The sequence below is a fragment of the Stegostoma tigrinum genome, chromosome 6, assembly GCF_030684315.1.
Source record: "Stegostoma tigrinum isolate sSteTig4 chromosome 6, sSteTig4.hap1, whole genome shotgun sequence".
In the NCBI taxonomy this organism is placed as follows: Eukaryota; Metazoa; Chordata; class Chondrichthyes; order Orectolobiformes; family Stegostomatidae; genus Stegostoma; species Stegostoma tigrinum.
The window spans coordinates 47695453-47933995 of NC_081359.1; the positions used below are offsets into that span (position 1 = coordinate 47695453).

General features: G+C 42.9%; 1 protein-coding gene across 1 annotated transcript; it reads right to left on the reverse strand.

Moving 5' to 3' along the window:
- Positions 1-90916: 90916 nt before the first annotated feature.
- Positions 90917-224023, reverse strand: panx1a (pannexin 1a). Its single transcript, XM_059646541.1, has 9 exons — positions 223779-224023; positions 208936-209180; positions 201459-201641; positions 197584-197762; positions 146886-147012; positions 129060-129196; positions 102059-102276; positions 99431-100107; positions 90917-92932 (listed from the first exon to the last, which is right to left on the reverse strand). The coding sequence occupies exons 1-9, from the start codon at positions 223928-223930 to the stop codon at positions 92814-92816; spliced, it is 2037 nt and encodes a 678-aa protein (XP_059502524.1). The 5' UTR covers positions 223931-224023; the 3' UTR covers positions 90917-92813.
- Positions 224024-238543: the final 14520 nt, after the last annotated feature.

Consider the following 238543-nt stretch of genomic DNA (forward strand, 5'->3'; position numbering starts at 1 on the left):
CTCCTCTCTTTTCACCATCCAAAAGCCCAAGCTTTCCTTCTAGGTGAAGCAGCAAAGCAATAAAACATGTATATTGCTTTCAATTTACAAACTATATTTGCTGTTCACAACACACTCGGGAGGTCAACTGCAGATAGAATAGAATACTCCCAGTTTGGTAACAGGCTGTTCAGCCCAACAAGTCCACAACAACTCTCCAAACAGCATCCCACCCAGAACCATCCCTCTTACCCTGCGTATCTATTTTTAATGCACCTTATCTACACATCCCTGAACACTATATAGGCAATTTAGCATGACCAATTCACCTAATTTGCACATCTTTGGACTGTAGAGGAAACTGGAGAACCCAGCAGAAAAAACACACAGACACTGGGAGCACGTGCAAACTCCGCACAGACAGTATCTTGAGTTGGAATCAAATACAGGTCCCTAGCGCTGTGAGGCAGCAATGCTAACCACTGAGCCATCATGCTACCCTGAGCTGGTAGTTATCTGATATTTTAATTCTCCACGTTACTGTCAGACTGCACTACCTGCCTTCCAGCTGCTACAGATTTCCAATGAACTCAGTATGTTTGAGAAACAGAAACCTTATCTGCTAATCAGGGTCTTGACAGCCTTCTTAGCTCAATATTAAGTTCAAAAACTTTGAGCCATGACCTCAGAAACAATTGTCCTGATTTTATCTTTGGAAATTTTAATTTAACTAATCTTCAGCTTGTTCCTGCCTTTGAATGACAGGTGTTAAATTTTCTGCCATTTATAACCTCTTCAGACACTTTTTTCTAACTTGTCTCATTAATTTAAAGTCCTCCTGTCTCCTATCTTTCACAAAGTTTCTCTTCCATTATTTTTCTCATCCTTTCTCCTTTGATCATGTTAAAATTAATGACATATACAATGATTCCTAGTTCTGATGAGATGTCTCTGATGTGAAACTTTGAGCTAACATATGAAACACCATGATTCCCATGCTTCTGCCACCACTCCCAAAGATTGAAAGGGATCCCTGTCCTCAGGAAGAATGTCTGTTCTGCAGGTAATTAATGTAGATTGGAGGCGGGATCTTCAAACCTCAAGGGCACAAATTTTGACCTCAGGCAGCTATCAGCCCATCAGAAGTAGGTAGCTGTCAAGTGCCTGCAACACCATCATGAGCAGTGGCCAGAACGGCACTTGGGGCTTGTGGAGGCATTCAGTGAAGTATCAGAACTTTGAAAGCATTTGGGGTTAGAAGTGTGGAAGAAGGTTAGGGAGTGGAGTTTAAGGTGGCATTGGAAGTGAGAACAGGGAAGAGAGAAGAATTATCATGTGGTGGGGAGACGTGTGATGGGTGCAGAAACCCAGTTAGTTGAGCTTGTCTCCTGGTACAAAAACAGAAAACTGCCTGCTGCGTGATGTGGTCCTCTCCCATTTAATTTCCTTGACAGAATGCCCTTAAATGAGTGTTAATTGTCTAATTAAGTGTCCCAGTTAGCCCACAGGCAGGCATCTGGTGCCAGTCCTACTCCTGGTTATTACGATGGGACAGAGGAGGGAGGATATGTGGCCAGCAGGACACTGCTACATTTACTGTTTAGCCTGTCTCTCACCACCCATCCGTTTCACCCACAAACATAGAATCAGAGTCAGAGTCATACGGAAACAGACCCTCCGACCAACCATCCCATGCCAACCATATTCCAAACTAAACCTGTCCCACTTACCTTCATATCCCTCCAAATCTTTCCTATTTATGTTTATCTAAAAGTCTTTTAAATGTTATAACTGTACGTGCATTCACCACTTCCTCAGGCAGTTCATTCTACACTTGAACCACTGTGTAAAAACGTTGTCCTCATGTCATCTTTAAAAGTTTCTCCTCTCACCTTAAAAATATGCCCCCTGCCCTGTAGTTTTGAACTCCCCCCATCTCGCTATTCACCTTATCTATGCCCCTTTTGATTTTATAAACCTCGATAAGGATGCCTCACAATTTCCAGCGCTCGAGTGAGAAAATGTCCCAGCCTGTCCAACCTTTCCTTATAATCAAACTTTCCATTCCTAGCAACATCCCGGTAAATCTTTTCTGAATCCTCTCAATTTAAATAATATTCTTCCTATAGTAGGGTGACCAGAAATGCACAAAGTACTTTAGAAGAGGCCTCAAATATCCTACATGACCTGAACATAACATCAGAATTCCTATACTCAAAGGTCTAAGCAAAAGAAGGTAAACATGCTAAAAACCTTCTTAGCCACCCTGTCTGTGACACAAATTTCAAAGGAATTTTGTACGTGGACCCCTCAGTCTTTCATTTCCACATCTCTACCCCGGGTCCTACCACTAATTGTATAAGTTTTATACAGTTTTAGCCCTTGTTTGTTTTACCAAAATACAATACCTTGCATTTATCCAAATTAAACTCCATCTGCCAGTCCTCAGCCATTTGACCCAATTGATCAAGATCTCTTTATAATCTTTCATATCATTCTTTACTGCCCACTATACCACCAATTTTGGTGCCATCTGCCTATACCTCCTATGTTTTCATCCAAACCGTTTACGTAAATAACGAACAAAATTGGACCCATTACCAAACCCTGTGAAACACCAGTGGCCTCAGGTCCGAAAAACAACCCTGCACCACTACCCTCTGTCTCCTACTGCCGAGTCAATTTTGTACCCAATTGACAGGCGCATCCTGAATCCCATGTGATCTAACTTTACTAATTAGTTTAATCTCTTGTTATAACGCAAACCTCCAGTCTCAGCAACATCCTTTTAAATCTCTTCTGCACTCTCTCTAATTTAATAATATCCTTTCTATAGCAGGGCAACAAGACTGTATACAATATTCCAAAAGTAAACTCAATGTCCTGTACAGTCACAACATGATGTTCCAATTCCTAAACTCAATAGTCTGATCAGTGAAGGCAAGCGTATCAAATGCCTTCTTTACCACTTTGTCTATCTGCAATGTCACTTTCAAGGAACTGTATACTTGCACCCATAGGTCACTGTTTGACAATACCTCAGGAAGGCACAACATAGAGCACATAAGAAAGGTTATAAATAAAAACATACAGTAAAACATTAGGCAGCGGATACCCGAAACAGGTGGCACAGCTAACTAGGATATGTAGGTTAATTTGGAGCTCCCTATGGGAAACTAAGCACAGATGTAAGCAAGGCCAATTCTACACCATTGATTATTTCTGATAATTGTTAGTTTTGTGAAATGATTTGAGCAGGAAGACTAAATTGTCATACTGTTTTTTAAAAAAAGCTATCAGTTTCACAGATTGTTGTTCAGAAGCAACACTAAAGTGACTGGCTTTTATAAAAGAAAAATCACATCGCCAAATTGTAAGGATGGCCCGTGTTTGAAATACACAAAATGGCTGACAAGGGATTAGTAGAATTAAACAGCTTGCTCCAGCATGAAGATATAAAATGGCCTACTATGGATAAGTAGAATTAAACAGCTTGCTCCAGCATTTAAGTGAAACATAATGGTACCTTTTGAATAAGCCTACTTCAAGATGCCCAGGAAGCCCTACAAGCAACCATCCAAGACAGTTTGATAAGAGGATGCCCAAGGATAGACAATTGATTGAATCCGGCCTGATTAATGAAAAGATGTTGTCCCATTAGGTGAACAGCACCACTTAGAACAACGGGTGTAATCTCAGTCTGTGAACCAGTCAGCCTTACTCATTAAGCAGCTATGAAAACAACAGCTTAAGTTATTTTGTAGTAATTAGTTGTTTCTTTGAAGGTATTCACAATATTAAGAAATAGGCTCTAGTTAAAGATTCTTCAGATAATCACGAGATAGATTTCAACGTTAAGTATAGATATACGTATAATAAATATGATAAAAGCATTAGGGGAAAAACATTAACTTTCACATTTAAGTTTAAATTAGTCTCACTCGCTCCTCTCAAAAAAGATTCTTGGAATGCCCTGAATGAAATAGATTGTTCGCAACTTGTTGGCCACAAAGTGCTAACAGTAGAAGTAGCTGTATAACTACACTTTATAACTAACTTTTTCACAGAAGTTAATATTATGAATCTTATAGTAGTTATTTAAAACCAACTGCCTTTTGTACTTTTTATATACAGAATTGGGACAGTGGAAAATATGAAAGGGATAACTGAATTTGATAGAGATAGCACATGAATTACAATGAATTTCAGAATTCAAGCAGTCCTTAGAAATAAGCAAGCATGGGACAGATCAGAAGCACCATAATCAGTAATTTTGGAATGTAAGTTAATAGGATGCATAGAAAGATCCCAAGGCCTGGCGATTACAGTATGTGTTAAAAAGCAGACCATGGAGAACATTTTATAAGGGCTACCCCAGGTTGCCATTTATCTGAGTGATGTGCTAATAACCAGGAAGACCAATAAACAGCACTTGGAGAACTTGGACATCGTGCTTAAACATTTCTTCTGGAAGGGGTTGGGAATCCAGTGTTGACAAAATTGGGTTACACCCATTGGAAGATAAAGTGAGGGCAATCAAAGGAGCTGCATGGGAGCTTGGGTCTTTCCTTGGTTTAGTGAATTGTAATGAAAATTCATGTGTAACCTGGCCTCCATCCTGGCACCCTTACACCTGCTATTGAAAACGGGCCACCCTTAGAAATGGTCACACAGCCAAGAAGTAGTCTTTAGGGAAGTGGAGAAGCTGCCATTGTCATCTAAGATTTTGGCCCAATAGGTTCCAAAGTGAGAGGTAGTGTGATTTGCAATGCCTCCCCGTATAATATTTGAGTAGTGTTGGCTCACTGGAGGCCTAACAGAGAGGAATACCCAATAGGACATACTTTGCAAATTTTGGCCAAGGCTAAATGCAAAAATGCCTAGATAAAGAAGAAAGCTTTGGCGGTCATCTTTTGAAGTGAGGAAATTCCACCAGTTCATTTACAGATGGGAATTTGTCATAGTAACTGATCACAAACTCTTGCTACGGCTGCTGAAGAAAGACAAGACGGTGCCACCCAAGGCTTTCGGTAGAATTCAGCATTAGGCTCTTATTCTCAGTGCGTACAAGTTACAACACCATTCAGGAAACCAAGTGGCTAAAGTGGATGCCTTGAGCTGCCTCCCACTGACAGATACTCCTCTGGTGGTGCCTCCCCTGGAAGAGTCCATTCTGTTTTTAAACTTGCTTGACACCCATCCGATCACTGCTGACAATGTCTGAACGTGGATACAAAAAGATCCTGTCCTGGCAAAACTAAAACAGCTGGTGATAATAAGGGAAACAGAAGGGCCACCACAACTAGGACTGAAACCCTTCTGGACCCAACAAAACCAGATCACCTCAGAGGGCATCATATTACTATGAGGAGCAAGTGCAATTGTCCCAAGTAAAGGTCATCACCAACTACTGGATGAACTCCATCAGGGTCATCCAGGGGTTTCGAAGATGAAGATACTAGCAAGAAGCTATGTTTGGTGGCCAGGGTTGGATGCTAACGTAGCTATATTTGTGAGGCAGTGTCCAGAGTGTGAACACGACAAAAATTGCTATCAGCGGCAACCCACATTCATGGGAATGGCTGGGTAAACCATGGACTCGACTGCATATCAACTATACCAGTCCTCTCATAGGCTCAATCTTTCTGGTGATTGTGGATGCCCATTCAGTGTTTGGACATGCATAACATTTGTTCAGTAAACTCAGGAATGATGATGGAGAAGCTGCGAGATCATTTGTGATACATGGACTCCCAGAAGCATTGGCCATGGAAAATGGGACATCATTTGCCAGCAGGGAATTTGAATATTTCCTAAAGTCAATGGCATTTGGCACATAAGAACAGCTCCATACCATCCATCATCCAATGGTCTAGCAGAACGAACGATCCAAACTGCCCCGGTTCCTGTTTGATTATAGGACCTCCCTCATGCAACAGCACGGACAGCTCTAGCAGAGTTGCTGATGAGGAGAGGACTCCACACTAGGTAAAACCTGATATTTCCAGGCCTGGGGGGAAACGTGAAATGACAACAGGAATGCCAATGGCAGCCACATGCCTCCTCTATGCAACAGGGACAAAGTTTGGTGCAAGAACCATGGAAATGGCCCTGTTTGAGTACGAGGTGAGGTTGATATTATGTCAGATCCATGACTTACAAAATTTGAGTATTTGAGGCAGTCTTGAACAAACATGTGAATCACCTGAAAGCTATTACCTTGCAAATGGGACAGGAGCAAAACACACCTGGCCCCTCAGAACAGCCAGAAGGCCTGTTAGAAACTAGGTTCATCCCCATTGTACAGAGTGGAGGAAACCTCAGAATTTAAGATGGATGCAACCGTGATACAATTGCCACTGGAAGAAGAGGAGGAAACTATCCTGAGATGCTCAGGACACAGGAAGGTGGGCTACAATTCAGTATATGCCACCCATGTCAGAGTTTGAATCAGAAGAACCAGACCCAGGGTGAAAAAAAATCACAGGCAAAGCTACAAGAAAAAGACTAGGCCTCCATCCCCACTCAGAGGGAGGGAGGGATGTAGTGATTGGAACCAGGTGGATCTTGTTGACTACAAGATCCTTAATTGTGATTGTTAACCTGGGCCAATCAGGAAGTATGGCTGACCAATATTAACAGGGGTTCTGGAATCTCCTCAGTCCCTGGCACTGAATCAGAGTTGGCTGGCTGTGGCCAGAGTACTGGGAACTGGGTCTCTGTGCAGTTATTTCAGAAGGGTAAATAGAGTTAATTTAAAACATTCTAATTGAATGGTGACAGTACAAGCTCTTGGAGCTGAATGGCTTATCCCTGTTCTTGTGTAACAGCAAAAGGATAATGTTTCCAAAATCTCTTGTTCTAACTTCTGGTTGACTTGGTATTTTTGAAACTTGGCTTTGGAGCTAAGCCTCAGGATTTTCCATATTAGGAAGTATTTTATGGGACAATACTTGTAATATTTAGTACAGCTGGAAAATTCAAATTATTGGAATAAGAAGAACATGATCAGCAAGAGGAGAGGAATATTATTTAAATGGACAAAATTACAGAAAGCTACAGCACAGATGGATTTGTGAGTCCTTATGCATAAATCACAAAGCTAGCACAAGTCCAGCAATGGAATATTGGCTTTTTATTTAAAGGCATGGAATATTAAAGTACAGTATAAAACCATATGTGGCATGGAATAGCTACAGTGTGGAAGCAGGCCATTTGGCCCATCAAGTTCACACAGACAATTCAAAGAGCATCCCAACCAAACCCACACACTAATCTATCCATATAAATGTGTATTTCCCATAGCTAGCATGCATCTCCCTGGACACTTTGGACAATTTAGCATAGCCAATCCATCTCACCTGTATATCAGGAAACCAGACTACCCAGAGGAAATTCATGCGGATGTGGGGAGAATGTGTAAACTCAACACAGAGGGTTGCATGTGGCTGCAAACAAACTAATGCTGTGAAGCAGCAATGCGATCCACTGAACCACTGCCACCCAGTCAGGCATAGTCAGGGCACAGCTGGAATATTATGAAGATTTGTGCCCCTTATCTAAGCAAAAATATACTAACATTGGAAACAGTCCAAAGAAGACTCACGCTGCTGATACCAGATATGGAGTGATTGACTTTTAAGGAGAGGTTGAGTAGCATGGACGTGTCCTCATTGGAAGTTAGAATCATGAAAGGCAACCTTATTGAAACATACAGCATTCTTAGTGAACATAACAGGGTATGTGCGGAAAGGTCGCTTCCCTAATATGGGAGAGAATAAGACCAAGGAATAAGAATAAGAGATTAGAATCATCTTGTTTCCTAGAATAAGTGATTGCCCGTTTAAGATTGGTGAGGACGAATCTCTTCTCTCAGCTAGTGAATTTGTGGAATTATTTAATGCTGAGGTCTGTCGAGGCTGGGTTATTTAGTAAAATCAAGGCTGAGATAGACGGATCTTTAATCTAAGGTTCTTGTGTAGATTTGTAGCTCAGGTTGTGGATGCTGTGGTTGGTTCGCTTGCCGAGCTGTTTTATTAGTTCACAAACATTTCATTACCCTGCTGGTGATGATGTTACCCAGCAGAGTAATGAAATGTCTGTGAACTAACTAACCAGCTAGGCAAGCGGACCAACTACAGCAGATTTTTCTTTAATAAGACAATCCAGGGTAATGGGAAAGCAGCAGGAAAGCGGAGTTAAAGTCTACCAGATCAGTCGTGATCTCAATGAATGGTGCAACAGACTTGATGCCTGTTTCTACTTCTATGCCTTGTGATTTTAAGAAGCTGATATTGAAGTTAAAGAAATCAGCCAGATGCAAAGATGAGACAAATCTTCACAGAAATACCCTAAAAGTTGTTTATAAATACTCCCTCCTCTTTTAATGATTGCTTTTGATCATCAGTTCTAAAGCCTGAAAGAAGCTTTGCACCAGAGTTCAAGAACAAGGCCAAACTGCACAGAGCAGGAGAAATTAGCTTATACATTACATAGTTTGTCCATATTCATTCTAAAGAACTACCAGCAACTACTGCACTATTATTCGTATATTGGTTGTGAGTCTGAAGCTTGGAGCAGAACCATTGATTTAAAAGAAAAGGGATAGAAAAGTTAATAGGCAATAATTCACCTGACAAAGTGCACGCAGCATAGCCTCAAAATAATGGAGTGACTAGTGCGAAACTACTTAGAGGCATGCTAGAACAAAACACTGGTTCCTTCTAGATTGTGGCATTGTTTGAGTCAAAGATCTAACTGATGTCTGTATCACTCGATCCATGCCCACTGAACAGGTCCATTAACACAGTTAATTGGTGAAGAATGCCCACCTGATTTAAAACATTCTTCAGTCTCTCAACCCTAGGGCAAAATTTTTCCAATGGTCAGGTTTCCTGCTGTGGAACTGGAAAGAAGTAGACACCAAACACATCTCCTCTGATCAAGGCTGCCCAGCCATTTTAACCCTCAATAAAAGTGATAATTCTGCCCCTTACACAAGCAGTAGTCCCATCTCAAAGTTCCCAGCCAAACTGAATGCAGGTAGGCAAGACAGGTGGAGTAGAGGAAACTCCGATCTTAGAGTAAGAGCAGGGGTTAGGATTAATCTTGAGTGTAAGTAGCATTCCCAACCATCCATGAATCTCTCCTGCTGGCCTCAAAGTTGAGGGTGGAGAGGCTGCACAATTAAATTAGCTATTTAAGAATGTCACCAAGGAATTTTGATACTGCACCTCCAAAATTGCCACAGAAGTTCTATAAATGCTGACATTAGACAATATTTAGTGTTTTTATTAGTTTGCAGTTCGATTCTGTTAGACCCTCCAGCTGGCTTGCTGCAGAAGTGTGAACTGAAAAACAAAAATGCAAATGTATTGCATTTTATAATTCATTTAACACAGGTCTGTACAGAAAAGAGGAAGAAATAACAGCAGAATGAATGTGTTTGATACAGAATAGGGTCAGTGTTAAGTTCAGCAAAAATAGAAAGGTCACCACAATATTACAAATGTACTGCTGTTGGATAGGCCAAAGTGAAGTAAAGAACAGAAGCCAGTTTTTTCAGCCTGGGTCCAATCAGTACATTCTCATGATAACAAAATCCAAGACACAGATCAGTGGTATAATTCCAAGGATGTACTGATAAATGTAATGACGTTAAAGGTCTTCCAGATTTACCTGTTGCTCTGGAAGTAATTACAGCATTGAATTTCACAACTACACAACCACCAGTCTTTTCAAGTTACCCTTTGTTCACTTGCTTTGACAAATGAATCAAACTTCAATCCACTAATGCAGGTTGATCAACCGGCCTGAGAAAGTATTTTGAAGATTACGTGTTAAAGAATGAAGTGAAAAAGTCAATGTGAATCTACTGCCAGCAAAATTGATAAACAAATCATTGAATGATGGGGCTTTCACTCAAAATTTTAATTAGAACTCCTATACTTTTCTCTGCTTTGAAGTAGCACCATTAAAAAAGTTCCTATTGAATCATCAATGATTTTACTACCCTCGCAAATTTGTATTCCACCATCTGCAACTTTCATATTTTCCTTCTGACTATAAACTTGCACAGCTGCACCAAGGACGGTCCCAACAATTTTTATTTCTCAACTTAAATTAATGGAGAAACATACAATTTTCATTTTCCCACTGCTTATGCTTCGTCAGAGTATATAATCTATCATCTGCTAGGCACCTTCCTCCTCCAGCACTCTGTATTGACTTGCAATTCAGCACAGACAAAGCCAGGAAGCTGGTTATGGTTGCTAGCCGGCCTCAGTTAGGTCAAGAAGGATAACGTTGGCATAAGGGGTAATGGTGCATTAGATAGAGTGCAGCCTCCAATACCAGTTCAGGCACTTGGGCATAGACAGTTAGTCATTCAGGGCAGTCAAAGTCCAGATGTTTCTCATAAGGGGTTAGAAGTCGAATGTTGGGCAGTCCACCACTTCGAGTCTTTCTGCCCTATGAGGGGATGTTTTCTTCCTGGAATGAGGGACAGATTGGTATTAAGATAAATGAAAGTGAATGGCACAACGTTTACTTTCAGTGCAGTTGGGAAAGGTGCCCAAAGTAACTGATCCTGTTCTCAGCACTGTTTTTAAAAGTTCCTACAGTGCTGTGCATTCATCCAGATGGCTGACAGTACTTTACCCCAAGTGGCAACCTTGTACCAAACTGGAATATTCTGGCATTGTAGCCTGCACTCCTTATCCTGGGGAAAAGGATGTCCTGCAGGAGTAGGCCATTCAGCCCATTGAGCCAGATTCACCATTCAATATGATCATGGCTGGTCATTCACTTCAATGGCTTTTTCCCCACCATATCCTGATATCCTTTTATAGCATTATTTAGACATCTGTCAATCTCTACAGAGAGGTTTGACAGGGAATTAACTTTCCATTCTGAACTCTGAGTCATAGAGTCACACAGCACGGAAACAGACCCTTTGGTCCAACTAGTACATGCCCAACCATAATCCCTAATTAAAGTGGTCCAAATTGTCTGTTCCTGGCCTATATCCCTCAAATCTTTCCTATTCATGTACTTATCCAAATATCTTTTTAAACATTGTAATTATGCCTGTATCCATCACTTCGTCAGGAATTTCATTCTGCATGTAAATCACCATCCGTGTAAAAAAAAAAGTGTGCCCCTTGGCTTCGAAATTCCCCATCTGAAGTAAAAGACAGCTACCATTAACTATCTATACCCTGCATTATTTTATAACCTTCTATAAGGTCACCTCTCAACCTCATATGCTCCAGTGAAAAAGTCCCATCCTATATTTATGACTCAAACTTTCCATATCTAGCAACATCCTGGTAAATATCTTCTGACAAACCAGGTCCTGCATAACTTACCCACCCAGGCCTCTGTTTTAAAGTCCCAGAATCTTCATTATATTCTATCTTCAATCTTTATCATTGAACATTGAACATGGGATTTTACCAAGGGTGGTGAGGTATCTTCTTCACAATGGGTCAGAAACTGTGTGATGTTCTGTAAGAGATGCCATACATATTGCACTGTTTAAAGATAACTTAATTTTAAAGCAACTAAGTTATACTATACTTTTTGTTTTCTCACAAGCTGGAGGAGCGACTGTTACTTCATGCTATTTTCCCTTGGTTTTTGAGCTGTTTATAACAATATGGATGATTAACTCCTTATCTGCCTCCTCTGAGAGTGTTGGCCATTTAAATCTGCAAAATATGGTGTCACACTTATTATTTAAGAAAATTTCAGTGCAGTAATTGATTTTGCTCTCAAAACATCTGGTTTTAATAATTTTCTCTGCTTCTGATTTTTTCCATGTTCATTATCAAATAACACTTGTTTGTTTGTTTGTTTGTTTTGTCAGTATAACCATGGGGCTGAGACGCTTCAGGCTGATTCACTACTACCAATCCTTGGTGGTAGTAGTAGCCTAGAGATAATGGGAACTGCAGATGCTGGAGAATTCCAAGATAATAAAATGTGAGGCTGGATGAACACAGCAGGCCAAGCAGCATCTCAGGAGCACAAAAGCTGACGTTTCGGGCCTGGACCCTTCATCAGAGAGGGGGATGGGGAGAGGGAACTGGAATAAATAGGGAGAGAGGGGGAGGCGGACCGGAGATGGAGAGTAAAGAAGATAGGTGGAGAGGGTGTAGGTGGGGAGGTAGGGAGGGGATAGGTCAGTCCAGGGAAGACGGACAGGTCAAGGAGGTGGGATGAGGTTAGTAGGTAGCTGGGGGTGCGGCTTGGGGTGGGAGGAAGGGATGGGTGAGAGGAAGAACCGGTTAGGGAGGCAGAGACAGGTTGGACTGGTTTTGGGATGCAGTGGGTGGGGGGGGAAGAACTGGGCAGTTTGTATGGTGCAGTGGGGCCTCCCCCTCTCTCCCTATTTATTCCAGTTCCCTTTCCCCATCCCCCTCTCTGATGAAGGGTCTAGGCCCGAAACGTCAGCTTTTGTGCTCCTGAGATGCTGCTTGGCCTGCTGTGTTCATCCTGCCTCACATTTTATTATCTTATAGTAGTAGCCTAAATTGTTGATACCATTTGGGGAATGATGAATGAGTTTTCAGTAGACAATAGGCTCAATTTTAATAACTTTAATGTGACTTGACATGAATCTTCTAATGCATCTCTTGAGGACTAAAATTTTTTAGAAACTCATTATAAAACTTGAATCCTTGCTATGCAAACAGCTGATATAAATTCATTCTGTTGACAATGTTTTATTCTGCCAACTATCAGCTCAGGAATGGTATCCCATCTAATTTAAATAATGAAGTTGAGAGGATTGGGTTGCTTATCTGAATTAGTAAAAGACCCGAGCTGCAATCCTGCAACAGGTTAGTCCTGCTACTGGAATGACAAATCATGTTATTATTCAGACATCACTTCTGAACTCTTGAATATCTTTGAACTAAAGTCTATGCTGATAATGAAAAGTGAGCCAAGCCAGACTACCCCAGCAATTGTCAACTTATTGCAGTCTGCAACTAGGTCGTCTTTTGCTTAAGCTCCCAGATATTATTAACCATTATATGGCTTGAGCCCTTGAATGAATCACAGCAGTCTCATAGGTTTCATAATGTATGAATCTATAGATCATGACCCATGCAATGAAATAAAGGTTTATCCCATTATGTCTACAATATTATTCATTCTACCATATCCACCAATCCATTCTTCAAATTCTGTTCAAAATTGCCAATTATTTTCTGACTCTTACTCAATAACACTAACTCTCAGATGAAAAATCTATTTCACCTATTTATTATCTGAAGATGGTCACAAAATTTGTCACATATAATCAGAAATTGTTTTACTACTTGCTCCTTAATACTAATTATATACAGAAAATACCGTTAAATGAGAAAATAAATTTCAGTCGTGTCAAATAAGGCACCTCATGTCAAGTGCAAATTTTTTCAAAATAATAACATTCCATAAAATTGCAGTATCTGAATTTTAATTTGCAGCAGGAATTGTGCAACTAAGGGCAAATTTGGTTGGCAAACCGTCCGGTTCTCCCAACTACTAGGTCTTGGTAGTATGAATACAGAATTCAGCTGTGTTGTAGCTGATTGGGTCTGCACAAAATTGAAAAGAATCTAGCGTAAGCATGCTCTGCATTTGACAGCAGACTACACAAATTGAGATGTAACATCCAATACCAATTTGGCATATAAACTGTCATTAAAGATTTTGTTGATCCCACTACTGGCCTCTCTTAAACAATCCCAGATAAACATACGTTCTGTTGTATAAGGTAATGGTTCTGAAAGGAATTTTGGAGAATACCTGAAACTTCATTCAAACCCATGATGAAGAAAAGGCAGAACGTATCAGGACTGCACAAGATGAAGACCTGTTGCCATGAGTCTCCTAATAAATGTAGTAACAATTTCCAACTTAGTAATGTAAACTGTATCTGACTGTTAGCATGCAATTAACTATGTCTTGTTTAACACTGGAGTCCTTATTCATTAAGATTCACCAGTAGTTTCCTCTACCACTGTAAAATAAGTAGGTACTTAAACTAAGTCAAAGAAAGAGGATATGGCAGCAAGCTATCTGAGCCTCAAGCTGATAGTAATGGCATTGTAGCACCTATAAAATATTCAAATATGTGAGAAATTATCCTATTGTGCAATTGAAAGTAATCTCCTTAGGACCTCCAGTTAAGGTTCTTTTGACATTTTGCTGTTGCAGATTCGGCCCAAGTGATATGTTGAGTGACTGTTCGAGTTTGAACTTTTTGAAGTATTTTTGGATTCACAAGAGAATTCTGCTGCTTGACAAGGAGACCAGAGTATTTGGAAGACCTGAATGTAGTGGGGTTAGAGATTCTGTTATGCTGAAACATGATAAGGCTGTAAAATGCAAGCAGTGAGCAAAAGAAAATGCTTACAGAATGTGGAGGAAAAGACTCTGACTTGAATGCTGTATCCACAAAGGATCTCTGTTGAGGGCCTCAACCCCAGCCAGGAGCAGAGTTTAATGTGGCCATGATTCATAGAACATAACAGTACAGTACAGGCCCTTCGGCCCTCGATGTTGTGCCGACCTGTCATACTGATCGAGCCCATCTAACCCACACACTATTCCATGTACGTCCATATGCTTATCCAATGACAACTTAAATGTACCTGAAGTTGGCGAAACTACTACCGTTGCAGGCAAAGCGTTCCATTCCCTTACTCTGACATCTGTCCTATATCTTTCACCCCTCAATTTAAAGCTATGCCCCCTCGTGCTCACCATCACCATCCTAGGAAAAAGGCTCTCCCTATCCACCCTATCTAACCCTCTGATTATTTTATGTGTTTCAATTAAGTCACCTCTCAACCTTCTTCTCTCTGATGAAAACAGCCTCAAGTCCCTCAGCCTTTCCTTGTAAGGCCTTCCCTCCATACCAGGCAACATCTTATTAAATCTCCTCTGCATCCTTTTCCAAAGCTTCCACATCCTTCTTATAATGCGGTGACCAGAACTGTACACAATACTCTAAGTGCGGCCACACCAGAGTTTTGTACAGCTGCAGCATAACCTCTTGGTTCCGGAACTCGATCCCTCTATTAATAAAAGCTAAAACACTGTATGCCTTCTTAACAACCCTGTCAACCTGGGTGGCAACTTTCAAGGATCTGTGTACATGGACACCGAGATCTGTCTGCTCATCTACACTACTAAGAATCTTACCATTAGCCCTGTACTTTGCCTTCTGGTTACTCCTACCAAAGTGCATCACCTCTCACTTAGAACATAGAACAGTACAGCACAGAACAGGCCCTTCAGCCCACGATGTTGTGCTGACTTGTCTGCATTAAACTCCATTTGCCACCTCTCAGCCCAGCTCTGCAGCTTATCTATGTCTCTCTGCAACCTACAGCATCCTTCGTCACTGTCCACAACTCCACCGATCTCAGTGTCACCTGCAAATTTACTAACCCATCCTTCTACGCCCTCATCCAGGTAATTTATAAAAATGACAAACAGCAGTGGACCCAACACCAACCCTTGCGGTACACCACTATTAACTGGTCTCCAGGATGAACATTTCCCATCAACTACCACCCTCTGTCTCCTTTCAGCAAGCCAAAAAAAAACAGAACTGTTTCACCTTCAGCCAGATCTACAGCCTGCCAGCAGGATAAGGATGGTGTTGTCAGTGACTGTGAGGAACACTGCTGCCTTCAATTCCTTTGCTAGTAGATTCCTTCACATAGGAGCAGGCATCACTGCCAACATATCACAGCTCACAGTGCACTGTTGAATCAGGAAAGTAATAGCGACTCTATATAATAGAAAAGGGGTCATTATTTTCTGTCTTAAAAGAGAAATAGGAGAACTAGGCTTACAGCTTTCTCTGACTAGCAAGATTTAGAATGATGCAAAATGCCATCAGCTGCACATCTGTCACCCTGCAGGTTCTATATATTAAAGAGAAATGGAAAAGCTACCAGTCCAAAATCCATCAACATCCTGAAACTGACTCTCTACTGGTATTTTGGGTCTGCCTGAAGTACATGGGGCTGCAGCGTATCAAGGAGGAGGCTCAGGCACCACCTCCTAAATGGAAACTAGGAATGCGAAATAAATGCTGGTTGCCCACATCCGATTACTGAATAAAAGCGAGAAAAAAATAAATCCCAAAAGCGTGCACTTGTGTGTCTGTGCACAGGAGACCCTCTCCACTCTCTTCGCACATTCATCCTGTGTCAGTCAACAGTAGCACCACCTCGCTACGCCCCTAACACGCACACATGACTGAGAAGATACGACTGATAGCTTGGTTACAAAACTTTTCATTTCATACCTAGTTTATAACTGAATAATGTATCTGCTGCACAATGAAAGGCACAGGGAATTTCATGGGGCAAGCCATCAATGTTTAGGAAGAATGGTTCCACTGCCTGAAGTTCTACAACATTCACTAGGGCATTTCACAACACTTGTGGTGATCTGCTGTATGCCCTCATCTTCATAAGAGTGCAAGAATACTCAGGTCCTCAGGGAGGTAAAGGGGATCTAACACCTCTTCTTGCATTCACTCTAGATAGGCTGTCTAAGCCTGACTACACATCTATGTTTTTCCTGAAATCCTCTCCCCATGCAGCCACTGCTCTGTCATTTCCCACCAGCTGATCTCTCTGCTACTGACCATTATAGAACTGTCTTGATCAACATTCTGAAGTAATAGACACATACAGGAACATTCAACACAGTTTTACTCAGTAAAATTTCCAAATGTACATTCACCACTCAAGTCCAAGATGACAATGGAGTATAATGCTCCAGCCAGAGTTTGTCTGCTCTGCTGTTCTTCCTTTCTTCTCTTTTTATCCTCTTATTGCTTTTCTTTTCTTCTTAGGCTCCCTGCCTCTCGGGACAATTCCTGATATCTAGCAATGATTCCCAGCCCTCCAGTGATGACTCCCAGCCCTCCGGCGATGGCATCCGGCCTCCAGTAACAAGTGGGAAAGACCCTCACTATGGTAACAGTAGTAGCCATCTATGAAAAGCAAATGGTTAGGAATCTAATTGAAGGCAAACCAGAAAATAGCTTTGAACAATACAGAATTCAGGCAAAGAGATAGCTTCTCACTATTCAGCAGCATTTGTTCCTGTAAATATAGACAGCTGTATAGGTATGTAGATAAGGAACTGACCACAAAAAAAGCCCATTCCTTAAGTTCTATCAAAATACAAGAAATCTGGAAGAGTGACTTAATGAACAATGAAACTATTTAAATTATAAGTGCCATCAGAGCTAAAACCTTTAACAAAAAAAAAATCAAACACAAGAGGCTACTGATTCAGCTTTTAAAAAAAAGTCAAATGGTTGTAAAAACACAGCCCCAAAGTGCGCTCAGAAGAAAATACTGCCTAAAAATACCAAATAGATGGCTTACCTACGTTCAGATGTCAATAGGTTCTTCAATTTTCTAAAAATCTTGTTTGCCATTGGAAAGGAGAGGTTTTCCATCATAGAGGTTCATAAAAGATCTGGAAAATTCTTGAATACCAGTTGAAGATAAGAATTAACTTCATGATTACAAGACCCCAAGTCAACCTCAAGAAACTGTTGGCCAATTTGTTGGGAAGTTGCGCAGTATAGGGGATGAATCTTTTCCAAAGCAGAGCTATCCAAATGGCTTATTGTGTAAGTCATCACTTCTACAGCACATGTTAAAAGTTTTACGAAGGAACTTTTGGAATGCAAACATCAATATTATTGAGGCCTTACAGGAGGATGAGATTCTACTGTCAACATGATGTTCTACTGTAATCTAATAGGCTAATGTTAGTCCAGATGCTAAGTGCTTACAGAATGTAATGTTTATATATAATAGTTATCTGCAATAAGCGTCAGTTGTATTCTTCAATGCCATGATACCTATACTCAGTTTGGTAGGTTTGAATGGATAACATAGGCATTGCTCCATCAGGCAAACATCCTGCTAGAGGGAAAGCCACACAAAACAATGCTCACAATGGGCATGGATAGTGCAATTACCTCCTCTATAAGTGGAAGTTGAAGGATTAATGAAAATGAGATTATTGTTCAACATGGTGGAATAAGTAATGCTGGATTGAGAAGTGCAATCCAGTTGTACATCATGAGGAATACATGCTGTTATGTCCCTGCTGAGCATGTAACTCATCAGTATATGCACGACATTTCTGAGCAAGCAGGATAAAATTGTGTGCCACGTGCACTAACTGGGCTGGATGTAGAATAGTCACACAACATGGTACCTGTCCTGTGCCCCAACAATTAAACTAATCTAACTTTTAACCTCTTTAACTTGCTGTCAGTCTCTCATCTGAAATCAATGGAAAATATTAACTCGTCAGGAAAAGAAATTTTGGACTGCAGAGGAGTATAGTCAAATGCCTAAAAGAATTGTTGGCATGAGGATCAGGATTGTAACAATCGAGAGGGAAGCATGCATATAAAGTGACGACTGTTTTTGATAGTGTTTGGAGAAGCACGCTTGTTTCCCTTGACATGAAATTAAACAAAGTAAATAAGCCTTGCCCCTTTGATCTTCCTCTAGCTCCAGATTTACTTGCAGCCAAGTTAGGCTGGTGGAGAATCTAAACACTGCACAGAATTGAGGGTTGAATTGTATGTGGCCTTTGACTACGTTATTGGAAACTGGCATGCATACTCAGCAACACTGCTCTCCCCAACACTCCAGGCTGTTTTTAAAAAGTGTCCCACTTACCTATTTAAAAACAAAAAAGTTAGAATTACATCTCACAAGAAGGTAGGTTGATTGGAAAGGTTATATCTCTGCTCTAATAGCCTTTGCTTATTTCAAAGTAAGCACCACACTGAGGGAACAAGATTTTTTTTTAATTCTTTGCCTACATTTAACGAAACTTTGTTTTTCATTGCTCTTGTTTAAAATACAGACATCCAAAAATTATAACTGCAAATAAAAGAAGGAAATTTGTTCAAGAAAAACTGTAGAAATCCTTCCTTTTGTTTAAAATTACAAAAGAAACCCTCTTCTTTTATGAACTGGGCAAAGAGAATAGAGACGATTTATCTTTGCGCATTTTCACTCCTCCACAGCTGTCTCTGTCTATGTGTCATACTTGCGCTCCAGAGGAATGTTTGAGAAAAACAAGTGCCCAAATGCTCTTTTAAATTTAACTGACAATCCTCTGGTGAATACCAATGTAAAATGTTGATAATTATACGTCAACAGAATTTTTTATGATTCAGCATACATTGCCATCTAGTACATTTTTGCTTCATTAACATTGATTTACAGTGCGTAATGACATAAATTATGCATCATTATTGATGTGATAGTAATTGATGAGAAAAATAATATTAGCATTAAGACATATTTTGCCTTTAATTGTGCATTCCAAATCACACATTAAACACACGTATAGCAAATTGCTTTTCTTTCAACCCAAAACAAAGCTTTACAAAAATCTTGTGTTTTTTTTTAAATACACTAGTCAAACAATTGTTGCAGTTATCTTGGCTAAATTTTGTGCACCTATTGATCAGTAATATTGTTGACGGGGTAAACTCAGGGTAGAAATTCAAGAACACGGTTTTACTGACACCAAATAGCTAGCCAAATGTTAACATGGTCTTGAAAATATTAGCTTATAGCCCATTGGATTACATTGGTCAAAGCCTTTTAGGACTGTGCCTACCTCTGATACCAAGCAGCAAGATCATTCTATAAATCAGCAAGCAACTCTAAAACTATCACGACTATTTTGAAACTTTATACTCATGACAACATTGGACAGCTGAATCCAGCAATTACAAGCATGAATAACCCTTCCGTGATGCAGTGGTAATGTTGCTATCCTTGGACCGAACTATTCCAGAGGTATGTAATGGCATCTCTGAATAGGTTGATTAGAAAAATAGTTAAATGAAAAAAAATCTTCCAGGCACTATATTAAAAAAATGCACCTGTTGTAGAGGGTGGTAGAATAATAACCCTGCCAGTAGAGTCTGGAGCTGTAGTGGATGGTGCTCCTATCTGTAAGCCAAAAGGCCTGGCTTCAAGTCCCACCTGCTCCAGACTTGCATCTGAACAGTCTGTCTGGGGGCAAGAAAATGAGTCCATCAATGCCATTTGAAAGAATTGAGCAAAAATCACTAAGTTATTGCTGCTAGTTGTATTTACGCATTTTTAGCAGCGGCGATACTATTGTTTTAAGAGGTGTATGTTTTACTGGTGTCTTTTAAGAAGCAAAGTTGGGACAGAAGCACCAAACAGACTGCTTCAAGCCAATAATGCAAAAGCTCGTGAGACCCTGTGTTTTTTTTTAAAAATTGGAAAAACAAAAGCAGCCTGAGTGGGTGGGGTCCAGCTCCCACAGAACCAGAAATTTTAGTTTAGCTTTTAGTAGCTGTGGTATTATGAAAGCTGCTACCTCTCACTCTCATTTTATTACAGCTGAAAGTTTGGGTTCACTTCCTGCATTGCATCTGAGACAATCTGTTACTAAATTTGCCTTTGGCTAGGATGTGCTTAGAGGATGTTACTGTATTGGAACGTTAATGAGCTTTTTATTATTTTAAGTATTTCAATAGAGTTACATTAAACCAATTCTTTCCTTTTTATTTTGTCAGTGTTTTAACAGAAGGGAGTTTCTCAAATTGGAGACCTGTGACTAGTGGTGTTCCATAGGGATCTGTGCTAGGACCACTGTTTGTGATATATGTAAATGATTTGGAGGAAGGTGTAGGTGGTCTGATCAGCAAGTTTGTAGATGACACTAAGATTGATGGAGTAGCAGATAGGGAAGGGGACTGTCAGAGATTACAGCAGAATATAGATAGACTGGAGAGTTGGGCAGATAAATGGCAGATGGAGTTCAATCCGGGCAAATGTGAGGTGATGCATTTTGGAAGATCTAATTCAAGGGCAAACTATACAGTAAATGAAAAAGTCCTGAGGAAAATTGATGAACAGAGAGATCTGGGTTTTCAGGTCCATTGTTCCCTGAAGGTGGACATGCAGGTCAATAGAGTGGTCAAGAAGGCAAACGGCATGCTTTCTTTCATCAGAAGTGGTATTGAGTGCAAGAGTTGGTAGGTCATGTTACAGTTGTATAAGACTTTGGTTCGGCCACATTTAGAGTACTGTGTACAGCTCTGGTCGCCACATTACGAAAAGGATGTGGACGCTTTGGAGAGGGTAGCAGAGGAGGTTCATCAACATGTTGCCTGGTATGGAAGGTGCTAGCTATGAAGAGAGGTTGAGTAGATTAGGATTATTTTCATTAGAAAGACGGAGATTGAGGGGGCATCTGATTGACGTCTACAAAATCATGAGGGATATAGACAGGGTGGATAGCAAGAAGCTTTTTCCCCCCCAGAGTGGGGGAAACTCAATTACTAGGGGTCATGCGTTCAAAGTGAGAGGAGGAAAGTTTAAGGGAGATATGGGTGGTAAGTTCTTTATGCAGAGGGTGGTGGTTGCTTGGAATGCGTTGCCAGTGGAGGTGGTAGATGCAGACATGTTAGTGCCTTTTAAGATATATCTGGGCAGGGAGCAAATGGATACAGACCCTTAGAAAATAGATGACAGGTTAGACAGAGGATCTCGATCGGCGCAGGCTAGGAGGGCCGAAGGGCCTGTTCCTGTTCCTGTGCTGTAATGTTCTTTGTTCTTTGTTCTTTGTTCTCTTTGTTATAGTGTATGAATAAAATATGTTCTGCTCAAAGTCTGACAGTTTGACCAATTGAATTGCAGTCGAATGGCAACGGCTGCCACTTGCCTTTAAAATAAGAAAGCTAGGGTTTCGGGTGTCTGCTTAACATGTTTTGAGCGCGTTTGATCTTGTTCATAAGAGTTAATCAGCTAAATTTAAAAAAAACTCTACAGGGAGTGCTGTTATTTACCTTGCACTACATTTTGTCATATTCTGAATAATTTGATCAAGACATGCTGGTCTGACTGGCCTTTCCTGGGAAATATAGTGTGATTGGCAAAACAAAGCAATGTTGTGCAGAGATTTAGGAAAGAGTAGTGAGGCAGAGGGGATAAGACTTCTCAGCAGGAGGCCATAGATGTTGAGGGAGTAGGTATTTTTTTCTAGTACATTAGAATTGTTTTTTCTTTAAATATATACACCTTACAGTGTGAAACAGACCTTCAGCCCAACAAGTCCACACTGACCCTCAGAGCATCTCACTCAAACACATCCCCCTATAATTCACTTAATCTGCACATCCCTGAACACTATGGGCGAGTTAGCATGGCCAATCCACTTAGCCTGCACATCTTTGGTTTCCTCCCACAGTCCAGAGCACCCAGAGGAAACCCACACAGACATGAGGAGAACGTGCAAACTTCACACAGTCACCCTTGGGTGGAATTGGACCAGGGTCCCTGGTGCTGTGAGGCAGCAGTGCTAACCACTGAGCCACCATGCTGCCCATAAAGGGGCACCCCTGCTGTTTCTGCCTGGTTTCAAACAAGGGACCTTTCGCTTGTGAGGCAAAATGTGATAACCGCTACACAGACTAATTCCTTCCTTTCAACAAGCAGGTAGTCACAGAAAGAAACTGCTGTGATGACAGCAAGAACACAATTGTTTCCTAAGATGCTGCTTGGCCTGCTGTGTTCATCCAGCTCCACACTGTTATCTTGGATTGTCCAGCATCTGCAGTTTCAATTATCTCTAACACAATTGTCTTGTTTGTTTTTGGATTATAATCATTTCATAAAGTCATAGAGTTTGAATAGAAACAAACCCTTCCATCCACTTGTTCACACTGACCAGATATCCTGAACTGGTCTGGGTCCATTGGCCCACATCCCTCCAAACCCTTCCTATTCATGTACCCTTCCAGATGTCATTTAAATGTTGTAGTTGTATCTGTCTCTACCACTATTTTTGTCTGGCATTCCATTCATGCACCATCGACTGCATGTAAAAGTTGCCCCATGGGTTCCTTTTAAATCTTTCCCCTATCACCTTAAACCTGTGCCCTCTAATTTTGGGAAAAAGACTATCCATGACCCTCATGATTTTTATAAACCCCTATAATGTCACCCCTCAGCTTCTGACACTCCGGGGGAAAAAGGCCACAACGTATTAAGCATCTCCTTATAGCTCAAACCCTCCAATCCCAGTAATATCCTTGTAATTATTTTCTGAACCATTTAAGTTTAATAACATCTTACCTACAGCAGTGAGATCAGAACTGAATGCAATATTTTAAAAACGGCCTCACCTGTACAGCTGCAACATTGGCATCCCAACTCCTATACTCAATACATTCATCAATGAAGGCAGGTGTGCCAAATACCTTCTTTGCCACCCTACCTACCTGTGACTCCAATTTCAATGAACTACACGCCTGTGCCTCTACGTTTCTTCTTTCTGCAACACTCTCCAGGGCCCTGCCACTACCTGTACAAGATCTGCCCTGGTCTGCTTCACTAAAATGCCACACTTCACATTTATCTATGGGATATAGGACATCGATATTGTAGTCATTAGAGAGACTTGGTTGTGAGAGGGACAGGACTGGCTGTTCAATGTTCCAGGGTTTTGTTGTTTTAGATGAGATAGAGAGGAAGGTAAAAGATGTGAGGAGTCTCGTTACTAATCAGGGAGAACATTATATCTGCACTTAGAGAGGGCTCATCCACTGAGGCAATATGGGTAGAGCTCAAAAAAAAAATAGATGCAATCACTCTAATAGGGTTGTACGATTGTCCCCGAACAACCAATGAGACAGTGGGGAATAAATGTGTAGGCAGATTGTGGAAAGATGCAATAAAAACAGTTGTCATAGTGGTAACACAGTTTGGAGCTGGAGGAACACAGCAGGCAAGGCAGAATCAGGGGAGCATAAAGTTGATGTTTCGGGTCCGGAGTCGTCTTCAGAAATGGGCAAAAAACATTAACCTTCTGCTACTCCCATCTCCACACTGTTATCCCTGACTCCAGCATCTGCAGTTCTTACTACCTCAGAGCTGTCTTAGCTGCTGACTTTAACTTCCCTAATATTGACTGGGACACCCTTGGAGCAAGAAGCTTAGGCAGGGCAGAATTTGTTAATGGCATCCACGAGGATTTGCTGAAATAGTATGTGGATAGTCCAACTAGAGTAGGGCCCATACTGGACTTTGTACTGGCTAATGAGCCTGACCAGGTGACTGACCTTTTGATTGGGAGAGCATTTTGGAAACATTGATCACAATTCCTTATGTTTTCAGATTGCTATGAATAAGGATAAGTCAGGACCTTGTGGCAGGGTACTAAAAGGGGAGGGCAAATTACATCAGCATTAGGCAAGGCAATAGGCAGTGTTAATAGGAGAAGCTGTTATCAGGCAAGTCCACATTTGATATGGGAGAATTGTATAAAAATCTGCTGATGAGAGCTCAGGACGGTATGTTCCAGTAAGGAGGAAGGGCAAGGATGACAAGATGAGGGACCCTTGGATAAGGAGGGAGGTTATGAATTTAATCAAAAGAAAGTTTAGGAAGATAAAATTGGGCAGGAGCCATGAGGAATTTAAAGAAAGCAGGAAAGAATTCAAGCAGGGAATTAGGGGAGAAAGGACGGGCCATGAAATGACTTTGATAAGTAGGGTTAAAGTGAATCTCAAGGCATTCTAATTGACATTTAAAAATAAAAAGGATAACCAGGGACAAGGTAGGAATGCTCAAGTGTAAAGGAAGGGATTGTACTTGGAGGCAGACGATGTGGGTGAGTTCCTAAATTTGTATGCCATGTCATTTTCACCCAGGAGAAGGTTAGGGGAGAAGGTGAGATTAGTGTGGAGCGTGGTAATATGGTATAGCATTTGAGATCAACAAATAAATGGTGCTGGATATCTTGAAGTTCATTAAGGTGGATAGGTCCCTAGATCCCAATGGCATCTACCCCAGGTTAATGAGAAATGCGAGAGAGGAGATTGCTGGAGCCTTAACCAAGATCTTTGTTTCCTCATCAGCCACTGGGGAGGTCCTGGACAACTGGTGAGTAGCTAGTGTTGTTCCTCTTTTGAAAAAGAGAATTGGAGATAACCCAGGAAACAATAGATTGGTGAATCTTAAAATCAGTAGTTTGGAAACTTTTGGATAGAATTTATGCGCATTTGGAAAAACATGGCCTAATTGGGGACAATCAGCATGACTTTGTGCAGGGCAGGTCATGTCTTACGAACTTGATTGAATTTTTCATGGAGATGACAAAGGTGATCGAGGGTGGAGCAGTGGATATTGTCCACATGGATTTTAGTAAAGCTTTCAACAAGGTTCCTCATGGTAGGCTCATCCTGAAGATTAAGAAGCATGGGATCCATGGTGAGTTGGCCACGTGGATTCAGAATTGGCTTGCCCATAGAAGGCAGAGGATAGTGGTGAAAAGTTGTTTTCAGGCTGGAGTTCTGTGCCTAGTGATGTTCCGCAGGGATCCGTACTGGGACCTCTGCTGCTTGTGAAATATGTAAATGATTTGGGTGGGTTAGTAAGCTTTCAGATGATGCAAAGATTGGTGAAGTTGTGGATAGTGTAGAAAGTTGTCAAAGGATATGGCAGGATATCAATCAGTTGCAGTTATGGGTGGAGAAATGGCAGATGAAGTTTAATCCATGTAAGTGTGAGGTGCTGCACTTTGGGAGATCAACTGTTAAGGAAAATTACAGAGCTAATGACAGCACACTCAACAGCACTGATGTAGAAAGGGATCTTGGGGTGGAAGTCCATACCTCCCTGAAAATGACCACTCAAGTAGATAAGGTGGTAAAGAAGGCATATGGTGTGCCTGTGTTTATTTGTCAGGGAATTGAATACAAGAGTCAGCATATCATGTTGCAGCTTTGAGATTTTGGTTAGGCCACACGTGGAGTACTGCATTCGGTTCTGGTTACCACATTACAGGAAGGAAGCTTTGGAGTAGATGCAAAAGAGGTGTATCAGAATGCTGCCTAAATTAGAGGGTATGAATATAGGAAGAGGCTAGAAAAACTCGGGTCATTTTCTCTTGAGCAGTGTAGGCTGAGGGGAGACTTGATAGAAGTCTATAAAATTATGAGCTACACAGATATGGCTTACAATCAGCATCTTTTTCCCAGAGTTGAAATGTTGAAAATTAGGTGGCATGTATTTAAGGTGAGGAGGGGAATGTTCAAAGGAGATGTGAGGGGCAACTGTTTTTACAGAGAGAGGTCAGAGTGTGGAAGGAGCTGCCACAGATGGTGGTGGAGGTAGATATGATAGGGGAGTCTGAGAGTTTTAGATAAGTAGATGAATATGCAAGGAATGGAGGGATATGGATCAAGGAATGGCAGAAGGGGTTAGTTTAATTTGATGTCATGTCCAGAACAACACTGTGGGCTGAAGCCCCATTTCTGTGCTGTACTATTCCAAGTTCTATATTCTATGTTCTATCTAAATTTAAAGCGCCATCTGCTAATCCTTGGCTCATTGGCCAATCTGATCGAGATCCCACTGTACTCGGAGCCTTCTTCACTGTCCACTACAACCACCTATATTCACATCCAAATTATTTATATAAATGACGACAAGCTGTGGACCCAGCATCAATCCTTGCACCACACTGCTGGTCACAGGACTCCAGTCTGAGTAACAACCCTCAACCACCATTGTCTGTCTCCGGTTGGCTAACTCCCCCTGGATTCCATGTGGGACCTTGTCAAATGCCTTGCTGAAGCCCATGTAGTCAATATCTTCTGCTCTGCCTTCATCAATCTTCTTTCTCACTTCAAAAACCTCAATCGAATTAGTGAAACATGATTTCCCACGCACAAAGCCGTGCTGACTATCCCTAATCAGTTCTTGCCTTTCTAAATGGAAGTAAATCCTGTCCGTCAGAATCCCCTCCAAGAACTTACCCACTACTGACATTAGGCTCACTGATCTATAGACCCTAGTCCTTTCCCTACCATCTTTCTTAAATAATGGCTAGCAAAGTCAGCATCATTGCTCTTCTATGATGACTTTTGAGTGGTTGCTGGTGATCTGCCTCTTGAATGTGCATTGTACTTCTGGTACAGGTACAATACAATACTGCTGCCGGGGGCGGGGGAAATCATAAACTCACAGCATCACAAAGTCCTAAGCACTGAGACAGGGCTGACCAAAATGTCCATCCAAGCTTAACCCCATTTCCCTGCATTTGGCCCATAGCCTTCTAAACTTTTCCTATCCACTTATTCGTACAAATGCCTTTTAAATGCTGTTAATGTACCTGACTCAACCACTTCCACCGACAGGTCATTCCATATGTGTACCATCTTCTGTGTAAAAAAAATTTGACCCTCAGGTTCTCACTTATTCTTTCCCCTCTTACCTTAAACTGATGCCCTCTAAATCTCAATTCCCCAACCTTGGGGATAAAAAGACTGAGTGCATTCATCCTATCCATGCCTCTATGATCTTATATGTTTCTCTAAGAACCCCCCATCAGTCACCTATCCTCTCCTAACTTGTCCCTATAACTCAGCCCATTGAGTCCTGGTAACATCCTTGCAAATCTCCTCTGCACTCTTTTCCAGTTTAAAAGCATCCTTTTCTATAGCAAGGTGACCAAAACTGATCACCATACTCCAAGTGTGGCCTCTTCCCAACTTCTATACTTTGGTTAGTGGTGTTTTCAGATGTCTGCTATCTTTATTATTCTATTTGGTAGAGGCTGCATGTTTAGAATTAGCCTTGGTGAGTTACTGCGTTACAAGATAATCATAAAGGTAGAGTCACCATTGGTGAAGGACAATCAGGCCGCTCTCTCATTAGAGGGAGCGGGAGAGCGGGAGGGAGTCAACTGGTAGTATTTTAACATGCAGGTCACCAACCTCAGCAAGGAGTGAGATTGTGAAGATGGCACCTTCATGGTAACTTCAACCGATACAAGAATTGAACACTTGCTTCCACTTTCTGTCAGTGGTCAAGAGTATGAAGGTTTAACGTAGTAAACGGAGTGTAATAAAAAAGCCTGCATTGTCCTTGATGTCAAATGTTGTTATTGTACTCATCCAGGAAAATGATGAGTATTCCATCACACTTCTGGCTTCTGCCTTGTGGATCCTTCGCAGGCTTTAAGGAGACAGAGGGTCAGTTACTTGCCACAGCATTCCTAGCTTATGACCTGTTCTTGTGGTCATGTTATCAGTGATAGTATTGCCATTTAATTTCAAGTGGACTTGCTTGGATTCCCTCTTGTTGGAGATGTTCATTGAACTATGAACTGATTTCAGAGGATCAAAGATGAATGTTTCAGGAGGGTAACTGTGAGGAATGGCAGCAGGAGGTAAATAGATTGAAGTTGAGTGTGAGTTTACTGTTGAAATGGAGTTTTAAAGGAGGTAGCTAGAGAGAAAAATGCTTGTGACAGCAAGGTGTATCAGTCATCGGAATGTGTGCAGGAGAACACTAGAGAAATGAGAGAAAATGAGATCACCACCAACAGATTTGGAGGACGTTCACCTCCTGGACCTCATGAGGTCTTTAAACATGTCCGGCACAGGACCCAGGCCCTTGATACAACAATTCAGCTACTGATGTGATCTATCACTTGCAGCCATGTAAATTCACCTTCATCTGTCATCCTCAGCAAAGAGGACCTCTCTCCATGTCATCACTGCTTGAATCATGATTGATGGGAAAGTCCAGCTTTTCCACAAATAGCATCCATGCTGCAGCTCGGTCATTCTTCACAGCTACTTTTTTCCTACAAACCCTGCTGTTGTTGACCGTTCACACGAGTTTCTTAAATAGAAATCCTTCACCACTGCATGAGGTGTGTCAACTTGCTGATCCTTCTTGATTGATCTGGGAACTGGAGTGGCCTGCTAATGTATTTGTTCTGGAAAAGAACAATCACTGGGTGTGTGAAATGAAGATTAGGGTTTCTGGTTTGAAATGCTTTCGCCAGTATGGTGATGACAAAATATTTTATGTAAGCTTTGTGCCAGAAGTAAATTGGATTAAGTAATGTTGACTGCTAATTAAAATTATACTCAGCTGTTCCCATAGAAATGTTTAATTGGTTTGTGTAAAAGTCCTCACTTCATTTTACCAGAATCATTAACCCAGAGAGGAATTGATTATGAGCTTGGTAGACATTCTTACAAAATAGTGCTAATTGGAATTTCTACTTTAATTCTCCAATGTTAATTCCTACAACTGTCACAGTTTTGCAGAAGTATACTCTTTCCCTCTGAATTCAATTCAAATGCTCTTTCTATCTTTCACTGGGAGACTAGCTCTGTCATCAACACCCATTCATTATGGTTCTGTCAGATCTGATATTTTAGTAGTGATTAGCTATGTTCCAGGAAATTGTTAATGGTTGGGTAGCAGCATGATTATTTTGGTTAAATACTAAGACAGAATATTGTTTATTGTAACCTGACTTATTAAAAGTACTGTGTCGTTACTGCCTGAGCTAAGGCTATTTACTATCAAGTAGGTGTTAATTGTTGATAAAAACTTTATTGGATGGGAAGCTCATTGTAAATTTCTGGCTTCTTGGGGATATTTCTTGGGCTAAAAGAAAGCAGGATAAACATTTTTAATACATATTTTTGAGTTCATGGTCTAATATTTGCAGTTATGCAAGGCATGTGAATCTTGTGTTTCAGATACTTCATACTGCAAAGGTTATAGTCTGAATTTAACCAGAAATTGGCAAAGAATCAATTTTGGCCAGATTTGTGGCTCTCTGAGCCCTAGCGTAAATTCTCAAGCTATTCTCTGAAACTTTCCTCATTAACTATGCACAACATCATTATGGTGTTCCACTCATTCTATTTTCCCTCTCACCAGAGGTGGGATATTAATTACTGCCAAGACCTTTGGGATTCCTGGCCTCAGTGTCACACAGAAAACATGGCGCGCACCAGGTGAAGCACTGTCAGTCCAGAGATGTCCTTCACAATTCCTTCATCTGAAGAATTTCCCTTGAGAAGTTGGACATAGGTAATATGGCACTCCAATTTGCCAATAAGAGTCTGGAGGTCCTGGTTGTTAGGGTAATGCTTAGAAGATTTTCCCCTTTTCTCAGGACCAGCAGTGGAGCACACTCGACCCTGCCAGCCTGTTCTGAAATTGACACGAGGGTCACTGTTGTTTTATTAGTTCTGAGAAATATTCAAAAATCATCTGCAAAAAAGCAGTTGACCTACTCATTCCTTCGGTCAGTTCTACTATCTTCTCTCTGCTACACCACACTCACTCTAACCCTGCCACTAACTCATCTCCCGCCAAGTCTCAGTTTTTCACTCATAATTACTTGCAAAATATTCCTTTACAGTTTCACCTACACCAACCTCAGACTACCAAGCCTGTACGCCTTCTGTGCTACCTAATCACTAAACACGTACTTCCCCCCCCCCCCCCCACCTATACAAGTTCTAACAGTTAAGCCAGCCACTTTCACTTCACTCAATTCCTCCCTATGTCTCATTCCAGAAGAACACAGCCCACAGCCCACAAATGAGGCAGAGAGCAGAAAGATGAGTGGTGTGGTACCCAATATTAATATCCTCTCCTGCAACGAGGAGAGGATCCTTGCCTGGTTGATAAGGACGATGGCTGCTCATATGGTGATACTTACTTAAACATAGATGTCCTAAGTTACCGAATAAGAATCATTGTCCATTGTTCTGCTGATCACCCATCACAGTCATCGTGAATATATTCTAACACTTCTGAACTACTACCGAATTTCATAGAAACATAGAATTCCTACAGTGTGGAAGCAGACCATTCTGTCCATCAAGTCCACGTTGACCCTCCAAAGAGAATCCTACCCAGATCCACTCCATACCCTATTTCTGTATTTCCCACCCTAGACACCATGGGCAATTTAGCATAGCCAATCTACCTAACCTGCACATTTTTAGACTGGAAAGAAACCTGAGCACCAGGAAGAAACCCACACAGATATAGGAAGAATGTGCAAACTTCACACTGACAGTCACCTGAGGCTGGAACTGAACCCAGGCCCCTAGTACTGAGAGGCAGTAGTGCTTACCACTGAGTCACTGTACAACAATGCCACATGATTCATTCTCTCCCACAGATACTAGAGACATCTGCACAATTTCCACCATCAACAAGACGGATCCACAAAACATTATTTCCTCCTTCATGTCTGAGAAGGGAGATTCAAATTTACGGATCAGCTGCAGGTAATGCACAGTCAAAGCTGCCTTCTGTCCCCTTCACCAGACACTGACATGGTGTGTGAATATTAGCTAGATAAGAGTCTGGAGTGTCTTGCAGTAAATACAACTCAGTCCCCACACTGCGGAATCATCCAATTGGCACTTCAAGTCTGCACCAAGCCTCCAAAGAGCATCCCACCTAGACCCATTCCCCTACCCAAAACTGTAACCCTGCACCTAACCTACACATCTCCAAGCACTATGGGTAATTTTAGCATGGCCAATCCAGCTAGCCTGCACATCACTGGACTGCAGGAGGAGCACCCAGCAGAAATCCACACAGACACGGAGAATGTGCAAGCTCCACACAGAAAATTGCCTAAGGTTGGGATCGAGCCCAGATCCCTGGCCCTGTGAGGCAACAAAGCTAACCACTGAGCCACCATGTCTGATAAGTTTCTGCAGATAGCTGACAGAGAAAGACTCCAGGTCACTGGCACTCTGAGGACAGGTGAAGACCAGGTAGCTGCTGGGCCCCAGGTAACGGAGGACCTCATGGTGTTGGCAATTAATAACTTCATTCAAATGCACAAGCAGACACAGGAGCAGTAGGTAGATTTGATGATGGCACAGGGCAAAATGACTCAAATGTTAAAGAACTCCAGTAGTGCTGCATGTGCCATGCTGCCGCATGAATACAAGCATCTAGCTGCCTTCATTGACAGGTTTGTGGCTACCGTGCAGACCTACATTCAGCAAACTCAGTGTCAGCTGAATATACAAAAAGACCTGCAGTGCATCACTCCAGCCACAGATGCTCAGCACCTGCAGCAAAGTTGCATGGAGAGAAGGGGGTCTAACGCCAATGCCTATTCCTCAAAAGGACATAGGACAATGCCTGTAGGCATCCAATCAAAATTGGAAGCACACTCAGACCATACAGAAGTCACCTGTCAGGACACTTCAAAGGTAGCTGGGCCTTCCATTTTCTCCCTGACTGCTACCCTCCCCTTTTGGGGTTGCTAGCAGATGACAGAGCAGGACTCTCTCCACAAATCAAAGCCACCTTGCCACAATGCCAACAGGCTGCAATCTAGAGCAGGCTCCCTCCACTACAGCTGCAGAGCTCAAGACTGCACCAAGATATAGTTGGAGTGAAAGAGGGACAAAGACCTTCTAATGATAAGTGTGTGGCACGGATAAAACTTTACTGGAAATACATTCTTGCATTTGTAAGTATGTGTTCACATTTCAGTTATGATTAAATGTCACTTTAGCTGCAACTAGAACATTGAAGGTACAATGGGCAGTCACCCTTGGTGTCACACAATGTTTTATCGTCCAAAGTATAAAGTGTATAGTTTCTGCATTACCTCCCACAATCTAAAGATGTGCACATTATGTAGATTGACCATGCTGAATTGCTCATAGTGCTAAGGGATGTGCAGGCTGGGTGGATTAGCCATGGGAAATGCAGAGTTACAGGGATGGGGTGGGTGCGATGGGATACTCTTGAGGGTGAGTGTGGACTTGATGGCCGAATGACCTGCTTCCAAACTATAGGGATTCTATGACAATGAGAACGTGTGTGTAAACACTTGGACTGATAGCAGACACAGACTTTAATTTACTCTGTCCAGATATCCTGATTGCAGGATATCTCTCGACTTTATTGAACACTACTGTCCTTGGACTTTGAAATATGCTTATTTTGTTGAAGCACATAACTTCTTTTGCATACACCACAGGCTCATTGAGAAGGTGTGAGATTGAGGTCGTAAGATACCAAACAGCAATGTGTCAACCTTCTTGTTTGATTACTGCTGACAACAATAGCTACTGTTAGTGTCATGTCTGTTCCAAACAACAAGGCAAGACAGGAGCACTGTGAGGCTTTAACCACAGCTGAGATGGCAAGGCAGAGATACTGAGAGTCCTTGTGGATGTAAGATAAATGAGTGCCAGGAAAGCAAATGTGGAGCCCTTACCTTGCCTTCAAAACTTGATTGCAGCATCAAATATTTTCCTCTTATTTCTGTTAATCCCACTTGAAGAAGACCACCATAACCCTAGTACCAAAGGCATACATGCAACATATCTTAACGACTATCACTCAGTGACTCTGGCTGCCATAAATCATGAAGTGCTTCAAAAGGTCATTTATGGCTCACATCAACTCCAGCCTCCCAACCTGCCTCAATCCCTTAGTTTGTCTGCTGATGAAACAGGTCCTTTGTGGATTCCATTTCCCTAGCTCAACACTCATCCCTGAAATATTGGGATAATAAAGACACCTATGTCAGGCTCCTACTTATTGACTACAACTCTGCCTTCAAAATTATAATCCCAACCAAACTGATCTCAAAATTCCAAGACTCAGGTCTTGGCTTAGCCCTCCATAACAGGAATCTCAGCTTCTTGAACAAGGGACCGCAATCAAAGAAGATATACAACACCACCTCCTCTGTGATAATCCTCAAAACTGGCACCCCAAAAGGATGTGTACTCAGTCCCCTACTGTACTCCCTGTACACCCATGGCTGTGTGGCTAAATTTCACATGAATGTCGACTACAAGTTTGCAGACAATGCCACTGTTGTAGGCTGGATATCAAATGACGACAGGTCAGAATGCAGGAAGGAGGCAAAGTGTTGTGGTGCAATGATAAACTCTCTCAATTTCAGCAAAACAAAAGCACTATTCATTGACTTCAGGAGGATGGAGGAGGACACGCCAATCGAGGTGAGGTGAAGAGGATCAAGAGCATCAAGTTCACCAACAATCCGCCCTGGACCTAAAACATAGATGCAGTGGTCAAGAAGGCAGAACAGTGCCTCTTCTTCCTCAGGAAGCTAAGGAAATTCAGCATTTCTGTAAGGACTCTCACCAATTTTTACAGCTGCATCATAGAATACATTCCATCTGGGTGCATAATGGTTTGGTGCAGCATCTGCTCTGCCCAGGACCATAAGAGTCCACATAAAGTTGTGTATGCAGTACAGAACATGACAAAAGCCAATGTCCCATCCATGGACACCATCTATACTTGCTGCTGTGGAAATGCTGCCAACATTATCAAAGACCCCTCCCACCCTGGTAATACTCTCTTCCAACCTCTTCTGTCAGGCAGAAGATAAAGAAGCTTGAATACATGTACCAACAGTTTCTAGACAGCTTCTTCACTGCTGCTGAGACTGCAAAATGGATCTCTCTAATATCAAATCTAATGATGATACTTCATCGCGCACTTCCTGTGCAGCTATAACTTTGTATACCGTGCTCTGCCTAAATACCATATGATCTGTACATCCTATAATCTGCTTGTAATGCAAAACTTTCCATTTTACTTTGGTACATCTGACAACAATAAATCAAATCAAAGTCTATTTTTCCAACAGACTCAGTCATGCACATGAGATAACAAGGTGTGGAGCTGGATGAACACAGCAGGCCAAGAAGCATCAGAGGAGCAGGAAGGCCGACGTTTCTGAAGCAGAGCCTAGGCCCGAAATGTTAGCCTTCATGCTTCTTGGCCTGCTGTGTTCATCCAGCTCCACATCTTGTTATGTCGGATTCTCCAACATCTGCAGTTCCTACTACCCCACACAAATGCACATGTTCAGGTCTGGGAAGATTCTGCCCTCAAAGTCCTTCTTAACGAATAAAGATTTTTTTTCAAAAAAAATTCAAAGTAGTAAGGATAAAAATTAGAGGAGATCTAATTTATTTAAAATTTTATTTATTTGGCAGTGAGGGTGTTGCTGGCTAGGCCAGCATTTATTGCCCTGCCCTAGTTGCCCAGAGGGTAGTTATGAGTCAACCACATTGCTGTGGGTCTGGAGTCACATGAAGGCAAGACCAGGTAGGTATGGCAGTTTCCCTCCCTAAAGAGATAAGTTTTTTTGACAATCAACAATGGATTCATGGTCATCATTACACTCTTAATTCCAGATGTTCATTGAATTCAAATTCCACCAACTGCTGTGGTAGGGTTCAAACCCAGGCCCCAGGACATTTCCTGGGTCTCTGGATTAACAGTCCAGTGATAATACCACTAGGCCATTGTCCACCTTTAAAATAAATAGGAAAGTATAGTTGAACATCACATCAGTAGGCTGCAGAATTGAAAATGAAATATTTATAATTGGGTTTATTACTGCTGACAAAGAATATGAAAAAATCAATTTGTACTATTAAAACAACTGTAACATGTGAAGGATAAATGTTTGAAAATAAAGCGCACATTGATTATAGCTGGCATTTGTTCTAGTAAGTAGAAACAAAAGTGACTTAATTTCAATCTTCTGCACTTTTTATTAAACTGGCCATTCATCTAAGCATAGCATAACAAGCCATGTACACAAGATTTGTTAACTTGATGCTCCTGTCCATTTCTTTTGAGGCCGCCTGCTTCCAGTTTTCAAAGAAAATCACCACTTATCATCAGGGGCCTTTCTCCTGCAGTCAGAAAGGAGCAAGGTAGGGGAGTGTGGAGACTTTGCCTGAATGAGACAAAGGTGAAAGGAGTATATCTGGGAATTTGTTTCAAAGTGGTAGATCCTTCCAATTTTAACTTGAGTTAAATCAAATTCAGATGTTAAGAAAGGTAGCTGCCTAGTGGTGACAAGTATATAGAACATAATTTAGAACGGGAATGGTTCTTTGCAGGAACAGGCACCCGAGTCTACAGTATTTGTGCCAACCATGATGCCTCCTAAGCTAAGCCAATCTGCCTGCATGTGATCTGTATCCCTCCATTTCCTGCCTATTCATGTACCTGTCAAAATGCCTCTTAAATGTTGCAATCGCGTCTGCTTCTACCATCTCCCCAGGAGCATGTTCTAGATACCTGTCATTCTCTGTAAAAAAACCTTCCTTGCATAGCTCCTTTAAACATTTCCTTTCTCACTTTAAACCTATGCCCTGTGGAATTTGGTATGCTAGCATTAGGAAAAGATTTCAACCATCCACACTCATAATTTTATATACTTCTGTCAGGTCACCCCGTCAGCCTCCAGCTTTTTTTAATTTGAAAAAATATACTTTTCATAGAATGAACAAAATAATAAAACATTTATATACCTACCCAGTCATGCAAGCCGCTCCGGTTTAACCAGGGGGTACGTACACCAACAAAAGGAAAAAACAAAACAAAGAAACAAAAAAAACCCCAGCAGTCGTCTCACCGCACAGTCCCCATTGGCCCCCTGACCAGTTGGGGAAAGCTCCAGCTCGGCCCAGTTACCTGTCAGCCTCCAAGACTCTACTGAAAATAATCCAAGTTTGTCCAATGTCTCCTTTATTGCTACTACACGCTAATCCAGGTAAACATAGACATAGACATAGACCATTACAGCACAGTACAGGCCCTTCGGCCCTCGATGTTGTGCCGACCTGTCATACCGATCTCAAGCCCACCCAACCTACACTATTCCATGTACGTCCATATGCTTATCCAATGACGACTTAAATGTACCTAAAGTTGGCAAATCTACTACTGTTGCAGGCAAAGCGTTCCATTCCCTTACTACTGAGTAAAGAAACTACCTCTGACATCTGTCCTATATCTTTCACCCCTCAATTTAAAGCTATGACCCCTCGTGCTTGCCGTCACCATCCTAGGAAAAAGGGCTCTCCCTATCCACCATATCTAACCCTCTGATTATTTTATATGTTTCAATTAAGTCACCTCTCAACCTTCTTCTCTCTAATGAAAACAGCCTCAAGTCCCTCAGCCTTTCCTCGTAAGACCTTCCCTCCATACCAGGCAACATCTTATTAAATCTCCTCTGCACCCTTTTCCAAAGCTTCCACATCCTCATAATGCGGTGACCAGAACTGTACACAATACTCCAAGTGCGGCCGCACCAGTGTTTTGTACAGCTGCAGCATAACCTCTTGGTTCCGGAACTCGATCCCTCTATTAATAAAAGCTAAAACACTGTATGCCTTCTTAACAACCCTGTCAACATGGGTGGCAACTTTCAAGGATCTGTGTACATGGACACCGAGATCTCTCTGCCCATCTACACTACCAAGAATCTTACCATTAGCCCAGTACTTTGCCTTCCGGTTCCTCCTACCAAAGTGCATCAGCTCACACTTGTCTGCATTAAACTCCATTTGCCACCTCAGCCCAGCTCTGCAGCTTATCTATGTCTCTCTGCAACCTACAGCATCCTGCGTCACTATCCACAACGACACCGACCTTAGTGTTGTCTGCAAATTTACTAACCCATCCTTCTATGCCCTCATCCAGGTCATTTATAAAAATGACAAACAGCAGTGGACCCAGCACCAACCCTTTTGGTACACCACTAGTAACTGGTCAGGATGACCATTTGAATGGATGAACATTTCCCATCAACCACCACCTTCTGTCTTCTTTCAGCAAGCCAATTTCCGAGCCAAACTGCTATATTTCCCACAATTCCATTCCTCCACATTTTGTACAATAGCTACTGTGGGGGAACCTTATCGAACGCCTTGCTGAAATCCACATACACCATATCAACCGGTTTACTCTCATCTACCTGTTTGGTCACCTTCTCAAAAAACTCTAAGGTTTGAGACGCACGACCTACCCTTCACAAAACCGTGCTGACTATCCCTAATCAATTTATTCTTTTCTAGATGATTATAAATCCTATCCCTTATAACCTTTTCCAACACTTTACCAACAACTGAGGTAAGGCTCACTGGTCTATAATTACCAGAGTGGTCTCTACTTGCCTTCTTGAACAGGGGAACCACATTTGCTATCCTCCAGTCATCTGGCACTATTCCTGTAGACAATGATGAGTTAAAGATCAATGCCAAAGGCTCAGCAATCTCCTCCCTGGCTTCCCAGAGGTTCCTAGGATAAATCCCATCCGGCCCAGGGGACTTATCTATCTTCACCGTCTGTAGGATTTCTAATACTTCCTCCTTGTGAACCTCAATCCCACCTAGTCTAGTAGCCTGTATCTCAGTAACGTCCTGGTAAACCTCTTTGTAGTGTGGTGACTAGAACTGCACACAATACTCCACATATCCTAAACATGCACAACTGCAACATGCCTTAATGAATTTTTTATACTCAGGTCCTGATCGATGTAAACAAGTCTTCTTTACCACTTCATCCACTTGTGTTGCCATTTTCAGGGAACAATGGACTTGGACTACAAGATCCCTCTATTTGTCAATGGGCCTGAGAGTCCTGCTATTTAATGTGTTCTTTCCTCTTGCATGTGACCACACAAAACACATCACCTAACAGTTATCCAGACTCACCACCTTCTGCCATTTCTCCAGTCAAATTTTCATCTGATCTATATCCTGTTGTATTCTTTGTTAACATCCCTTACTATCCATAACACGACCAATTTTCATGTCATCTCAAACTTAATTAGACTATTTACAGTTTGACCCAAATCTTTTGTATATATGTATTACAAACAACAGAGGCCCCCTGGAACGATCCCTGCAGAACACCATAGGTCACTGACCTCCAGTCAGAAAAAGCACTCCTTCACTACTACCCTCTGTCTTCAAATGACCAAACTAAGTTAGTATCCAACTTGCCAACTCACCATCAACTCATATGACTTAATCTTCTCGATTAGCCTACCATCAGGGGCTTTATTAAATGCTTTATTTATCAAGAACATGGAATTCCTTGCCCAAATTAGATCTTCAATACTGTAGCTAAAAAGTTATTTGTAGGAGCACTATATGAGCCTTTACAGGGTTTTAGTTTGGAGCAGCAGTGAGGAGGCGGGGACACAGTAGCTGGGAAGCCTTTAGTGCTGAGTTTGCATCGCACTAGATTTAGTCTCTACAGCACCCTTAGCTTGGAGCAGCAACAGCAGCCAGGAGGCAAGGAGGAACACAGTAACCAGAAAGCTACAGGAATGCAGCGAGAATTTTCAGTGCGGCTCCTGCTGATTATTATAACTTCAAAAGGTGAGAAAGGATCTAGATTGGTGAATACTGGATTCCTGACAATGACTGGTTAACTATTTCCTACTCTAACAAATTTAGAGGAGTGGGAACTTAGTTACAGTTTATCTTTTCATAACCTTACTGGTAGAGTAGGAACTAACAATAATTCTCATCGAAGGCATTAATTGTAAGTTTAAGAGATGTCAGGAGAGGCCAATTGAATGGAATGTGTAGCTTGTCACATGTGAGATGCCGCTAATGTTCTAGATGACCACATGGGCAGGAAGTGCTGTTAGCTGTTGACGCTAGAGCTTTGGGTCTCCGAGCTTGAGCATCCATTGGAGACACTGTAGCATATCCGTAAGGCTGAGAGTTACATGGATAGTGTATTTAGAGAAGTGGTCACATCGCAGCACAAGGGACTTGAGGAAAGAAGGGTATGCGTCATCACCAAACAGTCCAGAAAGAACAGACAAGCAGTGCAGGAATCCCCTGGGGTCCCATTCACTAACTGATATACCATTTTGGAAGCTGACGAAGGTACTGGTACCTCAGACGAATGCAGTCAGTCACAAACGGCTTGTCTGTGCAGGGTTGGGGAGGAAAAAAGGAAGAGAAATAGTCATTAGAATTCTTTGGTCAGGTGATCAGCAGGCATCTCTACAGCTGATGATGTGACTCAAGAATGGTGTGTTGTCAAGGTGTTGACGCTGGTGAGAGGGTCAAGGCCACCACTGAATGACTGCAGGACTTACTGAAAGGGGAACGTGATGAGTTAGAGGTTGTTGTACATTTTTGTACCAATGAAATGGACAAAGTGAGAAGTAAATGCTTGCTTCAAGAATTCAGGGAGTTAGGCAATAGATTAAAAAGCAGGACCTTGGTGAGGTTATCTTTAGATTACTGCCAGAGCCACATCCTAACGAGTTTAGAAACAGGAAAATAAGATGATGAATGCTTAGTTCAAGAGTTGGTGCAAAAGGGACGAATTCAGATCTCTAAATCACTGGGACCATCTTTGAGGATGGTGGGACGTGTATAAATGGAACAGTCTGCATCTGAACCACAATGGGACCAACAACCTTTGCAGGTCGGCAGCTGGTGCCATTGGGATAAGTTTAAATTTGTCTAGCAGTGGGAGGGGACAGAGAATATTGATGAAACTGAGACACGTCGTGCTACAGCAAAGGAAGCAATCATAGTGAGTTTATCTATGTTGAGTGTCAAGACAGTAAGGCAAAGCTGGATGGCCTTTTATTTAATGCTAAGAATGAAATAGGCAAGACTGATGAGTAAGGACATGGATTGACATATGGAAGAATGAGAGATTGTTGCCATCACAGAAACATGGCTGAGGGAAGGTCTGGACTGGTATTTTAACCTTCTGGGCTTTAGGAGCTTTAGGTGAAGGAGAACGGTGTAAAATGGATGGTTGGTATAGCACTATTAATTAAGGAGTCAGATACTGCAATAAGGAGGGATGATATTTTGGAAGGGTCCTCAAATGAGGCTTTGTAGGTAGGGGGCAGTTATTTTACTGGTATTATAGGCATGCCACAGCTGGAGTACTTTGTGCAGTCCTGGTCAACTCCCTTCAGGAAGGATGTGATATGAGAGAGGTGGTGCAGAAGAGGTTCACCGGGATGTTGTCTGGGATGGAGAAATTGGGTTATAGAGGACAGACTAAATAGGTTTGGATTGTGTTTTTTCCAGAACAGAGAAGATGGAGGGGATGTATAAGACAAGGGGCATGGACAGGGTGAATAGAGAGAAGCAGTTCCCCTTGGTGGAGGCTTTAAACATGAGAGGGCATAGTTTTAGGGTAAGGGGCAGGAGATTCAGGAAAAATATTTTCATTCTGCTTGTGGTAGGAATCTGAAGTGTATCAGCTGGGAAAGTAGCGGAGGCTAGAAACCTTACAACCTTTAAAAAACATTTGTATGAGCACTTAAAATATCATAACTTTCAAGGGTATAAGATAAGTGCAGGAAATTGAGATGAAAGCACGTTTAGCGGTAGTAAGACCATAAGAGACAGGAGTGGAAGGAAGGCCATTCTGCCCATTGAGACCACTCCCCCATTTAATCATGGCTGATGGGCATTTCAACTCCACTTCCTTGCACTCTCCCTGTAGCCTTTGATTCCTTGTGAACTGATGCTCTTAAATTGATTTCTGGAGTAACTCTTAGTCTGCATGTTTTAATGAATGATTTCCAATAGCAGAGTTATTTTGAATGGTCAATATACATATTCTAAGGTTTGAAAGCTCTGGTTGGTTGAGCCTGAAAAGGCTGCTGTGAATGATCAATGGGACATGTTATTTGTTATGGTCTGGCAGTCATTGGGATGTAGAGCCTACACATCAGGTATCACACAGCCACTGAATCTGAGGTAGATAGGCCACTGCACATTGCCAAAGATAATAGACATAAGCCCTTTCTCAAGTTTTCGTGACACGTAATAAGTGAAGATTTAATCAGGGTACCTGTTTTCATGCAGGGTAATTATGATAAGTTCTACCTCAGTCAAGCTTACGCTAGGAACAGCTGACTATGGCCCTGTTCACCCAGTTGCCAATATGATTAAATTTGTGTCTGGGTCTGTAGGAATGACATTTCTTCCAAGATTGCCTTTTAGGTAGCCTCCAGGTGCAGAACATGAGGCATGGACTCATGCTTAAAACAGGTGAAGTATATTTACATGCCAGGTGATGTGGTGCGGATCTGGAAAAGTTGAAGGAAAATTCAACAGTTATTCGAGTGAGTGGCGTTAGAGGGCTCTGGTTTGAATTTTTGAAATAACAAAAGCGACTGCAGAATCCATTTTAATTCCTCTTCCTATTTTATAGAGGCAAAGCGAAGACTCATTTCTCAGAAACATGACTAGTCTTTTCCATTTTTATTACAGATTATCAACGGAGGGTACAAATAATCAGTATGGGAGCTGGCCAGCAGAGATCCAGATTGATGGCTGTTTCCTCGCCAAAGACTGACTACCTGTAACAAGCACTTGCAGCTCTCGGTGTCTTTCACAACTCAACTTCCCTATTCTCAGGAAAGATTTCCAAAGCTGAGCCATTGGACTCGAAATGGTAACTGTTTCTCTCTCCACAGAAGCTGCTAGTCCTGCTCGGTTTCTCCAACACTTTTATTTCAGATCTCCAGCAATGCCATTTCACTTTTTTTTCCACTGACTTGTTACTAGGTTCAGATGGACGGGTGATCGTCATAGCAGTAGGCTGAAAACTCACTGGAAATAACATTAAATTAGCTGAAGGAGCAAAAAGAAAGTTTCACACTTCATCAGGTCAAGCAAAGCAAAATCAAACAAAAGGTGAGATAGCAAGAACAGCAGATGCTGCAGTCACCGATAACACAGTTTAGAGTTGGATGAACACAGCAGGTCAGACAGGATCGGGGAGAAGCAAAGCCAATGTTTCGGGTCAGGACTTTAAGGACGCAAAATGTCAACCTTCCCTGCTCCTCTGACGCCGCCTGGCCTGCTGTGTTCCTCCAGCTTCACACTGTTATATCAAACACAAAAGGTGTCATTTTAACCCAATTTCTCATGTTGAGGGGGCAGAGACTGGGATGAAACCCTGGTTTCTCACCCAGCTCAATTTCACTTTCCATTCAGACATTGTATAAACCAGACTATGTACTTGATCCTGTCAGTGTGCCAACAGGGGAATTTGTCTTCACGTTTCCAACAGAGTTACCCAGCTTCTTGAATCAAATGAACACCTGTATTACTGGCTCCAGCCACCACCTCTTTACCATGGATGTGAAATCCCTTTACACATCCATTCCCCACCAGGAGGGTCTTAGGGTTCTCCGCTTCTTCCTGGAGCAAAGACCTGACCTGTCTCCACCCATCACCATCCTCCTCCACTTGGCTGAGCTTGTCCTCACCCTCAACAACAACTCTTATTTTCTTCAGGTAAGGGGGTTGCAATGGGTACCCACATGGGCCCTAGTTACGCCTGTCTCTTTGTGGGGTACATGGAACATTTCTTGTTCCAGTCCTATTCTGGCCCCTACCCACAACTCTTTCTCCGATGCATCAATGATATCATCGGTGCGGCTTCCCAATCTCGTGTGGAATTAGAAACCTTCATCAATTTTGCCTCCAATTTCCATCCTGCCCTCACTTTCACCCGGTCTATCTCGGACTCTTCCCTTCCTCGACATTTCTGGGAACAGACTGGCAACTAATATCCATTACAAACCCATCGACTCCCACAGCTACTTGGACTATACATCCTCACACTCCACTTCCTGTAAAGATTCCATCCCATTCTCTCAGTTCCTCCGTCTCCATCGCATATGTTCAAGTGAGGCCAACTTTGACAAGGAAGCCTCGGAAATGTCCACCTTCTTCCTCAGCCAATGATTCCCCAGCTCCATTGTCGACAAAGCCCTCAGCCAGGTCCCACCCATCTCCCGCACTTCCGCCCTCACCCCTTCTCTTCCCTCCTGCAACAGTGATAGGGTTCCCCTTATCCTCACCTACCATCCCACCAGCATCCACATCCAAAAGATCAGACGCCATTTCTGCCACCTCCAGCAAGATGCCACCACCAGACACATACTCCTCCCGCTCCCTTGTCCACCTTCCGTAGGGGCCGTTCCCTCTGGGACATCCCGGTCCACACTTCTTTCACCCCCAACACGTCCCCACAGCCCTACAGCACCTTCCCCTGTAACCGGAGAAGGTGCAACACCTGCCCATTTCCCTCTTCCCTCCCTAGTATCCAAGGCCCAAACATTCCTTTCAGGTGAAGCAACACTTCAGGTGCAGGTGAACCTGCACTTCCAAGAATCTAGTCTACTGCATTCGCTGCTCACAATGTGGTATCCTCTACAAATGTTGATGCAGACTCAATAGGCCGAAGGGCCTTTTCTACACTGTATGTGTCTATGAATCTATTAATCTATGAATATAGATGGGGATTATTGTATTGCACAATCAGTAAAAAACAAACAAACAGTCAGCAGGAGTGAAAACTTGACTTGAGTGTGACAAAAGCAGAGAGCGTATTGTTGGAAATGTGGTTTAAAGTGGGAATTTGTGCTTTAAATGAAGTTTACAGCAAGAAATAAATTTTTTAGAGTGAGAGGAGAGTAGGAAAGGATAGAAGAAAAGACAAAGGCCCGCAGCAGAATGATCTCAAACCATAATATGAGTGAGTGAAGAGAAACAGTTGAGTGGGCTTTGTAAATATTTCTAGCCTTTAATACAAAAATGAAGTGTTGAGTTTCGGTTTAGTTTGGGCCTCTCTTACATTTTTTCTGTCTTTTATTCAAGATAACTTAAGTATAAATTGATACTGGCATTTAGGCAAATTATATTGAGATGTAAAGGACCATATTTTTGTGTAACCGATTAATTCATTACATAAAATATGATAGAGATAGTGGGATGGGTGACGTGTTGCTGTTGCAGAATGTGAAAGCTGCTTGTTACCAAGCTAATCCAGAGTAAAGATGTGCAGGTTAGGTGGATCGGCCATGCTAAATTGCCCAAAGTGTTCAGGGATGTGCATAGTTAGTAGGTTACAGGGGGATGGGTTAGTGTGGACTTGTTGAGCTGAAGGGCCTGTTTCCACACTAGGGATTGTACGATTCTAAATGCATTTGTAGTATGTGTTTGCAACTTGAAGAACTTCAGAATCAAAATGAGAAACTGGAGTCTGAACTGTATATTTTACCCACGCTGAGGTGAAAATTTACCTGGACATTTTACACCAGGAGGTGGTCAAATTTCTCGAGTCAATGAATTCAAATTTGGTCTGTGACTGTAAGTGATCAGGTATAGAGACCCTGGGCTACAATTTGAGAAGTCTCAACTCATGCAGTTGTCGAACAGTCACAACACCTGAAGAAGGATAGAGGCTCTGAAAGTCTGTTTTCAAATTAACCTGTTGAACAATAACCTGGTGTTGTGTGATTTATGACCTTGCCCAAACCAGTTCAATACCGGCAACTCCACATCATGGTTAGCAGTGTGGATGAGAGTCCAAACCGCAGGGATGATGTGTAAACTGACAACAGCACCATGGTGTGTGGAGCTGTGCAAGTAGGTAGAAGAAATAACGTCATAGTAGTGGTAGGGGACAGTCTGCTTAGGATAAATACTGCTCTCTGCAGCGATGAGCATGAGCCCCAACAGCTGCATTGCCTGCGTGGTGCCAGTGTTAAGATTATCTCCTTGGGGCTGGAGTGGAAGTTGGAGAGGGAAAGGATGTGTAATACACATTAGTAGCAGTGACATTGATAGAAAGGATTTGAACTTGTAGGAGTAAAGTTTAAAAAATAGGAACGCCAAAAGTAATAATCCAGATATTACTACCTGAGCCACCACAAACTGGCATTCTGCAAATAAAGTTAAGGAGTTAAATCCTCGGCTCAAAAATTGGCGTTTGAACAATGTATTTCAGTTCATGGGGTACTAGCACCAGTACTGGGTTGATGGGAGTTGTTCCAGTAGGTTCAGCTTTTAGGGGCTATTGACTGCATTCACATTGTTTTGCAGTTTCAAATCATTAGCTTGGCATTATCAAAAGGAAATTTACTTCCTAGACACCAAACAATTTTGATTACAAGCAATACGTAATGCACATTGGTGTCTGATGCCATGGCACTATCATTTTGCCTTAGTTTCATGTGCTGTATTTTTTCCAAGATTACAGGATGACTGCTGGGTGGCAATGAATATAACCTGTTTTATGGCTCCAGAACAAAGGTAAAAATGCATTTATATCATACTTTTCATGAGCTCATGACATCCCAAAGTGTGTTATAACCAATGACGTACTTTCAAAGTATAGGCACTGCTGTGTGTAGAAAGCAAAGCAACTAGTTTGGTTGATAAGCTCCCACTTATGTAATATCAGCTAGATCATTTGTTTTGTCATGTTAATTAAGGGATAAATGCTGATTAGGCTGCAGATATAACTCCCCTGACTGAAACAGCACCATGGGGCCATTGACGCTTATCTGAGTGAGAACAAAGGCACCTCACATTAATCTCTTCTCTAAAAGGCATCATCTTAGTACTGCAGCAAATTTGTGCGCTTGTGTGTTTGGGTTGGACTTAAACCCATAATCATTGAATTCTTACAATGTAGAAGCAGGCCATTCAGCCCATCAAGTCGACACTGATCCTCCTATAGCAGCCCACCCAAAAAGATGTTTGTGAAGAGACCAGAGATAGCAGAATATTTGAGAGGACAGTCTGTGTGAACTTGGATAGATTAAATTATAATTTACATTAGTGGGACTTGTCTTTATTTAAACGGCATTCCAGTAGAATTTAGACCAGTTAGGGAGTGGTTAGTAGTTTAAGAGGGAATTGTTAGTATGTCAGTAATTGTGTTAATTTGTTCATTGTTGGGTTAAATAAATAGTTATTGGTACTGGTAAAGTGGAGATCAGATTTTCTCTCTTTACCACTCTTAATAGATTACGAAGGGCAAGATGAGTTTCTCTGGGTGTTTAGCGGATAATTATTACAGGGGAACCCCTACACCTGTCAGAACGGATCGGGGCTTGTGCTTTAGTTTAATTATCAGAGGTTCAACCATTCGGCATGGTAATAATGTCACCTTAGTGGCCATTGGATACATAAAAACATTAAGATGATATTTGAATATAGGGCATCACAGACCAGATCAAATGATCCCTTCGTCAATGTTTGATATGAACACTCTGGCAGTGCACACTGACTTAAGAGGAGAACTAGAATAGTCCCCATTGTTTTAAGGATAATCTTACTGTTGAAATTGCCTTCATTGAGATCAGCACCTCAACATTGACTAATAGTTATTTGGTAGCACAGAACTCTAGTATTGTTGAGAAAAGATTCATTTTGGCTAAGTTTTTCCACCTTGCATCAAAGCAATGCCCAAAGAATAGCAGTGCAAAGGCAAAACATTTATACTATTTAAGAGGAGGGTGCTATTTGGTTATCAAGTGGGCCTTAATTGGTAGAGGCATTGCCTTGGAGAATGTACAGTATAATGATGACTGACAGTTAACTATCAAGGGTTGTTTCATTTTCAAACCAGGCAAATATCTCTATCTCTGTTTGGTCAATTAATTGCCTGGAGAAATGATCCAGAAATGACTAAGTTATTTTTTGTTGTGTCAAGGTAAGTGCAGTGTATGGACAAGTTCTTTGTCTGTAAAGAATGGGCCCTGTGTTAACACATGTCACAGCAATGAAGAAATTTACTAAAATGTTTAATTTTTTCAGAAATACTTATGTTCAATACAGACTTAAGGTAGATCTGGGACTATTTAAATTTATATGGCTCTGCTATGCACTGGAGAAATGCACAGTGCCGCCTAAGAATTCATCTAGTTTTGCAGAGAATCAAACCTGGCATTAGTAGATTCAATTAATCTATTGATATGGCATTGGAGTGTACTAGCCCAAGATAAGAAAATTGGCTGAACCCTGAGAATGAGTTTAAGGATTATGATGTGGTTATTCAACATGTACTATTTTCAATGTGTACAAATGTCATGCTGCCATCTTACAAATGTTTGTAGTGAGCTGCTGATGCAAAGTGTGCTTTTGAATTGATGCATACCTGTACGAGAACAACAAAATTGTGGAAGATTCTCATAAGGAGATACATTTGAGTTGACGTAGGTGCTGTAAAACATTGTATAAATTGTTCTAACTTGGCAAAAATCACTGAGTGACATGTTTGAGAGCAGTTTCAAAAGGATTATTAGCTCATTTTGGTGACAGACTTGGAGAACAGAAGAGATGCCATTTATCCATAGGGTTGCCTTCCAGATTGGCTATGTGAAGACAGTGGACTGAGACAGTCATGTTATGAAACTAGCCCCAGGAACTGTGTACAGTGTTACAAAAAAGTTCAATAACCTTATTCAAATGCTCAACGTATCTTAATTTTATTAGTAGCCTCACACACTGCTCTATTCCTTATAGTTTTATGGCCTTATATATTATAAGATATAGGAACAGGTATAGGCCATTTGGCATCTTGAGCCTATTCCACAATTTGATAGGTTTGTGACTGGTCTGACATTCTTCATATCTGCTTTCCTTTATTTTTCCAATAACTCTTGATTTGCCTACTCATCAAGAATTGATCTCAGCCTTAAATATACAATTACTCTGCCACCACAGCTCTCTGCGGTAAGGAGTTCCAAAGATTCTCTGCGAGAAAAATCCCCTGAGAGAAAAAAATTCTTCCTCATCTTAAATTAAGACCTTGTTTTTTTGAGACTATGCTCTCTGATCCTTGACTTTCCCATGATGGCACAGCAACCTCTGCAAAATATGTCAGATCATTGACATGAATACTACCATCACACGTGGGAATGCTACCCACTACATGCACATCAGTACTCGTGACTTGGCCAATGTTGTCTCTCACATAAGCTGGTGGTAAGTATTCCTTGAGGCATGGTATATTGGAAAGACCACCGAGATGCTACGACAATGGATGAATGGACAACTTGCAACAATTACTAAAGATACAAATGTTCCCTCCCAGTCAGGGAACACTTCAGCAGTCAAGGACACTCAGCCTCCAGAATACTGGCATCAGCAGTTTTCCAATCTTCTGGTGCTTTTCCAGAATACAAATATTTTTGGAAAATTACAATCAGTGCATCACTATCTCTGTCACTGCCTCTTTTGGGATCCTAGGATCTAAGTCATCAGGGCCAGTGGACTTATTTGCCTTTTGCCTCGTTAGTTTGTCTCATACTATAGTGATAGTGCTTACTTCCTCCCTACAGTCTTTAGTATTAGTGGGCTGCCTGAATTATCTTCTGCCATAAAATATGCAAAATATCTGCTTAACTCCTCTGCCATTTCCTTGTTCCCCATAATCATCTCCCCAGATTTATTTTCTAAGGGGCCTTTGCTTACCTGGACCTCTCTAGAACATAACAGCACAGTACAGGCCCTTCAGCCCTCGATGTTGTGCCGACCTGTCATACCGATCTGAAACCCATCTAACCTACACCATTCCATGTACCTCCATATGCTAATCCAATGACCTAAATGTACCTAGAGTTGGCAAATCTACTACCGTTGCAGGCAAAGCATTCCATTCCCTTACTACTACGAGTAAAGAAGCCACCTCTGACATCTGTCCTATATCTTTCACCCCTCAGTTTAAAGCTATGACCCCTCGTGCTCGTCGTCACCATCCTAGGAAATAGGCTCTCCCTATCCAACCCTCTGATTATTGAATATGTTTCAATTAAGTCACCTCGCAACCTTCTCTCTAACAAAAACAGCCTCAAGTCCCTCAGCCTTTCCTCGTAAGACCTTCCCTCCATACCAGGCAACATCATAGTAAATCTCCTCTGCACCTTTTCCAAAGTTTCCACATCCTTCTTACAATGCGGTGACCAGAACTGTACATGGCCGCACCAGAGTTTTGTACAGCTGCAGCATAACCTGTTGGTTCCGGAACTCGATCCCTCTATTAATAAAAGCTAAAACACTGTATGCCTTCTTAACAACCCTGTCAACCTGGGTGGCAACTCAACAATCTGTGTACATGGATACCGAGATCTCTCTGCCCATCTACACTACCAAGAATCTTACCATTAGCCCAGTACTTTGCCTTCTGGCTACTCCTACCAAAGTGCATCACCTCACACTTGTCTGCATTAAACTCCATTTACCACCTTTTCAGCCCAGCTCTGCAGCTTATTTATGTCTCTCTGCAACCTATACCTTCCTTCGTCACTATCCACAACTCCACCGACCTTAGTGTCGTCTGCAAATTTACTAACCTATCCTTCTACGCCCTCATCCAGGTCATTTATAAAAATGGCAAACAGCAGTGGACCCAACACCGACCCTTACGGTACACCACTAGTAACTGGTCTCCAGGATGAACATTTCCCATCAACTACCACCCTGTCTTCTTTCAGCAAGCCAATTTCCGATCCAAACTGCTATATCTCCCACAATACCATTCCTCCACATTTTGTACAATAGCCTACTGTGGGGAACCTTATCGAACGCCTTGCTGAAATCCATATACACCACATCAGCCGGTTTACTCTCATCTACCTGTTTGGTCACCTTCTCAAAGAACTCAATAAGGTTTGAGAGGCACGACCTACCCTTCGCAAAACTGTGCTGACTATCCCTAATCAGATTATTCTTTTCTAGATGATTATAAATCCTATCCCTTATAACCTTTTCCAACACTTTACCAACAACTGAGGTAAGGCTCACTGGTCTATAATTCCCAGAGTTGTCTCTACTTGCCTTCTTGAACAGGGGAACCACATTTGCTATCCCCCAGTCATCTGGCACTATTCCTGTAGACAATGACGATTTAAAGATCAATGCCAAAGGCTCGGCGATCTCCTCCCTGGCTTCTCAGAATTCTAGGATAAATCCCATCTGGCCCAGTCGACTTATCTGTCTTCACCCTCTCTCGGATTTCTAATACGTCTTCCTTGTGAGCCTCAATCCCTAGCCTAGTAGCCTGTATCTCAGTATTCTCCTCGACAACATTGTCGTTTTCTAGAATGCTGTCAAAAACATTCATTTAGTGCTTCCCCTATCTCCTCTGACTCCATGTACAACTTCCCACTACTGTCCTTGATTGGCTCTAATCTTACTTTCGTCATTCTTTTATTCCTTAAATACCTATAGAAAGCCTTAGGGTTTACCCTGATCCGATCCACCAACAACTTCTCATGTCTCCTGGCTCTTCTGAGCTCTCTTTAGGTCTTTCCTGGCTACCACATAGCCCTCAAGAGCCCTAACTGAGCCATCCTAACATAAGCTACCTTCTTCCTCTTGAAGAGAGATTCCACCTCCTTCGTAAGCCATGGCTCCCGCGCTCTACTGCTTTCTCCCTGCCTGACAGGTACATGCTTATCTAGGACACACAGGAGCTTTTCCTTGAATAGGCTCCACATTTCTAATGTGCCCCATCTCTTTTCTTTTTGTTTAAAGAAGCTCTTATTGTTAGTTTTTATATTCCTTCCTTGTTCAGTCATAGTTTATTTTCTCTGTCTTTGTTAAAGATTTAACACTGTTTTGCTAGATCCTGAATTTATCCCACACATCATGGCTGAAGATAGGTCTTGAAACAAAATAGTGCAGGATTGGTTCAGTTGCATGTAAAATTAGAAAAACGAAGATAAGGAAAAAAGATAGGATTGCAGGTTAGTGATGGGGCTGACTGTTACCAGAAAATGAAAGGAAGGGACAGAATGTGAGAAGTCATATTTTAACAACGAACCATAAATGTGAAGGGAAATTCAATTATAGAGTGTACATAAAGGTTTTGTACCTTAAATGCATGAAACATTCAGAATACAGTGGACAAACTGTTGGTGCAAATTATGATAAATTAATCACAACCATTATGGAAATATGGTCACAGAGATCAAAACTGGGAATTTAACATAAGGATAGTTGACCTTTGGGAGAAATAGCAGGGATTAAAAAGGTGGTGCAGTGGCACTATTAATAAGGGATGAAATGAAGACAATTGTAAGATGATCAAAGCCTAGATTACGAACAGTTTATTTGGGCTGAGGTAAAATATCAACAAGAGAAAGAGTAGGAGTAAAGTACAGAGCCCTAAATAGTAGTCACTCTAGGAGAAAGTCTATAATAATAGGCACTTAAAAAGAATAGAGCAACAATTATGGATGACTTTAATATTCACATTAATTGGGACAGGATAAATATGACAATAAATTCAGAGTATTTTAAGAATTATTTCCACCACTATTGCAACTTCACCAGTGCCTTTGTTGCTACCCGTCAGCCAGCCAACCCAAAACACCACTCATCACTAAAGTACAACCTGAAGCTGGCTAAAGCTGCTCAGTTGAATCTTAACATTCCACTGGGTTAGTAGAGCATGGGAGTACTGAGACACCACGGTGCATGGAAAATGGACTTTGAGGGAATATGCAAGCATGATATCACTGAATGGTCTATTCCATCACATTTTCTGTTGCAGTTTAACTTCTGATATATGCATACTGCCAATATTTGTATACATTGTATACCCCAATCATGAACCATAAGGACAAAAAATAGTCCTTGTCACCAAGCAGTCATGATCTTGTTCATCATGCTAGTTCGATTTCAGATGGCACAGCAGGCTAATATAAAATGAAAACACCACGACTGCTGCCAAGACACTGGTCATTCACCAGAATGATACAGGGTACATTGTTGCACATCGTCTGAATGTTGAGACAATGGAAACAATTCCAATTGCAGCACATCAGTGTTGATATGTGGCATGCCTAGAGAAACAGACATTGTTAATAGCACTCAGCAACATGGAAAAGCCATCAGTCCTCACAAACATACTTCTCCTTAGCTAAAGCGTGCAAAATATAGCCAGTTCCATCTGTATATGGATCTCCAGTGGCCTCCCTTACGAAGCAGCAGGTGGGCAAACTAGGGCATGTTGTGAATGCTACCTGCTGCAGCCTTGGAGACATACAGAGTCATGGATACAGTTACCTTCACAGCCACTGTAATATCAATTCCTCTTTCATGTCAGTTTCTCATCGCCCTTAAATTCTCAATATTTCGAAGATCTATTTATTTTTAAATTCTTTCAGTGATCGAACATCCACACCTGCCTGGGCTAGAGAATTCTAGACATTCATTATGCTCTGAGAAAAAAATTCCTTCAAATCTCATTCTTAAATGAGCCCTTATTTCCTAACTATGGTACCTAGTTTGACACCCCCAATAGTGGAAACATCCTCTCAACATCTACCCTGTCAAGAATCCTAGCTTCAATGTTTTATGCTTCAATTTAATTACCCTTCATGCTTCTAAACCTAGTGCCCAGAGGCCAAATGTGTTTAGTCATTCTTGATATGGTAACACCCTCATCCCAGGGATAGTAGGAACTACCGATGCTGGAGAATCTGAGATAACAAGGTGTAAGCTGGATGAATACAGCAGACAAGCAGCATCAAAGGAGCAGGAATACTGAAGTTTCAGGTCTGAACCCTTCTTCAGAAAAATCCCAGGAATCAGTTTTAAGAATCCCCTTTGAACTGCCTCCAAACGCCAGCATATATCTATCTTAAATATGGGGTAAAACCTGTACATAAAGCTACATGTAAAGCCTCACCAACTGTACTGAACAATTACAACAAGACTTCCCCTGATCTGCTAATAAAAATCTAATTCTTTCAGTTTCTTAAGTATTTGCACCCACATGCTAACCTTTCACATTTCATTCTGAAGAACACTTTGATCTCTCTCTCTCTCTCTCTCTCCCCCCCCCTTCATTTTTTTTGGAGTCTCTGCTTTCAAATAATAGCCTGTCTTCCGATTCTTCCTACTCAAGCGCTTGGCCTCACATTTCCCAGTACTAAACTTCATCAGCCATGTTTTGAACAATCACTCAACCCATCTATATCCCATTTCAGGTTCATTTCATCACAACATTCATTTCATAATTTCATCACATGCCCCCCACCTATTTTTGAATCACAAGAAAACTTGGATATGTAACATTCTGCAGCTCTCCTCCATCCCAAAAGTTATAGTGAATAAGTAAGACTTCTGTTGCTACATTCCGATGGCAGAGCTCTGCTATCTAGAAGATTAGACCAACTCTCAGGTCTTCCAATTGGAAGATAATCATTGCAGCATAATATCCTGAAAGATGAGCATTGGGGTCCCTGCAGGGACATCAGAGAAATAGAGTCCTACAACATGGAGACAGACCCTTCAACGCAAACTGGTCCATGCTGACTGAAATGTCCATCCGCGTTATCCCCATTTCCCTGCACTTGGCCCATAACCCATCTAAATCTTTTCTATCCATCTATTTGCCCAAATGCCTTTTAAATGTTGTTAATGTATCCACATCAACCGATAGGTATTCCATATATGTATGACCTTGTGTAAAAAATTTGCCCCTCAGGTTCCCATGTATTCTTTTCCCCTCTTGCATTAAGCTGATGTTCTATAGTCCTTGATTCCCCAACCCTGGGAAAAAGACGGACTGCATTCACCCTATCCATACCTGTCATGATCTTTTACACTTCTGTAAGAACACCCCCCTTCAGTCTCCCACACTCCAGAGAAAAAGTCCTGGGTTGTCCAGCCTCTCCCTATAACACTGGCCCTTGAGGACAGGCAACATTCTTCTGCACTCTTTCCCGTTTAATGACATCCATCCTATAGCAAGATGACCAAAACTAAACAAAATACTCCAAGTGTGGCCTCACCAACATGCTGTACAACTGCAACATAACTTTTCAACTTCTATACTCAGTGTCCTGACTGATGAAAATCAACGTGCCAAAAGTTCTTTGCTGACCTGTTTACCTGTGACTTTCGGAGAACCATGCGCATGAACTCCATGGTCCCTCTGCTCCACTAAAATCCTTAAGGCCCTACCATTCACCATGAAACTCCTACCTTGATTTGACTTTCTAAAATGCAACACATCTATATTAAACTCCAGTTGTTGTTTCTTGGCCTACTTCCCCAGCTGAGAAAGATCCTGCTGCAAGTTTTGATAATCTTCCTCACTGTCCACGATACCACCTATTTTAGTGTCATCCACAAACTTATTGATCATGCCATGTACATTCTCATCCAAATCATTTATATAGATAACAAACAGAAATGGGCCCAGCACTGGCCTGAGGCACACCACTAGTCACAGTCGTCCAGCCTGACAAACATCCTTCCATTATTACTCTCTGCTTTCTACCATCAAGCTAATTGTGTATCCAATTTGCCAGTTCTCCCTGAGTTCCATGGGATCTAGCCTTCCAGAGCAGCCTACCGTGTGGATCCTTATCAAAGACCTTACTGCAATCCATATAGGCTACATCTACTGTCCTGCCCTCATCACTTCAAAGAGCTCTAACTAATTTGAGAGACATGATCTCCCACGCATAGAGCCATGCTGACAACTCCTAATCAAACCCTGTCTTTCTAAAGGCAATTATATCTTATCCTTCAGAATCTTCTCAAGTAACAACCTACCATAAATGTTAGGCTTACTAGTCTATAGTTCCCAGGTTTTTCTTTGCAGCCCTTCTTGAATAAGGGCACAACATTCTACTCCTCCAGGACCTCAGCTGTGGTGAACAATGATACAAATATATCAGCCAGGGTCCCTGCAATTTCTTCTTTAGCCTCTTGCAGGGTTCTTGGATACATCTGGTCAGGACCACTTTCATACATTCTAATATGTCCAACTCCTTCTCTACTGTGATATGGATTGTCCTCCAGATATCACAGTTAAATTCCCCAAGATCCCAAGTCTTCAGTCTTTCTCCATGGTAAACACAGAGGAGAAATATTTATTGAGGATCTCATTCATCTCCTGCAGTTCCACATATATACACAGGTCCAATTTGGTCTTTGAATGTTCTCTATCTAGTTATTCTTTTTCCTTTAATATGCTTAAAGGGTCTCTTTGGATTCACCTAAGTCTTCCCAGTCCAACTTATCTCGTACCACCTTTTCACCCTCCTTCAGTAAATTCCTGGGTCTCCTATACACCTCTAGGGATTCCTTGATCCCAGTTGCTTGTGCCTGAGCCATGCTTTTCTTTTTTTCTGGTCAAAACCTCCATATCTCATCATCCAGTGTTCCCTAATCCGGCCAACCTTGCCCTTCACAGGAACATATAGGTCTTGAACTCTAGCTATCACACTTTTAAAGGCTTCCCACTTGCTAAAGATCCCTTTGCCTGCAAACAAACTATTCCATTCAATCCCTTCAAGCTCCTGTCTAATTCCATCAAAATTTGCCCTACTCCAATTTAGAACTTGAACCTGTGGACCAGTTTTGTCCCTCCCCATGAACATTTTAAAATTAATAGAACAATGGACACTGGTCCAAGAATGCTCCCCCACTGTCACCCATCCTCCCTATTTCCAAAGAGTAGGTTGAGTTTTGCCCCTTCCTGCAAAGGACCCTCTACATTCTGCTGGAGGAACTTTCCTGAAACAAGAAACAAATTCCACCCCATCTAACACCTTAAGACTATTGCTGTCCCAGCTTATGTTAGAAAAATTAAAATCCCCTACTTATGACAACCTGTTGCTCCTGCAAGTCTCCCCAGTCTCCCTGCATTTTTTTCCCCCCTCTATTTCCTGTTGACTATTTGGGAGTTAAGAACACAATCCCCATCCCCTTCTTATTTTTTTAGCTCCACCCACAAAGCCTCACTAGATGATCCTTTAGTTATTTCGTCTCTGACTGTGATAGTCCCCTTAATCAAAAATGCTACTCCCCACCACCTTTCTTCTACCTCAGTCCCTCATAACACACCCATACCATGGCACGTTAAGCTGCCAGTCCTGTTCCTCCCTTAGCCATGTTACTGTTATAGCTAGACCTGTCAGCCCTCTTGTATTGAAATAGAAGCAATTTAATTCAACAGGCATTCCTCACCCCCTGTCCTGTTCCAGCCTTACCTGTCTCTTCAACTTGCTATTTCTGATTACTGTATCTCCTACCAGCCTCACACTTGCCTCCTGCTGGTGAGGATCCAACCCCTCTGCTAGTCTTGTTTAAACCCTCCCTTGTAGCACTAACAAATCTGTCATCTAGGATATTGGTTCCCCTCCATTTCAGGCGCAACCCATCCCTCTTGAACAGGTCACCTCTTCCCCGAAAAAAATCCCAGTGATCCAAGAATCTGCATCCTTGCCCCATGTATAATTCTTTAGCCACCCATTCGTCAGTCGTATTCTCCTTTTTTTTCCTCACTTGCAAATGACGCTGGAAGTAATCTGGAGATTATCACCATTGAGGCCGTGGTTTTTAACTCTTCTCCTAGCTCTCTGTAATCATGCTGCAGGAGGTCATCCCTATTTTCTATCTATGTCATTTGTGCCAACATGAGCAATGACTTCTAGCTGCTCACCTATCCCCTTGAGAATGTTTTGCAGCTGCTCCCAGATGTCCTAGACCCTAGCACCTGGGAGGTAGCACACAATCCTGTATTCCCATTTACAACCACAGAATCGCCTGTCTGTCCCCCTAACTATCAAGTCTCCTATCATTAAAGCCCAGTTCACCTTTACCCTTTCCCGCTGTGCCCGAGAGCCAGTCATGGTGCCACCCACCTGCATCATTGTCGACAGGGCCCTCGACTGGGTCCAGCCCACTTCCCGTGCTTCTGCCCTCATTCCCTCTCTTCCCTCCGGCAACAGCAATTGGGCTCCCCTTGTCCTTGCCTACCATCCTACCAGTATCCATTTCCAGAAGATCATCAGATGCTGTTTCTGCTACCTCCAGTGAGATGCCACCACCAGGCACATATTTCCCTCCCCCACCCTTGTCCGCCGGGACTATTTCCTTCAGGACACCCTGGTCCACTCTTCATTCACTCCCAACATCCGTCTACAGCCTCATTCCATCTTCCCCTGCAACCACTGAAGGTGTAACACCTGCCCATTTACCTCTTCACTCCCCAGTATCCAAGGGCTCAAATTAGCTTTCAGGTGAAGCAACACTTCATCTGAACTTTACACAATCTAGTATACTGCATTTGCTGCTCACAATGTGAGCTCACCTACGCTGGGGAAACGATGCATAGACTGGGTGATCACTTCAAAAGAACATCTATGCTCTGCTCACAAAAACGACCCTGAGCTTTCAGTTGCCCGCCACTTTAACACGCCACCCTATTCCCTGGCCAACATCTGTATCTCTGGCTTGTTGCAGTGTTTCAGTGAAGCTCAGCGCAAGCTAGAATAACAAAGCCTCATTTTCTGCTTGGGGACCCTGCAGCCCTCTGGACTTAGTATTGAGCACAATAATTTTAGGGCCTAAATTAGCCCCCTACCCCATTCACCAGACCTTACTATCACATGGCCTGCCATTACACACTACTTATTGTTAGTCACTAACAGTGTCCATTAACAGCTATTCATTCCCAGCCAGAATATCATCAACTCCTTTGTCTATCCAACTGCTCTCTCTTGTCTTTGTGCTCTATCCTTTGTCCTGTTGTTTTCTCCCTGCCTCATCCTTCTGCATATAAACTAACATATTCCTAGCTATCATCAGCTCTGAGGAAGTGTTACCAGACCCAACATGTTAACTCTCTCTTCACAGCTGCTGCTTGATTCGTTGACGTTTTCCATCAGCTTCTGTTTCTGATTTACAGCATCCTCAGTTATGCAGTAGAAGTTGTTGGGTGTATGCAGGATGGTTTCTTGAAACAATATGTAGGTAGCCCAACTAGAGAAGAGGCCATAGTAGACCCTGTATTGGGGAATGAGCCTGGATTAGTGATCTAAGTGTCAGTATGGCGTGCATTTTTGGAGCAGTGATCAGAATTCCAGAGGTTTCGCACACGCTCATCCTAATTCTACACTGCCCTTTAAATTTTGAGTATTGGTAGAATTCAAGCTGTGTTTAAGGTCAATGTCAGATTAGTTTATAGTGTTTGTTCATCCACAAACTGTTCTACTGCTTCTCCTTTGTAATGAAATTGCACTGGTCTTGCAGTATCTGGAAACATAAATTCTATAGGAGAGAGTTGGGTGAAAGAAGGACTGAGGGATTTCAATCTGCAAGTAGAGCCGGATGTTAATGAAGAAGGACTTTAAAGGGCCATAAGACAGGAATACCACTATGTTGAACATTTTCAATTATGTTAGTGCAACAGTGTCATCACATCCAATCCCAAATTGTGGAGCACTGTCTCAAGGTGAAGACCCACTCAATGCATCCATGTCTGTTCATTCTCAGTTCCCTGCTGAGACCAATGGTTATATAGCTTGGGAAAGTGACGATTGTCAATGATCATAATGTGTTCGGATGAAATGCCTGACACTGGTGAAAATGGTCATTTTCATGGTGTAGTTGTTACTTGCCATTTTTCAGCTCACTCCTGGATCTTGCCCAAGTCTTTTTGCAGATGAGTATGGGCTGCTTCAGTATGGGAGGAGTCAAAAATGATGCTGAGCATTCAGCAATTATCAGTAACAATGTGTGACCCATTTTGGACCTTGCATTGGAGAGAGGATCGTTGATGAAGCACTGAAAATGTTGAGCCAAGGATATTAACCTGAGGAACTCCTGCAGATATGCAGTGGAACTGAGATATTTGATCTCCAACAAATCCTCCATCTTAATTTGTGCTGGATATGACTTCCACCAGCGGGGAGCTTTCCCACTGAATCTATCTAGCTTTGATGGAGTTCCTTGATGCCAAAAAAGTGAAAAGGACTGTCACTCTCACCCTCACCTCTGGTTCAGATCTTTTGACTATATTTGAATGAAGGCTGTAATGAGGTCAGCAATCTGAGTGGCCCTTGCAGAAACCAAAGTGAGTGTTGGTGAGCTGTTTATTGATAAGCATGTATAGCTTGATAACACTGATTACATGTTCCATCACTTTACTAATGATTGAGAGTAGATTAATGAGCTGTAAATTGGTCATCTTGAGTTTGTCCTGCCTTGTCTTACAGGACATACTTGAACAATCTTCCACATTGTCAGGTAGAGGCCAGTGTTATAGCTCTAGTATAATAGTCTGGCAACTAGTGTGTCAAACTCTGGAATACATGACTTTAGTGCTATTGCAGGAATTCTGTCAGACCCCTTTGCCTATCTAGTGCCTCCAGACAACACTTAAAATCATGGAGTAAATAGAATGGGCTGAAGTGTGCCATCTGTTATGCTGGTACCTCCAAAGGAAACCGGAATGGATCATAAACTCGTTGCTTTTGGCTGAAGATGGATGCAAAAGCTTCAGTCTTGTCTTTTGCACTGATGTTCTAGGCTCTGCCATCATTAACAATGGGGATGTTTGAGGGGCTTCTTTTTCCAGTTAGTTGTTTAATTGTCTAAACAACTGCAGTGTTTAGATCGGACTCTTGGTTGTGGAATTGCTACCTCTGTCAACACATTCAATGCCAAATTGTGGAGCTGTCTCCTTCAGGGTCTGAAGCGTCTGTTTCCGTGCTGTACAAATCTATGACTCTATGACTCCATAACTGTAGACACAGCTCAGAAGTATGATATTACCTAAGGCTGTGAAGATGATTGTGGCTATGACTATGTTTGGTTCCTCTAAAGCTACAGTAGATAATTTTTTCAGCAGCTCCTAGTTTGTCATTATACTGTTTTGTAAAGGAAGTGACTAGGTCTTTATATACTGGTAAAACTAACTATGTTTCACCAAAGAGAAGCAAATTAATTAGGATTGCATGTTGAGCACCATTGCCTACATGCATTTTGTCCTGCTACAAAAGTTAACTATGACAGGAAATGAGATAGAACAGACCATTCAGTTCAGAAACAGTGCATTTGCTGCCAGGACTACTCTAGACCTACAAGGTATTCAGCAGAGTAAGTCTTAGTCTTTCTTTAATGCACGCATTGGATGTGGTCTTTGTTGGGTTCGCTTTATTGCACATTTCCAGTTGCCCTTGAGAAGATGGTGATAAACTGCCTTCACGTACCACTGCAATGCATTTGGTGTCAGCTTTGTGGCAGTTGGTACAATTGAGTTCTGAGGAAGGGTCACTGGACCCAAAACATTAACTTTGATTTTTTTCTTCACAGATTCAGCACTCTCTGGCTGAAGAAGCTTCTTCTTACCTCCATTCTAAAATGTCTTGCCTTTACTCTAAGGTTGTGCCCTTGGGCCCTAGTCTTTCCTACCAATGGCAACATCCTCCCAAAATCCACTGTACAGGCCATTCAGTACTCTGAGTTTCAAATAGATCCCTCCCTCATCTTGCTAACTCCATTGAGTATAGATTCAGAGTCCTCAAAATTTCCTCATTTGTTAAGTTTTTCACTCCTGGGACCATTCTTGTGAACCTTCTCTGAACCTACTCTAGGGCCAATACATCTTTCCTGAGATATGGGGCCAAAAACTGTGCACAATGCCCCAAATGTGGCCTGATAAAAGCCTTATAGAGACTCAGAAGTACACCCATGCTTTTTTATTCAAGTTCTCTCAAAATAAATGCCAAAGTTGCATTTGCCTTCCTAACTACTGACTCAACCTGCAAGTTGTTAGTGAGGAGGATTTTGCTGAGTCAACAGAGCTGTTTCTGCCATTGTCTTTCCCATTGCCTAGGTCTATGCCAGGTGATCCATCTGGTTTCATTTCTTCGAGTCTTTGTAATAATTGGTACAACTAAGTGGCTTGCTAGGCCATTTCAGAAGGCAATTGAGAGTCAATCATATGCTATAGGACTGGAGTCACATGTAACCAGACCAAATGAGGGTGGCAGATTTCCTTCCCTGAAGGGCATTCGTGAACCAGATGGATTTTCCGAAAATTGGCAATGATTTCATGGTGATCAGTAGATAATTACAGACTTTTAATTGAATTCAAATTCTACCATTTGCTGTGGTGAGATTCGAACCAGGTCCCCAGAACATTAGTTGGGTTTATGGATAAGTAGTCAAATGATAATGCCACTACTGCTGCCTATCATCTTTGTATCTTCTGCAAATGTAGCCAAAATGCCCTCCGTTCCTTCATCTAGATCATTAATGTATAAAGTGAAAAGCTGTGGTCCCAACACTGACCTTTGTTAAGCACCACTGGTCACCAGCTGCTATCCTGAGAAAGACCTTTTTAACCCAACTCTGCTTTCTGCCAGAAAGCAAATCTTATGTCCCAGCGAATACCTTTCCTCTGACACCATAAGCCCTTTTCTTACTCAGCAGCCTCCTGTGTGGCACCTTGTCAAATGGACCAGAATGAACCTATAGACATGCTAAATTCCAGCCCTTTAGAAAAAGGACCTTAAAATGTCACTTCTGCGACCTGCAGCAGGATGCCACCACCAGACACAAATTGCTCTCCTCTTCCTTGTCACCATTTCACAGGGACCATTCCCTCTGGGGTACTCTGGTCCACTCCCGTTTTGTTCCCAACACCTCCCCAGACACACACAACATCCCCATAAAAACTTACTGTGCAATGGCAAACGGTGCAGCATCTGCCCATTTACCTCCTCCTTCCACACTATTCAAAACTCCAGTCACTGCTTCCGGGTGAAGCAGCAATTTACCTGCACCTCACACATTCTAATCTACTGTTTTTGCTGCTCAAAATATGGTTTCCTCTACAATGGGAGATGAATTGCAGACTGGGTGACCACTATGGAGAAAGACCAAAGGGCCAAACTCAGCATGTTTACAGGCCCATTTGGGTTCTTTCAGGGTCCAGTCAAGGAAAAGTGAAGTTTAATTCCAAAAGATCCAAACAGACTATAGTGGACCCATAAACAGAAAATAGCCTTTTATCCAAAAAAAACAGTTCAAAGGTTTTTGGATAAAGAAGTCCCAACCCGAACAGCTGGCTTGAGCTTGTTGAGCTTATGCCTTGACTGTCCAATGTCCCCTCCTATATGTCAGTGACATAGTATTTTGAGCAGGAAGACCATGTGCCAGGCATGTGCTGCTGTTCTGAAAAATACTGCCTCAGGTAGTTCTATTTGAGCTATTACTATTCCATGAGGTCAAAGATTGCTGTCTTTGCTGATCAGAGTTATGGTTCTGATGACTTATGATGCTGAAACCCATGAGACACAACTGGATGTATTGCACTCCCAGGGCATAAAGACCAGTAAACAGTGCTATTTAATCTCTTCTCAATACAGAGTGGAGTTGGAGGAACACAGCAGGCCAGCCAACATTAGAGGAGGAGAAAAGTTGGCATTTTGGGTTGGGACCCAGTGGGAATAGATTTTGTCAGAGATCCCAGATCAGTAAGTGAAAGGTCACCACCAATACTTGTCAAGGGACTTGGGAACAGTAAGTCAGCTACTCAAGGCAGACAGAGTTAGGATAGTCTCCACATAAGGGATGAGGAGCTAAATATCAGGTGGTTCCCCAACAAACTTGACTCTTTCTGCCCTAATCTGATCTGTTTTCCTCCTAGAATGAGAGACAGGGAGATGAAAGTGGGTGACAGGGATGGGGTGTGAGGGATGAGTTGCGGGAAATGCGAGAGACATAGTTGAGGGCGTTCTCGACCATTGCTGGGGGCAGGTTGCGGTCCTTGAAGAACGAGGACATCTGAGATGTACGGGGGGGTGGAATACCTCATCCTGGGAGCAGATGCCGTGGAGGCAAAGGAATTGGGAATATGGGATGGAATTTTTGCAGGAAGGTGGGTGGGAGGAGGTGTATGTAACAACGAAAGATTGATTAATCCAGCCAATATGTATGTTAAAATCACTCATAATTGTCATTGTGCCCTTCTCACAAGCCCTTGTTATTTCTTGGTTTATACTATTTCCTACTTCAGAATACTGTTTGGGGGCCTGTAAATTGCTCCAAGCAAAGGGTTTCTTCCATTCCTTTTTATTTGCACTCCGACGAATTTAACATGTTGGTCGCTAGTGCCAATTTTATGTCTTAATGTAGCCTCAGTGTCATCCTTAACTAAGAAAGCAACTTCACCTCCTACTCCCGGTAACACTGAGCCTCATCACTATCATTTGCTCCAACTTTCAGTTCACGCTTTGATCTTTTATGATTTCGTCCCTCATAACAGGTGGCACGGTAGCTCAGTGGTTAGCATTGCTGCCTCACTGCGTCAGGGATCCGGGTTCAATTCCGGTCTTGGGTGACTGTCTGTGTGGAGTTTGCGCATTCTCCCCATGTCTGCATGGATTTCCTCCAGGTACTCTGGTTTCCTCCCATGGTCAAAAGATGTGCAGGTTAGATGGACTGGCGAAGCTAAATTGCCCGTAGTGTTCAGGAGTCTGTAGATTAGGTGGGTTATAGGGGGATGGGTCTGGATGGGATGCTCCAAGGGTGGATTTGTTGGGCCAAAGGGCCTGTTTCCACACTGTAGGGATTCTATGATCATGGCCTTCAGACTTGCCCTGCCTGTTTTTCCTATTAACCTCTACCTTCTGCTCATGTTCTTACCTGCTGCTTTGGTTCCCACCCCACTGCCTTATTAGTTTAAATCTACCCACATTGTACTAACAAACATCCCTGTCAGGATGTTGGTGCTCCTCCAGTTGAGAATGCAGCTTGTCCTTTTTATACAAAGTTCTATCTGCCTTGAAAGAGATCTCAGTGATCAAAATATCTGAAACCTCCCAGTGCACCAGTTCTTTAGTCACGTGTAAAGCTGTACTATTTTCCTATTCCTTGCCACACTACTAGATGTCATGAGGAGTAATCCCAAGATTACAACACTAGAGGTTCTGCTTTCCAAATTTAAGGCCTAGCTCCTTGAGCTCTCCTTGCAGCACCTCATCAATCTTCCCGCTTATGACATCGTTACTGATACATACCACAACCTCAACAAATGAGTTCAACTTAAAACATGATTTGAGAATGACTGACCATGACATCAAGCAAGCATAAGGTATAGTATCACAAAGCCCTAGCAAAACTGGAATCAATTAGAAAAAAATCACCATTAATTGAATCTACCTAACACACAGGAAAAGAGGTGTTTTTGTTCGTCACCTCAGTTCCAAGACATCACTGCTCGAGTTCCTCAGGGTTGACAGGTTGTGAAAATCAACATGTTCAGGCACCTTTACAGCAGATGAGACTTGAACCCAAGCCTCTTGATCCAGTGGTAGGGACACTATCAGTCTGCCTCAGAATGCTCGTTCCTCAGGGAGTGTAACACACCCAATCTTCTTCAGCTGTTTCGTCAGTTAATGGCCTACCCTTCATCATGAGGTCAGAAATATGGATGTTTGTTGGTGATTGCACAATGTTCAGAGTCATTCACAACTTATAGATACTGAACAAAAACAAAATTGCCGGAAAAGCTCAACAGGTCTGGCAGCATCTGCGAAGGATGCTGCCAGGTGTGCTGAGCTTTTCCAGCAACTTTGTTTTTGTTCCTGATTTACAGCATCCGCAGTTGTTTCAGTTTTTATTTCCTCAGATACTGAAGCAGTTCATGTTCATATACAGCAACACCTGATAATATCCTGGCTTGAGCTGATCAGTGGCACGTAACAATCATGCCACAAAGATTCTAGGCAGTGACCAGATCAAATAAGACAGAATCTAACTATCTGGTGTTCAATTGTATTACTATCACTGAATATCCAAATATCAACATCTTGGGGGTTACGCTGTACCAGGAACTGAACTGGATGAGCCAAAAATAAAATAAAAACAGTTCACAGGCCAGGAATACTTCAGTGAGTAACTCATCTCCTGAATCCTCAAAGCTTGTTCATAACCCAAAGGCACAAGTCAAGAGTCGAATGGGACACTCTCCGCTTGGCTAGATTGGCGCAGCTGCAACAACACTCAACACCATCCAGGCCAAAGCAGCCTACTTACTTGACATCCTGCCTACTACCTTCAACATTCGCTCCCTTCAATGAGTGCATAGGAGTAGCAGTCTAGATCATCTACAAGTTCCTCTGCTGTGCCTCACCAAAGCTTTTATTTATTTTATTCATTCACAGGATGAGGGTGTTGCCATGATGGGTTTATTGTCCATCCCTAATTTCCCAGAGGGCAGTTAAGAGTCATCTACATTGCTATGGATCTGGAACTCAGGTATGGATGACAGTTTCCTTCCATAAAGGGGCATTAGTGTTTATTCCTGACAATCAACAATGGTCAAGAAGACTTTTTAGTTCCAGATTTTTATTGCATTCAAACTTTACCATCTGCCCTGGCACATTGTGAATCCAGGATCATTATTGTTTCAGAGATAGTAGGAACTGCAGATGCTGGAGAATCTGAGGTAACAAGGTGTAGAACTGGATGAACACAGCAGGCCAAGCAGCATCAGAGGAGCAGGAAGGCTGATGTTTCGGGCCTAGGGTCTAGGCTTGGCCTTCTGTGTTCATCCAGCTCTATACCCTGTTATCCCCAGATCATTACCTGCGTCTCTGGATTAATAGCCCAGTGATAATACTACTAGGCCATCACCTGCCATTCAATGATGGCACCATTCAAATTAGTAAACTCTACCACCAAGAAGGACAAGGACAACAGATTGATGGTAACACTACTGCCTTCAAGTTACTGTCCAAAGCATGCACCACCCTGATTTGGAAATATATCGCTGTTGATTCACTGGAGCAGTGTCAAAATCCAGAACTCCCTCTCTTATAACATACTTGATGGATCTACACCTCAATGACCGCTGCAATTTAAGAAGGCAACTCACCATCAATTTCTCAAGGATGATAACGGATGGACAACAAATGCTGGCCCAGCCAGCAATGTCCATATCATATGAATTAATTTTTAAAATAATTATTCTACCTTTAACTTCTCTACATGATCAGACATAGGGCATTTTGTCCATGAGGCTTTGGCTTGGTATTCTGTAGAACTGTTGATATCGGTGTCACAAAAACCCAAAGGATTGAAAATGCAAATGTCTCAGCTTCCGTCTAGCGAGCTGTGAAAGTTCTCTTATCATTTGCCATTTAGCCACTTCGCTGCCCAGAGCTGGCTGTTCCCTGGAATCAACGATCCTGGAAATATGTCCTGCCCATCAAGAGTTGGCAAGTCTATTGAATAGCAATGCTATCACAGTGGTGTTTGACAACTATCTTAGACTTAGGATTGTTGCTGGATTTGAAGCCAAAGGCAAATGATGGCAGTAGAGATTTGTGGGTGTAGGAGTCATGGATGAAGGGGCTGGGGTTTTGGCAGCAAGGGCAAAGGGTGTCTCTCAGCACCACCGACCCTTCCTCATGACGATACGAAGGCGGGTCGAGTTGTGGATAGTGCGGAGGGCTGTTCTAGGTTACAACGGGACATTGATAGGATGCTAGGCTGAGAGATGGCAGATGGAGTTTAACCCTGGAAAGTGTGAGGTGATTCATTTTGGAAGGACAAACCTGAAAGCAGAAGACAGTGTTAACGGAAAGATTCTTAGCACTGCGGAGGAGCAGAGAGATTTTGGGGTTCATGTCCACAGTTCCCTGAAAGCTACCCAGGTGGATGGAGTTGTTCGGAAGGCGTATGGTGTGTTAGCTTTCATTAACAGAGGCATTGAATTCAAGAGCCGTGAAGTTATGCTCCAGCAGTACCTGGTGCTATGATGTTGTGGCCATAACAGAGACATGGGTTTCTCATGGGCAGGAATGGTTGCTGGATGTTCCAGGGTTTAGAACATTTAAAAAGAATAGGGAGGGGGGAAAAAGAGGAGGGGGTGTAGCACTACTAATCAGAGAGGGTATCACAGCTACAGAAGCTTCCTTTGTCGAGGAAGATCTGCCTACTGAGTCAGTACGGGTGGAAATTAGGAACAGCAAGGGAGTAGTCACCTCATTAGGGGTTTACTACAGGCCCCCCAATAGCAGCAGGGAGATTGAAGAAAGCATAGGTCGACAGATTTTGGAAAAGTGTGCACGCAGTAGGGTTGTTGTAATGGGTGACTTTAACTTTCCTAATATTGATTGGAACCTCCTTCGAGCAGAAGATTTGAATGGAGCTGTTTTTGTAAGGTGTGTTCAGGAGGGTTTCCTAACGCAGTACGTTGACAGGCCGACGAGGGGAGAGGCCATTCTAGACTTGGTGCTCGGAAACGAGCCGGGGCAGGTATCAGATCTTGTGGTGGGAGAGCATTTTGGTGATAGTGACCATAACTGCCTCACATTCTACATAGCTATGGAGAAGAAGAGGATTAGGCAGAATGGGAGGATATTTAATTGGGGAAGAGGAAACTATGATGCGATTAGACATGAGTTAGGAAGCATGGACTGGGAGCAGTTGTTCCATGGTAAGGGAACTATAGACATGTGGAGACGGTTTAAGGAACAGTTGTTGGGAGTGATGAGTAAATATGTCCCTCTGAGACAGGCAAGAAGGGGTAAGATTAAGGAACCTTGGATGACGAGAGCGGTGGAGCTTCTAGTGAAAAGGAAGAAGGTAGCTTACATAAGGTGGAGGAAGCTAGGGTCAAGTTCAGCTAGAGAGGATTACATGCAGGCAAGGAAGGAGCTCAAAAATGGTCTGAGGAGAGCCAGGAGGGGCCACGAGAAAGGCTTGGCAGAAGGAATCCGGGAAAACACAAAGGCATTTTACACTTACGTGAGGAATAAGAGAATGGTCAAAGAAAGAGTAGGGCCGATCAGGGATAGCATAGGGAACTTGTGTGTGGAGCCTGAGGAGGTAGGGCAAGCCCTAAATGAGTTTTTTGCTTCTGTCTTTACGAAAGAAACGAACTTTGTAGTGAATGAAACCTTTGAAGAGCAGGTGTGCATGCTGGAATGGATAGAGATAGACGAAGCTGATGTGCTGAAAATTTTGTCAAACATTAAGATTGACAAGTCGCCAGGCCCGGATCAGATTTGTCCTCGGCTGCTTTGGGAAGCGAGAAATGCAATTGCTTCGCCACTTGCGAAGATCTTTGCATCCTCGCTCTCCACTGGAGTCGTACCTGAGGACTGGAGAGAGGCAAATGTAATTCCTCTCTTCAAGAAAGGAAATAGGGAAATCCCCAGCAATTATAGACCGGTAAGTCTCACGTCTGTCGTCTGCAAGGTGTTAGAAAGGATTCTGAGGGATAAGATTTATGACCATCTGGAAGAGCATGGCTTGATCAAATACAGTCAACACGGCTTTGTGAGGGGTAGGTCATGCCTTACAAACCTTATCGAGTTTTTTGAGGATGTGACTAGAAAGGTTGATGAGGGTCGAGCTGTGGATGTGGTGTATATGGACTTCAGTAAGGCATTTGATAAGGTTCCCCATGGTAGGCTCATTCAGAAGGTCAGGAGGAATGGGATACAGGGGAACTTAGCTGCTTGGATACAGAATTGGCTGGCCAACAGAAGACAGCGAGTGGTAGTAGAAGGAAAATCTTCTGCCTGGAAGTCAGTGGTGAGTGGAGTTCCACAGGGCTCTGTCCTTGGGCCTCTACTGTTTGTAATTTTTATTAATGACTTGGATGAGGGGATTGAAGGATGGGTCAGCAAGTTTGCAGACGACACAAAGGTCGGAGGTGTCGTTGACAGTGTAGAGGGCTGTTGTAGGCTGCAGCGGGACATTGACAGGATGCAGAGATGGGCTGAGAGGTGGCAGATGGAGTTCAACCTGGATAAATGCGAGGTGATGCATTTTGGAAGGTCGAATTTGAAAGCTGAGTACAGGATTAAGGATAGGATTCTTGGCAGCGTGGAGGAACAGAGGGATCTTGGTGTGCAGATACATAGATCCCTTAAAATGGCCACCCAAGTGGACAGGGTTGTTAAGAAAGCATATGGTGTTTTGGCTTTCATTAACAGGGGGATTGAGTTTAAGAGTCGTGAGATCTTGTTGCAGCTCTATAAAACTTTGGTTAGACCGCACTTGGAATACTGCGTCCAGTTCTGGGCGCCCTATTATAGGAAAGATGTGGATGCTTTGGAGAGGGTTCAGAGGAGGTTTACCAGGATGCTGCCTGGACTGGAGGGCTTATCTTGTGAAGAGAGGTTGACTGAGCTCGGTCTCTTTTCATTGGAGAAAAGGAGGAGGAGAGGGGACCTAATTGAGGTATACAAGATAATGAGAGGCATAGATAGAGTTGATAGCCAGAGACTATTTCCCAGGGCAGAAATGGCTAGCACGAGGGGTCATAGTTTTAAGCTGGTCGGTGGAAAGTATAGAGGGGATGTCAGAGGCAGGTTCTTTACGCAGGGAGTTGTGAGAGCATGGAATGCGTTGCCAGCAGCAGTTGTGGAAGCAAGGTCATTGGGGTCATTTAAGAGACTGCTGGACATGTATATGGTCACAGAAATTTGAGGGTGCATACATGAGGATCAATGGTCGGCACAACATTGTGGGCTGAAGGGCCTGTTCTGTGCTGTACTGTTCTATGTTCTATGTTCTATGTTCTAGCTATGCAAAAGCCTGGCTCGGCCACATCTGGAGTATTGTGTCCAGTTCTGGTCGCCTCATTTACAGGAAAGATATGGAAGCATTGGAAAAGGTGCAGAGCAGATTTATCAGGATGTTGCCTGGAATGGAGGGAAGGCCTTAAGAGGAAAGCCTGAGAGAGCTAGGGCTTTTCTCTCTAGAATGATGAAGGACGAGAGGTGACTTGATAGAGGTGTACAAAATGATCAGAGGTATAGATAGAGTGGACAGCCTTGTTCCGAGGGTGGAGGTAGCTATTACGAGGGGGCATAGTTTTAAAGTGAGTGGAGGTAGATATAGGGGAGACATCAGAGGTAGGTTCCTTACTCAGAGAGTGGTCAGGACGTGGAATGTATTGCCAGAGAGGGTAGTTGAGTCGGCCTCATTTGGGGCATTTAAGCGGCAATTAGATAAGCATAAGGTAGGGGTGGAGGTTACATAGACTTTAGGATTAGTGTAAAAGTTCGGCACAACATTTTGGACTGAAGGGCTTGTACTGTGCTATACTGTTCTATGTTCTATGCCATAACTCATGCAAACACTGAGTATCTTTGATGCCCATCACTTCCATATGCACATCGCAAGATGCTTACAAGTAATTCAACATGAGTTTGTTTGCCATGCACCCTTTACAGTGAGCTCCTTTGTTGCCGGTGGTGATGTAATCAGGCTCTTAACTGGCCTCTTACAAACTCTTTGTCAATGAGATCGTTAAGGCTGTCCACTGAACACCTCACCACAGACTTAATCATCGTGGAGTCAAGGAGGTGACCAGATTGGGGCCTTCCACATTCTCTCCTGATTGAATGTCCCCCACCACAAAACCCACCAAGGCTGTGAGAGACAGAAAATTCTAGTGCATTGTTTGTTCAGGATCTGACAGGTGACATTGAGTCAACCGTGTTACCAATTATTGGGCTACAGACTTATCCTGGGGCTGTTCTGGGCTTTTTGTATTACGTAATGAGTTGTAATTAAACTGAGTGGGTATGATTTTACAGGGTCGGTTCACCCAGTTGGCTGGATGGCTGGATTGTAATGCAGAGTAATACCAACAGCACATGCCCAATTTCTGACTGGCTGAGGTCACTGTAAAGGCCCCATCTTCTGAAGCTTGCCCTTGCCTGATGTAGGATGACTCTCAGATTAGACTCACCACAGATCATCTCTCTGTCATGAGGGAACACTTCTATTGTCCTTTGGGATTATGATGTCTTTTAATATGGTATTGATATAGCTTCGCACTTATAATTTTAGAGAAATTTATAGGACTAATAGAAAACTAAATCGGGCCATTTCAGTAATAGAAATAATACACTGTTCTAAAAAATGCTTGTTAATATTTTTGAGGTCAGATGCCAGTAGATGGCTCTCTCTGCTGACTTTCAGAATTTACCATTTTATAGAAACGCATCTATCATTTTACAGTGGCAGATTTCAGCTGGATTTTGTACCTTAGCTTGGAGGGACAGTATATTTAATTAGGTTTCATGGTAAAGCCAGAGCCTGATTTAAACTTAATGCAAAGCGTTTCACAGGGCATGGGAAAATCAGCAGTGAAACAGAGACAGGAACACCTAGCTAAAAAATGTAGGTACATTTTTTGAGCATTTTCTGGAAGCCAGGAAGAGCAGGAGACCTTCCCTGTCCCTCATCTCAAGGAAACCTTCAACCGATTGTGGCTTCTCACTCCCAAGGCAAGTAGTCAATTACACCAACCATCCCAGATTCCTAGCCAGACTCTGCTGTCTCCTACATTTCAATCTTGATTAATCATGACATGATCATGTCCAAAATATGAGAAAGGAGCTCAGACACGAGTGCAGGCTTAAAGAGTTATCAGTGTGTGGGGAGCAGGTGTGGAGAGATTGACAGATTTAGTAGAGCATGTAATATTCAGAAGGTAGATGCATCATGCCTGCTAGTGTTTTTTTGACTCAGCCACAGCATCATATTACTTTATGGTATCACAACCAATTAGCTTGAGCAGATATAAAGATAACCCATAGGAGCTAATTTATATTCAAGTTTAAGGGACATTACAAACATGAGATTTGATGGTTTCTGGAGTTGGTTGCAGAATAGAATAAATTGTCCCGATGGAGTGAAAATATTCAAAAATGCCTGATTTTAGTGACACCTCACTGGATATGATACTGGTGGCTGCAAGGGGCCCCAGAAAGATACTGTTCTTGAGGCCGACTAGTAAAACAAAGGTGTGGCTGGAGGTTTCATATACAGCCTACAGCAGGAGTGTGGATCATGATCATGGATTTGATGCCAAAAGCAGCTAATTATATAAACAAAGCAGAAGACAGTGGCATATTCAACTACCTTCTCAAGCCTTCTCCAGCACACCATTTCTCACAACAACCTATCTTGCTGATGTATACATCCTTTCTCCCATACTTATCTGTCCATCCACCACTGCTACTCCTCTTTATTAAATGCATGCAACTCCTTCATTATCACCTCAGTAAATGCCTTTCATGTAACATTCAACACATGCCATTACTGTCTCTTGTAGGTCTCCTTCCCATCTCCATGTAGGAAAGGAGAATGCAAAAGATAAAAGTGGTAGAGATCCAGACATGACCCTCCAGCTATTTTACAACTGACATAGTATTCCGGAGGCTTGGGGACCACTTTGCAGAACACCTCCGCTCGGTTCGCAATAAACAACTGCACCTCCCAGTCGCGAACCATTTAAACTCCCCTTCCCATTCCTCAGATGACATGTCCATCATGGGCCTCCTGCAGTGCCACAATGATGCCACCCAAAGGTTGCAAGAACAGCAACTCATATTCCGCTTGGGAACCCTGCAGCCCAATGGTATCAAAGTGGACTTCACAAGCTTCAAAATCTCCCCTTCCCCCACTGCACCCCAAAACCAGCCCAGCTCATCCCCTCCCCCCACTGCATCCCAAAACCAACCCAGCCTGTCTCCGCTTCCCTAACCTGTTCTTCCTCTCACCCATCCCTTCCTCCCACCTCAAGCCGCACCTCCATTTCCTACCTACCACCTCATCCTTCCTCCTTGACCTGTCCATCTTCCCTGGACTGACCTATCCCTTCCCTACCTCCTCACCTATACTCTCCTCTCTACCTATCTTCTTTTCTCTCCATCTTCGGTCCGCCTCCCCCCTCTCCCTATTTATTCCAGTTCCCTCTCCCCATCCCCCTCTCTGATGAAGGGCCCAGGCATGAAACGCCAGCTTTTGTGCTCCTGAGTTGCTGCTTGGCCTGCTGTGTTCATCCAGCTCCACACTTTGTTATCTTGGATTCTCCAGCATCTGCAGTTCCCATAATCACTAGTATTCCATGTGCCTGGAAGAGAGCAAGACCTCTGAAGAATCTTGACAGCATTCAGGGCAAAGCAACTAGCTTGATTGACTCAGAACGCATCATTTTAAACATTCACTCCCTCCAACATTGAAGTACTTCGTACCATCTTCAAGATTCACTGTTACAAATCACCACAGCTCCTTTGATAGCACCTTCCAAATCCACAACTTCTACCGCCATGAACAGGGTGGTGCTTGGGATGCCAAGCAGTCATGAACTGAGAGGAAATAATAGCTGTCACAACATCAATACAGAAATGCCTGAGTCTATTCAAAAATCTTTGAGTCTATGCCTGCATCAGCAGATGTGGAAAATTTGTCAGAGCCTTCTGTTGTCCAGAAACTGGCGATCTGCATGTCAGCAATCAGGTCAGGGATCTGAGTAGTCTGTCTCTACCACTTCTGATGCCACAGATATTGTACCATGGTGAAGAGAAAGAGTAAAGACTTGTAGTTATAAAATGGGAACATACATGGGTTTATTGTACATAGTTAGATATTAAAGTTTCTGTTTTATTGTGGCATATAAATATTATTTCTTTCCATCACTTTCTCTTTTTATTTAGCATCAAATGTTGTATAAGATTCAACATGAAAGGGGCTGTGATTGGGATACTTGGATGTTTATAGGATTGTGTAAGAGAGAATGAAGGATAGTGGGGTGAGTGGCTTTTGCTGCCTGGCCTACTGTGTTTCTCCAGCTCCACACTGTGTTATCTCTGACTCCAGCATCTGCAGTTCTTGCTATCTCTCAATTGTAAGGGAAGTTGGTTCTAAAGTGGTAATCCAGATTCTTATAATCACTACAGTGTAGAAGCAGGCCATTTGGCCCTTTGAGTCCACACTGCCCCTCAAAAGAACACCCTGGCCAGTCACCTTCTACCCTATCCCAGTAACTCTATATTTTGCATGACTAATTCACCCAGCCAACGCATCCCTGGATATTATGGACAAGTTAGGATGGCCAATTCACCTAACCTGCACATCTTTAGACTTCGGGAGGAAACAGTTGCACCCGGAGAAAACCCACACAGACACAATGAGAATGTGCAAACTCCACACATACAATCAGTCATCTGAGGCTGGAATCAGACCCAGATCCACTGGTACCATGAGGTAGCAGTGCTAACCACTGAGCCACCATGTTAATACTCTGACCACAGTGCTTTCCTACCATTGCAACTAATGGAATTTAAGTTCAATTAATCAAAAAAATCTGGGTGTGCAAGTGAGTCTCAGTAATGATGGCTATGACAACTATTGTTGATAGTTGTAAAAACCCATCTGTCCATTAGGTAAGGACAACTGCTATTCTTACTTGATCTAAATGGGATTCCAGACCCACAGCAATGTTAACTGCCCTCTGAAATGACCGAACAGGCCAATCAATCCAAGGGCAATTAAGGGCAGGCAACAAATGTTGCCTTGCCAATGATTCCCCTCATCCCATAAAAGAATAAAATAAAGGACCTTTCTAGAAAAAAGATGGTTATTGCTGCTGGTGTTCTTGCCACATTACATTTCAGTCTTTCTTCCTTGCTGCAATCATCTGAAGTATGTTTGTATCCACATCTTGTTCCTCCTGCTGGTCCAAAATTCACTGTTATGCAATGTCATGTAGAACACAGTGTACCGTGATAATCCTGGCTGGCACATATTGCTGACTCCTCAATCTGTACAGAAAACTGAACTGTAGTTTTACTACGCTGACTGTCCAGTAAATGATACATTTTGCTGTCATATGGCTCTTGGTATATCGCCTCTGAGCTTGGGTTTCTCATTGGCGACAGCAGTCTCATTTTGAGTACCCAGATCTCAGAACAGTGAATTGCTAAGTGTGGAGGTGTGAAGAAATTAGGAGATTGATTTGGCATAAGGGAAAGCAGAACCACAGCTGCCTTGGTATCTCGCACTCACTAGCATAACAATCTTATTGTGTTTTCAGAGAAGGAAATCCTTGAAGCTGATGAATAGCACATTGAGTCTAAGCTTGCCTCAAATGTCACATGCTGTTTTTGTCGTACATGGAATAGGGGCAATGCTGGCTGGACCTAATTCCTAATTACTGCGAAGAATCTTAGAATTATAGAATCCCTACAGAGTGGAAATAAGCTATTTGGTACATTGAGTCCACACTGCCCATCCGAAGAGTATCCTACACCCAGACCCACCCCTACCCTTTACCCTATCCTTATAACCGTGCATTTACCATGGCTAATCCTCCTAGCCTGCACATCCCTAGACATATGAGCAATTTAGCATGGCCAATCCACCTAACCTGTACATATTTGGACTGTGAGAGGAAACTGGAGCACCCAGAGGAAACCCTCGCAGACTCAGGTAGCATGTGCAAACCGACTGTCACCCAAGGATGGAACCCAGTCCAGGTCCCTGAAGCTGTGAGGCAGCAGTGGTAACCAAGGAGCCACTGTGCCACCCAAGGTACTGGTGAGCTATTTTTTTGACTGACAGCCATCCTTAGAGTGACAGCAAACCTATATTGTGGTTAGGGATGGAGTTCCAGGATTTTGATATGTTTACATTGAAGGAACAGTGATGTAGTTTCAAATCAGGATGGTTGAGTCTTGAAGGGGAACTTGCAGGTAGCGATGTTCCTATGCAGTTGCTGCTGTTGTCCTCCTAGGTAGTTGAAAGATGCATTTAAATATAGAAGCTGAAGGCTGGAGTCAGTTTCCTGGTGTGCTGTCAATATTTCCAATTTTCATTACATATGCAGTTACAAACCCACATGCTCTTGGATATTAAAATTTGGTCCATTAATTGTGATAAAGGAAGATACAAAATTGATAACTAATCCCAAATTGCAAACCTGACCTTTCATCCAAATGTGTGAAGGATTTGCTTAATTGGTTTACTTCCTTTTGTCTTTGGGTGCTGGCTGACGACCTTGAGTGTTTCTATTTAAAGTTTATGAAATATTTATCTTGTCACACATCCTCTCCATAGATGGATTAATTTTCCAACTATGTACCAGTGAACAAAATGCCTCACTGCTGGAACAGACTTAGAAGAGATACTCTACAAAATACTACATCAGCTTCATTAATGTCACAGTTCCAATAGGTGCCAGAAAATCATGTGGCAAACATACTGCATTTGTTTCAATAAAATGACAGTATGTGAATGTCAAAGGGTAGCATCCAAAGTGGAGTTAATGGGGACTATTTTCAGTCAGGAGCTCATCCCATTCCAGTCTAGGGGATTGACCATGGTCTGTCAGATAGTTGGTCTTGTCAGAACCCTGTAATTGGTGTCCTTGCATTCCATAGTTTGGGAGATTGGGAGCACTTGTTGTATATTGACAGCTACACTTCTCAAAAGGTTACCATCAAAATGGAGATGCAGTGCACCATAAGTTGTCCCAGTACATCCTTCCAAAACTTGTGCATATTGGTCTTTGACATCAGTGATATTCATGAGGAAAAAGCCTATAGCCTACAACAGTGTTGATGTCAGCATCCTTCTCTATAGCAGTGAGTTGTAGGACAGTTACCAAAAGTGTCTTTCAGGAAACCCAAAGTCAAGTAGAAAGACAGGTGAACAAACTCCAGCATCTTTATTGAAGCTAGTTCTTCTAGCATCACCACTATACAAATGCAAAGTTAACATTTCTGGTCTGAATTCTGTATCTCTATACCAAATCATTATCAGACAAAGACGCCCTTTTCACAACTTAAGAATGGCACCATATCTAAAAGAGACCAGAGGAAATGTTTTAAGCCTATACTTTATTTTGAAAATGGGACAATTGCACTTTGATGCACAGGATAAAATTACCACTAACCATGCTATCTGGCAGCTCCTTACCAATAAGCTGCAACATAGTCATAAACTGACTGTACAAAACTACTGTAGGGAAGCGATAAAAGCAGAAAGAGCAGAACCCTGACTTAAGAATCCATTTCCCTCATGGCAATCCTTGAGTTTTTACCCATGGAATTGTACCTCCACGACTGACCTGCTAAATCACATGAAGAGAAACAAATCATCATTCTGCAAGAATTACGATGATGGCAATGCTTAGACATCAGTAGGACATGTAGCCACTTCTTTCTCCGGTATACTTAGCCATTTTTTTTGAAGCAGCTGAAGAACAAAAATGTATCGGGAGAAAAGGCCGCCATGTTTATTCAGAATGTATGATGTACTGGACTTTTGAAAAGTGTAGGCAAAAATACAAGTGTGAAGACTCAAGTTTTTGTGGAGTAGACTTGAACAAGAGACAATAATTATGAAAGTGCAAGTATATCAGAGGGTTGAGGGGTTAAGATTACAGAGATAGAGAAATACTATAGTATCTGCTTTTGATGTACCAGCAGCAATTTGGATACCTGCCTTTCAAAAGTTGACAACTGTGATATGGTGAGCTTAAGGCAGTATTCATGTATAATATGAGGTTCTTTACTCAGAGTGGTGGGGGTGGAGGGGGTGGAATGCATTGCTGGAGAGGATAGTGGAATCAGCCTTATTAGCAGCATTTAAGCGGCTATTAGATAGGTATATGGATGACAGTATAAGGTAGCGGTGGAGTTTAGATAAACTTTAGGTTTAGGGTAAAAGTTCGGCCTAACATCATGGGCCAAAGGCCCTGTGCTGTACTTTTCTATGTTCTGTGTTCTTTGTATCATGTTCAGTTACCAACTTTCCATTCATTCATATCTTTCCCATTGAAAAGGGTAATGCCATTGTGGAAAGAATGTGGTGAAGCGGATGCTATTGACAACATCTTGCATCTGGAGATTTTCACCATTTAATTAAGCTTCACAACCATTTCATGCTGCTGCATAGGGTCCATAAAACATTCATGAACTGGACAACTTGAGCAAACAATACATTCATGATTTGATCCATCGATGGACTGCCAATTATTTGGTGTTACATCTATCCCCTCTGAAATCTGTTAGTGACATAGAATTTAAAGTCCAATGTGGCTATGATAAATAGGGGAATGTTACTTAAGAAGGATGATGGTGGATAGGTAGTAGACAACATTTAAAGAGCACATGGAGAAACTGCAACAATTGATCATTCCTGTTTAGCAGAAGTAAAATGGGAAAGCTGGCCCACTCATGATTGCAAATAGAAATTAGGAATAGTATTAGATCCAGGAAGAGCATACAAATCGGCCCAAATAAAGCAGCAGGCCCAAGGACTGAGAGCAGTTTAGGTTTCATCGAAGGAGAACTGATTAAGACAATTGCAACAAGATCTGGATGATATCCCGGCTTGGCCTGGCAAATGGCAAGTGACATTCACACCACACAAATGCCAGGCTATGATCATCACCAATATGAGACAACCTAACCACTGTCCCTTGACATTCAATGGTGTTAACACGACTGAATTCCCCACTATCAACATCCTTGCAGTTATCATTGACCAGAAACTCAACTGGACTCACCACATTAACAGAGTGGCTACAAGAGCAGGCCAGAAGCTGGGAATACTGTGGTGAGTAACTCACCTCCTGACTCCTCAAAGTCTGTCCATCATGTACAGTGTACATGTCTGGAGTATAAAGGAATATTCCCCACTTGCCTGGATGAGTGCAGCCCCAACAACACTCAAGAAGCTTCACACCATCCAGGACAAAGCAGACCTCTTGATTGACACTAATCTACAAGCATTCACTCCCGCCACCACCGATCCTCAGTAGCAGCAATGTGTACTATCTACAAGATGCACTGCAGAAATTCACCAAAGATCCTCAGACATCACCTTCCCAACCCATGACCATTTCCATCTTGAAGGGCAAGGGCAGCAGATATATAGGACCACCATCACCTTCAAGTTCCTCTCCAAGTCACTCACCATCCTGAAATATATCGCCGTTCCTTCATGGTTGCTGGGTCAAAATCCTGGAATTTCCTCCCTAATGGCATTGTGGATCAACCCACAGCAGGAGGACAGCAGCGGTTCAACAAGGCAGCTCACTACCACCTTCTGAATAGCAACTAGGGATGGGGTAGAAATGCTGGTCAGCCAGTGATGCCCACATTCCACAAATAAATTTAAGAAATTAAGAGTGGGAAAATAGAATATGTGAGTAAGCTTGAGGGAACATGCAAACTGATTGTAAAAGCTTCTATAGATATGTGACGAGGAAAGAATTAGTGAAGCCAAATGTAGGTCCCTTAGCCAGAAACAGGGGAAGTTTAATGGTGAACAAATTGATGGCAGACCAATTAAATACAAATTAATTAGAATTGAATTTGATTTTGTCATCATAAAGAGGGATGCAAATAGCATCAAACTGTTCGGGGTGCACTGGGTCCTGTAAGAGGGAGGAATTGAAGGAAATCAGTATTAGTAGGGAAATGGTGTTGTGAAATTTGCTAAGTTTGAAGGCTGATGAAACCCCAGGGTCCCATAATCTACATCGCAGAGTACTTCAGGAATTGACTATCAAAATACTGTGTCCATTGATGGTCATCTTTCAAGATTCTGTAAACTCTGAAACAGGTACAGGGGTATAAGTCTGGGTGTCGGTGTGGACATTTTGGGCCAAAGGGCCTGTTTCCCCACTGTAGGGATTCGATAAAAAGTCCCTGTAGATTGGAGGAAGCTAATGTAACTCCACTATTTAAAAAATGAGATAGAGACAAAGCAGAGAATTATAGACCTGTTAGCCTGACACCGCTGTGGAGAAATTGCTAGAGCCCATTCTGAAAGATTTAATTGCAGAGCACTTAGAAACAATGAAGCATAGATTTATGAAAGGTAAATCATGCTTGACAAATTGATTAGGCATATTCAGGGATGTAACAATAGAATTGATAAGGAGGAACCTTTGAATGTGGTTTATTTGGATTTTCAGAAGCTTGCAATAATGACCCACGTAAGAAATTAACATGTTAAATTAGAGTGTATGGGATTGGGGTAATTTACTGTCATTATAGAGAACTGGCTGGCAGACAGGAAACAAAGAGTAGGAATAAACTGTAATTTTCTGAGTAGCAGCCTAGTGGGGATCAGTGGGAACCTTTGGTTCCCTCATCTAAATCATTAACATTTATCATGACTAGCTGGTGTCTAAGCAAAGGCAATACATTTACTACCCATCCCAGAGGGCAATTAAAAGTCAACCACATTGCTTTGGGTCTGGAGTCGCGTGTAGTCCAGACGGCAGCTGAATGTAAGGATGTAAAGGACATTAGTGAACCATATAGGTTTTTCCCAGCAATCAACAATGGATTTATGGTCATCATTAGACTCTTAATTCAAGAATTTTATTGAATTCAAATTCCAACATCTGCTGTGGCAGAATTCAAATCCAGGTCCCCAGAACTTTGGATTAACAGTCCAGCAATAAAACTGTTAGGCCATCACCTTCCCTCACCGATGACACAAAGCTGGGTCAGAGGGTGAACTGTGAGGAAAATACGGGGATGCTTCAGTGCAATTTGACAAGTTGAGTGAATGGGCAAATGCATGGTAGATGAAACATAATTTGAATATATATGAAGTTATCCACTTTATTTGCTAAAAGAAGAAAGCAGATTGCCATCAGAATGGCGATAGATTTGGAAAGGGTGAGGTACAATGAAATCTGAGAGTCCTTTAACACTAGTCATTGAAAGTAAGCTTGCAGGTGAATAGTACGTTGGCCTTCATAGCAAGAGGATCTGAGTAAAGGAGCAGGGCTGTCTTTCTGTAATTTTAGAGGGCCTTAGTAAGATCACACCTGAATTATTGTGTGCCCTCATGGTCTCCTTATTGGAGACAGAATGGTCTGGCTTTAAAGGGTGTGCGATGAAGGTTTATCAGATTGATTCCTGAGAGGCAGGACTGATGTACAAAGAGACACTGGATTGATTAGAACTATACTGGAGTTATATTAGAAACTGCACTTTAGGTGACTGAAGGGGGGAATTGAAAAAAAATCTAAAAAAATTCACAACACGAAGGCCCTTCATCAACTTGACCTGGCATTGTGGCGTAAACCCAGATCATCAAGGCCCAGGGGAAAGCCTTAGAGAATATTGACCACTTCCAATACCTTGGAAGTATCCTTTCGGCCAAAGCAGCTTCATCAATATGAAGAGATCCAGCAACACCTCCAGAGTGCTACAGCAGCCTTTGGCCGCCTGGGGAAAAGGGTCTCCGAGAACAACAACATTAGATCCAATGCCGTGATCATGGTTTACAGAGCTGTGGTGGTTCCCGTCCTCCTTTTTGGCTCCGATTTGTGGACTGTCTACAGCAAACACCTCAAGGCACTGGAGCAGTACCACCAATAATACCTGCACAAAATCCTGCAAATAGGCTGGGGAGAAAGATGCACCAACACCAGTGTACCTGACCAGGCCAATATCCCCAGCATCAAGATACTGATCACCCTTGTTCAGCAATAATGGGCTGGGCACGTCGTCCGCATAACCAACATGAAACACCCCAAGCAGGTGCTCTACTCCTAGCTTTGAAATTGCAGGCAAGCCCCAGGCAGATAGAGGAAGCACTTCAGTGATGCCCTCAAGGCATCACTGGTGATGTGCATCATTCCCACAGACACCTGGAAATCAGATAGCAAGATTTGCAGATACTAGAGTCAGATTCAATATAGTGTGGAACTAGAGAAACACAAGAAGGTCAGGCAGCATCAGAAGAGCAGGAAAGTCGACATTTTGGGTTTATACCTTTCGTTAGGATCAGAGTCAACTTACCTGCTCCTCTGATGCTGCCTGACCTGCTGTGTTCCTCCAGCTCCACACTGAATTGACACCTGGGAATCACTGGCCCAAGAGTGTCCAAAGTGGAGGAGTAACATCTAGAAAGGTGTCAAACACCTTGAGACTTGTCGTCGGGAGAAGTGGAAGTCAGGTGAAAATAGCAAAAGGAGAATGCTGCCACACTAATACCACACCCAACACTTCCCATGACCACCACCTGCCTCAAGTGTAACAGACATTGTAGTAGCTGTATCTGAGAGTGGAGGGAGTCATCCTCATCTGTGGGGTCTACCAACAAATGAACGCATAGAAATCTGAAAAAATTCTGACAGGACTAGACAGGATAAGTATAGGAAGGATGTTCCCAATGACTCGGAATTCCTGAACCAGGGTCATAACCGAAAGATGTGGAGTAGGCTGTTTAGGACTGAGATAAGGAGAATATTTTATCAGCCAGAGAGTGCTGATCCAATGGAATTCTCTGCCATAGAAAGTGATTGAAACCAAAACATTGAATGTTTTCAAAAAGGAGTTAGATATAATTCTTAGGGCTAAAGTTGTCAAAGAGTATAGGTAGGAACAGGAACAGGTACTGAGTTGGATGATCAACCGTGTTTGAAGTTAAAAGAGCTGAATGGCCCATGCATGCTGCTATTTCCTATATGTCGGTTCACCCAGTTGGCTGGAGGCAGGAAGGAGCATGCAACAGGTGCTATTAAGCAGGAAGCCATAACACCAAGTTTGAGCCCTTCTATGGCTACTCCCTTTTGAACATGTCAGATGTAATGGCACAAGCACGTAAGGCAGTCCTGCAGTTAGACTGGACATATCCAGTGATGGTTTAGAGGAGTGTTCAGTGAAAACTATGGACTGAAGCAATCAGCTAAGTGTCAATTTTTGTCAAGTTTCATGAAGAGTTTCTCTCTGTGAGGCCGAGTAGTTTTTTCCTCATGTTTTGATCCCAAACTCATCTTATTAACCATGCAACATGCTCCTACAGTGTCCTACTTCCATTCTCTGCAGATGAAAGTATTCAAGTATGCAGGACCTTAAGGATTCCTAGAGCTGGCACTATGTTTAGAATCCTGTCATGCACCTAGTCAAGCACCAGCAGTCTGCCACTACCCTGGACATGGTGGGGCATAGGATAGCTGCTTCCTTCTTTCAGGTCTGGCAGAAAAGGTCATAACACCAGACCCTGCCAGCCAGCAGAGTAGGAAGAAGGTCAAATAACCTTTATTGCTCCATTAGAGTCAGTAGCACGATCTTGTCTCTGCTACCACACCCACTTTCCACCAAATCTCATGCTCTAACACTTTTACAAACATTTACCCACACGCACTGTCATCCACCCTAACTTCCCCATCCCACTAATCCTGCATGCCCTGAGTCCTGCATACTCATTTACACAGGGCACGTCATCAGCTTCTGCCACTTGCACCAGTACAACAGTTGTGACAGCCACCTTTCTCTCACTCAATCCCCACCTTTGCTCATTCCAGAAGAAAGCAGCCCTTCATAGCATCAAAAGAGCCAGGGTAGGCAACAGGCACCTGGTATTGATAGAAAATAAAAATATAGGGGCAGATGAAAGGTTAAATCTTACATCATCCTACTGATCACTGTACTGAATTATGGAATGTTGTAATAGTCAATGAAATGCTGTACCTTAATAGAATGAGGTGCTTGAGCAGGTCAAGGGAGTACAGAACAATGGTAGTATAACTAGGCTAGCTATTAACGACAGCTTAATTAGCTTGATTAAAGCATGTAACTTAGAAGCAAGGTCTAGCATGATGTAATGCGGTCAACCCGAGGCAAAGGACCATTGTGGCAGATGTAATAATAAATAATCACAATCTTATAGACTAAGTTTGGAGTAGAAGAGACCATTGTGGCAGATCTAGTAATAAATAATCATTATCTTAGTCTGAAGAAGAAACAGCGATCGTGGCAGAAATAGAAAGATAACATAAACTAACAGCACTGACTTACTGCCTAAGTGCAGAAAGATAACCCCTACTGACACCATTGGGCATGCTGGCAACATGAGAAAGAGCATGATAACTGAAAATGTATAAAGGATAACAAGCCCCGAGGATCGGGCGCAATCGGGAAACCATTTTTTGATTGTCACAACATTTGTTTGCAAATAAAAGTTGAACTTCCTGAAGAATTCTCCGCATCTCCTGGTAGTTTCTCCACTACAAATTTGGTGCAACGAGCAGGGTCATGAAAAGACCTAACTGAAGAGGGGCGGCAGCAACAGGGCGCTTCCCGGTCTGGTGGGGGCACCCCTGAAGCTCTCTGATGAAGGGTCTAGGCCCGAAACGTCAGCTTTTGTGCTCCTGAGATGCTGCTGGGCCTGCTGTGTTCATCCAGCCTCACATTTTATTATCTCGGATTCTCCAGCATCTGCAGTTCCCATTATCACTGATACAAAAAAAAAGCATTTTTGCTTCTGAATCGGATTATATTCTGTTAGCTTGGGGGGTCCTCGGGGACTCGGAAATGCGGGGAAGCTGCCGAACAGTCTCTCTGACCCAAAGATCCGAACAGTGGGAAGTAATTTAAAGTTGAAGGAGATGTGGAGGACTGTTTAAGAAAAACTGCGCAGTGGGGTAAGGGACAAGTAAGTGGGAAACAAAAAAGATTGGTTGAAGTAAAATTCCATGTGGTGTAAGTAAGTCCCTGTGGATACCGCCTCGTAGGAAGCGAGGGGCTGAATGGGCAGGGCAGAGAGTTCTGTGGATACCGCTCTGAAAAAAAAAGGGGTCTGTACAGACAGAACAAGTGAAGCAGAGAGTGCTGTATTGCAAGTATTATTGAATCTGATTTAAATTAAAAGGGGGATAGATCATTCGTAATTGGCTGGAACAAAACAGCAGGGAACAGTAGCAGTTTTAGAAGTAGTATCAGATTACAGAGCTCTGTAGAGACAACGACTTTTTGACAGTTGGACTTAGTAACTGTCAATGAAGCACTATTATATACTAATTGGTAATTTTTGAATATACTATACGATCACACCTTGTAGCCCACTTTAAGAAAAGCATAAAAATGTCTTTGTATTAAACTGTGGTGTGTAGCTCCTCTGAAGAATACAGAAGTGCTCAACTTCTGTGTTTCCGGATGCTCTGTACCCGGCTGTATTGAGAAATAAAGAGTTAAGCCTTAAACAGCCGGACCAACTGCGACTGCTCATTGCGGAATCGAGGGGCCCCACTGGGGGTCAAGGTTTGCATATGGTGCCTTGACTCAGATTCGGTACAGATGGATTGTGGACAGCGGTGTAAGAGCCATGAGTCCTCCACTATTGAGTGTAGAGGAATCGGCGGAGCCAGATGTGAGTTTTTTTTCCATCTGGTTTTCCTCTAATTCAAAGTAGCGTTTGACTCAACCTTTCGCTGCCGAGAGTCGAAGTCCAGCCCAAAATAAATATCGGTCTTGGAAAGATAACAGGGAAATTTTAAATGAATAAAGAGGGAGTCCGGGACTCCATTTAAAGGTCTGGGACCTACGGATCGGGGATCCAGAACAGAGTCGAGGACTCTAACATTGTGAAATGAGAGACAAAAATAGACAGGTCGGGGATCTGAGTATTGAAGACTGTAAATGAGTCGGGCACTCAAATCTGGTCACATTGGCATTGTTTAAAGTGATTTCTAAATTAGTCTGTGAAAGACGACACTAGGGAGTATTGCCATATATTATAGCGAGACTGTCAAGGTCTTTGGAGTAGTGAAGCTTTTTGTGGAAGTCGTTAATTTACTGTCTGTTGACAGATTGTTGATTAGTAAAAGTTTGGGGTAATAATATAGATAAGACGGAAGATTCATCTTCCTCACTGGTGAAACTATGTGTAAAGCATCCGGATAAATCTGAAGCTCTGCGTAAACTTTCTGGTGCCTTAATAACAAATTAGGGAACGAAATTTGGACAATAGGGGGAACTTGGGATGTAGATAAATGCATAAAAGTGAAAGAAGCAATTTGAAAATGCAATTCGGGGACAAAATGAAAATCTTTAATATCCACATGGAGAAAAACTGCTGAGGAAATAGCAAACAAATCTAAACTGGCGAGTTGGGATAATAATGCATGTCGAAGAGGGATTAGAGTATGTGATCGTGAGGGAAACTTTAAATCATGGGAGGTGTTGAAACAGCAGTGCGAAGATTGTGATTTGACTAAAGCAGAACAGGAAAGATTGGGAAAGGAAATGCAACATAAAGAATCAGGAGTGAAACGTCAGGCTGAATGACCATACTGAAATAAAAAAGGAGGTACCTCCTGACATATCTAGCTTGGCGATGTTGTTCCAAACTAATGGCATAAATGGGTAAGACAAGGAGGACCGGAGAAGGAAGTAGACAACTTAAAATAAAATGTTACATGCAATGCAGATTATGTGAAACAGTAGAACATACAGATCCCCCCAAAAAAATCTACTGTTAACCACAATCATGAGAGCATTGCATTCATATCTGAAAGAAATTCTGTTTGAAGTTCAATTTGTTAATTTGGTCTTCCCTGCCCAATTTATGTTTCTGCAGAAAGATCTAAAATATAAAGTAACATTTGGCCCAACTACAAATAAGGATGTGATTTAAAATCTTCTGGCAAACCTTACTCTAGAGACATTTACAAATTAACAAATATTGCAGAAATTCAGCCAATACTGAATTGTAGATCTGATGAATTGGTTTAAACTCCCCATTAGCAATGCAGAGATTTAGCGGGGTTAGAAGTGCCTCATAATACAGCGTCAAGGGGCTATTTCCAAGCACAAGTTATTTTAAAATTATACAGTAACTTGCCTTTGGTTGCCCACAGTTGGAATACTGGAGCAATACAGTTCCTTCATGTAGTCATTTTCAGATTAAACATCAGTAATGCATTTATACTGTTGCCTGACACACCACGTTTTAGGTACAAGCCACAAGATAAAGAATACAAACCCACGGCTTGTACAGACCCTATCTCCTGTTGTACTAGGTCTAAAACTAAACGGAGAAACAGGAAACAGAATACGGAACAGATGGCTAGTGGACAAAAGGAGGGAGGGCGGGATTCTTTTAAAACTCACAGGGGAGGCCTGAAAGAAAAAACGTCCTCAGGTACAACCATCCAGAATTCCCTGTATATTAAAAACCTTCTCTAGGCAATCCTCCTCCCTAAACAATTGGCTATTATCAAATGGGCTGCCCATGCCTCCGATGATTCTGTGGTTACTTAAGGCAATGCTCGGGTTGATCTGGATGCTGCAGATCAAACTTTTACTGTGCCCTCTATTAGCAAGCAGGTAATAAATTGCTTGCCTTCCTCGAATACTACGGGCATGCCAGATATTGTCACTGTTCAGCGTTTACAGGGGGGATGCCCCGGCTCTAAAAAAAGATTGTGGAAGACGCATGGGTGTTTGCACTCTGCATCTAAAGGCCTCCGGGTCGCTCCAGTTGGCCAAGTGTGTATACCTGATGCTTTGTTACCAATGCTTATTGACTGGTCAAGGAGTGCAGTGCGTAACAGGAAAACACCCTTGCCAGGTGGTCTATTTGAGTGCAGTCAGCTTGATTTTATTGAATTGCTGTGTTTACATTGCTATAGGTATTGTCTTGTTATTGTTGATGTATTTGGTAGATGAATCGAGGCCTTTCTAGCCACTAATAACAAAGCCTTGACAATGATAAAATTTTTAAAAAATGACATTGTAAAAATTTCTGAGAAATGGGGAAAAATAACTGAGAAGTCATTGACTAAATGGCCAAAAGAGGGTACCTTTGATAATAGCTTTTGTGAGGAAATGGAAGGGTTAATTAAGAACTACAGATCAACAGATAAATCAGGAAAAAGAAGTAAAAAAAAGGGAACAGGAGATGGAAACATTAAAACTATATAGCAAAGAAGGGGACGAGTTGAGAAAAGCATACCAGGCACCAGCTGTGACCAGGAAGGGTGCTAAAGAACAGTTAATCAGGCTACAGATGTAGAAGAACCAGAAAAGAAATCCTTCCTCTACCCAAGCTTGGAGGGGCTGGATAGACCCCCTCCCTATGCAGACAGTGAAAATGCGAGGCAATACCCTGTAATAAGGGGAACGGTGGAGATAGAGGGAGAACTTGAATGGGAAAGGGTGAAAAAGAGAATACCTTAAAGGAAAAAAAAGAGGCTGAAGGAAAGATAAGGCAGGAAGAAATAAAAGCTATACAGCATGAACAGCAGGAATTAAGACAAGAAATTAATGCATTGCAAAGATTAAGGGAACAAAAAGAATATGAGGAGTTTCTGGAAAGTAAGATGAGGGCACGGCAGGGAAGGAGTAGAAGTGATAATAAAGGCAAAAGAGGAAGAAGAGAAACAGGCAAAAGGAGGAACCCGAGTAGGAAAAGTGAGTAAAGGATGGGATGAATTGGAGATAGAGTCAGAATCAGAATCAGAATCTGATGAGGAAACAGAATGCAACAGTTCTAGTAAAGGGAAGAAGCCCCCACAAGGAAAGATGCTGCCATTATTTATTAAAGGGAAGAAACAGCCACAATATGTTCCTTGGGGAGCTCAGGATCTGGAAGGGTTGAGAAATGCGCTCCCCAGTTTACATGAGGGAGCAGGGAAGTGGATCAGAGCTTTTGAAGATGAGACCACAGGGCAATTGTTGGCTATGGGAGATTTGAAGGCATTGATGGCAAGGATAGTGAGACTCCCGAAGTTAAAAGAAATAATGGACCCAGCCGGTTTGAAAAATGGGGTGGACAACGTCGGGTTTGATCAAGTGAGACAAAGACTGTTATCCACCTAAAATGGACCCTCAAGCTCTAAAAGGGGACAAAATGGGAGACAATGAAAGCCCAGCAGACTATTTAGAGAAACAGCTGAGAAAATGGAAGCGGGAGACGGAACTAGACATCGCGGGTAATAAGTTGCTGACTGCAATGTTTCAAAACGCTGTCATTGATGCAATGCCCACTCGAGTCAGGTCAAAATTGGAGAAAGTGGTGGGACTGACAACAATGGGCCACCAAGAGTTCAGAGACCACCCGGCCCATGTAGTTGAAAAGTACCGAAAAGACAAAGAGAAATTGTCTGAGCAGCAGGAAGAGGTGCAGAGAAAACTGGCACAAATGCAGCTCGAAGAGTTCAAAAAGAAAGAAAAAGAAAAGAGCAAAAAGGTACTACCTGTGAGAACCGATTCAATGGTCGATGCAAACATGAACCGTATGCCAGCACATGCGGGGGGGGACACACATTGCCAGGCAAGGACTGGAAAATCCCATGCCAACAATAGAAGTCCCTAGGGAAGGCTTCCCACAGACACAATATCTAGGACAAGGGAAAAATTAGACTGCAACCCAGATAGAAGAGGTCCAAGGACAGGGGCGCCGGGGTGGGGGAGCGAAAGATGCGGCAGGACACCAAATTCAAGAGGGGGCAGAATTAGTGTGCTGTGAGTGCTACCAACCAGGCCACTTCAGAAGGAATTGCCCCTTTTGGAACTGGCCTGCCCCAACACATGACGGACCTAGGCGTCAGGAATACCTGACAACCTCACCCCAGATGCCTACAAGCTCAGCAGGACCCGTTAATCCTTATGGGATGTGCTAGGGGTGACCTGAGAACCTGGGTAGGAAGGGGCTGTATCCTGCGATTACATGGGTGGCTGATCAAGAACCAATTGTACATGTTAGTACAGAAGGAAGGCTGACGCTGGTGCTCCAGATACTGGAGCAACATATACTTGCGTGCAGCCGCAGTATGCCTCCCATCTTCCAATGTCAAGCAAATTTAATAAAACGGTAGGGATCTCGGTGAAAGCACAGCTAACTCGATTCACGGTTCCAGTAAATTTAGAAACGGAAGGCAAAAAAAAGATAGTCTTGCCAATACCAGTGTTCAAAGGGACACCAATTAACTTGTTAGGTAGGGATGCTTTACTGAAATTAGATTTGATATTAGAATGTACACAGCAGGGTTTCAGAAAAAGCAAATACATGGTTAGTAATGCAGAAAACTAGAGATGTCAATGTGTATTGGATAGGTGATATAGCCTGTTACATTCAGAGTGTTTGGGAACAATGGGAGACAGAAGTATTAACAATGTTACCAAGGGGAAAACCACCTAAGTCTGAGTTACACTGCACAGTAATATTTGATGAGATTCAGGATGAGGTTTTGGAATAATGGTGGCGGTGTAGGGTTGACATTCCGCAGCATTTAGTGGGTGAGGCTATAATAATAGGAAAACAGGGGGCAGTACCCTAATGAGGCCAACTCCACTACCCTCTCCAGCAATGCATTCCACGCCCCTACCTCTCTGAGTAAAGAACCTACCTCTGACGTCTCCCCATATCTACCTCCACTCACTTTAAAACTATGTCCCCTCGTAAAAACTACCTTCACCCTAGGAAAAAGTCTCTGGCTGCCTTCTCTATCTATACTTCTGATCATTTTGCACACCTCTTTCAAGTCACCTCTCATCCTTCAACGTTCTAAAAAGAAAAGCCCTAGCTCTCTCAACCTTTCCTCGTAAGACTTTCCCTCCATTCCAGGCAACATCCTGATAAATCTCCTCTGCACCTTTTCCAACACTTCCACATCTTTCCTATAATGAGGTGATCAGAACTGGACAGAATACTTCAGGAGATTGAAGATGGAGGGACCAATGTTCCTATGTTCTGATGTAAATTACATGCTTATGAGGCATTGACCCATCAAAGCTAAATACATTCTGTATGCCAGGAGATCTCTTGCAGTCTCACTATTGGATAGAAGCTACCAATAGCTCATTAATGTTTAAGTACGTTTGTGAAGATTGTTTCTTTCTTCACAGATCTGGGCTGTCTTCCAACTATTTTCCCTCAGGCAGACTCAATTTAACCATTTGGTAGATCACTGCACCTTACCCAGTACACCTGCTGACTGAAAGGAGTATTTTAGATGTATAATGCAATATCATTTATTTAGGAGTGAAATAAAATGAAGACATGTTTTACACAAAGAATAATGGAAATCTGGAATCCTCTCCCTCTAATTAGTGGATCAATTTAAGCTTTCATGATTAGAGCACGGATTTTTATTCAAAGTTATCAAAGAATATAGATCAAAGACAGGTAAATGGAATGAAAGTACAATACTGTAATAATGCAGCTGAACAGCAGAGCTGGCTAGAGAGGCTGAATAACACACATCTGCACCAACATAACATCTGGAACAAGAATTGTATTAAAATTGTTCATGAATAAATTTGATATCCCTGTAAGCTTGCATCCCACAATCAGAGTCTATTGCTGTAGATTGATTACCACTAAGGGGCCTGTCTTTATGGAGTTTGATGTAGCATTACAAGTGGAGATCACTTATCTCCCTTATGGTGTAAAGAATAAATTCAAAGCTAAAATGAAAATAATGCTAGCCGAGTTTCAAGTGACTTTAAATAATTTTCATTTGCTACATTTTCCAAAATTCCACAGTAAATATTTGTGGCATTCCACAGTAACAACTCCTACTTTCAATAAAACACAAAACAAGAAACTGCACATCTGAAATTTAAAAGAAATAGATACCCTCATATCACACAGGTTCATTTGTACAGGGCACTTTGAAAGCTGAAAACCAGATTCATCTTCTACAGGGGACGATTGACTTGCTTCACTAATTCAGTATCTTTTCTTTTTCGGCTTACGTGTGAGACACAGTCAATTGCCGAGTGTATCCTAGTTGACTAGTTTCTTTGAAAAACATTTACTTTAGCTTTTGACTCTTTATAACTAGTGGAATTACAAACCCTAAACACAGACACATCAGAGAGTTATTATTTTTTCTGGCTATATTCCATGGGGAAATTCCACCCAAGTTGAATAATAGCTGGGATTTTCCAGCTCTATGCTCACCAGTTGCAACTGCCCTCCTAATCACTGAAATGGATAAAACTAAGCTGGAAATTGCAACAGTGGAAAGCTCTGACCAATATGTGTTTCTAAAATTCCCAAAGATCCAACTGCTTTGAGTGATAAAAAGAATTGAATAACATGAGAAAGATATTTTATATTCCATAACTGGGCAATCATTTTAATAAGTTTAACTTTAGAGCACTTCCCCCTCAAATACACAGCATCTGTATTTAATTAATCTAAAATAATTAGGTTTCTATAGTTGCGTCAAAACAATCCATCTATTGTATTCTTTCCCAGGGCAGATCTCAACTCAAGTATCGCATGAGCGTCCTAAGCCACTTACTACAAATAGCTGGATTGGCTTCCCATCACTGTTGTCAAGAGTCTTATCATCACAGAATCTTCTTCGAGATTGCAACCAAGACAATGTTACACTATCTACCCTTTGTATTTTAATGTGGGGGGAATCCAGATGTGAGCACCTTGATGAATAAATACTGTGATGACCATATTATAGTCTCAGCTCATCTGGGCTATCTAAGATGAAGCTTCAGTGCTACTCTTCTGACTCAGGAGGTAAAAATTCTACCATTAACCCAAAAGCTCTATAATGAATACCTTATCCACAATCAGATCTCCAAATAAGAGATAATAAAAATGACATTATTCCAATCTTAGTATAAATACTTCTTTAAAAATTAGACTTCAACTCTATTGAGTTAAGCTCAGCATTATCTGATTAATTTTAACCAGATTTGTCAATCTGCACTCTATTTTGAGCTGACTCAACAGTCTTGCTTAAATGCTGATATTTACTTAGAAGAATGTGAGAAATGCACATTAAAAGGCAAAGTATACATTTAAGGAATGAAGACTTTCCCAGGTAACAAACAATTAAGGCTAAACAGACAACTTGAGCAATCTATAGTTCACTGTTCCAACAACAAATATATAGGTTGCTGATACTCTTATAAATCAATATTTATCTTTAGGAGCTGATGCACATTGTTAATTCCATGTTTTAACAGTTTGAATTGTAAATTTGAGATTCCAGAAGTCTTTGTCGCAGAGCCATGGACTCATTTCTTTCTTCATCAGTGGATCTGATCCCATCTTCTACAGAAGCTGATTTAGTAATTACTGTGAAAATAATCATGAAAAGATCACATTTGCTCACCTTAATAATGAACAAAAATCTGATTTTTTTGATAAGGTTTTTAGCTTCAAGTAACCTTTGGATCTAACTCTGTTTTCTGCACTCCAGAATATTTTAATTTGAACAGGTACCTAGGTTCATTATTAATATCAGCAGAGGACCCTCGGTTTAGCATCAGAGGAGCTGGAAAGTTGATGTTTCGGATTGGGACTCTTCTGAAGAAGGGTCCTGACCCGAACCGTCAACTCTCCTGCTCCTTTGATGCTGCCTGGTCTGCTGTGTTACTCCAGCTCCACAGTGTTACCTCCGACTCCAGCATCTGCAGTTCTTACTATCCCCTTTCTGTTTAGTTCATTTTTTGCTTTAACAATTGTGGGAACTCTTTCAGAAACCATCTCAGAAACATAGAATTGATACATCCCAAAATGACACCATTTATTTGTCCAGCTTTCTGAACCCCCAGTTCTCTCAGTGCCGTTCTCTAGCCTTCTCTGGGTAACCCTGCACATTCTTCCTCTTATTTTTATATATCCAGAAGTGTTCATACACACAACTGAATGGTTTTTTACCCCATCTCCAAATCACCCATGGTACTTCTTCTTTCCCCATCAATTAACCACCAGTAAATCACACATGATACGAATGAATAATATACATGTCAAGCCCATAATGGCAATACAAGCCATCTAAGGTGAGGGACGGGTAGGGCCAGCAGAAGAGGTTAAATCAAAATGGAATTGGAAGGGCTCATTCTTTCTCTTTAGATTACAGTGTAATTCCATTCAAATGTCTCAACCGAACCTGCCTCCACCATATCCAGAGGCAACGTATTCCAGAGCCTTAACAACTCACTCCAAAAAAACATTTTTCTCCTAATACTTTTGCTGCTTTTACTAATTATTTAAATCGGTGTCCTCTCATTCTCAACCATTACATATGTGGGAACTGTTTCACCCTATCTATTTGCAGGTTGCAGGGAGACTTGGATAAACTGCAGAATTGGGCTGAAAGGTGGCAAATGGAGTTTAATACAGATAAATGTGAGGTGATTCACTTTGGGAAGAATAATAGGAAGGCAGAATATCGGGTCAATGGGAAGATTCTTGGTAGTGTAGATGTGTAGAGGGATCTTGGTGTCCACGTACATAGATCCCTGAAAGTTGCCACCCAGGTTGATAGTGCTGTTAAAAAGGCTTACAGTGTTTTAGGTTTTATTGGTAGAGGGATTGAGTTCTAGAGCCGTGATGTCATGCAGCAACTGTACAAAATGCTAGTGCGGCCTCACTTGGAATATTGCGTGCAGTTCTGGTCGCCCCATTACAGAAAGGATGTGGAAGCATTGGAAAAGGTGCAGAGGAGATTTAGCAGGACGTTGCCTGGTCTGGAGCGCAGGCCCTATGAAGAAAGGCTGAGGGATTTGGGTCTGTCTCATTGGAGAGAAGGAGGCTAAGAGGGGATTTAATAGAGACATACAAGATGATCAGAGGATTAGATAGGGTGGACAGTGACAGTCTTTTTCCAAGGATGATGACTTCAGCTTGTACAACGGGGCATAGCTACAAATTGAGGGGTGATAGATTTAGGACAGATGTCAGAGGCGGGTTCTTTACTCAGAGAGTGGTAAGGGCGTGGAACGCCCTGCCTGCCCATGTAGTTAACTCAGCCACATTAGGGGCATTTAAACAGTCCTAGGATAAGCATGTGGATAATGATGGGATAGTGTAGGGGGAGGCGCTTAGATTAGTTCACAGGTCGGCGCAACATCAAGGGCCGAAGGGCCTTTTCTGCGCTGTATTGTTCTATGTTCTATTCTGTCTGGACAGCTTCACAATTTTAAAAGCCTCCATCAAATCTCCTCTTATTTTCTTTAAGAAAAATAGCCCTAATTTATTTTTATAACTGAAATTATTCACTCCTGAATCAATTTTCATGAAGCTTTTCTGCAACCTTAATAAGTATTTAGAAATATGAGAGATGATCCAGCACTGTTAAAGACTGGTTAAACTTAAAGTGGATCATTCACATTGACTGGATGGAGTGCATCAGAAGACAGCAGTGCTGAGTAAAGATGGAATCTTCAGAGGCTATGGACAGAATTTTCCAATTCCCCCTAGATTTTGGAGAATTGGCAAATTTCAAAAGATATACACTTGTTCAGGAGAGTTTAAGGCTAAATACAGAAATTATAGTTTAACCTTGATGGTGGATTTTAGAGATGCTCAACAGAGACAATATTTGCAGGTGCTTGAACAGGTGCAGATTAGTTAGGAATTGATTTATTAAAAGCATATTGTGTTCAGTCAACTTGATTGAGGTTTTTTGATGAGATAACCGGGAGGGCTGACGGGGATAACACAGTTTATTTGGTGCATATGGATTTCCAAAAGGTATTTGATAAAAGACCATAAATTAGACTTGCCAGTAAAGTTAAAATTCATGGAATAAAAAGGATAGTGGCAGCTTGGATTGGACATTGGTTGAGTAGGAGGAAACAGGATAGTAGTGATTGATAGCTGGGGCTTTCCTTAAGTGTTATCAACCTGGTGAAGCATAGCCATCTCCCTATGGACTTTTGTTCAGGAACTCTGTGGCCTATCAAGGAGCCACCTGGTGTCAACAACCATTTCTGCAGAAAAGCCCACCCCAGCAATCACCGCTTATCCTCCCAATCTCACCAACATCACCTATTCTGTAGGGACTTGCCTAATTAGCACCAATGCTTCCAGACCCCACTATGTGACTAGGAGAGTTTGCTCCAAATGGCATCCTTGATTTTGAGGCATATTCCCAACCGTGCTCACTGCTCCCTCGCACTGCTGAGCACAATAGCTCTCTGACTGGCCAGAAGCTCTTGGGAACATGATCCTGTCTTCCAGAGGAATGAGAGAACTGGAGGCAACTAATTAATTGCCAAATGACTGAAGTGCCTCAGGCCGAGCCTGTCAACAGTCCAGGGAGGTTTATGCTAGTTTTCAGTCCTCGGCCACATCAAAAAAGAAATTCAACTAGCAAGGCAGTCTGCCCAATTACATTAATAAAACATATCTATCTGCAGGATCTACAGGGGCTTCTATGAACAGATGCAAGTTCTACAGAGACAGCAAGACTCTCAGAACTTTATAAAAACCAAAAGAACTGCAGATGCTGTAAATCAGGGGCAAAAACAATGTTGCTGGAAAAGCTCAACAGGTCTGGCAGCATCTGTGAAGGAGAAGACAGAGTTAATGTTTCAGGTCCAGTGACCCTTCCTCTGTTCTGAGGAAGGGTCACTGGACCCAAAACGTTAACTCTGTTTTCTCCTTTGCTCTCAGAACTTTATATTTATTACTGTAATTAAGAATCAAGTACAAGTTCTCTATTTCATGGATTGATTTTAACCCTGATAGCAAATCAGTAGTAAATCCTGTAACAGTTTAAACGATGTGCTGGATGTACACTGATACTGAAAACAGGGATGGACGCAAAAAACATAAAAAAGGAGAAAATAACTACATTTGAGAGGTGAGATCGGAAGTTATGGTGGAAGTAAAGATTGTATTAATTTGAATACTCAACTGTAAGGTAATTTGATGCATAATTGAAGACCATGCAGAAGATTTTTAATTTGCTTCCTAGGCACAACACAGGAGTTATCAAATCAGTTTTACAAAGACCGTGCTTGATCTTTATTTGTACTAACAGCCATCAGCAAATCTACAATTAGGAACAAAGGTTTATGTTTTGGGTCAGTGGTTTGCACTTGTGAAGAGGGCAACTTCTTACATGTTTAGCTTTATTGAAATGTCCTCTCTAGGTCCAGGGGTCACAAGGTCTTCCATTCAGCTAACTGACACAACATACTGAGAGAAAGTGGCATGTTGTTTTAGAATTGTCAAAGTGTGAAACTTAAGGGTCATGCAGCAAACTTGGTTCTTAAGAATTTGTAGGTCTTAATTAATACTTTCCACGTAGTGTTACTGTAGCACGTTTAAACAGCAACTTCAGAGTCACCTATAGAAATACCATTGTAAGTACATATGGTTCATAGAACATAGAACAATACAGTGCAGAACAGGCCTTTTAGCCCTCGATGTTGCGCCGACCTGCGAACTAATCTACGCCCCTCCCCCTACACTATCCCATTATCATCCATATGCATATCCAAGGAGCCCCTAACGTGGCTGAGTTAACTACATTAGCAGGGAGAGCATTCCACGCCCTTACTACTCCCTAAGTAAAGAACCTGCCTCTAACATCTGTCTTAAATCTATCACCTCTCAATTTGTAGCTATGCCCCCTTGTACAAGCTGAAGTCATCATCCTCGGAAAAAGACTCTCACTGTCCACCCTATCTAATCCTCTGATCATCTTGTACGTCTCCATTAAATCCCCTCTTAGCCTCCTTCTCTCCAATGAGAACAGACCTAAGTCCCTTAGCTTTTCTTCATAGGGCCTGCGCTCCAGACCAGGCAACATCCTGCTAAATCTCCTCTGCACCTTTTCCAATGCTTCCACATCCTGAATTATTACAATGATTCTTTTTCTGTAGAACCTGTCAATTTTTTGATGTATTGTAAAATTAAATGCAACTTTACTTAGCAAATTTAATATGTAATAGATACCACCACATATTTTGTTTCAGTACTCATCAATATAGCTCGCCCAAATATTTTCCTTCAACCTGTCTGTTTTATTTGTAAATAAATTCCAGATTCCAGCCTTTGTTTTTTGTCAATTCATTCATTCATTTTAGAACAGAAATGACTGGTTTATAAAGAATAAACTCTAGAATAAATGTAGATCTTTTGAAATAATGATCCACTGTATTTACTTTGGTGTTAGCACAGAAACGAATGCACACCAAGGGCAGAATTCAATGCCCCTTTTGGAAACAGGATGGGAGGCAGGGGCTCCCTTTGAATGGGAGGATGATGCAGGATGGTTCCTTGTGGTCTATTCCTGATTGATGCAGGTGGAAAAGGGAAGCCTGTGTATACTCAGCCAGAGATGCAATAAGACGCTCACTTCACAGCAAACCACCTAACTTTGCCTGCAGCCTACTGGAGGGTCACTCATTGCAATAATTCACAGGGGCGGTATACTAGTAGTTATTTCCCTGACTTGGCTTCTCAGCACTACCACCTCAGTCACCCTACTCATCACAAGTGATTCCCCTCCTTATAGTTCTCACCACAGCCTACACACATTTTCTTTAGGACTCCCACTAGCAATTCCCAAAGTATAGCGAGTATCATTCTCACAATGGTCCCTGCTCCTCCTGGTGCAGTCAGTAGTGAAGAACTGGTTTCTTTAAATTGGCTAGAACCTTTTTGCGACAGGATTTCTGCCCTACTAGACTTGGGATTATCCCAGAAGAGGATAAATGTTTGATTATTGCATTTTGACTCAGAGAAATAACACAGGATTCCAGCCAGTTGTCTTAACTGTGGGCAGGACATCCATTACCCACATTAGATAAACAGCATATGCAGTATTTTTTTTTTAAATTTCATCAATGTGTGCTGTTGGCATTCGGTCTTAAGATCACTGGAATTCATGAGCCTGGGCCTTTTACAAGCCCAAATTCCAAGACAGGTTAGGAAACCACAGATTCCACAGGACTGCTTAAACAATGGCCCTATCTGAACAGCTCTGACCTGATCCAAAATTCCTGTCAACCTTTGAGATTAGGGTAGGGAAGACTGTCTTGTACTTTCTGCAGGATTACCTCAGATACTCAGTAAGTTGACAAACAGGAAAATGAGGGAAAAAAAACTACAAATATCCTCCTTTCTTCATTGTTTGTTATTGGTGGTATGGCCTACGTCTCCATGTTTCAACACAAACCAGTAACCACTTTCACTCAGGAAATCTTATGTCAAAGTTAAAGAGGATTAGACCAAATGATCTGGATGGTCACTTCTTTTGAGAGATAGTAGGAACTGCCAATGCAGGGGAATCTGATATAACAAGGTGTAGAGCTTGATGAACACAGCTGGCCAGGCAGCATCAGAGGAGCAGGAAACCTGACGTTTCGGGGCTGGACCCTTCTTCACTTCTTTTCATGGCTTTTGCACTTGAGAACAGATTATCATCTGGGAACAAAGCTCAGGAAAATTTTAAGGCAGTTAGAAGGAATTTAAGATACTTGATAATAATCCTGAGGAAACACAACTGAAAGGTCCCTGTAGCAAATGGTAATATAAATTCCCCTTTGTCCTTGCTACTTCAAAAGGAATTTTAAGACTATTCAGTTCTGATCCATTGAAATAGTTTTCTGTTCAGAAGAATGGCCATCAAAACAAGCCAGACCATTGAAATAATTAAGACATTTGTTGTTACCCTCAGTTTGAGAAGGATATTGCATATAAATTATGATCTGCATTTTTTTCTAGTGTAAAAACATGTGTTCTAGTATAGGAGAAACCAGGACTTCTGATCGCTACATTCATTGTAAAAAGAAAGATGTCTGTTTTGAATCTTATTTCAACTAAAAGTCTTACCTTTCAGTTGTGTGGCATTCTGGTCCACATTAGGGTCCGATTTTTGATCAGCTTTCTTGTGTTTGGCCAAACCATCCACTGTATCCGCCTTCACTTGTCCAAGGGCTACTAAAGGCATCATTGCATCCATCATGGATGGTTCTAATGACCCCTTACCTTTTATATGTTCTAGCACTTTAAGGCACTTGTGTGATTTTATTTCACTAATATTTTCTTCCAGAAATAGAAGGTACAGATTCAAGTCATTCCAATAGCCTTTTGTAATGTTTATCACCTCGAACTGTGGCAAAAGTTCATATACCTTTAGAAAGGTGAAGTTTTTTCTGAAAGGAAAAATCATGCCATACACTGCAACTGGTATAAGCAGGATATATACAACAATATTGACAATACTTAGAAGTTGAAAAATTCCAACAGAAATTAGTTTGCATTGAAAAAATTCTGGTATGCTTGTTTCATTCCCCAAGATACCCGTTTTGACTGAACATCTGAATTCATCCGTGAGAAAGGTCAGAGAGATGTAATATCCCAAGTAAATGCAGGCAAGTATAAGAAATGAGAGAGCAAGGCCTTTGCGAATAAGATATAACGTCAACATACTCCAGGAGTCTTCTTTCGATTTCAAGTAACGCTCCACGATTGGGAATTGGAAAAAGTTCTCCCTTTTCTCCTTGGCACTAAAGTTAAAGAAAGAACATTCAATTAAGAGAACCTAGAGCATGATATGCTATTTTTAGGTGTTTTATTTTAGCTATTTTGTTATGAATGCAAAGTTTTATAAAATTAATGTGCTTTGGGACTGTCTTTTTAATTCATGTCAAAATAGGATAATAAAGAAAGATCTGCTGAGCACTGCATAATGACAGGCCAGGTTGCTTGGATACATATTATGCCAAAAAGGCTCAGGGTGAGGCCTACAGGAAGAAAATATTAAAGGGTTCACATCTGGAGGAAAGCAAGATCAGTTGCACTGACTGTGGACAGACTTACAGCCTCTAACATTTTGGACAAAAATAAAGAGAAAAGAGAGGGGCAAAAGACCGCAACAACTATAGTCCCTTCTGTGAGATACCATGTGGAAACGTGGGAACAAAGACAGTTTCTGGTTTAAGAGATGCAGCTGCATCCCATTACAATCTACGGGATGTCAGATTTGTGTTGACATGGTCAAGAGCTAGAGGTAATGCTGGAACTGGCCTTACAGCTGGTAGTTGGTTTCATATTTCCATGGAAATGGAGAGGAGTGTTTTTTAATGGTTACTTGATCTTACTGCTAAGTGAAATGAGGAGAAGCAAGCCAATTGGAAGCTGGGAGACAAGATTGGCTTTCTTCCTGTAAACATTGCTATATTGCAGAAAAACAGCAGTGAAATAAAAATGCCGCATGGTGATTTCAGTTGTATTAGAAGTTAGAAAGGAATAATCTTTCTGTAATTTAGAGAGTTGGTTGGCTAACAAATAATATTTAGACAATGTCGCTTCCAATTTGTTTATTATAGGGTTTTTTTGGAAACAATGCTGCATTCTCAGGTCAACAGGGCATCAAAAATTACAACATAAAAATAAAGAAATATGAATTTCTTTACCACTGTCTTTCTTGAGGTAAAGACCTGTGTTAAACCTGTCACATCTGTCAATATAAATGAGACTAGAATTACTTTAAGTAAATTTTAGCTTTCACTATGCGAGTGGGAATTGAAGGAGCAGTGAAAACATCCAGTTAAATTTTGCAGTATGGCAATGGGAGTGAGACCTACCACCATATCACCAACATTACAGTTGTTGATGTATAACAAAAGTGATTCCTCCTCCCAGTCGCAAACCATTTCGACTCCCCCTCCCATTCTTTAGATGACATGTCCATCATGGGCCTCCTGCAGTGCCACAATGATGCCACCCGAAGGTTGCAGGAACAGCAACTCATATTCCGCCTGGGAACCTTGCAGCCTAATGGTATCAATGTGGACTTCACCAGTTTCAAAATCTCCCCTTCCCCAACTGCATCCCTAAACCAGCCCAGTTCGTCCCCTCCCCCCACTGCATCCCAAAACCAGTCCAACCTGTGTCCGCCTCCCTAACTTGTTCTTCCTCTCACCCATCCCTTCCTCCCACCTCAAGCCGCACCCCCATCTACCTATTACCTCATCCCACCTCCTTGACCTGTCCGTCTTCCCTGGACTGACCTATCCCCTCCCTACCTCCCCACCTATACTCTCTCCACCTATCTTCTTTTCTCTCCATCTTCGGCCCGCCTCCCCCTCTCTCCCTATTTATTCCAGAACCCTCATCCCATCCCCCTCTCTGATGAAGGGTCAAGGCCCGAAACGTCAGCTTTTGTGCTCCTGAGATGCTGCTTGGCCTGCTGTGTTCATCCAGCCTCACATTTTATTATCTTGGAATTCTCCAGCATCTGCAGTTCCCATTATCTCAGGAAATAAGCTAACCTTCCATTCATCTACAATTCAACATTAAATAAATGGTTGTTACAGTGGCCACAGAAAATATGACCTTGTCCACCTACCATTCTGTACAATTTGCTTAACATAGCAATCAATCTGATGCAGAAGCTTGGGACAGCTGCAGTTATTTTTCACCATACAGAATACAACAATCAGCTTGTCAACGTACCCACTCGGCTCCCCAAAGGATTGGGGCCAGCCATTGACATCAAATCCACTGGTGCTGGCAATGTGCTGTGCTAATCTGATTCCACGATTGTAAGCCTTATCAAGCTCTTCTATTATAAAATTCAATTCTCCGTAAAGCTGAGGTGCTGCAGTGAACTGCCAAAATAAGGCCGGAATATACATAAGGATTGCTCCGAGCAGAAGAACATATGGAAACACCTACATTAAAAAAAAGGGTTTCATATGAGAAGAGAATTCTTACACATATATAATTGAGAAAATTTATAAAGAAGTTACATTAAAAACAGTCCTAAATTTAACATTACATACAGTACAATGGAGATCATTTCCTTCTAATACATTGTATGAGGTAATATGCCTGCCAGACCACTTTTTTTTTTAAGCCATATATATTTACACGTCATGTCCAATATTCTCTGGCATTTCTGGCCTTAAAAGGGGTTTCTCTCAAGGCTCAGCTCCTCATGACACTATAATTGAAAGGCCTTAGACTGCTCCCCCTTTGGGGTTCTGCACTGGATTTTAAATCTGACAGAATGAAACTGGTCAATGACAGTTCTTTGGATTGGAAATCCATACTATTGGTGGGCTTCACAAATGTATTGCTCAGCATAAAAGAATTTTCCAATCTCAAGTTAGTCAGGCTTTGATGAAATTACAAAGCCACCTTCTGCCTTCAGGATGCTGATCACATATCTTATTGTGTATACCTTTATGAAAAAGAAGAATGCGTGCACATCTCAACTCATTCCATAGAGTACACTCTGGATCACAGATGACACAGGAGACCTTCACATTAAAGAAAGAGTTCTAATGATTAGGTGTGGAGCTGGATGAACAGATCAGGCCAGGCAGCATCAGAGAAGCAGGAAAGATGACGTTTCGGGTCAGGATCCTTCTTCAGAAATGGGGGAGGGAAAGGGGGGTTCTGAATTAAATAGATAGAGGGGGAGGCAATGATAGTGGAGAGAAGACAGTAGGTCAAGGAGGCAGGGATAAAGCTGGTAGACGTGATTATAGGTAGAAAGTGGAGATGGGGGTTGGTCAGTGAGGTGGGAGGAGTGGATAGATGGGAGAAAAGATGGACAGGTTAGGGAGGCAGGGATGGCGGGGGGGGGGGGGGGGGGGGGGGGGGGGTGCTGGTCTTGGGACGAGGTCAGGGGTGGGGAGATTTTGAAGCTTGTAAAGTCCACATTGAGATTGTTGGGTTGTAGGGTTCGCATGCAGCATATGATGTGCTATTCCTCCGGTTTTCAGGTGGCATCGTTGTGACACTGGAGGAGGCCCAGGCTGGATATGTCATCCAAGGAGTGGGAGGGAGAGTTGAAGTGGTTTGCAATTGGGTGTTGTCGTCGTTTGTCTTGAACTGAGTGTAGGTGCTTCACAAAGTGGTCTCCAAGCCTCCGCTTGGTTTTCCCGATGTACAGTAGGCCACATCAGGAACAGCTGCTGCTGACTTCATCCCAAGGCTAGCATCCCCCCTCTCATCCCCGCCTCCCTGACCTGTTTGTCTTTTCTCCCACCTATTCGCTCTCCCACCTCCCTACCTACACTCACCTTTACTGGCTTCATTCTCGCCTCCCTGACCTGTCCATCATCTCTCCACCAATCTGCTCCACTATCCACCTTTTATCACCGCCTCACCCGCTATCTATTTACTTCAGAAACCCCTTCCCCTTCCATATTTCTGAAGAAGGGTCCATACTAGAAACATCATCTTTCCTGCTCCTCTGATGCTGCCTGGCCTGCTGTGTTCATCCAGCTCCACACCTTGTAATCTTAGATTCCAGCATCGGCAGTTCCTATTATCTCTCAGTTCTAATAATTGTCCATCGCTTACAAATCCTCCTTGATATTAACCCTGCTGACTGCAGCGGAGGCAGCTTCTTCAGGCTATTCTCAGCCTGAACATTTCCATCAGTCTTGATCTTAGTTTCTGACCACCTTTGAGAATGCAGAACATCTTAGTGTTTGCTCCAGGGTCTATGGTTTTACAATGGCTTGGTATCACACCAGAATTATAATTGCAACGGTATGCGTACAGCTAAAGACAATCAACAACTATAATATTCATGTGACTTTTGACTCAAATGCAGAGATACAATCCACTGCACCAACAGACCTCCACCATAATTTAAACAGATACTACAATGGCTGCGTGGGAGTATACTGCTACAAATGCCAACATCTGGGTGTAACGAACAAGCAAATTCCCATTTGTTGATTACGCTAGTTGAAATGAAGAACTAAAGCCCAGAGGCACTATTGGGAGAAAGGTAGTGAATGCTCCTGCTCTTTGGCTAAGCTTTAGTCCTCAGTCTAAAACATGTTAATTATCTTCTAGCCCACTGCAGATTGTGGGACATTGGCAATAACCCTTTTAATTTGTATGAATTTTGGCTATGAGATCCCTGTGCCCATTGAAGCCAGCCAGATTGGAAATCTAGTTAAGGGTTCACTACCCAATTGATTATTATACATTGGCAAACCCTGATGCAAAATCTAGAATCAGGTCCTGCATGCTATTTTCAAATGCCCTAAGTTAAGACCGAACATTTATCATGCAAATTATAAATCCCACGGTTTACAACATTCTGTAGATCCATCTGATTTTCCTCTAACATCTGAGGCTGTTTTTTTGTTGCACATGAAGTGTTCACCAATGCCAACATGAGTGAGGGAGTTCAGCAAAGTAATTTCAGAAGTTTGAAGTTCAGGCACAAAGCCTTTACTGTAAATTACAATGCGTTAAATAAGCACTTCTAAATCAGTCCTAAAAATAGCATTCAGGGTTTGAAAAGTTCAATTAGTTACCACACTCCTTTCCTCCACAACTCACCACGGAAACTGATAAAATTTCACCTCTTCTCAATTATTCATGGGGATGCGACCATCTCTAACTAGGTGAGTTTTTTTTGTCTTGCACCCCTAACTACTGCCATACAACAGCAGAGCTTATTTTGCACAGCACGCACGTTGTGTGCGCGCGTAGGTGCAAGACACAGTGAAAACAGATGTGTAAATGCCACAAAGCGAGGTACCAAAAGCATGTGCTTTCAAATAAACCTGTTAGACTATAACCTTGTGTCATGTGATTTCTGACCTTGACCACCAGGAAAAGCACCCATGTGCCCAACTGGACAGTAAGAACTGCTGATGCTGGAGTCCAGTGTTCCTCCAGCTCCACACTGTTATCATGTGACCAAAGAGCCAGTTACAAGCGGAGCCCTATATGGGCAATGCCTATTTGAATGCAAAAAAGTGAAGGGAAGGTCGGGGATCAAATCAGAGTCGGAGGGGGTTAAAAAGCACTCCACTCTCCGCAGTGCCCACCTCTCCCTATAGGCACGTTGGTGGACACAGCACGCTCCTTCTCCAGGGACACCCAGGCACGAGCACAGCCACGGAGGAGGGACACACCATCAACCATAATTACCTCCTCCACGGCCCTCTGCCTGGGCCTGTTAATGGCCAGCTTAGCCAGGGCCAGGATCAGACTCACGGAGATCCTCTGACCTGCTTGCTCCCCCCTACACTGCATGCTTGAAAATCAGGAGCATTGGGCAAAACACAAAAATGTTCTTCAGATAACTAGAAACAGGATGCAAACACCCTCACTCAATACATACATGGTTCACAGATTCCACAGCCCCAAAAAATAGTTGGGCTGGGAGTCCTTGAATCACCACAATCTGCAGTTGCATGGGACTGCTGTGTGCAATGCCCTCCAGCCAAGATCTACAAGGGAAAGAGGGAAGATTCCAGTGGGGATCTCCACCACACAGTCGTAAATGGGCACACAAAAGCATGTTCAGGCAGTGGAGAGAGGCTAGCATTTATTGCCTATACTTTTAATGGCTTTTAATTGAGTGACTTAACAGGCCATTTTAAATGGTAGCTAAGAGTAAACCACATTGTGTGAATGTGGAGTCACACGCTGGCCAGAACAGGTACAGATATTGAATTTCTTTTCCCCAAAAAACTGACACTAGTGAATCAGATGGGTTTTTATGACAATCAACTGTGTTTATATTGTTAACATCGGGCAAGCTTTTCATTTCAGACTTTTACTGAACTCAAATTCTGACATTAGCCTGTTACAAAGGAGTGGTCAACACTTCTGATAATCAAAACTGAAATCCCCAAAGAAGCTTGCCTCACCTCAATCTATTAAAAAATAACACGAAAAGTGGTATACCTGCTTCTCACCTCCCAATCTGTTATAAAGGAGAAGTGGACTAAAATGAACACCTGACAATCACTCTACAATGAATAAGCAGCAATTTTATTTATCTAACTCTAACAGGAAACAAATTAATAGAACTACTAACAAATCGAACTATTTCCGCTTAACTACTAACTATTCTGAAATGAACAAAATTCTAATGGTATGTTTTTCCAATAGATACAAGTTCCACCATATCAACCAAATTAAAGAAAATAAAATAAAGCTTAATCTCTTGAAATTGGCACCAAAATAAGTCTTCTGGAACATTCTTTGCCTTCTCTGCTGTCCTTCAGTCAGGAACACCTTCCACTGTCGAATTAGTGTGTCAGGAATATTAGCTAAGAGTGCCATTGTACATTTATTTAGATGGTGTTTACTCTGAGATCTTAGAGATTTGTGACAGCTAGTGTTTTCTCTTTCTTTAGAGCTGATGGCTGTTGAGAGCTGTTCTCTTAGCAGATGACAGTTTGCTCTCACACCGATTTTCAAATGTGTGGTGGGGGGTTGTGGCGGGGTGGTGGGGGGTGGGGGGGGGGGGGGGGAGTGGGGAATCACATCTGCTCAGATGGCCCGATGTGGTAATGCCAGCCATTTCTCTCAAAAGGTCAGTAAGGTGCCACCTCCCAGCAGAAAAGCTGAAACAAGCGCCACCCAGAAGGCAGGGCAGGCCATGGAGGAGGGTAAGGCAGCCACTACGGACACACACCAACTGACCCATCCTTCACCTGACAGCCAGAGTCCATGGAGGAGGAGGAGGAGGAGGAAACAAAGGAGGCAGGCAAGTGAATACTGGTGAAAGACAACCAGAAAAGGCAAACACCTCAGGCCCACAGCAAAATGGGAACAGGCAGCTGCATGACGTCTACACTAGCAGCACCTCTGATGACAAAGATGAACAGGGATGGCCATCAACAAAAAAAAAGTCAGAATACCACATGGGAGAAGGAGGAGAGGAGCACATCCCAACCTGGCAACACCGGAATTCTTGACGGGTCTGTTGAAGCCCAAACTCCAGCCATCAGGAATCACTTAGTACTCCCAGCACCACAGCTCCAGGCAACAGGGAGCAGTGACCTTCTGACAGACTCTGAACTGGACCCTCCTGGTTTCATCCCACCCCAACGTCACTGGAGCAGGGAAATTCCCCCGAAAAGAACAGGATGGCTACATCAGTTGAAAGGCTGTCCAACAATTCGGCCACAACTCAGATGCAGGAGTCCCCCAACGACAAGACTGTAGGTGAATGGACATTGGGCAATTCTATAAACTCTTAAAACGGGTGTTAAGATTGCTGGTACTAATGTGTGTAGCGTTAAATATACTACGGAATGTTTCCATGATGGTTTACTTGGCCAATGTCAAAGCAGTCCTCCTATTTCTGCAAGTGTGCAGGATACCACACCTCAGCAGCCTCAGGAGATGGTTGAGCTTATGGGTCCATGGGCCTTTGATTTAGTCAGGGGAAACTACAATTGTTCCTCTGGGCCTGGGTATTCTGCTGCAAGGAGACAACTTCACCATCACTGAAGTTAAGGTGGTGGTGGGCGGATGCCGCCTCTTAGCAGATGTTACATTCAGAAACGCTCCCCTAAGACTAATTAATATGTATGCCCTCATAGTAAAGAAGGAGCAGCTGGCCGTCCTGTATCAGCTCCCATTGCTGGCGATGTCCGGGCTGGTCATTCAGAAGGGCTGACGATGAAGTAGACGCCATGTCCAGATTCCTGATGGTTGAATAGGCCAAGCTGTATGACGTCTTCAGCACCCCTGCACATTGAATGCAGCGTAGACACATGTAATTGTGGCAAGATGAAATCCATCCTTGAGTGGATAGACCCCTGTTTGTGTCCCACACATTCTCAATCAGATCCACCAACATCAAGTCAGTGTTCTTCTCCGTCTCCGGCTGGCAACTGTCACCTACAGGATGACCGATGGGCTGGCAAGGGAATGTGGAAGCTGAACGCAAAATTGATGATCCTAGAAAACACTAAGGAGCTCAAAGGTTGGAAAACCATGAAGCCCCTCTTTGCGTTTCCAGCGGACGAGTAGGAAACAGTCAAAGTGAACATCAAGAGGTTCTTTATCCTCAAAGGTGTTCAGAAGGTGACAGTTTTGCCTGCCTCTCTTTCCGAACTCCAGAAAGCCACGTAGAAGTTTACCCTGCTGCGGACCACGGAGGTCAGTGTTATAGAGGAGCTCCAGGAGTTGAAGCTCGCTCTTTGCATGAAGCCTCCAAGGCAATCTTCAGTCGAGGGACCATACTGTGAAGCAACATGACATTTGTTGTTTCTCTTCTTCCAGAACATGCACAAGGAGAGATCTGTGCTCAGCAGCCTCAAGAAATAAGATGGCTTGACAACATCATCTCAGTCTGACAAACTGAGGATCAGCAGACTGTTTTATTACAGACTGTATGACATGAAGCCGCAGACAGTGCAGCCTCCCAGTTGTGCCTGTCCTCTATCACATGTCACAGACAACAGCACATGGTAGAAGCTGAACCAATCATCTTCTCTGGACAAATTGATCAAGGCCCCCAAGTCCTTAGAAATGAACAGAAGTGCCAGAAGCGGTGGCTTACCAGCAAAGTTGCATTCGGCTCTGTGGAACGTGATTGACCAGGACCTGCCAGACATGTACATAAGCATGCTTCTAGTAGCATGAGGGAATCCATGTGGAAAGGTATCACCTTCATTTACAAGCAGAAGGACAGGGAGGAAATTAGAAATTGGTAGCCAATATCATTGCTGATTGCAGACTACAAAATCATGTCTAAGGTCATCAACAAGCAGGTCAGGTTTGCGTTGGGATTGGTGATTCACCCTGACCAAACTTGTGCTGTGCCAGGCACGATGATCTCCAAAAGCTGTGCGCTCTTCCAGGATATGATTGCTTATATGCAGGACAGGGGATGGATACCTCCTTCATTAGCGTGGATCAGGAGAAGGCCGTTGACAGGATATTGCACACATACATGTGGGACGTGCATTCCAAAATGGACTTTGGGGAGGGAATTTGAAAAATGGATCCAAATGCTCTACATCAACATTGTTAGTGCAGTCTCAATCAACAGGTGGCAATCAGAAAATGTCCTAATCATCCCAGGTCAGGCAGGGCTGCACACTTTCTCCTTCCTTGTTTGTTTGTTGTATAGAGCCTTTAGTCGAGTCCACAAGGAAGGATGCAAGCCTGAGAGATGTCACTGTTCGAGGCAGTACAGGCCAGCAATCAAAACCTCCCCGTACATAGACAACGTCGCCATTTTCTGCTCAGATCTGCTGTCAGTGCATAGACTCATGAGCACCTGCAACCAGATCAAACTGGCCTCCACAATCAATGTAGAAATCAGGGCAAGTGCGAGGCCAAATTCTTTGGGAACTGCGCTGGCTGGTCCTTCATTCCCTTCTCCAACAGGGCAGATTACCTGAAGGTGCAAGGAATATGGTTCCAAGGGCCTGGGGCATTAACAAAATCTTGGGAGGAGCGCATTGCCAAAATGAGCAGAAACTGGTCACTGGGGAGCACCGCTTCCTCTGCGTTGCAGGTAAAATCCTGGGCATCAAGTGAGAGCCACTTTCCCCATTGTTGCATGAGGTGCAGGTCTGGCACATCCACCAAAACTGTGCTACTTCAATCACCCCGCCATCTTCCATTTCATCTGGAAGCCTAAGATAGACCAGGTCTACAGGTCTCAATGTACAAATCTCTGGACAAAATGGTTTGATGGAGGGGTTGAGGGTGGAGGTGAAGAACATACACCATGTAGCCCTTATTCTGATGGTTACCTTTGGGTACAGCTGCATCAAGCTGCGTGTAGATCTATGCAAACACCACGTCTCACCATGTACTGAGGACACACCTGTCCCCAGTGCTGCAAAAGATGGTACTGGCCTTCTGCTGTGGGACACTCCTAGTAATTGGACCATTCCGTACCATCTGTCCTTCATAGAGAAATTTGCAAAGAAAAACACCACTGGCCACCAGTCCATCAGGAAGTGGTCAGCATGTGACGTCCTTGAGACCCTGAGGGAAAGAGAGAGGTTCCACTCCCACACAGCCAAGATGTTGTCGTTCTTCAAGGACCGCAACCTCTCCCCCGCAGTGGTCGAGAACGCCCTCTGCCAAGTCACCTACATTTCCCGCAGCTCATCCCTCACACCCCGCCCCAGCAATAACCGCCAAAGAGAATCGCCCCTAGTCCTCACGTACCACCCCACCAACCTCCGCATACAATGCATCATCCTCCAACACTTCCGCCATCTACAATCTGACCCCACCACTAAAAACACTTTTCTATCCCCACCCTTGTCTGCCTTCCAGAAAGACCACTCTCTCTGGGACTTCCTTGTCCGCTCCACACTCCCCTCCAACCCCACCACACCCGGCACTTACCCCAGCAACCGCAGGAAGTGCTACACTTGCCCCCACACCTCCTCCCTCGCCCCCATCCCAGGTCCCAAGATGACTTACCACATCAAGCAGATGTTCACCTGCACATCCACCAATGTGGTATATGCATCCGCTGTACCCGGTGTGGCTTCCTCTACATCAAGGAAACCAAGCAGAGGTTTGGAGGCCGCTTTGCAGAACACCTCCACTCAGTTTGCATTGAACAACTGCGCCTCCCAGTCGCGAACCATTTCAACTCCCCCTCCCATTGCTTAGATGGCATGTCCATCCTGGGCCTCCTGCAGTGCCACAACAATGCCACCCGAAGGTTGCAGGAACAGCAACTCATATTCTGCTTGGGAACCCTGCAGCCCAATGGTATCAATGTGGATTTCACCAGGTTCAAAGTCTCCCCTCCCGCCAGTGCAACCCAAAACCTGCCCAGCTCGTCCCCGCCTGCCTAACCTGTTCTTCCTCTCATCTATCCCCTCCTCCCACCTCAAGCCGCACCTCCATTTCCTACCTAGTAACCTCATCCCACCCCCTTGACCTGTCCATCCTCCCCGGACTGACCTATCCCCTCCCTACCTATACTCTCCTCTCCACCTATCATCTTCTCCATCCATCTTCAGTCCGCCTCCACCTCTCTCCTTATTTATTTATTTATTTCAGAATCCTCTCCCCCATCCCCCTTTTCTGATGAAGGGTCTAGGCCCGAAACATCAGCTTTTGTGCTCCTGAGATGCTGCTTGGCCTGCTGTGTTCATCCAGCTCCACATTTTGTTATCTCGGTGTATCCTGTTGCATGGCTTCCCAAGCAGACTGTCAAAATAATCTGGCAGAATGCTTCAACGCCAGGATTTTCCATCAAGCACCAACCTTGGCTGTTGGTGAGAAGGCACTACCAGTGAGATCCTTTATGCACACCCCGGTCAGTCTGCACCACTGTACACTGCACTTGAAGTAACTGCCCGGGGTGGGGGGAAAACTGTCACACATCTCCTTCCAGAATGGGCCTTTGCAAATGAAATCTGAGAAAAGAAATGCAGTAGTTTGTGTCTGTGTTTGGCCCTGTGTCGCAGGACTCTGTACTCTGTGGTTCGTTTCCCAGGATGTGTGCGGAGACAAATGTCAATTGCACCTAGACAACCATCAATTCAGTGAAAGACTCCCTTTGGTCTGCCCAAAACCTGTTGCACCTCTAGAGCGAGTGTTGCAGACTGGCATATTCCAAGGTCCAGGACTACGTGCCGAGAGAATCCCTGAAGCTTGAGGCAGCTGCTGTCAAGGTACACTGGGGAAAAACCGATGTCTGAAGTCTTTCTACTGAAAGTAAATGGGGGGCCAGTTATTGGACCTTTCTAGCACCTCAAATATATGTAAAAATTAGGACTGTATGTATAAGAGGAGTCTTTGGTTTTATTGGAGAGGGTCACAGTCCAATGGTCTGTTTGTTTACTTGATACGTAACTATACAGAACTGAATTACATTTGTGATGATGGATACATACACAAAGACTCTTTTTTTTTATAAAGTATATTTCTGAAATTTAAAAAAATGATTTAAACAGATGCTGTGTTTCAGGAGGCAGTCACACCCTATAGGTTAACTACTTTAAATTTGGCTAGTGGTTAGGGATGGGGTGGGCGGTGGGGGACTGTAGGTGGGTCCTGAATTTAACACTGAAGGAGCGCCCAGCTCTCGACCTCGTCGACTAGGTATGAGGTATTTGCTCACTGTGTGGATAAGCAAAAGGATTGTAGGGAGGATGAGCAAACTGACCACTGCACCATTTTAGAGGAGGCCATTCAAACTGGCGGAGCAAAAAGAAAAATGGTAATGGAAGGAGGTTCTATAATTTAGGTTAAAGATAACATCTTTTGTAAACAAGATTGAGTTTCCGCATGTCTAATGCCAAGGTAAGGGAGATCACTAACCAGCTTGAAAGGATAATCAGTGCTCCATGTCGGGACTAATAACATGGGCAATAGGAACAGTTTTGGGAATGTCAGGAATTACTAACAAAATTAAAGAACAGGAACTCAGGAGTCATAAACTCTGGATTAGATGAACCACATGCAAAGTGAAATTGGCTTCAAGAAAATTATGCAAGTAAACGCTAAAGGAGTGATGTGGGCAAGAGGGGTTCCATTTCATGAGGCACTGGCATCAGTATTGGGGCAGGAAGGACTTGTACCATTAGAACAGACTCCTCTGAAGCCAGCAGCAAGGATAAATAGGGTGATCACAAACACTTTAACTTAGTAAACTGAAGGGTGGCTCGGGGAAGTCAATAAAATTTCAAACTTAAATAATATGACAGAGAGTAAAAATAACAGTCAGGAACCCTATTCAGACAACATCAAGGGGAAGCCATGCCAGACAAAAAACTGTTAGAATTGTTTGAGGAGGTAATGAGCAAGATAAATAAAGAAGAGACAGTAGATGTGAACTATTTGGATTTCCAAAAGGCCTTTGACAAGGTATTGCACAGCTGGCTGCTAATAACATGAAAGTCCATGTCGTTAGAGGCAAAGTGCTGGCATGTATAGAAGATACTGGCCATGTATGAGGAACGGGGATAAAGGGGTCTTTTTCAGGAATGGCAACCAGTGACTATGGGAGTTCTGCAGGGATTAATGTTGGGACCCTAACATCATACATAAATGATTGGGTTGAAGGAATAGAGAGTACTGTTGGTAAGTCTGCAGGTGATACAGAGATAAGTGGACAGACAGGCAGTGCTGAGGAAATGGACAGGATGTAGAACAACTTGGGCAGGCTGGGAAAGTAGGCAAAGAGGTTGCAGACAGAATACAATTTGGGAAGGTGTAAGATTAGATTATTTTCTAAATGAGGAAAAACTTTGAAAATCTGAAGCACAAAAAAAATGCTTACGAGTCCTAGTTCAGATTCAGGGCAACATGCAGATTCAGTTGGCTGTTTGGTAGGCAAATGCAATGTCAGCATTCATTTGAAATGGGCTAGAATACAGGAGCAGATAAGTGCTGCTGAAGTTGCATAAAATTCTGGTTAGACTGCATTTGGATTACTGTGAGCAGTTTTGGGGCCCGTACCTAAGGAAGGAAGTGGTGGCACTGGAGGGGGTCCAGGGAGGTTACAAGAATGAACTCAAGGACAAAGGGTCTGTCATATGAGGACTCTCAATCTGTACTCGATGGAGTTTAGAAGGAAGAGAGGGATCTTGTTGGAATTTATAGAATTCTTAAAGACTTATACAGGGTGGATGTGGAGAAGATTCCCCAAGAGTAGGAGAGATCAGAATCCGAGCATAGCCTCAGAGTAATGAGACTCTTCACAAATGAGAGGAGGAGAAATTTCTCCAGCTAAAGGGTTGTGAATCTGTGGAAATGTCTGCTGCTGAATGCTGCACAGGCTAAATCATGGAGTGTATTTAAGACAGCGATAGATCAGTTCCTGATTAGTAAGGAGATCAAGGCTGGCAGGGAGAATGGGGTTGAGAAATACATAAGTCATGATCAAATGGTGGAGCATCTAAACATACAATTCAAGCTCTAACAGATATAGATTATATTTTAGAATAGGATATTAGAATAAAAAGCCTAAAGTCTTGTTATCCTGTATGAAGCAGTACTTTGATTTAAGCAATACTTGACCAATATAACTGATACCCAAGGTCTTGCTTTCCAAGAACAGTTTAAAACATTTCATAGAACTTTTGGCCTCATTCTGCTCCTTAACCTTATGGTTGATGTGAATTAATTAAACCAAAAGAAAGAGAAACAGTAAACAGGTGAATAAATCATCAGTGATAAGGAACAGGTTACAAATAAGAGTTCTATATACAAACGTATGGATTGTAAGGAATAAATTAAAATGACCTGCAGGCACAAATTCAAATTGGGGATTATAACATAGTAGCAATTACTGAAACATGGTTTCAAAATGGTCAAGATTGGGAATGAAATATACCAGGGTAAGGGTTGCAAGATGGACAGGGATAATGGCAGAGGTGAAGTAGCCTTAATGATTAGAAAGAAAATTATTTCAATGGTGAGGCAGGACATAATTGGGGGAAAGCATCCAATGGAGACCATATGTGTGGAACCGAGGAACAGTAAAGAATCTAAAACTGGAACAGGCATTTTGTACAGGCCCCCTGGTAGAAGCTCTAAAGCGCTAGATTCTGTAAAAGCAAAAAATAGGCACATGTACAGTAAAGCCGTAACAGTATTAATGGCGATTTTTAACTTTAACATAGCTGTAGAAGCAGATAAGTGCCTGTCAGAAAGGTAGCATATTTCTACAACATGTCTGGATTAGTTTCCTACAGCAATACGTTGTGGATGCAACAAGAGGACGAGTAATATTGAAATTAGTAATAGGTCGTGAGCCAGATTTAATTAGTAACTAACTATGTAAACTTAACAAATAGTGATCAAAACCTGGTCTAGTTCAAGTAACATTTGTAAGTGAAAAGTCAGTCCATACACCTGCAAGCAAAAAGCTCCACTTCCTAGAACAACAACCATAGACAACTAAAGAAATAAGAGGCAACACAAAACTAAGAGCAAGGGCTTACAAAATGCAAACAGCAGCACAGATTTTGCTCAATGGAAAACATACAAAAAAGCAGCTAAGGGCCAAAAAGCATATTATAGGAGCTACTAAAAGGGATTATGAATGGAAATTTGCCAGGGGCATCAAAAGAGAAGATGGTCAGATGCTATCAGAGATAATGGGAACTGCAGATGCTGGAGACTCCAAGATAATAAAATGTGAGGCTGGATGAACACAGCAGGCCAAGCAGCATCTCAGGAGCACAAAAGCTGACGTTTCGGGCCTAGACCCTTCATCAGAGAGGCGGATGGGGTGAGGGTTCTGGAATAAATAGGGAGAGAGGGGGAGGCGGACCGAAGATGGAGAGAAACGAAGATAGGTGGAGAGAGTATAGGTGGGGAGGTAGGGAGGGGATAGGTCAGTCCAGGGAAGACGGACAGGTCAAGGAGGTGGGATGAGGTTAGTAACTTGTAACTGATGTCCATTTCAAGCCCACCGACTCCCACAGCTACCTAGAATACACCTTCTCCCACCCACCCTCCTGCAAAAATTCAATCCCCTATTCCCAATTCCTCCGCCGCATCTGCTCCCACGTTAAGACATTCCACTCCCGCACATTCCAGATGTCCAAGTTCTTCAAGGACCGCAACTTTCCCCCCACAGTGATCGAGAACGCCCTTGACCGCATCTCCTGCATTTCCCGCAACACATCCCTCACACCCCGACCCGCCACAACCGCCCCAAGAGGATTCCCCTGATTCTCACACACCACCCCACCAACTTCCGGATACAACGCATCATCCTCCGACACTTCCGCCATCTACAATCCGACCCCACCACCCAAGACATTTTTCCATCCCCACCCCTGTCTGCTTTCCGGAGAGACCACTCTCTCCGTGACTCCCTTCTTCGCTCCACACTGCCCTCCAACCCCACCACACACAGCACCTTCCCCTGCAACCGCAGGAAATGCTACACTTGCCCCCACACCTCCTCCCTCACCCCTATCCCAGGCTCCAAGATGACTTTCCACATTAAGCAGAGGTTCACCTGCACATCTGCCAATGTGGTATACTGCATCCACTGTACCTGGTGTGGCTTCCTCTACATTGGGGAAACCAAGCAGAGGCTTGGGGACCGCTTTGCAGAACACCTCCGCTCAGTTCGCAACAAACAACTGCACCTCCCAGTCGCAAACCATTTCCACTCCCCCTCCCATTCTTTAGATGACATGTCCATCATGGGCCTCCTGCAATGCCACAATGATGCTACCCGAAGGTTGCAGGAACAGCAACTCATATTCCGCTTGGGAACCCTGCAGCCTAATGGTTCAATGTGGACTTCACCAGCTTCAAAATCTCCCCTTCCCCCACCGCATCCCTAAACCAGCCCAGTTCATCCCCTCCCCCCACTGCACCACACAACCAGCCCAGCTCTTCCCCTCCACCCACTACATCCCAAAACCAGTCCAACCTGTCTCTGCCTCCCTAACCTGTTCTTCCTCTCACCCATCCCTTCCTCCCACCCCAAGCCGCACCCCCATCTCCTACCTACTAACCTCATCCCACCTCCTTGACCTGTCCGTTTTCCCTGGACTGACCTATCCCTTCCCTACCTCCCCACCTATACTCTCTCCACCTATCTTCTTTTCTCTCCATCTTTGGTCCGCCTCCCCCTCTCTCCCTATTTATTCCAGAACCCTCACCCCATCCCCCGCCATGGTCAGATGCTACGCTGGCCCACTAAAGACTGGAAGTAGGAATATTGTCAATGGCTGAGGGGAAATGGTAAACATGGTGAATAAATACTTTGCCTCAGTATTTACAACAAAAAAGGAGGCTAGCTTGCCAGAAGTCCCAAGGGGATTAATAGTGAATTGGGAACAGAGACAGATGAAATTAACATAAGTAAAACATCAATAATGAGGATATTAATGGAATAAAAACTGTCAAATCCAGGGAACCTGGTGTTTTCTGTCTGAGGGTGTTAAAGGAAGAAGGAGAGCAAACTGTAGATGCTTTAACTGTAATCTTTCAGTTTCCATAACAGCGGATCGGGTAACAGAGCAGCTTGAAAATCCATCTCAGAATTTTTTTTTTAAAAAATTCAGAAACATCATTCAGAATTAATATGGTCACAACACTGTCAACTCGCCAATAAGAAAATACGGACACCTAAAGGGTTTCCATGGTCTTCACCGATACATTAACATCTAAAAGTACAATTCAAACTCTAACAGATATAGATTAGATTTTATAGAATAGGATACTAGAATAAAAGCCTAAAGTCTTGTTGTCCTGCATGTAGCTTTAATTTAATACTTGACCAATACAACTGATACCCAAGGTCTTGCATTCCAAGAACAGTTTAAAACATTTCATAGAATTAAACAGATACATCAGGTACATTCAATTAAAAAAAATGTAATCTTTTGACCAAATAGAGAAAACCAAAAAAGGATGGTCTCTTATGTTTGAGCACATCTGTTGACTTATAAAGTTAACCTTAAATTGTACGCTTATTTTAATAAGCTTTGTTTCCAAAAAAAAAGGCATCTCTGCAACAATAACTCAAATTAGTGTTTAATTTAGATAAATGTAAGATGCTGCATTTTGGAAAGACAAATCAGGGCAGGTTTTACTTAATGGTAAAGGTCCTGGGGAGTGTTGCTGAACAAAGAAACCTTGGACTGCAAATTCACAGTTCCTTGAAAGTGGAGTCACAGGTGGATAGGATAGCAAAGACAACATTTGGTATGCTTGCCTTTATTGGTCGGTGTATTGAGTATAGGCGTTGGGAGGTCATGTTGCAGTTGTACAGGACATTAGTTAGGCCACTTTTGGAGTTATTATGTGCAATTCCGGTCTCCCCGCTATATCAAGGATATTGAGAAAGGTGAAAGAGTTCAGAAAAAATTTACAAGCATGTTGCTGGGGTTGAAGGGTTTAAGCTATTGGGAGAGGCTGGATAGGCTGGGGCTATTTTCCCTGGAGCGTTAAAGGCTGAGGGGTGACCTTAGAGAGGTTTATAAAATCATGAGAGCTATGGATAGGGTAAATAGCCAAGGTCTTTTCCCTGGGGTGGGGGCCTCCAAAACTAGATAGCATAGGTTTAAGTGAGAGGGGAAAGATTTAAAAAAAAAAGGCCCTCGGGGGCAACTTTATCACAAAGAGTCTGGTGCATGTGTGGAATGAACTGACAGGAAGAGGTGGAGGTTGGTACAATTATGACATTTAAAAGGCATCTGGATAGGTATACGAATAGGAACGGTTGAGGGATATGGTCCAAATGCTGGCAAATGGGACCAGATTTATTTAGGATACTTGGTCAGCATGGACAAGTCAGACCGAAGAGTCTGTTTCTATGATTCTACTGAAATCTCTTTCACTTATGGTAGGGATTAATTAATTGTGTTTCATCCTTATAACACCCAGGAACATTCTAATCTAGCTAAAAATTAATTAATACAAAAAAAAAATCAACAAGGAAGTCATAATCTCAACTGGCTCCTTTTCGTCAGGTAGACGATGAACAGGCACTGATGAACAGGCACAGCATTCTTAGTTACATGAGCTTGAGTTTTGAGTCTCTTTACCCAAAGTGGAAGTGGCTTATTCAAGGGGTCTAGGAGTGTACTACACAACTGTTGTGTTAATGCCACTTGATAGCACTGTTGTACACTGAGGTATTCATGGAGGGCAGCCTTCTATTTTAATGTGGAGTGTGTCTTGCACAAGCTGCATTGCCATTGTCCGTCTCTCTTGCTCTCTTTCCTCGAGAGAGAGTAAGCAGGGTGGAGGAGGAAGAGAGAGACACAGATGTTCATGTCCTTTGTGGACTACTGTTAACTCCAATTTTCTGGCAAGCATGCATGAAGTACTGTGTCGTAGCTTCAGCAGATTTTTATCCCATTTATAGGGACATTCTGTGCTAGTTCTGCTGTGTTATCCTATGCTAGTTATTGAACCAGGTTTGATTGAGTGAAGGACGTCCATGTCACAAGACAACAATTTGTACAGAATATAATTCAGCTGCTCATTCACAACTCATGTTTCAGGATGTCAGATATGTCTTTGTATATCTGTATCCAGTCCCTCGTGAATACTTAGAACAATGGTTGCTGTTATATTTATGTGAAACAATATTGTGTGTGTAAGTTAGCTCAGTGATACAAGTTAGATTAAATACTTTTAAAATATAATATGAACATTTAAGTGCATGGACAATATTAGCTTGAAGCACAATAAAGGAAACAAATGCTGAAAACAGGCAAGATTCCAAACAGCTCACAAAACTCAGGACAGAATCAACATTGACAATTAAAGATATTGTACATTGCAGTTAAGTAGTAACAAAGAATTTTGCATGTCTTTTTCATGAATATCATCACAATGCAGACTTAATTATAACAATATAATTGCTACCTAACATTTTGTGACATAAAGTGAAAAGGGATAATCGTGCCTATCACATGCTGTGAATCTCAGAACTAAATATTACTAAATATATTAAGATAACCTTCAGATCAGATCCCACATTCATCCACATTATTAAAAAGGATTAACTTCAAGGAGATGTTTTGATTCTAGAACATTCTATTCGAACACTTCAATCAAGTCATCTGCACATAAATACTAATACAATATAAACTAAGAAACCAGATATTTTAAGAAGTTGAAATGTTTGTTGTTCAATTAGTGATGTTATGAAGATGCTTTAACTAAAGTTACTGCACAAAATAAACATTCTAAGGCAGCTATTTTGGTAATGATACCTGGAGAGTGCCAGGAGGGGCAGAGAATGCACAAACATAGAAAACTAAGAAGTAAATTACATCAGAGAGGGAAAAATAGTAAGAAAAAGGCAAAGTTAATGGCTCTTTAACTGAATATGTGTAATATTGAGAACAAAATAAATGAATTAATGGCACAGATGAAGGTTAACAGGTATGATCTATGACAGATATCATGGAGTTATCACAGAATCAGAGAAGTGTTATGACATAGAAGGCGGCTATTTGGCCCACCATGCTTGCACTAGCTTAGTAAATGTACATCATTACTTAGTGTCAATCTCCTGCTTTTCCCCATATCCTTGCACATTATTTTTATTTAAGCAATCATCCAATGGCCTCTTCAATCGAATGCACTTCCACTACACTTCCAGGGAGTACATCCCAAACCGAGTGGAAACAATTTTCCTTATTTCATCCGTGCTTCTTTTGCAAGTCACTAACTCTATCCCCGCTTGTTCTCATATTTTTTTTTTTAAGAAGAGTGGGAACAGCTTCATACTATCTAACCCAGTCATGATTTTAATAACTTCCAGCAGATCTCCTCTCAACCTTCGTCTCTCCAAAAAGAACATTCCCAACTTCTTCAATCAATCTTCATAACTGAAGTTCTTCATCACCGCAACCACTCTTGAAAATTGCTTTGCCACTCTCTTTATTGCAATCACATCCTTCAATAATGTAGTGTCCAAAATCATACACAATATTCCAGGTCCAACGACTGCTTTAGAATGAGACAGGTAGAAAGAAGGATGAAGTCCTGCGGAGTGAGTACAAGGAGTTAAGAAAAAGGCTGAAAAGCAGGATTTTGCAGGTAGTAATCACTACTACGAATGCCATGTGCTAGCGAAGCAAGGAAGAGAAAGATAGGACAGCTGAATACGTGGCTAAGGAGCTGGTGCAGGGTTTCAGGTTCTTGGAACATTGGGACCTCTTCCAGGGCAGGGGTAACCTGGATAAGGGGGGGGGGGGGGGGGGTTGCACCTAAACTGAAGGGTAACCAGTATTCTCACAAGGATGTCCACTAGTACTCAGGAGAATTTAAACTAGAGAGTGGTGGGGAGCTGGGAACCCGAGCAGCAGGTCAGCAAGTGTAGGGATTGATGGGAAGGTAGATGTTAGGACTAAGTCAAAAAGGAAGGGCAGGCAGAGACAGGTAAATGAACACGATGGTACTAATGGGCTGAAGTGTGTTTATTTCAATGCAAGGAGTATTACAGAGGTAAGGCAGATGAACTTACAGCCTGGATCAAAACATGGGACTATAAAGTTGTGGCCATTACAGAGACTTGTTAAGACAGAGACAGGACCAGCTGCTCAACATTCCAGGCTTTCGTTGTTTTAGACGCGATAGAGAGGAAACTAAAAAGAGGTGGAGGAGTTGCATTACTAATCAGGGAGAATGTCATATCCGCAGTCAGAGTGGACATACTGGAGGACTCATCCATGAGACAATATGGGTAGTCTGAAAAATAAAATGGGAGCAATCATTCTGATAAGATTATGCTACAAGGCTTTCCCACAGCCAGAGTGACATTGAGAAACATATATGCAGACAGATAAATGAAAAGACACAAAAACAACAGGGTAGTCATAATCGTGAAATGAACTTCCCCAATATTAACTGGGACTCCCCTACAGCAAGAGGCATAGACAGGGCAGAATTTGTTATGTGCATTCAAAAGAGTTTCTTGAAATGATATGTGGATAATCCAACTAGAGGAGGAGCCATACCAAACTTTGTATTAGCTAATGAACCTGTCCCACCTTTCAGTGGGACAGCATTTTGGAAACTGTGATCAAAGCCCCTTAAGATGGCTATGAGTAAGGATAAGTCAGAGCCTTGTGGCACAGTACTAAACTGGGGGAGGGCAACTTACATCAGTATTAGACAAGAGCTAGCGAGTGTTAATTGAGAGCAGCATTTATCGAGCAAGTCCACATTTGACACGTGGGAGCTGTTTAAAGCTCTGTTCAAGAGTGTTCAGGACTGACATATTCCAGTAGGCAGGAAGGACAAGGCTAGTAAGGTAAGAGACCCTGGGGTAATGAGGGAGGTGGTGAATTTAAACGCCCCGATTATATCTGCCTCCACCTGCATTCCAGGTTCCAACCACTGTCTGCTCCTCTGATACTGCCTGGTCTGCGGTGTTGATCCAGCTCCACACTGCGTTATGCAATGTTTAGGAAGCTAGAACTGGACAGGCTCCATGAGGAATATGAAGAAAGCAGGAAAGACGTCAAGCAGGGAATTAGGAGAACAAGAAGGGGCCATGAAATGATCTTGACAAACAATATTAAAGGGAATCCCAAGGCATTCTATACATATTAAAAACAAGGGGATAACTAGGGAAAAAGTAGGACCACTTATGGATAAAGGAGGAACTTATACTTGGAGGCAAAGAATGTGGGTGAGATCCTAACTGAGTATGTTGCATCAGTATTCACCCAGGAGAAGGATATGGAAGGCAGCCAGATTTGTGTGGAGTGTGCAAATCGGTAGGGCATTTTGAAATCAAGAAAAAAGTAGTGTTGCATCTCTTGAGGGTCTTCAAGGTGGATTAGTCCTCAGGGCCCAACGGTATCTACCCCAGGTTGAGAGGGGCAAGAAGGAGATTACTGGGGCCTTGACCAAGATTTTTGTATCCTTGCTAGCCACTGGAGGAGCCCCAGAGGACAGGTGAGTAGCTAATGTTGTTCCTCTGTTCAAGAGGCGAAATAGGGAAATCCAGGAAACTATACATTTGTGTGTCTCTCATTGGTGGTTGGGAAGCTATTGGAGAGAATTCATAGGGATATGATTTAAATGCATTTGGAAGAGCATGGCCTAATTAGGGACAGTCAGCATGGCTTTGTGCAGGACAGGTCATGTCTTACCAGCCTGATTGAATTTTAAGGAGATGACAATGAAGGTAGAGCAATGGATGTGGTCTACATGGATTTTACCAAGGCTTTCAACAAGGTCTCTCATGATGGGCTAATTCAGAAGATAAAGATGCATGGGATCCATGGTGACTTGGAACCAAGGAATCAGCATTCCTCTGCTTTCTATAAGCAAGCCAATGTGATGGAAGTGTGTTTTTCTGGCTCAAGGTCCAAGACTAGCGATGTTGTGTAGGAGCTGTACTGGGATCTCTCTTGTTTGTGATAATATAAGTGGCTTGGATGAAAATGTAGATGGGCGGGCTAGTAAGTTTTTAGACAATACAAAGATCAGTGGAGTTGTGGATAGTGTAAAAGATTGTCAAAGAATACAGTGGGATCTAGATCAGTTGCAGATATGGGCAGAGAAATGGCAGATGGAGCTTAATACAAGTAAGTGTGGGGTGGTGCTACTTGGGAGATCGAACATTAAAAGAAAAATATAGTTAATAGCAAGATCCTAAACAGCATTGATGCACAGAGGGATCTTGGAGTTCAAGTCCACAGCTCCCTCAAAGTAGTTACAAAAGTGGATAGGGTGGTAAAGGAGGTGTATGGCATGCTTGCCTTGATTGGTCAGAGAATTAAATACAAAGAGTCAAAATCTCATTTTGCAGCTCTATAAAACGTTGGTTAGGCCACACTTATCAAGTATTGCATTCATTTCTGGTTACCACATTACAGGAAGGAGCTTGGAGAGAGTGCAGAAGAGGTTTACCAGGATGCTGCTTGGATTAGCGTTGTGAGCTTTACAGGAGAGGCTACAAAGACTGGGATTGTTTTCTCTGGAGTGGCAGAGGCTGAAGGGAGCCTTGATAGTGTTGACCATCAGAATCTTTCCCTCCCTGCCAACCCAGAGTTTAAATGTCTAAAACCAGGGATCATGCATTTAAGGCAAAAGGGGGCAAGTTCCAAGGAGATGTGGGGGTAAAGTTTTACTTTTATGCAGACAGTGGTTGGAACCTGGAATGCAGGTGGAGGCAGATATAATCGGGGCGTTTAAAGGACTTTTAGATAAGCACATGAAAATGCAAGGAAAGGAGGGATATGTATCAAGGGTAGGCAGAAGGGGCTAATTTAATTTGGCATCATGTTTGGCACGACATTGTGGGCTGAACGGCCCATTCCTGTGCTGTACCATTCTATGTAAGTTCAACATCACCGCTTTGTTCTTGTATTCCATACCCCTATTAGTAAGCTAAAGTCTTGTCTGATGGAATAGGATGTGGTAAAACGTGAGGCAAGAGTAATACAGGGGCTGAATATATTTTAAATGGAAAAAGATATAACACAAATGAACTGTACAGTCCTTGTGCATAAATCACAAAAAGATAACAAACAAGACCTGCAGGTAATAGGGAAGGCAGCAGAATGTTGGCCCCTATTTCAAAGAAAATTAAGTTTGAAAATAAGGAGGTCATGCTATAGCTATATAAGGCACTACTCAGACCACAGTGGAAATACTGTGAAAGAAAATTTAAGAAACATGTACTGGCATTGGGGCAGTCCAGAAAAGCCTCACTAGATTCCTCCAGTACCCAGGAACAATGTCTCAAGTAGTTGAGACCAGACCAGACCCTTAGATAAGGCCCCAAAACTGCTCACAATATTCTAAATGCGGTCTGACCAGAATGTAACACAGTTTTAGCAGTACGTTACTGGCTTTGTATTCCATAACTCTCGAAATTAATGTCACTCAGCTAATCCTCTAGTCATGCCAATAGCCTGCCCCCAAAACCTGTGCCCCCTACACCTCATTTTCACCATGGACGTCCAGTCCCTATACACCTGTATTCCTCATGCAGATGGCCTCAAGGCCCTCCGCTGCTTCCTGTCCTGCAGGCCCGACCAATCCCCCTCCACCGACACCCTCATCCGCCTAGCCGAACTCGTCCTCACCCTCAGCAAATTCTCTTTCGATTCCTCCCACTACCTACAGACAAAGGGTGTGGCCATGGGCCCAAGCTATGCCTGCCTCTTTGTAGGTTACGTGGAACAGTCCCTCTTCCGCACCTACACAGGCCCCAAACCCCACCTCTTCCTCCATTACATTGATGACTGTATCGGCGCCGCCTCTTGCCCCCCAGAGGAGCTCGAACAGTTCAGCCACTTTACCAACACCTTCCACCCCAACCTCAAGTTCACCTGGGCCATCTCCAACACATCTCGCACCTTCCTGGACCTCTCAGTCTCCATCGCTGGTAACCAGCTAGAAACTGGATGTCCATTTCAAGCCCACCGACTCGCACAGCTACCTAGAATACACCTCCTCCCACCCACATTCCTGCAAAAATTCCATCCCCTATTCCCAATTCCTCCACCTCTGCCGCATCTGCTCCCAGGATGAGGCATTCCACTCCCACACATCCCAGATGTCCGAGTTCTTCAAGGACCGCAACTTTCCCCCCACAGTGGTCGAGCACGCCCTTGACCGCGTCTCCCGCATTTCCCGCAACACATCCCTCACACCCTGCCCCTGCCACAACCGCCCCAAGAGGATTCCCCTTGTTCTCACACACCACCCCACCAACCTCCGGATACAACGCATCATCCTCCAACACTTCCGCCATCTACAATCCAACCCCACCACCCAAGACATTTTTCCATCCCCACCCTTGTCTGCCTTCCGGAGAGACCACTCTCTCTGTAACTCCCTTGTTCGCTCCACACTCCCCTCCAACCCTGGCACCTTCCCCTGCAACCGCAGGAAATGCTACACTTGCCCCCACATCTCCTCCCTCACCCCCATCCCAGGCCCCAAAATGACATTCCATGTTAAGCAGAGGTTCACCTACACATCTGCCAATGTGGTATACTGTATCCACTGTACCCAGTGTGGCTGCCTCAACATTGGGGAAACCAAGCGGAGGCTTGGGGATCACTTTGCAGAACACCTCCGCTCGGTTCGCAACAAACAACTGCACCTCCCAGTTACGAATCATTTTAACACCCCCTCCCATTCTTCAGACGACACGTCCATCATGGGCCTCCTGCAGTGCCACAATGATGCCACCCGAAGGTTGCAGGAATAGCAACTCCTATTCCGCTTGGAAACCCTGCAGCCCAATGGTATCAATGTGGATGTCACCAGCTTCAAAATCTCCCCTTCCCCCACCACATCGCAAAACCAGCCAAGCTCATTCCATCCCCCCACTGCATCCCAAAACAAGCCCAGCCTGTCTCTGGCTCCCTAACCTGTTCTTCCCCTCACCCATCCCTTCCTCCCACCTCAAGCCGCACCTCCGTTTCCTACCTACTAACCTCATCCCACCTCCTTGGCCTGTCCGTCTTCCCTGGACTGACCTATCCCCTCCCTACCTATACTCTCCTCTCCACCTATCTTCTTTTCTCTCCCTATTTATTCCAGAACCCTCTCCCCATCCCCCTCTTTGATGAAGGGTCTAGGCCCGAAACGTCAGCTTTTGTGCTCCTGAGATGTTGCTTGGCCTGCTGTGTTCATCCAGCTTCACACTTTATTATCTTGGATTCTCCAGCATCTGCAGTTCCCATTATCTCTTATATTTAGCAGCCTCCTGTGCAGCAACTTGTCAAAGGCCTTCTGGAAATCCAAACTGATCACATACACTGGCTCACCTTTGAGGAGCTAACGAGCTAGTTTAGACAAAGAATTCTAACAGATTTGTCAACCACGACTTTCCCTTGACAAAGCTGTGCTGATTCTGCCATATTTTACCACACACTTCCAAATATTCTGCAATTTCAGAGTCACAGAATCATACAAAGTGGAAACTGACCCTTTGGTCCAGAATCCCAAACTAAACTAGTCCTGCTTGCCTGTGCTTGGGCCATTTCCTCCCAAACATTTCTTATTCATGTACTCATCTAAATGTCTCTTAAAACATTCTCATTGTATCCACATCCATCACCTCCTCTGGAAGCTCACTCCACCCACGAACCAGTCTGTAAAACAAATATCCCCTCATGTTTTTTTTTTAAAATCTTTCTCCTCTTACCTTTAAAATATGTCCACTAGTCTTGAAATCACCCACCCTATGGAAAAGACACCTGCCATTTATCCTATCTATATCAGTCATGGTTTTACAAATCTCTATTAACCTCAACCTCCTTTGCACCAGTGAAATAGGGTCCCAGTCTCTCCTCATAACCCAAACGTCCCATTCCCAGCAACATCCTGGTAAATCGCTTCTGTACCTTCTCTGGCTTAATAATATCGTTCCTATATCTTGGCGGCCAGAACTGGACACAGTGTGCCAGAAGAGGCCCCACCAATGTCCTGTACAAACTCAACATGACTTCCTAACTTCTATACTCAAAAGATCTGAGCAATGAAGCAAGTGTGCTAAATGCCTTCTTATCCACCCTGTCTATACGTGATGCAAACTTCGAAGAATTGTATGTGAACTCCTAGGGTCTCTGTTTGTAACACTACCCAAGAACCTACTTACACTATTACAAGTCCAGCCCTTGTTTGTTTTGCCAAAATGCAATAGCTTGCATTTACCCAAATCAAACTCCATCTGCCACTCCTCAGCCCACTGACCCAATTGATCACAATCTCTGTGTTTTTAGATAATGTGTGTCACTGACTCTCTAATACCAAATTTTGGCGTCATCTGCAAACTTACATACTACACCTTCTATATTCTCTTCTAATTTGTTTATATAAATGGCAAACAAAATGGCTTAATAATGGACTCCAAAATCTTCCTAACAAGTGAGATCAGGCTAGCTAGCCTATAGGTTCCCATCTTCTGCCTTCCTCTGTTCTAAACAGCGGTGTTACATGAGCTTGCAGGACTTGGGTGTCATTGACTGGGCCAGCATTTATTGCCTGTCCCTAGTTACCATTGAGAAGGTGGTGGTGAACTGCCTTCTTGAACAACTGCAGTCCATGTAATGTAGGCAGTCCCAGATCATCACTGAAATCCAATTCCAGGATTTTGACCAAATTAATGAAGGAATGCAACAAAATTTCCAAGTCAGTATGGTAAGTGGCTTGGAGGGAGCCTGCAGGGGACATCACTCCCAAGTATCATAGAATCCCTACAGCGAGGAAACAGGACCTTCGTCCCAACAAGTCAACACTGACCTTTGCAGCATCCCACACAGACCCATACAACCCACGTAATGTGCACATCCCTGAATACTACAGGCAATTCAGTACAGCTAATCTACCTAGCCTGCACATTCGTGGACTGTGGGAGGAAACTGGCGCACCCGGAGGAAACCCATAAAGACACAGAGAGAATATGCAAACTCCACATAGACAGTTGCCCGGGGCTAGAATCAAGCCTGAGCCCCTGGTATTGTGAGGCAGCAATGCTAACCACCGAGCCAAGGTGACGCACCAGTTCTTCTGAATGGCAGTAGTCATGGGTTTGCAAGGCCATGTAGATGGTTCTCACTGCTACTACTAAGCGCTGATGGTAAAGAGAATGGATGTGGCACCAGTAATGTGGGCTACTTAGTCTTGAATGGTATCAAGCTTCTGGAGCATTTTTGGAGCTGGACCATGGCTAGATCAGTTCAGTTTCTGGTCAAAGGTTAAACCCAGGATGTTTATAATGGGGCGTTCAGTCACAATAATGCCAAGGGGCAATGGTTAGATTGCCTCCAATACAGACAGACAGTCACTCTCTGGTATTTGTGAGGCATGTTTGTACCTGGCCTCTCTTCAGCCCAAGCCTGGATATTGTCCAGGTCTTAATCCATTTTGCAAGTGGACCAGTAGGCATAATCTCAAAATTAGCGGGTACCCATTTAAGACAGAGCTGAAGCAGCACTTCTCTCGGAGGGATGTGAATCTGTTGCATTCTTTACCACAGGTGGCCATTGAAGCTAGGTCATTAAGTATATTCAAGACCGAGGCAAACAGGTTTTTAAATTAGTAAGGAAATCATGGATTATGGGGAAAAAGTAGAAACGCAGAGTTGTGGATTATCAGATCAACCACAATCTCACTGAACGACCGAGCAGACTCAATGGGCTAAAAAGGTCTTCTTCTGTTCCTACGTCTTCTGGTTTTTTTGTCAAAATACTTACATATAGTGGGTTTTGGCAACTGTAATTATAAAATAATGAAAGAATTACACTAGAAAAGAAAGCTTTATGATTTTTTTTACCTTATGAAGCCACAGTGGTATTCTTTCTGCATCATGCTTTGGTAAAGGTCGATGCAGCGAAGCCCAGCAGTAGGCATCAACATAAGCTGCTTGTCGCCAAGAAAAAGAACTTGGGGAGAAGCAACTAATCTGGGTACCTATTTTAAAAGAGCAGAAAAGATGGTTTAAACGTACTGAAAATTAAAACCAAAATAAAGTGGTTTGAAACAGAAAATGGCATACTAATTGGGTAGTTGCTGGAAATTAGAAGTATGCTTAGAATAAACTATCTTTAGTATTCAGCTTGGAATTGGTTTGTTGCTTTAAGCATCATCTCTCAAGAAACAATCCTGTGGAATAATTAATTATTCTTCAGTCATGTAGCTAGCCTGGAAAGGTGCCTCTGCTATTGTAGATGCACAACTGGATACATAATTTGAACAATTACCTTAAAGTATATATTAAGGCTATGGTTAGGATTTTCAGTTAATCTTGTTTAATTAGTTGCCCACTGTGGTCCGAGAGAGTTAGTATGTGAAATTGGAATTACTCTAGTGAGCGAATCATCTCAAAGAACTACAACCTGATAAAGAATTATAATAACTAAACAGTTTATAATGGCTATCCAGTCCATTAACATTACTTAGAAACAATTCTGGATATTCACAACTTATAAAGGCAAATAGGAATACTGAAGCCTTTGCTAGAAAGTAAGCCTGAAAGTAAAAGAAAAAACGCAATTAGAGTTTAATAACTCACCTTGGAGAACAGGACAAAGAGAGACAATGAATGCAGTCCTGAAGACAGAAAGAGCAAGTGTCTTCTTTCTTGCATATGGCGATTGAAACCAGGTGTACCTCACTGACAAGGTCTTTGATTGGGATTGTTAACCAGAGCCAATCAGGAAGCACTGGCTGACCAATATCAACTGGGGATTTAAAATCTTATCAGTTCAGGAGATTGACTCCGAACAGGCTGGCCATAGCAAGTGTACCGCACAGAAATATGTGATGGAGGTGCCTGCTCTGTGCAGTTATTTCAGGCATCATGCAGCTTTACAAGTCTACTATGGATGTAGCTAAGTCACTGCACTGTGTTGGTAGATGGATTGCCTTCAACCCAAAGATAACAAATTTTAGTGCACTATATTCATTCACTGTCTGATCCATTATTACCACAGCTGCATGTTGAGTTGTTCTTAAAATTCTAGTTATGATGTTGGGGCAATGGAGATGCAAGTCTTGTTGAGCGAGGAACATTATCCGAGGGCAGGCAAACACTAGAGGCTTTATTAGCAGTTCACTCACCAGATTTTTCATATTGGTCTCAATTCAAAGATTGCACAATTGGTCTTTTTGTCTATAAAACACATCGAGGATGACAGATAATGCAAGGGTGTGTTTTTACACCATTACTATAGACAAAACAAATTGATATACCATTGGACACTGATAACAAGGGAGCTTTCATAGGACAATCAGATCTTGTGAATGATGAATCCCAGACTATCTCTGAAAAAGAGACTGTAAAAAAGAGAATATCCCACTGCAGTAGGTTGAGGATGACAATGCAAGAGTGGAGACATGCTGACTTTGATTAAACCATTCTTCAGCAGTTCAAAGTCAAGAAATCATGATGGAGATAACCCTGCCAACACAGGAACAGTAATTGTTATTTGTCATGGTTGTTTGGTTTTTGCTGTGTAATTACTGTAACATTTGATACACTATTTAAACTTGATAGTCACAATATTCAGTGTAATCAATCCTCATTGATTAGATGAATAACAATTGCACTAAACCAAAATCCTCTGCAAATTGGTAATATTAAAAATTCAAGTTACTAGTTATACTAACATCAATCAGGCCCATCTGAACATTCTCCTGCTCAGCACTTTCATTTAAAACAACAACCTTTTTCAGAGTCTCAGTGTCTACCTTATTTCTCAATTGCCTAATATTTGACAGCTATTCCACTTGCTTACTGTAATAGCTGGTCATATAGTAATAAAGTATGAAATTTACTAAAGTTATTTCTAATTAGATTTTGAATTAAAGTGATACCGAGCACAGCACAGTACACTTGCATTGTGACTTCATCTTGTGGATTATATGTTTACGGTGGGATTTCATGTCCTGCCACAGAAAAGGTTAGTGGGGAATGCACCCCAATCCTGAAGGCTGCCCCTGCAAAAATTTCATGCTCTGCAGTACATTTGTTGGATGTAACTAGGCATTATACCATCATCTGGGGAGGATGTCCCACCTCAAAGCTGGTGGCCATCTCTTCTTCATTAGCATCGTTCCTGAGACTGATGATTCCCACAAGACAAAGTCCAGGATGATGGTAGGTCCAAACGCTGCTGACAGATCAGGACAGAAGGCCCTGGGGTGAGGTTGATGGCAAGTGCAAGTGCTGGGGGCTGAGGGAGAACCACCCCTACCCCGACCCCGCTCCTGCTCCCACAAGGATGTCAAAGCCTCAGCAAGATTTACTGATTGCAGAACTTGAGTTGCTGAAAAGGCTGGAGAAATTGTGGCTGTTAATGTGCTGTGAGATAGATAAGAATATATAAAAATATAATTTTCAGAGCTTTGCTTCTAAAATAGGAGATATAGTGTGGGTCTATTTCCGCCGGGAGTTTAAAAATTAAGTAGGTCTGGCTATCCAGAACAGTGGTTTTAAAACAAACAAATTTCAGACAGCAGGTAACAGCAGGAACCTCGAGAGTCTTAATGGAAGGTTATTTTGTCGGAATTTAAATAACAGAAGAGAGAAAACATGAAGCCATCAGTTGTCGCAGAATCAAGGACCAGCAATAAAAAAAATTTAGTTGAAGTTTTCACGCTTAGTCCAAAGGAAACCAAAACCAACAGGAGTTTTAACTTTTGTGTTAAAGAACAAAGGAAACCTGGAAACAACATTGGTTGAGTGACAGGAAACAGAAAGTAATAACTAGTGGATCTTTGGAGATAGTAGGAACTGCAGATGCTGGAAAATCTGAGATAACAAGGTGCAGAGGTGGATGAACACGGCTGGTCGGGCGGCGGCGGAGGAGCGGGAGGGCTGACGTTTCGGGCCTAGACCCTTCTTCAGAAATTTCTTGCTGGGGAGGGATCTAGGCCCAGAGCATTGGCTTTCCTGCTCCTCTGATGCTGCTTGGCCTGCTGTGTTCATCCAGCTCTGCACGTTGTTATCTCAGCTAATGGAGTTTTGTAGAAACAATGTTTGTATTGGAGTTCTCCTGCACTCACATGAGATTTTCTTTTTCCTGATAAATATTAACAGTTTAGACTTTGGTAAACAAGGCACAATTTCAAGACTTGTAAATGAGAAATTTGGAAGTATTGTAAACTGTGAGGAGGTTACTGTAGTACTTCAGAAGGCCATAGGCAAGTTGGTGGCATGGACTGGTAGGAACAGACGAAGTTCAATATGGAGAGTTGTGATTTTGGTAGAAAGAAACTGGAGTGACAAAAAAATATTGAAAAGCACAGAGGGGCCAGTGTGTATATGTACATAAGACATTGAAGTTTGAAAGTGCAATTATTAAAGCATACTTTATTAATAGGGGAATAGAATAAAAGAGCAATTAGATTATGTCAAATTAATATAGGAGACTTCAGCTAAAGTGTAATACACCTTAGGAAGAATGTGAAGGCAATGTGGAGAGTGTCAATGTTTGGCCCACCATGTCTATACTGCCAACAAACAAAAGTTATATGAGAATAAATCTGTTTGTGTAACAAGTGGATCAGTTACATTGATGTGGAATGCATTGCCCAAGATTGTGGTGGACATAGGGTTAATCAAGGTATTCAAATGGCTAGATGGCTATTTGGAAAGTAGAAGCATACAGGGTTACAGGGAAAAGTCAGGAGGATAGTACTCAGTGAGATGTGGATTTGGAGAGCTGGCACAGACACAATGGGTTGAATGACCACCTGCACTGTAAAACTTTTGATTCTTTGGGTAAAGAGAATTGATTGGGCTAATGGTAAGATACTTGGTAGTGTGGATGATAAGCAGGATCTCTGTGTCCATGTACATAGATCCCTGAAAGTTGCCACCCAGGTTGATAGGGCTGTTAAGAAGGCGCACGGTGTGTTAAGTTTTATTGGTAGAGGGACTGAGTTTTGGAGCCATGAGGTCATGTTGCAGCTGTATAAAACTCTGGTGTGGCCGCACTTGGAGTATTGCGTACAGTTCTGGTTGCTGCATTATAAGAAGGATGTGGAAGCATCGGAAAGGGGCAGAGGAGATTTACCAGGATGTTGCCTGGTATGGAGGGAAGGCCTTATGAGGAAAGGTTGAGGGACTTGAGGCTGTTTTCGTTAGAGAGAAGAAGGTTATGATGTGACCTAATAAAGACATACAGGATGATCAGAGGATTAGATAGGGTGAACAGCAAGAGACTTTTTCCTCGGATGGAGATGGCTAGCATGAGGGGACATAGCTTTAAATTGAGGGGCGATAGATATAGGACAGATGTCAGAGGTAGGTTCTTTATTCAGAGTGGTAAGGGCGTGGAATGCCCTGCCTGCAACAGCAGTGGACTCGCCAAGTTTAAGGGCATTTAAATGGCCATTAGATAAACATATGGATGATAATGGATTAGCGTAGGTTAAATAGGCTTCAGTTCGTTTTCACAGGGCGGTACAACATCGAGGGCCGACAGGCCTGTACTACGCTGTAGTGTTCTATGTTCTATGTGTCAGAAATAATGGGAACTGCAGATGCTGGGAGAATCCAAGATAATAAAGTGTGAAGCTGGATGAACACAGCAGCCCAAGCAGCATCTCAGGAGCACAAAAGCTGGCATTTCGGGCCTAGACCCTTCATCAGAGAGGGGGGAATGGGGTGAGGGTTCTGAAATAAATAGGGAGAGAGGGGGAGGCGGACCAAAGATGGAGAGAAAAGAAGATAGGTGGGGAGGTAGGGAGGGGATAGGTCAGTCCAGGGAAGACGGACAGGTCAAGGAGGTGGGATGAGGTTAGTAGGTAGGAAATGGAGGTGCGGCTTGAGGTGGGAAGAAGGGATGGGTGAGAGGAAGAACAGGTTAGGGAGGCAGAGACAGGCTGGGCAGGTTTTGGGATGCAGTGGGGGGAGGGGATGAGCTGGGCTGGTGTCAGTAATGTGTGTTGTCTCTCATACAGAGAAGAGATTGTTCAAAACATTTAAGAGAAATCATTATTTTTGTGAAACTTCCAAACTAGGAGCATTTGGTTAGAACTCAAAAACCTTAAGTCTGAAGTAGGAGGTTGTTGCGTCCAGGAGGATTTGGTCCATTGCTCCTCCAGTCTTAACATCTGCTCACACCCACACAGCACCTTCCAATGCAATCACAGAAGCTTTAATACCTGCCCTTTTATCTCAACCCTTAATTCTGTTTCTCTATCCAGAGATGTTGCCAGACCTGCAGAGTTTCTTCAACAGGATGAAAAGTTGGTGGAGGTAGTGGTGGAGTAGCATTTTAGTCATAGTGATCACAACATGTTACAATTTAAGCTTATTATGGACAAAGAAATAGACAAGTTGCAAAACAAATGTTTTGGATTGGGGGAAAAGAGCAGATTTAAGCAAAATAAGGCAGGATCTGGACAGGTTAGACTGAGAACTGCTATTAATATGAGGACTGGTGGGCATTATAAAAGGAAATGAGAATGGTACAAGCTGAACATATTCTCTCTAGGGGACAGAAAAAGTTAAAAAGCCCAGAGAACCATGGGTGACCAGAGATATTCAGGATACAGTGAGAAAGAAAAGATGAGGTTTTTGGCAGATGCATAGGGAACAAATCAGCAGACGTATGGAGGTATTAGGGGAGTACATAAAGTGTAGGTGGAACTTAAGAAATTGGGAAAGCAAAGAGGGAATATAAGAAAGCTCTGACTGGTAAAAGTAGGGTAAATGTCAAGATATACTAGAAACATATCAATGGGAAGAAGATAACTAGGGACCAAGGGGCAATCCGAGTGCAGCCAGAGGACTTTGGTAGAGTGTTGAACTAATCTAATACTTCATCCTCATTCCCTTGGATGAAAATGGATGTGAAAGTACGGAACCCAGTAGGAGAAACAGGGTAGTTTGACAAAGTGAATTAAAAATTGGCTCAGTTGTAGGGCACAAGGTGATGACAGAATGTTGCTTTGTGATTAGAAGCCATTTTCCAGTGGCACACTGTGATGTGTCCCATACTGTCATTTTTATAAATGACATAGAATACTGTATAAGGGGTTGGATTAGTAAGATTGTGGGTGACACAAAGATTGGATGGGTGATTAACAGTGAAGTTGAGTGGCTTGGGCTATTAGAAGATTTAAACAGAGTGGTCAAATGGGCAGATAAGTGGCAGATGGCATTTAACCCTGAAAAGTGTGAAGTGATTTATGTTGGAAGGAGTAATTTGACAAGGAAACGTTCAATGATTGGCAATGATACTAGGAAGTGCTATGGAACAAAGGGACCTTAGAGTATTTGTCCATACATCTTTGAAGGCGGGGAGGTAGGGAGGGGATAGGTCAGTCCGGGGAGGACAGAAGGTTAAGGGGGTGGGATGAGGTTAGTAGGTAGGAAATGGAGGTGCGGCTTGAGGTGGGAGGAGAGGTTAGGTGAGAGGAAGAACAAGTTAGGCAGGCGGGGGCGAGCTGGGCTGGTTTTGGGATGCAGTGGTGGCGGGGGGCGGGGGGCGGGGGCGGGGGGGCAGATTTTGAAGCTGGTGAAATCCACATTGATACCATTGGACTGCAGCATTCCCAAGCAGAATATGAGTTGCTGTTCCTGCAATCTACGGTTAACATCATTATGGCACTGCAGGAGGCCCAGATGGACATGTCGTCTAAGGAATGGGAGGGGGAGTTGAAATGGTTTGTGACTGGGAGGTGCAGTTGTTTACTGCAAACCAGACGTAGGTGTTCTGCAAAGCGGTCCCCAAGCCTCCACTTGGTTTCCTCACAGCTCAAGTAGAACATGGATTGGGCTGGGCTTCCCAACAGCTTGCTCCTTGAGCCCCTCCTTACCATTCCCAAACTTCCAAACTCAATCCCATGTCCTGCACCTTCTGGCCCTCATGATACACCTCTGCCTTCTCCTCACCTATCTCAAATCCCATGACCACTCACACCACACTTCCCTCATTCTTATTATCCATAGCCTCGCCACACCCAACTCCCCCACCAATCCAACCACTGTGCTCACTCACTCACCACCTAAGTGAAACAACTACAACAACGTCTATTAGTAAAACAAATAAATTTCCAGATCCTAACAGACTCCCTACTGCGAGCAGGTCTGTTTCAATAAAATTGCACCATTACAATCTACAACCGGGAAGATACAAATTAACGGAACCTTAAGTAACCAGGGAAAGCACAACTTTGCAGTAAAAAAATACATCAAAACACGCTATGTCAACATCATTACTTTATGCAAACATTAGTCCTACACACAAACACTTGATAAATGAATGATGTAGACAGAATAATTTACTATTGTGGTAGACCTGTGACTGTGTAGGCTACTACAGATCTGGGGATTACCTGAAGTGTACCTGTATGAGGAAGTATGCAACTCTTTGTTACTACTTCAGTGAAGCAGAGGGCAAATAACCTATTCTTGTGGTGTGGGTGTCTAAACTTACAACAGGAGAGATCAGTCACAGCCTTCAGTGCTACTGCTAATTCAGTGATCATCTTTGGCCATGCCTGAAAGCTTTTTTAATCAATCAATGGACTACTGATAATCTTCCTGTCGTATCTGAATCTCTCAGGACATTGCTTCCTGACATGTTCAGGCAGATCAACCACAAATGTGTTTAAAAACTAAATCTCAGTGAATTAAAAAAAAGAGTAGAGATTAGGGCTATGTGAGCACAGTATATCTTTGAGAGCCAAGAGAAGTACCTACTGGCCTCATCTTGCACTGTAACTTTGTATGAATCTATGTGAATACATACTTTTCACACCCACTATTGTTTACTTCCTATTCATGTTTTTCTTGCTTATTACTGTAGGGTTTAGGCTCAGAGTTGTGTAACAATGAGAACAATTTCAACCTCAAGTGCATTTTGCTTAGTCATATGTTTTTATGGTAATGATAATGAGTAGATACTCTAACTGCTGTCAACAGGACTACTGATGACCTGCCATGATGTGTTTTGGGGGCCCCAAGTTTTCCATGTATTTACTAGCAATTTAGACTGTAAACCTGAAAGCTACATGTATGCTATATGACAAAGCTACGCAGCATTGCAAACAATGTACATGGAAACCGGAGCACCCGGAGGAAACCCATGCAGACACAGGGAGAATGTGCAAACTCCACATTGCTGTGGGTTTGTAGCGTGTAGGAAGACAGGTAAGGAAGAACATTTCCTTCACTTAAGGACACTAATGAACCAGATGGGTTTCTCTAACAATTGGCAATAGTTTAATGGTCATCATTCGACTCTTAATTCTACATTTTGATTGAATTCAAATTCCACCATCTGCCATTATGGGATCCAACCCAAGTCCCCAGAATATCACCTATACATTTCAGCTTAATGTGGGTCTCTGAATTATAAGTCTAGTGACCACATTACTAAGTCATCACCTATTGTTTTCTTTCACAAAAATCAAAAAGCTAGAGATGGAGGAGATTCGAAGTGAGTCGGGGATCCAAGATTGCAAATTATTAACTGGTCAAGAAAATCATCAAAAAAAAGGCAAGCGTAATGCTGGCATAAGTGTCTTGAAGAATAGAATACAAGGGACAGAAATTAAGCTATAGACATGCAAAGCTTTGGTTTGTCCAATCCCAGTCCATTGCGACCAGTTCTGGGCAATACAGATGCTCAGACAGCATGAAACATAAGTTTAGCAGAAGCCTGGTTACACAAAGTACGGTTATATTTCCTGGAATTTAGAAGCCAGAGGGGAAATTTAATTGGAGTTTTCAAAATGTTAAGGGAAACTGATAGATTGCATGGAAACAGAGACAGAGACAATCTGTTTCTATAGATTGGATATTCTAAGATAAGAGATCGTGACCAAAGATTAAAAGATAGATCATTCAGAAATGTAATTAATAAACACAGCTAACCACAAAAAATTCCAATCTCATCTGATCTTGGAAGCTAAGCCAGTTCAGCCTTGGATGGAAGACCGCCTGGGAATAACAGGTACAACAGGCTTTGAAGGTCATGTGATGTAATGGTAGTGCCCCTGACCACTGAACCAAATAGGTCTGGGTTCAAGTTGCACCATTCCCAGAGATGTGACTTTGCATATCTGAATATGTTGAATTAAAATAATCAGCTAAACTCAATATAATATTAGTGACTGAACATGAGAAATATCCCCAAGTCGTAGAAGTCAGTCACTTTAAATTTGTGTGTGTCAAGCTTGTTAAAACAAAAAAGTTTTTATTGCATATGGAGCAATGGCAGGTATCTGGAGCTAGGTCACAGGTCAACCATTAATCCATTAAACTGAAAAGTGAATTTGAGCAGCTAAATGGCTTACACCTGGTCTATATTTATGGTTGATCACAGTTTTGCATTTTAAGCCAATATGAAACTACTTTAATTAGCAACAGATCAAAATGTCTAATCACTAGCAGAAGGACTAACAAAACAATACGAAGGGCCAACAGTGAAGAAAATAGCTAGACATTAACAGATAGGTTTAAGTGGAACACCATCATCCATTGTTCTGTGATTGGAAGGTTTGAGAGATCACAGTCATCTCAATATGACACTTAGACCAGGAACAGTTCCAAGACCCTTTGCTTAATCATATTGTTCTGAAATGGTTAAATTTTGAAGATGAACAGATAAACATAAATAGAATGAAAGCATTCTGCCAATATTGAGGAGTTATATATTGTAATACATGGCAAGATCAGTGCATTACCACCTTAACTTCCATAAATATATATGAAGAACAATCCAAAATAAGAATAATTAACTGGGGCAAAGAAAACTTCAAAGGGGTGAGAAAAGATTTAGTCCAGACCAACTGGAATCAAAGACTGGCAAGGCATACAGACTACAATAATGTACTACATTTACAGTTCAGGCACAGTCAATGTAGATTCCCAAAGTGAGGAAAGTCAAGCAATTCTGGAGCTTCCTGGATGACAAAGGAGATAGACATTACGCTGAAAAAGGAAAACAGTTTACAACAGATGTCAGGTAAAATATAACTGAGAATCAGGTCAAATAAAGTATGCTCAGAGTGCAACTGAAAAACATGAGCAAAGCAAACAGCAAGTATGCAAAGAGATCAGCAGCTAATATACAGTGGAATCTAGATATGTTATTATTGGCATTTAAATAGCAAAAGGGTGGTGCAAGGGCAAAGGGAACTGATTAGGAATCAAAAAGTAAGATTTACACATACAGCCAAAGTATATGGCTCAGGCATTAAATGAATACCTTACACCTGTCCTTAACAAGAACAAAATCTTGTACAGGTATTGGCGAAAGACGCAATAATTCAAGTCTTATAATTGATAAGGAGATGGGATTGAATAGGTTGTCATAGAGTCATAGAGCTGTACAGCACGGAAAAAGACCCTTTGGTCCAACTCGTTCATGCTGACCAGATATTGTAAATTAATCTAGTCTCATTTTCCAACATTTGGGCCATATCCCTCTAAGCCATTCCTATTTACACACCCTTCTAGATGTCTTTTAAAACGTTATAATTGTATCAGTTTCTACTTCCTCTGGCAGCTCATTCCACACACACACCACCCTCTGAAAAAGTTGCCTCTTAGGTCCCTTTTAAATCTTTCCACTCTCGCCTTAAAAACTTACGCCCTCCAGTTTTGGATTCTCCCACCCTGGGGAAAATTCTTTGCCTATTTGTCCTATCAATGCACCTCATGATTTTATAAACCTCTTTGAGATCACCCCTCTGCCTCCGACACTCCATGCAAAATAGCCAAAGCCTATTCAACATCTCCCTTTAACTCAAACCTTCCAATGCTGGCAACATTCCTGTAAATCTTTCCTGAATCCTTTCAAGTTTAATACCATCCTTCCTATAGCAGGGAGACTAGAATTGCATGCAGTATACCAAAGGTGGCCTAACCGATGTCCTGTACAGCTACAACATGGCCTTCTAACTCCAATATTCAATGCACTGTCTGTACTCAGGATTGATAAACAGACTAGGATCAAATTGGATGAAATCAATGATAAGGAGGGAAATGGCACATTTCCACAAGTAATTATGGAAGCACTGGCCATAATTTTTCAGTCTTCCTTAACTTCAGGGATGGGGCAAGAGAACAGTGGAGAGTTGAAAATGTTACACCCTTGTTCAGAAAAGGATGCAAAGATAAGTCCAACAACTCCTGGCCAGTCAGTTTATGTCAGCAATAGAGAAAGTTCAAATGATAACTCAGGCAAAATTATTTGGCATTTGAGCAACTGCAAGTTATTTCAGGAGTTTATTTAAACAACTTGTTTAATTATCTTGCTGGTGATTGTCAGGTGGAAACAGAGAAGGCTGATGAGGGTAATGCTTTTGATGCAATGTATATGGACAAATGCCAGAGGCATTTGATAAAGTGCTGAACAACAGACATGCAGGCAAAACTATAGATCATGGAACAAAGGGGACAGTAACAGCATAGGTAGAAAACTGGCTGAGTGACAAGGAAACAAACAGTAGTGGTTAATGGATAATCTTTTGGACTGGAGGAAGATTTGTTATGGAGTTCCTCAGGGGTTAGTGCAGTGACGATTGCCTTTCCTAACATATAGTACTGATTCAGACCTGTGTCTTTTTCTTTGTGATTTTCTGTTCAAAAAAAAACTTGGCAATCATTCAGCAGACTTGGCAGAGTGCCTTGATTTTTCCCCCGATCAAGTGTCACAATTGATAAAGAAAAACCCATACGTAAACTAATTGGCAAGAAAAATGGTAACATGAGGAAACATTCTCTCATTTAGATGTGGTAATGTCTGAATGTGAGGTAAAGGCAAAGGCTGGCTCAATTAAGGCCTTCAGTTAGGAATTATTATTTGAAAGGGAAGAGCTGTGGAGAGGTGGTTAAATGACACAGGATTAGTTATTCCTTGGGAAAGTCAGTACACAACTGGCCAAATAGCTCCTTCTGCGCTGCAACAATTCAGCAATCCTGTAATGCTACAGCTTTTTATTAGAATTGCAATAATGGGCTGCATCACTATAATTATACATATTAAATATCTAACATATTTCATTATCCAAACAGGCATACAGTGAATAAAATGCACACAACCAAATTACTCAATTGAACATGCAAACATGGATATTACATTATTTATTAAATCTGACAGTGTTGTCGATGCTCATGTTTAAGAACAAAATCTTGATTGTTTTCAAATTAGTTTCCATAAAGAGCCAAAAAAACAAAAGAACTGTGGATGCTGGAAATCAGAAATACAGTCAGAATTTTTTGGGTCCAATGATTGAATTCTGAAGAGTCATTGGACCCAAAATGTTAACTCTGTTTTCTCTCCACTGATGCTGCCTGACCTGAGTTTTTCCATCAATTTCTGAATTCTGTTTTCACGAAGAGAGTGAAATATTTACAAAAAGGCAGTACTGTATCTCATCAATAACATCAAACTAGCTTATTTAAAAATAAATAAAAAGGTAGATTCACTATTAAATAAATAAAGTCAAAGACAGCAAACATTATTCGTACCATTATTCTAAACCTTTAATGACTGCTGAATGAGTTTGCAGATAACAAAACAACTCTGTGCGGCCATAGAGATGCCAAGAGTAGCAACCTGCCCAGTGACTTCTTGTCTAAACCAATTGCTGCCTGACCTCCTCTTACTTGCGCTTATTTTGCAAACTGGACCAAAAAAAGGCAAAAAGAGTAAATACTTTAGCACTTCAAATCATTTGAACACAATAATATTTTAAAACGTAGCATCAATTTTTCTCTTCCCTCAATTTTAAAACAAGCCCAAATAAAACCATGAACACTAAATATTATCTCTGTTTTTATTGACTCAGCATCTAACGTTAAAGTAGGTAGAAGACTCACAATGACTCGCTGCTGGTATCTTAACCTTTCGTTCTAACAGCCAGTTTGCAACAGACATCTTCTCACAGATTGGGAACCGTTTTCTCCTGACCTTGCCATCCTACATGACCTGCTACTGGCTACTCCCATTGTGTCAATCACAGATTAAGGCTATCTCTGATCACTTTCTTGTAAGTACCTTCCACCTCCTCCTTGCTCCTGCATTTGTATAGCTACTGAGCTGATCAAAAGCACTGTCCTCTTCACTTATGATGAGTTATTCCGCATCAAAACACACAGTGGCTCAGTGATTAGCACTGCTGCCTCACAGCACCAGGAACCCAGATTCAATTCCACCCTCAGGAATCTGGCTGCGTAGAGATTCAACACTATCCATGTCCGTGTGGGTTTCCTCCAGGTGCTCTGGTTTTCTCCCACAGTCCAAAAATGTGCAGGTTAGGTGGATTGGCCGTGCTAAATTGTCTATAGTGTTCAGGAATGTGTAGCTTAGGCGGGTTATAGGGAAATGGATCTGGGTGGGAATGCTCTAAAGGTCAGTGTGGACTTGTTGGGCCGAAGGGCCTGTATCCACACTGTAGGGATTCTACGAATCTACGAAAACCATGGTATTTGCTCACATTGGCCATTACCCTTGCAACAATCCTCACCTGCAATTCTTCATGTCCAAACACATAGCCTTGGATCAACATGGTTGACAATTAGTTTAGTTATTAACTGTTCAGATCTGGCTGGACCACATAAAGCATGTGCTAAATTAGGACATGCTCTCCTCTACTAAAACTGTTCACTACTCCAGAATCACGGTGATAGTATCACCATGTAAAATATCAAAATTTGCAGATGACAATTTGGATGGAAGGGTGAGCTGTGAGGAGATATTGCAGTGTGATTTGGACAGGCTAAATGAGTGAGCAAACGCATACAAGGTGAGCAAATGGGAGGTTATTCACTTTTATAACAAAAATAGAAGGAAGTTTATTACCTGAATAGTTGTAAGTTAAGAGAAGGGAATTGTCAACGAGCCCTTGGTATCCTTGTGCATGAGACGCCAAAAGTAAGATGCAGCAGGCAGTAAAGGCGGCAAACTGTGTGTTGGCCTTCAAAGCCAGAGGATTTGAGTACAGGAACAACGATACCTTACAAGTATACAGGGGATTGGTGAGGCCACAATTGGAATATTGTACGTGGCTGTGCTCTCCTCACCTGAAGGTGGATGTTTTTGCCAAAGAGGAAGCATAGCAGAAGTTTACCAAATTAGTTCCTGGGATGACAGGACTGATGCATGGGGAGATACTGAGTCGGTTAGAATTGTATTCACTGGAGTTTAGAAGAACTGCGGTGGAAGGGGTGAATTGCATGGAAACCTATAAATTCTAACCAGACTACTCAGGTTAGATGCAGGAAGAATACTCCCAATTTCATTTTTGAGTGGGGGGGGCAAGAGGTTCCAGAACTAGGTGTCATAGTTTAAGGGTGAGGAGTATACCTTTTAGGACTGAGATCAACACAATTTTCGTCACCCAGAGAGTGGAAAGACTTTGCTATTCACTGCCAAGAAAGTGGTTTGAGGCCAAAACATTATACCTTTTCAAGGCCGAGGTAGAATAGCTTTCTGCACTAAAGCGAAAGGGATGTGGAGGGAGGGTCAGATCAGGATATTGAGCTCAGTAATCAGCCATGATCATATTGAAAAACAGACGACTCAAAGGATTGAACAGCCTACTTCTGGTCCTATTTTGTATGTTTCTATGTCGATGTTTCATTTCTCTATCTCTACTCTCCATAAAACAACAACTTTTGCACTACTAACCTCGTCACTGAATGGGCCAGGACTTTAAGATTTCCAATTCCTCTCCAAAGTCTTTATAATACTGTTCCCTCCCAAACCCGTGCCCACATTTCATAGCATTCCCATCGGTTACTGCTCTACAATATGTTGAAATGGCATTTCCAATGTCACAAATGATATCCAATGAAACTGTGACAAAGGGAAACCTTCCTACTGGATCCTTCTCAAATGTATCTGCAGCCTTTGACACAGTTTACCATATCATCATCTTCCAATGTCTCTCCATCTTCACCCAACCAGAACTAATTGTAACTGCTTGGCTCCATTTTTATCTGTCCAATCATAGCCAGGCTGTCCACTATAATACAAGTTAGGGGCAGAAATAGGCTATTTGGTCTTTCAAGCCTGCTCAGTCAATCAAAATGATTAAGGTGATCTGCTTGTGCACCAAATTACACATTCCTATCTGTCCTTTAGATTCCTGTGGTCAAGAAGGCATATAGCATGCTTTCCTTCATTGGATGGGGTATTGAGTACAAGAGTTGGCAGGTCATGTTGCAGTTGTATAGGACTTTGGTTCGGCCACATTTGGAGTACTGTGTACAGTTCTGGTCGCCACATTTCCACAAGGATGTTGATGCTTTGGAGAGGGTGCAGAGGAGGTTCATCAGGATGTTGCCTGGTATGGAGGTTGCTAGCTATGAAGAGAGGTTGAGTAGATTAGAATTATTTTCATTAGAAAGACAGAGATTGAGGGGGACCTTATTGAGGTCTACAAAATCATGAGGGTTACAGACAGGGTGGATACAAAGAAGCTTCCCCCCCCCGCCCCAGAGTGGGGGACTCAATTATTGGGAGTCATGAGTTCAAAGTGAGAGGAGGAAAGTTTAAGGGAGATATGCGTGGAAAGTTCTTTACGCAGAGGGTGGTGGGTGCCTGAAACACGTTGCCAGCGGAGGTGGTAGATGCAGACACGTTAGTGTCTTTTAAGATATATTTGGACAGGTACATGGATGGGCAGGGAGCAAATGGACACAGACCCTTAGAAAATAGATGACAGGTTGGACAGAGGATCTCGATCGGCACAGGCTTGGAGGGTCGAAGGGCCTGTTCCTGTGCTGTAACTTTCTTTGTTTTCGCTGTTTTTGTTCTTATTCAGCAAAGCAATCAAAGTAATATATTTCTGTCTTAAGGATATTCAATGGTCCCACATCCATTGACTGCTAAGGCAGAGAACTCCAAAGATAGCCAACATTCTAAGAGAAAAATAAATTCCCTTATCTGTCTCTTAAAAGATGATCCCTAATTTCAAAAGCATCTCCTAGTTGTAGACTCATCTACAAGAGTAAAAATCTTATCTACATCCACCTTGTAAAGACCAATCAGGAGTTTATCCTGATCTTGATCAAATCAAGTCACCCACCCCCTTTGCTCTACTAAACTTTGCTTGTTGTTAAAACAAGGCCAGCCTGTCTAATCTTTCCTCATGAAAGAAACTGCTTATTCCAGGCATTAATCTAGAAAACCAATTCTGAACTGCATACAACTTATTTACATCCATCCTTACGCAAGGCGATCAACAGTCTACACTGTTTAAAACATGTGGTCTCACCAGTGCCCTGTATAAATGAAACAAACATCCCTACGTCCAGGTTCAATTTTTCTCCTAATAAAAGGTTAGCATTCCATTTGCCTTCCTGATTCCCTGCTGTACCTGCTTACTTATTGTTACACATGCAGTAGAACACCCAAATCCCTTGCACCTTGAATTAAAATTGTTTCTCCCCCCATTTATTTCAACTTTTTTTTTCCCCCCCTAATCGACAACCCCTTCATGATATATTTCACATTAGTTTCCACTTGTATGCTGGTGATCCTCCATCTCTATCTCACGACTTTATCAATTAATCTGTCCCCCAAATTATTAGGCTTTCCAACAATCAGCGCTGGTTAATCAGAAAATTAAGCAGAATATTGAAACCATTGTGTTCGATTTCTCAACCCACCACGTCCATTACTTGGTCACTGACCCTGCCTCTTTTACTGACAACTGTCTAGTGCAGAAGCAGTCTGTCCACCCTCCTGGTGTTACATTTCACCTAGAGATTAGGTTCTGGCCACATGTGAATGCAATCACCCATCATGTCTATTTGCACCTCTGAAGCCTTGCCCAACTCTGCCTCATTTTCTGAAGAAGGGTCTAAGCCCCAAACATCATCCTCCCTGCTCCTGATGCTACCTGGCCTGTTGTGTTCATCCAGCTCTACACCTTGTTATCCCAACTCTGCCTCAGTTCATTGACTGGTATGTTCATTCATACTTTTGCTACCTCTGAACATAACACTTCCAAAACATTTCTGGTTGGTCTATCACATTCCCACCCCCACTCAAAACACTGTCCTTTCGCCAAAACTCTGATGATGTCCTAACTTTCACCAAATGTTATATACCCATTCCTTTTGTGCCTGCTGGTTTGCATTGGTTCTCACTTAAGCAACATTTCAATTTAATAATGATATCCAGGTTTTCAAATTTCCTCCTCCCCAATTGGCCAATTTCTTCAAACTCCAGACCCTGAAGACAACTTTGCTCCTCTCTCTCTGGCCTCTTGGAAGATTCCCAGTGTTTAATCACTCCATCATTTGTGCCTTCAGATTCCTCAGCCTTAAGTTTCTGCATTCCTCTCAGCACCTGTCTCTCTCTCTCTACTCATCTATGACACATTCTACATTCTTGATCAAGGTTATCAGCCTCAATATCTCTGTGTGGCCAAATGTCAAATGTTGTTTGATAACGTTTGGACGAAGTGCTTGGGAACGTTTTACCAAATTAAGGATGCTACGTAAATGTTAAGTCGTTATTAAAATAGGAGAAAAGCAAAACAAGATCACCCCACAGAATCAAAGTTGTTTTTTTATAAAAGCCTGAATAACTAGGCTGTCTGGTGTTGGCAAGCGAGTAGTTTGTTGTTTATTGCACACAAAATTTGATGTGTTGGTGTAAAGATACCGTGTCGCACTTACCTACTGAGATTTCTTGAGCAAAGGCCAGAGAGATGAGCAGGAGAGGCAGGCCAGCCGATACCAGAGTGACCATCTTATCCGCAGCCAGTTCCAGTCTCACTCCTCGAAGTCTGCAACCTCCCGGCTCCTTCAGAAGAAAATCCGAGAACACATACTCAGCCGCAGCGTGAGTTATAGCCATGGCAGTAGCCGCTTATTCTAACCAAATAAGTGCCGGTTCGCTCAGCTAAAGTACACAGTTCATCCCCACAACGCAGAATGTCCAAAGGGCGGACAGAGAGAATGAAAATATAAACCGGGTGTGGCTCTGACTAGTAATAGAGCCGACTTCAGTCCGGCACCTCTTCCCCACTGCTTGAATGTTCCCAAGTAGATCTTTTTGCCTCGGATACCCCAGGCAGGCTTTCACTTTCACGTGTGCCAACGTTTAGTTTGTTTCCAGGAACGATACTTCCGGATGTCTCATTACCGTCGGCTCCCCCGCTTGGAGAAATTGGAAATCTCAACCGCACCGTCACATGCAATAACAGCGTCCAGTGTTTGAGTGTTACCGTTGCAGAACAAAGAAAGTTGTATTCACCATGGATGAATACTCCACGCTGAATCATGATGTAGAGAGCCCAACGCCACACAAAACTCAAAGGGTTATAACTTACCATATAATTGCTAATTTATAATTGACATTTTAAGAAAGATTTGCTTTTAAATCGTGTTATTCACGATCCCTGGAGTTTTCGAAGTTTATTCGAATAAACCTCCAACTGCATTTACGCTGTAGAAATTGGTATATAAGAAATAATCAACTTTTTGAAGATGAGGTTGACATACAACGAAAAAAAGCACAAAAAGGCCATAGGCCCTTGGGTCTGCACGAGCCAAAATGTACTATGCAACCTAATACAACTCTCCAGTTCTTTGTCCATAGTCAAATTCACATGCAAATGACTTTTATATTTAGTAAGGCTTTCTACCCCCACCAGGTTTTCACTCTAAGTTCTTGTTGTCTACCAGGTGAAGAAAATCTAAACACCACTCCAACCTTTTAAACAACTACTTTAAATCTATGCAACCTGATTATTCATCTCTTTGCCAATGGAAATTGATCCTTCCTGAATAGTCTAGCCAAACTTCTCATAAATTCTCAGTCCTCAACTAAATCTCCTCATCCTCCAGTGTTCCAAAAGAAAACAATTTCAACCAACTCAATTTTTCAAATAGCTAAAATTTTCCCTTTTTATTCATTCATAGCATAAAGTCATTGCTGGCTAGGCCAGCATTTATTGCTCATGTTGCCCAATTAAGAATCTGGAGTCACACGTAAGCTACACTAGGTAAGGGGCATTATTGAACCAGATGGGAGTTTTCGGAATGGTTGAATTACCATTTGATTCTTAATTCCAGATTTTTAAAATTGAAATCAAATTCCACTATCTGCTGCAGCACGATTCAAAACCAGGTCCCCAGAACATAAGAGATAACAAGTTGTAGAGCTGGATAAACACAGTAGGCCAAGCAGCATCAGAGGGGCAGGAAGGCTGATGTTTCGGGCCTAGACCCTTCTTCAGAAATGTCAGCCTTCCTGCTCCTCTGATGCAACTTGGCCTGCTGTGTTCATTCAGCTCTACGCCTTGTTATCATTGAATTATCTGTGCTGGCTGAAACAAATTATAGAATTCTTATTACCTTGGAGTTTGGTGACCTCACTATCAGACCATGATATCGGAGTAGAATTGGGCATTTGGCCCATCAAGTCTGCTCCACCATTTAATCATGGCTGATATGTCTCTCAAACCCATTCTCCTGCTTTCTCCTCATAACATTTGATCCCTCTACAAATCAAGAAACTATCTACCTTTGTCTTAAATACACTTAAGTCTTCTTCAGAACTGAGTTCCACAGATTTCACTTTATCTCAGGATTATGATTTCACTCTGAGGCTGTGCCCTCAGGTCCTAGTCTATCCTACAAATGGAAACATCTTCACAACCACTCTATTCAGGCTTCTCACTATTCTAATTGAGATCTGCCCCTCATCCTTCTGAACCCCATCAAGAACAGGCCCAGGGTCCTCAATCACTCCTCATATGACAAGCCCTTCATCCCTGGGATCATTCTTGTAAACCTTCTTTGGATCCTCTTCAGTGCCAGCCCATCCTTAGACACAGGACCCAAAACTGCACACAATATTCCAAATATGATTTGACCATAGCCTTTTCTAGACTCAGTCATACATCCCTATTCTTGTAAACTAGCCCTTTCAAAATTAATGTTAATATTGCATTTGCCTTCCTACCTGGTAACTGAAGCTGCATGTTAATCTTAAGAGAATCCTGAACTTGGACTCTTAAGTTCTTTTGTTCTTCAGATTTCCAAAGCCTTACCCCATTTAGAAAATCATCCACATCTCTATACTTTGTACCAAAGTGCATAAGTTCACACTTTCCCACATTGTACTCCATTTTCCACTTCTCTGCCCACTGACCTACCCTGACCAACTCCTTCTGCAGCTTCCTTGCTTTCTCAACAATACCTTATCTTATGTCACCTGCAAAGGTAGCAACAATACTCAGTTCATTCATCTAGATCATTATTGTACAATGTGAATAGTTATGGTTCCAGCATTGACCTCTGCAGAACTCCAGTAGTCACCATCCTTAAAAAGACATCTTTATCCCTCTCTCTGCCTTCTGCCAATCAGCCAATCCTCTATCCAACCAGTGCCTGTTCCCCAGCACCATGGGCTCTTATCCTATATAGCTTATTCACTCCTGTGCAGCACTTTATCAAAGGTAATCTGGAAATCCAAGTGGGTCACTCTCACTGGCTCATCTTGCTTGTTATTCCCTCAAAGAATTCTAACAGATTTGTCAGGCATGACTTACCGTTTTACAAAGCCACACTTACTCAGCTTTGCTTTATCACACACTTCCAAGTACTCCGCCATATCATTATTAATCAGGGACTCTAAAATCTTACCAAAAACTGAGGTCAAGCTAATTGGCCTATAATTTCCTGTCTTTTGCTTTCCTCCTTTTTGAAAAACAGAACTGTTACATTAGCCACTTTCCAGTCCACTGGGACCATCCCTGACAGTGATTCCTGAAAGATCACCACCAGTGCCTCTACAATCTCAGCAGCTATCTCCTTCATAATACTGGGCTATGGTCCATCCAGCCCAGGCCATTTATCCACATTCAGACTTTTCAGATTCCCAGCTCCTTCTCCTTGGTGATGGCCACTACACTCACCTCCTCCTCCTGACTCTCCTGAACTTCTGATATGCTGCTGGTGCACCATGAAGACTGATGCGAAGTACCAATTCAAGACCTCCAATACTTCTTTGTTCCCTATTACTACTTCTCCAGCCCCATTTTCCAGCTGGCCAATATCCCTGCTTGCCTCTCTCTTATCTTTTAGATATTTAAAAAAGTTATTGCAATTTTCTTTTATATTACTAGCTAGCTTACCTCATATTTCAAATTCTCCACTCTATTGCATTTTTAGTTGTCCTCTGCTGATTATTAAAGGCTTCCCAATGTTATAGTTTCCCATTAACCGTCATCACATTGTATGTTTTTCCTTTTGCTTTAATGCTGCCTCTGACTTCTGTTGTCAGCCAGGTTGCCTCATCCACCCCACCCCCACCCCCAAGGATGTTGGGGAGAGATAAAGAAATGATTATTTTAGTTTTGTTGCTTGAGACTCAGCAATACAATACTTTGTTTCTTCATCTTTCTAAAGCTACAGATTACTCCCTTTGCTTCCCTGCAACTGCTACCACTGCTCTGCTTCTATTAGTTATTTTCTAGACTCCACAGTGTATATTTGCTGCTCATCTCAATTTAGAGCCATAGAGTAATACAGCATGGAAACAAAGCGGTCCATGTTGACCATGGAGCCCATTTAGCTCGTACCAATTGCCCACATTTGGCCCATATCCAACTAAACCCTTCTCATCCAAAAGGTTTTTAAATGTTGCTACTGTACTGGCCTCATTCGCTTTCTCAGGCAGCCCATTCTATATACATAACACTCTGTGAAAAAGTTGCCCCCAAGGTCTTAAGTCTTTCCCCTCTCACCTTAAACCTACGGCCTCTAGTTTTCAGTTCCCCATTCTGGGAAAAAGGCTATATGCATTCATTCTGTCAATGCCCCTCATGATTTTATACATCTCAATAAAGGTCACCCCTCAAATCTCCTATGTTCCAAGGAATAATGTCCTATCTTGGCCAACCTCTTCCTATAACTTAGGCCTACTAGTCCTGGCAACATCCTCGTAAATCTTCTTTGCACACTTTCCATTTTAATTATGTCTTTCCTATAACAGGGTGACCAAAACGGTACACAATATTCCAAGTGTGGCCTCACCAATGACTTGTACAACTGTAAAAACAATATCCTAACTCCTATACTCAATGCTTCGGCTGATGAAGACCTGCATGCTAAATGCCTTCTTCGCTACCCTGTCCACCAGTGAGATCACTTTCAATGAGCTATGTACTTCTACACCTAAGTTGCTCTGTTCCACAACTGGCCTCAGGACCTTACCATTTACTGTATAAGTCCTACATTGGTTTGACAAAACATCACACTTGTCTGTAATGAATTGCATTTGCCAATCCTTAGCCAACTTTCCCATCTGATCAAGATACCAATATACTTTCTTGCCACACCGTAATACTCTTCAGCAGTTGCTCTTCTCATTATTCTCTAACTATTTACAACGTTTCTCACTCTTCTGCTTTTCTCCTTCTTTTTGAGTTTCTTACCTCTCCAAAAGTTTGTGATCAATTTTATCATGTCACATTCTGTAGAGCATTTGACAGTAGGTTTTACATTCACATACCAAATTAATTTATTATTCAATTTAATTTTGTTTTTTGAGGTTTTTGTTCATGTAATGTAGGTACCACAGATTAGGCTAACCTCTAATTATCTAGGAGAAGGCGTTAGTGAGCTGCTTTCTTGAACAGCCACAGTGTTTGAGATGTAGGTACATCCACAGTCCTCCACAGGGAGTTTCAGGATTATAACTCAGTGACAGTGAAGAAATGGTGATATAGTTCCAAGTCAGATGGTTATGACTTGGAGGAGAATTTGCGAGTGGTTGTGTTACCATGCATTTGCTGTTTTGTCCTTCCAGATGATGGAGATCATAAGTTTGGAAGGTGTTGTGAATATGGCCTTTGGTTCTTGTGGTCTATCTTATCGATGGTATACACCACTTCCATTCTGCATCAGCGATGAGGGGAGCAAAAGTTGAAAGTATTAGATAAAATGCCAATCAAGCAGGCTGTGTTGGGGCTGCACATATCCAGGCAGATGGAGAGTATTTCATCGTATTTCTGGTGAAAATGATGTGGAGGTGCCAGTGTTGGACTGGGATGGACAAAGTCAGAAGTCACACAAACGGTTTATTTGAACTCTCAAGCTTTTGCAGTGCACCCGCTTCATCAGGTGCACTGCTTGGGAGGTCAAATAAACCTGGTGGACTAAAACTGGGTGTCGTGTGACTTCTGACTTTCTGATGAACAGGCATTGATGAACAAGAGACGATTCACGTATCATAGAATTCCTAGCATATGACCTGCTCTTCTAGCCACACTATTTATGTAGCTTAATAAAATGTGAGGCTGGATGAACACAGCAGGCCAAGCAGCATCTCAGGAGCACAAAAGCTGACGTTTCGGGCCTAGACCCTTCATCAGAGAGCTCTGGGTCTAGGCCCGAAACGTCAGCTTTTGTGCTCCTGAGATGCTGCTTGGCCTGCTGTGTTCATCCAGCCTCACATTTTATTATCTTGGAATTCTCCAGCATCTGCAGTTCCCATTATCTCTGATACTATTTATGTAGCTTGCCTAGTTCAGTTTCTGGTCAATGTTAACCCATAGTATATTGATACTGGAGGATTTAGAGATGGTAATATCACTGAGCATCAAGAGAGATGTTTACACATCACTAGAAAAAAAGTGCTTGGAAAACTAATGAGACTAAAGACTGATAGATCCTCTGGACTTGATGGAGTTCATCTTAGGATATTAAAAGGAAGGAGCTACAGAGATAGTGGATGCATTGTTAGTAATCTTCCAGAAATCCTTGGATTCTGGAAAAGTCCCAGGCATTTGGAAAACTTACAATGTATTTGAAAAGGTAAGTAGATTTTTTAAGAAATGACTGTAGCCAGTTAGCTTATATCTCCTTTTGGGAAAATGTTAGGGTATATTATAAAGTATACAATAGCAGAGCATTTAGAAATACCTAATATGATCAAGCATTGCTTCACAAAGAGAGATACTCAGAAGATATTAGGTAAGTTATGACACATTAGGCTATGTATTAAGATAAGTGACCATAGTGTTAGAGCATGAAGTGAGATTTGGCTAACAATTAGAAAACGAGTTGGGATAATGGGGAGGGGTTGTTCATTTTCAGGATGGCAAGCTGTAATTAGTGTTGTGCCACAGGGATCAGTGCTGGTGCCACAATTATTTACAAAATATATTAATGTCTTGGATGAGTAAAGTAAATGTACAATAGCCAAGGTTGCAGCTGACACGAAAATAGGTGGAAGGAAATTGGTGAGGATGACACGAAAAATAATAGATGGATACAGCAAGTTAAGCAAATAGCAAAAACTTTGTAGATGGAATATAATGTGGGAAACATAATATATTAACCTCACACATTAATGCACTTTGAGGTTATGCACTTTGGCAGGAAGGATAGAGGAGCTGAATATTATTTAAATTAAGAAATACTGCAGAAGGCTATGAGACAGAGGGATTTGGTAGTCCTTGTTCATGAATCACAAAGAGATACAATGCAAATTTAATGGACAGAAGGGAGGGCAGATTCAGAAGGGAGGGCTGCCTTTTTTTCCCCAAAGAGAATAAGGTATAAAAGTGAGATAACAAGGTGTAGAGCTGGGTGAACACAGCAGGCCAAGCAGCATCAGAGCAGCAGGAAGGCTGACGTTTCGGGCCTAGACCAATTTCTGAAGAAGGGTCTAGGCCCAAAACGTCAGCCTTCCTGCTCCTCTGATGCTGCTTCGCCTGCTGTGTTCATCCAGCTCTGCACCTTGTTATCTCCAATTCTTCAGCATCTGCAGTTCCTACTATCTCTGAGATATAAAAGTGGCTAGGTTTTTCTAAAACTGTACAAGGCACCAGTCAGACCATAGACGGAATACTGCGAACAGTTCTGGGATCCTTATCTAAAGATAAATATACTGGTATTGAAGGCAGGCCAGAGAAAAATCACCAGGTCAATACCAGGGAACAACTGTCTTTTAAAGGAAAGGTTGAGTACGTTGGTCCTGTACTCATTGAAAGTTAGAAAAATGAGAGGGAACCTTATTGAAACATATAAGATTCTTAGGGGACGTGGTAAGGTAGGTGCAGAAAGATGTTTTCTCCCCTTGTGGAACAATCTAGGACAAGAGGACATAACTGGTTTAACCTAGCTGCTTCACTGATGTCATTTAGAGAAGGAAATCTGCCATCCTTATCCAGTCTGGCCTCCTTGTGGCTTTAGATCCACAGCAATGTGGTTGACTTGCAACTTCCCTCTGGGCAATTAGGGATGAGCAATCAATACTGGCCTGGCCAATGACATCCACATGCCATAAAGAATTCAAAAAGTCTCAGAGTAAGGAGTCACACATGATCTGCCAAAGGTATCTCATGTCCTCTTTTTGGCCTCCTGATTTCTGTCTTAAGTATACTTCTACATGCGCTATCCTACTGAAGGGATTCGCTTGATTCCAGCTACCTATATCTGACATATGCCTCCTCCTTTTTCTTGATCAGACTCAACATTTAGTGTTCTTCCTCCTGCCAGCCATGCCCTTCACACTAACAGGAACATGCTGGCCCTGAAATTTCATTATCTTGCTTTTAAAAGCCTCCCACTTTCCAGATATCCTTTACCTGTGCAAAGCCTCCCCCATTCAACTTTTGAAACTTCCTATCTAATACCATCAATTTAGCCTTGCCCCAATTTGGAAATTTAGCTCATGGTTCAGACCTATCCTTTTCCATAACTATTTTAAATCTAACAGAATTATGGTCTTTAATGCTACCCAACAAACATCTCAGGCAGTTTCCCTACCATATTTCCCAAGAGAAGGTTGAGTTCTGCCCCTTCTCTAGTCGGGCCATATACGTTTTAAGAAATTTATTCTGAACACACCTGATGAATTCCATCCCATCCAAGTCCTTAACAATATGACAGTTCCAGGCCACGTTTGGAAAGTTAAAATTCCATGTTATTACAACCATATTATTCTTACAGCTATCTGCAGTCTCCTTCTTACATATTTACTCAATTTCCCACTGACAATTGGCAGCCTATGCAACAATCATATCAAAGTGATCACACCTTTCTCTTTAATCCGTTCCACCCACATAGTCTCACTGGAGAATAATTCAGCATTATCCTAAATCATGTTATCATTAGCCAAAAATGCCACTCCCCCTCCTCTCTTGCCTTCCATTCTATCCTTCCTCCAGCATATGCCTCCTGAAACATTGATCTGCCAGTCCTGTCCTTTCCTCAGCAATGTTTTTGTAATAGCTATGATATCCCAGACACGTGTACCCATTCTTGTCCTGAGTTTACCTATCTTACCTCTTAGGGCCCTTGCATTAGAATAAATGCAGTTTAATTCATCAGTCTTCAGTCATTCCATGGTGTGCTATTGTCTGCCTTGTCTATTTAACTTGCTCTCTAACTTCTGTACTAGCCTTAACATCCTTATTTGTCTCACTACTGTTTAGAGTCCTGCCACCCTGCAAAATTGGTTTTCACCCTCCAGAGTAACTCTAACAAATCTCCCTGACAGGATACTGGTCCCCTCCAGTTCAGGTGCAAAGCATCCTCTTGCACAGATCACCTCTGCTCCGAAAGATATCCCAATGATTAAAAAAAAACTGAAATCCTGCCCCCTGCACCAAGTCCTCAGCTATGCATTTTTCTGCTCTATCCTGCTATTCCTAGTCTCACTAGCATTTGGCACTAGGAGTAATCCAAAGACTAATACCCTTGAGGTCTTGCTTTAAAATCTTGTGTCTAACTCCCTATATTCACTCTGCAGGATCTCAGCCCTTTTTCTACTTATATTACTGCTACCAAAGCATCAAACGACATCTAGCTGCTCACACTCCTTTTTGAGAAATTCCTGCAACCGCTCCAAAAATTCCTGGACCCTTAACCAGAGAAGCAACACACCATACTGGAGTCTTACTCATAGCCACAGAAACACCTGTTTGTGCTGCTAGCCAGATAGTGTCCTATCACAATTGTTTGCTTGGTCCTTACCATACCCTGCTTTACAGCTGAGCCCGGCCCATCAAGTCCACTCGCCATTTAATCATGGCTGATGGGCATTTCAACTCCACTTACCTGCATTCTCCCCGTAGCCCTTAATTCCTTGCGATATCAAGAATTTATCAATCTCTGCCTTGAAGACATTTAATGTCCCGGCCTCCACTGCACACCATGGCAATGAATCCCACGCTCTGGCTGAAGAAATGTCTCCTTATTTTCCCCAGGGCAGGATTGACTGCCACGAGGGGTCATAGTTTTAAGGTGTTAGGAGGAAGATGTAGAGGAGACGTCAGAGGGAGGTTCTTCACCCAGAGAGTTGTGAGCACATGGAATACTTTGCCAGTGGTAGTCGTGGAAGCAGAGTCATTAGTGACATTTAAGCGACTGCTGGACACATACACATGCTGTACTTTTCTATGTCCTATGTTCTATTTCCGTTCTGAATTGACCCCCTCTAATTCTAAGTCTGTGCTCACGGGTCCTAGTCTCCCCGCCTAACGAAAACAACTTCCCAGTGTCCACTCTTTATAAGCCATGCATTATCTTATAAATTTCTATTAGATCTCCCCTCAACCTTCTAAACTCTAATGAATACAATCCCAGGATCCTCAGCCGTTCATCGTATGTTAGGCCCACCATTCCATGGATCATCCGTGTGAATCTCTGCTGAACACGCTCCAGCGCCAGTATATCCTTCCTGAGGTGTGGGGCACAAAATTGGACACAGTATTCTAAATGGGGCCTAACTAGAGCTTTATAAAGCCTCAGAAACACATCACTGCCTTTATATTCCAACCCTCTTGAGATAAATGACAACATTACATTTGCTTTCTTAATCACAGACTCAACCTGCAAGTCAACCTTTAGAGAATCCTGGACTAGCACTCCCAGATCCCTTTGTACTTCGGCTTTATGAATTTTCTCACCGTTTAGAAAATAGTCCCTTTTTTCCAAAGTGCAAGACCTTGCATTTACTCACGTTGAATTTCATCAGCTATTTCCTAGACCACTCTCCTAAACTGTCTAAATCTTTCTGCACTGGTTGCTTCTGCTGCTATTTTCATAGAATCCCTACAGTGTGGAAACATGCACCCTTAGAATATCCCAGCCAGACCCACTCCCCTAACCAAAATATCGCTGAACAATATGGGCAATTTAGCATGGCTGATCCACCTAACCTGCACATCTTTGGACTGTGGGAAACCAGAGCACCTGGAGGAAACAAATGCAAACACAGGGAGAATGTGCAAACTCCACACTGGCAGTCACCCAAGGGCAGGATTGAACCCTGATGTTGTGGTCCCCTGGTGCTGTGAGGCAACATTGCTAACCACTGAGCCACCGTGCCACCCTTTTCCCTTGAGATCAAAATGATATACTTGTTTGAGTGGGGGATAGCCACAGGATACTCCTGCACAACTTGCCTATCTCTCCTGGTGGTTACCCATCTACTTGACTGAACCTGCAGTGTGACTGTCTTCCTCAATCTGTCACACTCTCTGTCTCTTATACGCACCAAGCATTGCTCCAATTGATTCATGCATATATTCAGTATCTTACCATAATATTAATGGAGGCCAGTGGGTAGTCGCAGTGGCTTATTGGGGCATCACCATTGTGGATGCTTTGGAGAGGGTTCAGAGGAGGTTTACCAGGATGCTGCCTGGACTGGAGGGCTTATCTTATGAAGAGAGGTTGACTGAGCTCGGTCTCTTTTCATTGGAGAAAAGGAGGAGGAGAGGGGACCTAATTGAGGTATACAAGATAATGAGAGGCATAGATAGAGTTGATAGCCAGAGACTATTTCCCAGGGCAGAAATGGCTAGCACGAGGGGTCATAGTTTTAAGCTGGTTGGTGGAAAGTATAGAGGGGATGTCAGAGGCAGGTTCTTTACGCAGAGAGTTGTGAGAGCATGGAATGCGTTGCCAGCAGCAGTTGTGGAAGCAAGGTCATTGGGGTCATTTAAGAGACTGCTGGACATGTATATGGTCACAGAAATTTGAGGGTGCATACATGAGGATCAATGGTCGGCACAACATTGTGGGCTGAAGGGCCTGTTCTGTGCTGTACTGTTCTATGTTCTATGTTCTATGATTGAGTAAATGTAACAATAATTTATTATTCTGTACATCTGATTGTGGAATGAAATGAAAAGAGGACTATATTAAAAAATATGGATTATGGAAAGGATTACAGCACAGTTTAAAAGCAACCCACCTGACCCTTCTTAAGTGACATTTCTGCTTTGTTCCAATTTGTTCAAATATTGGAGGCAGTTACTGCAGATGGAATATATTTAAAGAGAGATTTGGTTGAGAGCAAGTCGCTGATTGGTCCGTGTAACGGTGACCATTTGTTAATGACAAAGGCCTTCTATCTATCAACAAATGTGATGGGTTTCTAGGTGCCTGAACAGCTTAAGTGTTTAAGCATTTGGTCATCCATTAAACTTTCAAAAAGGAAGGAGCTGTCCTTTTATCAATTGAGAAAGACAGCTTATTTCCCTTCATCAGTTGTGATATGCTGTAGCTTTTAACCAATAAGCCTGAACCAGTAACCCTGTGCCTTCTGCAACCAGATGGAAGTACTTGGAGAGGGAAGATCATGACAAGGCAAAAGGATCATCCTAATGAACCCTGAGGACAGGGCACATTCAACTCTTCTTGGTCTTTCCTTCTGCAAATAACATTTTTTTAATATATGTGTGTTTGCATGTGTGCATCAAGGAGGTTTTATGATGGAGTTCAAGTTCTCACAAGTATGTCAACAATTCATAATTATTTATCTGCAGCTATAAACTATTTATTTTGTTATAAATAGTACTTCTTCTTAAGTACACAAACATAGTCCATGCATTTTGTTAACCTGGATCTAAAAGAAAGGTAAATTGGAGAAGCTTGTGTACTTTTAGAAAATCTTTAACTTTTGCAGTGACTCTGGGAGTAGCAGGGCTTGCAAAAGTTACTTGTTTTGTATTAATCAGGATAACTACAAAATCCATTAAAATTTATAAACTTACAACCCTCTTGGGAAAGTTTGCTGAATCGGACACCCATCGGACCCAGGGTCACCATGAAAGTTAATGAAAGCACATATAGTTTATGATCTTCTTGTTTGCTAGAAGCAAGTAAACAGGAAATACCAACTAGGTCCCTGTCCTGCACAATAACTATCATTTATTAGAAATAAGTAAATTCCAACCACAAGTTAATAGCTATGAACAATCAGAATCTGATTCTATTAGTTAACACTCAAATCCCTTTTCTAAAAAGAAGTATACACACAGTATAGTCAAAACCAAAAGAAAAAGGAGGGAAAAAATGAGAATCACAATTTAATAGCTCTATTACCACAGTATCTTACAGATTATCATTTTGTTTGCCAGTTATGCCTGTTGTTCAATCTTCTCTTTCTAGGTTCTTTAACTCCTATGCAAGAAGCACAGAGTGAGTGCTGCATCAAATGCTTAAGGACAACAGCCTTACAGCAACCTTACTGGTGGGACAAAATAACTTCAGACTTCAGATATTTTATTGCAGATAGCCAAACACAAACTGCCCTTTTACCAGTTCAAAAACTCCTCTGTGTGTTTATATACACAAGCTATTCAGTTACTCATGAAGCAATCAGAATTACCATCAGGCTAATGACCTTTGGCTTCCACGAATGTCACATTCACCCAGAACAATCAGCTACTTTTTGCCAGCTAAATGTCATCTGCAAATATACCCTGACGTCACACTGACTGTAAACATTATCTCCTATTGCTTTAACAAAGTATCTGTGTAAATACTACACACAATGAGTTTCAGTAACTTAATTTTAGGGGTGCAGAATTCCTTCCATAGCCCTTGGCTTTCAACTTGTTCTGTTTCCAGTCTTAGTCTACACTCTAAATTACAGAAAATAAAATGATATAATCTGTGTAATACTACAAGAAAAATAAACTGTGCTGACTGATTGGTACATCGACACTGATTGGCCAAGGCATTGTAACAACAAAGAAGCTTTCAAGGTTCTCAGTAGCTCAAAACAGGTACAATGTTTGGATATATTCCAGACAATCAGTCCCTGTCTATGAAACTACATTGCACGAGGTGTATGCAGTTTCAGTAGTAGCTGTCAAAAGTGAAGCAGATAAAGAAAAAGTGACATAAATAGGGCTGGGAATTACTGCTTGAAAGAGCCGACAACAAGCCTTATAGGTTGAATGAAATCCTTCAGTGCTACATTGTTCTATGATGTTAAACTTTGAAACTTTTTCAGATATAAAAAAAATTCAGTTGCTTTATTTTTAAAGCAGAATTTGTCAGTTAAACTTTGTAACACATTATTTACCCTACAATTGCAATTAGTAGTCCTTAAAACTTAAGTTGTTGTTTCATTAAATTATTTTAGTATCCAAAAGGCAATCCAATGACATTCTTGTCTTGTGAACAAAGAATTAATTTCCATTGATTTGGGAAGCCTCCTTATTCTTATTTAATGACATTAAAATGTGCCCAACTCTTAAAAACATCTCATCTACTCTGACCCAGAATCAACCAATGATACTTTAGATGAGGATTGGTTCACACTCTACAGAAATGTTACCTGACTACTTAGTTAGAATTGTATTAATTATGAATTAGAAGTAGTCAGGAATTCTGAGATTGGCTGCAGCGTTACAATCTCATCCTCAAGTTCTTTAATTTAGAGACATATAATTGTTAATTGTGTAACATTATATACAGAAATATATGCAACATTAATATATACATTATTTTTGCAGACATTATTTATAATCCCAATGGTGTTCTCATATTCCTAATGTGTATTCCTTTGATAGGGTGAATGCAGGACCAAAACAGGAAGTATCCTACACCTATATGGTCAAGTCACTCCTTTCTCTAGCCATTTATTGATACCCACTCCCAAGCGCATTTTGCTCTTCTAGCCTAGACTCCACATTCTTTTTCTTTACGCATGCCACTTCACTCCTTTTGCTTACACTTACCTGCCATTCATAATTGCCACAGTATACTTGCTTAAAACTGCAAATCTAATTGCTATGCATGGAAGCTTACATGTAGACTAGGAGCAACATTCCTGCTTCTCCCGGCTTTGCAAGAATACCTTGGGCCTCTGATCTACTGAATTTCTCCTATTTATCCCCAGGTGTGAACTTCCCTCAATCAGCCCTGCCACTCCCTCCTGGTTTACCTTACAAGCAAACATTTCTGTACATAGATAACAAGGTGTAGAGTTGCAGGAACACAGCAGGCCAAGCAGCATCAGAGGAGCAGGAAAGCTGATGTTTCGGGTCTAGACCCTGTTACAGAAATGGGGGATTTTGTACAGAAATTTCTGTACATTTCTGGCGATTATCTAATGCCCTTCCAAACTTCTGCTCTTCCAGTGGATATGTTATTTTTACCAGTGAATAGTGATGGATTTGATGTTGGAGCATGCTAGTGAAACTCGGGACACATACAACTAAAGGCTGGTGAATTACTTGACATCAGATCCTGTATTCCTGATAACAGCCCCCTGACTAAACAGAGCTTCACTAAAAATGGAAGGTATTGGGCTATTGGGAATGAGAAAAACTGTTAAGCATGGATGTGAGTTTGCTCGCTGAACTGGAAGGTTAGTTTACAGACGTTTCGTCACCTTTTTTTTATTTGAAAAAATATACTTTATTCATAAGATGTACAAAAAATAAAACATATTTATATACCTACCCAGTCATGCAAGCCGCTCCGGGTTACACAGTGGGTACATACACCAACTAAAGGTAAAAAAACAAAAAAAGAAGAAAAAAAAACAAAGCAAAGAAAATACCCTGGCAGTCGTCACCCCGCACAGTCCCAGTTGGCCCCCTGACCAGTTGGGCAAGGCGCCAGCTGGGCCCAGTTACCAGATAGGGCCCTTTTACCTATTCTGGACGGGGGGTGTCATACCGTGGTCTTTCCCCACAGCGCCTTGGCGGCGGCTGCCCCAAGCTTTAGCGTGTCCCTCAGCACATAGTCCCGGACCTTGGAGTGCGCCAGTCTGCAACATTCGTTCGGGCTCAGTTCTTTCAGCTGGCAGACCAGCAAGTTGTGGGCAGACCAAACCGCGTCTTTCACCGCATTGATGGTCCTCCAGGTGCAGTTAGAACATAGAACATAGAACATAGAACAGTACAGCACAGAACAGGCCCTTCAGCCCACAATGTTGTGCCGACCATTGATCCTCATGGATGCACCCTCAAATTTCTGTGACCATATGCATGTCCAGCAGTCTCTTAAATGACCCCAATGACCTTGCTTCCACAACTGCTGCTGGCAACGCATTCCATGCTCTCACAACTCTCTGCGTAAAGAACCTGCCTCTGACATCCCCTCTATACTTTCCACCAGTTGATGTTGGTCTCGGTGTGCGTCCCGGGCAACAGCCCGTAGAGCACGGAGTCCCGCGTCACGGAGCTGCTCGAGATGAACCTCAACAAATACCACTGCATCCCCCTCCAGACCTCCTGCGCATAGGCACACTCCAGAAGGAGGTGATCGACAGTCTCGTACCCCCCGCAGCCGCCTCGAGGGCAGCGTGCGGTGGCGCAGAGATTCCGGGCATGCATAAAGGATCTCACTGGCAGAGCCCCTCTCACCGCCAGCCAAGCAATGTCCTTATGCTTGTTTGAAAGTTCTGGCGATGAGGCATTCTGCCAAACGACTTTGGCAGTCTGCGTGGGGAACCACACGACGGGTTCCACCCTCTCCTTTTCCCGAAGGGGCTCGAGGATACTACGTGCTGACCACTGCCTGATGGCCTTGTGGTCAAAGGTGTTTCCCTTCAAAAATTTCTCCACAAAGGACAGGTGTTAAGGGATGGTCCAACTACTCGGAGCGTTCCGCGGCAACAAGGCCAGGCCCATCCTTCGCAACACTGGGGACTGGTAGAACCTCAGTAAGTAGTGACACTTGGTGTTTGCGTACTGAGGATCTACGCACAGCTTGATGCAGCCACACACAAAGGTAGCCGTCGGGGCGAGGGTGGCGTTTGGTACGCCCTTTCCCCATTTTACAGGTCTTTGTACATGGTGTCCCTGCGGACCCGGTCCATCCTCGACCCCCAAATGACATGGAAGATAGCCCGGGTGAATGTCGTCCATGTACAGGGAGGTCTTAACCTGAAGGCCTCCGCTGCCTGGGATAGTCACGCTTTTCAGGCTCACGTCCTTCCTGATGGATGCGGCAAAGGGCTCCACACAGCACACGAACAAGGCAGGAGAGAGCGGGCAGCCCTGCTTGACTCCAGATCTGACGGGAATACTGTCCAATTCCCACCCATTGATCAAGACTGCGCTAACGATGTTGGTGTCGAGCACCCGGATCCAATTGCGGATGCCCTCCCCGAACCCCAATTTGGAGAGGACGTCCCTCATGTAAGCATGAGAGACCCTGTCGAAGGCCTTCTCCTGGTCCAGGCTGACGAGGCAGGTGTCCACCCGCCTGTCCTGCACGTAGGCGATCGTATCCCTGATGAGCGTGAGGCTCTCAGCGATCTTTCTGCCCGGCACAGCACAGGTTTGGTCAGGGTGAATCACCGACTCCAGGACAGACCTGATCCCGTTGGCTATGACCTTGGCCAGGATTTTGTAGTCCACGTTCAATAGTGAAATGGGACGCCACTTCTTAATTTCTTCCCTCTCCCCCTTCCCCTTGTAAATGAGGGTGATGATGCCCTTCCTCATGGACTTGCACATTTCCCCTGTGCTTGCAAGTTTTTTTTGTGAAAATACTGTGACAAACACTACATTGGACAAACAGGCAGAAAGCTAGCCACCAGGATACATGAACATCAACTAGCCACAAAATGACATGACCCACTATCACTCGTATCCTTACGTACAGATGAGGAAGGACACCATTTTGATTGGGACAACACATCCATCCTAGGACAAGCCAAACAGAGACATGCACGAGAATTCCTAGAAGCATGGCATTCCAACCGGAACTCCACCAACAAACACATGGGCTCCAAATCAATCTACCATCCCCTGAGAAAAAGAACAGGAAATGACACCACCAACAGAGGAAATGACATCACCAACCCAAGGAAACCTAAACAGATAAATAGAAAGCGGGACATAACACCAGTGCTTTGTCGGAGGCTCACTGTTGATGTTACCTAGAATGGTGACAAAACATCTGGGAACAAACCTTCAAGCTCAGTGAAGCAGCTTACATCTGGAACAAAATAAAGACCCACTTTCTTGTGGACCGAGAGGAGGAGAGTGCTGTCTTGGAAGTGAAAGGAGGACGTCGGGTTGGCTGTTCACCCTTGCAACCGGTGGATCTTAATGCTGGCTTTGGCCTAACGCTGGTTCAGGGGAGCAGCCAACCTGCAACAATGGCTGCGGCAAGTGCTCGTGCCCCAGGTCAGGGGGTCCGGAACACCATCCGTGTTTCCGTAAAGAAGGCGGATGAAGGTGCACCTGTGGACCGCACCTTCTTCATGAAGAGGGTCCTGTTGGACTGTTGTGGGTTCGCTGCTACGGACATTTACTGCCTGCAGGATTTCCCCGGAGGAGGTTTTTACGCTGTGACCTTCAAGGCTGCCAAGCTTTGCGAGCGCTTCCTGGAGGTTTTCAAGGAGAAAGGAGGTGAGGGCCCCCTCTCTGTATTGACTGCTGTCCCGCTGTTTTTGATGCCAGCGCAGAGGAGCCGTATGGTGACTCTACATATGTACAACCCGCATGTGCCAGCAGTTGATGTCCTGACCATCCTCGGAAGGTACGTGAAGGTGGAAGGGGACCTAACCAACATCGTGGACCCCTTTGGCATCTGGACCAGTAAGAGGCAGGTCAAGGTGACACTGAGGATGGGCGCGGACGGGAATGTCGTACACCCACCGTCCAGCTTCACGATCGGCGTGAGCAGGGGCTACCTGACCTATGCAGGGCAACCTAAAGTCTGCCATGCCTGTGGTAGGTCAGGTCACGTGGCGGCCGACTGCAAAGCCACCATCTGCAGGAACTGCAGGGAGGAGGGACACCTTGCAAAGGATTGCCCACAAGAGAAAAGCTGCAACCTTTGCGGGGAAGCGGGTCACCTCTATAGGGCATGCCCGCAGCGGGGGACCCCTACGCCCAGGTCGCCGGCAGGGGCAATGCGGGGCCAGCGCCCCCGGAGGAGAGGAACGCACCAGGGCCCAGCAAGGACCCCACTAATGAGCAGGATGGCCAGGCCGCGCAGGAGGGCCCAGCCCCGCAGCATGGGCCCGAGGCCGGCAAAGCACCCCTGCAGGCTCCGCTTCCCCGCCGACAACCCGGAGTCGATGGAGGTGGTGACAGGCGACCCAGGGGAGTGGACAGCAGTCCGGAAAGCGAGGAGAAAGGTGCGTCGACGGGGCCAGGAACCGCAACCATCAGTCGGGAAGAGGCAGCTACAGGGGGGCTATAAGAGCTCCTCTGACGAGGGGGATTCGGGGAGGGCCCGCCCGAAGCAGAAGTTAAAGATCTCGAGGGAGAAGGAAAGCAGCACCCCGCTTCCAGGTGACGGGAGGCATCCTGAGGCTCCCGCCGACACCCAGTCAAGTGCCGCTGGGGCACTGGAGGGCCCCCCGGAACTTCCAGGCGGGAAGGAGGAAACAGCGCGTCCCCAGCCTGACCCGGAGCCGGACCCTCCTGCCTCCGCAACCCTGACGGGGGGATGCCACCCGGAAGGCAGCACAGATGGTTTCCTGAGCCCGGAGCTTGTCCAGCAGTTAGCCCGGGCAATGGTCATGAAGGGACAGATGGAGGGGCTGCACCTTGGACTTGGGGAGGGTACTGTGGTCACTGCCCACAATGGGGGTACGAGTTGCGAGCATTAATGTGCGCAGAGTCAGGTCCACCGCAAGATATGTATCCACGTTGGCCTACCTGACCACCATCGAGGCGGACCTCCTGTTTCTGCAGGAGTGCGGGATACCGCACCTCGGCAGGTACGGGAAATGATCCGGCACCTGGACCTGTGGGCCTTCGATCTGGTTGGGGGGTAACGACTGTCGCTCCTCGGGCCTGGCTATTCTGCTGCGGGGGCGCAACTTCACCATCTCTCAAGTTCAGGAGGTGGTGGGGGAGCGCCTCCTGGTGGCTGACGTCACCTACAGGAACGCTCCCCTGAGGCTGATCAACGTGTACGCCCCAGCGGTACAGAGTGAGCGGTTGGCCGTCCTGCAGTGGCTTCCACCTCTGCTGGCTACGTCCAGGCCAGTCATCCTAGGCGGAGACTTCAACTGCATCATCGATGCAGATGGAAGATCCGGCGTGGGGACAGCGGGTGGGGGGAGTCAACTGGATGTCACGTCCAGATTCCTGATGGGCACGGTGAAGGACACCAAGCTGCTCGACGTCTTCAGCACCCCTGCAGACGGAGCGCAGCAGAGGTACACCTGGTCGCGGCCAGACGGGTCTATCTGCTCAAGGATAGACTTCCTGTTTGTGTCACGAGCGTTCTCAGTCAGGTCCACCGGCGTCGAGCCGGTATTCTTCTCTGACCACTGCCTCCTGCTGGCTGACTGTCACTTACAGGACGACCAGCCGGACGGCAAGGGGACATGGAAGCTCAACACGACTCTGTTGACCCCAGAGAACGTCGAGGAGCTTAAGAGGGAGTACGCCAGTTGGAGAACCGTGAAACCCCTCTTTGAGTCTCCGGGCGACTGGTGGGAGATGGTGAAGGAGAACATCAAGAGGTTCTTTGTCCTCAGGGGTGTTCGGAAGGCAAGAGAGAGGCGGGGAAAGCTGTCGCGACTCCAGAAAAGGGTGCAGAACCTGCTCCTTCTGCAGTTGATGGGGGTCGATGTCACGGAGGACCTCTGTGAGGTGAGGAGCCAGCAAGCCTTGCTCTTCGCCGCGGAGGCCTCCCGGAAAATCTTCTGGTCCAGGGTCCGCTCCGTGGAGCAGGACGCGACGTGCTCGCGTTTCTTCTTTCAGAAGGTGCACAAAGAGAGCTCTGTGCTTAGCTGGCTGAAGGAGGACGACAGCTCGGTGACGTCGTCTCGGCCCGACATTTTGAGGATCAGCAGATCCTTCTATGCCGGACTGTACGACACGAAGCCCATGGACAGCACGGCCTCCCAGTTGTTCCTGTCGTCTATCACGGAGGTCTTAGACGACGGCACGAGGGAGTGGCTGGACCGGCCGATATCCCCGGATGAGCTGACCACAGCCCGCAAGTCCTTGGAGAGGAATAAGACTCCCGGAAGTGACGGCTTACCGGTCGAGCTGTATTCCGCTCTGTGGGACCTAGTCGGCCAGGACCTGCTGGAGGTGTACGATAGTGCGCTTCGGGCAGGGGAAATGTGCAAGTCCATGAGGAAGAGCATCATCACCCTCATTTACAAGAGGAAGGGGGAGAGGGAAGAAATTAAGAATTGGCGTCCCATTTCACGTTTGAACGTGGACTACAAAATCTTGGCCAAGGTCATAGCCAACCGGGTCAGGTCTGTCCTGGAGTCAGTGATTCACCCTGACCAAACCTGTGCTGTGCCGGGCAGGAAGATTGCTGAGAGCCTCACGCTCATCAGGGACACGATCGCCTACGTACAGGACAGGCAGGTGGACACCTGCCTCGTCAGCCTGGACCAGGAGAAGGCCTTCGACAGGGTCTCTCATGCTTACATGAGGGACGTCCTCTCCAAATTGGGGTTCGGGGAGGGCATCCTCAATTGGATCTGGCTGCTCTACGCCAACATCGTTAGCGCAGTCTCGATCAATGGGTGGGAATCGGACAGTTTTCCTGTTAGATCTGGAGTCAGGCAGGGCTGCCCGCTCTCTCCTGCCTTGTTCGTGTGCTGTGTGTTCGTCACATCCATCAGGAAGGACGTGAGCCTGAAGGGGCGTGACTATCCCAGGCAGCAGAGGCCTTCAGGTCAAGACCTCCCTGTACATGGACGACGTCACCGTCTTCTGCACCGATCGTCGGTCGGTGAGTAGGCTGTTGGACATCTGCGGCCAGTTTGAACTGGCCTCGGGTGCCAAAGTCAATAGGTGTAAGAGCGAGGTCATGTTCTTTGGGAACTTGGACGACCGCTCCTTCATCCCCTTCACCGTCAGGACAGACTACCTGAAGGTGCTGGGTGTTTGGTTCAGTGGAGCTGGGGCGTGCACTAAGACTTGGGAGGAGCGTATCACCAAACTGAAGCAGAAGCTGGGCAGGTGGACGCTCCGGTCCCTCTCCATCGCGGGTAAGAACCTGGTTGTTAGGTGCGAGGGGCTTTCGGTACTGTTGTATGTGGCGCAGGCCTGGCCTATTCCCTGGACCTGCGCCACTGCAGTCACCCGGGCCATCTTCCACTTCATTTGGGGGTCGAGGATGGACCGGGTCCGCAGGGACTCCATGTACAAAGACCTGGGAAATGGGGGAAAGGGCATACCGAACGCCACCCTCGCCCTGACGGCTACCTTTGTGTGCGGCTGCATCAAGCTGTGCGTAGATCCTCAGTACGCAAACACCAAGTGTCACTACTTACTGAGGTTCTACCTATCCCCGGTGTTGCGAAGGATGGGCCTGGCCTCGTTGCCGCGGAACGCTCCGAGTAGTTGGATCGTTCTGTACCACCTGTCCTTCGTGGAGAAATTTTTGAAAGGAAACAACTTTGACCACAAGGCCATCAGGTAGTGGTCAGCACGTAGTATCCTCGAGACCCTTCGGGAAAAGGAGAGGGTGGATCCCGTTGTGTGCTTCCCCACACAGACTGCCAAAGTCGTTTGGCAGAATGCCTCATCGCCAGAACTTTCAAATAAGCACAAGGACATTGCTTGGCTGGCGGTGAGAGGGGCTCTGCCAGTGAGATCCTTTATGCATGCCCGGAATCTCTGCACCACCGCACGCTGCCCTTGAGGTGGCTGTGGGGGGGACGAGACTGTCGATCACCTCCTTCTGGAGTGTGCCTATGCGCAGGAGGTCTGGAGGGGGATGCAGTGGTATTTGTCGAGGTTTGTCCCGAGCAGCTCCGTGACGCGGGACTCCGTGCTCTACGGCCTGTTTCCGGGGACGCACACCGAGACCAACATCAACTGCACCTGGAGGACCATCAATGCGGTGAAAGACGCTCTTTGGTCTGCCCGCAACTTGCTGGTCTGCCAGCTGAAAGAACTGACCTCGACCGAGTGTTGCAGATTGGCCCACTCCAAGGTCCAGGACTACGTGCTGAGGGACACGCTAAAGCTTGGGGCAGCCGCCGCCAAGGTGCAGTGGGGAATGACCACGGTATGAAACCCCTCGTCCAGAATAGGAAAAAGAACCCTATCTGGTAACTGGGCCCAGCTGGCGCCTTCCCCAACTGGTCAGGGGGCCAACGGGGACTGAGCTGGGTGACGACTGCCGGGGTGTTTTCTCTGCTTTGTTTTTTTTTCCTGCTTTGTTTTTTTTCCTTTAGTTGGTGTATGTAACCCCGGGGTAACCCGGAGCGGCCTGCATGACTCGGTAGGTGTGTAACTACGTTTTATTTTTTGTACATCTAATGAATAAAGTATATTTTTTCAAACAAAAAAAAACGTGACTGATTGACTGGGAACAAACCTTCCAGCTCAGTGAACCAGCTTACATCCGGAACAAAATAAAGACCCACTCTTTTGTGGTCCGAGAGGAGGAGAGCGCTGTGTTGGAGCTGGAAGGAAGATGTCGGGTTGGCTGTGCACCCTTGCAATCAGTGGATCTTAATGCTGGCTTCGGCCCAACGCTGGTTCAGGGGAGCAGCCAACCTGCAACGATGGCTGCGGCAAGTGCTCGTGCCACAGGTCAGGGGGTCTGGAACACCATCCGTGTTTCCGTGATGAAGGTGCACCTGTGGACCGCACCTTCTTCATGAAGAGGGTCCTGTTGGACTGTTGTGGGTTCGCTGCTGCGGACATTTACTGCCTGCAGGATTTCCCCGGAGGATGTTTTACGGATGTAACCTTCAGGAGTGCCAAGCTTTGCGAGCGCTTCCTGGAGGTTTTCAAGGAGAAAGGAGGGGAGAGCCCCCTCTCTGTATTGTATCGCTGTCCCGCTGTTCGTGATGCCGGCGCAGAGGAGCCGTATGGTGACTGTACACATGTACAACCCGCATGTGCCAGCAGTTGATGTCCTGACCTTCCTTGGAAGGTACGTGAAGGTGGAAGGGGACCTAACCGACATCATGGACCCCTTTGGCATCTGGACCAGTAAGAGGGAGGTCAAGGTGACGCTGAGGATGGGCGTGGTCGGGAATATTGTACACCAACCGTCCAGCTTCGCGATCGGCAGGAGCAAGGGCTACCTGACCTATGCAGGGCAACCTAAAGTCTGCCATGCCTGTGGTAGGTCAGGTCACGTGGCGGCCAACAGCAAAGCCACCATTTGCAGGAACTGCAGGGACGAGGGACACCTTCCAAGGGATTGCCCACAAGAAAAAAGCTGCAACCTTTGCGGGGAAGCGGGCCACCTCTATAGGGCATGCCCGCGGCGGGGGACCACCTACGCCCAGGTCGCCGGCAGGGGCAATGTGGGGCCAGCCCCCACAGAGGAGGCAAAGGCACCAGGGCCCTGCAAGGACCCCACTAATGTGCAGGAGGGCCAGGTCGTGCAGGAGGGCCCAGCCCCGCAGGATGGGCCCGAGGCCAGCAAAGCACCCCTCCAGATCCGCTCCCCCTCTGAAAACCCGGAGTCGATGGAGGCAGCGACAGGCGACCCGGGGAGTGGACAAGGGTCCGGAAAGCGAGGAGGAAGGTGCGTCGGCAGGCCCAGGAACCGCAACCATCAGGCGGGAAGAGGCAGCTACAGGAGAGCTATAAGAGCTCCTCTGACGAGGGAGATTCGGAGGGGTCCCACTCAAAGCAGAAACTAAAGATCTCAAGGGAGAAGGAAAGCAGCACCCCGCTTCCAGGTGACGGGAGGCGTCCTGAGGCTCCCTCCGACACCCAGTTACGTGCTGCTGGGGACCTGGAGGGCCCCCCGGAACTTCCAGGCGGGAAGGAGGAAACAGCGCGTCTCTAGCCTGACCCAGAGCCGGACTCTCCTGCCTCCGTACCCCCGACGGGGGGATGTCACCTGGAAGGCAACACGGACAGTTTTCTGAGCCCGGAGAGCGTCCAGCAGTTAGTCCGGGCAATGGGCATGAAGGGACAGATGGAGGAGCTGGACCTTGGACTCGGAGAGGGTACTGCGGTCACTGACAACAATGGGGGTACGAGTTGCGAGCATTAATGTGCGCAGCGTCAAGTCCACCGCAAGATGTGTGTCCACGTTGGCCTACCTGACCACCATCAAGACGGACCTCCTGTTTCTGCAGGAGTGTGGGATACCGCACCTCAGCAGGTACGGGAAATGGTCCGGCGCCTGAACCTGTGGGCCTTCGATCTGGTCGGGGGTTAACGACTGTCGCTCCTCGGGCCTGGCTATTCTGCTGCGGGGGCGCAACTTCATCATCTCTCAAGTTCAGGAGGTGGTGGGGGGGCTGCCTCCTAGTGGCTGACGTCACCTACAGAAACACTCCCCTGAGACTGATCAACGTGTACGCCCCAGTGGTACGGCTTGAGCGGTTGGCCATCCTGCAGCGGCTTCCACCCCTGCTGGCTACGTCCAGGCCGGTCATCCTCGGCGGAGACTTCAACTGCATCATCGATGCAGATGGAACATCCGGCGTGGGGACAGTGTAGTGTTTGTCACAGTTCTTGCAAGTTTTTTTTGTGAAAACACTGTGACAAACACTACATTGGACAAACAGGCAGAAAGCTAGCCACCAGGATACATGAACATCAGCTAGCCACAAAACGACATGACCCACTATCACTCGTATCCTTACATACAGATGAGGAAGGACACCACTTTGATTGGGACAACACATCCATCCTAGGACAAGACAAACAGAGACACGCACGAGAATTCCTAGAAGCATGGCATTCCAACCGGAACTCCATCAACAAACACATTGGCTCCAAATCAATCTACCATCCCCTGAGAAAAAGAACAGGAAATGACATCACCAACCCAAGGAAACCTAAACAGATAAATAGAAAGCGGGACATAACACCAGCGCTTCGTCAGAGGCTCACTGATGATGTTACCTAGAATGGTGACGAAACGTGTGAAAACTAACCTTCCCGCTCAGCGAGCAAACTCACATCCAGAACCGCAACCTGAGCTACAAATCTTCTCAAAACTCGCTAAATGTTAAGCATGTTGCAGAAAGGAGAAGAGGCAGCTGAAGATGGCCTCAATCTTGGTGACAAGCACCAAAGAGAAAGGGTTTAAGGTCGGTTATGGAGGAAAGTGATGAGGAATTACTTGCTCTTAAAAATAAGAGGGTTTGAAAGCATAGTGAACTCAATCATGCTTGAGACAGAGCAGTCAGATCAGTTCATTCATGATTAGACCCGTTTTGTGCCTGATATCCTGAAGACTGCATTCTTTTAGTAAAGAAGAAAAGGTTCAGGACATTACTGTGCCTTCTGATAGTGACAAACTCTTCTTGAAGAAAGAATGTTAAAAATGTGAAAATACCACAAAGTACTGTCATGTTAATTGCTAAAAGTACTTTTAAAGCAACGAAAAAATTCCAATATCAATCTTTTATTATTTGGTACCAATAAACAGAAGTGTTATGTTCTCACACATCCAGAAATATCTTTCTTTTTAAAGTAGCAATTTTAAAAATAATTTGTCACACACAACTACAAGAAAATCTTATATTAGGTTTTCCTAATATTTAATTTTAACATTCTTTTGATTTCTGACTTATTTTTAACATACTGAAATTAGCAACATGCAATCATACGATCACGTTGCTACAAAATACCATTGAGGACGGACTCCTTGCACCCAGTCCTCCAACATACAATCAGCAAACACACAATCTTCTGCATGATTTCCTTTGTTGAGGACTGTTCCTTTGGCTGCTCACATGAATCATATTTCTTGGCTCTAGCCATTTCGTTAGAATTTTATGCTGGAATGGATTTGAATTTTTCAGATAAGGCAAAGAAGTTAAAATGGTCCCGGTCTGATGCTGTGATGTCCAGGAAGGATGTACATGCCACAGAGGGAGTGCAGTTACGATTCATTAGACTGATCCCTCGGATATTAGGATTTTACTATGGTGAAAAATGAAAATATAAGATGATCTCATCCAAATATACAAAATTCTTACAGGGCTCACCACGGTAAATGGAGAAGGATATATTCCCAAATTGTTGTGATGAGGAGGGAGTGACATTCTAGAAAAATGAAACTCAGTTTTGAAATAAAAGGAAGATCATACAGAACAAAGATCAGGACAAGCGTCTTCACTCGGACAGTGGTAAATGTTTGGAATTTTCTGTGGGCTGTGAAGGCTCAGTCGTTCAGTGATGGTGCAAACTCAAAGAGTTAAATTGCCGACTCCTGTTCCTGTATTTTTATTTTTGTGGACGTTTTCTCTCATTCTTCATTTTTTCCAAGTGCATTCTAGGTTAAAACAATACTAAAATATCCACAATAAGAAACATTTGAATCTACTGTGAAACCATAGGGAACAAGACTGATCACAGCATTCAGTGAAATAGTGACCATTTCATTTTCCAATATCAACATCCTGGACTTTACTACTGACCAGAAATAGATCCTGACTAGCCATATTAATATTGTAGGTATAACAGCAGGTCAAATGCTGGGCTTTCTGTGGCAATTAGATCACTTCCTGATTCCCCAAAGCCTTTCGGCCATCTCTAAGATACAAATCAGAACTTTGAATAAATACTCTCCACTTGGCTGAACAAGTGTAACTCCAGCAACATTCAAGAAGCTAAATACCATCTAGGGCAAAGTAACCTGGTGGAGTGGCATTCCATCCGCTATCTTAAACATATTCTCCCTCCATCACCAGTGCAGAAAATCAGCAGTGAGTACTAACTGAAAGATGTACTGCAACAACTGATCAAAGCTCTTAAAACAGCATGTTACAAACCTGCAGCATCTTCCACCTACAACATTCAGGGCAGTAGATTCATGGAAACACCACCATCTGCAGATCACTATCCAACTCACACATCAGCCCATTTGGAACTATATCATTGTTCCCACAATAGTCCTGGGTGAAAATCCAAAAACACCCTACATAGCAGCACTAAGCACTACACCATAGTCATACAGCTTGAAAACAGACCCTTCAATCAAACCAGTCCCAGCTGCCTGCTCCTGGGCCATATCCCTCCAAACCTTTCCTTTTAATGTACCTATCTAGATGTCTTTTAAATGTTGTAACTGTTCCCTCATGCACCATTTCCTCAGGAAGTTCAATCCACATTCCAACCACCCTCCGTGTAAAAAAAAATTGCCCTTCATGACTTTTCTAAATCTCTCTCCTCTCACCTTAAAAATGTGCCCCCTAGTCTTGAAATCCGCCAAGTTAGGGGAAAGATACCTATCATTAGCATTCCAATTAAAAAGATATTAATAAAAATGTTGTTTCAGACTTATTCTCAAAAGTTCCTTTGCAGTCTGATGGAATGATTTTTTTTGTCAAGTCATTTGCAGTAATCTGTATAGTTATGAGTGGACGTTCATAAGAGGCTGTCATTCAAAAATAATCACACTGTAGTTCTTCGTGTCACAAATGTCGAACTTTACAACTTAAGTTGAAACAGACTATTCTGCAAAGGAGGACGGTTAGTCACAGTAACCATCTATAAGCGTAAACAGGCCCATGTGATTTGGATTCTATCGAGTAAATGGAAACCGACTGAAATTCCAAGTTACAGTCCTAACACGTTTTCAAAAAAGGGCAGGGATAGTAAGAAATACAGATGCTGGAGTCAGAAATAACACAGTATGGAGCCAGAAGAACACAGTAGGCCAGGCAGCATCAGAAGAGCAGGCAAGATGATTTTTCAGGTCAGGACCCTTCTTCAGAAATGGGGAAGGGGAAGGGAGCTCAGGAATAAATCGCGAGAGGAGGGGAGGGCCTGGGAAAGACAGGTGGGATGGTGATAGATGAATGCAGGTAGGGAGTGGTGAGGAATGGTCAATGAGGTGGGAGGGGTGGATACAAAAACAAACCTGAAAGCTCAGCAGGTCTGACAGCATTTGTGGAAGAGAAAACAGAGTTAACGTTTCGGGTCTGGCGACCCTTCCTCAGAATGGGGTGGGGTAGATAGATGGGAGAGAAGATGGACAGGTTGTGTCAGGCCAAGGAGGTGGTATGCAATGGAGGATTGGGCATGTGATGAGGCCAGGGGTGGGGAGATTTTAAAACTGGTAAATTCCATATTTAAGCCATTGGGCTGTAGGCTCCCAAGGCAGAATATGAGGTGCTGCTCCTACAGTTTGTGGGTGGTGTCATTGTGGCGCTGTAGGAGGGGCCTGGACGGACATGTCACCCAAATAGTGGGAGGTGGAGTTAAAATGTTTGGCAACTGGAAGGTGTTGTCATTTGTCATGTATGGAGCGAAAACGCAGTATGAAACAGTCTCCTAGTCTACGCTTGGTCTTGCCGATCTGGAGGAGGCCACATCTGGAGCAGCAGATGCAGTAGACCAAGCTCTACAGTTGGTCTCATCAACTCCCACAGCTACCTGGACTACACCTCCCCTCACCCAACTTCCTGCAAGAATCCAATATCCTTTGCCCAATTCCTCCACCTCCACTGTGTCTGCTCCCAAGATGGGGCGTTCCACTCCTGCACAACCCAGATGTCCTCCTACTTCAGGGACCAAAACTTCACCCCTCTGGTGACTGAAAAAGCCCTCAACCACATCTCTTGCATTTTCCGCATTTCTGCCCTCACATCCCCTCCCCCAAACAAAAATAAATCACATATCACTCCACCAACCTCCGCATTCAATTTAATGTTCTTCACCACTTCCACCACCTACAATCTGACCCCACAAACAAAGATATTTCCCTCTCCACTCCTATCTCCTTCGTAAGAACAGGTCTCTCTGCAACTCCCTCATCTGCTCCACAATTACCAGTAACCCCAACACCCACGGAACCTTTCCCTGCAACTGCAGGAAGTACTACACCTGCCCTTACACCACCTCCCTCACATCCATTCAAAGCCCAAAACAAACTTTCCATATTAAGCAGGGGCTCACCTGTACATCCGTCAACTCGGACTACTGTATCCGCTGGTCCCGATGTGGCCTCCTCTATATCGATGAGAGTAAGCATAGACTCAGAGACCATTTTATAAAGCATCTGCACTCTGTATGCAACAAATGGTAACTCCTTCCAGTCGCCATTTTAACTCCCCCTCCCACTCCCTAAATGACATGTCCATCCTGGGCCTCCTGCAGTGTCACAATGACACCACCTGTAAACTGGAGGAGTAGCGTCTCGTATTCCACTTTGGTACTCTACAGCCCAATAGCCTAAGCATGGAATTCACCAGTTTTAAAATCTTCCCACCCCCCGGCCTCAACCCATGTCCATCCGTCCCTCTCAACCCCGCCTCCTTGAACTGTCACAACCTGTCCGTCTTCTCTCCCACCTATCCACCCCTCCCATTGAACTGACCAATTCCCATTACTCCCTACCTACACTCACTTATCACCATCACACCAACCTTCCCCATCCTCACCCCTCCTCTTTCTATTCATTTCTGAGCTTCCTTCCCCCTCCCCACTTCTGATTCTTCAATTTTACTGCTCCTCTGATGCTGCCTGGCCTGTTGTGTTCTTCCAGCTCCATGCTGTGTTACTTCAAAAAAGGGCAATCTGCTTTTTGAAAGGTAGGGAGAGACATAACATACTGTTGTGGAGATACAGTCTACTGACAAGACGATGTTTCCTCTTCAAAAAGATGGGAACTGAACAAACAGACCTCTTGGAGATTTCAAACATGGAACAATTGGATTGGGACTCATCAACAAAAGTCAGATCTGAAGTACTCAAAAGTAATGGGAACTGCAGATGCTGGAGAATCCAAGATAACAAAGTGTGAAGCTGGATGAACACAGCAGGCCAAGCAGAATCTCAGGAGCACAAAGGCTGACGTTTCAGGCCTAAACCCTTCATCAGAGAGGGGGAGGGGGAGAGGGTTCTGGAATAAATAGGGAGAGAGGGTAAGGCAGACTGAAGATGGAGAGAAAAAAAGATAGGTGGAGAGGAGAGCATAGGTGGGGAGGTAGGGAGGGGATAGGTCAGTCCAGGGAAGACGGACAGGTCAAGGAGGTGGGATGAGGTTAGTAGGTAGGAAATGGAGGTGTGGCTTGAGGTGGGAGGAAGGGATAGGTGAGAGGAAGAACAGGTCAGGGAGGCGGGGACGAGCTGGGCTGGTTTTGGGATGCAGTGGGGGAAGGGGAGATTTTGAAGCTTTGTGAAGTCCACATTGATACACTGGGCTGCAGGATTCCCAAGCGGAAAATGAGTTGCTGTTCCTGCAACCTGCGGGTGGCATCATTGTGGCACTGCAGGAGGCCTATGATGGACATGTCATCTAAAGAAGGGAGGGGGAGTTAAAATGGTTCGCGAATGGGAGGTGCAGTTGTTTATTGCGAACTGAGTGGAGGTGTTCTGCAAAGCGGTCCCCAAGCCTCCACTTGGTTTCCCCAATGTAGAGGAAGCCACACCGGGTGCAGTGGATATAGTATACCACATTGGCAGATGTGCAGGTGAACATCTGCTTGCCCCTACACCTCCTCCCTCACCCCCATCCCAGGCACACTTGACCCCACACCACCTCCCTCACCCTCATCCCAGGCCCCAAGATGATTTTCCATATCAAGCAGATGTTCACTTGCACATCTGCCAATGTGGTATACTGTATCCATTGCACCTGGTGTGGCTTCCTCTTCTTTGGGGAAACCAAGCGGTGGCTTGGGGATCACATTGCAGAACACCTCCACTCGGTTCGCAATAAACAACTGCAACTCCCAGTCGCGAACCATTTCAACTCCCCCTCCCATTCCTCAGACGACATGTCCATCATGGGCCTTCTGCAGTGCCACAATGATGCCACCCGCAGGTTGCAGGAACAGCAACTCATATTCCGCTTGGGAACCCTGCAGCCCAATGGTATCAATGTGGACTTCACAAGCTTCAAAATCTTCCCTTCCCCCACTGCATCCCAAAACCAGCCCAGCTTGTTCCCGCCTCCCTAACCTGTTCTTCCCCTCACCTATACCTTCTTCCCACCTCAAGCCACACCTCCATCTCCTACATACTAACCTCATCCCACCTCCTTGACCTGTCCGTCTTCCCTGGACTGACTTATCCCCTCCCTACCTCCCCACCTATACTCTCCTCTCCACCTATCTTCTTTTCTCTCCATCTTCGGTCCGTCTCCCCTCTCTATTTATTCCAGAACCCTTTCCCCATCCCCCTCTCTGATGAAGGGTCTAGGCTCGAAATGTCAGCTTTTGTGCTCCTGAGATTCTGCTTGGCCTGCTGTGTTCATCCAGCTTCACACTGTGTTATCTCTGAAGCACTCAAATTGTTTTTCCAGGATACCAGAGGTTTTGACCTTATGTGTAGGGAGTTGAAGTGAAACTGCTGGAGAGCTGGCAGTTAATGTGGGGCTGGTCCTGTAATTATATATATCTGCCAGAAATGTGCTCACAGCTGTGTACAGTTTCATAAGACATTACTTGATTGCATTAGGTAATGAGAATGGAAGTAGCTTTTCTTTTGTCTTGTGCATTATCTATCTTTTGGTAAAGTTTATTTTGCTGAGTTTAGTTTATCTATTATAGCTAAAGTCTGAAAACATGAGATCTTATCTGTCGGTTGCTGAGAAATTGTGTTTTTTTTTTAAAAAGCTCCCAGTCTCTTCGGAATCACAACACTCTTTGGTTCTAATTCACCCAGAGATCATAACAACTCCCAACCCAAAACATCAACTTTGCTGCTCCTCTGATGCTGCCTGGTCCCCTGTGTTCCACCAGCTCCACACTGTGTTAACTCTTTGGTTCTACTGAGTGTTTGCACAGAAAAAGGAAATTTTGGCCAAGAACTTTGATGACTTACATAAATAAAAATTTGCACAAGGACCCATAAAAACTTGAATGCCTTTCAAAAGGCTTACTCTTACAATCTGTGGGCATCTTAATGGTCACCCTTCCTGTAGGTTCACCCGAGGCCACCTCTCCACCAGATTATAATGGGTGTGTTGGATATTCAGTGCTAACAATGCCTTGAAGCAGGAATTGGCACAATAGCCACTCTATACACTTTCTACCCTTTGATTTCAGTTAATGAAGTTCTCACCAGCTTTGAGTGCATGCTTTAGGTGTCTATTCCAGATTTTATTACAGGACAAGCTTAAGTTTAGCAGGAATCTAGTAGATTGGATGCTGTAGAATCAGATAATACAAAAAGCATGCTGGGAAATCAAGCCAAGCATTGGCCAAAGTAACTATGCAAAGATACTAAAATAAACAAACTGCTGTCCCAGACAGGCAAGCTGTAGCTGCAGACAGCACAACACACAATTGACTAAGCCCATTTATCAGGACAATTGGAAATATCAAGATAACAAAGTGTGGAGCTGGATGAACACAGCAGGCCAAGCAGCATCTTAGGATGTTTCCAGACCAAAGGGACATGTCACACTCTTATGTGAGAAGCCTACCTGACTTACGTGCCTGACACTTCCAGAAATGAAGGATCAAAGACCACCCCACCATCCGCATGGCACTGCCTGATTGGGTCTGATCAATCTGGAAGATCAATTCCTGATCAATCCATTGGCAGGAATCGAAAATCCTCCCAAAGGGGTGTGGAACCTTCCAAGAATAAGAATCACCAGAACAGTACCCTCAGGAATGGTAACTTCAGACCAACCACTTTAACAAGAGGCGCCCCTGGGACCACCAGAAGAGGAAGAGGAAGACCAGATGACCATCAACACATGGATCAAGGTCAAGGTCTAGTGTGGTGATGTTTGATCATTCTATGTTAAACTCAAGTACAAAACACTGACTTATATTTACAGCATTAATTGTCAGATTTATAGTTTTAATTGTTAGTTTGTAGCATTATCATTATTATAGTATTAATTGTGTTATAATCAATACAGACCATTTCATATAACGATTAAGAGTTGACTTACTGTCCCTTGCGGGATGTACGAGCGAAACACACTGTGTCACGAATGCAACCATTTCTGTTAGATTGCCTGACCTTCTAATCATCCTGCAATCACCCCACATAACCTGGAAACTGATATCCGTTTTAGGCCCACCGACACCCACAGCTACCTAGAATATACCTGCTCCCACCCACCTTCCTGCAAAAATGCCATCCCCTATTCCCAATTCCTTCGCCTCCACCTCATCTGCTCCCAGGGTGAGGCATTCCACTCCCGAACATCTCAGATGTCCTCGTTTTTCAAGGACCACAACTCCCTCCACTCAGTGGTTGAGAACACCCTCGATCGTGTCTCCTGCACTTCCCACAACTCATCCCTCACACCTCCTTCCCACGATAACAACCAAAACAGAATCCCCCTCGTCCTCACGTACCACTCCACCAACTGCCAAATCCAACACATCATCCTCTAACACTTCCGCCATCTGCAATCCGACCCCACCATCAAAGACATTTTCTCTCCCCACCCTTATCTGTTTTCCAGAGGGATCACTCTCTCTGTGACTCCTTTGTCCGCTCCACACTCCTCTCCAGCTCCACTACACCTGGCACTTTTCCCTGCAACCACAGGAAGAGCTTCACCTGCCCCAACATCTCCCCCCTCAACCCCATCCTAGGCCCCAAGAAGACCTTCCACATCAAGTAGATGTTCATCTGCATATCTGTTGATGTGGTATACTCTATCCACTGCTCCCATTGTGGCCTCCTCTACACTGGGGAAACCAAGCAGAGGCTTGGGGACCGCTTTGCAGAACACCTATGCTCAGTTCGCACTAAACAACCCCACCTCCCAGTCGCGAACCATTTCAACTCTCCCTCCCATTCCTCAGATGACATATCCAGGCTGGGCCTCCTGTCGTGCCACAATGACGCCAAAGGTTGCAGGAACAGCACCTCATATATCACTTGGGAACCCTGCAGCCCAATGGTATCAACGTGGATGTCACAAGCTTCAAAATCTCCCCTCCCCCAACTGCATCCCAAAACCAGCCCAGCTTGTCCCTGCCTCCCTTCCCTGTTCTTCCTCTCACCTATCCCCTCCTCCCACCCCCAGCTCCTATCTACTAGCCTCATCCTCCGCCCCTGACCTGTCCGTCCTCCCTGGACTGACCTATCCCCTTCTCCTCCTTCAGCCCCCTTGAGCGTGACCCCACCCCCGAGCACCAAACCATTATCTCCCAAAACATCCACAATGTCATCACCTCAGATAACGTCCAACCTACAACCTCCAACCTCTTCGTTCCCTAACCCCACACCGCACACTTCTATCTCCTTCCCAAAATTCACAAACCTGACTGCCCTGGTCAACCCATTGTCTTAGCCTGTTCCTGCCCAATGAAACTTATCTTCACCTATCCCCCATCTCCTACCTACTAGCCTCATCCCGCCCCCTTGACCTGTCCATCCTCCCTGGACTGACCTATCCCCTCCCTAACTCCCTACCTACACTCACCTTTGCTGGCTTCATCCCCCCTTCTTTGACCTGTCTGTCCCCTCTCCACCTAACTTCTCCTTTATCCATCTTCTATCCGCCTCCTTATCTCTCCCTATTTATTTCAGAACCGCCTTCCACTCCCCCAGTTCTGAAGAAGGGTGTAGGCCCGAAACGTCAGCCTTCCTGCTCTTCTGATGCTGCTTGGCCTGCTGTGTTCATCCAGCTCTACACCTTATTATCTCAGATTCTGCATCATCTGCAGTTCCTACTATCTCTGCAATCACCCCAATTATGATACTTAGTTGACAAAAGTGGCCTAGGTCAATTTGAGCAGTAAATGCACAATCTTAATTCTAACATGGGGTTAGAGTGATATAAAAAGGATCAATCTCAGTTACAACAATAAATAATTCTGTAAGCTTCAGTCTCAGTTGCATTATTTTTAAATGTACTACAATATATAAAAAGAGAAACTCGCAAATAAAACACGAACATTAACTTACCATCAACATAGCTCATTCCATCAAACGCCTTTGTAAAATGGACACCATGTGGTTGAATGCTGTAGGCACGGTCTGCATTATTCATAAATGTAACAAAAATGGTGTCTCCAATTTCGGCTTTAATTACTGGGCCTTATAAAACAATTAATCAAAATAATGTAATTTTGAATGCTTTCAAGAAACATAAAAAGTTTAAACATCAAATTATATATGATACCAAGTATTCCTAGATGTTTTTCCACTTATAACCGGTCTTTTCTAGTGCTAAAGGTTTCGTCAATATATTCAACATAACAAACTTTCCAGTATTCTCCTCCTATATTATCCGTACGTCTCTTGAAGAAAATCTCAGAATCACTGTAAAAAATTAAAAGTACACATTTATTGGCAAAGAGTGAAAATATTTTTAAAAGGATACATTGTATTCCTAAAACAGTATGAACAATTCTTCGTATAATACTTTAAGTATTTGTTGAGACATACAAACAGACCCTCCATCCAAGCTTCATTGTTCATCCAATATGAACATTCATACAAGCGGATGTAGGCAACCACATGAAGATGCTTTAAGTGGTTGAAAACAGACAATTTGTCAGCAACACACTATGCACATAATCGCATTTCTTTACAGCATTAGATATCATAGTGGAGAGCTACCACCATGAAGAGGAAGAACCCCTTGTTAACATAGTTAATTAGACTTCCAATTGGGAGCCAGTTTAAAATTTGCTGCAACTCTGCAGTGTAAAGATCTCATTTCATTAGTTCTCACTGGTTAAGATTACCACGTATGGTTTCTTTACATTACTAATCAAATATCTTTGAAGCACTGACACACACATTGGATGTCTTAGCCTTAACGACCAAGGAATTGTGCCCATTTTTTACAGGAATTTCTCACAGGAAGTTTAAGAACTGGTAAATGACAGCATACAGGCATAAAATTAACAATTAGGACTTTGAATTATTACTTCCCATTAAAATTATCCTGTTCCTGAAGTAGTTAGTAGGCAAATACAAAATCAGATGACTGGCAAAGGAACAGAGTAAGACCATTGTTCTTGTAACAATAAATAGAATAGAATAGTGTAGCTTAGATGGGCTTGAGATCGGTATAACCGGTCGGCACAACATCAAGGGCTGAAGGGCCCGTACTGTGTTGTAATGTTCTATTCTATAATAAATCTGTCATATTAGGTTAGATTAGATTCCCTACAGTGTGGAAACAGGCCCTTTGGCCCAGCAAGTTCACACTGCCACTTGAGGCATCCCACCCAGACCCATCCCCCTATAACCCACATACCCCTGAACATTATGGGCAATTTAGCATGGCTGATCCACCTAGCCTGCACATCTTTGGACTGTGGGAGGAAGCTGGAGCACCTGGAGGAAACCCACGCAGACATGGGGAGAATGCGCAAACTCCACGCAGACAGTTGCCCGAGGCCGGAATTGAACCTGCATCCCTGGTGCTGTGAGGCTGCAGTGCTAACCACTGAGCCAGCATGCCCGCCCAGCTTATTAAGTAAGCCCAGCCATAAAGGATAAATTGTTGAGGCTGTAACACTATATACGTGTTCTGAGGTTGCAATGAATTGTTGAAGAAAGAAAGTTTGCAGTATCTTTTACTGATTGATTAAAGATTGCCAAGAAGTGGTAGAATTTATGAGCACTCCAATCCCAAACTATTTTTAAACAAAGAACAATACAGCACAGGACCAGGCCATTCAACTTTCCAACCCTGCGCCGACATATTTTGCCCTTCTACATTAAAACCGTTTTCACTTACAGGATCCATATCCCACTATTCCCTTCCTGTTCAGGTATTCATCCAGGTGCTTCCTGCATGTTGTAACTGTGTCTGCTTCTACCACCTACTCTGGTAGCTCATTGCACTCACCACCCTTTGTGTGAAAAATTAGCCTTGCACATCTCTTAAATTACACCCCCCTACCTTCAGCCTGTGTCCCCTAGTAATTGATCCCTTCACCCTGGGAAAAAATCTCATACTTTCCATTCTATCCATGCCATTCACAATCTTAGAAAACTTCTATCAGGTCACCCCTCAGCCTCCTGCCTTCCAGTGAAAACAAAACCAGTCTATCTAACCTTTCTTCAAAGTTAAAATCCCTTACATCAGGCAATATCCTGCTAAACCTTTTCTGTACCCTCCCCAAACCATCAACAACTTTTTGGTAATGTGGTGACTAGGCAATGAGGAGATGATGTCCTACTGGTATTATTGCTGGATTGTTAATACAGAGAACCAGATAACTTTTAGGGATCTGGGTTTGAATCCTGCAATGACAGATGGTGGAAATTGAATTCAATAAAATATCTGGAATTGAAAATCTAATGATAAGCGTGATTGTTGGAAAAATCCATCTGGTTCACTAATGTGAATTGGGAAAGAAACTGTCATCCTTACCTGGTCTAGCCTACATATTACTCCAGACCCACAGCAATATGGCTGACTCTGAACTGCCCTCTGGGACTAGGGATGGACAATAAATGCTGTCTAGCCAGCAATGCCTTCATCCTACTAATGAATAAAAGGGAAAAAAAAGAAAACTGTATGCAATATTCCATGTATGGCCTAACTAAAGTTTATAAAGCTGCAGCATAACTTGTCTGTCCTTATATTCAGTGCCTTTCCAATGAAGACAAGCATGCCATAGGCCTTTTTAACTACCTTATCTACCTGCATTGCCACCTTCAGTGATCTGTGGGCCTGCACACCTAGATCTGTCTGCCTATCAATACTCCTAAGGGGGTTCTGCCATTCACTGCAAAATTTCCACCTGTACATGACCTTCCAAGATACATCACCTCACATTTGTCCAGGTTAAACTGCATCTGCTATTTTTCTGCCCATGCCTCTAGGTGATCTATACCCGCTGTATCCACTGATAATCCTCCTCACTACCCACAACTCCACAAATAATAACACCGGCCACATTTTCCTCCAAATCATTTATGTAAGCCATGAACAGCAGAGGTCCCAGCACTGATCCCCGTGGAATACCACTAGTCACAACTCTCCATTCCGAAAAGCATCATTCCACCACTATCCTCTGTCTCCAATGACTAAGTCAGTTCTGTATCCATCTTCCCAACTTAATCCTGATAATATGTGACTTCACCTTTTGGATCAATCTTCCACGAAGGACCTTGTCAAAGGCTTTACTGAAGTCCATCTGGACAACATCAACCACTTATTGCTCATCAAACATCTTCATCACCTCCTCAAAAAAACTCAATCAAGTCAGTGAGAAGGCCTTTAAAAATGATTTGCAGATTCCCAATCCCAATTTTATTTCCAGCAATTTGGCTCATGCAGGAAAATGGTACAGGTAACCAGTCAACACTGCTGCCATCGTCAGCCTGCAGGGATGAGCATTCGTAGTCCTGCCCTACTACTTTAATGGAGTATTTTAGAACATAGAACATAGAACATTACAGCACAGTACAGGCCCTTCGGCCCTCGATGTTGTGCCGAACTGTCGTACCGATCTCAAGCCCATCTAACCTACACTATTTTAGAGGAGTCGTGAATCACAGGGGAACCCAGATTCAAGGTGGCAGCCAAAGAAAACAGCAATTCAACATTCCCTTTAAAACAGAGTGTCTCCTTACTCTCTCATAAAGCTTTCAGTCAATCACTAATACCTAGTCATAATATCAAGGTCAGTAGCATATCAATTTCCAATCTTTTAAAAGTTAACAAACAAGAACGAAAGGGTGTTTCAATACCTGTGTATTTGTGTAATTTAAGATATCTATGTTATGTATTGTTCCTTTGAAAAGTTAAGCTCATATTTCCTCTTTGTTCATAATTTTATTCTGAGTTCTCTCAGAATTTCTTTTATAATGCCCTTCCCTATACTTAGGGAATATCACTTTATTTTTCCTTCAAGTTTTTTCTCATCATTATCACAATCTATGGCATCTCATGGTACCATGTTTAAGTAATTCTTGTTTTTAGCAAAATATAATTTCCTTGTATTTTGGTGAATACATTTTAATTGTTTTCTGCTGTGATTTGACATCATTGTTTGCTGATATTACTTTACCCTATATTTACTTTTAGCATTTACCAATTTTTCTCCAATAAAGTATCATAGTCTTTACGTTCTCAAGTTTTTATTAATTATCATCTCAAACTTTATTATATTATGGTCACTATTACCTTAATAGTCTTCTACGTCTACTTTTTAATCTACTCTGGTTCATTCCCCATTACCATATCCACCAGTGGATCCTCTATTTTTGGGCTCATGTACATTGGGTTAGAATGGAGTCCTGCACACATTGCAGGAACTTTTATTCCTTTATCCTCTTTAGCTACATCTTATGGCCAATTAATTTACTGATATTTGAAATCCCCCATGATTATGATGGCCACTTCAGTTGCAATTATTTTCCTAATTTACTCCATTCTTTTCCTCTGCCTTCCTTCCAACATTTGGTGTATTGTGGACCATCCCTGACAATGTGATTGAGCTTCTAGGATTCTGCAACACATTATCTCTATCTAAATTGATTCTATTTCTGTCATACTAATGGCTGCATTATTTTTCTCCGCACTTTCATTATATAAGCTACTCCATCTCCTCTTTTTCCTGCTATAGCTTTTGAAACATATGATACCCACAATGTTTGATTGCCAGTTCTGATTTTTCTACCAAATTGTCTCAATAATCCTGACTATAGATGGGACTTCCAGAAATATATTATTACGAGCAAGTGCCTAGTTTTATTTTTCACCTTGTGTTCACAGCTGTAGAAACAGTTTAATTCATTTTTAGAAGCAACTCCAATTTTATTTTTGACCTTTTTAAAAAGCGGTCCTATTGTTTAGGTATATTTATTTTCTGGATATTTGTTTCATCCCTTTGGTTTGTCCATGCCCTCCTTGCTAATTTCATTTAGTTTGAGCTTGTTTACTTCTTTTCAAATAACTACCAGTCCAATAGACTCTTTGAAGTCTTTGCCACCATTTACTTACCATTTCAACTTGGAAACTGGCCCAATTCCAGTTGTGTGGAGTCTCATCCATTGGTATAACTCCTTCCTATGCCAGCACTGGTAGAATTGCTCTGTGAAAAAGCAAAGTCTTTCCCATGCCAGGCCTTATCTGCTTGTTAACTCCCCTAATTCCCTGTCTCTTTGCCACTTTTAAAATTTGTTTGTTCATAAATCAGTTGCATGCATGAAGTGGTATGGCCAGGAGATTCGAAAGAACATATACAAATTTAACCAGTATTACGGATCAATTTATATTAAAATTACCTTCCTTCTGTATCTAGTGGCTGACTGTTGAATAAATTCTTGTTTGTTGGACCATATTTCCAACTCTCCATTTCAACTGCAATAAAGTAGTTTCTCTCTCTACCAGTAAGTGTAGTTTCTGAATAATTGTGTCCACATTCCTGCACAACAAACAATGCCTGCATGCCAGCTAGAAAATAAAGAAAACAAGACAAGGGAACACAAATCTTAAAAGTTAAAAGGGCACAATTCAAAAAAGAAATTACGTTGGCAAACCTTTTCTTCTCTATAGGCTGCACCCTCAATGCTATAAAACCAGAAAATGCAAGAAATATACTGCATCTCGGGCAGCATCTGTGAAAACAGAACAAAAGGCAATATTCCCCCTCCGTGGCTAAAAAGTCAGGAGCAAATCTGTCACTCAGCTGAGCACAGAAAGGGCAGGCACAGGATTGCACACTGCTGACAGGGTGTCTGTGTAGTGATCGGAATCAGCCGGATCTTGTTGACTATGAGATCCTTGATTGGAGGTTTTACTGTGGGGCAATCCGGAAAGTCCTGGCTGGCCAATATAACCAGGAGATTAGAATCTCCTTAGTTCAGGCAACTGACTCAAAAGTTGGCTGGCCACTGCCAGCGTACTGTGCACAAGTAAATAAAGGATGACTTGGTGATGGGATAACCAGCCTCTGTGAATTATTTCAGTGTTCATGGTTTGAAAAAAACATATAACTAGGAGATGAGAATTTCATCAGTTCAAGGGACTGACTCCAAGCTGGCTGGCCACTGCCTGCATGCTGTGCAGAAGCAAAAAAAAGGGAGACTTGGTGACGGGATACTGGCCTCTGTGCAGTATTTTCAGTCTGTTTCCTAGCATCATCCAACCCCTGGATCTTTCCTCCAGAAACAGAATAGAAAATGGGAATTGCTGCTGACGGGTAACCCCATATTGAGGTCTCAATAAGGCCAATACTATAGTGTGTACTACACACAAGGTACACTGCAGAAACTGACCAAGGCTCCTTCAAATGCAACTTCCAAACTCAGTCTCTGCCGCCTAGACAAGAGCAGCACAGTCGCTCAGTGGTTAGCACTGTTGCCTCATTGTCAAGACCTGGGTTCAATTTCATTATGGCATATTATGACCTGAGCAGAGTAATATTGGGGTGAATTGAACTTTTAACAAACTCAAGTAGAAATCAAAGAATTGATTACTATTTACTTATGCATGCGTGGCAGGCTGCTGATTTTGGGACCAACTCCCCTCGCCATATAATCTGAGGGTGAAGGTCGTGGATTAGGCTTCAAATGGAGAAGTGATCAGTGATAAACACCACAGGGTCATAAATATGCTGATGTCCAAGTTTCCCAAGCCCTAAAAGCACCACTGCTCCAGGAAATCAGTTGAGTTAAACCCTCGGCCAGGATTTGGCAAAATAACCAACTAGGCCATCTCTGTTACAAATACATTTTGATCAAAATATAACTTTTTAAAAAATCTCTCAACCAACAAATCCTCATTAGCTTTGCTTGTAAATAAAATGGAAAACATTCAGCTAAAGTCAGCAACTCAATTTCTCACTTTTAATATAGTCATTCACTTCACAGCTTAACAACCATTTTCCAACATTTCTGAAAACCATTTGTACTGTGACAAATGTAGCTGGAAAAAGAACTAATGACATCCACTTTATGACCGTTGTTAATGAGAGACTGGCCATGAAAGTATGCTGAATGAATATCAACTTCGTTTCCTATTGAAAACAAGTGCCAGGAAATAGACTGGCCATGGCACATGTTCAGGCCAGGCAGATTTCCAAAAAGAAAACCGTTGATAGCTGAGGAAACAAAAGAGAAAGTTTAAATGAGGCCTTGTAAAGAAAAAAGTACTAAACATTAAAACTGGAGCTGGAGGTCTTAGAAAACATAAAGGCAGATACATCTCTGGGACCTGAGTAAGTGTATCCCAGGAAGTTGTGGGAAGTTACAGAAGAAATTTCTGGGCCCCCAGCAGAAATATTTATACCATCTATAACCACAGGTGAGGTGCTGAAGGACTGGGGATGGTTAACATTATGCCTTCATTTAAACGGTGCTGTAAGGAGAAGCCTGGGGACTACAGACCTGTGAGCCTGACATTGGTGTTGGATAAGTTGTTGGAGGTGGTTTTGAAAGATAGTACTTACATGCATTTGGAGAGGCAAGGACTGATTAGGAATGGTCATCATGGTTTTGTGTGAGGGAAATCATGTCTCCCAAACTTGATTGAATTTTTTGAGGAAATAACCAAGAAGACTGATGATAGCAGTGCAGTAGATACTGTTTGCATGGACTTTAGTAAAGCCTTTGACAAGGTTCCGCGTGATCGACTAATTAGTAAAGGTAAATCACAGGGGAGTCAGGGTGAGTTTACCCAGTGGTATAAAATTGGCTTTACAGTAGGAGACAAAGGATGATGGTGGAGGATTGTTTTAGGCATGTGACCAGTGGTGTTCCACAGGAATCACTAGTGGGTCGACTTCTGTTTGTCGTTTATATAAATGATTCAGATGACAATATATGAGGCATGGTTAGCAAGTTTATGGATGACAACAAAATCAGTGGTAAAGTGAAGTGAAGATCTTGGTCAATTGGGTCAGGGGACTGAGTAGTAGCAGATGGGGGGTTAATTTGGATAAATAAGAGTATTGCATTTTGGTAAAACAAACAAGGGCAGGACTTATACAATTAATAGTAGAACCCTGTATAATGTGGTAAAATAGAGAGACCTAGGAGGTCATGTACATAATTTTTTGAAATTTGCATCACAGGTAGACAGGCTGGTTAAGAAGGCTAAAAGCCTTCATTGCTCAGACCTTTGACCATAAGATTTTAGATGTCACGTTGAGGTTGTACAGGACGTTGGTGACGCCTCTTCTGGAGTCCAGTGTGCAGTTATGGTCATCTGGCTATTGGAAGGAGGGTTCAGAAAAGATTTACCAGGATGTTGCTAGGAATGGTGGGTTCGAGCTATAAAAACAGGCTGGATAGGCTGGAATATTTTTCACTGGAATGATGGAGGTGGAGGGGTGACCTTTATAGAGGTTTATAAAACCATGAGGGGCATCGATAAGTTGAATAGGAAGTGTCTTTTCCTTAGGATGGGGAGGAAGGTTCAAAACTAGGGGTATACTTTTAAGGTGAGAGGAGAAAATTTTATAAAGAACATAAGGAGCAACTTTTTTTTTACACAGAGAGTGGTTTGTGTGTGGAATGGACTGCCAGAGAAAGTGAAAACCATAAAAGCTGCAGATGCTGTAAATCAGACACAAAAATAGAAATTGCTGGAAAAGCTCAGCCGCTCTGGCAGCAAATGTGCAGAGAAATCAGGGTTAACATTTTGGGTTGAGTGACCCATCTTCAGAACTAGAGTGGTGGATACAGGTACAATTACAACATTTAAAAGACATTTGGATAAGCACATGAAAGGGTTGGAGGGATATGGGCCAAATGCAGGTAAGTGGGACAAGTTTTGTTTGGGAACATGGGTTGGTATTTTAGGAGAATGAAAAGACAGATTATTGCTTTCTTTGGCAAAGGTTCCAAAGATTAAACTGAATGAAGCTTCAATCTATCATGAATTGGAGGTCAAATTCAACACTGAATTTTCAAATTTTGGTATTATCTTGAACTCGTAACGCTGCTGTTGTATGGAATGGAAAGCATGGAAATCATATATCCATCTATACTATATTCGAAAATGCAGCACAGATTTATTTGTGATAACTGGATATTACTCAATATATTGATTGCATTTAGAGATCCATTGAGGTGTGTCCTGCAGTACAGGCAATAAACTGCATGGCATGTTTATTTTTCTTAATGTTCATCTTAAAGTTGTATAATAATATACAGTTTTGCACTAACATGGAAAGGCTGAAGAAGCATTCTGTAAGAGGGTCAATGGGACAGAAAGAGAATGTCAGTTTTGCCACCAGTAGAATATTTTACCTGATGCTGCAATGCTTATTTCATCTCTCTTAATATCAACAATAGAATTTAAGAGAGCTCACATATATCTTCACAGGCACACCAGTGTCTTGGTTAAAATCCAGCAAGTAAGTTACTTTGAGTGTGCTTTCAATACAGTGTCATGCCTCAAGTGATCACAGGTAAGATGAAATATGCAGACTTTGTACTATTAGGTCACTTGCTGTGATACAGTGATGATATCCTGAGGATGCTTTCACCAAGGTATACTGACATTCTGACCAACAGATATGATATAACATTGCCGTTTTTTGAAAGAAAAGAAAACGATCTAAATAGATATACATAAATAGATGTACATGTTTGTACACAGACAACACTATCAACTTGATACACTCAATCCGGACAAGTACTTTAATGTTCCCTGTTGCACTTAACAACTTAGTTGTATAGCCACTGGCTAGTATCATACAACATCACAACACAATCAACGTTGGAGAGTTCTTCCTCACTGTCTTCATGAATAATCAATGTGCTATCTGAGCTGGCTTTTGTTCTTTCGCAATATAGCACCATAATCAATAATGACCTTGTATGGTCTTATGTTTTATGTTCTAGAATTTGCTGGTAGAGTGAAGAAGAATATCCTTTGGCTTGAAATGGGCAAGCTCATTTGAACATGTCTTCCAAGCACAAGTTATGCTAAGGATGATAGCATTCTCCACTGGTGTTGCATGATATATAACAATGTTATCTTATTTGCCTGCATAACACTTGATAATTATTAACTTGATAATATGCACCATACATTCTGATTTATTGCAGTTGGTGGGGAGATGGTGTAACATGGGTCATCCCCCACTTAGCATACAGGTCACAAAATCGTTTGTCAGTGAACTGTGGAGTGTTGTCAGACATCGCTTGCTCTGCGACACTGAATAAACTGAAAATATTACTCATCGTGTCAGCAACAATTAGATTCATTCTGTTGCTAGGTCACCGAAAAATGGAAATTTGGAGATGTTATCCCAACACAAGATGCAATCTTTCCCACATGTAGTAACTATTTATTTTGCTAAAATTTCATCAAAAAAGTGGATGGAACATTACATGGATGTGGAGGCTCCCTTTAAACGCATGGCTATAAGAACTAGAGGCTTGTAATTTTAAGAACTGCAAGCTTATAACTGAGAGTCACTGCCCATAGGTGGCTTTCATATAAAAAAGGAGCAATGGCATCACAAATGTTTTAACTTGATTTTGGCATTGATTTAAAGAAAGAAAATGATGGAACAAACCAAAGTTTGGATGAGGCTAAGCTTCTTGTTGTCAAAAATTACATGTTTTTCAAGGAGTCACATTTTATTTTATGAGAAATTTGTAGCAAAGTTGTCAGGACCATTTAACTGCTGGCTTGGAATTCTCCAGCATCTGCAGTTCCCATTATCTCTCTCCCATTTAACTGCTATTTTCTTTTTAACTCAGGATATTTTAAGAGACAAAGAACTTGGTGGTTTCTATCTATAATCTTCCATTTTGTTTATAGTGGTAACCTCAGCCTTTTATTTCTTAAGTCAGGTTCAGTTAGTAACTTTTTGAATCTTGAAATAACTTATATTTCAATCAAACTGAAATTAGCTCTGTATTCCAGCTGGTTATTACCCTTTCTACGGATCTTTACCGTTTATGTAGTCAAGATGTTGATGCAGCCGCTTGTCTGAACTCTCTGCTGACCAGGACTTGTGTCCAGTTAGGCATCAATTAGTTTTCCCAATATCTGTCACTACAATTCTTTTATACACTGCCACTGCTGCTAAACACAATGTGTGTTTGTCGCTAGCAGGATATTTTATCTGATACAGCAATGCTTGTGTTACCCCTTGTCGCATAAGAAACCAGATACAGTTAATATGGTTTTGAAGGATCCAAAAGGCATTTATTACAACTCACTAATATAAACTATTATTATATTTATGGGCATGCCACTATCTGAGATAAATCAAACAATTAAATTACACTGAACAGCATGCTTTTAATAGAACGGTGACATGCTATAATATAGTGATGATATCATTAGCATATCTCTTAAAAAAGTCACTGGCATACTGGCCGCCAGACAGAACATAACAGTTGATGTTGTTGACCATAAAGAAGAAGTGATAGGCAACTTGATGGGACACTGGTGAATACTGAGAGAGACACAGAGAATAGTTCTGTGTTTTCTGAAGGGTTAGTTGAAACCTGGGATTGTGGCAACACAGTAAGAATAATAACAACAATTTGCATTTATATAGCTATTTAATGTGATCATGTTGAAGAAAACTGGCATCAGTAAAAAGATTGCACTGGAGAAATTAAAGGGACTAAAAGCTGATAAATCCCTAGGACATGACAGTGTTGAAGGAGGTGATTAAGACCATTGTTGATGTGCTGGTAATTATCTTCCAAAATCCTATATATTCTGGAATAATTACTGCAGATTGGAAGGGAGTGAGAGAAAAAAGCAGGAAACTATATCAGTCGAGGAGAAAATGTTTGAATCTATGATAATGATAGATATACAGACTGATTGGATAATGATCTGATTTGGCATAGTCAGTATGGATTTGTGAATGCAAAATCATGTTTGATGAACTTGGAGCTTTTCCTGAACATGTTATTTACAAAACTGATTAAGGAGAGCAGATGGATATAGCATACTTAGATTTTCAGAAGGCTTTTAATAAAGTGCTTCCAGAAGGCTGGTTAGGAAAATTAAAGCACATGGCACCAAATGTAACATACTGGTGTGGATTAATGATTAGCTAATAGACTGAAAACAGGGATAGAATAAATGAGTCATTCTCATTTTGGCCAGATGCAACTAATGGAAGATAACAAGGTGTGAAGCTGGATGAACACAGCAGGCCAAGCAGCATCAGAGGAGTAGGAAAATGATAGGTTTATCTCAGATTCTCCAGCATTTGCAGTTCCTACTATCTCTGCAACTAATGGAATATTACTAGAACTAGATCTAGAGCTTGGGCACCAGCTGTTCACGATACATATCAATGATGTGAAAGTGGGAAACAAAGATAATATTCCCGAAATTTGCAAATGATACAAAACTAAGTGGAAATTTGTGTTGCGAGGGGAATGTAAAACATTTTCAGGAGGATTTGACAGAGTCAAAGTCAGAGGTGTACAGCACAGAAATAGGCCTTTCAGCCTAACTCGTCCAAGCCAACCAGGTTTCTTAAACTGAACCATTTGCCTGTGTTTGGCACGTACCTCTCTAAACCTTTTCAATCCTCATATCTGTTCAAATGTCTATTAAATAGTTTAACTGACTCTACCACTTCCTCTGGCCGTACGTTCTTATACATACCACCCTCTGTGTGAAAATGTTGCTCCTCAGGTCGCTTTTTCATCTTCCCCTCTAAACATAAACCTACACCTTCTAGATTTGGAGTCAGGGGAAAAGATCTTGGCTATTGACGTTACATAAGTTTGTCATGATTTTATAAACCTTGATAACTCAACCTTCATTCTTCTACACTCCAAGGAAAAAAAGTCCTAGCCCAACATCCTTGTAAATTGTTTTTGCACTCTCTCCAGTTTATGAACAGCCTTCCTATAGCAGGGTGATCAGAATTGTACACAGTACTCTAAATGTGGCCTTACTAATGGCTTGTGCAGCTGTAACATTAGGTTTCAACTGCTGTACTCAATGTTCTCACCGACAAAAGCAAGTCAGACAACGTTTTCTTCACTACCCTGTCTACCTCTGACACAACTTTCAAGGAACTATGTACCTGCACCCCAAGGTCTCTCTGCTCAACAGCACAGCCCAGAGCCTTACCATTAATGGTGGAAGTCCTGCCCTGGTTTGTCTTACCAAAACGCAACACCACTCATTTATCTGATTTAAATTCTATCTGCCATTTCTCAGCCCACTGGCCCAGTTGATTCAAGATCCCATTGTACTCTTCAATAGCCCTCTTCATTGACTACTTTACCACCAATTTTGCTGTCATCAGCAAACTTACTAGCCATGCCTCATATTATTCTCATACAAATCATTTACATAAATGATGAGCAACAGTGGACCCAGCACCAATTGTTGCAACACACCACTGGTCACAGGCTTCCAGTCTGATAAACAACCTCCACCACTACTCTCTGTCTCCTACCATCAAGCCAATTTCTTACCCAGTTGGCTAGCTCTCCCTGGATCTCATGTGATCTCATCTTCAATACCAGTTTACCACTCAGTACCTTACACATCTTTTTCTACAATGAATACTAACAGGAAGTAATCATTTAGGATCTTGCCGATCTACTGTGGTTCCATACGTAGATTTTTATGCTTGTAGAATTTCTTTGGATTCTCCTTTACCTTATCACAAAAGCTATCTCATGTCCCCTTTTCTGCCGTCTTGATTCCTGTCTTATGTGTACTCCTACACACCCTATACTCAAGACGGCTTCACTTGATCTCAGCTGCCTATAACATGTGCCTGTTCCCTAGTCCTGCCAGCCTTCACACTAACAGGAATATGCTGGCCTGACCACTTATTGTCTAGGTTTAGTAAATAGGCAAGAACATGGAAAGTAACATGGAAAATAAAATGGAAAAATGTGAGGTTATTCACTGTTAAAGGCAAAACCAACGCACAGAGAATTTCTTAAATGGTAAAAGGTGGAAAGTGTAGATGTATAAAGAAATCTAGGTATCTTGGTCAGTCAGTCACTGTGGGCTAACATGCAGCTGCAGTAAGCTATTAGGAGGAAACACCTCAGGATAAATAGGATTTTAAAACTGAGGCATTGCTAAACTGGGCACCGATGTAAATTAGGCAAATGAGGGTGATGGATCAGTGAAACATTGAATGGGTTAGGATACGGGCAGTGTTTCCTTCTAATTATGTATGTTGTATGCTGAAGCAACTTCCAGAGGCTGAAGCCAATGCATCAGTATGCCAACCGGCACATGCAGATCCTCCAAGCAGCTACCCAGATGCAGAGGGAATGTTGGATATGGGCTACAGAATTTTGGATGAGCTCAAGGCTATGGAAGCGGAAGATGAATGGTGATGGTTTACACATAGACTGCGGGAGTCTTACAGCATGGAAATGGACCCTTCAGACAAACTAGTCCATGCTTCCAAGTTCCACAATTTCAAAATAAACAAGTCCAACCTGCCTGGTCCTAGTCCGTATCTCTCCAAACCTTTGCTATTCATGGACTTATCTAGGTGTCTTTTTAAACATTATAACTGTGCCCACATCCTGTAGGATCAGATAGCAGAAAAGTGATACAATTAGCGACAGGGAGAGACAGCAACAAACAAAAACTGAGAAGGGTCAAAGAAAGAACTGAGAAGGGCCAAAAATAAAGGAGCGAGTGACAATGAGCTTGGTACAAGCTAAAATAGACAAATCAATGTCATTGAAGACATTGCAAGACATTGGAATTTTAAGTTATACAAGTATGACAGAAAATAAGATAAGCATAACCCTGGTTAGAAGCAGACAAAGAAGAGACCATATGAAAAAACTGTAACATTGAGGTCTAAGGCTCTGTGCAGATATGAAATTGACTTGCAAACACTGTGGCAAAAGATTACCCATTAACCCATTATTGTGGGTATCTTCTACTTCCATTAATGCATTTTACCTCGCATTGCCAAAATATTTTTTTTAAAAATTGCTGGGAATCAATATCTAAGATGGCAGCAAGCTTTCAATCAATGACATTCAGAAATACATACTTCCTCCTGTAATTCCCAGGTGTGGTTACCCCAGTGGAGGTGGCATGGTGGCTCAGTGGTAACCACTGCTGCCTCACAGCGTGAGGGACGTGGGTTTGATTTCACCCTCCGGTGACTGTACGTGTGGGTTTCCTCCAGGTGCTCTGATTTCCTCTCACAGTCCAAGGATGAGCAGGTCAGGTGGATTGGCCATGCTAAATTGCCCCAGAGTGTCCAGGGAAATGCAGGCTAGGTGGTGAAGCCATGGATGTGCAGGGTTACAAGGACATGGTGGATTTGGGTGGAATGCTGCTTGGAGTGTCAGTGCAGACTCAATGGGTTGAATGGACTCTTGTTGCACTGTAGGGGTTATCTATGGTCTAAATGATAAATTTGTCAAAAAAGTCAGGTAAAAATACTCACAATGCATTTATTGCTTTCCTGAAAAGCTTCATCATCTTTGTCAACTGCAGATGGTAGAGCGCAGTACTCATTTATATTATCATCTAAATACCAACTCAGATTTTCATCCACAATGCTGAACATCATGACAAAATCCTGGTCAACATCTTTGCGGTTCAGTGTCACATCATCCAAAATTCCTGTAAACATTGAAGTAAAACAAGGAATTCAGTCCAATTTTCGGAACTTTCTATTTTGTACATTCACATGGCTGAAAATACAGGCATCCCTTTATTTAGAATATCAAATTCTGCTTATTTATATAGTGAACAAATCCTGTGAAAGGTTCCCCCAGTCATTACGGTTTCAAAGAACAAAGAACAACACAGCACAAGAACAGGTCCATCAGCTCTCCAAACCTGCAGCGATACATTTTACTCTTCCCCACTAAAACTGACTTCATTTACAGGATCTGTATCTGTCTATTCCTGTTCTATTCATGTATTTGTTTCAGATGAAATATCCCTAAACTGTTCAGCTCCCAGATGAAGAAGGATGAACTGACTATTTTAATTCACTGGCTACCTCAGTTGGTCACAATAAAATTAATTTACAAAGAATATCCCCTCTCGTGGATAACTTTCTCCTAGGCCCAATGAATTTATATTTTAAAAAGGAAACAATTTAACCAGACTTTCTTGATTTGACAAAGAATGAGTTTAATAATAACTAAACTCAAGAGGAGAAAAATAAAATGCACATACACACAGATAAGAAATACAAACTGAATCCAAAAAAAGATATACAGATGAGGTATACAAAGATATACAGCTCTGTGAGTTGCTTGTGAAGAGTACATGATGGAGCAATGATTGCTGAAACAGATGATTTTCAGATACGTTGAAGTGCTTTTGTCCTGCTTCCTTTTTAAGGTGGCTGGTTGGCAGCACCTGGAGCAACAGAATCTTTCTTTGCCTTGTTTCCTTTGGGCTGGCCTCATAGAATCATAGAATCCTCACAACGAGGAAACAGGTCCTTCGGCCCAACAAGTCCACAAAGACCCTAACAGCATCCCACACAGACCTATCACCGTATAACCCACCTAATCTATATATGCCTGAACACTACGGGCAATTTAGCATGGCCAATTAATCTATCCTGCACATCTTTAGACTATTGGAGGAAACTGGAGCAAACCTATGCAGACACAGGGAGAATGTGCAAACTCCACAGAGACAGTGGAATCAAACCCAGGTCCCTGCTGCTGTGAGGCAGCAGTTCTAACCACTGAGCCACCATGCCGTTCCTACTAACCAACTAGCTTCTAGCGTTCAGAATGAGCACATCCTTCACCTACAATGCAGCAGTGGCTAGTGGGTGGCTCTTTGAGTACGACCTTCACAGCACGGGGCAACAGGGTTGCTCAGTGGCTAGTACTGCTGCCTCAAAGTACCACAGGCCCAGCCTCAGGAAATGGTTTGGAGTTTGCACATTCTCCCCATGTCTGCTTCTGTTTCGTCTGGGTGCTCCAGTTTCCTTCCAAAGAAAAAAGATGTCCAGGGATGTTTCCACACTATAGGGATTCTATGATTCTAAGACATGATTCACACTACTGCTCAAACCTATGCTAGTACACAGATTTACCATTTGATTACCTTGGTTCTCTAACATACCTTCTTCCAACAGCCTGCACAAACCAAGGTTGAACCTTTATGTTGCATATCCTCTTGAAAGGAAAGGTATAAAACATGTGTCTTACCCAAATTACTGTCCTTTCTCCTCTCATGTTCACTATCTAAAATAACTCCAAGGAGATTACAATTCAGTTTGCATTGCAAGTCTCCCTTTTAGGTCCATCCATTGAATCTTTTCTAAACATATCATCAAATGTGACATCCCAAGGTCCATCTCTGTCTCTCTCTCTCTCTAGGCAGTTACTGAATCTACAGCCACATTATCTTTTGGCTGTAAGTGACCTGGGGTTATGATGCATCATCAGGACCTCTGATAGCATACATACACATAATCCACTTACAGAAAAAAAAACAAAAAGTGCTGGAAAAATGCAGTAGCTCTAGCAGAACCTGTGTAAATGCAAGCTTAATGCTTTGAGTCTATACCTGTCTCTTTTTTGGGTTCTAAAGAAGTATGATAGTCAACTCAAAATATCATTAAATATTTTCCATAAGATGTAGGAACAGAAGCAGGCCATTAAATTTAAGGTGATTATGGCTAATGTTGTAATCATCAACTCCTCTTTCCTGCCTTTCTCTGTAAACCTCGAAGTCCTTCCTGAATAAAAAGTCTGTCTATCTCAGCCTTCAATGTACTTCATTATTTAGCTACAAATCCATCCAAAATTAAATGACACAATTTTTAAAGCAATAAATAAAGCATTAACAAAATTAGAAAGGAAAGACATGTTTAATCATCGTGGAATCCCTACAGTGTGGTAACAGGCCCTTTGGCCCAACAAATCCATGCAAAACCTTGCAGCATCCCACCCAGACACACCCCGCTATAACCCACCTAATCTACCCATCCCTGAACACTACAGGCAATTTAACACGGCCAATCCACCTAGGCTGCACATCTTTGGGCTGTGGGAGGAAACCATGCAGACACAGGGAGAACATGAAAACTCCACACAGATAGTTGCCCGAGGGTGGAATCAAATCAAGGTTCGTGGGGCTGTGAGGCAGCAGTGCTAACCACTGAGTCACCTTGCCACCCTCAATCTGAAAGTAAGTCATTCTACACAACTTAACACAAGGTTTACTAATATAAACTGCAAAGACCAAATTAGGGCATGGTGTAACAGAGGTAGCCAATTCACCATCAGGCTTCATTTATGCTGTTGACCTGTCTTTTTAGCCACAATATTTATGTGGCTGAACAAGTTCAGACTCTGTCAGTTTTCTCTGGGATCATGGCTATACATTTTTTTGAAGCTAGGACAGGCAGACACACAAGAAATTGAATTTACCACAGGATTGGGGCAACAATGTGAAGGCAATAGCGTTAACAGCAAGACACTGCTTTTCTGCAATTAACAGTCTTGGCCAGTTTTGGAATACTGTGATCAATTCTGGTCACCCTGATATAGAAAGGATTCAGAAAAGATTTACAAGAATGTTGTCAGAATTAGAGGCTTTAAGTTATAGGAACATGGCGAATAGGCTAGGGCTACTTTCCCTGGAGCGTTGAAGGTTGAGGGGGTGACCTTATATAGGCTTACAAAATCATGAAGGGCATGGATAGGGTAAATAAACAAGGCCTTTTCCCTGTGGTAGGGGAGTCAAAAACCAGAGAATACAGGTTTAAGGTGGGTGGGGAGGAGATTTAAAAAGGACCTAAGGGGCAAATTTTTCACACAAAGTGGTGCATGTATAGAATAAGCTGCTAAAGGAAATGATGGTGGTTGGTACAATTACAACATTTAAAAGGCATCTGGATGGATATATGAATAGGAATGGTTTAGAGGAATATGGGTCAAATGCTGGGAAATGGGACTCAATTTATCTAGGATATCTGATCGGCATGGACAAGTTGGACCAAAGGGTCTTTTTCTGTAGTGTACATCTCTATGACACTAGGCACATGATTTAATGAGAGAAAGTACATCAGACTTGCTTGATAGAAAAACAGAACTGTTAAGTAAGAGAAAATCAACCATTCTAGCCATTATTTTGTAGCCCTGAACTATGAAATGTGAAATTTAAACAGCAGTCAGTTCTAAGGCCCATCTAAGTCCAATCACACTCTAATACCAGAACAAGATAAAAGATATAAAATCTAGTTTAAAGTTTGGAACCTGGAACATAATGTGCAGGAACAGTTGAACAACCCATGGTGTACTGTGCCTTTCTTACATGTTAACAATCCTCCGAACAAACCTGAGGAAATATCCTTTGGAGCATCTACATGGGAATGGTGGTAAATCCAAGTTAAACAGGGTGGGTCAGCATCTGTAGGTGCAGACTCTTTCTTGACCATCCATGTATAGATGTGGCTTCTTCCTGGTGGAACAGCATCATCCACCTTATGTTTACCTGATGTTGGATCAGGATAAAAAGCACCTGTAAAAAATAACAGCATTTTTAAAAAAAATTGTAACATGCGTTATCTCGGAGGAATTTAATCTAAAAATTAGAGTATATAAGCAAATTTTCAGAAATTAGCAAGTCACTGGTAAATTGCATAATACTGATTTTGAAGTAGTTTCAGAGAAGTAGAAGTATTACAAGCAGTCACATTCAATCAGTGAGCAAGATAACAAAGTTTGAAGCTGGATAACACAGCAGGCCAAGCAGCATCTCAGGAGCACAAAAACTGACGTTTCGGGCCTGGACCCTTCATCAGCAAGCAAAGCAACATTAGCAATGTAATGGGAATAGTGTCGGAAAAGGGAACAAATGAAAGATATGAGGAAGGGTCTCTGAATTTTGTGTAGTAGTTTTCTATAATTTTTTTCCATGAGTTGTACAAAATTTAGGTGAAGAATGCCTCTGAATAAAAGCTGTTATCAGATTGTCATGTACCAAGAAAAAGCTAGCAAAATTTGAATATTTATACTATAGTTATTTCACATGTTTCTATACAACAATTGACAGGAACTAGTAAATTTGATCTCTATAAGCAACTCAAGATCTAATCTGTAATTTAAAGCTGGTTTTTACTGAGCTGATTAAGAAATTTAGATAGTACAAATCTAGATGTGAACAAATAGGACAACTAGGATAATTCTAGCAATTATAAATATGTAAGATGAATTATTTTTGTGAGCGCGTGGAATAGTTTATCAGTGGTAGTCGTGGAAGCGGAGTCATTAGTGACATTTAAGCGACTGCTGGACATGCACATGGACAGGAGTGAATTGAGGGGAATGTAGGTTAGGTTAGTTTGTTTTTGGATTAGGATTATTCCACGGCACAACATCGTGGGCCGAAGGGCCTGTACTGTGCTGTACTTTTCTATGTTCTATGTTCTATTAGCTAAATCCTTTTACAGGCTCAGGACTTATAAATTTGCCGTGTCTACTTCTATTGATGCAGACTGCAAGCAAGCTTTATATCCAGTGTGCAGTCCAGCATTCAGCTTGATGCTGGCTGGCCATTTACTCAACAGGAAATTTAACAGCCTATGTGATTCATGATTCATAGTTCACCTCAGCATCTTAAAGATAGCTGGGCATTTTTTTTCTGATGAAGGGTCTAGGCCCGAAATGTCAGCTTTTGTGCTCCTAAGATGTTGTTTGGCCTGCTGTGTTCATCCAGATCCACACTTTGTTATCTTGGATATTTTAAAAGGACAGCTGCACTCATTCACAGGAGCTGTTGCAGACTGTTTATGGAAGGCCTGGCTGCAAGGGAAAGTATGACAAATAGAGTTACAGTCAAGGTAGGGGTTCCCAAACATGTTGAAGGAAGCACTAGACCTGGGGGTTTTCAGGAACGAAGGTACCATACACCAGAAGGAGGCTGGTGAGCCCCAAGGCACACCTGGAAAAAGGATTATGAGCATTCAACTTGAAAGGGTGATGCTGAGCACTTGGCAATAGTGCTGGTAAAAGTTCAGAGATCTCACATGGCTGATCAAGGTCAATGAATGCTACTTCCTAACTCCCCACTCCACTAACCTCTCATGTTGCTCAATGCACCTCATGCCTATTACTCACTCACCAGCAATCAGGGCTCACTCCATCATGTGTTCCAAAGTAATCAGACTCACATCCAGCTTTCACACACCCCTAAATATTTGATTATTTCTGGCACATCACCAAAACATAGGGTTATGGGCCAGGTCAGGTGCCCTCAAAATATAATAAGAAGATAGTCTAGACTCCAGCGTTTTCTTATTTTAAAAGGTAATTGTGAGGTACTGTGTTCCTGATGCAATTTGATTGGTCAAGCTACTAAACAGAATCAAAACACAATTTATTCAAATACTTCAGCCAAAATATAACAAAAAGAAGAAGGAATTGGAATAACAGAATAATAGATGCAGTAACTATTACTAATTAACTGTTCCAATATGGTAACATCACATAAACACACCCCTGGAAAAAAAGGCAAATTCAGAAAACAGATTGTCTCACATGCAGCTTCCATAGCTGGCACAGAATGCACCACCCCCTACCCCAGCTTTTGGCTGTAACTGAGAGAAGGGCAAAAAATAGCTTCCACCTCTTCAAGATCCCAGTAGCCACTGCTGAAAGCTAAACCTAAAATCCTTGGTTCTGTAGAAGCTCAACAATACCCATTCAGGCTACTTCTATTGTTCCAACTTTAAAGTAAAAAACACTCAGATTTTCACAATTTGTTTATTTTCTCATAGACTGCTCATGCCTGTCACACAATCTCTCTCTAAAATAAATCAGGACAAAACACACCTCTTAAAAGCACAATATCACCACAATAGTGTAACATGCACACTGACATTCTTCCGCTTTCCTTACAAAACAAGGTGGCCAATAATCAGAGGGAGAACTACAAATGTATTAATTGGATGAACTGGAAGAGATGTTATTCCACAATGGCTGTTACTAAGAATATTGCAGCTGGTGATGTCAAAACCGTTTAAAGTGACAGTTCGTGTCTTAAAACCCTTCTCAAATTCCACTTAAACCTCATGCTGTGATCTATCATAAAGTGTAAACTGCAGATATTGTGACAATGGACCACTTCTTTACCATCCCATTCCACTATCCTCAAACCAGATGAAAGCATTTTTTACTTTCAGATACTCAAGAATTTCCACCTGGCCAACTGGAGCTGCCTGATCATGAAAGATGCAACCAACAACAGAAGCAGTTGGAGAAGCTGGAGAAGCAGTACCACTTGACAGTGGAAGTCACCAGTTTAGCTACTGGCACTGTACATCACCGTTAACTGACATGAAACAGTTATAGATAGAGTCATAGTCATACCGCATGGGAACAGACCCTATGGACCAACATGGTTGACCATGCCAACCAGGTTTCCCAAATTGAATTTGTCTCATGTAATCTTGTGATTTTGGTCTGGTGTTACAGAACTGCGTTCCTCTATCTACTTTCTTCCACTCAAATTTGTTTTTCTGTTTTTGCTTTCACCCTGACTCAGGGCTTTGTGCAGAATTTGCAAACCATCTTCAACAACGTGGAAGTAGTTACCAGCTCCAGGACAACACTTACAGATCCAGTCATGTTGCAGCATCTGCTGGTTGATGTATTAAATCACATTGTAGCACAGACAGACATCAGCTCCTGTGTCGGTGCTGCAATGGAAAACTCAGACTGTGATCATGAGATCCATGTTTGTTGCCATGCAAGTTCAGACTGGTGTCATGCAAGCTCAGAATGCTGCTAACATGACTGCAGAACACTACTTCCTAGGAAGGATTCAGAGAACATAAACATGTATACCCCTCACCAGTTCTCTGTTGCTCCAACCTATAATGTGCCTCCTGACCTTTAAGAGAGAAGAGAGTGTCAGTAAGTGTAGATGTTCATGAAATGTGTCTGCAACAGTTGAATAGTTGGAGTATACAGAAGCTGTAAGAGGTGCGACTGAAGCAGCATTGGAAAGCTTGAAGGATGAAGGGGAGTTTCTGGGCTTTAGGTATGAGTCCTAAATAATGTTGGGCAAGTGATAAGGTTGTAGCATATTGAGAAGCATGAGATGGACATGTCATTTGAAGATGCAGTTACTAACTTTGATCACTCAAATGAGACCACTGGACATTTTGTGGTTCTTAATGGTATATTCCGGGAATTAATTTCACCTGCTCCCATTGGCTTTCATAGTACACCTTTGCAGCTTACTGGATCCTCAATCTCCTGGACAAGGCCTGCTTGTTACACCAGACAAATTGGATACTCTGTTTATAGGCTGCTACCCATCATTACAGCAAATACTTTCTGACACATTTCAACCAGCTACAATGGTTTGAGTATACTTCTCCTCTAAGAGGGGAAGGATACCTAAAAGACATGCGGGGTAGCTGGTCCCTACAGACAGTAAAATGTGAGGCTGGATGAACACAGCAGGCCAAGCAGCATCTCAGGAGCACAAAAGCTGACGTTTCGGGCCTAGACCCTTCATCAGAGAGGGGGATGGGGTGAGGGTTCTGGAATAAATAGGGAGAGAGGGGGAGGCGGACCGAAGATGGAGAGAAAAGAAGATAGGTGGAGAGAGTATAGGTGGGGAGGTAGGGAGGGGATAGGTCAGTCCAGGGAAAACGGACAGGTCAAGGAGGTGGGATGAGGTTAGTAGGTAGATGGGGGTGCGGCTTGGGGTGGGAGGAAGGGATGGGTGAGAGGAAGAACAGGTTAGGGAGGCGGAGACAGGTTGGACTGGTTTTGGGATGCAGTGGGTGGAGGGGAAGAGCTGGGCTGGTTGTGTGGTGCAGTGGGGGGACGGGACGAACTGGGCTGGTTTAGGGATGCAGTTGGGGAAGGGGAGATTTTGAAACTGGTGAAGTCCACATTGATACCATTAGGCTGCAGGGTTCCCAGGCGGAATATGAGTTGCTGTTCCTGCAACCTTCGGGTGGCATCATTGTGGCACTGCAGGAGGCCCATGATGGACATGTCATCTAAAGAATGGGAGGGGGAGTGGAAATGGTTTGCGACTGGGAGGTGCAGTAGTTTGTTGCGAACTGAGTGGAGGTGTTCTGCAAAACGGTCTCCCATCCTCCGCTTGGTTTCCCCAATGTAGAGGAAGCCACACCGGGTACAGTGGATGCAGTATACCACATTGGCAGATGTGCAGGTGAACCTCTGCTTAATGTGGAAAGTCATCTTGGGTCCTGGGATAGTGGTGAGGGGGGAGGTGTGGGGGCAAGTGTAGCATTTCCTGCGGTTGCAGGGGAAGGAGCCGGGTGTGGTGGGGTTGGAGGGCAGTGTGGAGCGAAGAAGGGAGTCACGGAGAGAGTGGTCTCTCCGGACAGCCGACAGGGGCGGGGATGGAAAAATGTCTTGGGTGGTGGGGTCGGATTGTAGATGGCGGAAGTGTCGGAGGATGATGCGTTGTTTCCGGAGGTTGGTGGGGTGGTGTGTGAGAACGAGGGGGATCCTCTTTGGGCGGTTGTGGCGGGGGCAGGGTGTGAGGGACGTGTGAGGGACGTGTTGCGGGAAATATGGGAGACGCGGTCGAGGGCGTTCTCGATCACTGTGGGGGGAAAGTTGCGGTCCTTGAAGAACTTGGACATCTGGGATGTGCGGGAGTGGAATGTCTTGTCGTGGGAGCAGATGAGGCGGAGGCAGAGGAATTGGGAATAGGGGATGGAATTTTTGCAGGAGGGTGGGTGGGAGGAGGTGAATTCTAGGTAGCTGTAGGGGGGTTGGAGGGCAGTGTGGAGAGGACAAGGGAGACCACTCTCTCCGTGACTCCCTTCTTCGCTCCACACTGCCCTCCAACCCCACCACACCCGGCACCTTCCCCTGCAACCGCAGGAAATGCTACACTTGCCCCCACACCTCCCCCCTCACCCCTATCCCAGGACCCAAGATGATATTCCACATTAAGCAGAGGTTCACCTGCACATCTGCCAATGTGGTATACTGCATCCACTGTACCCGGTGTGGCTTCCTCTACATTGGGGAAACCAAGCGGAGGCTTGGAGACCGCTTTGCAGAACACCTCCGCTCAGTTCACAACAAACTACTGCACCTCCCAGTCGCAAACCATTTCCACTCCCCCTCCCATTCTTTAGATGACATGTCCATCATGGGCCTCCTGCAGTGCCACAATGATGCCACCCGAAGGTTGCAGGAACAGCAACTCATATTCCGCCTGGGAACCCTGCAGCCTAATGGTATCAATGTGGACTTCACCAGTTTCAAAATCTCCCCTTCCCCAACTGCATCCCTAAACCAGACCAGTGCGTCCCGTCCCCCCACTGCACCACACAACCAGCCCAGCTCTTCCCCTCCACCCACTGCATCCCAAAACCAGTCCAACCTGTCTCCGCCTCCCTAACCTGTTCTTCCTCTCACCCATCCCTTCCTCCCACCCCAAGCCGCACCCCCATCTACTTACTAACCTCATCCCACCTCCTTGAACTGTCCGTCTTCCCTGGACTGACCTATCCCCTCCCTACCTCCCCACCTATACTCTCTCCACCTATCTTCTTTTCTCTCCATCTTCGGTCCGCCTCCCCCTCTCTCCCTATTTATTCCAGAACCCTCACCCCATCCCCCTCTCTGATGAAGGGTCTAGGCCCGAAACGTCAGCTTTTGTGCTCCTGAGATGCTGCTTGGCCTGCTGTGTTCATCCAGCCTCACATTTTGTTGTCTTGGATTCTCCAGCATCTGCAGTTCCCATTATCTATCCCTACAGACAGTCTTCAGTGTGTTTTGTTGCATGGCATAATCATTGAATTGGCAAACAACATGGAATTCACATGCTGTTCATCTCAACTCTACTAGATGGGAGGTAATTTACATGTCTGTTAGCAAACCTCATCAAACTTTAACACATAAATTCTTCGCTGCCTGCATACATCATGTCATACCTCTCTTATCAAGAAGGATGAAATCACTTCAATCATGAAGGTTATTCCTTCCCCCAACAATTTTTCCAGTTGACCATACAACCAGCTGTATTTAGTTTGCGGCTCAGTTTGTGTCTACTTCTTAGGAATAGTTACCAAGTCATACCCACCAAGTGGAATATTTTCCAGAATCTCATGAACTATGGGCATGCACGGCTTCTTTCACGGGCTCACACAAGTATACAGATATAAGGATATGTAAGGAAAATGTCATAGCCCAGTGTCTCTGATGCAAAGTAGTTATTATTGCTACCAATGGAATGTTCAGAGCAATTTTGTTGAATAAACTACACTTTTTTATTATTTATTTTTAACTTAACTCAAAGTGACCTCAGAATCCAAAATGAATTTGCTGCTACTAGCACCATTATGTCGGTTAGGAAGTTCATGCGTCCTGCAGCTCCAGCATAAGGCTGCAGACATTTCGTTTTTGAGTGTTAGCCAAGGCCCAGTGGTAATATCTACAGCTTTGTCAGGTGGTTATTAGCTTAAGTTTCTCTCCAGATATTTAAGCATGTAACACTGATTGAAAGTGAATATTGACAGTGTACTGTTATGTTTAAAGATGGCATCTTCCAGGAGGAATGACGCTCCAATTGCACTTTCAATTGGATGTAAAAGGTCCCATGTCACTATTTGAAGAATAATTCTCCTTGGTATGTTGGCTAGCATTTATCTCTCAACCAACATTACTAAAACTATGATCTGGTCATTATTACCTTGCTATTGGGGAGTTTGATGTGCACAAATTGTCTCATTTCTTACATTTCAGAAGTGCTTAAATAACTATAAAGCACTTTTGTAAATGAAAGTCTTTATTTTACTCAGTAAGATTACCTTCCGAATCTTTCTTGTAGAAGACTCCATGAGGATGCAGAGAATAGGGACGTGATGCAAAGTTTTTGAAGTGAATAACAATCAAATCTTCCACCTCTGCCCTTATATGTGGGCCAAGAAATCCAAGCCAGTCAGGTTTGGGAACCTCATTTGAGTAAGTTCCATCGGTAAACTGTTTATAGATGGCCTTTTTGTACAAACTTCCAATCCTGTTTTTGCTCCCTGTAAGAAATACTGCTGCATTCCTATGAATAAACAAACATATATTTGGCATATCATTTTTGAATAAAGCATTCTTTATAAAAGGAAGAGTCAAAACTTTTTCCCCTTATTGGGTGCTGAGCATTCAATTATTACTCTGTCCTATAAGACTAGAGGAAAGAAAGCGTTATGATGCAATCTCAAATCTGAACATTGTGCTTATATCTAGCATTATGTGGTAGTTTTTGAAATTTACTCTTACCTGTTGGCTTTAAATTGAAGTTAATGTTCAGAGGATATGTTTGTTTTGTAGTTTGAGCAAAATTTTGACTACAGCCCCAATTATCAGCACAAAGCCACAAACAGCCTGACCCGAATATAATTTAGCAGTGGCAGTTTTCAATAAAGAAATGAAGTTTACTGGCCATTCAAGAGCAGCAAGGATGACTACACCCCATTGTCCCCACCTGTCATACTACCAGTTGACAATACGGCACTCATCCCCTTGTACAACCTCTTAATAATTCCCTTCAAAACTTTTTACACCATACAATCATAGGGGCACAATAAAACACTTTGCCTTCTCAAATACACCATTCCTTACAATAATACTGTCACACACATTTTCCTTTATATTGAACACCTCCTTACTTTATTCAATCATGTTTTTGCTATACATTTCATACTCATTCACACCGCACATAATCTCCATTCAGCATTCCAACACATATTCTTTCACACATTTTCCTTGCAGGATGCAGCATGTAACAGCAGACAACAGAACAGGATACAGTACTCAATGGCACTGTCATTGCAGACAGAGCAAGCAGATCAATATCTCAGCAGAAACCAAACAGCACGTCTGAAAGTTACTTATATTCCTTCACTGGCTCATCTACAACAAGCTAACTGACTTCAGCTTGCATTTTTCAGCTCATGGTTGAACTTTTCTGTGAAATCCTACATCTTCTTTCTATTTTTGCTCCAGGTCTTTGTACACCGAATCATGAGAGGAAAATTGCAGTTTCACATGGACAGCTGAGAGAAATATTGGAAGACATGGCAAGCAAGTTTACCACCTTGGCTAAAAGTGTGAAGGAGTCTGCACCCAGTCCCTGTGGAATCATCTTTAAAAAATTACCACTCTAGTCTAACTTGCAGAATATGGTAACCTCCCAGGACATTGTAACTGGGCCTTCACAGCCAGGCAGTCCATGCTAATTTATTTTATAACCTTAGTGGAAGCTCAAATATCTGGTGGTGTTGAATTGGAGAAGCATAGCAGGTCAGGTGCCATCAGAGGAGCAGCAAAGTCGATGTTTTGGGTCAGGATCCTTCATCAGGACTCAGGACAAGTCATGATGAAGGATCCTGATCCAAAACATCAACTTTTCTGCTCCTCTGATGTTGCCTCATCTGCTGTATTCCTCCAACTCCACACTGTATCAACTGTAACTTGCAGCATCTACAGTTCTTGCTATCTCCAAATATCTGCCATGTAGATTTTAGAATGTTGGAAATAAGGTGAATTAAGTGGATAAGCTTGCAAGAAGTTAACTTAGTTTACTGAAATCTGTTCTCCCACAGATCATATAAATGATGACATCCAGCATCTAAGAAAGTGGCAGTGGCATTCTGAAAGAAGCTAGCTGGCATCTGTTAGGCAGTCTGCACGTTTCCTTCTCCCTATCTCTTCACAATTAGGACCCACCATAGTACCAGTAAGTCAGCTGGGCCACATCGTCACAATTATCTTCATTTTGCTTAAGCAGTCCCTCAAAATCAAGTATGATCTTCTTCCATTCCAGTGTTGTGGATCTTGAGCTGTACTTCAATGATGGATCTGCACCCTTTGAAACTGGTTGAACCAATCATATTTAGCAACAGCATAACAGGAGTAATTCTTCATTTTAAGGAAGGAGATCAGTGGGTGCCTTTGACCCTTTGACTTACATATTGCTATGATTCTTGCAGTAAGTAGGTGGTAAGTCAAAATGTCCACTTCATCTGCCCCTTTAATTTTGTTCTTTCAGTTTCTAACAAGTTCGTGGTTAGGGTAGTTGAATAAAAATGACTTAATTTAAAGCTTCCCGGATGAATGAATACTGTACCAGCAAAATGCTGGCCACATGAATCTACAGACTTCTACAGTGAACCGAGCATTACTTTAACTCACATGGGAAATTTTTCATGAGACAGAAATTCTGCAATTACCATATATAAAGAGACAATTGACTGAATCTTTAAACTTGGATTCTGACTTTACCTGGCAGCACCTGAGCTTGCCAAGCTGTCTGAATCTCATCTAGTTGAAGGAAAGAAGAAAAACTCACATTAAATCAGCAACGTACAAATACGTATTACAGGCAACATGATAGTAAAGGGAGACCATGATAAATCTGAGTATAAAAATGTAAACTTTGAAATTGAATGATTAAGAGATGGGGAGCTAAAAGTAGTTTACTAGGATAACAGCGAAAGTTTGATCCATAAAACAAGTTCAGCAAACTGATGTTGGGAGAACCTTTGAGGAACATGGTTAAAATAATTAAAAATGATCTCCTGGGCACATTCCACTCAAAATCTCATGTCGCCTGTCACTTTGGATTATGATATACCCTCCAAACTCCCACCTAACCCCAATTATCATCAGAGTTTCTTCCATGATTTGCATTCAAAGCATTTTGTGTGTTTTCATTAATCTACTCACATTTCTTACAAAATGTCTATTCAGATTACCTTATAAGTAATGTACACTTTTGTTACTTTAAGTGTGTTCTATTTATTTTCAACTGCTTAATATTTACCAACTAATTTTGATAGTCAGTTTTTTGAAGTTTTCCCTTTTAAAGTCATATTAATTCTTATGCCTTTCAAAGCAGACACTTTGTTTAATATTCTTAAATGTAGCTACATTAGACTGGAATATTTGAAGTTTAATTATCTGTTACTAACTTCTGTGGAAGAAATTTCATTATCCTTTAACTAATGGCATTCCTCTGTTTAGCAGATTATGTGAAAACCAAGCAATTTCTAACGTGTCAATGGAACATTAGGCTGACTCAGAAATTGCTAAGCACTTAAATGATTTCCTAAGTGTGTTCCATTATGTTTGAAAATGAAGGTCCAACAAAAATCATTCAAATGACAAAATGGCGAGAGTGGTTATCCATAAGATAGAGAAGAGGGAAGGGGAGGTGATTCTGTCAAGCAAAGAATCATTTTTGGCCAGCATCCAGACAATTGGATCCTGAAAACAATACCACCATTGTCAAAGATTTGCTTCAATGCTTGCTGAACCATTTGATATTGAGCAAGGATTTGGAATCTGCTTAATTACAATTAGTTTCAAATGAGGAAATGAAAAAAAAACTGTTTTTATAACTATCAGGATCACATGTAAGTGACAAACTGGAAATCTGCCCCAATTTCGATGGTGGATCGGTTTATTTTGTGGGCTAATAATGGAGATGATGTGAACAATTTTGAGTATAATTTGACACATAAAATAGGCTGTACTGTGGTCCACTTAAATTTTTAATATCATGGCTGTGATTGTGACACAAAGATTTTATGACACTACAGCATGACTCACAAGTGGGTGCTTAGATTTTTCATTTAAAGTATAACAACATTTTTAAGTAATGAAGTAATTTTCAGCATTTCATTCTTGGGATTGAAAAAACACAGGTGTTACATGTTATCAAACAAATATTCAAGAACCAACATATATTTGTTTTGAAAATCTTCCCCACAATTTTGACTTCAAATAATCTCTGATGCAATTACTAAAGGCAGGCTGTCCAATTAGTTTTTGCTCATTAATGTTTTGAATATAAATATGTATACATCCATGGACGTTAAGAAAATAATTCATGCTCTTCTCAGCGTTCTTACAGGAAGCCTCTCTGCGTACATTCTGAATTAATATGGAATCACTTCCTTTCATCTTTTCAGGGGCTTTGGCACTCGTGGCTAGGCCTGCATTATCAATCCCTAATTGCCCCCGAGTAGGTGGTGGTGAGCCATTGTCTTGAATCACTGCAATCCATGCAGTGGGTGCCCCATGAATAATTAAGAAGGGGGTTCCAGGATTTTGACCCAGCCAAAGTGAAACAATGACAATATAATTCTGAGTCAAGATGTTGCGTGACTTTTAGATTAGCTTCCCTACAGTGTGAAAACAGGCCCTTTGGCCCAACAAGTCCACACCGCCCCTTGAAGCATCCCACCTCAACCCATCCCCCTATAACCCACACACCCCCTGAACACTATGGTCAATTTAGCATGGCCAATCCACCTAGCCTGCACATCTTTGGACTGTGGGAGGAAACCAGAGCACCCGAAGGAAACCCACGCGGACACGGGGAGAATATGCAAACTCAACACAGACAGTTGCCCGAAGCTGGAATCGAACCCTGGTGCTGTGAGGCTACAGTGCTAACCACTGAGCCACCGTGCCGCCCCTTGACAGGGAGCTTGCAGATAGTGGCACAGAAATGTATCTTCTGCCTTTGCCCTTCTGAGTGGTACCAGTTATGGGTTTTGAAGATGCTATTGAAGGAAGCTTGGTTGCTGTGGATCATCTTGTAATTTGGTGCACACTGCTGTCACTGTCACTGATATTCAGTATCATGAGTGACATTGGAACTGCACCCATCCAGACTATCATATTCAATTGATGACATTGGAACAGGACAAAAACTGGTTGTTGGTTAATGAGAGCAATCCTTTTTTGTCAACATTGAAATAATGAGGTAAAATCAAACAGACAACTAGGTAAATAAAGTACAAAAACAAAGTTGCTGGAAAAGCTCAGCAGGTCTAGCAACATCTGAGGAGGAGAAAAAAAGAGTTAACCCTTCCTCAGAACCAGTTCTTTGCCCATGTTTAGTCTAAAGTCATGAGATCTCAAGGGGGTGCAGCCAAAGTTGAGGACTCCAAGACTATGTCTGGAACATTGTCTGTAAGGTATGATTCCATGCAGATGACTATGTCAGGCTGTTGCTTGACAAGTCTGTGAGACAGCTCTTCCAATCTTGACACTAGCCCCCAGATGTAAGTAAGGAGGACTCTGCAGCATAGACAGGACTGCTTCTGCATTGTCTCTTCTCATGCCTATGTTAATGCTAGGTGGTCCATTCAGTTTAATTTCTTTGTTGAGACTTTGTTGTAATTAATACTACTGAATGACTTGCTGGGCCATTTCAGGGGACAGTTGAGAGTCAACCATATTATTGAGGCTCCAGAGTCACATGTAGGCCAGAACAGGTGACAATGGCAGACTTCCTCCCTTTAAGGACGGATGGGTCTTTCCAACAACCAGCAACGATTTCATGGTCATCGGTAGATTTATAATTCCAGATTTCTTTTATTGAATTCAAATTCTACCATGTGTTGTGGTGGGATTCAAACCCAAATCCTCAGTATATTAGCTGAGTTGCTGGATTAATAGTCTAGTGATAATACCATTGCACGATTGCCTCCCCTTTATTCTGTATTTGAGATAAGTGGGATGGCAACCTAAATGCATTAATATAACTTCACAGGCCTCTTCCAGGAAGTGCATTCCAGATCATAACATCATAATAACTTCAGTTAAAATTTGGGATTGTATTCTCATTTCAGTTTATGCCAATTTTTGAAGTTCTTGAGACAATGTGGTTACTTTAAAGAGAACTTAAATTCAAACTCACCATGCAACTAGAACATTCATGTGACAATACTTCTAGTGTTCCAAATGCTATTACGTAATGATATCTTTTACACCTGTCACAAAAACATACTTATTAAGTCCTAACTTGTAATTTCATCAGGCAGTCATGTATTTTTGCTAAACAAAGGGCACTGAATTGAAGTAGCTGCTAATTCGCACCTGCAAAGTCACCTTCCATCCTTGTTCACAGACCTGCAACCAAGATAATGGCAGACATGGAGATGAATAACTCTATTCTATATCATCAAGATGCAGGATGGAATATTGAAAATTACTGGGAAAGTAAAATTAATTAAAAATTATGCTAAATGGATAATGTTGAAAGATAAGCCAGCAGTTACTAGTGGTGTACCACAAGGGTCGGTGTTGGGTCCACTGCTGTTTGTTATTTTTATAAATGACCTGGATGAGGGCGTAGAAGGATGGGTTAGTAAATTTGCAGATGACACTAAGGTCGGTGGAGTTGTGGATAGTGACGAAGGATGCTGTAGGTTGCAGAGAGACATAGATAAGCTGCAGAGCTGGGCTGAGAGGTGGCAAATGGAGTTTAATGCAGACAAGTGTGAGGTGATGCACTTTGATAGGAGTAACCGGAAGGCAAAGTACAGGGCTCATGGTAAGATTCTTAGCAGTGTAGATGAGCAAAGAGATCTCGGTGTCCATGTACACAGATCCTTGAAAGTTGCCACCCAGGTTGACAGGGCTATTAAGAAGGCATACAGTGTTTTAGCTTTTATTAATAGAGGAATTGAGTTCCGGAACCAAGAGGTTATGGTGAAGCTGTACAAAACTCTGGTGCAGCTGCACTTGGAGTACTGTGTACAGTTCTGGTCACTGCATTATAAGAATGATGTGGAAGCTTTGGAAAGGATGCAGAGGAGATTTACTAGGATGTTGCCTGGTATGGAGGGAAGGTCTTACGAGGAAAGGCTGAGGGACTTGAGGCTGTTTTCGTTAGAGAGAAGAAGGTTGAGAGGTGACTTATTTGAAACATATAAAATAATCAGAGGGTTAGAAAGGTTGGATAGGGAGAGCCTTTTTCCTAGGATGGTGATGGCGAGCACGAGGGGGCATAGCTTTAAATTGAGGGGTGAAAGATATAGGACAGATGTCAGAAGGAGTTTCTTTACTCAGAGAGTAGTAAGGGAACGGAACGCTTTGCCTGCAACGGTCGTAGATTCGCCAACTTTAGGTACATTTAAGTTGTCATTGGACAAGCATATGGATGTACATGGAATAGTGTAGGTTAGATGGGCTTGAGATCGGTATGACAGGTCGGCACAACATCGAGGGCCGAAGGGCCTGTACTGTGCTGTAATGTTCTATGTTCTATGTAATGAGCCAGCCGTGTTCCTTCTGAAATGCATACGTTACGGCTTTGGACTTCTTGTTAGTCAAGATGAAGAAAATCAGATGACCCAGCTCAGAATAATAGAATTTTTTTACAACACAGAAAGAGGCCCATCGTATCTGTGCTGGTCATTAAACATTCATCAAATTTGTTACAAAGCTATGTTGACTATCCGTCATTAATCCTTGCCTCTTCAAGTGGGGATTAATTCTGTCCCTTAGAAACATTTACAATCGTTTCCCTACCATAGATGTCTGTTGTTTCCCAGTCTATCCTTACCATCCTTCTTGAACAATCATATCAGTCTTCTGGATCCCCTCCTGTGGCCAGATAGGATTTAAAAATTAATGTCAGAACGCCTCTAATCTTTTCCCTTGCTTCCCACAGCAGTTTTGAAAAATCACACCTGGCCCTGGGATTTATGTAATTTCAAGCCTGCTAATATCTTCTCCTCTCATTGCTAATTTGTTCAAATATTTTTTGGTCAATTTCACTGATTTCTAGATATACATTTCTTTCTCTGTTGCAAATACAGTACATTAATGTCTATATAAAATAGACATGTGAACGCTATATTTAAACTGCAGACATTCATAAAGAGCAGCAGGGATGACTGCTTGAGCTCTCTTCCCCTACTTTTTTTGAGACCTCTATGAAAGCTGTGAGCCCTGGCTGTGAGTTGAAAATCAGCCAGAAAAAACTCTTTGCATATAGAGAATGTTAAAGGAAAATTTCAACCAGCGTAGGCTAGAACAATTTTAACTGGAGCGTAGGAGGTTAAGGTTTATAAAATCATGAGGGGTCTAAATAAGGTGAATAACACAGAGCAAAGAACAAAGAAAATTACAGTACTGGAGCAGGCCCTTCAGCCCTTCAAGCCTGCACTGACATGCTGCCTGTCAACAACTGAAACCCCCTACCCTTCCGGGGACCAAGTCCCTCTTACGCATCCTATTCATATATATGTCAAGATGCCCTTTAAAAGTCACTATAGTATCTGCTTCCACTACCTCCCCCAGCAGCAGGTTCCAGGCACCCAACACGCTCTGTGTAAAATAATTGCCTTGTACATCACCTTTAAACCTTGCCCCTTGCACCTTAAACCCACAGCCTCCAGTAACTGACTCTTCCACCCTAGGAAAAGCTTCATACTGTTCAGTCTGTCCATGCCCTTCAAAATATTGTAGACCTCTATCAGGTCCTCCCTCACATCCATCATTCCAGTGAGAACAACCCATGTTTCTCTAACCTCTTCTCATGGAGAATGCCCTCGACACCAGGGAACATCCTGGTAAATCTTTTCTGTACCCTCTCCAAACCTTCTGGTAGTGCGGCAACCAGAATTGAACACAATATTCCAAATGTGGCCTAACTAAGGTTCTATAAAGCCGCAACGTTATCTGTTGATGTTTAAACTCAGTGGTCCAGTTGATGAAGGCAAGCATGCTGTATGCCTTGTTGACTACCTTTTCCACCTGTATTGACAGTGATCTATGTACCTGTGCACCCAGATCCCTCTGCCTATTAGTACTGTTAAGAGTTCTGCCATTTACTGTATATTTTCCATTGGATTAGACCTTTCAAAACGCATTACCTCACATGTTTTCCAGATTAAACTCCATCTGCCATCTCTCTGCCCAAGTCACCAACCAATCTATATCCTGCTGTATCCTTCGGCGGTCCTTAACGCTATCCGCAATTTCACCAACCTTTGTCTCATCGGCAAATTTACTAATCAGGCCAGTTACATTCTCCTCCAAATCACTTGTATATATTACAAAGGTCCTAACACTGATCCTTGAGGAACGCCACTAGTCACAGCGCTCTATTCAGAAATGCACCCTTCCACTGCTACCCTCTGTCTTCTATGACTGAGCCAGTCTTTCATCCATCTTATAAGCTCATCTTTGACCATATGTTCTTTTACCTTCTATACCAGCCTGCTATGAGGGACCTTGTCAAAGGCCTTACTGAAGTCCATGCAGACAACATCTACTGCCCTATCCTCATCGATCATCTTCATCACTTCCTCAAAAATCTCAAGCAAGCTAGTGAGACATGACTTCCCCTTCACAAAAACTAAGCTGCCTCTCACTAATATGCCCATTGATTTCCAGGTGGGAGTAAATCCTGTCTCAAAGAATCCTCTCCAATAATTTCCCAACCACTGACCTAAGGCTCACTGGCCTGTAATTAGCTGTCCATGCTTTCCACCTTTCCACCTTCCTTGCCACCTTTCTTAAACAAAGGAGCTACACTGGATATTCTCCAGTTCTCTGGGACCTCCCCTGTAGCCAGTGAGGAGACAAAGATTTCCCTCAAGGCCCAAGCAATTTCCTCCCTTTCCCTAGGGGCTCATCTACGTTAATGTTTCTCAAGACCCCCAATTCCTCCTCCCTTTTGATCTCAACATGACCTTCCCCAGACTCATCATCCACCATGTCCTTCCCTATGCTGAATACTGATGCAAAGTACTCATTTAATACCTCATCCATTTCCTCCAGCTCCACACATAAATTCCCTTCCCTGTCCTTGAGTGGGCCAACCCTCTGCCTGGTAGGTATATTTTCCCTAGGGTGGCGGATTTCAAGACTAGGGGACATATTTTGAGCTGAGAGGAGAAAGATTTTAAAAAGTCATGAGGAGCAATTTTCTTTTACACAGAGAGTAGTTCGTGTGTGGAATGAACTTCCAGAGGAGCTGGTGGATGCAGGTACAGTTACAATATTGAAAAGACATTTGGATAAATATGGACCAAATGCAGGCAGATGAGACTAATTTAGCCTGGGATTATGATCAGCATGGATTGGTTGGACCAAAGGGTGCATTACTGTGATTTGCAACTCTGATTCCAGGAGAACAGGTTTACAAACCACTATTGCAAAGTAACTATCTCAAGAAGAACCAAAGCATCTAGACATAAGCAGTGGATCTTTATTTTTTGACTTCACCTTTTATCCATGTCTCACCTTTTATCCATGTCTCACATGGCTAGGTTTAACATCTGATATTCTGTAAATTTATGTTTCTTTTTGCAAGCTTGGGAAATGAGAGCTTGTGCATATTAGCAGGAAATAGGAAGCTGTTGTACATTTTTTAATACTTTAACCTGAGTCAGTTTTAACAATAGAACCAACGTGTATTTAACTCATGAATACCTGTTTGAATTCAGAATTCAGAATCCAGAATCCCTACAGTGTGGAAACAGGCCCTTTGGCCCAACAAGTCCACACTGAACCTTGGAGCATCCCACCCAGACCCATCACTCTGTAACCCACCTATACTACACCTCCCTGAACACTATGGGCAATTTAGCATGGCCAATCCACCTAACCTGCACATCTTTGGACTGTGGGAGGAAACCGGAGCACCCGGAGGAAACCCACGCAGACACGGGGAGAACGTACAAACTCCACACAGACAGTCGCCCGAGGCTGGAATTGAACACGGGTCCCTGGTAGCAGTGCTAACCACTGTGCCACCGTGCCGCCCCGGCGTTTGGCTTGTTTTTAAATCAATACTGTACACAGACGAGTATATTCTAAATAAGAAATCCAATAGCAAAAATCTGTTCAGACAAGCTAGGAGTGGGAAAACAGGGCAACATTCTACCCCTCCTTAATTAGTCATAATACCCCATATTTCTACCAATCCCTGTACTTACAGCTTGGTGGTCACTAAAACGGATCTTTAATTGGCTGCAAGAAAATATATGGCTTGGAATGAAGTTTTATGGGATATGGTTGCCTTTAACTGAGCACTGGCACAATCTACCTTGTAATACATTGAATAAGCTACGTGCTTGTTTCCAAATATAACTCATCCAAATTGTGTTAGCCATTGAACATCAACAACCTTTCTGCAGGTATTTACTTTTCAAATACTGACTTAATGATTTCTAGAAGACACTGTCATTGATACAAAAACACATTTCCCTCACATACAATGCAAGAACTTGTCATTGTAGGTTATATGTTGGAAGTGAGACTTACCATCAAAAAGAACAATATTACTCCTTACCAATGCAGAGTTGGTCATTTCAAAATGAGCAAGACTGATTTTTTTTAGCTTATACAAATAGTGTTGCTAGGAAACATTTGAACAAATAAATTGTTCAATAGCTGAACAGCAATCTAAAGAATTCCATGCTGCAGTGCAGTTTTCAGAAACTGAACTGACATTTCTTGTACAGGGAAATTTACCTGCAATTCCTATCCGCTACTCAGAAAAATATAAAATGCATAAATAAATGCTAAAGCAGCATTGCTCCATAAAATTCTAGATGCGTTGCTTCAACAAAAGCAACTTCATACCCACACTGTCAACCATAGGAATAATTATACTCTACATCATCGAATCCCTTCAGTGTGGGAACAGGCCCTTCAGCCCAACAAGTCCACACCAACCTTCAAAGCATCCACCCAGACCCAAAACATTAACTGTTTTTTACCTTCACAGATGCTGCCAGACCTGCTGAGCTTTTTCAGCAACTTTGTTTTTGTTCCTGATTTACAGCATCTGCAGATCTTTTGGGATTTTTTTCCTCAGTACTTCTGTATGCTGAGTGCCACTTGGGAAAACTAGGGAACGCAATAAAATGACAACATTTACTCAAATGGACTTACATATCCATTTAAGGGTGTGGCTTGATCACAAAACTACTAAGAAAGCTGGCAGAATGCTGAACGATTTATTTGCCAGACGGGGACTGAGACAAATGAGGATGGAACCAACGAGACAGGGTGACTTATTTCACTTCATTGTACAAGCCAATCTAACACAAATGCAGCTGTCTAGACACTGTTGACACGAGTGAACGCCACAACACATTTGTAGAATCTAACTCCAATTTTCACATTGAAGATACCCTCTACAGTGAACTGTGACACTATCACCATGCTTCAGCATCATTATATCCATCAGAAGTAACAAAACTGTATCTTACTTCAATCTCTAACCTCAGTCTATAATATCCTTCATTCTAGCATTACTAACAAGCCATGGGATCAACACAGATTCAATGAAGAGAATAGCAGAGCATCACATGTGCAGCAACAGGAATACCCAAAAATGAGATGTCAACCAGATGAAGTTACAACACTGGACTATGTACTTCAGACAAAACTAAGGGATCTCACAATAAATTGAATCAAAGCTCTACAGTTCTGCTACTTACTATCATGTCCGGTGGTGGGCATTTTGACAGCTAAAATGAACATACACCACCACCTTCACATCAATTGAATAGAGGGGCTCAGCATCTCAGTGAAAAAAGCAAGACTGAAGAATTTGCAATCATTTTTGTCAGTGGTGACAGGTAGATGATCCGTCATGGCCTCCCCAGTGTCACCTTTGCCAGCTTGATACCTCCACACCTTAGCAAGAAAAGGTAGAGTGAAATGGATCCAATAAAGTGACAAAAATGACAAAACTCTGGCTATAGTGCTGAAGACTTGTTCTCCAAAACTAGAAATGTTCTTAACCATATTATTCCACGACACTACACTGTTTCTATCTACTCAAAGAAGTGGAAAATTGTGCAAAAATGGCATGTTCACAAAGATGAGGACAAAACCAACTGCCATCAGTAAACCTGCAACCAAAGTGAAGAAAGTTACTTATCAATAATTGGCTCATCAATTCTCAGCATAGGTTTTGCCAGGACCACTTGGCTCTAGGCCTTATAAAATCATTATTACAATGAGTGTCCTTGCCTCATGATAACATTTAACTCAGCACAGAATTATGGAGCTTCAGCCAACCATCAGTCCCTCTTCTACGGCTACGCTCAAGTCTAGGTGTCTTTGGAGAGGAAGCATGCAGTGTCCACCAATGCTCTAGATGCCTTTAGGGAGAGGTGGGCACTGCAAGGGGTGGAGTGCTTTATTTCCCCCCCAACTTTATTTTGATTTAATCCCTACCTTCCCCGTTCACTTTTATCACGTAAGTATTACCTCTATCAGGTCTTGCTTGTTACTGGTTGCCTGGTCACGAGTGCTTTTCCTGGTGGTGGAAATATTGAATAAAATTATTTGCACAAATGATGTCTTCACTGAATCCCTGCACTTACACATTCAACACAGGTGCTGAGGGGGAAAATAAGCATTTCACCTGTATAGCAGTAGTGTGGGATAACGAACAAAAACAAAATTATGGAGCCTATTAAATTGAAGTCAGTAGGAATCAGGGAAACACTTTACACCGGACAGATCATATTCAGGCTATAGAGTTTGATGGTCAGCCATGATCATAATGAATGGCAAAGCAGGCTTAAAACGTTGAGTGGCATATTCCTGCTCCTATTTTCTAAGTGAAATGTGTTGTTGTTGTTGTTGGAGGCCAATTGTTACTGGCAGCAATGCAGTGGTAATGTCTACTGGACTAGGAATGCAGAACCAGGTGTAGGCTACTAAGTAGCATTTGCACTGCATAGGTGCCGGACAATGGCCGTCTCATCAGCAAGTCAGAATCTAACCATCTCTACCTGATGTTCATTGATGTTTCATCCCATCATCAACATCCTAAAGTTTACCATTGACCAGAAACTTAACTAGATTAGGTAAAATAATACTGTGTCTACAAAAGCAGATCAGAGATTGGGAATAACACAGTGTGGAGCTGGAGGAACCCAGCAGGCCAGGCAGCATCAAGGGAGCAGGAAAGTTGGTGTTTCAGATCAGGACCCTTTTTCAGAAATTGTGTCTTGAGTAAGTAAAATCCTGACTCCTTAAAGGTTTTCCACCTACTGCATGACATAAATCCGGAACATGCTGGAATCCGCCCCAGTTGCCTGAATTGGCACAGCTCTGATAACACTCATAGATAGTAGGAACTGCAGATGCTGGAGAATCAGAAGGGTCTAGGCCCGAAATGTCAGCTTTCCTGCTCCTATGATGCTGCTGTGTTCATTCAGCTCTACACCTCGTAATCTCTGATAACACTCAAGTAGTTTGATGCCATTCCCTGACCCCAGGACAAAGCAGCCTACTGCCACATCAACAAACAATCACCATTGAAAGACAATGGTACCAGCGTATACCATGTACAAAAGGCACTGCAACAATGCCCTAGAGAACTCTTAAAGCTGCAAGCTCTAACACCTAGAAGAACAAAAGAAACAGACAAATGGGAACACCATTATCTCCAAATTCCCTTCCTAAATCACACACTATCCAAATTTTGAAGAACATCATTGTTCCTTAATCATCACTGGGTCAAGATCTTGAAGCTCTCACACTAACAGTAATGTGGTTGTACCTAAATCAAATAGTGCACAAAAATGTGGCTCACCATGGTCTTCATAATCAGAATGGGTAGCAAATGCTGGTCTTGCCAAAGATGTCCACATTCCAATAACAAAAAAATGAATTCACATAAACAAAGAAGAAAATCTTGAGACTGGAAGTCTACGTTTTGAATAAGAAAGGTAATTTCACACTTCGTAATTTTCACATTACTGTTCACACAGTGACAGGCTACGAGCCTGAAGCCTTAAAACCACAAACATTGATGAATAGAATGAACAGTTTCGACCCGCTGACGGCAATGTTTCCAATAATTCCCATTTCTACATACTCATCCCGTTCCAGATCCTGGTTTGTAAGGACGTTTGCGCCGCTGGGTGCGTAATCCCATGTTTCTTCTTTGACTGCGATATAATAATTTCGAGTGATAGAGTTTGCGAACTCGGAAAGACTGAGAATTAGGAGGCTATGAACCGGACTCATTTTGTCACGTTACTTCATTCTGTGAGCAACTTGTGCTTGTCGGTTAAACAGACTTCAAATTAAGTTCTGACCCCATTTTTCACGTCAGCACGTCATGTGGCTGACTGGAAATACCAAAAATTAACTGACTGCAAGTTTTCGAAGGTGCCAAGCCAATCACAGGCTCAGCAGAAAAGTGGAATGTATGAAACAGTGTTAGCTGAACCGTGATTTAATTTCAATGAAAAAACAGTTTCCTGTAGGGCAATCTTGTTTATGATACGTAATTCATTACTGCGATTATTTTTATTTCTGGATAAAACGTAAGCAAATAATTTTCGCGGAGACATTATGAATTTTGTATTTTAACATTGATGAAAAAAAATTTAAAGCTCGAAATGTTGATTTTTCCCACTTCCAAAATGCACTAGCACTGAACGAAAACAAAATGCAAAATTTAAGCGAGGGTCATAGCACCATAAGTTCAACATGTAAATACAAACATCTTCATACAATCTTTGACACCATACGGCCAATCGACGATTGTGTTCTCTCCAGCTGATGGTACCAGGGAAAAACCCGAAGACAGGAGAAGAGGTTCAATGCGATGCAGATACCAATACATCAATTTAGATGGCTGTAAAAAAATTCGGTTAATTATCTCCAAAGTCGTTATAATCTGTTAATGTGTGTGCGTGTGTGTGTGTGTAATCTGTTACAGGTTACGTAGCCTTGACCCGCAAAAGCACAGAACTGTGACACAAATATAGAATCTGCTGGAAAATCTCGTCAGGTCTGGCAGCATCCGTGGAAAGAAAGCAAAATCATTTTACGTGCTATGAATGCCTTTTAGCGACAGAAACGTGCTGTCCTTGCTCAGTCTGGCCCTTGTGACTTCAAATCGAAAGAAACACAATTACCGCTTAACCGCCTGGGAAGTGGACTAACAAACGTCTTTGGTTGCTTTAAAATTAAAGAAATGATAACAAGCAGTTGCATTTGTGGCAATTGTAACAAGGTCAGCCTGGTGCACCTCATAGCGTATGATTTCTCTGGTTGGGGCTGATAATTTGGTCCAGTTAGGGAGCCCTGGCTGATATATAAACAGGAATTCAGAGGTTTTGTTCACTCTCACAACTGGCTCAGAGTCAATTGGTCTATATGCGTAAATAAAGGGTGACTTTGTGATGGGATACCATTGTAGAGGAAGCCACACTGGGTGCAATGGATACAATATACAACATTGGCAGATGTGCAGGTGAACATCTGTTTGATATGGAAAGTCATCTTGGGGCCTGGGATAGGGGTGAGGGAGGAGGTGTGGGGGCAAGTGTAGCACTTCTTGCGGTTGCAGGGGAAGGTGCCGGGTGTGGTGGGGTTGGAGGGGAGTGTGAAGCAGACTAGGGAGTCGCGGAGAGCGTGGTCTTTCTCGGTGTGGCCCTCCCTAAGGGCTTTATAATCTATAGCACATGGACTGCAGCAGTTCAAGAAGGCAGCTCTCCACCACCTTCTCAAGGGCAGCTAGTAATGGACAATAAAGACTGCTGACCCCCCAGTCACACCCTTGTTCCACAATTGAATATATATAATAAAAAAACCACCACCACTACTATCTAGAAGGACGAGGTCCAAAGATACCTGGGACTACCACCATCTCCAAGCCAGTGGCACCTGCTTTCCCTGAACGTAAAACAGAAACTTGATGGTGGCAGCAGCAAATCTAAGTCGACAATTGAAGGTTGTTAGTGGGTGACTGGAAGATTTCCAGGCAGGGCTAGCATGATCAAGAGAAAGTTGAAGATCATAGCAGCAGGTGTGGTCATTCAGCTCATCGAGCCTGTTCCACCATTCAGTGAGATCATGGCAGATCTGCAGCCTAACTACATGTACCTGCATTTGGCCTATGTCTATCACATCTTTCCTTCATAAAAATGTATCTCTTTCAGAGTTCAAACTAACAACTGATCCAGCATCCACTGCCATTTATGGAAGAGAGTTCCAAACATACACCATCACGTTGTGTAGAAGTGCTTCACAACATCTCTCCTGATGGTTTGGCTCTAATTTTTAGACTATGCCCCCCAGTCTAGAATACCCAACCAGAGGAAATGTTTTATCATGACCCGCCCTGTCTTTTTCTGTCAATATAGAGTAATCCAGCTGTATAGCATGGAAACAGACCCTTTGGTCCAACTCATCCATTCTGACCAGATATCCTAAATTAATCTAGTCCCATTTGCCAGCATTTGGCCCATATCCATCTAAATCCTTCCTATTTATGTACCCATCCAGATGCCTTTAAAATATTGTAATTGTACCAACTACCACAATTTTCTCTGGCAGCTCATTCCATACGCACCACCATTTAAAATAGGGCCATTTAAAATTTTCCCCTCTCACCTTAGACCTATGCCCTCTAGTTTTGGACTCCCCCAACCTGGGGAAAAGACTTGTCTATTACCCTATCCATACCCTTCATGATTTTATAAACCTCTACAAGGTAACTCCTCAGCCTCCGACACTCCAGGGAAAATAGCCCCAGCCTATTCTGCCTCTCCCTGTAGCGTAAGCCATCTAACCCTGGCAACATCCTTGAAAATCTTTTCTGAACCCTTTCAAGTTTCACAACATCCTTATGTAACTTGAAGACTTCAATCACAAAATCCCTTATTCTTCCAATTTCTAAGAGGAAACAGGCCTAATTTGTATAATCTCACCTCATAACTTAATTCTTGAAGTCCTGGCATCATTCTTGTAAACCTACATTGTACTCTCTTCAAGGCTGATAGATCTTTCCTAAGGTGTGCTGCAAATCTCCTCTCAGGATGATGCTGGGTCGGTCAAATGTGACTGATGGATGGAGTAGTCCTCTGGTTCAAATCCAGCAGGTGGGGAGAGGGTGGCAGTAGTTCACAACTCTCCTGTCGGAAAGGTGGAATGTTGCTGCTGCAGGCTTTTCAGGGTCTGATGCTTGTCAAGGTGCTCCTTAACGCTGGAGCTTACACAAAGTAACTGTGAGGTCAGGGGCTTCTGTCCACCCATACCATGCAATTAGCCTGGGCTGTGTTGAAGCAAATTGGCCAGCAGCCATGGTGGCCACATATGGCTAGTTCTTCTGCTTCTGAGTGCAAATCCTGCTCGCTTCCAGTCCTGTCACCAGGAAAGTTCCCCATTACAACAAGATGCCATGCAGGGTAACAGAGTTTTTTTGGGGAGAACAGTATGGCTACAGGAAAATATAGAATTAGTAAGGGCGAGGCCATGGAGGGTTTAATAATAAAAATGAGCCAGTATAGGTCAGAGATAACAACAGTAATAGGTGTGTGGCATTCAATATGGGCAACAGTGCTTCTGATGAGCTGATAGTCACAGATTCTGAAGGATGGGGAGCTAGACAGGAGAATATTCAAATTAAAAACAGAAATTGCTGCAAGAGTTCAGTAGGTCTGGCAGCACCTGTGGAGAAAAGGCGTGACCCTACCTTAAACATGAATTCTGCTTTCTCTTCATAGATGCTGCAGACCTGCTGAGTTTCTCCACCCTTTCTACTCTCTGAGTAAAGATCCTACCTCTGACATCTCTCCTATATCTATCACCCCCCAATTTAAAGCTATGCCCCCTCGTGCTAGCCATCTCCATCCGAGGAAAAAGGCTCTCACTGTCCACCCTATCTAATCCTCTGATCATCTTGTATGTCTCTATTAGGTCACTTCTTAACCTCCTTTTCTCTAACGAAAACAGCCTCAAGTCCCTCAGCCTTTCCTCGTAAGACCTTCCCTCCATACTAGGCAACATCCTGGTAAATGTCCTCTGCACCTTTTCCAATGCTTCCACATTCTTCCTATAATGCGGTGACCAGAACTGTACACAATACTCCAAGTGTGGCCGCAACAGAGCTTTGTACAGCTGCAACATGACTTCATGGCTCCAAAAGTCAACCCCTCAACCAATAAAACCTAACACACCGTGCGCCTTCTTAACAACCCTATCAAACTGGGTGGCAACTTTCAGGGATCTATCTACATGGACACCGAGATCTCTCTGCACATCCACACTACGAAGAATCTTACCATTAGCCCAGTACTCTGTATTCCTGTTACTCCTTCCAGAGTAAGTCACATCACACTTTTCTGCATTAAACTCCATTTGCCGCCTCTCAGCCTAGCTCTGCAGCTTATTTATGTCCCGCTGTAACCTGCAACATCCTTCCACACTTGGGTGGCAGGGTGGCTCAGTGGTTAGCAGTGCAGCCTCACAGCACCAGGGACCCGGGTTCAATTCCCGCCTCAGGCGACTGTCTGTGTGGAGTTTGCCCATTCTCCCCGTGCCTGCGTGTGTTTTCTCCGTGTGCTCCAGTTTCCTTCCACAATCTAAAGATGTGCAGGCTAGGTGGATTGGCCATGCTAAATTGCCCGTGTGTGTGGGTTATAGGGGGATGGGTCTGAGTGGGATGCTTCAAGGGATGGTGTGGACTTGTTGGGCCGAAGGGCCTGTTTCCACATTGTAGGGAATCTAAATCTAAAAAAATCTAAGTCTATCCACAACTCCACTGACTTTAGTGTCATCAGCAAATTTACTAACCCATCCTTCTACGCCCTCATCCAGGTCATTTATAAAAATGCCAAACAGCAGTAGCCCCAAAACAGATCCTTGCGGTATACCACTCGTAACTGAACTCCAGGATGAACATTTCCCATCAACCACCACCCTCTGTCTTCTTCCAACTAGCCAATTTCTGATCCAAACCGCTAAATCACCGCCAATCCCATGACTCCATATTTTATGCAATAGCCTATCGTGCGGAACTTTATCAAACGTTTTAGTAAAATCCATATACACCACATCAACTGCTTTACCCTCATCCACCTGTTCAGTCACCTTCTCAAAGAACTCAATAAGGTTTGTGACGCACAACCTACCCTTCCCAAAACCGTGTTGACTATCCCTAATCAAATTATTCCTTTCTAGATGATTGTAAATCCTGTCTCTTATAATCCTTTCCAACACTTTACCCACAACCAAAGTAAGGCTCACTGGTTGTAATTACCAGGATTGTCCCTCCTCCCCTTCTTGAACAAGGGGACAACATTTGCTATCCTCCAGTCTTCTGGCACTATTTCTGAACATAATGATGATGTAAAGATCAAAGCCAAAGGCTCTGCAATCTCCTCCCTAGGTTCCCAGAGAATCCTAGGATACGACCCATCCGGCCGAGGGGTCTTATCTTTTTTCACACCTTCCAGAATTGCTAACACCTCCACCTTGTGAACCTCAATCCCATCTAGTCTAATCGCCGGTATCTCAGTATTCTCCTCGACAACATTATCTTTTTCCTGTGTGAATACTGATGAAAAATATTCATTTAGCGCCTCTCCTATCTTTTGGGACTCCACACACAACTTCCTACTACTCTCCTTGACTGGCCCTAATCTTGCTGTAGCCATTCTTTTGTTCCTGACACACCTATAGAAAGCTTTAGGATTTTCCTTGATCCTACCTGCCAAAGACTTCTCATGTCCCCTCCTGGCTCTTCTTCACTCTCTCTTTAGGTCCTTCCTCGCTAACTTGTAATTCTCAAGCATCCTAACTGACCCATCTTTACATAAGCCTCCATCTTCCTCTTGACAGATTTTCAACTTCTTTAGTTAACCAGGGTTCCCTCTCTTGACCACTTCCTCTCTGCCTGAAAGGTACATGCTTATCAAGGACACACATTAGCTGTTCCTTGAATAACCTCCACATTTAAATTGTGCCCACCCCCTGCAGTTTCCTTCACCATCCTATGCATGCTAAATCTTGCTTAATCGCCTTATAATTGCCTTTCCCCCAGCTATAACTCTTGCCCTGCAGTATATACCTACCCCTTTCCATCACTAAATTAAACATAACCGAACAGTGGTCACTATCACTGAAGTGCACACCTACCTTCAAATCTAACACCTGGCCTGGTTCATTACCCAGAACCAAATCCAAAGTGGTGACACATCTTGTTGGCCTATCCACATACTGGGTCAGGAAACTCTCCTGCACACATTGGACAAAAACTGACCTATCTAACATACTCGACCTATAGCATTTTCAATCAATATCTGGAAAGTTAAGGTCCCCCCGTAACAACTACCCTGTTACCATTGCTCCTATCCAGAATCATCTTGGCAAACCATGAATTCTATATGAGAGGAGAGGGCAGGTAAAGCAAATGGATTGGAATCAAAGGGCTTAAAAGACATTGGGCAACCCAACAGAATGTAGGGTAGGATCAAGTGGTCGTAAATTGCCAGTAATTGAGAAAGAATTGATGCATGAAGAAACAATGTCAGAAAAAAGTAATAATATTCCCGGTTTGGTTGAAATTACCAATTACTAGCTTGATAGCTGAGAGTAATGGAGAAGAAATAAAATCCAGTTATACAGAAATCCGAAGCACTGCACAACAGTTTACCATAAATACACCTATTTGTGACCAGGCAGAACACAGAAATAACAACAGATTCAACAATATAGAATCTACAGCAACAGAGTGAGAGGCTGAAGTAAACAATTCTCTCTAACCAAAATCTGCCTCTTTTGTGAGCAGAGGTAGTAGAAACTGGAGAATCTGAGATAACTAGGTGTATGGCTGGATGAACGCAGCAGGCCAAGCAGCATCAGGTCTAGACCCCAAAGGTCAGCTTTCCTGCTCCTCTGATGCTGCTTGGCCTGCTGTGTTCATCCGGCTCTACACCTTGTTAGCGCTTTTATGAGCAGTTGTGTTTCTGACTATTTTATTAAGCTAAGTGAAATAGTATCCTCTAAATCAGCAATCTATGAATGCTAGGGTGCTGAGAAAGAGTGCATTAGAATGCTTAGGAGGTGTAAATGAGTTACAGCAAATGGAAAGAAGCAATAGACTATATTCTTTGAAGCAGCTGAAGTAAAAAAACAATTTTTGTTGTATCAATGCAACAGAGCATGAAACTAGGATTGCTAGTGACTCGTTCTCACAGGGAACAGAAAATGTGTTCCTAAATGACAAGTGTTATTCTATCTACCACTCTGGAAACGCTGATGCTCAGATCTCCCAAGTTTGTTGCTCTTTCAGCCATGCAAGTAGTGAAACAAGAAACAGAAAAGCCTGAGTCCTTCAAAAAAAAGTAACATTGCAATGGCCCTGGCATACTGAGAAGGGAATGCTGAAATCTGAAGAAGGGCCCCGACCCGAAACGTCAAGCTTTCCTGCTCCTCTAATGCTGCTTGGCCCGCTGTGTTCATCCAGCTTCACACCATGTTATCTCTATTATTGCTGAAATCTGTGCTGTATTGCAAAGCATCAACCAGATCTTACTACTTTCATGCTTACTCACCACATGCACTGAATGATCTGAGTGTGCTGAAATAGCAATTCCTGAAGAACTTGTGGATGACAATTGAGACATCCTTTTCAATGATGGAGTTTGCTTGGACCTCCATCTCCTCAAAGAGTTAACCGCTGATAGCAAATCTAAGAAGAATATTTAGGATCCTTGTTTCAACTATAACAGACACCAGACATAGTTAATTCACAATTTTCACATTGTCAAGATTTGATTTTCCTGCAGGATTTAAGACTGAGTGTATGCTATGATCTTTCCTACTTTTTCAGAAGACAAAATTCAGTATCAAATGGGTGGATGACATGTATGCATTAGGCTTGCTTTCAAGTACGATTACAGCATGTGACACAATCGACACCAAGCATCCCATGCTGAAGACTCAATATTTGACACAAGCATCTATATACCAATGTTTAAGTAGAGAAGCCGTGCAGAATTGCTCCTACCTTCACCCTCAGACAAGTGCCATACTCATGAGGTCATTGGAGCACCCAGCATGAGAAGCAATCTCGCCAAAGCAGAATAAAAAGCTGAGTGCAAAAAGCTGAACAAAGCTAGGGAGTGGAGGCAACTTGCAGCATAGCCATTTGAAGATACTTGGGAAAGGAGCTGTTTGAAGAAATTTATTTGGATTAAAAATAACGTGCAAATGTAAGGGGTATAAGCAGGAAATTGGCACTAGTAATGATGCTCATTAAGCCACAATCTGCACCTTAAAGCCTCTGTAATTCTGTGATTTATAGTGACTACAACATGCCCTAATGTTCTTCATTCCGGCCAAAAATGACTTTGTTCTTTATCTGTGGAGTATAGTAGGGTTCCAGAGGTATGTAGATGATTGCTGTGGTTGAACTTTTTTTTATTCATTCATGTGCTATGGCTAGTCTAGCATTTTATTACACATCCATAATTGCCCTCAAGAAAGCTATGGCCACCTGCCTTCCTGAACCGCTATAGTTCATTTGATATAGGTGCAGATATAACGCTCTTAGGAAGGGAGTTTCAGGATTTTGTCCCAGTGCAGAGTTAGGATGATATCTCACTTAGAGAACTTGCAGGTTGTTTGCTGCCTTGAACTTCCAGGTGATAGAAGATAAAGGTTTATAAGTTACTGTCTAAGGAGTTTGGTGATTTGTTGCAGTGCATCTTGTAGATGATACCCACTCTTGTTCCTCCACATTGGTGGTAGAAGAAGTGAATTTTGAACGTGTTAGCTGGAGAGTCAACCAAGTAGGCTACTTTTTCATGGATGGTGTCAAGATTCTTGAATGTTGTTGGAGATACATATCCAGTGAAAAGAAGTCCATTACAACACTGACTTGTGCCTCATAAACCAGGTAAGTCTTTCATTTGTGCCTTCCAATTGAGGTTTGCTCACCGTCAATGCAAAAGTGTCTTCCCCCGCTTTGGATTATGTCTTTAACAACAAGTGGAGAAATTTTTATTCCTCTGTACGTGGTTTGTCTCAAGACTTTTTTTCTTTTATTTAGTTTATTTACTACTACTTTTGCATGCTGAGGTTTTCTGAAGTTCCATTTTTAACAAGTTTCTGACTGTCATACCACCTCATGGTCAGAACGAACTAATTTGATGGGTTTTTTTTAGTTGTGACTTGACAAGATACTTCTGCAACAGTGTAAGCAAAGTCCAATTCATGCTCCACAAGACCTTATTCACCCCACTCAAACAACTTAATTACTGTTGGCTGTATCAAGGTTTCTATCTCAAGCCTTACTAGAGTTTCCAATGCCCTACATGGAGAATCAAGTACCCGCACGATGATAAATTACAAAATTGACTATTTAAATTTCAATAGTCTTAGAGCTGACTAATCAACATTCTACACATGTATAACCTAATTAAATTCGTAACACAATCAAGGTTTCAGGGTGAATGACAACTTATTCTCTTAATACAGTGATCTTAAATTAAGACTTACTGTTTAACAAACTCTTATTTGTATCATATAATGAAGCAAGGTCAAAGTCTGCTCCCTATCAAAGGCCCCAGGCACACCTTCCAGGTGAAGCGGCAATTTAGCTACACTTCATTCAATCTAATCTACTGTATTCACTCTTCACAATGTGGTCTCCCTTAGGCTGGGCAGATGAAATGCTGGATAACAAAGTGTGGAGCTGGATGAACACAGCAGGCCAAGCAGCATCTTAGGAGTACAAAAGCTGATGTTTCAGGCCTAGACCCTTCAGCAGAAAAGGGGGATGGGGAGGGGGTTTTGAAATAAATAGGGAGAGAGGGGGAGGTGGATTGAAGGTGGATAGAGGAGAAGATAGGTGGAGAGGAGACAGACAAGTTAAAGGGGCAGGGATGGAGCCTGTAGAGTGAGTATAGGTGGGAAGGTAGGGAGGGATAGGTCACTCCAGGGAGGATGGACAGGTCAAGGGGGTGGGATGAGGTTAGGAGGTAGGGAATGGAAGTGCAGCTTGAGGTGGGAGGAGGGGATAGGTAAGAGGAAGAACATGTTAGGGAGGCGGGGACGGAGCTGGGTTGGTTTTGGGATGCAGTGGGGGGAGGGGAGATTTTGAATCTTGTGAAATCCACGGGCGGCAGGGTTCCTAAGCGGAATATGAGTTGCTGTTCTTGCAACCTTCGGGTGGCATCATTGTGACATTGCAGGAGGCCCAGGATGGATATGTCATCTAAGGAATGCAAGGGGGAGTTGAAATGGTTCGCAACTGGAAGGTGTAGTTGTTTGTTGCACCCTGAGCGTAAGTGTTCTGCAAAGCAGTCCCCAAATCTCCGCTTGGTTTCCGCAATGTAGAGGAAGCCACAACGGGTACAGCGGATGCAGTATACCACATTTGCAGATGTGCAGGTGAACATCTGCTTGATGTGGAAAGTCATTTTGGGGCCTGGGATGGGGGTGAGGGAGGAGGTGTGGGGGCAAGTGTAGCAAGGAACGTTGGTTTTCATCATGGTCTAGGCTGTGTTCACAATTCTCTGTAACTTCTTGCGACTTTGGGCAGAGCTGTACCAAACTGCAATGTATCCAGATAGGATGCTTTCTATGGTGCATCTATAAAAATTGGTAAGCATCATGGACATGCTAAATTTCCATAGCCTCCTGAGGAAGTAGAGGCGTTACTGTGCTTTCTTGATTGGAGCATTGATTTAGATAGAGCAGGACAGATTGTCAGTGTCACTTATTACTCTAAGGAACTTGAAGCTCTCTTCCACATCAGCACCATTTGATATAGAACTACTCCTCTAACTGTGAAGGTAGAGGTGAACCTGGTAGCAAAACAGAAAAATTTGAGATACAATCAGCAAGGCTAGATATCCATTAAGAACATAGCATAATGGTAAGATTAGGGATGGGCATGTTGATTTTCTAAGGCAAGTCGATATTAAGAGGAGGCGGTGTTGGATATCCTGGAAAGCATTAAGGTATATAAGTCCACAGGGCTAAAGGGATATGTCCCAGGATACTGAGGGAGGCAACAGCGGGGATTGTTGGGGCCTTGACAATGATCTTTATCATTGTCTTTAGACACAGATGAGATCTCAGAACTCTGGAGAATAGCCAATGTTGTTCTTTTGTTTAAGGCGGGCAACAGGGATAATCCAGGAAATAATAGGACATTGAGCCTTACGTCAAAAATGGGGAAATTACAGAAGATAGGGACAAGATTTAATCACATTTGGAAAAGTATAGAGTTATTAGGGATAGACAGCATGACTTTATACAGGGGAGGTCTTGTCTTACAAATGTGATTGAGGTTTTGAGGAAGTGAAAAAGATGATTTGAGGGTAGGGCAGTGGATGTTTTCTAAATGGAGTTAACACAGGCATTTGACAAGGTACTTGATGGTAGGCTGGTCCAGAAGATTAAGCCACATGGGATCCATAGTGAGCTAGTAAGTTGCATATAAAATTGGGGTTGGTCATAGAGGGTAGCTGTGTGTGAGTGTTTTTCTGACTGGACGTCTGTGACCAGTGGTGTTCTGCAAGGGTCAGTGCAGGGACCTTAAATGACTTGAATGAAAACACACGTGGTCTGATTAGTAAGTTTGCAGATGACATAAAAATTGGGGGAGTTGTGGATGGTGAGGTTGGTCGTCAAAACATGCAGCAGGATATAGAATCATAGAATCCCTACAGTCAAAAAGAGGCCATTTGGCCTATCAACTCTGCACTGACCCTTTGAAGGGTATCCCATCACAACCAGTCCCCTGAGATAACAAGGTGTAGAGCTGGATGAACACAGCAGGCCAAGCAACATCAGAGGAGCAGGAAAGCTAATGTTTTGGGCCTAGACCCTTGCTCAGAACTTCTTCGGGTCAAGGACCAAAATGTCAGCTTTCCTGTTCCTACGATGCTGCTTGGCCTGCTGTGTTCATCCAGCTCTATACCTTGTTATCTCAGATTCTGCAGTTCCTACTGTCTCTGAAACAACCAGTCCCCTACCTGATCCCCATGACCCTGCATTTATCATGGCTAATCCATGTAACCTGCAGATCCCTAGATACTATGGATAATTTAGCCTGGCCAATATACCTAATTTGCATATCTTTGGACTGTTGAAGGAAATCAACATCCAGTAGAAGCCCATGCATACAGGAGGAGAACATGTAAACTCCTCGCAGACAGCGGTTGAAGGCTGGGGTCAAACCCAAGTCCCTTGATGCTGTGAGGCAGCAGTGCTAACCACTAAGCCACCACGAGAATGGGGGTCAATGGAAAAGTTGGATGAATAAATGGCAGGTGGCGTTTCATCCAGACAAGTGTGAGGTGATGCATTTTTAAAAGTCATATGCATGAGGAAAGGAAACACTAAATGGCATGACCCTTAGGAGCAATGATATAAAGAGGGATCTTTGGCTGCAAATTCATCACTCATTGTAAGTGAGAACACAAGTGGAAAAGGTGGTAAAGAAGGCACACATCATGCTTGTCTTCATTAGTTGGGCATTGGTATAAAAGTTGGAAAGACATGTTACAACTGTATAAGATTTTAGTTAGGCTGCATTTTGAGGTATTGTGTGCACTTTTGCAGTTGAGGGTTTTGGAGACGGTGCAAAGGAAGTTTATCAGCATCTTAGAAACAAAAACTGAAATTGCTGGAAAAACTCAGATCCAGCAGCAGCTGTGGAGAAACCTAATGTTTTGGATCCAGTGACCTTTCTTCAGAACTGGAACCATTAGTGTCTGACAGTGGGTTGTTTGTGGCAGCAGCCCATCTGATCACAAGGCCAGGTATGTAAGGATTGGGTTAAGGACATGGGAGAATGTGCTCAGGCCCTAAAATTATTGAACTTTATATGGAGTCTTGAATACTGCACGATCCCCAACTGGAAAATGACACATTATTCCAGTTTGTGCTGAGCTAGCTGGAGCACTGCAGCAAGCCTGGGACAGACGATGGCCAGGGAACAAGGCAGTATGTTGAAGTGATAAGCAATAAGAAGCTCTGCATCATTTTTACAGACAGAATGTAAGTTTTCTGGAAAGTGGTCACCAAATCTACATTTTGTATCTCCAGTGTACAGCAGACCACATTATGAGCAGCAAATACAGTAAACTATATTGAGAGTGGTGCAGGTAAATCACTGCTTCACGTGGAAGTGTGTCTAGGGTCTTTGACGATGAGTAAGGAGGAAGTAAATGGGCAGGTATTATGCCTTGTAAGGAAATGTGCCATGGGGCTGTGAGGCGTGTGGTAGTGGTGGAGATGGAGTGGGCTTGTGACTCAGATAGAACTGTCTATGCAGAAGACCAATATAGGATGGGAAGGGAATATGTGTCTAGTCGCAACATCTTGCTGGAGGTGACAGAAATGGTAGCTAACGATCCTTTGGATGTGGATGCTGTTAGGGTGATAAGTGAGGACCATATGGTGTTGTGGGAGGGAAGAGGTGTGCAATTGTCAGTTGAGAAAGAATGTGAGATGTTTCCTATTTTCCCCCTTATAGAAGCAGGCATCATCAGAACAGAAATGACAGAGAAGGAGAAGCTGGGAGACTGATGTGGAGTCCTTAAAGGAAGCAGTGTGTGAGAATGTAAAGTCAAGGTAACTGTGGCAGTTGATGGGCTTGCAATGGATAATAGTGAGCAGCCTATGCCCACAAGTGGAAACAGATGGCAAGAAAGGGAATAGGAGACAGATGGACCAGGTGAGGATGAGAACAAGGTGGAAATTAGAAGCTAAAATTCATAAACTTTTCCAATTCCAGGCAAAGGAGGGAAGCGGCACTGATGATGTCATCAGAGGTGTCATTGGGTGCTCAGGCAGGAGTATGTTCCACTACCTCACAGAGATTGGCGTAACTGGGGCCCACCTGGGTACTCATGGCCATCCCTTTGATCTGAAGAAAATGAGAGAAGTTGTTCAAAGTGAAGACTAGCTCAGTCAAGTGGAGGAAGGGGCGCCTTTTTGTCCCTTGGGAAGAAGAGGATGTTGTCCAGATTTGAGTGTATTAGCTACAAGGAGAGTTGAACAAACCTGGATTGTTTTGCTTTCATGTCCGAGGCTGAGGTGCAACCTGATAGAAGTATATAAAATTGACGCCTGTATGGGTTGGACAGTTTGGAGTTTTTTTTATGGTGGAAATATCAAATATAAAAGGGTGTACATTTAAGGTGGGGGTGGGCAAGTTTAAAGGCCATATGTGAAGCAAGCATTTTTTGACAAAGAGATAGCAAGAAGTGCAGATGCCACAGTCAGAGACAACACCATATGGAGCTGAAGGAACACAGCAGGCCAGGAACAGGAAAGTTGACATTCAGGTCGGGACCCTTCTGAAACATAAACTTTTCTGCTTCTCTGCTGCCCGGCCTGCTGTGTTCCTCCAGCTCCGCACTGCGTATTCTAAATGCCTGCAATGCGCGGCCAGGGAAATGATGATAGAGGCAGATTCATTAACTAAGTTTAAGAAATATTTTAGACACATGATGAAGCAGGTAACACAGGGATACAGAGTGTGAACATGCAGATGGGATTAGTTTGACATCATCGTCAGCACAGACATGGTGAGCCAAAGGACCTGCTCTGCTGCTGTATGTTCTGTGTCCTATGTTCTAGGCAGTTAGTTAATGGAGAGTGGTTTTTCAGTTTGATCTAATAGTTGCTTACCAAACAATGTTCAGTCAATGTTGACGTTGATTTTAGTTTGTTGCAGAAAGAGCTGCAAAACATGAAATCACAGAATCCCTACAGTGTGGAAACAGGCCATTTGGCCCAACAAGTCCACACTGCCCCTCCTGCCTTGACTCACTCCCCTACCCCTGCATTTCTCCATGTCGAAGCTGCCTAACCTAAATATCC

Coding starts and splice junctions, on each gene's coding strand:
- panx1a (XM_059646541.1), bottom strand. CDS start 223,930: ATGAGTCCGGTTCATAGCCTCCTAATTCTCAGTCTTTCCGAGTTCGCA. Junction 197,763..201,458: donor TCCAAAGGATATTTCCTCAG/GTTTGTTCGGAG, acceptor CAATGTTTACAG/GAATTTTGGATGATGTGACA. Junction 129,197..146,885: donor TGCTCAAGAAATCTCAGTAG/GTAAGTGCGACA, acceptor CTTTTAAAATAG/GTACCCAGATTAGTTGCTTC.